The sequence below is a fragment of the Strix aluco genome, chromosome Z, assembly GCF_031877795.1.
Source record: "Strix aluco isolate bStrAlu1 chromosome Z, bStrAlu1.hap1, whole genome shotgun sequence".
In the NCBI taxonomy this organism is placed as follows: Eukaryota; Metazoa; Chordata; class Aves; order Strigiformes; family Strigidae; genus Strix; species Strix aluco.
In genome coordinates, this window is record NC_133971.1 from 55,689,813 (window position 1) to 55,978,170 (window position 288,358).

The 288,358-nt window shown below is 38.4% G+C and overlaps 2 pseudogenes; both read left to right on the forward strand.

Annotated features, from left to right (window-relative positions):
- The first annotated feature begins 154,923 nt into the window (after positions 1-154,923).
- On the forward strand, positions 154,924-156,676 carry LOC141918809 (uncharacterized; annotated as a pseudogene).
- Positions 156,677-165,256: 8,580 nt separating this feature from the next.
- On the forward strand, positions 165,257-166,801 carry LOC141918810 (uncharacterized; annotated as a pseudogene).
- Positions 166,802-288,358: the final 121,557 nt, after the last annotated feature.

Here is a 288,358-nt window from a genome sequence, read left to right on the forward strand (position 1 = left end):
ATGTAGATAAGCAGACACTCTTCTATTAATGGCCGGGTACGCAGGGGAGTCATCTCACCAACAACACACACCCAACTCATGTAGCATGCTGATTATACTGGATACAGCAATGCATATTAATCAAGTTCTCATACATAAACATGCTAATTCCTGTAACTCATTTTCATATTCCCACCTCTTTCCGGTCATACGCACTTGAGTCTTGAAATGAATCAGGGTGCCGCTTTTGTGACTACCATGGACTACTGACTCAAAAGAAAGACCCCCCAATGTCCTTGACTCAAGGAATTTGGCTCACATTGCAATTTTAACGTGCTTCGAGGTCCTTTCACAATACAACTTTTAAAATACCTAGTCTCCAGGACTATAAATCATCCTTACCAAACAGTCTAACAATTGTACCTCGTCTAGCAGCGTAACTGGTTGTATGGTTACTTTAAACTAAATACAACATCTCTATGACTACTTAAAACATTACACCACTATCTTTTATAAAAACTGATATTTCTGTGAGATTCCATTTAATTGATTAGTCTTAATCATTTCTTATCAAAATCACCAAAAATCATCAACTCAAATTAATAACAAATCAGTAACAATCAGTAACACCTGGAGTACCGTGTCTAGCTCTGGGGTCTGCAAGATAAGAAGGACATAGTCCTGTTCAGGCAGGTCCAGAGGAGGGCCACAAAGATGATCAGAGGGCTGGAGAAGCTGCCCTATGAGAACAGGCTGAGAGCGCTGTTGTTATTCATCTTAGAGAAGAGAAGTCTCTGGGGACATCTCATAGTGGTCTTCCTGTACTTAAAGGGAGCCTACAGGAAAGATGGAGAGGGATTCTTTTTCAGGAAATGGAGTGATAGGATGAGGGTTAATGATTTTAAACTGAAAGAAGGTAGATTTAGATTAGATATAAGAAAGAAATTCTTTACTCTGAGGGTGGTGAGACACTGCAACAGGTTTTCCAGAGAAGCTGTGCATGCCGCCTCCCTGGAAGTGTTCAAGGCCAGGTTGGATGGAGCTTTGAGCAACCTGATCTAGTGGAAGGTGTCCCTGCCCATGGCAGAGGGGTTGGAAGTAGATGATCTTTAAGGTCCCTTCCAACCCAAACCATTCTATGATTCTATGATCCTATTTTACATGGGATTTCTGTTTTAGAAGAGTGGTACAAAATATACAGAAAACAAAATAAAAATCTAACCTACACTTATCAAAATATAGTAATTGCAATACAGAGTTCAGTCACCATACCACTGTGACTCCCATTACTGGCCTCTACAGCATGCTCATCATTGCAGCTCTGGGTGTCCCCAATCACTAAGAAGACATAGGTGCGTTGAAAACAGCTCAAGACGGTTGCTCTCTTTGAAATTCTTTTGTTAGTTTTCTGGGTTTTATGCTCTGTGTTGGGCTGAGCCATATATTCATTTCCCCCACAAACCCCATACTGGTCTGGCTAACTCAGGGAGACATTTACACTCATTTAATGAACTCAAGGAGAACCATTTACACCACCACTGATCCACTCAACTGTTGATAGATGTTTACCTAACACAAAGTCACCCTCAGGCCCCTTTTGTGTTGAGATAAAGTGAGCTTCTTTGCAATAGCTGTGGTAAGTCACACCCTGCATTATTCTCTGAGCTTCACCAGCACACCAACCTACCCATCTCCTCTGAGCCTTCTTCCATGGTAGGGTTTTACTGGTGAGTCACAGCAGAAATTAATATTTTTTCCTTTAATGCTTTCTCTACTAAGATAGACAGGTTGTTAAATTTGAGTTTTAATCAGCAAGAATAATAAAGACACTATTAAAAGTACCAGAACTCATGAAAAGATAGAAAATCATGACCTGTTGTTCAGGAAAGTGATGTAATATTCAAAAGAAAAAAAAGCATGAAAATGCATGCATAATATGGGACGAGGTTACTGAAGTAGGACAAAAAATACAGTGCCATGTCCTTTGCCTGACAAATTTTTGTGGTGACAAATGGATATGAGTAGCTTTCAGAAAGCTGGGATACTTAGTTAGTATCTGTAGTATCTATACCTACATTCTTGCTTCCTCTAGCTAAATAACACTGCCTTCCTATGTCTATCCAATCTGGGGAATAGTCACCAGTTTTATTTGGTGAACATTATTATGTAAAATTTTTAAGATAAACACAGCTGAAGAAGTGAAGCAGATAACAATTGGGATTTTAAGCACAAAAATACTGTTTTCCTGTATGAACTTTGAGCTATTAATTATCTTATGTATCCAACTAGTTAAAGTATTTTAGGCCATGACAAAAATATGATCTTACATACATGCATATATGATTTTACATTATACCATTAGACATACGAATAATAAAATCTGTAATTTATGAAACAAAGTTATTAGATATAATTAATAATTTGTAAAAGCACATTTAATACAGATCAAAAACTTGATATTTTATAAAAAGAGTAGTGTAAAAAGCTCCCATGGTAAACAACATGAATAGAATAGAATAGAATAGAATAGAATAGAATAGAATAGAATAGAATAGAATAGAATAGAATAGAATAGAATAGAATAGAATAGAATAGAATAGAATAGAATAGTTCAGTTGGAAGGGACCTACAATGACCATCTAGTAACCACTTCATGACTGACCAAGTTAAAGCATGTTATTAAATGCATTGTCTAAATGCTTTTTAAACACTGACAGGCATGGGACATTGACCACCTCTCCAGGAAGACTGTTCCAGTGTTTGATCACCTTCTTGGTAAAGAAATGTTTCTTAATGTCCAGTCTGAACCTCCCCTGATGTAGCTTTGAATCACTCCCAGGCGTCCTGTCACTGGATCCCAGGGAGAAGAGATCAGCACCTCCCTCCCCACTTCCCTCCTTAGGAAGCTGCACAGAGAAATGAGGTCACCCCTCAACCTCCTTTTCTTCAAACTAGACAAACCCAGACTCCTCAGCCACTCCTCATAGGACATGCCTTCCAGTCCTTCCACCAGCTTTATTGCCCTCCTCTGGATGCATTCAAAGACCTTCACATCCTTCTTAAATTGCGGGGCCCAAAACTGCACACAATACTCAAGGTGGGGCCACACCAATGCTAAATATGACCTCTTTTGACCAGCTGGCTACACCATGTTTGATGCACCCCAGGATATAGTTGCACTCTTGTCTGCCAGGGCACACTGCTGACTCATACTGAGCCTGCTGTCAAACAGCACTCCCAGATTCTTTTCTTCAGGGTTGCTCTCCACCCACTCTACTCCCAATCTATACTTGTGCCTGGTGTTACTTACCCTAAGTGCAGTCTGGCATTTGTTGTTGTTAAATTTCATGTCATGGACGATTGCCCAATGCTCCTAACTATGCAGATCCCTCTGTAATGCATCTTTTCCCTCAAAAGTGTCAATGGCGTCTGCCAGTTTGGTATCATCAGCAAAACCGTTAATGGTGCATTCAACTCCTACCTCCAGATCATTGATAGTTGATAAAAATCTTGAACAGAACTGTCCCTAGAATTGAATACCTGAAGAATACTGTTGGTGGCTGACCATCAGCCAGATCTAGTGCCATTCACTACACCCCTCTGAGTCCTGCCATTCAGCCAGTTTATCACGCAGCGTACTGTGTGCCTCTCCATCTCACAGTTGGACAACTTGTCCAGAAGGTTGCTGTGAGAGACAGTATCAAAAGCCTTAGTAAAATCCAGAAAAGCTGTAACCACCACATTCCCTTCACCCACTAGGTGGGTGACCTTATTGTAGAAAAATATCCTGTTAATTAGACAGGACTTTCCCTTTGTGAATGCTTGTTGACTGTGACTGATGATTGCATTATCCGTTAGATGCTTTTCAATAGCAGCCAGTATGTTCTTCTCCATATTTTTTCCAGGAAGTGAGGTGAGATTAACAGGCCTGTCGTTTCTTGGGTCTTCCTTCATGCCCTCTTGTAAATTGGAATAACACTGGCTAGCTTCCAGTCAGCAGGGACCTCCCCAGACTCCCAAAACCTATGGTAGACGATTGAGAGAGGTTCTGCCGTAATACCCACTAACTCCTCCAGTGCTCTGGAATGAATCCCACCAGGCCCCATGGACTTATGAACACCCAACTGATACAACTGATCCCTTACAATTTCAGTGTCCACAACTGGAAACCCACTGTTCCCACTGAGTCCTCCAAATCAGAGGACTGGGCAGCCCAAGGTCTATGACTATTATTAAAGACTGAGACAAAAAACACCACACTGAATGCCTTCCCTTTCTTCATTCCATTAGTCAGATGATCATCTACATTAAGTATTGGTCCAATATTTTTCTTAGACCTCCTCTTGCTATTAACATATTGAAAAAAAACCTCTCAAAGGATTCTTTGAAAATAGAGGGAAGGGAGATGGCTATTTGCTTGTTCTGGTTTGATTTCAAAACTAGTTTCTGTAGTCAAAAACTCCATGTTTTTTGGACAGCTTAGATCTGACAGAGGAAAAATGGTAAAAGTTAAACTTCTTTAATATTCAGGTTGAATTCTGCCATCATTCAATAGCTGGCTGGTATTAACTTGATCTTTCCCACAAAACTGATAAGGAAACTGGGAAATGAAACAACAAAATAATAAAAAAAAATAAAACCAAACTAATAAACCCCAGAGAGGTGAAATGGGAATTCAGATGCAATATGTTTTAGTAGACATTATATACAGATGCCAGTTTCCAATGTTCTCTGACCAGGTTCCTGTAGATCACAGAATCATTCAGGTTCGAAAAGACCCTTGGGATCATCGAATCCAACCATCAGCCCTACTCTACAAAGTTCTGCCCTACACCATATCCCTCAACATCTCATCTGAACGACCCTTAAACACATCCAGGGATGGTGACTCCACCACCTCCCCGGGCAGCCTATTCCACTCTCTGACCACACTTTCTGTGAAAATTTTTTTCCTAATATCCAGTCTGAACCTCCCCTGTTGCAGTTTAAAGCCATTCCTTCTTGTTCTATTGCTAATCACCTGTGAGAAGAGACCAGCACCAACCTCTCTTCAATGTCCTTTCAGATAGTTGTAGAGAGTGATGAGGTCTCCCCTTAGCCTTCTCCTCCTCACACTAAACAGTCCCAGCTCCTTCAAGCGCTCCTCATAGGATTTATTCTCCAGGCCCTTCACCAGATTCGTTGCCCTCCTCTGCACTCGCTCCAGCACCTCGATATCTCTCTCATATTGAGGTGCCCAAAACTGGACACAAAACTCAATGTGTGGCCTCACCAGTGCAGAGTGCAGGGGGGACTATCACCTCCCTACTTCTGCTCACTATTTCTAATACACTGCCAGCTCATGTTCGGCTGCTTGTCAATTAGAACCCCCAGATCCTTTTCTTCCAGACAGCTCTCCAGCCACACCTCCCCAAGCCTGTAGAAATGCATGGGGTTGTTGTGGCCCAAGTGCAGGACCTGGCACTTGGCCTTGTTGAAGGTCATCCCGTTAACATTGGCTCACTGATCCAATCTATCCAAGTCTCTCTGTAGAGCCTCCCGATCCTCATGCAGATCGACACTCCCGCTTAACTTGGTGTCATCTGCGAACTTACTGATGATACACTCTATGTCCTTATCAAGATCATCAATAAAGATGTTAAACAGAAATGGTCCCAACACCAAGCCCTGAGGAACATCACTTGTGACCGGCCACCAGCTGGATTTAACCGCATTGACCACCACTCTCTGGGACCGTCCATCCAGCCAGTGCTTGATCCAGCAGACCGTATGCTCATCCAGGCCATGAGCAGCCAGTTTTTCTATGAGAATTCTATGGGGAACTGTGTTGAATGCTTTTCAAAATCCAGGCAGACAATATCCACAGCTTTTCCCTCGTCCAATAGTCAGTTCATCTTGTCATAGAAGGAGATCAGGTTTGTCAGGCAGGACCTGGCTTTCCTAAACCCATGCTGACTAGGCCTGATCCCCTGGTTGTCCATTATACGACTTGTAATGGCACTCAAGATGACCTGCTCCATGACCTTCCCTGGTACCAAGGTCAGACTGACAGGTCTGTAGTTTTCTGGATCCTCCTTTCTGCCTCTCTTGTAGACGGGTGTTACATTTGCTACCCTCCGTCCAATGGGACCTTCCCAGTTAGCCATGACTTCAGGTAAATCATGGAAAGCAACCTGGCGAGCACATCTGCCAACACTTTCAGCACCCTTGGGTGTAACCCATCCGGTCCCACAGATTCGTGTGCATCCAAGTGGTGTAGCAGGTCCCTGACCACTTCCTCTTTAATTGTGATGACCTCATTCTGCTTCCCCTCCCCATCTCCCAGCTCATGAGGCTGGGTGTCCAGGGAACAGCCAGTTCCACTGCTAAAGACTGAGGCAAAGTAGGCACTGAGCACCTCAACCTTTTCCTCATTCTTTGTTACTGTGTTCCACTCTGCATCCAGTAAAGGAGGGAGATTTTCCCTAATCCTCCTTTTGTTGTTAATGAATTTATAGAAATATTTTTTATTATCTTTAACAGCTGTAGCCAGGTTGAGCTCTAGCTGCACTTTGGCTCTCCTAATGTTCTCCCTGCATAGCTTCACTACATCTTTATAGTCTTCATGAGAGACCTGCCCCCTCTTCCAAAGGCAATAGATTCTCCTTTTTTTCTTGAGATCCAGCCAAAGGTCCCTGTTTAGCCAGGCCTGTCTCCTTCCCCGCCTGCTTGTTTTTTGGCACACGGAAACAGCCTGCTCCTGTGACTTTAAGACTTGTCTCTTGAACTATGTCCAGCCTTCCTGAATATTCCAACCATGGAGGGTTTAATGTTTAATACTCTTATAGTTGATGTTACATAGGTTTTCTGATTTAGTGAAGTGATACAAAAATATATTACAGAATCGCAGAATCACAGAATCACAGAATCATCTAGGGTGGAAAGGACCTTGAAGATCATCCAGTCCAACCATTAACCTAACACTGACAGTTCCCATCTACACCATATCTCTCAGCGCTATGTCGACCCTACTCTTAAACACCTCCAGGGATGGGGACTCCACCACCTCCCTGGGCAATCCATTCCACTGCGTAATAACCCGTTCTGTAAAGAAATACTTCCTGACATCTAGTCTAAACCTTCCCTGGCGCAACTTGAGGCCATTCCCTCTTGTCCTATCGCTTGTTACTTGGTTAAAGAGGCTCATCCCCAGCTCTCTGCAGATGATAAAAAGTCAGATAAAGTCAGTTTCCTTGCAACAACTGTGGTTGGTCAAAGCCTGCATTATTCCCTAAGCTTCATGGGCATATCATGTGACCAAAATGGGATAAAACAATTTATCGACACCAATGTGATGTAGATAAGCAGACACTCCTTTATTAACGGCCTGGTGTGTAGGGGAGTCATCTCACCAACAACGCACACCTAACTTGTGTAGCATGCTGATTATATTGGATACAGTAATACATATTAATCAAGTTCTCATGCATAAACTTGATAATTCCTATAACTCATTTTCATATTCCCACCTCTTTCAGGTCACGCACACTTGAGTCCTGAAAGGAGTCGAGGGGCTGCTTTTGCGACCACCACTGACTACTGACTCAAAAGAAAGACCCTCCAATGCCCTTGACTCAAGGACTTTGGCTCACATTGCAATTTTAACATGCTTCAAGGTCCTTTCACAATGCAAGTTTTAGAACATCAGGTCTACAGGCCATAAATCGTCCTTATCAAACAGTCTAACCATGGTACCTTGTCATTAGTCTTATTCTTTGAATACAAATCTGGTTAATGATTATTACTAGTTCATGTGGCCTTAGCCTGGGACTTTAAAAAGTACTTTGTAGCAGCATGACTGTTAACATGGTTACTCTAAATCATTCCTGATTTAAATTCAAATCACCAAAAATTATTAATATCAGCTCAAATTAATAATAAATCAGTAACAATCACACCTGCCCATGTCTTCTGAGACTTCTTCTGTTGTAGCGATGTAATGGTCAGTGAGCTACATTCCACCCCTAGGAGTTCAGTCACTCACAGCAGATGAATTAAGGATCATATCTGAATGTGGTCCTGATATCTCGAATTTGCCTACACTCTCCATGACAAGGGCTAAAACAAACCTCCAGCATCTTCTTGTGCATGTTTTTTTTGTTGTTCACTGAATGTGCATTCCACAGATCCCTAAAATATCTGTATGATTACTGCAAAAACAGTATTCTTACCCTTATCTAGCTAAAACTCACTTCTTCACCCACAGACAACTTCAGAAATGTTCTGCATAGGAGAAACAAAGATAATAAAATATAGGATCTTGTATAAATAATGCATATTTTCTGAATGTTATGAACTCTACAGGGATTTTGTTCAAATGTGCAAGAGTTTAGGTATTGCTTAAAGGACACAGACAAGAGTGTTGGTACTGTCATTGTAAATTTCCTTCAGGAGGAAGTCTCAGTGCTGTTCCATTTCCTTTTCTGACCTGATCCTTCCCAGTGTTCAATGCAATTTATAGCTATATCAAGGTAAAAGATTTTTCTGCTAAATCTGTAGGGCAAGGATAAGTCAAGAGTACTACCTAACATAGCCCCATATATTGCAACAGAAGAAATAACTTTTTTTACAATTTAGAATGAATTATTAAGCACCAAGAGAAAAAGCTCTACTTTAATTCATTCTTCACATTTGTTCCAAGTATTACAGCACTTTACAGTACTTAATCTTCATACAAAATGTGTTTCTTCATACTCCCTTACCTTGCAAGTGAAATTGCAATCTCCCTCCTACTCAAGTGTGGTTTGATTTTATATTCAGTACAAAAATCAGAACAGAAAGGGAAAGTTAACACCACAAAAACAGTATTTGAAAATAACTGAGATTGTTGCTTTCATTAATAATTACTATAGCTTTTTTGGGGCTTTGTTTATTTTTATGTGTGTGTTTTTTTCTGTGTTGTGACTCAGCACTAATTAGGAGATTTCCCATTTTCAGGGCATCTCTGTAATCATACAATACCAGGGTTTTCACTCACTGTGGACTCAGACACCAAGTTCCTGAACAGTTTAAATCTACAGAAAATTCTGTCTAGAAACACCCTGGCACTACACTAGAGAGACATGGAATGAATACATTTAATTTCACTGTTACATACCTTTGAAGCTCAGGAAAGCAAACTTAAAGAGAATCCAGATTTCAAGACAAATTATCATAAAAATGTGTAGTTTTAAGGGAGAGAAAATGAGATTTGCAATATTACAGAACTATTATTTCTAAAAAACCCTAAGTTTTAATCACTGAAATTCAAGACAAGAACTTTTCACAATGTTACTGTTTTTTATGTTATTTAGCAAAGACAGAATTGAGTTTATAGCTGAATTTAAATATGTGGGTAAAATTTAAATGTATAGGTAAATTTTTTTCAGTTCCAAGCAGTTAAAATGAAGCGGAATGGTTAGAAGACAGTAGTAAAGCTAAATCAATGAATTTCAGTTTTCAAGTTTTATCTAGTATAGATAATCAAGCTTGCTAATTTATTTCATGCATCCTGTTTACAGAGAAACAATTTTACCAAAACAATTTTCTCACTGCAAAGTAGAATTCACTAGTGATATTAAAATAAAGATACATTTATTCTTCCAAACTGTTTTCTACAATTATTATATCTCAATAACCTCAGTTAGACTTATGGGATCCTTAAAGTTCACAATGATCTCTTAAAAAGCCTAACTCTGGAGGCAACTGGGAACACTTTCAGTATGAAATGCATTTTTCATCTCAGGTGGGGAAGAACTGATATGAACAGCAAGGAGGCTTAAATAAACTTTATACTTTTCAAAAGACCACCTCTTAAAGGAGGAACTTAAAGACTTTATTTAAAAACATGTAGTTTTCATTTTTTGCTTTTATGACTATGATAGAAAACATTAACGATGTTATTTTGAATATTAACCCATTTCATTACAAAGCATCTTTTAATAAGTAATCTGTTTTGCTGGACAAATACATGCTTTCCTTTTAGGAAGTTTATATACCCTGAAGGAAGGGCCTCTTTATCAAGAAAAGTGACCTCTGGTCACAGAACAGTCTTGTTCTGGTGTTTGTGAGATAGTCATTGCTAAGGAAATGTTTAGTAAAATCAAACATATAGTCTGGTAGTTAATGTGTTAAATATAGAGACAAATTTTCTAAATGTTTAACTCTTTAGATAAACTCAAAGTAGATCCTAAGTGGACTAACAGATATGGTGAAGTAAGTTATCTTAGTTCACGTATGTGGGACATACATTTGAAATATGTTTACCGAAATATATTTATCAAAAATAAATCACCATTTAAATGAAAACTCTTGAATTATGTTGACAATTTTTTAAACAGTAAAAGTTTTCAAGTAAAATGAAGTTAATCACTGAGAGGTTCCACTGCAATTTAGGATTCCTGGTAGATCAGCATCTTTCATAGGCATCAAGAATTTGATCTCTCCTCATTACAAAAGTGTCTGACTTCTCTAGACAGCCAAAGAGGGAAGCAGAATAGAAAATTCAATCCCCCAAACAACAGCAAAACAAAGAGGTGACAGATCAGATGATGAGTGTTATTCTAGTTCATCAGATTAAGAGAAAAGGAGGTGGTAGCTCCCTCACTGGTTCTTTAAGGAAGAAATCCTGAAATATTTCCCCAAAAGTGGTGCATACCCAAGCCTGTCACACCTAAGACAGTCCTTGGTATCAAGCATGCTGAGCAAGCTGTCTATTGCACTTCTGGATGCCATATACTTGCTGCCCTGGTGTAACTGAAGGGTGGATATTGTAACCTATGGGTTTCAGACTCAGCACACTGTTTATCTGTGCACAATATCTGCACACAAAGTTCAGGAGGTACCAGATGATACCCTAAGCAGCTCATCATCATAATTACAATTATTGCCAGATTGTTGCACTGCACATAGTCTGACATTCAGAGGTACCCAATGCATAATCCAAAGAAGGAAATTTCTTGTGAAGCATGGCACAGTGTTGAAGATGTAGCTTAGATAGTCTCTTAAAGTGGGATAAGAATATCTAAATATTTTAAAAATTAAGTTGACGTTTTTACCTCTAAAGTTCTCTAATAATTAGCCTTGTCCAAGGCTGGCACTGGTTTTGCTTAACATGGTACTAAATTTATTTGAGCCTCAGAGCATGTCAGGATCCTAATTCCAAGCCAATCAAGTCAGACAATTGGAGAGTCTGCCATTACCTCAATAGCCTGAAGAAAAAGTCTCATAGTTAACTGCAGGTCAATAACATAATCATGATCCTTGGAAAGCATGAACAGTTTGACTTTCACTCTAATTGCAAGAAAAGCCTTCCCAATTTTTTGACAAAATGAACAAAATCTTAAAGGTGTAAACACCAGCACCTGACTACAGGCAGTTCATGTTCTTAAGAAAAAGCTTTCATTTCTCCAGTATGCATAACATTCACATTACAGATCTGATTGCATTGTTGCCATGCTGTCCAGGCCACCAACAGAAAATAAAGCCATAGGAAGCAGGACCTGAGCCTTCACTAACATGAGGTCATACAATGCACCTAGATAACTGGTCATATATTAAAAGAAGCGAGATCTGAAATCTCACTTAGTCTTTGTAAGGAGGATTATAAATACATCAGTAACCACACAAGAATTTATTGAAAAAAAAAAAATAGTGGTTAAAGATAATGTTCACCATAGTAGTTATTTTTCCAAATATCAGTACAGCACAGAATTTTCAAAAGAATGAGCTTGAAGCAACAGGTAACTTCACATAGGCTTATTTTCCTAAAAAGAAAATGGTATTATATCTCTCCTGAAACTAGAAGAGAATCTTAGGTTGTATCAAAGGGGTCTTTATACAAATGACTGTTGGATCTTGCTTTAAGTATAGGGCATGTCATGTACCACATACAGCAGTGTTGGGGAGGTGTTGAGAAGATCCTAAAGTCAGAGCTCCAAAGTGCTATGCATCTCCTATCACTAGTAAGAACAGGACCTTCGCCTACATTCAGGATACATGTCACCATTCTGAATAATTACAAGAAAAAGAGAGACTACATGATTCGATCTTAACCACAGAAAAATTATTGTATTCAAAGTACAAACAAATTACTCTGGCATACAGTATTCTCAGTGATAGGCAGCCACTATTACTAGTCAAACTGTAAGACCCAAAAAAGTGTCTTTTTTTCCTACCACTTGATTGTCACAATTTCACAACCACTTGTGTCTGCAGGTGCTAGAAATAGATCTGTAAGTATATAACTGTAAGGCTTACATTTCCTTTAAAAATGATCTGTGCATTTATTAATATCTAATAATACTAAACCTGTCTCATCACTACATGCAGAGATATCCCTATGTTATAGAACCCAGAGAAAAGCCAGTTATGCTGAAACAGAAGAGGGAATGTGGGATAAGCACTTACTTAACTCACAGTATTAACACTAACATAATTCTTCAGACCAGAAGCTATTCAAGTAGCTCCACTATTAGAAGGACTGAGCTGCCTTGACCTAGTTCTCAAAGGCAATGCCATATTTTCATCACAGATTATTTTTCATGTCTAGTCTGTACTAGTCCCAATCTTTCCTTCATTTGCCATCTCCTTAATGCCTCCTACTCAAAGCAAAATCTAGACCCTCGGGGAACTTGTGCCACTTCTGCTCCCAATGGATGGGCTTTGCTCTTTTCCCTCCATTTATTTCCCATATAGCAGTTGTATATACACTGTCCGCTTGCTGGGGGATGGCTTTTAATTCAAAGAGGGTGGACTGTATTAGGGCATGGTGCTACCATCATGGTACTACCTCTGAACAGCCTTTTTTCTTCTTGTTTCTGCCCTTCCAGTTATCCTGTCTTCTTGCATGCCAAAGGCTGCTGTGACAGCAGATATCAGGACAACAAGAATAATAATACTGGAATATTTTGAGAGAAGGATGATTTGGAATATAATTTCTTTTCAGTCTTTGCATTCATATAATAAAGAAAAAATGCTCAAAATATGGTAGTGTTCCAATACTTAATAGAGGCAAGTTTTCTTGCATATGATTCTCTCGAAAAGTGAAAGTATAATGTGCTTCATTTGAGTCTGAGCTTTTAGGACGACATTATGGAGAAAGGCTTACAATAAGTTTGAGGATACTATCCCTTGAGATAACACAAAATCCTAGGACATAACTACAGGGATGAAAGCTCTTTGGAATGATTAAGGAATAATATAGCTAAGACAGTATAGCATAAATTGAAGTTTATTGATTCAGATGATTACATGAATTGCCTGCACAGTCTGGAATCAAATCAATGGACATCCGTTTGATTGCTGTGTCACTGAACCAGTAATAATTTGCTTAAGCATTAGGCTAAAGAAACAGTAAAAATGTGTATTTCAGACAGTATAATTGTTTCTTAGAAATAATGTGATACACTCAATACAGTGATTCTTTAGGGTCTTAAATTATGAAGATTATATAACAGTTATATATAATCAGATGTTTCTGAACTGAAAAGTTGCTCTGCAATGAAGGTTCAAATGTTTCTCTTCATATGAATCAAGAAACATTGTATATATTGTTTGTGATTCTTGACACTACAGTGTATATACCTATACTTAGTCCACTTACATGAAGTAGATAATACTGTTCAATTTGTACTTCATACCATAAGTAATAAAAGGCACAGAACAGAAACACCCTTGGTATTCCTGCAGTTACATTTGAGAGACCAGGGGGAGGAAGAGCTTATAAAAAGCCTTAAGATAGGTAAATCAACATTGTTCAATAATGAGTAATGAAGCATATAGGTAACAGAAAAGTGGGTAGCCTGCACAAGCTATTAGAACATTTTGGTGTTTCTCACCCCCAAATTACTTCTTTGTCTTCTTCAATTTTTGGCCTATCAGGGCACAATCTGATATGCTGTAAACCATGAATATTTAAGGACCAAAGAGAGCCTGTTCTTTTTTTATTATTGTTTAGTTTGATACCATTGAGAAAAACAGGACTTTCCTACATGAAAAGTGGGTGTAAACAGCAAGTGACAGCACAGTTCCAGCAACAATTTTCAGTCTTTTTGGATAAATCTGACCTAGGGGTAATACATTATGAGGGTATGGATTTAGCACCAATGTCAATGAGCAAACCTGTGTTTCCTATATTTTGGCAGGAGAAGCAACAGTACTACTTAAAAATGGGCTTTGAAGTGGGTATAAATATAAATATTAAATCTATCTACAAAACATGACAGTAGGAACAAAAATTAGTACATATAGCTATATAGGTACAGGATAAATACATTTAGAGAGTGTGGAATGGATATATAATTAAAAAAAACTGGGTTTGATATGGGTTTTAAAAATAGACATTTAAAGCAATTAAAAGAACTTGAAGTAATCTGAACTCTGAATTCAATTTTTCTACATTGTGTGATTTAAAAAATGTATGTGTACATACATACTTTTCTAATAAGATGTGTTCATTTACTTTACTTCAAATACAGTCATGTGCTCTTAAGTGTTTCCCAACATACATACATACATACATTTGGACCCAGTCCAAATAAATCCTATTGAAATACACTTATGTTGAAGCAAATTTCAAACACAAAATTAATATGCCATCTCAGTAGCTATTAAAAAGAAGTTGCCGTAAGCATAGAACAGAGGAGGTATAGTCATTTCAGGATTTATCATCACCACAAAGATCTGAAAGTCTATTGCACTTTTTTTGGCCTTCTGACAAAATCTTTAAATCCACATGAAAAATATGTCTAAGTAAAATAAAAAAGGCATTTAATTTTAACTGTTGTAGTCCTATCTTTATGTAGTATGCCATTTTTTTTCTTATCTATAAACGATATAAAAGATAAATAAGACTTTACCCATTTTATTTTGAAATTACAAAACTAAGAAGTAGCAATATCCTGCACTACATATTATATGAAAAATTACCTTAAATTCCAGACGAAAGACAACTGGACATCCAGTTTAACAATGTAAGGGTACCTAGCGCTTTTCAGTCAAATAGCTGATTAAGTATCAGTAAATTATTCAACAGGACAAATTAAGGAAATAGAAGTTTGAAAGAGAAAATAACATCTAGAACGTCATCTACTACTATTAGCATAGTAGTAGACTGCAGTAGATAAAAAAATACTACTTGCTTACAGGTAAACTAGCAATGATCATCACACAGTAAGTATTTTTTATAATGTGGACTGTTTGTATTAAGAAAATATATGGAAATAGCTTTCTGTTACATGCCACAAAGTAGAGAAGGAATAGCTTCTGAAGAAAACCAAAAGGGATGAGATTAAAACCAGTACATTTGACAGTGCTTAGTGGAATAGAAATATGCTAAGCAAGCCATGGAAAGGATTAAAGTAAGGGAGGCTGAAAAAGATAGAAGAATATAGTGCAAATCTGAAAAAGTCACAAGAGAAATTCTTTTAAAGCATATTGATCATATTAAAAAGAAATACATTTAAATCATCCTGTGTAAATACTGACAAATCGCATAAATATGTAGAAAGTAGACCCAAGCGAATAATTAAAACTGTGAGAAAGACACTGAGCATCATGTCTCAAGTCTTCATTCAGTGTAACATTAACTTTCAGATTAATGGAAGCCAAATACTCTTCATTAAATTAAGCTTTCTAATGGGCAATACCAAATCAGTAGCAAAACTGGAGTAATTCCAGGAGTGTTTAGAATGCCTTCAGTTACTTCAGTGTGCAATGTTTAAGAATTTGATTCACAAAGTCTTGATATCAAAGGGTCTGTTCACTTTAGAAAAATTACATGGTGCATCTGTTACTTTGAAAACACTGGAAGTTAATTCTGGATTGTTTAATATAACATTTTATTCAAATTTGGATGCTTTGGTGGTCGAGCAATAACAGTTGGTGAACAAACCTAGGTATTTCTAAAAAGCAAAATGAAGGGAAAGATCACAGTTTTTAGTTTACATATAATCAACATTGCCAATTCCATACATAAATAGTCATAATGACTAGTGAACTGGAATACAAAGTTCAGTATGAGATGATACAACTGTTTTATATCCTAAGCCATATTTCTAAAATTAGGATTATATTTCCTTAATATCCTTGTAGATCGCATATTGCTATATTTTAGCAGCCAGAGCTATTTCACAGTCAGTGAGGTGCTTTGGCCTTGTTTATTGTGCAGCTAAAGATATTACTTAAATAGTCAATGGCTTCAGCTATCTGTCTCCACATTCAATGTTAACAGACTTCTTACAGAAGACCTCTGAGTCACCACAGAAAGACCTTCTTTTCACCCCAGTCTCAAGAATGACATGAGAAAATGTGCTAGTTCCTATGTAAATCCTGAGGCATGAGTGTAGGTTATTACATAATACAAATTTATCTTTCAATTATTATCAGTACATTTGGTTCAGAATTTGGAAAATAATAAATTTTACTGCATTTTTTTTCAAATATTTATAGTTTGTTCAGAACTTTCTTTCAGAAAATATAAATCTAATTCTTTTTAAAAGCCAGTTCTTCTTCTACCAGTTATTTAAGTGCCAGGAGAGTTATAAGAAATAAATTTTGAAACATTTTAATTTTTCTTTTTTTAATACTGTTAGAAGAAATGTGGATTTTGGTTCATTTATGCTAAATCATACAAGTAAACATCAAATAATTTCAGTTCCTTGGATTTTTTTAGATTTTTAGCTAAATAGGTGAGGGTCTTTTAAAATTAGGAATATTTGTACAGAGACTTTTTAATTAATATGTCTGTATACCTTAGTGATCCCTAATGTGACAGGTCCTGCTGTAATACTTTGTGCTGTCCTTCAAGATACTTGTATAATTCAGATGCTTAGAGTTTTCATGTTTAAACAGTTCTACACATTTTAAAGAAAGAACAACTTTTTACACTTTAGTAGTACAGTGAATGACCAAAATGGGCAAAATCCAGCTGTGATAGATGCACTCCTCCTGTTTGAACTAACTGAACTTTGGTCCAGGCAGATGCTCAGCAAGTAAGCCTAACCAAAGTTAATCCTATTGTGTGAGGCTGTCAGTGAGGACTCAGTACCAAACCCAAAAAAGTGGTTTGGCTGGAGACTGGACTGATAAGTGGCAAAAATTACATTAACAGAACAGAAAATCTAACTCCAAATCAACCACTTTACTCCATAAATATCTGCAGCCATCAGGATCCTTTGAGCCCTCCCTCCATGCAGCTCACTGCATGACAGTGAGCTCTCCTTGAGTAGAGATGCCTCTTAAGGTTACCCCTCGAGGCTGAGAGATGCCTTTCCTGACACCAGACATCGATGGTTAGTGACATTTCTTACATACGTATAACAATTAAGATATGTACAGTAAATTTAAACAATAATCTTTGTATCCCATACTAACTTTAAGTGTAGTAAATAGTACTGACTGCTAATCAATCTGTATTTTACGTGCTTTAATATATTGATTAAAACTCAATAAACTACTAGATCACATCTGTTTGAGTGATCTCTGACTCTTCTCCTGCAACACCAGCCTTACATACCAAGACTGTTTTTTTCCTCTGTTGTGATGATTCTAATAGTTTCTGTACACTCTCCTGAAATCCCATTTTAACACTGATTATGATTCTTTGACAACACATACCAAAGTTATTGAGATGTCCTTAAGGATTATGGTACTTTATTAGGAGACAGGGACTGATTTTTATTCCTATCTTGTATTTGTATGATTCCCAGTACAATTAACACTTTTTTTCTACCTGTTGTCCTTAAGGACTACTACTGTTAATAACAACAGTAACTATAATAATATACAAATAGTAGTAATACATAAAATTTATTCTTGCAAGCACGTTCCTGTGACTGTTCATAAATACTAAACACTACTCCTTTATACTGTTCTACAAATATTCCTGTAAATAAGAGGATATATGCTGACAATGAAAACTGATGCATAATGAAGAGCTATTTTTTGTTGTTCCTCTGAAGTACTAGTTTTTGAAATAATTTCTTCAGATATATCCCTTTCATGAGTGCTTATCAAAGGTGTTGTCATAGTATCACCCTGTAATCCACAGGCTCATCATCAAATTCAGCAAAAAACTCACTTCAGTGGTGTAGCAACTTTGAAGGTCATAATAATCTCTGAAGGTCAATTTCCTGAAGCAAGGTTCAGAGCTTTTGTTACATGCAGGGGTGAACTTGGTGTTTTGCTGCAGCCTACTTCAATAAGGTACTAACTTGTGAATAATCAAGAAATATTTCTCAAATACTTCTAAACTCCACTTTCCTAATCCAAATGTGTGATAGGGTGCAGCCAATCATGGTAATTCATCTTGGAACAAGTTATTATCAGATAGAAATCATGGTGATAGGCTGAAAGGTGCTGGAGACTTTAAAGACTTCAAATGTTTTTTCGAATAGAATATGCACTTTTCTACTTGACTGCTTTCCCATGTGTCATTTATGTGTTGCAGCAGCCCCTTTTCTCTCCAAGGCAAGTGAGTAAATTGGGAGGAGAGAAACACCAGCCTCATCTAGAGACTCTACCCCTATCTATCACTCCCTAAAAATTTGTAGCCTCTGTCCTGGTTTAACCAGGATAGGGTTAAGTTTCCCCAGCAGTGGGGGGGGAGCTCTAGCCGGGTTATTCAGATACCATGGGGACGTCACATCCTGGCAGGTCACATTTCTTGGTGCGGGAGCGCGGTGCGGGTGATTTTGTACATCTGCTCCTCTCACTGCTGTATTTGGTAGATATTTTGCTCTGTTCATTGCTATCACTATTACTGTTATTGTTGTTGTTTGTTGTGTTGCTATTGCACTGTTGTATTAAACCTTTCCTTATTTCAGTCTTGGGGCTTTGTATTTCACTCCCTTTGTGGGGGAGAGGCAGTGGCCGCGTGGTCTCAGACCCCGGCAGGGGCTAAACCATTACACCTCTCACCCAAACACTGTGCATGCAGATCTCTCTACCACAGTGCAACCTGTCCTTGGCCTGTGTGTTTGATCTTTTAGCCTGATGGAATTTAGGATGATCTCCTGAACAAACAGTATATAAATTAGTTTACTAGAACAGAGATGGGAGCAATTAGGGATCAGTGGAAACATTACTAGCAAACTTTGTGTTGAAGTTGAGAGCCTTCAACTGCACTTTAGAAGTTTCTCATATTTGTTTTTACCTTAGACTATATCTACACAAGCTTTTCTGTCTCTTCCCCCATCCCCCCCTCCCATTTCTCATGGTCACTGACTAATACCTCAGTGCAACTCTCATAGAAATGGTTAAAGTCGATGCTCTGACATATCATAGGTGAATAAACTGGAGGAGACTTTAGGAAGTCTCTATTGTAACCTCTGCTCACAATGTGGTCAGTTCTGAGCTTAGATCAGGTTGCTCAGGACTTCATTCAGCTGGGGCTTGAAACCCTTCAAGCATGAAGAGAAGCTGGAGAACCTCTGTCCAACATTAATAATTTGCTTAATCATCCTTATAATGATTTCCACCCCACCCTCCATATACATTTGAAATCTCCTCTACTTCAGTTTACCCCTGTTTTGTCTCATTCTCCTACCAGGTAGAGCTGTGAAGAATTGGGCTTTGTCCCCTTTCCAGGACATCTGCTTCTCAGCAAGTAAGGTTGTTCTCAAGACTACTCTAGAGACATATCACTCCTCAATAACCAACTCCTAGATTTGTACATAAGCACAAAAGAATGGTATTGTAATACATCTGAGAGGAAATCTCAGAGCAATACAAGAATATTTGTGAAAAGGGCAGCCATTAAGAAAGTTTGTTTTACTACCTGTCTAGAAATGAAAACAAGTTCAATAGTCTGACCTCTATTATTTTTTCATTTTAAGAATAATAAGAATAATATTGAGAAGGATTTAACTTAAGAAAGTTTAGCTTCTCTCTAAAAATTTTGTTTGTGTAGCTGTGCAGATATAAAAATTAACTGTGTACAGTTGCACTGACAGTGCTAACACAGCAATTACAATCAACAGGACTTTTAAGTTCAAATCTGTAGGTGAACTTCACCTCTTTAGTCAAGTGTTTGAGAACCTTTCCCATTCTCTGTTTTTTAAGCAAGTTTGAGACACCATGGGGAAAAACTGAACATGAAAGCATTCAGAATCATAAATTTTATGCAAGAGGAATGCCTGTTAGAATATCTGGTCCATTTTTCTGTCAGAACACGATATTTTCCCATTTTACTAATGTTTCATCCTGTGTAATTTTAATGATTAGATTTTAATTAAATGTCAGCCTTACCTGTCTGCGCATGTAATTCCATTTCTGCATTTTCAACAGTTACTGCTACAAATGCATTTAAAAACCAAGCCTTTCTGAACAAAACTGACAAATTAAGCATGTAAATTAGATTTGTTCAAGCAGTTTAGATTTACACAGGACACATGCTTGTGCAGAAGAGTTCGCCTGTCCCACTTTCACTATCCAACTGCACAAGGATTTTCTGAAATTTTTAGTCTTTCCTTAGACAGAAATAACACAAAATCCTAAATTTTCATAATACCCTTACATTGTCATATATCTTCCATCTTATTTTTTTGCTTTAATAACTTTGCTGAATAATTGGTTTCCCTGTTTTTCTTCTCTGTCCTTCAAATATTTGTAAGCTATTATGAAGTACTTTGAGCCAGCTGGTTTCTCTGCCAGAAGGGAAATGGTAAAAGGAATAATGAAAACAGTATAGTAGGTCTATTTTGTACTCAGCTGAAGACTCCACATACCCAGTTCTGACTGGTCTTTCAGGATAAATTAATCTCTTAATTTTATACCTCCTTTAAGTTTTTCTGAATGAAATTTTTCTACAGTTAATCAATAGGAGTTTGTTGCTGTTATGTTCAAATTTTGTGTAAAGGATGCTAATAGGCCTGTTCCTTCTGGGGCTCTACCACTCAGTCCTGAGTGAGTCACCATGGTAATAACGCAATGAAACTCAGGAGTTTGTCTACTCAGAGAATTTCTCTTAATCAGTAGTGCATGATAGCTGATATTTTAGTAACCAGTCAAACAGCTAGCTAGGTTTATCAAGTGGACTAAATGTTACTGCAGATGAATGATAAGGCTGTGTATGTATACGTACTGAGCAATTACCAGATTTCTTCCAGGCATGAGTCCCCCAATACAGGACAGAGATTGTAATTTATAAACGACTGTTACTCATTGCAGTCAAGTGCCAATGATAGGAAGGGCAACTAATACAATTTAATTTGTAACTGAAGAATGATTTTTATTATACAGTACCTACTCTCAATAACCCAGGCAAAGTAAACCATTCCTCTTCATCGAAACCTTATTTCATTGTGCCAGTCACATCAAGGACATTGTTGCATGGCATGGGATCCATTTCCATTGCAAATAAGCTGCAGTGGTCATAAGTAGTCATGTGTTTCTTTCTACTACACATCTAAATGATATTTCATACAATATGGGAGATACAGTCATGACTTCATTTGGTATAGTCCATTGTAACTTTCCTTTATTATGACAAAGAAATTAGTGGAATTACTACAGTCTGAAAACCATGCAAATAAGTATTTTTTCTTTTTTGCAAGTTTTAAAACCTACCTAAACCAAAATAAAATCATAACTGTGAAATTTAAGATTTTTGCATTATAAATTATAAAGGCAGATTAAATTACTGAGTGCTTTATAGGCACAGCAAATAATACCTCACAATATCAAATATCACTATACTACCCTTAAAGCCATAACATTTAAAGATTTCTGTTAGACATGTCCCAGTTTATTATGTTAATGTTAAATTTATTTTAGTCATAATTTAATTTAAATTTCTGACTGGTTTAATTTCTTTAGCATTAAAAGGTTGCATGTATGAGATCAGCCCTAAAAACAAAAATACTCCATTTTTTTTAATTCTTTAAAATAATTTAAAATAACAAAACTTCTCAAAGGAATTAATCTTCAAACATGTCAAGATACTTAAAATATTAATCACATTTAGTAATTAACAAAATAACTTTGATTTTTTGCCCTTCCTGCCATTGACATTTGAGAAACTATGGTCTGCAAGCTACAACTTCTAACCTGAAAATAGCAAACCACTAGGAATATTCTCTGAAAATGGATTTTAAATGTTACTTTTCCACAGTAATTCACCATAACTAACAAAAACCAACTGCTTTATTGGATGACCTGAATAACTTCTTCTTATTTCAGAAAAGGATATCAGACCATGATAATTCTTACCAGTATGTCATTATTTTGATTCTTTATGAAATAAAGAAGATGGGAAATGAAAGGATCAACTTATTTTAGGGAGGTCAGAATCCTAGCTACCACATTCAAAACACATTTTGTTTCTTCAGTTGTGTATCAGCATCTTCAAGCTAGTTTATTCTCCCCAAACTCTTGAACTCTGCTTGCAGTCAAATCTACATCTTTGTAGCCTTGTAGAGTTAAACAAAGTGTGTAAATTTGGAAAAGCTCAGTCTCTCCAATCTGCAAATCCATGTGAAAGGAGTACTCCATGTTATGATCAACACAGTAAGACCACGCTTCCAGCAGAGTGTCACACTTAGTGAGACCATGCCTCCAACAGAGTGTCACACTTAATCAGCCTAGTGACTCCTGGATTAAATTTGAGGCTGAGGGTGGACACCCTTGAAACTATTTCTCAGGCCCCCAATTTATGCTATGCTTTCTTGTCTTGCAGACACCTCATAGGATGCAGATTTTGTAGCCTTTCTAAATAACCTTATAAACTCTGCCACTAGAGGATTAAAATAGTTCACAATAATGCATGGATTTTGTAGCTATAACAGTTGTGGGATTGAAATCCATAAATAATTTTAATAATTTTTGTTTATGAAATGGAGAATTAGGGTACAAGACTGTATTGTGATCAATTCACAGTCTATTCACAGATGTCTAATGGTCTAAGAGCTCGAACAATGCTGGCTTGAGATCCGGATTCAATGCTTCTATATTGTAGTTCAGTGACTCTCAGTATCAGTTATTTCTGACTGAGAAATTCAAATACAGTGAAGAAAACCTGAAAACATAGAAATAATTAAGATTGTTGAAAACTGTGTGTGTTCACATCCAGTAAGTGAAAGTTTTCTGCAAGTTTACTTTTTCTGTATTTTGCATACAGTGTTTAAGAATACTTAAGGTGACACTTCTGCCGAAAATGCAGCATAGTCCTTGTTGCAGATGAAAATATTAACACAGTAATGGTTTTAGCATCAAGTCAAGATTTATTAATGACTAGCAGCACTTAATCATTAACCAATTTAAAGATTTAAAAAATAATTCAGTAAAATATGTTATAATTAAAATAGCAACAACTACAGATTTGAGGATGACAAGATTCACACTAACTTACTATATGGTACCTTAAATCAATATTTACATGCATGCATATTCACAAACACAAAACATACAGTCAAAAAGACTTGGAACCACTAAAATAAATATGTATTCACACTCATGAAAATAACTGTGTATGCCCAAACACATTAGCAAGCAGAGAGAAAGGGTGGAAGAGAAACTAGCTTGAAGTTAAAATTTCCCTTTTCTTGAGTTTAGAGTAAATACTCACAATGCATTGGCATTCCTCAGCAGGTGGTAATTAAGACTCGAGGGGAACGACTTCGCCCTGGCCTCCCATTGGCTCTAACGGTGGACAGTACCTCAAGGAGTTGATACATGAGAGTTGTCCCGGCTCAGGGGAAGTGCTGGTCACAGGCTCACTGCAATCCAGGAAAGCTCAAAGAGTCTCACTTTGGGTTGCAATTTATAGGGTCCAAGATAATTGACTTTTGTCAGATGTTTATCACTCGGGCCTAGCTGGGGCAATGGGTTGTTCTGGTGTTCTCACCAGGTATACAAGAGCTTGATGGATGTATAATTCTGTTATTGTTTTCCTTCAACTTCATCTGGGTACTGATGTACCAAGCTGACAGGAAATGATGGACTGTTATAATCACTTCAAAGGAAAGCAGGAGCCAGATTCGTCAAATAGGTGCCTTAACATTCTGGTTCCCAACCATTAGTAGTCTTTACCTCCCCAGGTTGCTATGACCCAGAAGAGGGTTGGAATCACACCGAGCACCAAACAACACATCAAGTAGAGAGTAGGGGGGAGTGTAATTGCATCACCACAGTCCTTCTCTTAATCCTAACTATGTGCTCTTAGTGTCTATCTCTCACTTACTCAGCAATACTCAGACTATAGCCCTAGTTCAACCACAACCATCAGAACCTAATCAAAAGAGAGGGTCAGGATGTGTGGCAAGGAATAGAAAATGAGGCTAGGGCCAGCATTTTCAGCAGTACTACAAAGTTAGATGAACTACTTCTGTTTAAAAGACCATAGGACATATTTTTCCCTTCAGTTATCTCTACTAAATTACTCCTAGTGGTAGCCAGCACAGTCCAAGAGCATCAAGATGCTTGGTGTTACACTGACTAGCATGCTGGGGAAGCTTCCTGTGATACATTGCCCTGCCAGGAGGCTCTACGTATGCCTGGATTTTTGTTTGGTTTGTTCTCACTACTCATTTTTGGTGTTCATCAGAAGTTATGAGAACTATGGGATTTTGGATCAAAATAAATCTTCCACAGTAATGTTTTGTTGCAAGCGATTCTAGCAATATTAATGTGAAATGGCCAGAAAGTGTCAGGATTACTGAATGTTTTGACTCTCTGACCTCTTCTGCAATGTGAAACATTAGCCTCATAGATCATTATAGCCATTTTGAGAAGAGAGTCCACCCTTTATTATCAAACTTATACAGCCTTTTTCTGGGAATTGGAAAAAAGCACTGACTATATGTAGAGTAGTTGCAGAATGAAACTGAATGTGATCCATGATCATATCTTTCTACTGGGGGGGGGGTGGGGGTGGGGGGGCAAGAGGAAACATGAGATTAGAAACACACAGAAAGGTGAAAGAGGAGTCTTGCAAAGAAGGGTATTAAAAGCTATTTCCCTAGCTGCACAGTGTGGAGAGAAAACAGAGTTTCTGAAATTAAAGAAAAATACCATATAATGCAGTTAGTAGAATCCTGAGAACTTTAGGACATAGATTTAGACATTCTTTTCAAGATAAAAGGCCTGGATTTAACCCTCCTGCAAGTGACCCAATTGTTTAAAGAAATTTTGATTTTTTTTTTTTTAACCAATGTTATGGGCCAATGCTGAATAAATTCTTAATTTTGTTACCTAACTTAAAGGTGTTAAAGCTAGATGAGTTAATCTGTGTTTCTTCATGTTAGTAAAATTAGAGGAGATTATTTTTATTTTGTCATTTTTCATTTGCTTCTGTTTCTGAAAGGTCCTAAAGGTGGTTTTTGTTTTTTTGTTTGTTTATTTGTGGTTTTTTGTGAAATAGTTTCTTTATATCTGGTCTTTGTGTCCTTTTTTGGGTGTGAATATAGATTGGTAAGTCATCTTGATTGCATCATAAGTGCTCATTTAAACCTTTTGCCCTTTAGTGTGACAGATGTCAATTTGAAATACAAAGGGAAGCATGTACTGGGAGAAAAGAACGAGTGAACCATGTCCAAAGTGTCATCTCTATACTATCCAAGTAAATATGTAGCTCTTCCTTTGTTTTTAAAATCTCGTTTCCCAAACCTGCTATTTTCAGCTCACTTAAAACTTCAGAATTAGATATTTCATAGAGTATATCCAGAATTGCACAGTCACTCTTTATCACCTGAGGATACTGGGACAGATGAGAAAATTGTTGAGTCCAAGAAAGCTGCAAATGGACTATGCACGGGTAGGTGTTATTATTTGTGCACTTTTCTCTTTCTGAGGTACATAAAGGATCAGACTGATAATTCCACGAGAGGAATATATGGAAGAAAGAAAATATTATCTCCTCCAAAGGGGAATATGAGTGATGCCCAACACAAAAAGACCATTAGATAAGAAATGAGTGTGAAAAGAAAGAATGTGATAGAGTAATTGTGAGCTTTTTCAAGGCTGTTCTTATGTGGGGAAATTTATCTTGAGTCTCAGCCTAAAAATAAGAAAAAGGACTGGTCTAACAGGGAAGATAGGCTATGCTCAGTTTGACAATGTTATGTTCTGCTTGACAGGATTGTGCCAGCGGGTCTGATCCAGAATGCCATGTTCTCTTATAATCATGCATAGGGTGTCAAAATATAAGTGTGTGCAAAAGAAAATAGTGGAAATTAGTCTAGAATGACTTTACATTTCCATGCAGCCTGAGCTGGGTGATTTGATTCATAAGTAGTCATGTTGGCACAAAGATGTGGACTTAATGAAAATGTGGTAGAGAAAATTTTTTGTAGTTCTTTTCCCCTGTAAATGCTGCAACAGAAAACATGTTTCTTACTCAGTTTATCTTATTTTTAACCCACACAGTGCTTCCATAAAATTAAGGAAATTATGTAGAATGAGAGAGAGATACAGAAGCTGGCTGTCATCAGAAAGAGACATGCATATAAACCTTGAGGATGCTGGGCTCTAAAGCCCAGAATATTCCAGTTAGATGTTGCATGTTTGCATATTTCCAAATATTACTTATATTGAAAATTTGTAACATTCAGGAGAGAACAAATAACAGCAAAGGGAGAGGAAAAGCCTCCTTGCAAATAAGACCTACTAAAAGAGGCATTCTCTTCAAATCAATTGAAGGGACTCTTGAACTTCTATCACTGTTAACTTTCTTAGACAAGGCCAAGCAAATTAATATTTCCCTCTGTTTTGGGATCAGTTTTATCCAGCTTGGATTTCTAATTTGGTATCTGTAAAGTGAGAGAGAACAAAAATGGGAAATGAGTCATACTTTGTCAAGCTGTCAGCTATCCAAGTACTACACTCACAGTGTATACATGCTCATTACAGAATTATTAACATTTGGAAGATCAATTCTCCACCATAATTTCATCATTAGACATATCAAAAGACAAATGACATGTTCATGGTTTCTGTAGTCACCTCTAGTTTTTAATTCCAGAACCAAAAAAGAACAGTATCTGTGTTGTGTTTTCAGTCTTTCAACTACAAAGAGATACATACTAAGCAGTCCTGATAGAATTCAGTAAGAGAGAAGAGGTGGAGAAAAGGGTTGCCTTAGTACCATGACAAAGGCACTTCACTGAGAGGAAAAGCTGGAGCACATATTGAAGAAAATAGTGAGAATATAGCAGAGATTGTGGAAGGAGAAATTTAGGCTGACTTTCAAGAAAACAGAGAATTGTTGCAATACTGAAACAGCCTTCTTGAAACTGAAATACAGAATGATGTTCAACATCAGTTATGTTCAAACTTGTTAAGCACGTACAAATTAAGTCCTGAAGTTGCACAAAACATTTGAATGTAACAAAATATTTCCTTAAACTTAAAAATTAAATACATTTGATTTTGCAGTTTAAATTTTTGAAACTCATTTTTTTCAACATCAGTGACCCTAAGGTTTTTAGACTATTTATCACTTATTTTCATTCTTACTAAACACCATAACTTCTCGGGCTCTCATCTAGTATATTTGTACTTGCATATTTTTCTCTGGTAGCTTCTTGCATTACAAGACTGCCGCCCCTTCCTTACATATTCCTGCAACTGACACTGAACACAGCAAGGCTGCAGTTATAGCCTGTTCTGTAGCTCACTCCCAGTAGACACCTCTGACATTAATGACATATACTGATGCTGGGAGTAGAATTAATGGAAAAACAATTATTGCCTCTAACTATCCCTAACTGTGAAGCAACTGGTAGCTTTTCTCATTAAGCTCAAAATGTTTGTTTGAATTTTGAGAGTTTCTAGTTGACCAAATCTCTATTTAATTTCTTTCCACCAGAAGCTCCCATAATGCTTGACCTCTTTACAAGTTAAATCCATCTTTACTTCAGTAAGCTCTAAATGAATAAAACCCACAATGACATCTATGTATATGCACAGTCCTTACCTTGCTATTACCCAACTTCTTTCAACAAAATCCATACTATTAGATGTCCAAACCTTATCATCTTCCTAAATCAAACAGTGACACAAACACAGCTAACATGTTTTGTCCCATTATTTTCCAGGCACCGTTCAGACACCTTCCTACCCACAATGCTGTCATATATTCTGTATGTGGTACTGCTAATGATATGGAAGATTGATAATAATCTGAAATGTCCAAAGATCATTTTATGTTTTGACACTAATAAACTACATGTTTACAAAAGATTTATCTGTAGCTGCACTGTTCAGTGCTTCTCCTTTTGATACAACTCAACCACCTAGCATATCTTAGACTAAATTACACTGTTTTGTCTACGCTAAACTTTAAGGACATCTTAGAGTATTCTAGAAGATGCTTTATATCAGCTCACCTTTAAATCCTCTTCAATGATTATATCACAGTAAAATGCTTGACAGCAGAATATCAAATTGTGTTGAAAAATTAGTATTCAACTAACATTTCAATAAATAAGTTGTGTTAGAGAAACCTCATCTGGAGCTATGTTTGAGAAACTCCAGCTCATATTATTGTGCTTTATGGAGCCAAAGCTTAATGTTAGGATACTGACTTGTCAGTTCTTAAAATAGAAGACTATATCACCAATGGACTCCTAAACCGAAAAAGTTTCTAAAAATTATGCCAGATGGACAAAGCTTGTGGTGAATAAGTTTGTAAGATCTGAAGAAGACAGATGGTCAGCAACTCTAATAGCTATACTAATGTATTTATCAGATATGATCCAGGTATAGGGGGGCCAAACAAATTATCTACTGTTGCTGATCTTGTTTAAGCCAAAGGTTGAACAGAAACAGAGGCGCTTCATTGGACTGAAAGGGATGAGGCCCACCAATTTCTGTAGTTAACAGACATGTGAATGCGATTTAGCTACTCTGACAAATATTACAAGCTCAGTCAAAGACACCATGCAGTCCGAGAACACTGTCAGCCCCTTAACACTACATTTGGAAGAACAGGTGATCATTTCCAACTGAGACATCTGGAAATAGTTTTCTGTGGATGCCCATTGCAAAGCTGAGACACACACCTTTGGAATGCATAACAAAACATATTTATTGCTTTTTTACCTGACTTCATTAAGCTCTAATGGGACAAATGTATGAATGAGAGAAATTGGAACCATTTAAGCTACATTGTGAAAAAATACAATAGTTTTCTTTCAACAGAAACACGTGTATTTAGATAAAATCTCACTTCTTTGAGTCAATAGTTGCAAAGTTGACATAGGTATAGGTTGTAACGAAAGGGTAAATCACCAAATGCACAAATTAAAGTTAAAAACTTTATAATTATTGTTGTTGCTGATTCTATTTTTTGGCAGACAAAATGAAAAAATTAGTAATCATTACACAGACACATTAAATAATGGATACAGATCAGCTACAACCAAAAGAAGTACATATAGTACCAGTAGAACAAGCTTCAAAAAAGAAACAAAAAGTGCTGACTATTAACTGAATGCAGTCAGATGCAAGTGAAGCTAATGAGACCAGTAGGAATGAACAAGGCTCCAGACAACTAATAAAAATACACAATAAAATCAGACTGGGATAGCTTGAAGCATACAGAAGGGGACCACCCAACCTCCCAGACAAGGTTATTCTGTACATGAGAGACATGAAACCTGAGATGAAGCGGGTAGACTAAGAAGCAAAAGTAATAAACATGTCAGAAAATAAAAGCCATGCAGATACAAGAATGACACAGAATGAAAGTAATCCAGCAGAGGGGAAAACATTTAACATGTGTGAAAATGTCAAGCGCTTGTTTTGCATATGTCAACTAAACAATCACAAACCCTCAAAATGTGTATATAGACAGAAACTGACACTGAGCAGACCACTGAATTGGTTTGGGCTTCTGTGCAAACGACAGAAATAGAGGTAGTTTAAATTCTCATCACATTATCTATGGAGAAGCTTAAAAGGCCATAAGAATCAATATTAAAAGAGGCATTAGTCTGTATCACATCAGAATCAGCAGAGAAAACATTAGACAAGGAAACACTCTTGAAAGCATGTAGGATCAACCAAACTGGCAAAATACAGAAGTTCTCCTTCAGGCATCCAGAACAGGTACTTATTGACTCAAAAGGAACTTACTCCATGTTTAAAATATACTCCTGTAAAATTGACTGAACATCATAAAGAGCTACTCAGAGAGATGGAAGTCATGTCAATAGAATCAACATAGACCTAATAGAAATGATCATTAAAAGCAAAATAAAATTAGAGATGTGTTTAAAAGAAATGGTGTTTTCTAAGTTATTGTACAAAGAATGAAAAATCACTGAAGGATCACAGGAAGGTATGAAACGGTTTTGTAGTATGATAAAAAAATGGTCATAGAATCCAGTTAGATGAAGGACGATGCTGAGAACAAAGCAGATTCCCTGCTTTATATTGTCTCTCTTGTATCTTATTGACTGCCATTTCTCTTCTACTGGCAGTAGATACAGCTGAGGAGCTGAGTGTTGTTGGCAAAACTAGAAAAGTATTTTGAAAGGACAGGAATCTTCCAGAAGCCTTCATCCCCAAGTGAGGATGTGACATAACTACTCATAATCAGGTGAGTTGGAAATGCAGACAAGGGTTGATTCACATCCTAAGAGCCCCACACAAACAAGTAAGTACTATGAATCCAAATATTTAAATGAAAATAGTCTTGCAAGCTTATATGTTCAAACTGAGCACTTTGAGTCATTTGTGGGAGGAAAACAGTCTTGTTCTGAAAACCATTAATAATAAAAACAATAAAATAATAGTAATAGTAATAGTAATAATAATAAGTAGCAGTAGTAGTAGTGGCAGCAGTAGCAGTAGCAGTAGTAGTAGTAGTAGTAGTAGCAGCAGCAGCATTATTTTACTTTTATTTAATTCTACCTTTTTAACTTGTGTGACTTTCTCATATATGATGGCAGTAGCCCAGGGATGAAAGCCTGACTTTCCCTGGGGTCATAAGCAGTTAGTGATCTCTGAATGCAGGAGCACACTGTAACTGAGTAGTAAGACAACCTAATCTCATAGTGACAAATGTGACACAATCCACAGGGGTAGAATTTCAAGAGGAATGTCCCTGTGGAACTAGTCCCTCAGCTACAGACCAGAACCATGAAGCAAATACAGCTGAAGAAATAAATAACAACAGCTATTTGAACTTTCACAAACCACAGCTAACAATTACCTATTACTAGTCAAGGAAGTCTGAACATATCTACTAGGGCTGTCGTCATAAAAAAGGTATCCTTTTGCTTGTCATTGTCCAGCATTTATTGTGATACTTGTTGAAAGTAGGGCTCCCCAACGTATCATATAGGTAGAAATACACATTTCTTCTACAGCAAGACCTTGAAATTCATAAATAGGAAGAAATCATTTTTGAGGGACATGATGTACCACCATGGGAGATATTCCTGCTCATGCAGTGAGATCTGCTTACCACAAACATAATCAACAACTCTACCTTGGCTTACCCAATAAAGATAGAATTTTGTCTTTTGCAGTATTTTGCCCTGGAAAGGCTCTATGTACTCAGGGTGAGTTACTTGTTCTGAAAAAAAAACCCTGCAGATTTTTATAGCTGAACAAAAATGAAGAAAACAAATAAAACAATGTTCCAAAGTCAACTTGTCCTTGAAGATCTTCAGGTGAGATAGCTCTAAGCCTGAGTACCAAGGAATGAGACAATACTCCATGCAACTGCTGATTGCAGATGTCAGCTGTCAGGTGAGAACTTTAAACAGAGTACCTTTTACTCATGGAAAAGTCTACTAAACTTTTAGCTGGAAGGAAATCTTCATCAATACCCGATTTCTTTGGACAAACTCAGATGTGAAATATCTATTTTCCAGACCTTCAAAAGAATGCATACTTGAAACTCAGGCTAAAGTATCAACATATTGGATATTCACAAAGTTTCAAATATTTTTGCTATTAATAAGCAATTTAAAGTCAGATCAGATGCATGTTTTTCATTCCTGCTGAAATCTGTGAAGGCAGTATTTAGCCCCAGACCTGTACCCAGAGCTTTTTTTCATCCAGAAATTTGAAAGATTTTCTGCTAATATTTCCACTCCTTTGAGCAGGATGAATTGGGAGCTGAAAAGGTGAACTAGGATGCTTTTTCTTCAAAACAAAGGACAGAAGAAGAGAGCTAGTCTTTGAACCCTAATGGACCAGCAGAATAGGTTATTTGTAGGATAAAATCAATCAGGTGTGACAAAGGAGGAAGGCAGAATAACAGATGATTAAAAAATTTTTAGTCCTCTCAGACTTCAGTGTAGTTCAGGGTCAGTTCTGGATGAGGGATTAGGTGAGCAATTATATGTGAAACAACTCACTTTAAAAAAAACCCAAAACAAACAGCAAGCCACAACCTTGTTATCCTTGTGATTATTCTATGGTTTATTACAGAAGGGATCCTGGAGATTGCATACACAGTATGGAATCTGTCTTCTTGACCAGCTGTGAATTCCATCACACCAGGAGGCCTCAGCTGCCACTAAGTGTGCATTAAAACCTCAACATTAAGTATCATGCAGCAGGGAGAAAAAGGCAGAATTGAATACATCACTCTTCAGCAAAAATTATTCACCCAGCTCTTCTGTCTTATGATTTGATGTCCATAGTGGACCTGAAATATCAAATAAGGATCGTTTGCTGGTAACACAGAAGAGAGTGCCTAAAGCATATATCATCACAGGAGAGAATCTGGCCCAGCATTTACTCTCTGGTGTGCCACATCCAGCATGTGGCTGTCCAATCAAGCAGATGCTTGGGTGAACTGCTGTAACAGTTGGCACATAATCAGCAACACACAAAGTGTGATGCCAACAACAAGCAGCTTTTATGGGTCATACTCAAAAATTTCTATTGAATATAGCTAGAGAAACACCTGTGTTAAACAACATCCAGGATGAAAAATCTACTTTTCAAAATGCACTGAAAAAATCATCCAAGCTTCAGAGACTGAAAAGGGCCCCTATTGCCTTTATTGGATGAAAGCAGTACTTTCAAGGTCAGAACTGTTCTCTCTCATCTGAATCTCACTGGAAGAACTTCTTATCAAAGAACATTAATATATGACTGCAAAATCATTTGCTTTGGCTACAAATGAACAACTGCTCAAGTTTTTTTTCCTGAGCTACTTTGTCTACTTTATGCCTTATGATATACCTCATGTGGTCAGACATGACCAAGAGGATTGAAAAGGAACTGGCTGTAATTTTCTGCACTCTCTAGACTCCTAGCTGGACTCCTGGCACCCTAGAAGAGCAAGACAAGATGCAGAACTGTACAGAACCTCCAGTGAGATCCAGTACGGTGAGAAGACTCACACCCTTTACCTCTTTCTTCCCTGTTCGTATTAGGCATGTGGGTGCTCTGTGGTGTGCAGCACTTTCCACATTTTTGCCTCATGTGAAAAAACATGCCATCATCAGAAAATGTTAACCTTTCTTCAGGAGCACTGGATTCTGTGGAAATTCTTTCCCGCTGGTGACGGAGGCAGTCATTGTTATTGTCTACCAGGAAAAATTGACTGAATGTAATTTTTCAGTATCATCAGCCACATGCTGTTCTTATCCTCAGAGTAGTTACGTAAGCATAATCTTAACATGATAACAATTATTATTATCTAATAACAATGCAAAAATAATATGTTGTTGACCATATGAAAAAGCTGTATGGCCTGTTTCCCATTCCAGGAACAGTAAAATCTCTGTTCCTTCACTGGAGGAAGGGCTTACAGTTCCACCTACATCCACTGTTTTCTGTGGTCCACAAATAAGATGAGAGATGTTTTTGGATTTCCCTCTTGTATGTACTGGTGACTGGTCCCACAACACCAGAAATACAAACTGCTTTCCATGCAAGCTTTCCATGCCAGTGCATTCTCACATTCCCTTCCTACTTCTTGTTCTATAATTACATTAACATGCCATGTTATGTTAGAAAAAATATAGATTGGCTTCACACAGTACATTATATCCACATCTTTATCATCTTTTTTTTCCAAGATACAGCTGAAAAAATGTGTGCCTTCTGCTTACATGTAGAAATGGGCAACCTAATTAAGAAATCTACCAATCGGAATTTCTTTTTATTGTGTTTGGCAGGACATCTGTGCAGGTTTGAACTCGGCTGGCAGCCAGATGCCATGTGGCTGGTTGTTCACCTCCCCCCCCCACCCCAGAAATAGGGGAGGGACAAAAAGAAGAAAATTCATATGTTGAATAAAAAGAAAGAATTTACTAAATATAACAAGAGAACAACAATAACAATCGTGAGTCCAAAAAGAAATGGGTAAAACGCAGCAGTGGCTTACTGAGCGCGGCAACCACCCCTCCCCCCCCAGCAACAACGCTACCGGAAGAGCAAACAGTGCAAGCCCAAGCCCGAGCGAAAGCCCCCGCAAGAGAAAGCCTGCCCACCTATACCCCTGGGCATGACATCACATGGTATGAAATACTCCAATGAAAATTGACTCCATCCTGGTCGAAACCAGGACAGTCTCCAACCCTTATTCCGTACCATTGACATTATGCTCAGGTTTCCAAATACATCTTAAGGAATCACCACCTTTTTTTTTTTTTTTTTTTTTTCCCGGGTCTCACAGATATCATTCCCTTACTCTATGGGCCATCATTCCAAAATGTCTGCTGAGTTCATTTAGTCCATGACTTTGGGTTCCATCTGTCATAACAGTCTTTAAGGCTGGAGGAATGAGGTGGAGTTGGCTCAGTCGGTGGAGCAGGAGGCTTTGGATGTGGCATGGGGATGTTGCAAGGCACCAATTGCAATAACAGGGTTATTTGACAGTTCGGTTCATTGGCTATTCTCACCTAAAATCAAATCTCCCTGAGGCACACATCAGACTTCTCCATCCTTCTGCATTACCCACCAAGTGCACCCAGGTCCTTGGACAAATACCACGCATGGGTTTACCTTTACCCAATGCAGGAGTAACCCAGACGGTCTTCCCCAATATATTCCTAATGCGCAATACGGGGGCTTTATCCCCATCCATGGCGTGTAGGAGGTTTGATTGAGCAGGGCCAGCTTGCTTGGCAGATCACCTGGTATTGACTAACCAGGTGGCTTTTGCTAAATGCATGTCCCAGTGTTTGAAAGTTCCACCACCCACTGCTCTCAGTGTAGTTTTCAGCAATCCATTGTATCACTCAATTTTCTCAGAGGCTGGTGCATGGTGGGGAATGTGATATATCCACTCAATGCCATGTTCTTTGGCCCAGGCGTCTATGAGGTTGTTTCGGAAATGTGTCCCATTATCTGACTCAATTCTTTCTGGCGTGCCATGCCACCATAAGACTTTCTCCTCGAGACCTAAAATGGTGTTCCAGGCAGTGGCATGGGACACAGCACAAGTTTCCAACCAACCAGTGGCTGCTTCCACCATTGTAAGCACATAGTGTTTGCCATGCCGAGTTTGTTGGAGTGTAATGTAATCAATCTGCTGAGCCCCCCCGTATTTATATATTGACCATCGTCCTCCATACCAGATGGGCTTTAACCATTTGGCTTGCTTGATTGTAGCACGTCTTACATTCACGAATTACCTGTGCAATAACATCCATGCTTAAGTCCACCCCTCAGTCACAAGCCCATTTATATGTTGCATCTCTTCCCTGATGGCCTGAGGAGTCATGGGCCCACGAGCCATAAACTGTTCACCCTTATGTTGCCAGTCCAGATCTACTTGAGACACCTTAATCTTGGCAGCCTGATCCGCCTGTTGGTTGTTCTGATGTTCTTCAGTGGCCTGGCTCTTGGGTACATGAGCATCTACATGGCGTACTTTCACAACCAGATTCTCTACTCAAGCAGCAATATCTTGCCATAGTTCAGCAGCCCAGATGGGTTTGCCCCTGCACTGCCAGTTGCTCCATTGCCACTGCTGTAACCACCCCCACAGTGCATTTGCCACCATCCATGAGTCAGTATAGAGGTAGAGCACTGGCCACTTTTCTCACTCAGTGATATCCAAGGCCAGCTGGATGGCTTTCACCTCTGAGAACTGACTCGATTCACCTTCTCCTTCAGCAGCTTCAGCAACCCATCGTGTGGGGCTCCATATGGCTGCCTTCCACCTTCGATGTTTTCCTACAATGTGACAGGACCTGTCGGTAAACAGGGCATATCACTTCTCATTATCCAGTAGTTTATTATATGGTGGGGCCTCTTCAGCACGTACTACCTCTTCCTCTGACATCATTCCAAAATCTTTGCCTTCTGGTCAGTGATCACTTCAAATATTCCTGGACAACTGGGGCTCTCTATTCGAGCCCGTTGTGTGATTTATACGACTCATTTACTCCATGTGGCATCAGTTGCATGGTGTGTAGAGGGGACACTCCATTTGAACATCCAGCCCAGCACTGGCAGTTGGGGAGCCAGGAGGAGCTGTGCTTCAGTCCCAATCACCTCTGAAGCAGCTCGGACCCCTTCATATGCTGCCAGTATCTCCTTTTTTGGTTGGAGTATAGCAGTCTTCTGATCCTCTGTATCCCCGACTCCAAAACCCCAGGGGTTGACCCCGAGTATCCCCTGGTCCTCCTGAAATACAAATCGGTTCTGCTCCTTTAAAATTTGATGGCATTGAACACCAGTGTCCACTAAAGCCTTATACTGCTGAGGATCAGATGTGCCAGGCCATCGAATCCACACGGGCCAGTAAACTTGGTTGTCCCTGTCCTCTTCACGGCTGGAGGCAGGGCCCCTCCAATGTTGGTCATAATACCTGCTAACAACAAATGGGTTAGTGTGGTGTGCAGGAGTTTCAGCCTCATCTTGATCACTCACTTCTTCTGAATACAAGTCAGAAGTTCTTCTCCTAGGATTGTGAACAAAGTTGATCTTTCTGCTCTGTTTGGCCACTTGATTACTGGAAACCAAAGCAGCATTTCTCCTGAAAGGACCACATTCTGTACTTCTTCCTTCCAGCTCACATACTTGCTCTTCTAGGAGGTAGGTAGGTTTTCCATCCCATTTCTTCATGTCTTCTTCATAGTCACGCAGGCAATGCCACAGCTTCCCCCGTGGTGTGTACTCGTTCTCTCAAGTAGAGAAACAACTGCTCCTAGTAGCTGAGATTCTAGTCCGTGCAGGTGGGGAGTAGGACATGTCTTCTTTAAATTGCTAGAAATCTTGAGATAATTTGCTCACAGCCACAATGATGGGGGAAGAGACACTTTCTTCATACTGTTGTAGTCAGCGAACCAGTACATTCACTGTTGGTCCCTCTTTGTCTTTCCAGTCCATTACTGCTAATGCATTGGCATATGATGAGGGTGTGCTCTGTACAAAATTCCTCCACATGGGCTGGGTGCATCAGACTTCATCTAGATGTGTAAGTAGCCGTGCATTATCTGGGTCATAGTAAACTGTCTCCCGCACAGCTAGCTCCCTCAAGTATTGAATGCCTCTTTCCACTGTGGTCCACTTACTTGGTTGACATGTAAAGTCATCCTTGAAGGGATACCTCTCCCTCACACTTGACAGAAGTCACTTCCAGAGACTAAGATTCTGTGTCTCCTTTCCAATGGCTTTGTCAATGCCCCCTTCCCTAGACAGGGATCCCAACTGTCTGGCTTCCCTGCCCTCTAGTCCATGTTATTGGCCCCGTTATCCCAGCACCGGAGCAGCCAGGTAACGAGTTGCTCATCTGGATGGCAGCTGAAATCTTTTCTTATGTCTTGCAACTCACTCAAGGATAAGGATTGGGTGACTATCACTGGCTCTGCCTCCTCCTTCTGTTCTTGTGATGGGCCTGGTTCATCATCATCCTGTACACCGCGAGGGGATTTTCTTGTGCATTTCTTCCTCTGTATGGGAGCAACTGACACTGTCATGGGTTGGTTCTCTGGTTGTAAGGGACTGTGTTGGACTGTGTTTGTCTCAACATTGCTGCTGCACCACTACCACTTCCTGGCCTCAGCATTCTGTCACCGTGGAGTATGCTCTGAAGGAGATGAATTGTCCCTGATGAAACCACAATATCCACCTGAAGCTCAAACAACAACATCCTTAGCAGTGTCTACCAAGCTGCACCTGCACACGAGCCAGGTGGAGACGAAATCGGGGTAAGGAAGAAGTGCAGAGGCTGAAGGCACCGCAGGTCAACCCCCTGCCTGGACGACCACCATGAACACCTGGGCATGAGTGCTTGGAGGAACACAGGGCGGCACGTATTACGATAAGCTCCATGGAAATGGGCGGACTTTTCAGAGAAGTTGTGGGGACTGGGGCAATAAAAGGACTGTGTACCCCTCTCTCGGGACTCTTGTTCTCCCTCTTGATTTTGATGATCCTTCTGGTTCTTGTTCTCCTTCCTCAGAACTGGGACTTTGGCGGAGCTTGGAGCACCATCACCTGCATCGAGACTGAGCCAACAGTACACCGCTGGATTCGTGGTAGTGGTAATTACTCTTGCTGCATCTCTACCGTTTGCTTGCTTAGGGATTCTAACTTTTCCTTTCTTTTTCCCTCTGTCCTATCGCTATTATCTGTTGTTACGGAAAATAAAGTTCACCAGGTTGTATGGCATCTGACCTCGTTTGTGTCTTAATCTCGCTCTTGGTATCATTTAAGAAGCCTCCCCAATATTGGATCGGGACTCTGGTTCAGCTGTAGCGCCTGTACTTGGGCTTGTAGTGGCTGCAGTTTCTGTTACTTGGTTACCAGGTCCAGAGCCCTTCTCTTCCTCTTGAGGATGCTGAACAGTGTTTAATAGCACCTGGTAAGCAGGGACTATGCCCCAGCATGTTGTAGTGACCTGGACCTCTTTGGAATTATCCAGGTGACAACATACTTTTTCCAAATATTCCACTAGTTCTTCAGGATTCTGCACCTGTCCAGGAGTGAAGTTCCAATACACTGGAGGTGCCTACCGTTCTAGATACTTGCCCATTCTACTCCACACCCCCAGCCACTCATAACTCTCCAACCTTGGGGTAGGTTTCCAGGTGATACTCTTAAATAGTTGCTTAACCCTGAACAAAACCTGAACCACATGCAGGAACACACTAGCTCCTAACAGCACAGTAACCATGTTTATGTCAACATTCCAAAGATATCTGAACTCCCCAAATTTCTCAAACACTACTGTAAATAGCCCCAGGACCGATGACTGCAGCTATCATAGATGAGCATCACATAGTACAACAGAAACAAAATCTTAACCCAGCTCTCACAGAAGGTGAGCAACAACATGGGAAACATGTATTGCAAATGAGGTGATAAGATCTTAAGGAGCCAAGCAATCCATATTTTACCCGTTTTGTTGTTATCTCAAACAAAAAAAAAAAACTCAGTGCCCCACGTTGGGTGCCAAAAACTCTGGAGGTTTGAACTCAGCCGGCAGCCAGACTCCACGTGGCCAGCTCCCTGGTGAAATAGGGGAGGGACAAAAAGAAGAAAATTCATAGGTTGAATAAAAAGAAAGAATTTACTAAATATAACAAGAGAACAACAGTAACAATCGTGAGTCCAAAAAGAAATGGGTAAAATGCAGCAGTGACTTACTGAACGTGGCAACCACCCCTCCCCCCCCCAGCAACAACGCTACCGGAAGAGCAAACAGTGCAAGCCCAAGCCCGAGTGAAAGCCCACGCAAGAGAAAGCCTGCCCACCTATATCCCTGGGCATGACATCACATTGTATGAAATACTCCAATGAAAATTGAGTCCATCCTGGTTGAAACCAGGACAACATCATTCAGCAATTCATCTTTGATCAGGTTCTGCCACTGTCGGTGGCTGACAGAGACTGCTTCATCACTAGTCTCTAGAAATAGGAAGTGAATGCTCCTAACCTAGCTAGCATCAAGCATGGTTGGCTTGATAAGCACTTTCTGCCTGCGCCTGGGTTCCCCCCTACAATTCAGGTCTAGTCAGAACCTGTGGTTTTTTTAGAGAGCAATTTATACCTCTCCTAATCACAAAATGGAGTTTCTATGTCAGACCAGAGCACTTGCAGTATGTCAGAGAACCATGAACCTGAGAAGATCCTGACAAAATAGAGTTGCTGGGTAATGATCCTGTATGTGGCCTGATCCACCAAATTCCAGTGCTCCGTATGACCCCTCTTTCTCCACCTCACAACCCCAGAGGGTATAACTGTGGACCTGGAAGAAGATAAAACAAGAGACAGACTTTGTAGGTGGAGTAATTCTAGGTACCATAGGTCTTTAGCAGAGAAAACAGCTGTTTGTGAATTGGGGGGAAAGAAAGGACTCCTGATCTATTTGCTAAACTGGGAGAAGGAACCATCAAGTTTGGAAATCTATAGAATAATTTTATTTCGAGCCCCACTTAATGCTGTTCAATGCCTTTTGCTGACAGCAGTTGGAGACCACAGTGCAGGAGAAAGATTACAGAATTTTCTTGGACAATATAAGGAAGTAATAGCTCTTAGCAGACTTAATCCTGGCCATACATAACCTATGCCACATTTTCCCCATAGGTAAAATGAACTTCAGTAAAGTAATTAATGAGTATTGATAACATATTGCTCATTAAAAGAGCTCTTCTGAATTGCCTTTATAGTGTTTTGAGGGTGTGTATCTCTGCATACACCTCACACAGTATAAACACACATATGCCATACATAGGTCCTCTGTGCTAAATTACAGAACCATGTGTTTAATAGTCAGCCTCTCATTTACCTTCCTCTGAATACTTCTGAATACTTACCAACTTCTTTATCAATTGCTTCTAATTTTCCAAACTCTTGATACCTTAATTTAAACAATTACCATTAAAATCCATAAATCAATAAATTCAATTAAATTCTAGCCATAAAATCCAGACAGGATGTGTTTTCCAAGAAAGAGTATCAGACAGTCCAGAGCTATTTGAAGGTATCATGAAACTCATAATTTCATCTAAATTTAGGACTTCAACTCCTACTAGTTATTGAGCTTCTTAATAAATTCCTTAGCTTTCAGTTACAGAAGGATTTTTTTTTTTTTTTTTTTAACCAGTAGAACATTATGTTAAGCTGTTTTTTAGTTAGGGTAGCATTTTCTGCTGTTTGTTAACCCATGGTCGCATCTGGCTTCTTGGCAAGTTCTGTCAACAACTGACAGCTTAGGACTAGCATGTCTGTCAGATGGTAAGGCAGCTGCTGATGCGCTGTGCCTGTATCATTTCCCCAGATGTCTTTCTTTTTAAAATTCCCCTTAACTCTATGAAATCTGTACACCTATTTGTAAACAGATTACCATGTACTTTTATGAAATAAGGATGATAGATTTTTCAGTAATTGACTTTTCTGTACTTTTTCTGATGAACTGTCATAATTAAAGTTATCCTTGAGCTTTATTTTATTTACTTAAGACAGGTTCCGATTTATGATATATCAATTTCATTTGCTGTGTTTTCATGTTTTGAGGTTATGTATTTTTTCCTAAGTGTTTAAGGGTAACACAGAAGTTAATGTATTCTAAATCTATAGAAGTTATAAGGTGTTGGACATCCCAGCTCCTTTGAAAATGAATTAAAATTTAAAAAAATAATTTGTAATCCTGTATGGTCATTTCAGCTTGTTTGTGCTCCAGAGATAGATTATCATTACTCATCCATGTATTTGATGTTGAATTGCATGTCAATTACTGGGATATTTGTCTGCCTGTTACAAAACTTAAGGCTGTCATCAAGGCATTGCTTTCCAGTTTCCTCATAGCAGCAATATTTCTGCAATGAGGGATATTTAGTCCACATCATTCTTGAAACATTTTGTTTTTCTTTAATGTGGAATGACCCCATTAATTTACACTATAGTTTTCAACCCCACACATTTAGACTGTTAGATCAGTTGCTAAAAAATTATGTGACCTTCCTTCTTACACTCCATGTGGAAATCACCACAGGAGCAGATCACTGAACCAAAGACAAGCAAACAGTGCTGGACACTTGCCTTTTCATAAATCTGTACCTGAGGTCAGTCAGCAGCTTTTCAAGTTGATATTATGTAGCCAGACAGCATGAGGCGTAAACCAGCTGAGATGCAAAGGTAGTGAGTGACCTTTAGACTGTGTATTGGATTTGGTTCATCTGTTTTTATGCTCATTGACAAAGGAATGGTGAAAAGGCACCAAATAAGCACAAGCATCTCAAAATGAGGTGCCAAGAAAATTATTCCATGCTTGCTTTATCTAGAAAGCATTCTTTGTAGTCTTTCTTATTTCTAGTCAACCATTTAAATAAAATACAAAATCAGCACAGCAAAAATTCTCTTTTCCATCCCCCAAAGCAAAAATTGTTGCTTGACACCAGTATGGATCTCTTATGCTGGTTCATAGCGGTTGCCACGTTGATGGAGCACTGAAATTTGAGAGGCATTTCTTGAATTCCATGAAACATTAAGGGAGTGACTTGCAGAAAACAGACTCTACAACTCGAATAGAGTTATAAAGCAGGTATGTTTACTCCAGCACCGGGATGCAAGGGGATTTCTCCACAAAGCTTGCACACCCACCGCACATTTTACCAAAAACTTATAGAGTGTGGATATACATATCCATTGCATTACATAATACAAATATACATATGCATCAGTAAGGCTGGGTTAGTTCAAAATGCTGGTGTCAGCAGTTTATGTTCTCTTTGCACCTGCGCATTCCCTCCTGGTGGGCATCTTCGGGGGTCTTTGGGAGGAAGGCTCACAGTCTTTCTCACCTTGTACTTTTCCTCAGAGCATGCGCAGATTCTCTTAGCCAATTTCTTGAACAAGAGTGGTTCCCACTAGTTTACCACCTTTATCTTATCTAAAAGCACCAGTCTATTAATTTCTACTGCCCATATATGGCTATCTATCCATAAACTTGCTAGAGTACATCTGCTTTCCAAGGACATGTCTCTTATTTTTGTCGAACGTAGTAATTCTTGGTAAGTTTCCACAGAACAGTCAGGGCAAGCAGGATTATTAAGCAATATTCAGAAATCATTATAAGTTGCTATAAGTAAATAAGTTGCAAAGTAGGTGATCATTTCCTTGTATCAGAAGGGGAAATTTCTACCCAAAAGAACTGCCTAGGTTGTTGACAAATCATATAGGTAAAGCTAATTAATCTAACAATGCTATACGTGGGAAAAGAAAAAAGAAAAATATCTGATTGGCATTGTGAACTGGTTGTTTGAGAGAAATACCATGGCTTGCTTTCCTATTTAAAAATAGAAACAAACAACTCTGAATTGACTACTGAATTTCCCAAACTGTGAATTGCACTTGCAAAGAAAGACTTCCAGCTACATTTTCTTTGCTGACATATATTCAGAAACATTTAGTCTCAAGAATTACTCTGTGTCCTGGTTCAGCTAGGATAGGGTTAAGTTTCCCCAGCAGTGGGGAGGGAGCTCTAGCCGGGTTATTTGATACCATGCTGACGCCAGGTCCCAGGTCCAGGCACCCAAGCGTGGGAAGAGCAGGGGCAGCTTTTGTCCAGGTCGATCCCCCCACTGCTCTATCCGTGCAGTATATCTCTTGTTCTGTTCATTATTATTACGGTTATTGTTATTGTTATTGTTATTGTTGTTATTCGGTTTGTTGCTGTTACACTGTTGTATTAAAACTCTCCTTATCTCAACCCCAGGGTTTGTATTTCACTCCCTGCCCTGTCCGATCCAAGGGTGGGGGAGGGGCAGCGGCAATGTGGTCTTGGGTCCCGGCAGGGCCTAAACCACCACACTCTGACATTCTCCTAATGATTTTAAATGTGATGTAAGCAGATACAAATTTATGTCTTTCTGATTTGGGGTTTTTTTTTCGGGTTTTTTGTCTGTTTTTTTTTTTCCTTGATGGTGGAATTAAGGACAGCTGGTCAGGAAAGCATTCAGCTATGACCAGATTCACATAAACATTTTAGCCCTATTTACAAGTAGAAACGGTAGTGTTCTGATACTATTTGCATTCATAAAGATAACTTACATAGCAATTTACATATTCAGATTACAGAACAGCTATTAATTTTTTGACAGTTTTAAAAAAGTTCTCAAAACTAGTCTTCCTAAATAAAGACATCACAAACATCAGAGACATTTGGCTTTCACTTAAGGTATGGCTATGAACTTTCTGTCCTTTTTAACTGTGTCCAGTAATTGTACTAAATATTTGAGGAAAACAATCCCCCTCAAAAACCCAGACTGTTTTGAACTCATTAACTTTTTAATTTATGCTTTTTCCACAAAGTATAAATTAGACATTGATTTGAGGCAGTTCTTGCTTTTTTCACTCATAGTTATCTTAGTAAACCTGATGCTAAGGTTCTATTATACTGGAATCATGAAAAAGCATCCCTCCCAAATTCCATAAAAATGTAACTCGCTAATAAATTGACTGTTTTGTTTGAAAATTTATTAGACATGTAAAATGTTGAAGTATTTTACAAAACAGTAACTTAACTAGTCAACTAGTGTTTGCTTTAGGTTCAGCACATGTAACTCATGCCAGTAAGGCTCAGCCATTTCTTCAGACTGAAGTGATCCCTTGCCCAGAAGTTAAATCCAAAAATTCACAGTGTTGGGTGTTGTAGCTGTTGTTCAACAGGAACTTCTGAGAATTTCAGCTGAGGGTAGTCAAAAGTGAACATAAAATATTAAGGAGCAGAATTTGAATCTGACAATAACACAGAAAGAATGATTAACTTCACCCTATAACATTATCTGAACTTTGTGGTCCTAAGAGTCAGGTCAAAAATTAATGTTAAAAAGAAGATTTTTCCAGTTATATTTCCCCAGTCTTCTTTGAAGAACACTTAAAGTTCTCAATGTTTGGACATTCTTTCTTCCACCTGCGATCCAGAAATTATAAACAAAAAATAACAAGAGGAACATTAAAAAAAGTTAAAGGAAAACATTCATCTGCCATTGATTCACGTTTTGAGTAAAGACTGATTGATATAATTCTAGCTAAACCGCTTCATTACATTCTTCTCATATTATATATTAATGAAATTAAAAATTACAGTTATTCAGAAAAATTATTTAAAAACCATAGAATGTGTTGATCATTTAACTACTAAGCCCACATATATGTAGGTGTGGTTGTGAGATGTATTAATGAATGATAACTCTAGAGACTGTTTTTACATTGAAATGTTCTACTATAGTCTGAGTTATGTTCCCTTCTGCTTCTTTCAAGATGTCAAGGGAGTTGCATTTTGAGCCATACCCTTTCACTTCTTTCCCCAGTTTCAGCAGAACTGGAAATGTCAGCCTCAGGGAAGTTTGGTCTTATAGGTGTTTGTTTGTTCATTTGTTTCTTTTTAGGGGATGCTCTGGAGAGGACTTATTTCTCATGCTGTAGTATAAAGGAAAGATTAGTGAAACTCTGTGTTACAATTGTTCACTGGGTATTACAGCAAAAAAGAATCTAAATAAATAGCACTTTAAAAAATATTCTTTCTACTCTCAATTCTACAAAATTTTTTCCTCTTAGTTTTTCATGTCATGATTTCATTGGCTCTTCAGTTTCCCAGAATGATAGAATTTTGTTTCTCAGATTAAATCAGAATACCCTCAGACTTTGGTGCTGGTTAGCTTTATTTTGTTTTCACTGAAAAGAAAATATTTTTCATAGCTTAATTTTTCCCCTCCATACACAGGTGACTGAAATCTGTAATCAGCTCCCTAAAAAGGCTTTCCTGATGGCTTGTCTATTTGTGAAAGATGTTCAACTTTAACTATAATTTAATTTAAAAAATAATATATATATATATAAGAATTGGTTCAAATTCCTGTCTGACTCAACTATTATTCAGCCAGATATTTCTTTTATTGTAACTTCTTTTCAGTTTATAAATCCTAACCTTTGTCATACTTTTCACTTGAAATACCCATCCAGATCATGATTCTGATAAATTATTGGTAGTGGATAAGGGAAAAAAGTTAAGATTACATGTATGATGTGAATTTCCTCTGATGCATCCTTCTGTCAACCATAGGATTAAGGAAGACTTGATATAGAGGAGTCACTGTATTTTATAGGTACCAGTGAGCCCATATTTCACAAATTGATCTAGAACCTGGTTTACCCCTTTTGGTTCTTTGGCCTTCTTGTTTGTGCCAGCATAGCAAAGTAACAATGTTTTCTATATTCAATTACACCTTCCATAAAAAATATCTCACATACCTCAATGACATTTTTTTTATATTGTTTTAAACAGGAAAAGAATATTTCCCACTCATCTTCTCTAAAAAATTATTAATTTAATAGACCCATAGATATCTGTCCTCTCTCTTATATGTCTTCTCAGAGCTTGGTCTCTTATACAAAAGTGGTCTTTGGACACATGCAAAGGTATAAAGTTATGATAATGCAAAGAGAAAATATTTATGTTACTGTTGCTCACCAAATATACCATTTCTGAAAAGTAAGTTGTATTAAAGAATACTTTAGATGTAGTTTTCAACTAAGAAAACAAGCCAAATCGCATTTCAAATGAAAATTAATGATACATTAATATTAATATGATGTTGTTTTATCAGACAAGATTGCAATTTGTTGATCCTTCCATGTTGTCAAGTTTTTCCAAAATGTCTACTGCTCAAGGGAAGTATAACTTAAAAGTATTTTAGAAATTAGGAAGGACAGAGGTTCAACTAGTAGGAAAAAGTATACATGTTTAAAAGCTGTTGGTATAGGTACTGGAAAAAACGTATTCACTAAAACTCTTCTGCTAAAAATTGTTTCCTCTAAGTGAAAATGTTTCAGAAGAATATGTCAAATTCACTTATGTTAGCAGAATCCTTATTGTATTATATCAATACATTAGTAACATTAACATGATAAATATAAATCATATTTAGAGATAATACCAAAACATGAATAAACAGATAAAGAAAAACTTAACATTGAAAGACCTCAGTGTTATTTAAGTTAATAATTTCTGAGTCTAAACTGTAAATTCCTTGGCATTTTTGAAAAAGAACATTGTAACCCAGAAAATAAGTAACTTTGTGAGAGGCAGAAGAATTTAATTCTGACTGCTTCCCTAAAATTTGTAAATTAGGACACTGGGTACCAGTGACAGATGAATATTCCTCAGTAAGAATGACCCACAGTTGATATGCAATCCCTTTACTTTAAAATCATCTTGTTTGTCAGAACAAGAGAATTTACAAAAAAAAAAAAAAAAAAAAAACCAACAAAAACAAAAACAAAACACCCAAAAAAATTGCATTAAACAAAATTGAAAACTCATCGAAAGAAAGAGAGCAAGGAAGAGTGAGAGTAAGAACAGGAATTCCTCTTTTCCAGATGGAATTGTAAGTCTGAAAAACTCTAGTACACAATGATACCAAGAAATAACCATTTATCTTCCCTGTGTTAACAAGTGGTTTTAATAATCTTTCTCTATTCATTATTGTAATTCATAAATGAAAAAAAAGAATACATTTTAAAATGTGTAATATGTACCCATTGTCAAAAATAGCAAGATGAAAATGAAAAAATATGCAAGAAGAGTATGGTTATTACAAAAAAAGCTCTATAGTTTTTCTATTGAAACAGTGTTTCAATTAATACTGGGTTCCATACTATCATAATAGCTGTTTAGAAAAATACCTATGTAAAAGCTATAATCAGCCATTACTCTTTACTACATTACAGTTATTGCAAAATCAGTTCCAACAACATATACTGCCACTCAAAAATAGTCTTTCCATGTACCGTAAACTGGAATATTTGCGCTTATCACATACCCAATTTAGCATTTCAGATGTTTTTTAATCAAAGCTGTAGTTTTCTGAGCTATCATTTCATACCAAATGGTTAAACATTGTAAATGAAAAAGTAGATGCTAATCAGTGGTTCATATTGAGTGGAGAATGGGGAGGAGGAAAGATGTTATATTCAGGTACAACCACATTTTCTGTGTCATAATCATCTGCAAAATAGCATTTATCTAAGCTCATTGTACAACGAGCTCTAACGTTTACTGGGGAAAGCTTTGGCATCACAACAGGATTTACTGTGTCTCTATCAAGGACAACACACTCACAGAGCAAGCAACAGTAACCTAGGGATTCCAGCTACAAGAGGAAATGCAGGTTGCTATGTAACAATTCATGCAGGTTTTGCAGCAGCAGATGGACATTTTGAATGGAATTGATGCCCATTTGGCTCTTGTTCCTTGCATTTCCAGAAGTCTGAGTTTTAAAACAAACCAGACATGAAAGGTGTTGAGCTTGTAGAACATGACTCTGAACATATCTGATCCTTCTCTCTCATCTTTGAGGTACTAGATAAAGTCACTCATGTTCCTACTTCTCCAAAGGTCAAAGCCCAATGCATTCCATGTGCAGAAGACTTAACTCTCTTCTCTTCCCTCTGTCATTAAATTTAATTTGAATTTACTGAGGTAGAGTCATGTTGTGAGACATGCACAAGGATGCCTATGGCTCATACAGACCATTTTGAAATCCGTGGGTCATGCTGTGACCTTTATAACCCATTTCACTGCCTCCACAGAGGACTAAATTAGTCAGCTTCCTGATCATTACAGTAGACCTTCTGCATGAGAGTATGGGAGGAAAGCATGATAAAAAATGGGAAAACACAGGAAAACTGACAATAAAACAGAGAGGTGGGCACAGTACCTGAAGCCATCTGCTTGTAACCTGCATTTAAATAACTAGATAGATATCAATTTGACAATGACACTTCAAAAATTCTTGTGTTCAGTTTCTTGGTTATGTACATGTAAGATTCTATGGCATGCAATATCAGTTAAGCGTGCTTTCCTTGGTCTGGTTTGACAAATACAGGAGAGATGGTTTTTAGATTCCAGAAGCATATGGCTTTTGGAAAAAAAAAAAAAAAAAAAAAAAAAAAAAAGTCTTTGCAAAGAGTAAGAAGAGAAAGGGGACACAAAGCATTCCCCTTCTTTCAAGCCATATTTTGGCATATTTACCTTCTGTGTGAACACAGCTATCTGATCTATTCAGCCTGAGGTGCTGGTATTATAGAACAGGCTCCAAATATATATAGCCATATACACAGCACAGGATGTGTCACACCTGTATAGCAGAGGTTTGCAATTTCTGTTATGGAAGGCTGGATAGAGGACAACAGTTTGGCTGATATTACTAATAGTACTATCTTACTAACAGATTTACTGCTTTATCTCATCATAGCACATCATTTATAAAACTGTTTAGAAACAGATACCTTCCTGAACCTTGTAATGATGGACTAAGCCACACTAGCAGCTCTCATAACATACTATGTGAAATCATTCCCTTCAAAATACTTTAATTTCATGAAGCTGGCAGGCCCAGTGCTCACAGGCCTTTTAAGAATCACTTTCTGTCTCTCATATTGTTTCTTGTTATTGCCTTTCATCTTATGTGCTTGCCTCATCACTATCTGAAATGAATCTGAATCTTGACTTTCATTCTGTAATCCTTTTTTACTACTCTGACAGCCAAAAGATACTTTCTTATTGGCTTAAACTGCAGTTAAGGGAATGCAAGAGAGTCCTCAGATGGAGTAAAGCTGACCCTAGCAGAATAGTAGCCATGTTAAAAGGGGACTTCTAACTCAAGCACTGATTGGGAAATGACCCTAGAAGTTAATGAGCAATTGAGAGCCACAGTGAGGCTATTCTAAACTATATCAAGGAGCATGATAGTCCTTGATTGTCCATTGTATTGGGAAATTTAGTGACTCTTGCTGGTTTTCTTTGTTCTGTTAAATTCACAGAATTGTGCAAAATAACTTCAAACCACATTTCAGAAAAACATGAACATACTTTGCCATCACTGTGAACTTCCCAGGAACCATATAGAAACAGATAACACACTGAGCTAGTGTCCTGCAGTCCCTGAATCAGGACTAGCTAGCTTAAGCCTGACAGAGTTTGTAATGTTCATGTAGAGTACAACTGTTACTCACTTTTGTCTGTCATACAGACCGAGATGAGAAGATGTTCTAGAAACTTTGATATGCAGTTTAAAGCAGGATACGAGCAAGGTGACTCTAAACTGGATCATTTTAACTCAAAAAATTAACTACTTCCCAGAATCCCAAATCTCAACTTCACTTAGTTGTTATACAAATCCACAAGTACTAAAAGTCATAGATGTTTCACTAAAAATTTGCCCTAGGAGACCAGAATTTGCTTCATAGCATTCATACTCTTGCCTTGATCCACTTATAGTGCATCTTCTTTCTTCTGCCTAAGAAGATATTTAATCCAAGTCATATTCTACAATCTCCTTTTCTTGAGGTTTATATCTGACCAGGTGTTGTTTGATCAAAACTGACACACCTAAGGATAAGGATGTCTGCAAAGTACATATAAACCAATTAAGGTCAGGTATAGCTGTAAATATAAATGCCAATGTCCATTTTTATATACTCAGTGGTTAGACCACTCTGAGAAAGCAATGATGCCTAGAGGGAATTCACATCCACACACTAGCTGACCAACTGGGATACACAGTAGCCATTTGGTCAAAAATACGAGTCACTATCCCTGAGTGAGGGACCAAGAAATGTTATAGCTACACAGTGTAGATTTCTTACATTCTCTGATGGGTGGACAGGGAGCAGTGGGTTCTAACTAAACTTTGCAAAAAATGTTGATGTAATTTACATTAACATCAAGTTTGGTAGAAATGCACTCATAGTCTTGAAAGTAATAACTAGAACCAAGACAAGCAGGAATCCTAGTTGGCATCCTGGCCCTTAGAAAATGACCTCAACAAACACATTATTGAATCTTGTTCTACTCCATTTCCTTTCTCCCTGGTTGAATGAATGCAGTATTTCTAAAATCGCAGCCTTGACAAAGTAGCTTGTCTATTCTGTCATTCAACAGCCATGGCACTTGGGAGTGCTAGATGGGAATAGGGGATTTGACCACTCTTAACCAGGGAAAATATGGCTTTTTGCCTTCAGTCTATCTGACAAGAATGGACAAAATTTAATTGTTCTGCTGTTGAGGTTCCTGTTCAGGAGGAGTGATTTCTTCAGGTGTATTTGAAATCTGAGGAAAAAATGTTCAAATGTACAAAGACTTTCATTTCAATCTTCACCAAATTAACTAAGCTCCAGAAAGGGTGGAGATAATTTGAGACATCTCTTTCCCTATCACTTCTTTTTTGACCACCTCCAAACATTTTCTTGTTCAATGTGTTGTGGGTTTTTAATTTACTTTAATTGTGTTATATACTAATTCTTTCATACATTGCTTTATAAAATGCAATATCATACAACATTGTTCATACATAGAATAATAAAATGTGTCCTCCTTTTCATACTGATATGCTCACACATTGCTTTTTAACATGCTTTGTACAATTATTAAAGTTAAATAATTAAAATTATTATGTATTCTTTAATAACTATTTAAGGAACAAAGACTTCCATAGTTCACTGAATATCTCACTTCAGAAAAAAATGATCTGAAAGTGATTAAAAAGCATGAGTCTCTCAAAGGGGAGTTATTAGAAGAAACACTATTTCAAAGTATTAGTAATTCTGAAAATGTAGTAAAATTCTAGCATCTGAAGAGGCACTTGTTACTAATTGCATCCAATTCTGGTTTGGTTTTGGGTTTTTTTTATTATGTTACCTGACATAATAGTGCCTAAGAGGTTTTACTCAATGGACAAGCACAATATTAGTACCCTGTCATGTGCATTAGTGTAAATCTGTTAATACCTGCTAAGTTACTTCCAACTTTTACTAACATCAATAAGAGTAAAACACGTTTTTATATAAAATTTATCAAAAATAAAAGACAAACAAAATAACCGTCTACTAATGGATTTATTAATGAGCGTGTGCATGAAGAGGAATTCCAAGCAAAATTGTAATCAATATATTAACAATTCACTGAAAGAACAAAAAACCACCGAGAAATCCTTTCCAGCTCCAATATATTCTACCAAAATGTCCAGTGTCATCTCAATTGGCTAAAGTTCTGTAAAGCTACATCATTTCATTTCTGGAGTCCTTTGTGTTGTGGTTTCACCCTAGCCAGCAACTAAGCCCCAAACAGCTGCTCACTCACTGCCCCGCAGTGAGAAGGGGGGGAGAATCAAAAGAGTAAAAGTGAGAAAACTTGCAGGTTGAGATAAAGGCAGTTTAACAGGTAGAGCAAAACCTGTGTGTGTAAACAAAGCAAAACAATGAATTTATTCACTACTCCCTGTTGGCAGGCAGGTATTCAGCCATCTCCAAGAAAGCAGGACTCCATCACGCATAATGGTTACTTGGGAAGACAAACACCATCACCCTGAATGTCCTCCTCTTCCTTCTTCTTCCATCAGCTTTTTTTTAAGCATGACATCATACAGTATGAAATATCTCTTTGTTCAGTTGGGGTCATCTGGCCCAGCTGTGTCCCTTCCCAAGTTCTTGTGCTCCCCCAGCCTATTTGATGGCAAGGTGGTGTGAGAGCAGAAAAGGCCTTGACTGCTCAGGAATAACAAAAACATCCCTATGTTATTAATGCCGTTTTCAGAACAAATCCAAACCATAGCCCCATACTAGCTACTATGAAGAAAATTATTCCAGCCAAAACCAGCACATTCTCTACCCCTTATTCTATATCATTTATATCATGCTCAGGTCCCACACTATCCAATACTTCCTTAATAACCACCCACCCCTTCCCATCCTGTCATATAATACATAGATATAATTCCCCTAGTCTATAGACTGCTCCTGTAAAAATGTCCATAAATGCCTATAAATGTCCAAAAAAATGTGCATTGAGTTCATTTACTCCATGACTTTGGGGTCCATCTGTTATGGTGGTCACTCAGCACAGGAGACGTAGTGTGTCATATGGAGTTATTAGGCAGCACAATCAGCTCAGGACAGGTCACTGCTGAATTTGCACTGCTTCTTGTCAGGTTTGTCCTCCATTGGTTCAGGTGGTTAGTGCTGTAGTAATTCCCATAACATGCAACTCAGATCATGAGTTACAACAACTTAAATATCCATTACAGTCTTCACCCCTGGTCACTTTGGGCCAGGTTATAGGGTTTAACATTGTAATTAATTCCTCCCTTTGTTCCTAGCCTGGCTAGAAACAAAGGGTTCCTACTATAGTAATTCCCACAACATTCAACTCAAATCCAAGGTTACAACAATTTAAAGGTATCTCCATTACAATCTGCACCCCTGGTGGACCAGACCATAGCATTTAACATTGCAATACACTCCTCCCTTTGGCTCTGCTCTGGCTTGGATTTATCCAAAGGCTGCAGTCCCTTAGGAGTGTACATGCTCCAAGTGGAGCCTTATCTATGAGTCACAGTCTCTTCAGGACCATATCAGCTGTGGCATAGGTTTATCCACAGCCACAGCTGTTTTGAGGTGCACCTGTTCCAGTGTGGTCTAATCCAATACCTGCTACAGCATGGCCTTACCCACAGCCATGTTCCCGTCAGAAGCGAACCTGCTCCAACATGGCTTTACCTATGGCTGCAGTCCTTCCAGGAATGTATCTGCACTGTCATGGGCTTATCCATGGCCACACGCTTTGAGGTGCTCCAACATGACCTCATGCACAACTACTGATGCTTCAAGGTATACCTGCTGTAGCGTGGACTTATCCATAGCCAGATGCTTCAAGGTGTACTTTGTCCAGTGTGGATTTACCCTTGGGCCACAGTCCCTTCAGAGGTATACCTGCTGCAATACAGACATAACCACAGCCACAGACGCTTTGAGATGTACCTACTCTGGCATGGGCTTATCCACGCCACAAATGCTTCAGGGTGTCTTGTTCCTGTGTGGATTTATTCACAGATCACAGTCCGTTGACTGGAGTTCACATTGGAGTTCCAGCCTGTCCAGTACAGCAGCACAGAAACAACAGTGATGCCCTGGTTATCTGCCAACCCAGGCATTGCTGTTATCAAAATATTTCCAAGCACAGGAGACTAAGATGATAAGCAGTACTGTAAGCAACAAAAGCAAAACCAGCCACTAACGAGCACTAGACTCTAATATACAGTAAGGCAAGCAAGTCTCATGGCAGGGACAGGAGCCTGTCAATTCATAGCTAATCAGTAATAACAGCTATAAATTTGACCTAGCACAATCCAATCAAACCTGCTGTTATCTCAAACCCTTCAAGACCCACATTGGGCACCAAAAAAGAACAGCTTTTCCAGACAGGTGTCACATCCTTCTCAATTTTGGAAATTTGAATGATCTGTTCTATATCTAAATCAATTCTATACAGATAGCTTCAGTACTTTGGTACTGAATAATCACTGTTACTAAAAATAGAAGAAAATATATTTTCTTGCTAGAAACTAAAAGAACAATCCCCAAAGGTTTTCATAAATGATTTTTCTAGATAGAGATGCCTAATTATTAGTATTTCACTTTTCAAACTATTTCAGATCTCAACTAAAGCAACAGCTTTTCCAAGGAATTCTTACACAGGACAACTGAGTTTGGAAATTAATGGTAATAATAAATTTGTGTAAAACACTACAAACAGCTAGTGCATGCAAGAGCTGGAAACCAGTCTTCTCAATGATCACTACAAAATAATTGCTTATGGTGGAGAAATCTTTCCTAGGTACCATCTAGCTATCTAGAAGGAATAAGCTGGTTTTATAAAGTCATATTTATAATTAGTAATACTAGATAATGCTTAATACATCAATCCAAAAAGCTGAAAGTTCCAGCTATGGTCTTTTCAATAGATGTCAGAAAGATATTCAACAGTACCAAGTGACATAATCTGTTTTCTTTATTAGAAAGAAATGGATTCAATTTTAAACTTTTTCACAGACTATATATTTCTTATTGGATAAAATCTTCTTTCTTACTATGTAGTGCTATTTACATTTACAGCAGTATTTACATGATCAGTAATAACAATAGTTATGATTGTCCCTAATTTTCTTATGTTCTGCCTTTTAAACTGACACTGATTTTCTGGGTACTACTGATATACATTACCACCATTACTTTTTAATCTACTACAAGTACACAGGCATGTGCAGGGTTCTGTCAAATTTTTATAGTTTGATAAGATCCAGATAGATCCGAGGAGGAAATCTGAACTATGTGTTTAAAAGAAAATATATTTTGGTAAATCTTCCTTGACATCCCAGGCAGCCTTGATAAGCAGTGTTACTGTATAGGAGAAACTCTTGTTCTCAACTCCATGTAATGCCAGTGGGAAGCCACCTACATAAAGAAGTTGCATTCTCTTTAAATTTTTAGCCTTGTTAATTGAAATCCATGGGCATAGTTACGTTGAACTTAACATGAGGCAGCCAGTCAGTTCAGTAACTAAAAGCAAATCATGAAATTATGAATTTGACATCAAACTGATAAAAATTTGTGGTCACTTAACAAAGGCGCACTAAAAGGTCAGGAACTTTAGTGTTCTCCTCTATCCCTCCAGCTGCAGGGAATGATGAGGAACGAAACAGGAAGATGCAGCAGATCAATACCTGGCTCCATGACTGGTGTTACCAGCAGAATTTGGGGTTTTTTGATCATGGGTTGGTCTACCTGACACCAGGCCTGCTGGCAACAGATGGGGTACACCTGTCTCAAAGGGGGAAAAGGATCTTTGCACAGGAGTTATCAAGGCTCATTGAAAGAGATTTAAACTAGTTTTGCAGAGGTAAAGAAATAAAAACCGGCTTGCTAGAGATAAGCCTGGGAGAGACACACTAATTTTTGAGGGACGGTGTGCTAGCAAGGTCCTTCAGCCTGCTCCATGATGTGCTGAGTACACGGAGCACATTTGAAATGTCTTTATGTTAATGCATGCAGCATGAGGAATAAACAAGAAGAGCTAGAAACCTTGGCCCTGTCCCACTGCCACGACACTGTTGGTATAAAGAAAACCTCATGAGATGAGTCCTGTGACTGGAGTGCTGGAGTGCCATGATGGATGGTTAGAGGCTCATCAGGAGGGATAGGCAGGGCAGGTGAGGTGATGGCGTAACACTGTATGTAAGGGAGGGGTTGGATTTTACGATGCTTACAGTTGGCAACGATACAATTGAGAGTCTTGGGGTAAGGATGAAGGGGAAAGAAAATAAAACAGATATTTCTGTGGGAGTCTGATACTAACCACCCAGCCAGGACAATGACATTAATGAATTATTCTACAAGAAATTAAGGGATATTTCTAGACCAACTGTTGTTGTCCTTATCGGTGTTTTAAATTCCCAGACATCAACTGGGAATATCATACAGCTGATACAAAGAGGTACAAGAAATTTCTGAAGCATGTTGAAGATAACTTCTTGGCTACTAAGCTACTAAGGAAGCCAACTAGGAAAGGTGCCTTCCCAGATTTGTTTGTAAACAGAGAGAGACTTGTGGGCAACATGGTGATTGATAGCTGTCTTGGTCACAGTAACCATGAAGTAGTTGAGTTTCAAATCACTGGTGACAGGAGGAAAATAACCAGCAAAACTTTGACCCTGGATATGGGAAGAGCTGACTTTGGGCTGATGAAGGAGCTAGTTAATAAAGTCCCCTGTGAATATGTTTTTGAATGTATTGGAATTCATGAATGCTGGTCACTTTTTAAAAGCTATTTCTAAAGAGCACAGGAGCAGGCAATTCCAAACTGTTAGAGTTCGAGCAAGGAGGGCAGAAGGCTGGCTTGGCTGAGCAGGAATCTTCTAGAACTTATGAAGAAAAGGAAAGTGTAGGATATTGGAATCAAGTACAGGCAACATGGGAGGACTACAGAGATGCTGTTCACCACTGTAGGGAGAAAATTCATGTGTTCAAAGCTTGATTAGAGTTCAAGATGACCTGTGAAGGACAACAAAAATGGTGGTTTTAATCATGTTAATAGCAAAAGGAGAATAGAATCAGAGGTAACATTGTTCCATTGCTTGATGTGCTCAGTTTGTGTGCGTGGCAGAGGTTTTTGGTAATAAGGGAGGGGGCTACAGCAGTGGCCCCCTGTGAGAAGCTTCTTGAAGCTCCTTCAGCTCCAAGTTGGACCTGCCTCTGGACAAAGCTGAGCCAATTAGTAATGGTGGCCACACATCTGTGATAACATATTTAAGAAGGGGAACCTAAGAGGGGGTTAGGGAGTTGTAAGGAGTAGTGAGGACACTTATGCAAACACTGAGGTCAGTGGAAGAAAGGAGGAGGAAGGAGGGAGGGAAGCGCTGGTGCAGAAACCCCTCCTGCAGCCTATGGTGAGACAGCAGGTCACCCCCTTGCTGCCTATGGAGGTCCATGGTGGAGCAGAGATGCACCTGCAACCCATGGAGGACCCCAGTCAGAGCAGGTGACTGCACCCAAAGAAGGCTAAGACTCTATGGGAAGAAGCCCCTGCTGTTGTAGTTCGACACTGGGAGGATTGCAAGACATGGGAGGGACCCACACTGGAGCATCTTGGAAAAATGCATCCCACGGGAAAGACTCACGTTAGAAAGTTCATGTAGGACTGTCTCCCATGAGAGACACCCCACGCTGGAACAGGGGAAGAATGTGAGTCCTCCTCCTGAGGAGGAAGGAGCAGTGGACTGACCATAACCCCATTCCCTGTTCCCTGTGCCACTGGAGGGGAGGAGGTAGAGAAATCAGGAGCAAAGCTGAGTCCAGGAAGAAGGGAAGGGTGGAGGAAGGTGTTTTTAAGATGTGGTAATGCGTCTCACTGTCCTACTCTGTTAAATGTTTTCATTAACATTTGAATTAAATTGATGTTCTTTTTCTTCCCCTAATAAGTCTGTCTTTTGTCCATGACCTTAATGGGTGAATCATCCCTCCCTCTCCTTATATCGATTCCAGCATCTTTTGCTTTATTTTTCCTTCCCATTCCTTAGGGGGAAAGGGTGAGTGAGTGGCTGTGTGGTACTCAGTTTCTCTCTGAGATGAAACCACAATACTTGATGAGGTTGATCACCTCACAAATAGGGACATAGACAAAGCAGAGATGTTTAATGTTTTCACCTCCATCTTCAACACTGACGATGGGCCCTGAGACTCCTGGAGCCCTGTGTTGGAAGACCATGACTGCGGATACAATAAACTCCTAGCTAACCCTGAACTTGTTTAAAAGTAGTTCTTCCAGATGGATGCACATAAATCTATGGGGCCCAATGGGATTCATCCCAGGGTACAGAAAGAGCTGGCCCATGACATCACGGGGCCTCTCTCCATTATTTTTCAACAGTCTTGTGAATCTGGAGAAGTCCCTGTTGAATGGAAGCTGGCAAATGTTGTCTCAAATTTCAAGAAGGGTAAGAAAGAAAACCTTAATAATTACAGGCCTGTCAATCTTATTTCAGTGCCTGGTAAAATTATGGAGAAGGTTATTCTGGGAGTTACTGAAAAACATTTGAGAGACAATGCAGTCAGTAGTCATAGCCAGCATGGGTTCATGAGGGAAAAGTCCTGCTTAACTACCTTAATTGCCTTTTATGATGAAGTCACCCATCTAGTTGACCAAAGGAAGCCAGTAGATGTAGTGGTTTTGGATTTTAGCAAAGCTTTTGATACTGTCTCTCACATTATCCTTCTGAATAAACTGTCCAGCACACAACTAGACAAGTCCATAATACATTGCGTGAGCAATTGACTAATGAGTCGGGCTCAAAGGGTTGCAGTAAAAAGTGTAGAATGGAGGGCCCTGGGAACTACCGACCTGTCAGCCTCACCTCTATGCCTAGAAAGATCATGGAACAGATCCTCCTAGAAGCTATGCTATGGAGGACAGGGAGATGATTTGAGACAGCCAGAATGGCTTCACCAAGAGCAAGTCTTGCCTGACCAACCTAGTGGCCTTCTATGATGGAGTGACTATATCTGTGAACAAGTGAAGAGCTATGGATGTCATCTATCTGGACTTCTGTAAGGCTTTTGACATGATTCCCCCCAACATTCTTCTCTAAATTGGAGGGATATGGATTTGGTGGATGGACTATTCAGTGGAAGAGGAATTGACTGGATGGTTGCATCCAGAGAGTAGTGGTCAATGGCTCACTGTCCAGATGGAGATCAGTGATGAGTCGTATCACTCAGGGGTCTGTATTGGGATCATTACTGTTTAGTATCTTCATTAGTGATGTAGACAGTGGGATTGAGTGCACCCTTAGCAAGTTTGCTGGCAACATCAAGCTGAGTGGTGTGGCTCACATGCCCAAGGGACAGGATACCATCCAGATGGACAGGGACAAGTGTGAGAAGTGGGCCCATGTGAAACTCATGGGGTTCAAAAGTTCAAGGTTCTGTACACGGGTCGGGGCAACCCTCGGTATCTATATGGGCTGGGGGATGAAGGGATTGAGAGCATTCTTGTGGAGAAGGACTTGGTGGTATTGGTGGATGAAAAGCTAGACACAAGCCAGCAATGTGCATTTGCAGTCCAGAAAGCCAGCTGTATCCTTGGTTGCATTAAAAGAAGCATAGCCAGTAGGTCAAGGGAGGTGATTCTGTCCCTCTATTCTGCTCCAGTGAGACATCACTCAGAGTTCTGCATGCAGATCTATAGCTGTCAGTACAGGAAAGACATAGACCTGTTAGAGCAGGTCCAGAGGAGGGTGGTAAAGATGATCAAAGTGATGGAACACCTCTGCTATGAAGAAAGGCTGAGAGGGTTGGTGTTGTTCAGCCTGGAGAAGAGGAGGCTCCAGGGAGACCTTACTGTGGCCTTTCAATACTTAAAGGGGCCTTTATAAGAACAATGGGGACAGACTCTTTAGTAGGGTCTGTTGTGATAGGACAAGGGGTAGTGGTTTTAAACTAAAAGAGGGTAGATTTTGTTTGGACATAAAGAAGAAAGTTTTAATGATGAGGGTGGTGAAACACTAGAAGAGGTTGCCCAGAAAGGTGATAGATGTCCCATCCCTTGAAACATTCAAGTTCAGGTTGGATCAGGCTCTGAGCAACCTGATCTAGTTGAAGATGCCCCTGCCCATTGCAGAGGGGTTGGTCTAGATTACTTTTAAAGGTTCCTTCCAACCCAAACTATTCTATGATTCTAAGATGCTGAAAGGCTTCAAGGACAAGACTTATGAGGAGCAGCTGAGGTCGCTTAGTTTGTTCAGCTTGGAGGAGAGATGACTGAGAGTGACCTCATCACAGTCTACAACTTCCTCAAGGGGGGCAGTGGAGTAGGAGATGCTGATCTCTTCTCTCTGGTGACCAGCAATTGGACACAAGGAAATGGAATGAAGTTGTGTTATAGGAAGTTCAGACAGGACATTAGGAAAAGGTTCTTCACTGAGAAGGTGATCAGTCACTGGAACAGGTTCCCCAGGGAACTGGTCATGGCACCAAGCCTGTCAGAGTTCAAGGAACATCTGGACAATGCTCTTAGTCATATGGTTTACTTTTAAGTAGTCTTGTGAGGAGCAGGGAGTTGGACTTGATGATCCTTACGGGTCCCTTCTATTTTGAGGTATTCTGTGATTCTATGATACCATGTACTTTTACAAACATAAGAAAAGTCCAAATAGAGAGATGTTTGTAGCACAATATTCATAAATTAATGTTAATGTGTGCTATACTGCAATTGCCACAAGAAGAGTGCTTGAAGGGGCATCTTGTAACAGTCATGAATACTTCATTAAGTGGTGATAGGTAAATATTTAGAAATATTTTACCTTGTGTTCATAAAAATTCATGTCTCATAATGAGGGGTTATGAACACCTGTAAATTTACTTTGAAAACATCATGGCTCATGAACATTTAATCAACTATTCTTCTAAATTATTATTTTTTTTAATACAAGGTTCAGTGCTGGTCATCTCATGGTAAAAAAATAATAAAGCATAACAGAAATAGAAATGGCTCAAAGTGGAAAATGAGAGTAGTGGAGACTTAACATGATTGTGATACCTTACATAGGGACTGAGAATAATTGGTAAGAGAAGAAGGAGTATAGGCAAAGTGTAGAAAAAAACAAATATAGAGAATACATAGATTTCATTATACCTGAGAACAAAATTAAATTAATGGTGGTCTTCTTAATCAGTGAAAGTAAATATGCCTGGTGCACTACAGCTAGCAATAATAAAGAAAATTGTATTTCCCAAAGAACACTTTTGGATGAACAGGAGTAGAATGTGAAATCACACTTGTGTTTTATAATACAAAATGCTGCTTCTTTAATATATAATGTGATCCAGACCACTATAAAATTTTATCGCCTTTCCATTCTTCACCTTAAAATATTGAGCACTTGGATATTTTATAGGAGTTAATAGGTTTCATTGAGATGTAATCAAGGAACTTGTGTGTATTGGCAGGGATTAATCCAGTATGACACATCTGATCTACATGACTGAAAAGTCTCCAGAATGTCAATGGATATATAACATCATTAAAACAACTACGCAGCAAATATCTCTAAGGGCAAAGTACTGCCACTGCTCAACACATCTAATATAAAACCAACTAGGAAAAGCAGAATAATTTGTTAGCAAAAGCAAAGCAGTACCTAATTATTCTTCAGAAGAGCTGTACTTGTACCAATAACATCAAAAGAGTCATGATATATTAATCACTACTTCTTTTCTCCAAGAAATAGATGTCTCTTGAGGGTTCATCACGAAGCTGCTCTAGAGTGAATGGTTACAGCTGTCCTTGCCAGATTCCAGGTTTAGGTGTATATAGATAGCATGAAATGCAAAGGGCTGCAGGAGATCGATGAGATTAAGGTAAAGCAGTAAATACTCATACCAGCCACAGTAAGTCATTCCTGTGAAATAAACTAAAGCAAGCCAAATAAGAGAATGTGACAATTACCTGCTATTTACACAGTTACTTAAAAAGTCAATTATAAATTCCCATAAATAAAGGGACTTTCATGACAATTAGAATTATAATCTATGAGATAAAGTAATTCCTTTAATCTCAGTTTCAGTTAATCTCAATTTCAGATTTACTGTCATCAAAGGTGAGCACAGCATCAAAATTCTATTGTTCATCAAAACTTCATTCCTAAGATTTATTTCCAAGAAGTATTTGAGAGTGGCAAAGAGAAATTGCACAAAATGGTCATAAATAGCTATAAATATAGCATGGTCCTTCATAAGCACAAGTACATAACATATGGCAGCTCCATAAATTGAATAACATATTGTCCTTGTTTTATGTAGAGAGGGAGTAGTAGAGCTATTTTGCCTAAACAAAGAGAGAAATTAAGCCTTAGTAAAAATAAGAATTCCAGAAAATAATTTTAGGAAAGTTATTGCTGCCTTTCTCTTCCTTTAAATTATAGATTATGCTTTATATGTTGGACACATATGTAGCCCTTTTTTTCTCAGTAAAATACATTGAATTCAGGAGTTCCATTACTAAGTGCATTAAAAAAAGATTCCCTACATTACTCCCTTTAATCATGTTAAACTGTAATTACAAATTATTATTATAATCCAGTGAAATGGAAAATTTAATAGTTTTGGGGACTTGATAGTTTACTAGATTTTAGAAATTTGTGTATTCCTATTTATATCCCCCTGTCATTGTGTTTCACTGCCAAACTTTTTTAACAACATAGGACAAGTAGCAGTAGTATCGGTTTAGTAAAAGTCCTTCAGCAGTTGTCATAAAGCTGGAGAGATAATCACAATTATTCATTAGCAATATATGTAAGAAAAAATGCACATTTTCTGGTTTGTTTTGGAAAAAGCTTGGGATGCTGAGGCTGCAGACAGGGACCATATGGAGACAGCTGCTCAGGCCCTAGGAAAGAGCCATCTGATGCCAGCTAGCTTTGTGACTGGGGCAATTAACCACAAAGAAAACCTTCAATTTTGAGTTTCAGAGCTAAACTGTAACTCAGTTGGGATCTCTGAATCAGGAGGTGCCAGTGTGCCCATTGACTTCCTGTGCCCCTGAAAGGTGAGCAGCTGTGCCATCTACCCACCTCTCTGAGCCATGGTGAGGTGCAAGAGTGAGAACCAGCTCCTTATTATGGGACTTAACTCAGCACCACATTTAGATGAGGAAGGGTTCATTAAATTTATACTAACTCTGACTGTTCTGTATGTTCTTTATTAACAATACAGTTGTTTTTGAAGGTTCAGATGTCGTAAAAATACTTTGGTAAAACATTGAGGTAAAGGTATGTGGGAGACATCGGCCTGTCAACCTTGCGTCTGAATCAACAGCTAGGCTTTGATGAGAAACAGGCCTTGGGAGAAAGATAAGAAACTGCTGAGTTGTGTCAAGGTGGCAGGAAAAACAACGGACAGCTGCAACACTGAACTGTGGAAAAGTACTGAACTGTGAGAAGTTACCGCCGAGTGAACAGCGCGTGAACAAGAAGGTGATTGGTCTGTACAGCGTGTGTTAGACTGGTCTTACGCTGATAGAAGAAAAGGTTGATAGCTGTCTAATTGCTGATTTGTAAGTAAGAACTTTACCAACAGCATGCGAGAGCATAAGTATGTACCACTGTAACAATAAACTCTCTTTCCTTCTGTACTTCACGGAGAGTCCGTGCTGCAGTTGCCACAAATGGTGCCCTATGTGAGGCGGCGATAAGTGTGATCAGCTTGGATCACTCCAGTGGCAAACCCCACAGAACTTAAGAGCTGCTGAAAGGAAGCAGGAGCAAGCATCAATCACCATTGCAGCATGAGCAAGGTGAGCTGTGGGGAAGAAATGGGTACTTTAATATCCTCAGAAGAAAATTCAGTGCTTGTGGAATCGCTGGAGAACAACGAACATGTTATGAGTGATCCAGACCGAGGGGCCTCATGTAACAACAAGCTGCAGCTGTGTTCAAGGACATAAACAAGGCCGAGACGGCCTGAGAAACTACATTCCTGGCCAAGAGATAAAGAAGTTGGAATGTTGAAAACAGGGGGCCTACCTGGTGGGAGAGCAGCGCGTGGACACCACACCGGGACCAATCATAGAGGGCAAAAGGGTGCGTGAACAAGTAGCTTTAGCCTATTAGCAATAAGATAGTGGCGCGTGAAGCTTTGTGATAGTGTATAAATTGCTGTGTATCCTTTAATAAAGTGGCATCAACTTGATTACATTGATCGTCTAAGTTGTGTCCGGGACTTACACGCCAGCAAGCGGTTCCCAAACAAGGACCTGCAACAGCCTCATCGAAAATACGTGGGACTTAAACCCTGGGGAATCGGGACCCTCTCGTCGGTGCTCGCCCGAGCAGGAGAAGACGGTCCGGAGGGGGTGGAAGCCAGCCGTAGCAGGTGCTGCCCCGGCGTCTGGGAAGACGTGCGCGTAATCGTCGTAATCATCAGGAATCTGGTCCTGATCAGGTGAGTGGCTGGGGAGGAGATGGGGTCCACGCTAAGTAAAGAAGAAGCGGCAGTGGTTAAGCTCCTCCAACATATACTCTCTAAGAGAGGTTTATCTTATGATGAGGGGAACATGAGGAGGTTGCTGTTGTGGGGTCAGCAGCACGATTTATTCCCCTCAGTGACCGCAGGCCTTGAAGTAGCTACTTGGGAAAAGATCGGCACGGCACTGTGGGATGACATTAGTTCAGGTTCTAAAGACAGTAGGAAACTCTGCACCGTGTGGAGATTGGTCCTAGAGACTCTGAAAGAACTGAAAGCGGAACAGCAGACCACTGCCTCTGCTTTCGCTGCCTTGTCAGCAGAGGCAGAAAGCGCTAGCGCGCTACTGCTAGGACGTTCGTGGGATCCCTGTTCCCCAAGGCAGCTCCTAAAAGGAGGGACGGGAACGCCTCACGCGCAGCACCCGTGTGGCAGGGAAGTCAAGAGCAAAAATCAACAGATTCACCACCGCTTGAGTCTCCCCCCTCAAACTCAAAAGAACAATCCCCGGAGCGCCCCGCCCCCCCCCGCCCTGCTGCCACTGCCTCGCCAGAGGACGGCGCCGACCCGGCCCTGCCCCCGTCCTCGCCCCCGTCACCCGATCAATGCATGAACAATCTCATTATGGTTTACAAGATCTACACTTGCGAGAACTAACGAGAAAACTAGAGCAACTTGAAATCCGAATGAAGGAATCGGCTCAGCCTATTCTTACGGCACCACCGCCTCCCCCTCTTCCTATTAACCCCTTTTTTCACGACACTGGGGGGGGGTGGTCGGCAGGAAACAGTGGCAATCAGGCCGCGGCCATCGTCGGCTCAAATGGGAGGGGGGGTACTGGGAGACGTGGGTGGTAATGGTAATCCAGCACATCAATGGCGGGGAGTTATTCGGGATGCTATAATAGAGGGGCAGTTTAACGATCCTGGACCTGTGGTGTTTCTGGTAACAGTAACGCCACAAGGCAATGCGTGGGAGGCCTGAGATTGGAAAATGATTAAGGAGGCAAAATTAGCAGTAACACAATATGGGTTAAAATCACCATATACTAATTCAGTAATTCAGCATATTTTTACATCACATTTATTAACTCTGTATGATGTGCGCATGATTATACAAACCTTACTAACAGCTTCCCAACAATTGCAATTTTTTCAACGTTGGCAAGTGGCCTGCGAGGCTGTGGCAGCCACACCCTGTCAGCAAGGAGATCCTCTATATGGGCTGCAAGCTCAAATGCTGATGGTCGCAGGCCCCTTTTGCCAGCCCAGATTGGCAAGCAGGGTTTTAACCGGAAGTGTTACAGTTAACCCAAGAATTGGCCCTAAAAACGATTTTAGCCATACATGATGAAAAGGCGGCGCCAGCATTTAAAGGAATAAGACAGGGACCCACGGAGCCCTATCCAAAATTTATTGGTAGACTGCATGCCGCTAGTAATGGTAATCCTGACTTAAATGATGAAATGAAAGTTAAATTTCTTGATATGCTTACTTATGATGATGCTAATGAGAAAACTAAGAAAGTTTTAAGTCTCTTACCCGCCTGCGGCCGAGCCCGGCACTGCGCTCTCACCTCCCCCCCCCCCCCCCCCCAAAAGCAGCAGTTTTTACAGAAGCTGCTGACACTGGGATGCAGCACCCCTTGTCTGTCAACACCACATAATCAATAAGCAATGGCTATATATATTCTTAACAGTGTTTTGATGTTTGTAGTGTTTGTCATTTCATGTTGTGTGAGTAATAAGTGTAAGAGGACTCTTTGTCTGATTGTTTTGCATGTGTGAGACACAGCCCAGCTGCAGCTGCAGAGTGTGGAGTTCTCTGACAGAGCATCCTAGTGCCCGCTCGCTGGGTCATTGGTGCAGCCTGTTTGTTTGGACTAAATGTTTTAAGTGTCATAGGTGAAATATCTCTTCTACCAAGAGGCAGTAATTCTGTTTAATTGTTGTCTTAAATGCGTTTTTTTGTTTTACTGTGTTAATTGTCTTGAATTTAGGTGCATACTCTGCGGGGAGAGTGCACCTTTGTACCATCTATCTGAGAAGGATATTGTCATAAAAATCATTTACAACCTTACAGGGGTTGTTTGTTTTACCAGAGGTCATAGATGCCGATTATGAAACGGCAATCAGAATTATGGCCTGGACACCTGTACCCCCATGTTCAGTAACAAAAGGGTCAAAAATTACTCAGCTTGCTTATTTTACTGCGGCTCCCCGTTATAGGATGCCAAGAAGCTCGGGTGACTCAGGATTTGGATTAGCACGTACTCTTCAAGTATTTTGAGCTCAGAACAGTGAGACAAAGTTGACCTCTGATAAAATGTAACCTCACCAAAGCAGAAGAATCTGTTGAACTGACAGGCATTTTACATACTGTGACAGTAATACCTGCGAGTAGATTGGCCGTTAGCTCGGGTAACTCGAGTGCTTCTCGGGGTTGGTGGTCATGTTGTAACGTTTCAAAGCAAAGATCTCATTCATGTAAGGGGCCCAGAAAACTGGGTAGCAAATATTTGTCCATTTTTATTGGAAATCCCTACTACATCATGGGGTTGTGACTGCATGGCTCAATGGGGAACTCAAATTGGATCAAATTTGTCTTAATCGCCACTGCAGCACAGCCCACCCCTAAACCCACCCTGAAACTAACCTGGAAAACAGAATCACCTGTGTGGGTGGGTCAGTGGCCCTCGCCAATGGAACAGTTTTGCCACCTTATTGATTTAATTCAGGAACAATTAAGTGCAGGACATCTCGTACCTACCACCAGTCCTTGGAACTCCCTGGTGTTCGCTATTTTAAATAAAAGTGGTAGATGGTGACTTCTACATGATCTCCAACACATTAATGATGCCATGGAGGATATGGGTACGTTACAGCCAGGAATGCCCTCCCCAAAAATGATTCCCCAAAACTGGCATCTTGTATCTGAAGGATTGATTTTTTTTTCCATTCCCTTGCATCCAGATGATGCACCTAAATTTACCTTTTTTGTTCCCAGTATTAATGTTAATTAACCTGCAAGACAGTACCACTGGGTTGTTTTGCCACAAGACATGAAAAACAGTCCCACGATGTGTCAGTGGTTTGTTGCAAAGGCTTTGAGCCCTGTTAGAATGCAGGTCCCCCAGGCTGTTATATATCATTATATGGATGACATCCTTACAGCAGCAGAAACACAGGAGATCATGGAAAAGATTCTTGCTTTAACCAAAGACTCAGTATCTCAAATGGGGTGACAAATAGCACCTGAAAAGGTACAGCGATCATCGCCGTGGCAGTACTTGGGGTGGAGAATTTGTGAACAGACCATTGTCCCGCAACAGGTTAAACTTAAAACTGATGTTAAGACTTTAAATGATTTACAGAAACTGTTAGGAGCCATAAATTGGATACCGCTGTTGTTGGGCCTAACTAATGATGATCTGCATAGCTTGTTTGATATTTTGCGAGGACATCCTTCACTGACATCACCCAGAGTACTTACAGAGAAAGTGAAACAAGATCTCCACCGTGTAGCTAATGCCATCTCAGAAACACAGCAAGAACGGCTTTCACATGCATTTTTTTCGCCACCAAAATGCCAGGGCAATACAAAACCTGTTTTCTTTATCAAGGCCTCAGGTTAAAGACATCATGGCGACTTGCCCTGAATACCAGAAGGACTCCCTCTCTTCAACAGCTAGTGGTGTCAACCCTCAGGGACTCACCTCCTCAGAATTATGGCAATCTGACGTCACTCGCTTTGCTGCATTTGGATCGTTAAAATAGGTGCCATCAATATTGCATCACTTCTCATTGCAGATACCAGATCAACAAGAAGTCCAGGGCAAAGCTCAAGTGTTAGCAAAAAACCTGGAAAGTGGTAACTGGGAAGGACCATATCCTTTAATAACCTGGGGAAGAGGTTATGCTTGTGTCTCCCCAGGTCACGGTCCCCGGTGGTTACCGGCAAGGTGTGTGCGACCATACCTGAGGCGTGAGAGGCAGTTTTTGGTGGACACTCAGGAGCCAGCTGTGGGTGCTGTGGATGCCCCTGTGCCGACATTTTGCGGTCTCTTCGACTGATCATTTAAGCAGAATGTATGGGTAATGCTTGCTGCTGCAATAGGACAAAATACACTATGTCTGTCCTTAATCACACTACAGTTGCCAACTCTTTTAAGAGAAAATGCTAACAGTAATTGCAACTCCTTGATGAAATGTATAGGCTTACTAGTCCTAGTGAAAGATGTAGCTTAGACAAAATGTAGTTATTAATAAGGATGAAATGCTATAAGAATGTGTGTATTCATCTTTCTTTGTTTAGCAATATTAAGAATTAAGAACTCAAGTGTTTAACCTTATTAGAAACTCCCTTGATTTCCCCCCTGAGTGGTGTCCAGGCTCTGGGTGGAACCCAACAGGAGGATGAAATCAGATGTTTCCGCTCAAAGAAAGTTGCCAGTCATTTTGGCCTGTTGATTTAGAGGCTGGACCTGCTTGCAGCGATTTTGGATGCCTCACCTACAGATGGACGCATAGTGTAGGATTTCCGGTTTGCGAGGAAGGGTACTCTAAATTCTCGTTGCATCCAGGGGTCCCCAGGAATTGCAGATCTGAATGTTAGTACCCCATTAAGTAAGTCTGCTATTCTGTATTTTCCTTACTGTTTACTAGTAACTGTAACCACTGTATTGTTTCTAGCATTCTGTGAAACTATTTTAAATATGCTGTGTTTTTTGAAGTTTGCCTAACCCTTAATTGATAAAGTCTCGAAATAAGTCTTGCAGGTGCAGCTGCAAAACAAAGAAAGGGGAGATGTGGGAGGTATTGGCCTGTCAGCCTTACACAGCCTCTGAGCAATAGGTAGGGTTTTGATGAAGAACAGGCCTTGGAAGATAGATAAGAAACTGCTCAGTTGTGCCAAGGTAGCAGGCAAAAACAGCGGACAGCTGCAACACTGAACTGTGAAAAAGTACTAAGCTGTGACAAGTTACCGTCACGGTAGGGCGGAATGTGCCAGGGAATATGGGAAATTAGTTCAATTAACCTGTGAAACTGATAATGGACCAGCCTATACCTTTCAAAAATTTGGGGTTTTTTTGTCAACTCTGGGGTATACATCACATCACAGGTATACCACATTCCCCCATGGGGCAAGCCATAGTGGAAAGAGCGCATCAAAACATTAAAAGAGCTTTTGCAAAAACAAAAAGGGGGAGAGGTCTTGGCTGCTGCAGAACCACTTGCAAAAGCGGTGTATGTGTTAAATTACTTATGGCTCACAGGTGATAGGGAGGAACCACCAGTAGTAATACATAGTATGGGTCTGAAATCCGGTATAAGCCAGTGTGGAGATAGTGCTTTTGCTCACTACAAAGATGTTGCTACAGGAGAGTGGAAAGGACCCGTGGAACTAAAAATGACGGGTCGAGGCTATGCCTGTGTTATTACCTATACCAATACTAGATGGGTTCTGAGTCGATGGGTGTGACCCTGGAAAAAGGAAGTTAAGAAAGATGAAACAGAAACCAAATGAGATATTAACTTGGAGCAAGGGTTATGTTTGTGTTTTCACAGATGCCGGTTCTCGCTGGGTTCCTGCTTGGTGTGTTCGGCCTGTATTGGAACCTGCCTCAGGGTGAACGATGGGTGGTCTCACAACCAAATATGACCGCAAGCCCTGAAAATCCGTTCTCTATATGCTTGGTAGAAATACCTGTGGATACATGGCCTAACCCACTGCAGTTTTGGCTTAGCAAACAAACTAATGCTACTTCTTTAGCTTTAAGTCGTCTTTTAACTGATGTTGATAGTGTCAGACATGCTACATTACAAAATAGAGCTGCGATTGATTTTTTGCTTCTAGAGCAAGGACATGGTTGTGCTGAATTTGAAGGAATGTGTTGTGTGAATTTATCCGATCATTCAGAATCTATTTTTAAAAGCATTCAGCAATTGAATGATGGAGTCAAACGCTTAACAGAAGATGATGGCTTGGACTGGCTGACAAGGATGTTTAAAGGTTGGGGATTATCTGGTTGGTTGATAAAATTAGTCAAAACTGTAAGAGTAGTCCTTTTGATTGTAGTGACTGTGCTTTGCCTTATAGGCCTTCTGCAAAGGGCCCTGCAGAGGACTGTTGGTGCAAAATTTTTAGCACAGGAACAAAGGGTGGTCTGGATCACTCAAAAACAAAAAGGGGGATTTGTGGAATTGTTGGAGAACAAAGAACATGTTATGAGCGATCCAGACCGAGGGGCCTCACTGTAACAACAAGCTGCAGCTGTGTTCAAAGACATAAACAAGGCCGAGACGGCCTGAGAAACTACATTCCTGGCCAAGAGATAGAGATGTTGGAATGTTGAAAACAGGGGGCCTACCTGATGGGAGAGCAGCGCGTGGACACCACACCGGGACCAATCATAGAGGGCAAAAGGGCACGTGAACAAATAGCTTTAGCTTATTAGCAATAAGATAGTGGCGCGTGAAGCTTTGTGATAGTGTATAAATTGCTGTGTATCCTTTAATAAAGTGGCATCAACTTGATCACATTGATCGTCTAAGTTGTGTCCAGGACTTCCGCGCCAGCAAGTGCTTTCACTGATGGAAAGACTGTTAGTTAAAAATAAGGTCCATATTAACCCGCATGTCTTGAAGAGACTTTTACAGTGGATAGTAGCAGAAATACCGGGACTTAACGCGGTTACTATATTCACTGTTCTGATATGGGATGAAGCAGGAGTAAGATTATGGGACTATGCAACCCGAGGGAGTCAGGTTACAGCAGAACTCTTACACGCATGGAGAACTCTTTTTGAGATAATAAAAGGACAAAATAGTGAACACGGCCAGGCTGTTAACACAGAGAATGAGAACACAGAAGGCGAGGACGCATATTTTGAACCTCGGGAGCAAGATTTATATGCTGAGTCTCTAGACTGTGATAATCTTTTATACCCTGACACTATAAATCCTAAAAGAGAATCTGACCTGTGTCCTCCCTTAGCTGGGGATGATCCGTGGGTAAAAGTGAGGCAAGAAGCCTTGGAGCAAGCAGATATGGACATGGCGAGGAAGATTATTGCTCCTACAATTTATAAGCTGGGACATCAGCCATGTTGGGAAGGACTGCAATTTTCTATTATCAAAGATCTTAGAAAAGGAGTGATTAATTTCAGGATTACATCTCCTTATACTACTAACTTGCTGGGCTCGGTAATGACTAGTTACACCTTGACTCCTAGAGACTGCAAAACCTTAATGCAATTAATATTGACGGGAACCCAATATGATTTGTGGCAGTCAGCGTGGCATAGGCTTGTAGAAGAAAAACAGCTACAATATCTAAACCTGCTGCCTGGTGATCTTGCAGCAGTTCTTCCCTTTGATGCCTTGGTGGGTAAAGGGGAGTGGCGTGATCCTGCCCAACAAGCACAGGAGATGCCATGGCATGTGTTGGATGATATAAGAGGTCTGGCATATTGAGCATTTTTACAGGTACTTGAAGTCGGCAAACCTATGAAATCATTTACTGACATTAAGCAAGGTGCAAAGGAGCCATATATGCAGTTTATTGATCAATTGAGAGAAAGTTTGGACAAACAGATCCCTAATGAGGACGCTCATCAGATGTTGCTATTGAAACTAACAGTTTCTAATGTTAATGCTGACTGTCAGAAAGTGTTGTTGCTATTGGACAACCTGAGTCTTATTCAAATGATAGAAACATGTAATAGAATTGGCACTGTTGATCACAAAATGGGGTAATGGCTGCTGCTATTGCTACTCTTAATATGAGACAACAGATCTGTTTTGGGTGTGGACAAACAGGCCATCTCAAAAAACAATGTCCAAATCAGCAAAAGCAGGTTAAAGCTCCTAATGTCTGCCTGCAGTGTAAGAAGGGTAGACCTTTTGCAAAGGAGTGTCAGTCCAAATCTGATAAAGAGGGGAGGCCAATTTCGGGAAAACAATCAAAGACCGCGGGCCAGAATCATGCCAAGACACAAATCAGTCCGGTAAATCCCCAAATGCATCTGAATTATGTGCAGCCACCCGAGGGAGTGCCGACATGGACCTGGCAGCCTCTGAGTCAGTAATATTATTAGATACCATTGTTTCTTTAATACCGACAGGAGTATATGGACCATTGGGAAATGGAAGAAGTACATTATTACTGGGAAGATCATCTACAACCTTACAGGGGTTGTTTGTTTTACCAGAGGTCATAGATGCCGATTATGAAACGGCAATCAGAATTATGGCCTGGACCCCTGGATCCCCGTGTTCAGTAACAAAAGGGTCAAAAATTGCTCAGCTTGTCTATTTCACTGCAGCTCCCCCTAATAGTATGTTGAGAAGCTCGGGTGACTCAGGATTTGGATGAACAGGTACTCCTCAAATATTTTGGGCTCAGACAGTGACACAAGGTCGACCTCTGGTAAAATGTGCCCTCACTAAAGCAGAAGAATCTGTTGAACTGACAGGCATTTTAGATACTGGCATGGATGCGACCATAATATCTGCGAGCAAATGGCCACAGCATTGGCCGTTAGCTCGATAACTCAAGTGCTTTTCGGGGTTGGTGGTCATGCTGTAACGTTTCAAAGCAAAGACCTCATTCATGTAAGGGGCCCAGAAAACTGGGTAGCAAATATTCGTCCATTTATGTTGGAAACCCCTCTTACATTATGGGGTCGCCCTCCCCAAAAATGATTCCCCAAAACTGGCATCTTGTAATAATTGATCTAAAGGATTGATTTTTTTACGATTCCCTTGCATCCAGATGATGCACCTAAATTTGCCTTTTTTGTTCCCAGTATTAATGTTAATTAACCTGCAAGACAGTACCACTGGGTTGTTTTGCCACAAGGCATGAAAAACAGTCCCACGATGTGTCAGTGGTTTGTTGCAAAGGCTTTGAGCCCTGTTAGAATGCAGGTCCCCCAGGCTGTTATATATCATTATATGGATGACATCCTTACAGCAGCAGAAACACAGGAGATCATGGAAAAGCCTCTTGCTTTAACCAAAGACTCAGTATCTCAAATGGGGTGACAAATAGCACCTGAAAAGGTACAGCGATCATCACCGTGGCAGTACTTGGGGTGGAGAATTTGTGAACAGACCATTGTCCCGCAACAGGTTAAACTTAAAACTGATGTTAAGACTTTAAATGATTTACAGAAACTGTTAGGAGCCATAAATTGGATACCGCTGTTGTTGGGCCTAACTAATGATGATCTGCATAGCTTGTTTGATATTTTGCGAGGACATCCTTCACTGACATCACCCAGAGTACTTACAGAGAAAGCGAAACAAGATCTCCACCGTGTAGCTAACGCCATCTCAGAAACACAAGCATGGCAATGTATGCCCGGCCATCCATATCAAGTGATATTATTTAAACCTTCAGGAGAGCCTTATGTTCTGCTGTTTCAATGGGATGAAACACTTAGTGACCCTCTTGTTATGGGTTATGGATTTTTTTTGTCACACCAAATGCACAAGACGGTCACTACTCATCCAGAAATGTTTGCCAAACTGATCATGAAATGTAGGCAGCACCTACTATTACTTGCTGGTCAGGAACCTGTGTGTATCATTGTTCCGGTTACTATGCACATGTTACAGTGGCTAATACAAATGTCTTCGAGCAATCATGGCTTTCACATGCATTTTTTCCACCAAAACACCAGGGCAATACAAAAACAGTTTTCTTTATCAAGGCGTCAGGCTAAAGACATCGTTGCAACTTGCCCTGAATGCCACTTGCCCTCTCTTCAACAGCTAGTGGTGTCAAGCCTCGAGGACTCACCTCCTCAGAATTATGGCCATCTGACGTCACTCACTTTGTTGCATTTGGAATGTTAAAATATGTACATGTGTCTGTTGATACCTTTTCTGGAGCAGTGTTTGCATCCTACTATACAGTGGGAAGTCAAGCATCTGACCGGCATTCCCCACTCACCGACCGGACAGGCCATTGTGGAGCGTACGCATGGCACGCTAAAGCAACTATTACAACAACAAAAAGGGGGAGATGAAGCATATCTATCTACACCTCACGAAAGGCTAAATAAGGCACTATATGTCATGAACTTTTTAAACATTTCCCCTGCCTCACAAGTGCCATCAATACTGCAACACTTCTCGTCGCAGATACCAGATCAACAAGAAGTCCAGGGCAAGGCTCAAGTGTTAGCAAAAAACCTGGAAAGTGGTAACTGGGAAGGACCATATCCTTTAATAACCTGGGGAAGAGGTTATGCTTGTGTCTCCCCAGGTCACGGTCCCCGGTGGTTACCGGCAAGGTGTGTGCAACTATACCTGAGGCGTGAGAGGCAGTTTTTGGTGGACACTCAGGAGCCAGCTGTGGGTGCTGTGGATGCCCCTGTGCCGACAGTTTGCGGTCTCTTCGACTGATCATTTAAGCAGAATGTATGGTTAATGCTTGCTGCTGCAATACGGCAAAATACACTATGTCTGTCCTTAATCACACTACAGTTGCCAACTCTTTTAAGAGAAAATGCTAACAGTATTTGCAACTCCTTGATGAAATGTATAGGCTTACTAGTCCTAGTGAAAGATGTAGCTTAGACAAAATGTAGTTATTAATAAGGATGAAATGCTATAAGAATGTGTGTATTCATCTTTCTTTGTTTAGCAATATTAAGAATTAAGAACTCAAGTCTTTAACCTTATTAGAAACTCCCTTGATTTTCCCCCTGAGTGATGGCCAGGCTCTGGGTGGAACCCAACAGGAGGATGAAATCAGATGTTTCCGCTCAAAGAAAGTTGCCAGTCATTTTGGCCTGTTGACCTAGAGGCCGGACCTGCTTGCAGCAATTTTGGATGCCTCACCTACAGATGGACGCATAGTGTAGGATTTCCGGTTTGCGAGGAAGGGTACTCTAAATTCTCGCTGCATCCAGGGGTCCCCAGGAATTGCAGATCTGAATGTTAGTACCCCATTAAGTAAGTGTGCTATTCTGTATCTTCCTTATTTTGTAACACTTAGTCATATGCTTTATGGCAGTGATGAGAGTGGTTGTGTGAAGAAGACGTGTGCCGAATCTGATTTTGTGTACATCAGTGGTCAGTGTGTGCCTAACAGATGGCACTGTGATGGGGATTCGGACTGTGAGGATGGGTCTGACGAGAGTGCTGAACTGTGCCATATGGGAACATGCCGGGTAAATGAAATCAGCTGTGGTCCTCAGTCAACCCAGTGTGTCCCAGTGTCCTGGAAATGTGATGGTGAAAAGGACTGTCCTACTCTTTTCAACTAATACCTGTAACTGCTATTTTTATTTTTAGTCTTTTGTAGAATTGTTTTAGGTATACTGTGTTTTTTGAAGTTTGTCTAAACCTTAATTAATAAAGCTCTGAAACAAGTCTTGCAGGTGCAGCTATAAAACAAAGAAGGGGGAGATGTGGGAGACATTGGCCTGTCAGCCTTGAACAGCCTCTGAATCAGCAGCTGGGCTTTGATGAGAAACAGGCCTTGGGAGAAAGATAAGAAACTGCTGAGTTGTGCCAAGGTGGCAGGGGAAAACAATGGACAGCTGCAACACTGAACTGTGGAAAAGTACTGAACTGTGAGAAGTTACCGCCGAGTGAACAGCGCGTGAACAAGAAGGTGATTGGTCTGCACAGCGTGTGTTAGAGTGGTCTTATACTGATAGGAGAAAAGGTTGATAGCTGTCTAATTGCTGATTTGCTAATTATGAAGTAAGAGCTTTGGTGAGAGCATAAGTATGTACTACTGGAAAAATAAATGGTTTTGCTTGTCATAACTCTCATAGAGTTGTGCAGGTCCAATATCCTCCTGCAACAAGATTGTCCTACTCTTTTCAACTAGTAACTGCTGTTTCTAGCCTTCTGTGGAACTATTTTAAGTATGCTGTGTTTTTTGAAGTATGCCCAAACCTTAATTGATAAAGCTTTGAAATAAGTCTTACAGGTGCAGCTGCAAAACAAAGAAGGGGGAGATGTGGGAGACATTGGCCTGTCAGCCTTGCACAGCCTCTGAAAAGCAGCTAGGCTCTGATTTGTTAACTATGAAGTAAGAACTTTACTGACAGCATACAAGAGCATAAGTATGTACCACTGTAACAATAAACTCTCTCTTTCCTTCTGCACTTCACGGAGAGTCCGTGCCTCAATTGCCCCAAAGGTACTTAATCAGGAGGTTTCTTCCCTTCATATTCCTAAACCTATTTTTTCATTATCACCCAGAGCACACTGGCTTGAAAAAAGTTAAGAAGAACAAAATTTTAAAAGATATTGTGTTCTTAGCAGAAAAAGCTATGAATAGCCCTGGGGATTAAATAAATATATCTGGTAGCCTGGAGCAAACAGACAACTTTATCTATTCTAGGATGTATATGATCAATAACAGAAAGTAAGGTCTGTGAATGATTGTCTTGTGCTGTTTTCACTTCTATATAAACCTAATGTGAATTCTGCATTTCTGTCAGTGCAAAGTTCACATTTTTTTTTTCCAATCTGTTTATATGTCTGTAAACATAGGCCACCAATATCCTGATAACTAGGTTTCAGTTAACAGGTCATTCATCTTAATCTTGGAAAGTAGGGCTCGGCAGGATTTTCCCCCAAGATAGCCACCTGCTTTTCTTTCTCAGACTAAATATAACAGTTGAAATCTTGACAATTTGCACAGGTTAAATGACAGAAGAGGGGAAGAAGATGAGATGAACTGGCTTATAAAATTAGATGGTTCATAAATGAAAAGCTTTATAAAAATGTTAATTTTCAGAACTTACAAAATAATTTTTTTTTATTTGTTTTACTTTTTCAAGTAGTTTTTAGTTTACTAGAAAAAAAATGAAATATTGGCTCATGAACAAACTCTTCATAGGTTTGCCAAAAAACCTTTAAATAATTTATTCACTGTAAAAATCCAAGTCATAAACAGTTATGATTTCAGTGAGTTGTTATTTTAATGAAATAAAATTTTCAGATATTCTTCAATCAGTTCTGAATCAGATCATTCAATCGATCTTTATATTATCTGATGTAAATTTAAATATTCTGTTTCTCAACATGTTCCTCTAATGCTCTTTGTCAACTATTTTGAAATCTAAAGGTAATTTATTCCCTTGTGACTAATGCTCAGAAATAAAAACACAATGTTATTTGCTTGTGTAGGCAGATGGGGCTTTGTGCTTGTTTATTTGCAGATATAGGTTCTAAAAATACATGTGGTGAATTTTTGCTTAAAGTACTGCACTCTCCTTGCTTTCAGCAACATTTTTCTTTCTTTCCCAAAATATAAGGGGAGAAATTTTACTGAGCTGCAAATATAAATTTATTTTTCTATATTGTCTCATTATTTTTCATTTTATTTCTTGCCAATTTACAATGAAAATTGAATTAAGTGTAGTTCTTTCATGTTGCTTATAATTATGCTTGAAAATCTAAGTAGGGAAACTCAGTATATTAATTCTAAACTACAGATTACTAGACCTTCTAATCTAATTTTATTCAAATTGCTAATACTCTTCCAAGGTTGCTTTACTTTGCAAGTGGATGCTAAAGGCATACTTAAAATCCTTCAGGTCACTTATAAAAGGGTTGCAGTTTTTTTAAGTGATATGCTTTAGCATTTTAATTTTTCTGACACAAGTCAAGTTGATTAATAAAAACTGATAACAATAACAAATGACAAACAAAAAGTGTAGTGCTTTCAAGAAATTAAATTCAAGCTAATATATATAAAATTTCCCAACATAAGACAGGATCTTCATTAAGAGTTTTATCAAATAGGCTGTCAGTAATTTTATTCACAATAATTCACAGTAAAATTACTGCCAGTAATTTTATTCACAGAGTTTTCTTAAGTCTTTTTTAATTATTTCTGCTATTCCAGTTTAATTAGATTTTATTTGCTCTTCAATCAATTGTAGTCTGCTTTGATCCACCAATAGAAGTGTCTTACACAAAAGACACTTTATTTAGAATTGTGTTTTCACACTCCAGCTTTATTCCCACCCTCTCATCTGCTCCTGTTTGTTTTCTCTATCTCTCGTTTGTTGTCGTACCACATTCATTCCAGCTCTGATCTCCTTATTTCCTTGTAAATCCCACCCAAAATCCATAATTCAAACATGGTAATGATTTACTTATCAAATTTTTAAATGTTTATTTTAGGAACCTTTAATTTTTTTTTTTTTTTCCCTACAGCAATTATAGTTACCATTACTGCAGCACTATATGAATACAATCATCCTCTACAGCTGTTTTTATATTACGACTATGAAAGCAATTTTTTTTTGTCAGACCTAGTGGTCTTATTTCATGAATGAGGATATTTAGGACCCATTGCAGCTCCAGATATGTGGATGTCTTTATATCCTATGAATAAGAGCAGACAAAAACCTGATGGTTTCTGTTAAAAATCAATGTGATATCAATTTACTATAAAGTTTCTGGAATTAAATAGCATGAGCTGAGAAGTTAAACTAGAGTTTGGCAGCACACTTTCTTCTCAGAAAACACTGTCAGCTCTGTAACTCACAGAGAGTGCAGTTTTTCTTTAACCTCCATAGAAATATGAATTAATAAAAATCTGCGCTTTCCATGAATGTAACTATAAAAATGAATACACAGAACATTTGCCTTTAGCAAAAAGCCAACACAATTGTTGTTGGTCAATAATCGAAACCTCTGCTATTTAAATTAAAAAGAAGAAGACATAATTAAGGAAGAGGTTTCCTATTATTCATTGATGTTATAACAGTAAAGGATGTGATCTCCCTAGCAGTAATGCTAATGTTTACAATTTCGTGGCATGTTAAAATTTGGATAAAATATTCTACAATAATTAAGATTAGTAAAATCTCTTAATTTTGAAAAAAAAAAAAAACCACTGAATATTTGTGTCAATTTAAAATCCTATAGAAAGCCAAATACTTTACATTTATCATGGGAAAACACTACTTTTCCCGTTCTAAATATCTTGCTATAAATGTTCCCATGTTTCAGTGAAATTATCCATGCACATGTGGACATGTCTATTACACTTATAAATCAGTGATCTCCTTAGGAGATTAGTAAACTCCCTAGGAGTTTTCAGAACAAGGACTGTTCCTCAAATGGATTTGAAACTACTCTGCCAAGTACCCAGATCCCAAACAGGGTAAAAAATTAACAGGGCACTAAAGTGCTCAGAGGGGTAACTGTGAGCAGAAATCTGACTGACCTGGGAGCAATGAGGTTGGATGTTTTTGCTTTAGGTAGGAGATGAAAGGATAAGTCTTAAGAACAGTTGTGGTTTTGGGCATCCCTATTTTGTCTAAGTCCTGCTTTACTGGGCTGAGCCTGGGGTATCACCCCTCACTCATTGCAACAGAGCTAGATTACATGCAGGACATCTTACTTCTCAAATATACGTATCTCATGGTAAGTGGATATGGGCATTATTCCAGAATCTTTCTTCAACAACGATTATATTCTCTTGAGTCTATAGTGACATATCCACAGCTGCACCACATTCCACAGAAAAATGTTTAAAGCTGTCCTTTAAGAAAGACAGATTAGGCAATTACTTCCTGTGGTGGTTTGACCTTGGCTAAATGCCAGGTACCCACCAAGTCACTCTATCACTTCCCCCACCTTCCCCCTTTTTCCTCAACAGGGCAGAGAGGGGAAAGAAAATAAGATAGGAAAAAACCAACCCTTGTGGGTAAAACAAAAACAGTTTTAAGGTAAGCAAAACAAAGCAAAGGTCTGCGCGCGGAAGCAAAAGAAAACAGATTTATTCTCTGCTTCCCATGAACAGGCGATGTCGGGCCTTCTCAGGAAGCAGGGCTCCAATACGCGTAGTGGTTGCCTCGGAGGACCAAGGGTGACCCCACCCCCTTCCTCCTTTTTCCCAGCTTTATACTTGAGCAGACGTCATATGGTATGGAATATCCCTTTGGTCAGTTCGGGTCAGCTGTCCTGGTTGTGTCCCCTCCCAAGATCTTGCCCACCCCGTCCCACTGTGGGGGGGAAATGTTGGAAAGAGCCTTGGTGCTGTGTAAGCACTACTCAGCAGTAGCACAACATCAGTGTGCTATCAACACCCTGCCAGCTCCCAGCATAAAACACAGCACCATGAGGGCTGCTATAGGGGAAAACCAATTCTGGCTCAGCCAGACCCAGTACACTTCCAAAGATTAAATACTTGGTATTTACTCATTAAAAAACTGGTAGTGATTAAATATTGTTCTTTGTGACCAGAATATTATTACTGAAGGAAAACAACCAAAGATAAAAAGTTCAATATATATTTGGGTTTTTGTTTTCCTACAAATCTTCTTGTGTTTAGTAACTTTTACAGAAAAAGCACATCGTACTGTAAGCATCATTACTGTGTACTAAGTACCCAACTGACAGAACAAGTCTAAAGTTGGTTAGAAAAAAATAAAAAGCAGCAAAACTAAAACTTTAAATGAATGACTGCTTAGACAGGATTTAGTTAACATCCCTTCAGCTGGCCCACTTTAACAGTCACATAATCCTTAATATAACAGCACTCCTGAATGAGGCCTGGGTTAGTAAGTATGTTCAATAGAGTCACAAGCAGTACTTTTGTTCTCATATATGCTTGACAAATTCATGTTGGAGGGCAATCATATTTTTATGCAACTATTGTATAAAGACTTATTATTTCCCTGTGTCTTTCTTAAAGGTTCACTCTTCCATAGTTTGTTTTTGTGCATGCACAGCATAATGAGTAACCTGAGTCAAATTTTCCTAAGTGCCGTATACCATAAGGATAAGAATTTTAGAATTCTTTTTTCACCATTAATATTTTGAATTGCTAAACAATTCATCACAAACACATAAGTCCTTACATTCTTATTCAAACAGATTTCAATTTTCAGTGCTGTTTAATAAGGTTTTCTTGGATGAATAAAAATTTCAGGATAGAGATTTCAGTGATATGTTTGTTTCTTTCTCGAGGCTCTATCAAGGAACTTTCTCCGCAAAGTAGACAGTAGCAGTAACAACCGAATAATAATGGAGAGTCATGCAGAGAGTGTTAAAAGCAATTCTCAGAATCACAGAATCACCTAGTTTGGAAAAGACCTTGAAGATCATCTAGTCCAAACATTACCCTAACATTGACAGTTCCCAACTACACCATATCGCTAAGCGCTATGTCGACCCGATTCTTAAACACCTCCAGGGATGGGGAATCCACCACTGCCCTGGGCAGCCCATTCCAACACCTAACAACATGTTCTGTAACAAAATATTTCCTAATATCCAGTCTAAACCTTCCTTGGTGCAACTTGAGCCCATTACCTCTTGTCCTACCACTTGTTACGTCTTTAAAGAGGCTCAACCCTACCTCTCTGCAACCTCCTTTCAGGTAGTTGTAGAGGGCGATGAGGTCTCCCCTCAGACTCCTCTTCTCCAGACTAAACAACCCCAGTTCCCTCAGCCCCTCCTCGTACGACATGTGCTCCAGACCCTTCACCAACTTCGTTGCCCTTCTCTGGACACGCTCGAGTAATTCAATGTCCTTTTTGTAGTGAGGGGCCCAAAACTGAACACAGTCATCGAGGTGTGGCCTCACCAGTGCCAAGTACAGGAGTAAGATCACTTCCTTGTCCCTGCTGGCCACGCTATTTCTGATACAAGCTAGGATTTATTTGCTTTCTTGGCCACCTGGGCACCCTGCTGGCTCATGTTCAGCCGGCTGTCAATCAACACCCCCCAGGTCCCTCTCTGACTGGCAGCTCTCCAGCCACTCCTCCCCAAGCCTGTAGCGCTGCTGGGGGTTGTTGTGGCCAAAGTGCAGAACCTGGCATTTGGCCTTATTGAAACACCTACAGTTGGCCTTAACCCGTCGCTCCAGCCTGTCCAGATCTCTCTGTAGCGCCTCCCTACCTTCAAGCAGATCAACACTCCCACCCAACTTGGTGTCATCTGCAAACTTACTGAGGGTGCACTCGATCCCCTCATCTCGATCATCAATAAAGATGTTAAACAGGAGTGGCCCCAAAACCGAGCCCTGAGGGACACCACTCATGACTGCCCACCAACCGGATTTAACTCCATTAACCGCAACTCTTTGGGCCCAGCCATCCAGCCAGTTTTTTACCCAGCGAAGAGTGCGATCATCCAAGCCTCGGGCAGCCAGTTTTGCCAGGAGAATGCTGTGGGAAATGGTGTCAAGGGCCTTACTAAAGTCAAGGTAGACAACATCCACAGCCTTTCCCTCATCCAATAAGCAGGTTTCCCTGTCATAGGAGATCAGGTTTGTCAAGCAGGACCTGCCTTTCATAAACCCCTGCTGACTGGGCCTGATCATCTGGTTGTCCTGCATGTGTTGTGTGATGGTACTCAGGATGAGCTGCTCCATCAGCTTCCCGGGCACCGAAGTCAAGCTGAGAGGCTTGTAATTTCCCGTATCATCCTTCCGACCCTTTTTATATATGGGCGTCACATTGGCCAACTTCCAATCTGTCGGGACCTCCCCAGTCAGCCAGAACTGCTGGTAAATGATGGAAAGCGACTTGGTGAGCACCCCAGCCAGCTCCTTCAGCACCCTCGGGTGTATCCCATCCGGTCCCATAGAGTTGTGTATGTCTATGTGATGCAGTAGGTCACTGACTATCTCCTCCTGAATTGTGGGGGGGTCATTCTCCCAGTTTCTGTCTTCTGGCTGAGGAGGCTGGATTCCCTCAGTACAACTAGCTTTGTTATTAAAGACTGAGGCAAAGAAGGCATAAAGTACCTCAGCCTTTTCCTCATCACTTATTGCCATGTTTCCTCCTGTGTCCAGCAGGGGATGGAGGCTCTCCCTGGTCTTTTTTCTGCTGTTGACATACTTATAGAAACATTTCTTGCTATCCTTGACTGCTGAAGCCAGATTAATTTCTAGATGGGCTTTAAACATCCGGATTTCCACCCTGCATAGCCTTATAGAGTCTTTGTAATCACTGTGAGTCGCTAGCCCCTTCTTCCAAAGGCCGTAAACTCTCCTTTTTCCCCTGAGTTGCAGTCAAAGCTCCCCATTTAGCCAGTGTGGTCTTCTCTGGTGCCGGCTGAACATTGCAAATCTGAAGTCTGGCATCTGTCTTTTATTAATTTCCATTATGAAAAAAAATTCATAGATTCCAAAGTCATTTAGGCCTTGCAACATCTAAATACATTTAAGTAGTAAATTCAGATGGCATAGACAAATTTTTTAGGAGGTTAAGTGCAAGTATATTCAATGATAAACCCAAAGGGTAATTCTCAGAAACACCTGGTAGGTTTGTTCTTATGTCAGTAGTTTTCTTTATATATGTCATGATTGTTGGTTGAGTAAGAACTGCTTGAGGATGAAAAACCTGTCCGGACAGGTGAATATCTTCTAAGCATAACTCCTGAAGCACTAAAGATTACTAATGTGCTTCTGAGTACTTTTTTGTAAAATCTGAACAAGAAGTATTTGATCAGTCTTTTTTTTTATTTGTTTTCAATTTTAAAATTGCTTTTTACTTTTTCTTATATCATTCAGTAACAAATATGTAAGATTAGAAGTGTTTCATATGTGCTTCTACAGTGCTTAGCACAGCTCGACCTCTTGTGTAATTTGAATGCTAAAATAAATAAAACTAATTCAGAGTAATACTAATAACATTGTTAATGGAGTGCTAGATTTGTGTGGTCCTGTCCTGATACTGAAATATTCTAAGAGGTGCTCAACTCACAAGAATCCTGCTATCTTTCATTCTTAACTGCTATGGTCCAACTTTAAGTGCAAAACTTGAATAATTTAAACGATTTTCATATTCCTCTGGTATTTTATCAGCTCAGAGATCTTTAAGAAGATAATAACCTTTTTCACTGAAAATGTATCTTTATTTGCGTTGGGGATACAAGCATTTGACACTTTTAATGGATCATACAGAAATTCAAACATCAATTTAATTTCTTACCAGTCTTTTCAACTAAACCATTCGTTTGCTATGGAGAGTTCTATACAAGTTCATCTGCTTTCAGGAACTGGTCCCAAAAGTAACTTTAAGTTCTTAATCTTTTATTGAAAAGATCTAAAATTGTCCAAAAATATTTCTAGGATCCAAACCCAGAGAATAAGGAGGAAACTGAAGATGGTTCCCTGATAAAGTAGATCCTTTTCAATTAGTTCATGAAAATAGATGAATTTGCAGTTTCCACAGATGAGTTATATTAATCTTTTTTTTATTCCCCTTTATACTGAGAAACATATATGATTTAAGCCTGATTCAAAAGTTGATTAAGGTTTAACTTCTGTGGTGCATTTTATATTGATCAGACACTGTGTAAGGCCATAGTGCCTTGATTTAGGGACATCCATGCTTACTTAAATTCCCACATCTTTCCAGCTGAACATTCCCTATCAGTTAAGTGAGCTGGAGTTAAATGAATAAACAACCCCTGAGTGAAAATTATAAGAGGTATTTAAAACATTAACCAGTTCCTTAATCTAGTGTATAACACAACTGTATTACTAGGTGAGAGAAGCAAGTCAAACAAGATCCATAAGGAAAGCATTAGAGTGCAAGGTACACTATCATTATCCAGCTGTGCAAATCATGTTTCAAATAACACCTTGATTATGTAACACAGTTTTGTCTCTTCATTTCAAAAAGCATAAAGTAGCCTGGAAAGGCTTAATTTTCTGGGCAATAAAGTTCATAAAATATAGCACAACTGGTGTTTTGTAAAACTTGCAACTAAGCTGAGACTTACTTCTGAAAAAAAAAAAAAAAAAAAAAAGACTTGATGAAGTTTAAACAATACAGATTTACAAAACTATAAGAAGCACATTTAGGTTCAGTGAAGATTCATGATCTTTCTTTCTGTGAGAACTATTTACCATAAATCTAAAAAGAGACAAGTATAAAACAGACAGAAAGAGGTAGTTCATTGAGAAGTATATGACTAGTCACACTCCATATTAGAGGAAGAAATACTATGTATACTTCACTGCTTTTATTTTGCCCTTGGCATTTACTTATGGCTACTGTTGAGGACAGTGTACTGGATTGAGTAGATGTTTGACATGACCCTTTATGTACTCATCCTTTCTCATCCATCCAGTGATCTTTTTGTACTGAGACAGAGCAAACGAGCTAGGGAAGGAACTCTTAATAGTTGCATGACCACTTGCACATCTTATGGGAAATTTTGTCAAAAATATGTGTTTCTTCATCAGAATATCCTAACAACCAAATAATTATTTGAATGCTATCAGATGCTAGAAACTTGAACTACTACATGCACTTTCTATATAAATTTAACTGTCACTAGTTTAACAAGTAACAGCTCTGCTACCACTTTTTCTTTTCAGGATTTTTTTTCTTTTCCTTTCCACGAATTTCTTTCTTTGCAGAGCAGTAATGATGTCAACACAAAAAACTGGAAATCTACAACTGCCACTCCACAAACTGGCACAGACAACAGAGACACTTATAGAACCCATATAACCATGCCCATGTCATAACGATAATGTTTGCCGTAGTAATAATGATAAAGACAAGCACCATATTTGAGAAGTAGTGGCAGACTGGTAAAGTTCCCAGTGCCTGGAAAAGGGGAAACATAACCCCTTATTTTTAAAAAGGAAAAAAAGGAACATCCAGGGAACTACAGGCCAGTCAGTCTGTAGCAAGATCACAGAGCAGATCCTCCTGGAAATTATGTTAAGGCACATGGAAAACAGAGGTGATTGGTGTCAACCAACATGGCTTCATTAAGGACAAATTGTGCCTGACAAACTCAGTAGGCTTCTATGATGGGGTTATAACATTGATGGATAAGGGAAGAGCGATCGACGTCATCTACCTAGAGTTCTGTAAAACATTTGACACTGTCTCACACAACATCCTTTTCTCTAAAATGGAGAGTCATGGACTTCACAGGTAGACCATTTTGTGGATAAGGAATTGGCTAGATGGTCTCACTCTAAGAGTTGCAGTCAACGGCTCAAATTCCAAGTGGAGAGCAGTGATAAATGATGTTCCTCAGGGGTCAGTGTTGGGACCAGTGCTGTTTAATGTCTTCGTTGGTGATGTGGACAGTGGGGCTGAGTGCACTGTCAGCAAGTTTGCTGACAACACCAAGATGTTGACATGCTGGAGGGAAGGGATGCCATCATCAGACTAGAGAGGTGGTACTTAAAGGGTGTCTACAGGAAAGATGGGGATGGACTCTTTATCAGGGAGTGTAGTGATAGGATGAGGGGTAACAGTTTTAAATGGAAAGAAGAAACACATTTGCAGTCCTATGACTATAACTGAATAATAGTGAATCATTATTTTCACAAGCCAAACTACATCAAAGGTTTATTGTTTATAAAGCAGTGCATTCAAAATTATGTACTTTATTGTACATATTGGGTGTGATTTACACTTTGCTCTGCCATTTTGAAGTGTTCCTTTTATTTATTCAACTTACCTGGTTTATAGTGTGGCTGAACAAGCTGTCAAAGGGTTGCAAAACCATGGATTGTGTTTGGAACAAGCTGGAAGGCTGAAATTGTCTCAACACTGAGTCAAATATATCATGGAATTACACTGAAATACCTATTTATATCTGGGAGCTACAGTAGAGATTCCCTGGGTTTTTTTTATATATAAATTATGGAGTTACAGTACAAAATGAACTTATACAGGACACAGAACCTAAAGCTTTATGAAGTGTATCCTGGCTGGTGCTTGACCTGGCTTCAAGCACAGGATCAAACAGAGCATTATTTGAAGAACAGGTCTAAGAGGCAGATGGAAGACATCCTATTGGTGTTAAGCAGATCACACAGGTATGGCACCACTTCTAAAACAAATTCCATCAATATTCCTCAAAGGTATCTTAAGCTTAAGTAGGTGACTGAGTATCATTAAAGTCAATTCTTTTCTGGTATAATGTGCTCTACTGAATCAGAATTTTATCTATTGGAGAAGTCCTAGATTACTTAACCTTTTAGATTATAAATATTTATGTTATGTTATTATAACAAGTTAATGAAATAAAATCAGATAAGATTAAAATACCAGCAGCAGTATCTCACTTCATATTTTGGTAAACAAAAATGTCACTTGAGAGTCATTATACCCTGTAAAGCAAGTTAGATTGTAACTTCCATATGATGACTCAAAGATTTTTGGCAGTTGGTAACACTTAAATGGGGAATCTGGTGAAAATATCACTTATTGCACTACAAAAAAAAACCCAAACACATATATCACAGCACTTTAAAAAAAAAAAAAAATCAGCAAATAAGGTGATCACAGCATTTAATGGAGAATTGGAATATATTCTCCTGATTGTCAGGGAGAAATCTTGTGGAATATTCAGCCAGAATCTAGGTGAAATCAATTCTTACATGTTATGCAAGAAATTGCATCCCCCTCATTCAGCTGCTGTCCTATGCACAGTGACTCTGAATAGCCTAAAGGCTTTTAGCATGTGCTACATTGTTACTGTCAAAGTCCAAAAAGCAGAGCCAAAAGATGCAGAGCAACAATATTCAGCTTTTCTCCTCTTTTGATGAGGGGTTATTATGTCAATAGATAGTGATTTGGGCAATTCACTATAAACTATTTAAAATTGTGTTTCTAGTCTGAAACACTTGTCTAGTTTCTAAAACAGAGACTCAGAAGTTCCTCTACAAGGTAATTCCTTCCCTTGATCTCAAGGTGCATTGATGGTAGGTATGAATGTGCTAGGTTAAGATACCCTCCGCTAAACTACCTCCACTCTAAATATTTAAGTATTAATCTGGGCTAAAGTAGTTACTAGCCTAGAACAAAATTTGTTGATCTCTTACACCTCTCACATAGATGAGTCAGCAATCAGGTGTAGATACATTGTGATAGGAGAAAAAAAGTCAGTGTCATCAAATTAGTATCTGACAGCTATGACAGGAACAAAGGGCAGAAGAAGAAATGAAAGAGTATTCAGTTAATACAGAAATCTACTTCCTTCAGGGCGGGTTGTCAATATCTGCTGGACACCATTTTTCTGGCATGCCATGGAAAAGGAAGGAAGGGAACTCCATTGACTTCAAAAGTTCAGCAGTTCCCATCAAGTGTGAAAGGCAAATGTTCCTGGAATCAGCTGATTGGAGAAGCAGCCAGCAACTTCTTGACTAGTCTGTTAGCAGGCTTTCCAGGGAGAAGAACTGAGTCAGACCTAGGTCTTATCCACCAAACTTTGACCACCATGCTCCTGTGGGACAGGAACACTTCCTGAGAACACTGCTAGGGTAAAGTGTCAGCTTGGTTTTTAAGGCAAACTTAAGTTAGGATGGTACTCTGCTTCTTGATGTAGAAATGATTCTTGTTTTCCTCACCTCTAGGAAATGAAATTATTAGTTTGACTAGACTCTGAGGTTTTAGGCAACTACATTTTGGTCAAAAGAATCAGGTTTAAGAGCTGGTAAAAGAACTTATAAATTGCTTCCTTTTACCAAGGGTTTAATTTCTACAGTGGTCTGAAAGAAGTGGCTTTATGATCAGACTGTATTGGCAGCCATTGTGTGACAGACCTTTTATACACAATTCAAGTTTCTTTTCCTTGCGTACTGGAGAACATACTCAAATATGTCTTTAGAATAAGCTTCAGGTTCTGGTACCAGAAGGCTATCTTACTAAACAGAATATTTTGTACAGCCTTCATAATGTCAACAAAATGCTGCCTTAAGTCCAATAAGCAGTAGATTTATTGAAAGTGACTTGTGCAGTCAGTATCGGGAATGAAACAGCTAGTTTCATCTTGTCCAGTTTTTACATTACTCTTCATTTTCCCAGGGAACTACAAAGCTAAAATACTCTCAGTAAAACACTTCCTTGTAAAATGATCTATCTGTCACTGAGAAGAAATACATTTTCACTGCCTTTAGTATTAGAATATGCATCCTTCATTTTATTTTAATTCAGCCACTGGACCCTAATGATCAAAGTCATTTCAGAAGGTACTATCAATTACAACAGCCATCTCATTCACAAGTGAAGGATGAGGCTTTTTCGCTACTACTTAGAGAACAGTGATAATTCCCAGACCTCTGTACTCTTATAATGCTGTACCTTTTATGTGTCCCTTCCAGTTTTATAACTCCTGCAGTTTTATGACTTTTTGCAGACCTTGGTTATAATAACTTCATATTTTTGATGCCAGCAGTCCCAGGACAGTCACAATCCTATCAATCTGCTTTCATCTACTTTGATTAATTTGATTGTACAGAATCCTGACTTTTACAAGGAAATTCTGCAGAATATAGATTGGATCTAAAAGAGTTGATTTTCCTTTATGAAGTAGGTGCAGCACATTACAGATAGCAGCAAACTATGTTGGAAACAATATTTACTTAGCATCTTATCAACTCTTTTGATACTCTTCATCAAAATAAGTGGAACTGCCCTTGGATATGTTTCATATGTTTATCTTCTGTGTATAGCATTAGCATTAGTAGTTAAATTTGTTGTGTGAAGAAGAAAGTCATTAGCAAATATAATTAGAGAAAATTGTTGTCTTATATAAGGAAGGCATGCTCATGACTAACTTTTGAAAGCTGGACATTTCTACTAAGTCTTCAGCTTCCTAATAATCAAATAAGGACACTTAGCTGTCTCAAGATGGCAGCTGAAGCAGGCAAGATGCTAAACAAATGCTGTGTTAAACAACGAAGACGAGAGGAAACACTGGAGACAGGATGTCTGAAATTCTACTCTGAGTTGGGAGTGGGAAAAGTGAACAGATAGTAATGTCCAACCTTTTGGATTCTGCAACACCTTTCTTTTAAACTTTTTTTTTTTTTTTTTTTTTAAGAGTTAAATAATATAGCTCTCACAGAGTGAGGCTGTGCTACTACTCCCCCCTAGTGGTAATCCAACTAGCTCAGTTCTTCCTTTTTGCCTGGCTGGGAACATGGTAAAACGCATGTGTGCTTTTCTTATTTAGGTTATCTTCAACCTTTTTTGAAAAAGCTCTGTTCTATTGAAAATATTTTCAAGATTAATAAAGCAGCTTCTTGTATTCACCACAGAATATTTTTCTCCGTTAATTACAAGGGTCTCTAAGATCTCAATAAGTTTTAACAGCCTTCAAATGACCATGTAGGGGAGAAGACAATCTAGTCTTCCTCAGCAGAGGTCATGGCTACATAGTATTGCAACCCCTGTATTGGATCTCCCTTGTTGTCTAAAAAATGTGCTTTATATCTTAACTTCCTTTTTTCATCCTGTACTCTACAACATCTCAAGAGGTGTAAAGTGCAACCCTGTAAAGTGCAACAAATAAACAACTCTAAAAAGATAAATATTTTAACATTAGGAAGAATATGACTGTAATCTCAAATGATGTGTAATGCTAGTACTACTTGATAGAATGTCTTTAAATAAATCAGTGTTGCTAGAAATGTCTCCATAAGAATAGAATTAGTTGTGCAAATTTGTTGTCAGACAAAGGGATTTTAAGTTCTTCAAAAATAAAGCCACTTTTTACTAACTGTCTGAAGTCACATATTCAAAACACGTACTAACCAGTCCAGATCATTTACTAGCCACCTTGACAGCCTGTTTCCCTCTCCTCTCCTATAATGCAGGGTTACAAGCTGCATGTGGCAGAAATGAAAAAAGGCAATTCAGAAATTGTCTATTATTGCTATTTACATATATTTGTTTAGATTGTTGTTATGATAACAACCAAGATGTCCTCTCTTTTCACCATGTTTTCTTATCAGTATGTGTGCCCAAACACCAGGAAATCATGGTCCTGTGCAAGCACTACTCTAACACTGATTTTGAATCCAACTATTTCTGTTATTTCATTATCCACTGCACCTTTTGCAAAACACTCTGCCACACAGTATTTTAAATGGAAAAAAGGTAAAACAGTAAAATTACCTCTACTCACTCACATAACTTTAGTTAGAAACATTTTTTTCCTCCTTGCTAATTTTAATGAGGTTCTCTTATATAAGACATGATACAGGAACTGCTAGGGTCTAAGCTAGAACTCTGCATTATCTTTATTACCTTTAAAGTGCTTAACTTTCAAGGATAATAACAAAACAGAATATTCATAAATCTAACATTTAGAAGCCATGAATTCCTTTCTTTTTTTTAAAAAAAAAAAAAGGTCAATTCCTAGTAACAAAGTTCGAACTATTCGTTGCATCTAAAACCCCATGTGCTTGCCAGTTCAGGTGCAACCTCTGTGCAGTGTATTTAAAGACAATTACATGATCTGTTTTTTCATTTTTTTTTCAACTGAGACACTGTTGGATGAAAAAATATTATTTTTTAATTCAAGATAAGAGTCCACTACTTTATATTCTTTGTATAATGGCATTTTGCCCTTCAGGTAGCAATTATTATGTTGTAAATTATATAAAATGATTGTTGTCAAAGAGTTGCTCAGAGAGTATAACCATGAATATTGTTAAATACCTACTGAGAATGAATAGTGTGTATTCTACAAATTCTCTCCTACATTGGCATGAACTGAATTTAGATGTACATCACAGAAGATATATAACCTTTATTTTTAATTCATGTGTACTCTTCCCTATTATAGTCAAGAAGGAAATATAGTTAATCCAAAGTATCATAGTAACTGAACTGAATACTAGTATAACACTAGTAACTGAAGACTCTCCATAGCCTAGAAAAGGTGTCTAAGAGTGTATCTATCTGATGCGTAAATACATCATCACAAATGTGTAAGATCTATATCTTTCATGTGCATATAAATAAGATATATATATAACATATAGAAAGTCGTATATATATAAATATATATATATATACCTGAGCACCTCCAAGTCTACCCTTGGCTGGTTTTATTGCTCAGGGAACAAACTGTGAGTTATTCTCCTCTATTAAGCTAGTGGATATGCTGTGTTCACTTGGACTTAAAGTCATTGCAGATGTCTAGTTTTGTTGGCTAGCAAGTAAGGAAGATAACAGAACTCCACTCATCAAAAATTAAAACTTTCTAGCTCTAAATTGACAATATTTTCCCACACCCCAGCCCACCAAAAATACAAGAAAAAAAAAAAAAAAAGGCAAAAGAAAAAGCTAGAGAAAAAAGATCTTTTTCACACATTTTAAACTGAAACAAAAGTTTTCCTATGGGAGGTGGGGAAGACACAAAAATTCACTGTTGTCTGGACTACCTATTGCCAAACTGTCAAAACCAATTTCTCTACTTTTATATTTAAAATGCTGGCCTGTATCTAAGAGGTTTTGAAGGAAGTCAAATAGGAATGGATTTGAAATGACATATGAGTATATTTGGTAGTCTACATATGAGGATAACCTAATCCAAAATCATAAATACATAAAAAAAAAAAAAGCCATGCATTTTCATTTTTGTTTTCAGCTTCCTGACAGCTGTCTGAGTGCTTAGAAGCAACTGACAGTACAAATAACTTTCTAGGTACTGACCTTGAGAACCTAAAATTGAAAAATGTAGTAGGTCATCCAATTCTCCTGTGACTAACTAACTTTGAAGATGTCTCCAAGTATGGTCAATGGTGAAGGCTCTAAGAAAAATATAACAAACTATTATATCAAGAAACTATTATATCAGCCAGCAACTGGATCTTGCATTGTCAGCGTCACACCAGGGCACAGCTCATGGATTGATCTACCGATGCTGAAAGCAACCGTGGACAGAGATTGAGATAATACTGCCAAATCTATTTGCAGTCTTTGACACAGTAGATCACAGAGCAGGAGTATCACTCCTACATGACCTACCTATCAGAGGCAAACAACCCAGTACTGCAAGTTCTCAACACAATTAAAGATGTAAAAACTAGACAGGATACCTCACTCTTAAAGCTCTTCCATGGTATTTAAAACCCATGCCATACCACACTATGTGACACCATGCCATGCCACATCCCCTTCAGCTACAAGAGAGAAACAGAATATATGGGGGAGATGTCACTTCAACTCACAACTTCATGATGATAGTATTCATCTGTGAGTATTAATTATTGGTGACTTCCAATAAAAAATCGTTAGTAACCAGGTGCCTAAAGCAATTAAAAATGGTGGCAAGAGAATCAGATTTCAGCCTGGGAAACAAGAAATTAATGGGATTTTAGGACAATTAGGGGCTTTTTAGATTTTATGAGACAAGTAAATTTTATTCTATAATACAAGAGTTTACTAAAGCATTCTGAGAATAGCAGTGGTTATCATTAAGGGCTTGTAGAAGATGAGTTGCTAACTAGAGAAAACAGAATATAATACTGTTTTTAATGAAGGGACTAGAGCAAGCTGTACATCAGCATAACTTTGTACATGAGAGAAAATTACCAGAGTAGCAAGGTGAGTTGTGCTCTATCACTCTATCACTCCCCCCTCCTCAACTGGACAGGGGAGAGAAAATGTGATGCAAAACGCATGGGTTAAGATAACAACAGGGAGATCACTCACCAATTACCGTCTCAGGCAAAACAGACTCAGCTCAGGCAAATTTATTTAATTTATTGCAAATCACATCACAGTAAGATAATGAGAAATAAAAACAAACCTAAAACCAACTTCCCCTCACCCTTCCCTGCTTCCCAGGCTCAATTTCACTCCCAACTTCTCTACCTCCTTCGTCCAGATGGTAGAGTGGGATGGGGAATAGGAGTTGTGGTCAGTTCATAGCGCTTTGTCTGTTGCTCATTCCTCCTCATGATCTTCCACTGTTCCAGCATGGAGTCCCTCCCATGAGATACAGTCCTTCATGAATTTCTCCAGCATGGGTCGTTGCCATGGGCTGCGGTTCTTCACAAACTGTTCCAGCATAGGTCATTTCCACAAGGTGCAGTCTTTCAGGAAAAGACTGTTCCAGCATAGGTCCCCCATGGTGCCACAGCTCCTGCCAGGAGCCTGCTTCAGCACAGGCTTTCTATGGGATCACAGACTCCTCCAGGGCACATCCATCTGCTCCAGCATGGTGTAAGGGACTGTGTTGGACTGTTTGTCTCAACATTGCTGCTGCACCACTACCACCTCCTGGCCTCAACATCCTGTCGCTGTGGAGGAGTACGCTCTGAAAGAGACGAATTGTCCCCGAAAAAAACACGATGTCCACCTGAAGCTGGAGCAACAACATCCTTGGCAGTGTCTATCAAGCTGCACTTATGCGCGAGCTGGGCGGAGAGGAAATCGGGGTGAGGAAGATGTGCAGAGGCTGAAGGCACCACAGGTCGACCTCCCCTGGCACGACCACCAGGAACACCTGGACATGCGCACATGGAGGAACACGAGGTGGCATGTATTACAATGAGCTCTGTGGAAATGGGCAGACTCTTCAGAGAAATTGTGGGGACTGGGACAATAAAAGGACTGCATACTCCTCTCTCGGGGATCTTGATCTTGATTCTTGATGATTCTTGCTTCTTTGAAATCATCACTTGGAGCTGGGACTTTGGTGGAGCTTGAAGCAAAGGCCCCATCACCTGCACTGAGACTGAGCCAAAGGGATGTCGCTGGATTCGTGGTGGTGGTAACTAATCTTGCCGCATCTCTACCGTTTGCTTGCTTAAGTATTCTGACTTTTTCTTTCTTCTCTCTGTCCTATCACCGTTATCAGTTGTTATGGGAAATAAAGTTTACAAGGTTGTACGGCATCTGACCCTGTTTGTGTCTTAATCTTGCTCTTGGGATCATTTAAGAACCCTCCCCAATATTGGATTGGGACACATGGAGTAGTCCACAGGCTGCAGGTGGTGTGTGCTCTACCATGGACCTCCATGGACTGCAGGGCAACAACCTACTTCACCATGGTCTTCACCATGGGTTGCAGGAGAATCTCTGCACCAGCATCTGGAGCACCTCCTCCCCCTCTTTCTTCTCTGACCTTGGTGTCTGCATAGTTGTTTCTCTCATATTCTCACTCCTCTCTTGCACAGCAGTTTTTACCCCTTCTTAAATATGTTATAACAGAGGTGCTACCAATGTCACTGGTTGGCTCAGCTTTAACCAGTGGCGGGTCTGTCTTTGAGCCATCTGGCACTGGCTCTATCTAACAGAGGCGCAGCTTCTGGCATCTTCTCACAGAAGCTATCCAGGTAGACCCCCAGAACCAAAAACTTGCCACATAAACCAAATACAGGTAGGTAGCTAAGTATCTAGCTGTAAGAATAAGTTTCTCAAGAATTTGAAATTCTCAGGAAAAAGTACTGTTACTCCTGCCTTGTGTTGTATTCTAGTAAAGTAAAAGGTATTTCAGATAGAGAGGATTAGTATGTGTTTTGCCCTTTTATTTTAGCAGTTTTTTGATGAAAAATCAGCTAGATGAACTTGCTCTAAAGTAGGCACAAGGTTTAAATACTTACATACTCCACAGAAAATATTATTATTACATCTATTTGGAAGAGGCTAAGTACTTTTGAACAGAGGGTTAAAATTAAGAACTGTTTTTATAAATTTGATAAATTATCTAAGAAAATATTGGGTGATGATAAGCTCTTATTTTATATATATATATATATATAAATGCATAAGAAGCAGCATCAAAATAAGTTGGAGAGTAACTGATTGCAACAGTTTTGAAAAAAGCTACCTGGAAGCTATAATAGAGTAAATCATCAATGTAGACCATGTTATAGGGGAAAGAAAAATAAATTAAAAAAAACCAAAACACACAAACAAAACCAGCCACAATTGTTTGTGTGTACTAAAGGAAAATATGTCTGCCACATAAATAACATTATATTTTTCTATTCAGTATATATTAGTTAAAGAAAAAATATCTTGCTTAAAAGGCTCTGACCTTTAAAAAAGACGTGTTACTGAAGACAATTCAGTGGTCAGAGGTTCACTAAAAATACTATGAGGAAAAGAAATAAATAGATTTGATCTTCAAGATCGTAGTGAAGATCCAATTGTATCTAAATAACTTCAGATTTCCTTACTCAGACAAAAACAAAAAATTATCTTTTAAGATCTTCTTCAATGCAAATTCATCAGATATACCTAATTTCCATTCACTGCTGCTGACAAAGAGTCAAGACCTTTAAGAGAATCTAGTTACGAATAAAGAAAATATGTTTGAAGAATGAAATAATTTTTATTAGAAAATAAATTGCTTTGAAAAACTAACTATGAATTTATTTCACTTTTCAGGGCAAGTACATAGTCCTTACAAAATCCAGGTGGCCCAAAGCATTGGATTCTTATTTGAATCCTCTTTAAGCAGAGTTAAATGAGGAGACTCATTTTCATTTAACTTCCAGTGTGTTCCTCTGCTTTCAGTTTGCTGGAAAGCTTTAATCTTTCTCCTATGCAGAAGATCCTGTCATGTCAAAGTTAGATGACTACAGGTCATCATGTAATTCATACCTCTGAATCTGTGTGTCAAGGTTATGCACAAATTCCAGCTGGTACCTTCTCCATATTCTGGTCAACATAAACACATCAGGCTCTATTCCTTTCAATTAAGATCAGGTTTCTTTGCCAATGCAAGGCCTAATTTTTAAAGTCATTAAGAGATGACTCTGGCTACTTCTAAGACTGTCTTCTGACCTTTGAATTTGCTTTTTTTTTTCTCAGGCAATACAGGTCATGAGCCAGAATGAAGCATATAACAGATAAGGGTAGAAAATTTTCTGATGAGAAGTTTACACATAGGAGGACAAAAAAAACTTCATGAGGTAGTCAGGAAAGTGCACCTAAGTCTTCTATAGGTAATGGCATTCATGTTTTCTCTTCTGTTTCCTCCCCAGATTCCCCACCACATCCAAGATGCAATTAGCAATAGAGGGAAAGGAAGTTGAGGTGTGACTTTGGAGAGACTTTGTTTCTTATAGGAAATTCTTATGTAAAGGACATTCAGCTGGGCAGTTGACAGATAACTAAATAGACCTGCCTTAGTTCTTGAACAGTGCAGCAAATTGAAGCACAGGAACTCTCATGAGCTGAAGTATAATATCCACACATTTGTTGTGCAGTAATTATTTCTCCTTTTAACAGCATAATCCACTGTTACATATATAACAGGAGTAAAGAACAGAGACTTTAGTGAATTAAATTTATACACAGTAAAAGAAAGGAAGGGAGCAATAAATTGTTCATTTATGCCACTCGCATATTCCATGAATGTCATATCAAATATAAAGAAAAAAAACTAACTCTCACAATTTCTTTTAGCTGCTGACATGCCTTGTTCAGAAATAATGTTCTTAGTTGTGTGATTGCAGCCACTCACCCTACTTCATACACCCACTGCTGCAAAGCAGGAACAGCAAATTAGACCTGCTGTGTATATTGCATTTTTTCTGTAACATCGCCTATAAGCTCTGTAAGTAAAGTTTTGCTCAGGAATAAAATATGTGCTCACTGCTGTTGTCCTGGTTTGAGTGAGTGGCAGAGGTTTTTTGGTAGCAGGGAAGGGGGCTACAACAGTGGTTCCCTCTGAGAAGCTTCTTGAAGCTCTCCCAGCTCAATGTTGAACCCACCTTTGCACCAAGACCAAGCCATTTAGCTGTGCCTCTGTGATAATGTATTTAAGAAGATGAACCTGGGAGGAGGAGGGGGAATTATGAGGAGAAGCTGAGAGGAGAACATCTACGTGAACACCAAGGTCAGTAGAATAAAAGAGCCGAAAGGGGGGAGGTGTGCTGGAGCTGAGACTCCCCTGTATCCCATGATGAGACAGCAGGACTGCCCCACCCTGCCACCCATGGACGTCTATGGTGGAACACGTACTGATTTGTGGCCTGTGGGGCACCCCACACTGGGACAGGTGACTGCATCTGAAGAAGTCTGGGACCCCATGGGAAGAGGGCCCTGCTGTTGTAGTTCGGCACTGCGAGGATTGCAACACATGGGGGTAACCCACATGCCTGTGGGAGTGACTCATGTTGGAGCTGGTTTGTGGAGCACTGTCTCGCATGAAAGGGGGACCCCACTGGAACAGAGGTGGAATACCAGAAGTTCCCCCCACACCCTAGGTGGAAGAAGCTGCAGGGCTGACCACACCCCCCATTCCCTGCCCCTTACACAACTGGGGAAAGGAGGTAGAGATATTGGGAAAATAGCTGAGCCCAGGAAGAAGGGAGGGATGGGGGAAGGTGTTTTCAAGATGTGATAATGCTTCTTACAGTCCTACGCTGTCTGTTACATGTTGTTGTTTTTAACGTCTGTCTTAAATTTATGTTCTTTTTTTTTTCTTCCCCTAACAATCCTGTCTTTTGCCTGTGCCTTAAAGGATGAGGTCATTCCTCCTTGTCTTTTCCTCAATTTAATGGGTCTTTTGCTTCCCGTTTCTCAGCGCTGGGGTGGAAAGGGAGCGTGAGAGGCATCTTTACTTATTTTCCCCTTCTCAGTGCTGGGGGGGGAAGGGGTAGTGAGCAGCTGTGTGGTGTTCAGTTGCCCTCTGAGCTCAAAACACAACAGTTGTGAAGAATGTGAGTAAAGTTGGAGTTACTCCACAGAAACTGAGAGCAGAATTTAGTTTGTTGTCTTTCCAATCCTTAAAAAAATATTCCAAGGGGGATCATATTTACAATAGAATGGCAGTCATGCCAGTCTGGCTGCTTTTCAGTTTGTTGGTTGTTCTGAGTAATTGCTCTGTGGGCTACTCAAGTCCAGAGAGAGAAAAAGAACATGCTTTAATGGTTTAATAAAACAATAATAGAAATTACAAACAGGTAAGGCACAATACAATTGTTCACCACCCACTGACTCATGCCCAGCCCATTCCCAACTAGCGAACCCCAAGAAACCCAAGATCCCACAGTCACAATCCCAGAAGCAAGAGAGGACCCCCATCCTTCCCGGCTGCCCTTCATTAATATACTGAGCATGACAGTTTGAGGAAGAGAAGGCTAAGGGGAGACCTCATGACTCTCTACAACTACCTGAAAGGACATTTTAGAGAGGTTGGTGCTGGTCTCTTCTCACGGGTAATTAGTGACAGAACAAGAGGGAATGGCTTTAAACTCCAACAGGGGAGGTTTAGACTGGACATTAGGAAAAAATTTTTCACAGAAAGAGTGGTCAGAGAGTGGAATAGGCTGCCCGGGGAGGTGGTGGAGTCACCATCCGCGGATGTGTTTAAGGGTCGTTTAGATGAGATGTTGGCGGATATGGTGTAGGGGAAAACTTTGTAGAGTAGGGCTGATGGTTGGACTCAATGATCCCAAGGGTCTTTTCCAACCTGAATGGTTCTGTGATTTTGTGATTCTGTGAATATTCTATTGGCCAATTTGGGTCTGGTGCTCTGGCTGTGTCCCTTTCCAGCTTCTTGTACACCTATGCATAGACAGGATATGGGGGGTTGAAGACCTTGAGCTTTTAGCAACAGCCATAAACATCAGTGTGTTATCAGCATTCTTCTCATACCAAATCCTATGCTGAATACAAAACATAACACTATTCTAGCTACTAACAAGAAAAATTAACTCTATCCTAGCCAAAATCAGGACACTGGTACAGCTGATCATTACATTTAACCATTGCACGTGTAAGTATATTCGATGAAATGAACAAACCTGTTTATTTTTATCCTTTATAAATATTTCTTGAAAGACATGAATATAAGAAATTGTTTATTGAGAGAAATTCTAGGAACTGGATGCTGTGACTGGGTCAGTGAAGGGTATCTGAGACTGAAGAAGTAATATTCTGTTTCCACAGTTCATTCAGCACCTGGTGGTTATTTTCATTGAGAAGAGATTCATAGTGAATTTTGCTTAACAGTGCAAACATTCATCTCAGTGGAACAATATTCAACTTTCTGGAAATATGTTAGAGTGATTGGCCTATTTTTCTTAGGTTGTTTTATGACATCTCAGGATAGATCTGGTAGGGAACTATTTATGCCAGTATACTACTGACGGAGATTAGATTACGGGTATGTGTGAGTAGAGGTTTGAGAAGCAGCTTGATTAGAAAAGGACCAAAAATGAAAAACTTTGTAAGAAAGGCCTATATTGTCCCTTCCTGATTCTGAAAAATAAGGAGAAGTGTAAATTACTTCTTTCTGATTCTTAATTTCTTTAGTTAATTCATAGGCAGATAACAGGTTACACTGTTAAAGACACGCATAACATGTGACCCTCTGGTTGCATAATGGAAACTCACGTTTTTGCCTATAAAAGTTAAATGTCTTCAGTGTGGCTGCATCTCTACCACATTCTGTTTGCTCCAAATTTCCTGCTGTATTCATATGTTGTCCCATAGCTCTCCCGTATAAGAAACTATGGGTGACCAACACACGTATTGAAGCATTACAACTACAGTACTCCTTTGCTATGGTTTTGGTCCATGTCAGGCAATGTAGTGGACTGCTCTTGAGGACAGCATGGGTTAGATTCCATTCCCAGTACATAGTGTAGATGACAGCACACTGGTTTGGATGGAGGAAGGTATTTAATGACCTTGTGGCATAATGCTACTAGTGTGTGTGTGGGCAGTTCAAACTATCCCCATAACCCTTCCTCAGTTTAATCTGAGTTAATTACTTAGTTTCATCCAGATACAGCCCTGGGCAAACCAGTCTTAATAAACAGGAGAACTGAGGAAAAGTTGGGAGCTAATAGGCAGTGTAGATGCATCCCAGAGCAATATTTGTGGTTAGAACAATGTTCACTGCCATCACTGAGCACACTAAGACATATAGAATCATAGAATCACAGAATCATCTAGGTTGGAAGGGACCTTGAAGATCATCTAGTCCAACCGATAACCTAGCACTGACAGGTCCCAATTATACCATATCACTAAGTGCTATGTCAACCCACCTCTTGAACGCCTCCAGGGATGGGGACTCCACCACTGCCCTGGGCAGCCCATTCCAACGCCTAACAACCCATTCTGTAAAGAAATATTTCCTAATATCTAGTCTAAACCTTCCCTGGTGCAACTTGAGGCCATTACCTCTTGTCCTATTGCTTGTTACTTGGTTAAAGAGGCTCATCCCCAGCTCTCTGCAACCTCCTTTCAGGTAGTTGTAGAGGTCAATGAGGTCTTCCCTCAGCTTCCTCTTTTCCAGACCCTTCACCAGCTTTGTTGCCCTTCTCTGGACACGCTCGAGTAATTCAATGTCCTTTTTGTAGTGAGGGGCTCAAAATTGAACACAGTAATCGAGGTGCGGGCTCACCAGTGCCGAGTACAGGGGTAAGATCCCTTCCCTGTCCCTGCTGGCCACGCTATTTCTGATACAAGCCAGGATGCCATTGGCCTTCTTGGCCACCTGGGCACAGAGTGCTGCACATAGAGTGCTGCAAAATTGATGAAATGAATGTATGGAAGACCAGAATGATATGTTAACAGCATAATTAAGAACATGTCTAAATTCTGAAGAAAAAAATGAAAATTTGTGCAATATACAGACATTTGAATTCTCTACTGAATTTTCTCTTTTAATTGATTATATCATCACGTACAGAAAAACAGTTAAAGAAGATGAAAGAATGAAGAGAATTATCTGGACAAGAGAGATTCTATCTAGACAGAAAATTGAAATTCAAACCATGTTTTTCTCCAAATTCATAAGAAACAGTTAAAGACAGCGATTTGTTTTCCTATTTGGAAAAATGACAAATCTGTACATACTACCAAAAGCAAAAAAAAGAGTATTTTCTGATGCCTCTGTTGACAGCACAGTACCTACTCTCTATTTTATTACTGATGGTGGCTGTGTTCCAAGTAGGTGTTGCAAGCACATTATTTCAATCCAAAAACATATAAACCTCAATTATGATATATTATTAAAAAGTAGTTAAGTAATGTTTAATACACAATATTTTGGAATATAATGTATAGTCTGGTAAGCACATCATATAAATCACATTTTGGAAAAAAAAAACTGATAATGGAATAATAATCAGGTGAAATATTTGTCACAAGAAATAGTAAACATTTTTACATTAGCACTTTTTAATTACATTGTTTTATTTTTTATTTTACATTGCACAATGGTTTTCGTTTTATATCAGCCAATTAAAGTGTATTGGATAAAGTATTGGAAGCTTTCATAATAGATTTTCAGATCTGTTGATAATTAACTGTTTCTGATTAGAAGATCATATTTAAGTTCTGTGTTTTCTATTACTTGCTTTTTAGAAAATTTTCATATATATATATCCTTTTTTCTTCTAACTTTTTTCTTTTTTGTTTTCTCTTTTTATTATCTCTTTTCTCTTTCTTCAAGAATTGATGTGTTATGTACTAATGATTCAAGGAAATGATCACCTGCTTTGCAACCTATTTACTTATAGCAACTTATAGCAACTTATAATGATTTCTGAATATTGCTTAATGATCCTGCTTGCCCTGACTGTTCTGTGGAAACTTATCAAGGGCTACTGAGTTCATCAAAACAAAGCAGTTTTCTGTGGAACCTTACCTAGAAATGCAATGTTCAGCAAAAATAAGAAACATGTCCTTAGAAAGCAGATGGGTTCTAACTACTTTAGTCTTTGTAGTGAATAGATAGCCATATATGGAAGGTAGAAACCAATATACTGTTGCTTTTAGATAAGATAGAGATGGTAAACCAGCTGGAACAACTCTTGCTATTCAAGAAATTAGCTAAGAGAATCTGCACATGCTCCAACGAAAAGTACAAGGTGAGAAAGACTACAAGCCTTCCTCCAAAAGACCCCCAGAGACGACCACCAGGAGGCAATGCGCAGGTGCAAAGAGAACATAAACTGCTGACACCAGCCTCTAGAACTAACCCAGCCTTACTCATGAGTATGTATGTTTGTGTTATGTAATCCAATGAATATGTATATCCACACTCTATAAGTTTTTGGTAAAAAGTGCTGTGGATGTGCAAGCTTTGTGGAGAAATACCCTTGCACCGCGACGCCAGAGTAAACATACCTGCTTTATAACTCTATTCAAGTTGTAGTCTGTTTCCATGAACCACTAACTAGATGTGACAGTAAAATTTGAGGACTAACCCCTAATTTTGTGCAGTTCTGCTGTAATAGAATGATCTATTTTCATTTAAAAAGGCAGTGATGGGGTGTCTCAATCCAATGTCAGGAGAGATTTCAATATGATTCCAAGAGCGAGATTAAGACATAAATGAGGTCAAGCGCTGTACACCCAAGTTTTTATTATTAAAAGTGAAGAGTGGTAGTGATAGGACAGAATAGAACTAAAAGACAGAAATTAAGCAAGCATCTGGAATAGAGTCTCAAGAATAGTCACTACCATGGATCCAGCAGCATCCCGTTGGTCCTCAGTCTTCAGTTCTTCAGTGGTGGGTGCACACACAGCAAAGTTCTCTGTTGTCTTTTAAGCTCATTTTATCAGATGATTTGCATACTAAACAAAGAGAGATGGGTATTCCACAAACTCATTTCCATGAGAGACAAGGAAAAAGGTGGAGCGTGGGTTCTGCTCATACATTGAGGGGGAACAGGGTGCACCACCCATTGTTCAGTTGAGTCAGTGGTTGCACTTGCCCTGCCCACCTTTTTTTTGCCTCAGTTCCCACAGATCTGCTGACTTCATGCTTCTTGAGCAATCATCTGGCTTCTGGGGCAAAAATGATCCTCCTCTCAGTTCTTATCACTGGTGAAATTGCAAAGTCGTTTGCAAGGCATGCATGGCATCTGGTGTACCCAATAGAGCTGCAAAGTATCGGGCTTACACAAGGGTACATTCTTTGATACATTCCTGCTTCCTTGGGTGACATTCCTGAGACTAATTACAAAGGCCACAGCTGGTCGTTGATGAGGAATTACTTACACCACCCTGTAACTCAAAGCACACACAAGCAAGCTTTGAGACAATCATTTGACATTTCAGTCTCTCACAGGGGGAGTGTTTCAATTTAAGCATCATGCCAGCAATAAATGCACAGGTTATTAAACTGTTCTTACTGTTATGTTGACAACATTTTGGTAAGGTGAAATCCACATCTCCTGTGCAAAGCCTAGTTTTCTAATTATGCATGACTCCTTTATACAATGCAGCACCTATGATTAAATCTGCAGTGATGACTAACTCAGAACTCTCATATACACACCCCAAATCACAGCTGAAAGGGTTCGACCCCCAAGGACTGGGCTGTAAATGAAGCAATTGGTTTTATTCTTCAATACCAAAAACTTATAGGACTTGAGGGAATATCTTAGCACCTATGATAAAAATTATGTTAATGCATTTCCAGAATCACTAGACTTCCATGTAACTCAGCAAAGAAAACAAGAAACATTCAATACAGTCATACAGACATGCAAAGTTGAAGGACGAAAGAACATTTTTGTTTATTTTTCCAGGAGTCTTGTACATCCTACAGACAATAAAGCACATACTATTCTTTATTAGTTGCCTTTAAAAAAAAAAAAAAAATCAAGCTACTATGTACTGGTGAAGTGTTTCATTGGTAGCCCCCATTCTGAACTTTCAGGCAAAAGGTTTTCAATTCAGGTATCTTCAAGTTAAGGAATTTGAACTTTACATAAATTGTAGAAGATTACTGAGACATGTCCTTGTCCATCATATCAATGGTATAATAGGAGTTTAAAATATGTCAATGAGACAGAAAGCAGTTAGCATTTTCTATGAATAAGTCTGTCCTTCACAGTACTGAGTGCTCCTGTGCTTTTTTGCATACAGTCCTTGTTCAGCTTCTGCACTTTTCAGCTCTGTACTAGGTTCATTTTGAGCAACTGCTACATCATTTCTTGTATGCCAGAAGTGTGTTATATTGTTACTGATTGTTACTGATTTGTTATTAATTTGAGTTGATGATTTTTGGTGATTTTGATAAGGAATGATTAGGAATAATCAATTAAACGGAATCTCACAGGAATAAAGGTTTTTATAAAAGATAATGGTGTAATGTTTTAAGTATTCATAGAGATGTTGTATTTAGTTTAAAGTAACCATACAACCAGTTACGCTGCTAGACAAGGTACCATTGTTAGACTGTTTGGTAAGGATGATTTATTGCCCTGTAGACTAGGTGTTTTAAAAGTTGTATTGTGAAAGGGCCTTGAAGCATATTAAAATCACAATGTGAGCCAAATTCCTTGAGTCAAGGGCATTGGAGGGTCTTTCTTTTAGGTCAGTAGCCCATGTTAGTCACAAAAGCAGTCCCCTGACTCATTTCAGGACTCAAGTGCGTATGACCGGAAAGAGGTAGGAATAAGAAAATAAGCTACAGGAATTATCATGTTTATGCATGAGAACTTGATTAATATGTATTACTGCATCCTATATATTTAGCATGCTACGCAAGTTAGATGTGCATTGTTGGTGAGACGACTCCTCTATTCACCCAGCCATTAATAAAGCAGCGTCTGCTTATCTACACCACATTGGTGTCGATAAGTTCTTTTATCCCATTTTGATAACAAAATGACAACTCTGACATGCAAAAATGTTTGCATAAAATCTAAAAAAGATATAAGGGAAAATGTTTCACAAGACTGTTCTTTTATTTCACACTTTTTTATATATGCAACTTTTATAAGCATGTTAATAATTTGCTGCTGTTGTCACCAAAACGGAATAAAAGGACTTATTGACACCAATGTGATGTAGGTAAGCAGACGCTTCTTTAAGACAAGCAGACACTCTTATGGTCATGGAATTGAATGCAATTTTACTCGTAATTTATTTCTTCTACCAGGAATAAATCAACATTATCATCAAGAAAACAACCAGCAAGATAAATAACGTGCCAATTAATGATGTTATCCATGAACTTGAATTCCAACCTAATCCACTAAAATTTTGTCTATCTAATCTTCTGACATAGCTTCTCTAACTTTTTATCTTCTTCAATTTTTTCTAGTAATTCTAGATCATGTTCTATGTCTCGTGCCACATTTGATATATGTATTCAGCAGTGACCTACTCTATTTTTGAGGTATTCACAAACTCCATGCTCTTTAGCAAACATCATGTCTAGTGCCATTCTGTTTTGCAAAGTCATTTTTGAGGTTGCCTACAACTGAAAATTTAATTCCTTGAAGCTTTTTCTTGTGACATTAGTCAGTTTTCCTGTCAATTAGTTGATACAGCCATTCCCTGTTTCTATATGGTTCTACGGGATTCAAAAAGGATTCTAGAGCCCAACAAATTTTTATTCTCGTTGAGGGTTCATTCCATGTGTCATCTAAACTTTCTAAGAATCCTTTAAAGAGAGATTTTTTCCAAATTGGGCACAAGATTGGTATACCTAAAGAAATTTTTTTTTTTTTTTTTTTTTTTTTCATACAAGGGCAGATGCATTGTCTAGGTTCCATCACTCATTGCCCAAACTAAATGTTCTGGACTCTGAATTGCTGATCTTCTACAGCTAAATATTGTTCCTCTTCTGGGTATATATGTTTTGGTTAAATTAAGACCATATTTTTTAAGTCCTCAGCAAAGACACCTATGTCTTAAGGCGGCAGCTGAAGGAGCAATTCTCGGAATTATTAGGTCTACATGGTTGTAGTTATATACTTCCTCACATTTCCACCAAGACACTAAATTTTCCTTTTTTCTCAGTGTGATTCCTTTATCATTTATTGATGGTAAGGTTGCAAAAGTTGTCCCATTCCAAATAAAACACTAGGGAGTTCTAGCCATATATACTGAAACAGAGAAAATGTAGTCATGGACCATATAGTATCCTATTGAACCTCCTCCTCCTGTGTAGTCTGATTGGTTTTGTCACACTTCCATTCCATGATGTTTCTACTTACATTGTTTTTAATTTGTTCATCATAAGAACACCACCCAATAGTTCAATATCTTCCTATTGTTGTGAAAACACAATTTAACAATTTTTCACAATCTGCTTTATTTCCTGGGGACTTCCATTGTTTCCTGATAATTTTCACTTGTTCGTACCACTGAACAACAGTCTTTTTGTTCACAATAAATAGTCTCATTTTTGTGTCTTAAATTGGTCTAATTCATTGTTAAAATTCCCCATGGAACAGATTCATCTACTGCTCTTGGTATCGGTAAACAAGTAGTAATTTGTGTTATGTTCTGCAAATTGGAGAATTCCTTAATTAATCCTAACATCAAATTTTCGTCTGGTGTTTTGTTTGGGAGGTATATTAGCTGTTTTTCTTCTACTTGCCTTCTATTCCTCACCTTTAAGTCTAACATTTCCTCATAATTCTCAGTTGCATTTTGTCTTTTGATCGTTACCTCAAACCAGAATTCCACCAGCATCAGTTTCCAGATTAAAATCAAATCTAAACCAATTTCCAATCAATATATAAAGTTAGACATATTTTAGAGTCAATTTTGAAGTTCCTGGATTCCTACTGACGATCTTCCAGGAAGGGGGCACATTCTTCACTCTAGTATAGTGTATCCATGTATCTGATTCTGCAGTTTTGATATCTGTAAAGGTAGTCAGCAGTATTTGAAAGGGTCATTTCCAGCACTCTTGTAAGGGTTCAGAAGTCCACATCTTCACTTAGACGTAGTCTCCATGTTGAAAGTCAGGTACTGGATTTTCCAGGAATAGAAGTCTGTTCCATAGTACTGCATTTCGAATTGCAGTCAGGGTTTTTCCTAAGGAGATTAAATAATTATACATGTCTTGTTTTCCTTTTACATGTATATTGGATTCAGTTCCAGAGATTCATATGATTTCCTATATAGCAATTCGTAAGGACTAACTGATGTGTCACTTTCTAGTTGTACTCTGATTTTCAACAATGTCAATGGAAGTGCCTGAGGCTGCTTTAAATTAGTTTCTTGACATATTTTGCTAATTTGCTGGTTTAGGGTCTGATTCTTTCTTTCTACCTTTTCCACTGGATTGTGGCTGCCATGGTGTATGTAAATCTCAAGTAATTTCTAGAGTTTTACATACACTTTGTACTACTTCAGCAACAATGTGTGGGCCTCTATCTGAAGAGATCCCAATACAGACTCCAAATCTCAGGATTATTTCTCATAGTAACCATTTTACTACTTCTTTTGCCTGAGTGGTATAACAAGGAAAGGCTTCTGGCCATCCTGTAAAATTATCAATCCCCACCAGAATATATCGATACCCATTTTGTCTAGGTAACTCTGAAGTCTACTTGACAATAGTCTCCTGGTTCTGTTCCAGATTTGGGCGTACCCATTTGGACCCTTTTCTTTATTACTGGATTATTTTTCAAACACACATCACATTTTACAGTTATCATTTTGGCTAATCCTAGCATTTTGACTGATACTACTTTTCTTTTTTAAAAGGGTTAGCAAAGCCTCTACACCTCAATGACATTCCTGATGTTTTACTTGAATTATTTCTCTTGTTAGAAGAGGTGGTACTATTACTTGTCTATTAGACATCACCCACCATCCAGCTAAATTTTTCCTAGTATTCAATAATTGCCCCTATTTATCATCTTCCGAATATTTAGGTTTCTCCTTTGAGAGAAGTACTGTTTTGGTTGAAATCAACACCATTTGTAATGTTAGTTCTTTTGCTGTTCTTCTGGTAGTCCTATCTGCTAAATTATTTCCTCCAATTTCTTTTGTATTCCCAACCTGAAGTGGTTTACAGTGCATGATTGCTACCTGAGTTGGTTTCTGAACAGCTTGCAATAATCGCAAAATTTCACCTTGATGTTTAATATTTGCTCCGTGGGAGGAATAATCCTCTTTCTTTCCACAAGACTCCATGGACATGTACTACCCAAAAGCACACTTTGAGTCAGTCCAGATATTTACTTTCTTCTTTTCACTTAATTCAAGAGCTCTAGTTAAAGCAATGCGTTCTGGTTTTTTGAGTTGAAGTGGTGCTAGACAATGCATTTGCCTCTATGATTGAGGTGTCTGTTGTTACCGCATATCCAGAGTATCGAACTCCATGTTCCACAAAGCTGCTGCCGTCTGCGTATAACTCCCAGTCAGGATCTTCCAATGGTGTGTCCTTCAAATCCTCCCGACTGGAGTACACATGTTCAGTGGTAGTCAGGCAGTCATGCTCCAGCTGCCCTTCTTCCTGTGTAGAACTTAGAAAGACTGCAGGGTTTATCAGATTAGTCGTTTTTAAAACCACATCATCTTGTTCAGTCAGGACCACGTGATACTTCATCATTCTGCTTGGGGACAAACAGTGTCCCCCCCTTTTGTTCTAAAACAATTATCACCATATGTGGGACTGTTATTGTTCTTCCCAAAGTCAATTTCTGGGCCTCTTGAATAAGCATTATTGTAACAGCAACTGCTCAAAGGCACATAGGCCATCCTTTACTCACAGTATCCAACTGTTTGGAAAAGTATCCTACTGGTCTTTTCCAACTTCCTATTCTCTGGGTCAGCACACCTAGTGCAAGATGTTGTCTTTCATAAACAAAAAACTGGAAATCTTTGGTTAAACCTGTAACTCCCAGGGCAGGTGCAGACTTCAGAGCTCGTTTTAAATCTTTAAAGACCTGTTTCTGATGTGGGCCCCATATAAAGGAAAAGTTCTTTTGAGTTTCATACAATGGCTTGGCTATTTGTGCTTTATTTCTGGATACCTTGTACCTGTTTAGTACAAAAAAATTTAAAAGTTCTTTTGTTACCTTTATGCAGGTGGATCTTTCTTTAGCAATCTGTACGTCATCCACATATTGCAAAAGTAAGTGTCCAGGCTTTCGTCGTGAATCATCCTGTTTCCATACTTGAAGTTCCTTCGTCAGCTGATTTCCAAAAATGGTCAGGCTATTTTTTTTAAATCCTTGGGGTAGTCTTGTCCATGTCAATTGCATTTTTTTTTTTCATCCTGTTTGTGGATTTTCCTACTCAAAGGCAAACAGTTTTCTGCTTCCCTTCTCCAGAGGTATGTGAAAGAAAGCATTCATTGAATCAAGAACTGTAAACCACTGATGGATCTCTTTTAATGCTGTCAACAATGTATATGGATTTGCCACTACAGGATAAATGTCCTTAACTGTCTGATTCACTGCTCTTAAATCTTGTACTAACCTATATTCACCTGAAGGTTTCCTTGACTTGCGGAAACACGACTCCACAACCTATAAGGTTATAAAGTAGGTATGTTTATTCAGCGCTGAGGCGCACGGGGAATCGCCTCACCACAAACGTGTGCACCTCTCATGACACCTTGTCTTGGCTTTATGCTACAAAGCATCACATATTCATAATACTGCTATACATATGCATGACCTATCCTCGCTTTGTATTATAATGAGCCTGAAAGTAATTTTCATATGTTCTGTCCCAGTCTCCTCCTAGTTACGTCTGCACAGTGTGTCCCGGTGGTCGTGGGCTGGGGTCGCAGAGATGAAGTAGCTCCTCTTCTTCACTGTTGAACTTTTTACCTCTGTTCCTTGTGTAGTCTCTATAGCCTCCTGGACTCAAGCCAGACCATAGGGTTGGTTTTGACCACTTTTTAGGGCTGTCTTCCTATTCCATCAGGAAACATTCCCTCACAGCTTCTATTAATCAAGGTTTCTATATTGTTCTGTTGTCTGGCCCATCAACTATGATCTATTATCCTACTTAATCTTAGTTATCTTTTAACTAATGGGCCTCTAGCCCCTGCCTGATCTCTTAAGTCTTCCATCTTTATCTCTAAACTAGGTTATATCTTCATTTCTTAAGTGCCTAATTTCTATATCGTATTTTAATTTCCTAGTTCCCCATCTCATCCTAACCAGTAAAAGTGGAGTATTATATTTAGATTCACATTCCTCAAGGATTTTATATTCCAGAAATTTGTCAATCATTTCTTAATTCCCCACCTAACTTCTGGTTTAATTGGGTAGTGTTTAATCTTTACTGGTCTTGCACCCTCCTTCAATTGTATTTTCACAGGTGGTGCTAATTTTGATTTGCCAGGTTTATCTGTTTCCCATACTGTAGGCATTACTGCTAGATCTACTTGCTGTGGAATTTCTTGTTCTTTTACTCTTTCTTGTATCATCAGGATTTCTCCAGTTTTTGACTCAGGTATTTTTAGGAAGACTTCCTCTTCCTCAAAAACAATTTGTGCATTTAATTTGGACAACAAATCCCTTCCTAACAAGGGTATCGGACATTCTGGTACATACAAGAATTCACGTGTAATTATTTTGTTCCCAAATTTCAAATCCAGGGCTTGTAGAAATGACATATTTTCTTCTTTCTCTGTTGGTCCCTTTATGTTTGCTGTTTTCATTCCCAGGTTCCCTTCACAGGTATTCAATACTGAAAATGTTGCTCCTGTATCTACTAAAAATTTAACCTCTTTTTCTTCCATCTTAATTATAACCAGAGGTTCAGCTGGTTACCCTCCAGTCCCCTTCATTCATCTAAGATCATTACTCTTGCTGCCTCTTGCTGACCACCCCTCGTCTTTGGACATTCTCGTTTCCAGTGCCCTTCTTTTCTACAAGCACACTGATTTATTCCTAGGAGTGCATGAAAATCTCAGTTCCCAGAATTCACAAATCCTCCTCCAAAGTTCCATAGGTAGGTCACTTTTCCTGATCTTCCAAAACGTATAAAGGTCACCAATAATTACAATACTCTATCATTTGATTTTTGTATAATTCATCATGTATTTCTCCCCAATGTGTTAACAGACATCCTAATGGGGAAATCTTCAGTACCTTTTCATCAAAAGCCAAATTACCAACACTCTTATTCTTGAACAAATGTGTCAGTTTAGATGTCATTTCAAAGTATTTTAAAATTCAAACACACTCAATCACTCAATCTTTCACTTCGTTCTTCTCCGGCTGGACCTCTCACAGGATAACAGAACCACGGATCCAAACTCAGCACTCTCTTCATGCTTATTTGTATGTCTCAAACTCATACAAACACCACTATTTTTTTTTCTGATTTTTTTTTTTTAATACCAAAATACAAATACCAATGAAAACCTATAGCATATAGGTTTTTCTGATACACCAATTTGTCTAACCTTGCAATAGCTTTCGCTTATGTCTTACGGGCAGATGCCTAGGCTCCCAATCCAAACAGGTAACGTTTGTCCAACCCTGCGCAGCTTTTGCTGTGTCTGACAGGCAGACTTCCCAAACCAAGTCAAATAAGAAGTGTCTTACCAATTCCAGGGGGCATTGCAAAGAGCCTTGTGGATCGTGGATCGATGGGTATCCCCGAGAATTCCTCAGTGGCACCTGGAACCGGTCTGGTCCCCAACTCCTCCGGTCTCTTTCGGTGAGGTCCCAGCTGGGTCACCAGAAACTGTCACCAAAATGGGATAAAAGAACTTATCGACACCAATTTGATGTAGATAAACAGACACTCCTTTATTGACGGACGGGTGCTCAGGGAAGTCATCTCACCAACAATGCACATCTAACTCATGTAACATGCTGCTTATATAGGATGCAGTAATACATATTAATCAAGTTCTCATGCATAAACATGATAATTCCTGTAACTTATTTTCTTATTCGCACCTCTTTCCGGTCATACGCACTTGAGTCCTGAAATGAGTCAGGGGACTGCTATTGCAACTACCACAGAACACTGACCTAAAAGAAAGACCCCCCCAATGTCCTTGACTCAAGGACTTTGGCTCACATTGCAATTTTAACATGCTTCAAGGCCCTTTCACAATACAACTTTTAAAACACCTGGTCTACAGGACAATAAATGGTCCTTACCAAACAGTCTAACAATGATACCTCGTCTAGCAGCGTAACTGGTTGTATGGTTACTTTAAACTAAATACAACATCTCTATGAATACTTAAAACATTACACCACTATCTTTTATAAAAAACTTTATTCCTGTGAGATTCCGTTTAATTGATTATTCCTAATCATTCCTTATCAAAATCACCAAAAATCATCAACTCAAATTAATAACAAATCAGTAACAGTCAGAAAGACTCTCAGTGGAAGTTGCAGGGTGTGATTTGCTTAACAACACTGAAAATCACATTACTCATGTATATATAAAAATAGGACTCTAAATGTCAAATTTCCATCTGATTAAACTATAGGTAGATTATCACCTGTATCTGTACAGGAATCCAGGCCACTCTTTCAACATACCCACCCAAGAAGTAAATAAATCTCTTGCTTGTAGTTTCATAATACTAACCAAATCACCTGTTTCTTGATTTAGTCATGCATCAAATAAAGGGGTTTGTTCATTTCCTTGCACTGTTGTGTAAAATGTGAGTCTTTCCCTTTCAGGAATCCAACATAAGGCTGAGAAATATTGTTAGCGAATGACAGACAGTTTTTACTTTATTAGTGGCTTTATGGGATTCAGGGTGCTTTTTACACCAACTTCAGACACCTCAGAAGAGCTCCATTCACAGAAATTGAATGCTAAACAGAGTTAGAAAATGAAACTTTTTTGTCTTAGTTGTCACCCAAAATTGAGATTCCCTAGCCATTTTACAAAATGTAAGCACGCTTTGTTTCCATCAAACTTTCCTCAGTGTTTCTCTTCTGCTTGGTTTCTATCAGTCTTTCCTCAGTGTTTCTCTTTGTCTGTGTTATTGTTACCACAGAGACTGGAGGACCAACAGCAAGCACATAGGGTTTCAATATACAAGAATCATTGTTTTCTTGCCAGGTAAACTTCTGTAAATGCTTATCCCTTCTTTACCCCTAGAGTTGCAACCCTTCAAGCTCCTGCTTCATTCTTCCATCTGCTTTACCCATGTGTTTTCAATAGAAAGAACAAATTCTCACAACAGTTTCTCTTCTGCTTTGTACTGCATTCACCCTCAGCTCTTTCAGCCCATATCACCATCTTCAGTGGGAACATCTGTTGCAGATGAAAGTATTAACACTGTAATGATTTAAGAGGAAATCTAGATTTATTAATAACTAACAACACTTGATCATTACAAAATAATTCAGGAAATGTTATAAAAACAGCAACTTATCTACAGATTCTAAGATGACAAGATTCACAGTAACTTACTTTATGGTATCGTAAATTTATACATATGTACATGTGCATACACAAACACAAAATGTGCAAACACAAACAGAGACAAAAGTATTCAGATTCAGTAGAATGAAGTATGTACCCACACAGACCAGTAGGCAGAAAAAGAGTGGGTGAAAGAGAAGCTAACTCGAAGTAAAATTTCCCTCCTCATGAGTTTAGAGTAAATACTCACAATGCCTTGGCATTCCTCAACGGATGATAACTGAGACTCGAGTGGGTTGACTTTGCCCTGGCCTTCCATCAGCTCTGACAGCAGATGACAGACACCTTAAGGTTTTTGACACCTGAGAGGCATCACTGCTCAGGGGAGATGCTGGTCACAGGCCCGCTGCGATCCAGGAGAGCTCAAGGGCTCTCCCTTGTGATTGCAATTTATAGGGTCCAAGATAATTGACTTTCATCAGATACCTTTTATTCACACCTAGCTCGAACAACGAGGTATTCTGGTGTCTTCCAACAGTTGCACAAGAACTTAATGAATGTGCAACTCTGTTATTGTTCCCATTTGACCACACCCCAGGCACAGGTGTGCCAGGCCGTTAGGAGATGATGGGCTGTTGTAACCGTTTCTGAGCAATCAGGAGGGCAGGAGCCAGGATCGTTAAAAGGGGACCTTAGTTAGCATTCTGATTCACTAGCAGTCCTTATCTCCAGATTGGTGTATAGCTCAGGAGAGGTGGGTGGAATCACACCTAGCATCAAGCAGCCCAACAAGGAGGGGTGGGGAAGGGTGAGAATTGCACCACCACAACATCCTGAGACACTTGGCTAAACAATGACAGTAAGGAAAGATGAAAGGGAAAGGAAGGGAGAAGAGAAAGGAAGGAAAAGAGAAAGAGTGAGTAAGAGAGTGAAAGAGAAAGAAAGTAAAAAAGAGAGAAAGAAAGGTCTTGTAATATGAAGGACATTTTCACAGCACAAAAATCTCCAATTCAGACAAACAAAAATATAATCTCTTCATATACTAGTTAAATTATTTTACTTATGGAAATGTTTCACCTTTTCACTGAGTTGTTGATGCAGATTTTAGTTGCAGATCAGTTATTCAAATTCAGAAATTTGGTTTTGCTTCCAAGACTAATGTTTGCTAACTACCAAGACTATCTGTTTTTCAAGTAGAGAACATGACTTTCTCCATCCAATTATTCTTGCAGAAAAAAAAAAAAAAAAAAAAATTGTGTTCCTCTTGATACAAGGAAATGATCACCTGCTTTGTAACTTATTTACTTATAGCAGCTTATAATGATTCCTGAATTTCTGCTTGCCCTGACTATTCTGTGGAAGCTTACCAAGGACTACTGTGTTCATCAAAACAAAACAGTTTTCTGTGGAAACTTACTAGGAACTACAATGTTTGGCAAAAATAAGAGACATGTCCTTGGAAAGCAGGTGTGTTCTCACAAGTTGAGTCTTTGTAGACTATATATGGACAATAGAAACTAATAAACTAGGGCTTTTAGATAAGATAGAGGTGGTAAACCGACTGGAACCACTCTTGTTATTCAAGAAATTGGCTAGGAGAATCTGCATATGCTCCAACAAAAAGTACAAGGTGAGAAAGACTGTGAGCCTTCCTCCAAAAGACCCCCAAAGACGACCACCAAGAGACAATGCACAGGCGCAAAGATAACATAAAATGCTGACATCAGCCTTTTGAACTAATCTAGCCTTACTCATGCATATGTATATTTGTGTTATGTAATCCAATGAATATGTATATCCACACTCCGTAAGTTTCTGGTAAAATGTGCCGTTGGTGTGCAAGTTTTGTGGAGAAATCCCCTCGCACCCTGCTGCCAGAATAAACATACCTATTTTATAACGTTCCCCGTGTTGTAGAATTTGTTTCCGCGCATCATTCTTAACAAGAATATATGTTACAAATTAAAAAATACAGGAACGTGACTTTGCAGTAGAGAATCTCGTTCATGAAATAATTACTTGCAAAAAAACCCAACCCACAAGTAGCTTTAATAGTAAAATAAATCCACAGAAATACTGAAAGAATGTGTTTGTAATTATATCCATGTTCCTCTTTCAAATCACCTGTAAATAGAAATATTTTTCTTTTAATTGTCTTCTTTCTCATAGTGTGACTCAAATGTAACAATACTCTATGCCTCTGCTTTCATTACTTCTGTTTACATGACTCTACAATAGCAAAAAAAGAAAATAGTTACCGTACTTCTGTCTTCTGTGTCCCTGAAAAGACTGCTTCTTCTGTCCTACCTTCCTCTTCTTACCCAATCAGTCCTGCTCATATCCCTGAGTGCACCTACAGTTTCCACATCTTAATGATTTTTCCTATGCTTTCAAGTTGCTGCTCTATCACCCCATTTCAGCTCCTGATCCATTCAGCCCTCCCCTCTTTGTGAACAAACTTCTTTGTTCTTTTCACCTACAACCATCTCAGTCAATTGATTCAGGTCTGATAGAACTAAAAATGGGCCAGATAAAACTAAAATAACAGTAATGACAACATTGGTTTTCTGGTTTTTTTTGTTTTTTGTTTTTGTTTGTTTGTTTGTTTTGGGTTTTTTTTAATTTTATTGTGTGCAAATGATAACGTATGGTTCCAGCTTCCAGCTGTTGTTTAACATTCTGGAACAAATACCCAAATATCCCTACATAGCTGAAATGTTAATTTCAGCTTCAGTTAATTTTCCCTTCCACTAAGATAAAATCATACCGTAAAAGAAAAGGTGGTTTACATAAGTCATCTGCTTTATGTTATACAGTCTAGCCAGTCTGATCTTAGTTGAACACTTTGGTTTACAAGGTAAACATGTAAGACAAAAAGCATTTTTGGGCAGAATGGGATCCTTAGTCTTAGAAGAAGTATCATATTTTTCATCATTCCCCTATGTAGTGGACTGTGCTGTTGAAACTAGCACAAATCCATATTTATTATACTTCACTACAACATTAATGGATAGAGTTATATAGCATATGTCTTGAGGATAAATTATTTCAATTATTTTATTCTGAGGAACAATGAGAATTGCACCGATGATGCTCAAGCAATAAGAGCAACAGCATTCTTTTACTCTTTAGACAATATAATCTGTGATTCAGAAGTCTTTATACATGTAGTTTACTTGTTCACTTTGGGGATTTAATTTCTGCCCTTGCACACCAGACTACTATATGCCTTCTTCATGAAATACATAGCCTTAAAAAATGAAACTCACAACCCATCTAAATAAATAGCTGTATGTATGAGCACTTTTTGTCAATGCTAGGTTAAGGAAGGCTGGTGAAGATGTATTACACTAGGTCTTTATTCCTCATCAAGTGAAATAACAGAATCAAAGTTTTTACTTTATATATATGTTAAAAGAAAACTTGTAAACAAAACAGACATATAATACATGAGAAGTATCTGGCAGAGTTTACACAAACACACAGAAAAAAAGTAAATATGAGAGACACATTGAAATGAAGTGTTCCTATCAGTACCCTGGGAACTTGTGAAAACCTGTGAATATTACAATGACTTAGCAAAAACAAGCCTACCCATCTAACGAGGGGAATGCATTCCTACTAGTGAAATATGTATTCAAAGGGATAAGAAGGCTCTTAGAAAATTTCAACTTCCTCAACAGGGAGGGGGGACTTGATGGAATCCCATCTTGGAAAGTCTTCGCTGTCTGTGGTTGGAGAGCACCAAAACTTGTTACTATCACAAGATGGATCATAAATTGGAGTTAGTGTAGTGTATGTGTGTACAGCTGTACTATGACTAGAGACTTGGTTTGTCGTCATCTGGTATAACTTCTAGGTTTACCTTTGTTATGCCTCAGGATCAGGAGATATGAATTCTTCAGAATGATATGCATTGGCACATAAAAGGCCCAGGTCAATAGAAGCAGTGGGGACCAGCAAATAAAGCTGAATCTTTGAAATGGAGACCAAAAGTAAAAGAGGAAATTGCTAAAAAGTAAAGCATGAATTTATTCTGGTACAAGGTCAGGCACAGGTCTTGATCATTCTCATGAAAGTCAGAAAGTTGTATTTATTTTATACATATATATAATAAATTTATTATATATATATATGTATTTTGATATAGTAATAAATAATGCTAGTTAGTTTGCTTACATAATGCTTTCTCAATTACCATTAGATGCTGATCTACTTCCAGATCTAAGACCCACTTCATTGTTAATAGGTCAGCCACACTGTTAATATGTTAGCTACAAAAGATATATGGAAACAATAGCTTAAGGTCTTTCAGGAAGAGATATGACCTCAGGACAGAAAATGGTTTGACAGTTCTAATATATCTCTGTGATGAATACTGGCATAAACATTCATTCATTATTTTTATCTAATGTGTGCAGTTATAGAAGCAGCAAAGGACAAAGTGAGGGTATTATTAGACTGAAAAATGGAGGAAAATATCATAACAAAATTAAGAGAGAAGAGAAATAATGAATATGAGAAAGAATTAAACATGTGTGGTTGAATCTTCTTTTGTTGCCCAAAAGGCTCAGTTGAAGACAAGGCTGAGAAGACTTATGTCTGATTCTCTGCTCCATTGACAGAGTACGGCAGTGCAGGACTTTGCATTAATTTCTGCAAAGATGGCCTGTGAAAGCTCTTGTGATTAAACACCTTTAGCTTAAGTCTGTTGTTAAAAAAGTAAAAAGAATAACCTGCCTTTTATCTCCATTTTGGCTGTTTGTTCTGCAGTTAGGCATGAGCAGGAGATAATAACAATAGACAAATAAATTAATTTGTAAGAGTTTGTGTCTGCTAGTCCTAGCAAGAGGAAGATACATTTTGTCCTGTTGAGATGGCTTCTTGCAAAACATGAATTTGTTTTAGAAGAATTATATTTAAGGTTCAAATGTTCAGTGTTTTCCAGGGTGAGAAAGGTTGGGATTTTTTTCTCCTACCTGTTAGGTTAATAAAATGATTTGTTGCTGCTTTGCTAGCTTAGAATTTAAGTAAACTTTTAAAATGCCTTAGGAAGGTACTAATGATCTCCATTTATAAACCCTGAAAAAATGGCAATACAGTTGTAATGTAGATTATACATTTAGTAGAAATTGCAATGGATATATACATCACAAGGTTAATTTTGCACCTGGAGAATCAGGAGACTGAAGCAGGTGTCTCTGAAGTTTCTGTATATCCAGCACTTTCTCTTTTGCATGCTGTTTTGCAACTGCGCACTTCACACATGCATATTCTGTGCCAGTGGATTTTTGTCCTGCATAGGCATAGCTCACCTCACAGAGAAGTATACAAGAAATAATTAGGATGTGGATGATCTGAACTATCAGCAACTTTAAGTGGAATTCATATGATTTCTAATTGACTGTGGTATAAAAACGTCCAGGACCTGAATGTTATTTATTTCATGAAATAACTAAAAAAAAAAAAAAAAAAAAAATCCCTTCTTAGTAATGTTGATCTTATGTAAAATCTATATTTAATAAACAGGCAGATTTTAATTTTGCATTTCAAGCATGTAAAAATAGTTCACCTCAGAAATTAGGACACATGAAGGACAAGGACAGATTGAACTGTTAATTTTAAAATATTTTTTAACATTGTGTAGTATTGACAGTATTCAGGATTCATTCATATGTGTCCAACAACCAGAAATGTAATCTTTGTGTCTTATCGTGTGATGGGTTATATTACCCACATAAAGAAAATAAACCATATGTTTGAGTTTAAAATTAATTAATTATCATATAAATTAATGCTAGGTTTAGTTTTTGGAGATAATATTCATCAAGAGAGAAAAACATTGACATTGGGCACCTGTTCTGTTGGAAGATTAACATTGTACAAGTGGTAGGTTATTCTGATTTAATTCCAAATGAAATTAGTGGCCTGAATTTGCTTTACTAAATTGAAGCAACTCTTCTAGAAGATAAATCAGAATCAGACTCTGCTGCCTTCAACCATTTTGCTTATGCATAACTCAATGCAGGAACAGTACCAGTGCTCTTAATGCAACCATTTATATAATAAAACACTATTGAAACTGAATTAAGCAATGGCACCGTTCTCCTGAAGAGAGGTATTTAAAGTGCAGATCAGCATTTACTTCCACTGTTTCTGAGGCAAAACCACTACACTTCTTGCATACTTGCAATCGTTTGTGCATGCTAGTAATTGGTATTACAACCAAAATTATCATAATTGTCATAAACTCTAAAATCTAGGAAACTGAAATTTACTATTGTAATATTGCATTTTATCGTGTGAGAATAAAGGTGTCTCAGACCAGCAAAGCTGTGAAATCATCAGTAAGACAATTATGGCAACTGTCTTGAGATCTGGACTCACAGTAGGGGTGCCTCAGACTTTAAGGACTGTATTTTATTTTCAGATTTGCTATATGAAGAGAGAATAGGATTTGTTCAAATGTGAGTGGATCAAAGTTGGGGAAATGGCTGAGAAACAGTGACTGACTGGAACAAGAAGGTGATGGAAACGAAGTAATTATTGGAGTTTGAAGACAAGCATAATCCTGGTAAAATTTTAGTATTGATTAAACAAGAATGATGCCCTCAAATTTTCATGACACCTCTTTATTAGTATAAGTCACCACTCAGTGAATTATTGTTTCAAAGAATGTAAACCATCTGGAACAAATTACCAGGCATATCTCCCTTCTCTGCTGAATCTCTATGCTTGAACCAGTTCATAGCCTTAGATCATACTCAGCTGAACCAGGCCAATGGAGAAGCTGTTGAAGAAACTTAGAAGAGATCATGAGATGCAAAGCTGTCCACGAAGTAGACACAATTATTTATCTATTTATTATTTATTTTTTTATTATTAGGAAATAAGCAAAAAAATTCTCAGGAGAAGAAATCAGTATATTACTAGTGAATATGTCAAAATTCATCAGTTGAGGATCCAGCTGAGACAGAGGATATTAATGTATTTTTCTATTTAAATGCATTGTTCAAACCATAAGAATTGACAGTAACTTTTTACTGTCCCTGCAGATTTTCATACCTCATATGTGGTCTTGTAGGAGATCACACAGACTACTTACATTCTTAGTGTTTTAAGAAATTACTGTCACCAAGTTGTGAGTTGCTGCCCTCTTAGCAGAGGTTTTTGTAATCAACAGTGTGAGCTGGTTACAGTCAGGCAAATGGTAGTGATTGATTTACTCCACTGCTGTTAGTTTCTGTCCCCTCCACTGGAAGTGACTGCTATCTCTGATGTGATTTAAGCTACCTGTGTCCTGCTGAAACAGATCAGTTGTTCTCACACAGTCAATGCTGCATTCCAGGATAGGTGTGGAAAGTAACTTGTGACCAGCTCTGGAGAGAATCCAAATGTAATGAGTGGTAGCCTCCTAAGTATTTTCAAGTATATCACAAAAAACCTATCAGGCACTGACCTCTCACCAGGGGAGGAACCTCAATACTTTTGAAGTCATCAAGAGTTTTGCTACTGAGTGCAGCAAAGATTTGTCTAGGCATGTTATTTTTGCAGCCACTTCAGTTATTAAACTGAAAAGGTCTCTTCAGAGAAGTATAATTCAGCCATGTGCAAATTTTACTCAAAACTACTAAGTGAGAGGAGGAAGCAAAATTCTAAATCATCAAGTTATAATTTAAAGTTGAAATCCCACTCTGATTATACATTAATACCTGTAGATTAAAAATATGAAATGAAAATGATGTATCAGTCTGGGTTAGCTGTTGAAAAAATAGAATTGTTTCACAAAGCCTATTGGAATGAATTAAGCCTCAAAGTTGTGCATAGATAAGACTTTGGATTCCTTCCTCCTATATTTTCTCTCCTCCTCTCCTTCAGTCCCTAATACTCTGTAGTGGTTCCAGGTGTTATAGGATAATGTAACATTTCATTATACATTCAAACAGAAAGCACAGAATGTAATATAATGGAAAAAAGAATCATGGTTTAGCATAGTTTTTCTTGCTCTTTTTTAAAAATTCACAGAGAAGTTTGCAAATATTATTGACAGCATTTTAAATTCTAAATGCCCACTTCATTCAAGGAAAGCTGGGTAGACCCCTAACTATGCATGTGTCCATGAACAGTAAGAACTGTTTTCTCCAGAAAAGTTAGTTTCACTTCATGACTGACTTTGTGATACATATTTATCATGATATTATGTGCAGTCTGATATTATATTTATGTACCAGGAGTAAAACTGAGCTCTCACCTAAATTTAAGAAGTTCTTTTTTGGTTATAATTGGAAGTAAATTTCTGTCCCAAATAAGAGTATTCCTATCATTCATCTGGGTAGAAAGTTCATTTTTTTCTGTTAGCTTCATTACTCTAAAGAGAGTAGATCAACTGATGGGACATTAATGAACTTCTGAAATGCTCAGAAGACTGTATTACATAAAATAAAGGTATCTTTTAATGATGCAGAGTCTTCAAGAAGGAAAACACTCCACACAGACATGATTTTAATGAAGAATGACATTCCAAGTCATGTGATTCATATTTTCTTTCTGTTGTTCCAGTAGGAATAGCTGCTCCATTTTTTTGACTTTGTCTCCTCGGGTTTCAGAATTGAAGTTTACCCAGTCAGTGCCTTTAGCATTAGCACTGAATTTTCTCAGAGCTCACAACAACAGCAGCTAAGGGCTGTGAGTGATTAACTGATCACCCTTTAAGTAAGCAAATGTGACCAAAGTCACTTAATGAAATAGATAATTCATGGATGTTTACAATGCAGCTCTAATAGCACTAACCATTACTCTTGCAACAGAAAGCAGGGCTCACTATTGAATGAATGGCTGTTGAAAAGCAGTGATCAGCAGGGAGAAAGGAAGATATTTTCAGCTACAGCTGCATTTCACACCCCTTACTCTACCTCACTGCTCCTGTATCTGTCATAATCCAAATTTCATGCCAAAATCCAAATTCCTCATTTAGTTACACCAATGTTCCTGCATTAACTCCAGCTGGCTTCCACCATGCTTACTGAAGCTGTGTAACTGAGAGAATATGGCCCAGTAGTTGGTTAGATCAGATTCTGCCTTCCCACTGTGTAAGGAACTGTGTTGAACTGTGTTTGTCTTGACATTGTTGCTGCACCACTACCACTTCCTGGCCTCAACATCCTGTCGCCATGGAAGACTACACTACAAACTGAACCTGAAGAAACCACGATATCTGCCTGAAGCCAGAGTAACAACATCCTTGACAGTGCCTACCAAGCTGCGCTTGTGCGCAAGCTGAGTGAAGAGGAAATCAGGGTGAGGAAGACGTGCAGAGGATGAAGATGCCGCAAGTTGACCTCCCCCGTCACGACCACCGTGAACACCTGGGCATGCACGCATGGAGGAACATGGGACAGCACATATGACAATGAGCTCTGTGGAAATGGGTGGACTCTTTGGAGAAATCGTGGGGACTGGGACAATAAAAGTACTGCATACTCCTCTCTCGGAGATTCTTTGAAATCATCGCTTGGAGCTGGGATTTTGGCAGAGCTTGGAGCTTGGAGCAAAGACCCCATCACCTGCACTGAGACCGAGCCAACGGGACATCGCTGGATTTGTGGTGTTAGTAACTGATCTTGCTGCATCTCGACTGTTTGCCTGCTTAAGTATTCTGACTTTTTCTTTCTTCTTCTCTCTGTCCTATCGCTATTATCTGTTGTTATGGGAAATAAAGCTTACAACGTTGTATGGCATCTGACCTCATTTGTGTCTTAATCTTGTTCTTAGGATCGTTTAAGAACCCTCCCCAATATTGGATCGGAACACACTGCTGCCAGCTGAACAGAGGGAAAAAACAAGGGAAAAAAAGCTCAAGCATCATTGCTGTCAATGTTGGTTTTTCACTGTGGAACAATATCAACAGAAGCTGTCTCAGTAGTTCAGAACGGGAATCTGTGAGGAGGAGCGGGAGTTGTGAGAAGGAGTTGTGAGGAGGTCAGTGGAAGACAGGAGGAGGATGGGGGAGGTTCACAGGAGCAAAGACTCCTCTGCAGCCTGTGGTGAGAGGGCAGACTGTGCCCTTGCAGCTCATGGAGGTCCACGGTGGAGCAGACACCCACCTGCAGCCCGTGGAGGACTCCATGCCTAAGCAGGTGTCTATGCCCAAAGAAGGCACTCTGTGGGGAGCCCCTGCTGTTGTAGTTTGACACTGGGAGGATTGTAACATGTGGGAGGGACTCACACTAGAGCATCTTGGGAACCATTGCATCCAGTGAGAAGGACTCACATTAGAGAAAGTTCATGGAGGATTGTCTCCCATAAGAGACACTCCACGCTGGAACAGGGGAAGAATGTGAGTTCTCCTCCTGAGGAGGAAGGAGCAGCGCACTGACTATAACCCTGTTCCCTATCCCCCTGTGCCACTGGAGGTCAGTAAGTAGAAAAATCAGGAGCAAAGCTGAGCCTGGGAAGAAGAGAGTGTTGGGGGAAGGTGTTTTTAAGATGTGGTAGTGCTTTTTACTATCCTATTCTGTTTGTTGAGTGATGTTGTTGTTAGTGTTTGAATTAAATTGATGTTCTTTTTGTTCCTCTAGCAAGTCTGTCTTGCTTGTGACCATAATGTGTAAGTCATCCCTCTCTGTCTTTATCTCAATTTAGGCACCTTCTGCTTTATTTCTCCTTTCCACTCCTGAGGGGGAAAGGGTGACCGAGTGCCTGCAAGGTGCTCAGTTGCCCTCTGAGCTCAAATCACGACAATTTCTTTCAAGAAGAACGCCTTTGTAACTAAGAATTGTATTAATTTAGTTTCTGATGAACAATAATTCAGCTGCTCTACATAGTATGACTGAGGATTTTACAGTACCTGGCTAGTCTGCAGTTCTAGTGCTATGAATGTTTTATATCATCAAAGCATTAATCTGAAAAAAAGAAAAAAAAAAAAAAAGAGAAAAGGAAAGCAGGCAGGGTTTATTTGGTTTTGTTTTTTTCCTCCATACTCTAGCTTTATAGCTTGTATATAAGTACTGTTGTGCAGGGACAATGGTTTAGTGCTATTTGCCGTGAATTGCCTGTTTCCCACTTCTATCAAGAGAAAATTTCTGAAGTTTTGAAGGACAATCAATACCTAAATATCTATACATACATTCTTTTTTTTTTTTTTTTAATTCTAAGTTCTTTAGGTATCTCAACATCTCATTCACTGAAATTCCAACATATTTTTGACAAACTTAGTTTTCTGCTATCTTGTTATTCTTACCCAAATGTTTTAACAGTTTTATTTACTTCTTAGATGCAAGCAGATTATCTTATATTGGGATACATCTGGTAAATTAGCTGCTCCGTGGATAGATAAACCTTTAATATCTGTCACTGGGTCTGCTTTATTTGATTTTGGATATCTATCTAATTGCTTATAATTACTTGTCAGAGGCATCAACTGATTCTTTGAAAGTGTACTTGAACTTGATGTATTTGATTTTAAGCCCTTGACTGGATTTTCCTGATATCTACTGTAACTGAGCTGTGATTGAAACTCATTGTAACTTATGTTTTCCTTGCACACAGATAAGCTCTAGAAAGTGTGGCCAAGATTTATTTGATTTTCAGATCATCTACTACTGTACATAAAAATTATTCCTAGATTTTGTGTGTTCTTCTGTGAGAAGAGTATGCTTGATACACCAAACACTGCCAACTGGAACCTATCAAAAGACAATACTTTACTTACTGTTGTTACTTTTTGTGTACGATGTTGGGCTAACAATGTGAAACAACTATTTGTTTCCACCACCAGTGACATGCAATCTTTGAATTTTCATGTTATTGCTTACATTGAGTGGAGACTTCTGTTCCTTTTCTTTCTTTGGTATTCTTTTGTTTCCAGGGATTTCTGCTGCTGTTTCTTGCACAAGAATATTGTCACCAAACATGAAGAAAAACTTTTTATGTAGACAATTCTGTAAAGCCAGTAAAATAAATGGAGTTAATGGATGCTGATTTTGCCAAATGCTTTTGCAACTAGTAAAAATATTCATTTTTTGAGACCTTTTTTTTTTTTGGTTAAATTAAGAATATTTGTCTTTATTATTAAGAATTCTGTCTTTTCCTATAGTACAAGCTTAGCAAGATGCTCAGTGTTTGTGCTCTGATTGCAGTGTTTCTGCCGAATATCCCATTACAGCTATTGTCCTGCCACAGTAAAGATCATTTGAGGGGCCCACCTGAAGATCCAATATTGTACAGGAGGAAAGAATCTGTAAACCATTCTGAGATAAGGTTCCATGCTTGCTCAGAGAGAGAAGAACTAGGTGACCAGGCTAAAAAAAAATATGGATTTCTGGTTCCCACGCTAAAAGCTAGAGTTTGCATTACAACACCATCATTTCTGGGGAAGCTTGCACACTTCATAATAGATAAGTAGTAGCAAAAATGAAGGGAAGTGTTTTCCTTTAAAGTATAGCTAGAATAGATTGTTGGGAATTTACTCTTGTGAAGATTAAAGATTTATTTCCCAGCCAGGACAATAATTCCTTGACCTAAATGAATGTCCAAACCTTCCACCTCTTTTGAGGGTGAACCTCAAGGGCTATTCTGTGTTTTTATTTCTATTCATAGATAGATAAATATATGCAAGTATAACTGATAGAGATAACACATAAATATTAGAAACTTTTTTTCCATGAATGATCTACTTAATTGGTTAGAGGAAGTTGCTTGTATAGCATTATAGTCTATAGGCTGACAGAGAAGCTGACACCACAGCCACTGGAATATTATAAAAGAGTATTATAGGACATTACCTACAACATGGATGTATTCCTATTATTGTATTACTAACTTAAACTAAAACTTTTGGCTCTGAATCTCAAATCCTTGTCTAAACTTAATCCTGACCCAGACATATTTCTTGGCTTCTAGTGAAACTTGAATGTACTGCTTAATCCTGCCATTTAAAAAAAAAAAAAAAAAAAAAGAACATAAACTGAGATTTGAAAATTGGTTTTCCTGAAGACCAACCCCGTTACTCAAGGATAATGCTATTGTTGCACTTCACTAAATACCAAGTAATATTAAGGCAGTTTTCACTTCAACAGGTGTTTCCAGGGATAACTATTAGTGTCCCTTCTGGAGTTTCAAATGTAGAGCTACATTTTAATTCAAATAAAAATCCTATCTGTTAATATATTTCTTAATAATGTTTATAATTTTTGTCCATGCATGTTTCCAAATATACTCAAATCTTTCATTCAAAAGCCTTAGGATTTTATGGGAAACTTTGAGTGCATTTATGAGGGAGATAGCATTCCAAAACTGTTCTGAGAATTACAGATTCCTGCACTTATCAAGCATGCAAGGTATCATAGATTTTCTCCATAATTTTAAGTGAAGAACTGTAATGTACAATTTCCTTTTTTGAGGCTAAATGCACTGTGCAGACCTCTTAGGCAATGAAGGTTTTAATGCATACCGTAATGCCTCAGCAACTTTAATGATGCAGTGCATCTACTATTCAGTAAAACAGAAAGAAGCTGCCCAGTCTAATAAGTAGGCAGGGTTGGTTTTTTTGTTTTGTTTTGGTTTGGTTTTTTTTCCCCTTAAGGCTGAAACAGAGTAAACTGGTGTTGGAAGTGTGTGAAAAGCAAAACAGCAAAAATGCAAAACTCACATTTCCTTAACACATGGTGGCCAGAAAAAGCACAGGACGGGATGGCGATCCTCTGATTTGTGTTGCCATGACACCAAGGAGGAATGCAAAGCCAGATGGAGGCTGTGCGGTCCCATTCTTCCACTTTTCTCAAGGAATATTTGACATGACTATGCAGATTTATCTCTTGCTCTTCCCCTTCTCTCAAGGACTGTTTTGCAGTACTCTGCAGACCTTATCTCTCATTCTTTCTCTTTTCTCATAAAAGCAATGCACACCTTGCACCAAGGAATGTGCTGTGTTGTTACTCAAGAAACAATGGCTTGAGCACAGTCCCACCCACTCACACATACATACTTAGATAAATACTACCCCGAGTTTGTATCTAACTCAGAGGGACGATAATCTGATACCAAATTAGAGGGACAGATGGACAGGTTTGTGCTCCTCGCCCCCACCAAGAAGAGACGCCTTTTGGTAAGATTTGGGTCCTCAGCTACATCAAGTCATTACCCAGGAATTAAGTGTGTGTGATTGCAATTGAGGTTTTTGTATGTAGTGCTATATAGACAACCTGCAGTTTGTGCATTTATCATAGGCAATCTCAAAGAATCTGTAAATGTTGCGTAAGAATAAACGGTACTATTCATGAACCTGACTGCTTCTCTTGAATGCAACCAGACCTACAGCATTCGGGCTGTTCGTGCATCTGGTGTCAGGCCTACAGTCATGGCCCTACTCGGCATACCTACTAGATAAGTCCAGCCGCCCCTAGCCCCTCTAATCTCTGAGGACTGGCTAGAACGCAAGGGGATTCATCTCTTACCAAATTAATAAATTACCTTAAATACAACAACTGGAATGATTATTTTAACTATACCTATCCTAGAAAGATGACATCTAAAGAACCTGAAAAAACTGTTGATGCATAAAATATCTTTAGGGAACTATTTCCATCTTTGATGTATGTATCTTGAGAATTTCAGAGAAGAAAATAATTCTAAAGCATTTTCTTGAAATAAAAGTTGAAATAAAATTGAAACCTTAAGCCACTATTTTAGACTGCATTGACAGTAACAGTCTAGATATATTTTCTCTATATAAGTAAACTTTGTAGTTTTTAGTATGCTTCCCATCCACTCTATATTCAACCCTATTATATGCATCTTTCCTTCTGACACACTACTTATAATATGCTTGACCTCCTAAAACACGCATATATGATTGATGCCATCTATTCTCTAAGCAGTTATTTTTACCATGAGAATCTATCTGTAACATTCTTTCTCCTAGTAGGTGAAATGCATACAAAGTTTAGCCTATTATAGAGTAAATTAATGCAGTTTACAGATTATAAAAATATATTCCATCCGCAAATATGTTTATTACAAAGTTATGTCTTATCAGAAATTTAAAGAAATTATATCTTAGGTATAACAGGACTAGGTTTTAATTTTTTTGAAGTAAATCTAGAGCTACTACAGATCAAGCAATTATACTGTTACTGTGGATTCCACCTCATGTAAAGAAAATGCTACTTATATATATTAGGTATCTGTGCGGTATTTTCTTTATTTGAAAATTAAAATGATGCCAAAAAGACATATTTGCCTTTTTGTCAATGACAAACCATATACTTTTTATTAGCTACTGGAAAAATCATAACAAAATAAACTAAGCAATCTAAAAAGAGATTTTTAATTAATTGCACAATTAAACATGTGGTAAATTTAAATCAAATTGTCTTTTTCTTAAATGTGCTCTTGTCATTCTGTTTGCAAACTCAGTAAAAGCACTAGATCAATTCAATGAGAGGCCTTGTTCCATACCCCATTGTAAATTCACTTCTTGACTATTGAGACTGATAAAGCAATGCTAGTGAAAAATTAGTTATTTTATATGATTTTTTTATAAAATAAAGTGAAATTGAATGCAATTACTGGTTAGTATTGAAATTGTGCATTATTCCTGTCTAGAAAGACATAAAAAAGACCTTACCCCAAAAAATTTCTTAATCTAACTTCTCTTCCTAATGACAGAACAGGCAACTGATATTCTGTAAAGATTCTATAAGACAGGGAAAACAAAATCAAGACCTCTGGCTCATGCAACATCCTTTTTCAACCCTGTGTAGAATTTAAAATGCAATTCATAACAGATTAAGGTCAGTGGATCCTACGCTATATATGCAAACAGTCTTTGAAATTTAAAGTAATTGTTACACAGTGAATGTTGTCCTGGTAAATAAATATTAAATAAAAACTTTTCTGAATGGTAAAATATTCATGGAGTGACTGCAGTATCTTTTCTGTAGCTGAATTAATTAAAGTAGGAGAAGAACACATATATAATACCTAATGTACAATTCACTATCATATACAAAAAATTGTAAGGTGAAAAATGTATTCGTCAGGGTCAGTGCTTCATATCTGTATTAACCCATACAAATACTGAGTACATAATGGTTTAGGCATTTCTTATTCATTGTAAAAAATAGATATGTCCTTTCATGGCCGCATATTTTTTTATGATCATAGCGTAAAAGCATTATGTTTACTTCATTTTTATCTATATGTTCAAAGCAAAACCAAGGGGTTTTTTGTTGTTTAGAATGTTTTCTTGTAAAATAATAGTATTACTCTATCAACACTGGTGGACAGACGTATTTTTCAACATTGTCTTACTTTCAACTTGTCTTACAAATAAAGGCTACCAGATGAACACAAGTTATCCACAACATGTATTTTCAGCTAGGAGGCAGATAATTATTGCTCACTGCAAAAATAATGTTATTCTACTTGCTCATGTAAAACGAACTTTAAATGTCACTTTACAGCAATAAAGATTACACAATACAGTGCAATCTTAAAATATAGCAATTACACTGAGGAACTTTTCATTAACCTAAAGGTCAGAGGCGAGAGATGATCACCAATTCTTGCTAATACAAACTTAAATTGGTTTAAGCTAAATGTAATGATCTAATAATCATGAAAATGGGGACTGTAAAAACCTAACAGCTATTGTGGTACATTTCCAAACAGAATCATGCATTCTGTAAACATAGTAAGAACAATGTCACTTCCAGCTCCTGCTTTCCCTTGCTATTGGGTATTTCTTTTTGTATATTCCAGAAAGAATCATAGCACTTAATGTAGCTGCTCCCCATTACAGGCTAAAATTACCTTTTTTAATAAACTAGCGGCAGCTTTTTAACAATAAAATGTATCATTTCAATTAAAAGAAACAACGACAAAGTGATCTTTAAACATTAAAAGAAAATTGCATTTTCAAACACAAGTGCTACAATAACTCTAAACACATTTAGTTCATAACATTTAGCACCTTATAGAATGCAGCAGTAAAAGTAAAGACAACAGTTTAGTCACTTCAAACTGTAAGCCAAAATATGCTGTCCTTGAAGTTCTGAATATCCCTTTCAGTGCAATGCAGACAATTACAGAATCACAGAATCACAGAATTGTCTAGATTGGAAAAGACCTTGAAGATCATCCAGTCCAACCATCAACCCAACATTAACAGTTCCCAACTACACCATATCTCTCAGTGCTAAGTCGACCCGACTCTTAAACACCTCCAGGGATGGGGACTCCACCACTGCCCTGGGCAGCCCATTCCAACACCTAACAACCCATTCTGTAAAGAAATACTTCCTAATATCCAGTCTAAACCTTCCCTGGTGCAACTTGAGGCCATTGCCTCTTGTCCTATCGCTTGTTACTTGGTTAAAGAGACTCATCCCCAGCTCTCTGCAACCTCCTTTCAGGTAGTTGTAGAGGGCGATGAGGTCTCCCCTCAGACTCCTCTCCTCCAGACTAAACAACCCCAGTTCCCTCAGCCCCTCCTCGTACGACATGTGCTCCAGACCCTTCACCAGCTTCGTTGCCCTTCTCTAGACATGGTCAAGTAATTCAATGTCCTTTTTATAGTGAGGGACCCAAAACTGAACACAGTAATCGAGGTGTGGCCTCACCAGTGCCAAGTACAGGGGTAAGATCTCTTCCCTGTCCCTGCTGGCCACACTATTTCTGATACAAGCCAGGATGCCATTGGCTTTCTTGGCCACCTGGGCACACTTCTGGCTCATGTTCAGCTAGCTGTCAATCAACACCCCCAGGTCCCTCTCTGACTGGCAGCTCTCCAGCCACTCCTCCCCAAGCCTGTAGTGCTGCTGGGGGTTGTTGTGGCCTAAGTGCAGCACCCGGCATTTGGCCTTATTGAAACTCCTACAGTTGGCCTTAGCCCATCGCTCCAGCCTGTCCAGGTCTCTCTGCAGAGCCTCCCTACCCTCGAGCAGATCAACACTCCCACCCAACTTGGTGTCATCTGCAAACTTACTGAGGGTGCACTCAATCCCCTCGTCTAGATCATCAATAAAGATATTAAACAGGAGTGGCCCCATAACCGAGCCCTGGGGGGACACCACTCATGACTAGCCACCAACCAGATTTAACTATGTTCACCACAACTCTTTGGGCCCAGACATTCAGCCAGGGTTTTACCCAGCAAAGTGTGTGCCCATCCCAGCCACGAGAAGCCAGTTTTGCCAGGAGAATGCTGTGGGAAACAGTGTCAAACCCCTTACTGAAGTCAACATAGACAATATCCACACCCTTTCCCTCATCCAATATCACTAGCTGTTTTCTCTCTTTTTCCTTCTTTTTTTTTTTCTTCCATAAATACATAGATTTCATAGAGTTCATGGTTATTTCCAATCAAGGATTTGACTGACGGGCCTATATTCATTGACGAACAGCTCAGATGTGAATGGACATAATGTAAAACAAATATTGACCTATGGTGAAGGCAAAAATAATTATACTACATCAGACAAAATTGTGTGCAAGTTTACTTTTAATACACCACGTATCAAAGCAACAGAAAAAAACTTTTGGATCTTTATGTATGCTGTGTAATTACTCAAAAGCCAAATACAGGGAAGGAAGGTTCTAAAACATATTTGTCTAATATAGCTAGAGAGAAAGTAGTTATGCTATGTCACATGCTCTTTTCTGAATAATTTAAGCAGTGCTATAGCAGTCTTGATAATCAGAAGAGATGATCAGAAAAAGTCAGAGATTAGAGCAAAGCTACTTTCTCAGGTGATTTTCTCCCATTCCAAAAAACCATGCCAGCAAGATAACCACTGAGAAAAATAAAATTGAGCTTTGGGAAAACCTGTTCTGCCAACTCTTTACTAGTCTGGAATTCCATGAGTTCTAGGCTTTTTCCAGTTTAAGGCACAGACTACTGTAGCAAAACTAATAGGCAGCTTCCTCATAAATCCTAAGAAAAACAATTGGTAGCAATATATTTCTCTAGCAACTGTAGAATATGTCCACTCAAAAGCACATTGGGTGTTAAGGCCCAACACTTAAAGGTCATTAAACAGCATGCTAGAGAGACACTTACCCCCTGTATTTGAGAGCAGGGTGATATCATTTCATTTCCATATGCATCCTGGAGATTGCTTGCAAGATCACCCTTTAACAAATGGAAATATGATGGCCCTAGCTCTGAAAGTCTTGCTTCAAAAAGCAACATAAGACATTTGAGCAAAATATACATACATAAAATGTTTGCAAGATTTCTGTTGTTTCTAAGACTTACGATCTCTGACAAAAAAAAAAAAAAAATGGTACTACTGATCTTAAGTTGCATTTTTCTATAAATCTTAAACATTAAGATATATGGGCCAGAAAATTATTTCAGTAGTAAATTAGACAGTGAATTAAGGAAGCACAATCTGCTTAACAAATCTCCATCCATATGTACACATCACCGTTCCTCTCTGTGTTACTGCATCCATGTCACAGCAGATAATACAGTAGAGGCAGGAAAGCAAATCTTGTCTCTGACTTTACCTGGACATTTTCTACCTTCACATGTAGTAAGAAAACCTACCCTTATCCCATAGTAAACTATTTCACTATGAATAGTTCAGGATCCTTTGATTAGCCCTGAACTGACTTACACCTTGTAAATCAAATACACTTGGGATCATACCAAGGGAACTAGTGCACAAGGTATGCAATGGCTTGCATATGTATCAACAAACTGTTCTTCCTGCATCAGGTGGCAGCCCACAAACAGTCACTGCCTTGTTTCCAGGTACAGGCATAGCTATTGTGTGTTTTGTCTCACCTTCATAGCCAATGATTATGACAAATTGCTTCATAACATGGATTGGTGATAGACATTTGCTTTTCAAAGTTTCCTGTGTTTTATTCCAAATTAAAATACAGTGCAATGTAACTTGGTTACATAGTTCTGGGTAGGTGAATGACTCTCACTTGGATTCAGTCATGTGATAAAATGATCTTTTGTGTTGTAGAGAAGTTTTAATTTTGATGCACTGTACGAAGCCTTTCAGAACTCATAAATAAGTTTGTAAAGGGTGAACCTGACTGTGCTTCTGTTTGTTCAGCCTTGGCAAGACATGTTTCTGAGAGATGAAGTTTTTCTTAATCTTCTATCCTTTATTTCCAGGGCTTCTTAGGGGGCTTTTTTTCTCATAGAACTAGCTTATTTATTTGAGAATAATACCTAAAGTTGAAGAAAATAGTACTTTATAATAAACACAGCAAAAATATCATCTTCAAATGCACAGAAGTGATTCTGTTGATGTGTGGGAGAATATCTGTGCTTTTTTTCCATTTCTTTTTCCCTGCTTCTGCAGGTATCAGTTCTTTGTGCTTATATGCATTAAACAAATTAGCAAGATGTATCACTGAATTAAAATCTATAATATTACATAAAGTTGTCAGGTTTATGAGCTGCAGGGGAGGATGAATAACTAATATTTCCAAGTCATAGTGCCCAAGACTGTACAGATACATATAGTTGACAGTTCTCACAAGATTTTGCATTAGGATATAAGATTTTGCACAGGAGTTTGTACCACATTACTTTCTAGAAAAAAAAAAAAAAAGGTTCTTTTCAACCACAATCAGCAAACAAGCTCTTTTATCATGCTTCTGCTAATCCTGTGTACATTACCGTAATTTATGACAACATGTTGTAGACATAGCTCACTTTTTATGTAACTCTTTGTGATGGTTTATCCCCTGCCGGGGTCTGAGACCACGCGGCCACTGACCCTCCCCCACAAAGGGAGTGAAATACAAAGCCCCAAGACTGAAATAAGGAAAGGTTTAATACAACAATGCAATAGCAACACAACAAACAACAACAGTAACAATAACAGTAATAGTGATAGCAATGAACAGAGCAAAATAGCTATCAAATACAGCAGTGAGAGGAGCAGATGTACAAAACCACGAGTGCACCGCGCTCCCGTGCCAGGAAATGTGACCTGCCAGGATGTGATGTCCGCATGGTATCTGAATAACCCTAGAGCTCCCCCCCACTGCTGGGGAAACTTAACCCTATCCTGGTTAAACCAGGACACTCTTAGTACAGTTTTCTATTGTACAATTGAAGTTCTCCTGATCTGAAGTCAGGTCATTCATGTCACAAATGGGACATTATTTTAGGATATGGAGCCTTAGCTCATTTTTAAGATACTTTGAAGTGAGCATCCAAAGTACGGTTACTTGGAAAAGAGTGCAAATAATATGAATTAGGCTGTAGGAGATGAGAAATGTACACAGTTAGAGAAAATGCTCAGAGTTGGGGAAGTTTATTTTTCTTATTAGGTATAATATTGATATGTTTATGTTGTAAAATCAGTAGAAAAATATGATCTACTTATCAGCATCCCAATATCTGCGTACTTGAAGACAGTGTTCACAGTTTGCCTGGGTTTATCCTGGAACCACATATTGTCTTTTTTCTTTGCAGGCTTTGATGTCTAAAGCAGCACAAGAATGACTAAACTTCTGTTCTTTCATAGGTCCTTTAATTTAGTGGATGTCCAAAATATTCAGGGAAAAAGCAATATGCAATGAACAAAGAGGACTGACTTAAAACCGAGAAATTTAGAAAGTATGAAAGTTACTACTCTGAAAGGAGAATAAGAGTAGTATTCAAAGAGAATATGAAAAAATGGCTGTGTATGCACAACTATGGGAAAATATTTTAGACTGCAAAATTGTCACAGGTTTGAAGAGGCACCAGCCTTTTTCTCCAAAGGGGGGAATGTAAACTTACATGGGTATGTGAAACACATTTAGGAATATGCAAACCTCTGAGAAGGTTACATCTTTAGATTTTTTTTTTTTTTTTTTTAAGAACTGGAGAAGATCCAAGAAAATCGTTAAAGTAACCAATAATTTCATAAAAAACGTTTGAAAAAACCACAATGAAACCCCCTTCAATCTCTCAGCAAAGACAATAAAGAAAAGATTTAAGGATGATGTCCACAAGTCCAGAACGTACATAGATAAACAGCAAAAGCTCTAAATCTGCTACAGTGAAAAAGATTTCTGCTAATTCCAATACGTTAGACTCTAAATGCCTGTCTTAAAGGGCTGTGTTAACATAACAAATCACAAGTGTACTCTTGCAATTTGTCTTGGATGGTTCTAGTATTCTCTAAAATTAAACATTCAATAATATGGATCTTGTGTTATTTGTAATTCAGGTTAACTTTCCCTCAAAAATAACTGTAAATCTTTCTTTAAGATTTTATTTTGTCTTTTTTTTTTACTTCAACAGAAAAAGAAAGAAACATTTTGTGCTTTGTTTTGACAAAAACAAGATGATATGTATCAATTAATGCTCTGCTTTAGCAGTTATCCTGGATTAGTCGATTTCTGTGTACAACAATAATCACCTCAGAACACATGGCTTAATTGTAGCTCCCATGGATTATGAATGGAAACAATTCATGAGTAACAGTCATTGTATTATGCTAGGTTGTTTTGACTTTTGCAAATGTAAAATGTTTTCTCCCTAAAAATCTACCTATATAACATGAACAGATACCAATGCACTAAAAGGTGCATAAAAGAAGAAAGGTAAATATGAAACAACATCAGAATCAGAACTGCTATGAAGCTTTAATATATGACTAGATGTCACAAAAACTGCCCTCAAGGATGTCTACACATACCTCTCGTTTAAACTATGGTGACAGGTTTTCAAACGGAGAGAAGAAATCATACACTTTCAGTATATGTGACTTTTCTTACAGATGGAAGAAACTATCAAATAAAAAGGGACAAATAGTAGTTCCAGAAAAAAAAAGTAAAGTGTGGTGGTGTTTCCTGTTGGCAAACAGAAATAACCCAAAAGACAGGTAGATAAGGTAGCGTTAAAATTATGTAGTTCTGCCATACTTATCATCAGTAAAGTGCTTTGAAGCTCAGTGGCATTACCACCATACTTGAGGAAATACTCACCACACTCAGGGAATGAGGTACAAATGACATTAATTGGCTTGGTGTTTAACACCTTCTGTGTGGTGAACATGGACCTAAGTTTATCTCTTTAGAGTCCCAAAGGTATTGTACGGAGGACAACAATTATCTAGCTCACTACATTTGCAGCACTATGTACTACATGTCATCAACAGTCATGATGAGGTTCCCAGAAGAATGATGTGTTTTATCTCATGCAATGAATGACAGGGTTTTGTGTTTATTTTAAAATGTTGTATATGTATCTGAATTGCTCAAAGATCTAGTGGAATTAGAATGGTGTTTATCAGAAAATTCAGTACCTACTCTTGGTGTTAAACCTGAGAAGTAACTTCTACTGCTTACAAGCTTGTTTGTATAGTGATTGTGTAGTTATAAAAATTAATTAAACTATAACAATTACGATGTTTTCTAGTCAAGCTGTGATTACAAAATGTAGAAGAGGAAAAAAGAGAAGAAATTATATTTGTTCAATATATAAACAGGGAAAACAGACTTGTCTAAATCAAGCATAAAACACGACTAGGTAACACCATTCAGTGGTCAGCCCCTCCAGCTCATACACAAAGCATTCTTAAGGAGTTACATACAAGACTTCACTTCTGTGGATAACTTTCTTTCTGCAGTCAAAAATACATCATAAGAGGATTAAAAATTATTTTTCTTTTTCTATTTTTGTAAAGACGATGGATTTTTAGTTACAGGAGAGTCCGAAATCATTACAGCAAAAGGAAATAGGCAGATGGATATATTAGATGCTTTTAATTGCTACAGTGAGCTGTGTTTAACAGTATGTGACTTATTCTATGGTTTAGTGTACACTTCTTTCTTCCTTGAAATGGATTAAGTTAATCTTGTTCAATGGGGACAGTATCCTGCATTAAACTTGTATTTGAGTTAAAGCTGTCAGGATAAGGATGTTTGAGATTACTATTTTTTTCCAAATAATTAAATAATGCAACTGATCAAATAGCAGGCACTTATAAGAAAGTTAAGGGCACCATTCCTGGTCTGACTACTCTTTTCTTAATTCTCCTGACACAAAATACATATAACATCTGTCTTGAGAAAATTCTTTCATAAAAGTCGAGTGCACAGATGTACAGATGTACAGAAATAGGTGTGTGTCTCTGGTACTGCCAAATAGTCTAAATGTACTAAATATTAATTCTCTGTTCTCACAAATATTAGTAAAAATTTGTCTTTCCCATTTGTTACATGGTTTATTTGCAGTCATCAAGTGCTATATTACCTGACATACAAACATTGGTACAGTATAAGATTTTTCCTTTAACAATACAAAAATCATCTACGGTGCATTGAAAATGTATCACTTCTTGTTTAGGGCTTCTAAGCTTTAATCTAAATATTTTTATCAAATGTTCCTTAAGTACTGTTAGAATATAGCAGCCTGGTTTTGCACTTACTTTGCAAGCTGGTCAGAAGGTTTTTTCATAATATTAACACCTTGAAGTTCAGACCTATATTGTATGGGCAGAAGTGGAAATGGATTTCATTTTACTTAATGAAAGGGTACAAACACAATTGTCTCTTTTCAGCTTATTGCTATTTTCTTTTTCTATATCTCAGTGAATGTGATCTCAATTATTTAACCCAATACCATAAACTACTCATCTGGAAAAAAAACAAACAGGGACAAATAAATTAAAATACAATCACATAAGACTATGGTAATAGCCATGTCTAGTACTAAGGGTTTCATATGTTTATGCTCAATAAGTTCTCCTAGTTCATCTGGACAAACTTCAGTTTAAACCTCCTGTTCCGGGTACAGCTGTTGTTTTTTTCATTTTTCATTTCTGTATTATGTAGAGAGAAGAAAGAAAAACCCCTGCTAGTTACTCTTGTTCAGTTTCTGATGGTCAGAAGTCATCTGAAAGAAGATGCCCCTACTTAGTTATTTGATACAACAACTCACTAATTATACAAAATTTTCTTCTTTAATATATAAGAAATACATTTAATTTTTTTTCCATTTATGTTTACTTTTCTGCTTACTAGTGTGATTATTCACTTTTGACAGTTCTGCAGTTTGCAGATACTGTCACAGACTGTTAACAAACAATATTTAAAACAATACCAGTTACACCAGACAAAAATCCATTCAAATTCTGATCTTCAGACACAACACAGTCAAACACATATTTATTCAGCAAAGCATTAAACTTCTCTTCATAACCTGCTCTGTGTTACTCAAGGTGAGTCTTCTTTTTACTTAGCATGTATGTACAGATTGCATTATGGAAAAAAAAAAGTAATAATAATCTATCAATTGCATAAGCGATTTTTGAAGAATAAGAGTTTCCAGGTTTTGGCTGAGTTAATAGGAGACAGCAAATTTTACAATGTATATACCCCTACTTGTCAGTCATCTACTCTGTTGGACTTCTGATCAAGAGCTCTTTTCTAATGTATTATTTATTTTCATGTGACAGAATCACAGAATCACACAGAATCACACAGAATCATCTAGGTTGGAAAAGACCCTGAAGATCATCTAGTCCAACCATTAACCTCACACTGACCATTCTCAACGACAACATATCCCTAAGCGCTATGTCAACCCTACTCTTAGACACCTCCAGGGATGGGGACACCACCACTGCCCTGGGCAGCCCATTCCAACGCCTAACAACCCGTTCTGTAAAGAAATACTTCCTAATATCCAGTCTAAACCTTCCCTGGTGCAACTTGAGGCCATTACCTCTTGTCCTATCGCTTGTTACTTGGTTAAAGAGACTCATCCCCAGTTCTCTGCAACTTCCTTTCAGGTAGTTGTAGAGGGTGATGAGGTCTTCCCTCAGCCTCCTTTTCTCTAGACGAAACAACTCCCAGTTCCCTCAGCTGCTCCTCATAAGACCTGTGCTCCAGACCCTTCACCAGTTTCGTTGCTCTTCTTTGGACACGATCAAGTAATTCAATGTCTTTTTTCTTTATTGAGGGGCCGCGTGTCCTTATGGTGTCGACTAACAGAGATGCAAAAATTACACGAAATCACATTCATAAAGACCAAATTAATTACACCTACCTGTGGGAGAGAAGCAAGTTGACATTGGCCTGTCAGCTCTGTGCAGCCCCTGAGAAGCAGCTAGGCTTTGATGAGAAACAGGCCTTGGAAGAAAAATAAGAAACTGCTGAGTTGTGCCAAGGTGGCAGGGAAAAACAACGGACAGCTGCAACACTGAACTGTGGAAAAGTACTGAACTGTGAGAAGTTACCGCCGCGTGAACAGTGCGCGAACGAGAAGTTGATTGGTCTGCACAGCGTGTGTTAGAGTGGTCTTATGCTGATAGGAGAAAAGGTTGATAACTGTCTAATTGCTGATTTGCTAATTATGAAGTAAGAGCTTTGGCGAGAGCATAAGTATGTACTACTGGAAAATAAATGGCTTTGCTTGATAACTCTCATAGAGTTGTGCAGGTCCATTATTCTCCTGCAGCTACCCATCCTTGTCATCTTGAAAGATAATATTTAAAGTTTAGCCATCATAAATGCATACTCCCACACACTTGTATATTTCATCCAGTCTTTCATTTTCTCCTAGGGATATGTCCTATTCATTGGGAAACCCATCTATAAAGAATATATCAGCACTAACAGCAACCTTTACTTAATCAACTTGTTGATTGTATACTCCCAAAGCTATAATTATATTTTATGTGCTTTTTACAACAAATACTCCTCTTATATTTGTGTGTTTATCTTTTGGTGAACACTCAGAAAAAGTGTTATCTAATTTCCTCAATACCATAGTAAATGAAGTTAAAAAAAATTGTTCCGTATGCATTTCTCTTTTTTTAATTTCAATTATTTTTTTTTATTTTAAGGTTGCTTTAGGGTTCACCAATTTTATATTCACTAATTGGTTCTATACACATCTTGTAGCTTTCATTCATCCAGTAACTTTTTAAAGGTTTTTATATTCTGTGTCCTTACATTGCACATGCCGCACATGCCTTTCCCTTGATAATTTTGACTTTTTTAATCATCTAGTTCAGCAGTGTTCTTCTTCTAGCTTAATTCTCCCCATGATGCAATTTTGCTGTGGTTTATATATGATGCACATATATCATGTGTGTTTTATTTTGTAAGTCATCATATCTCTTCTGTTACTGTTGCTGATTTCATTATTGTGTTTGACCATTTTTCAATAATCCCTTCAGCTTCTAAAATTTTAACATTTTAATAACAGTCACCAAATCACACCTGTTTTTCTGCTATTAACTCTTGCAATAACCTTTAAAATTACTAGCATATTCTTGTTGTTGTTTTGGTTTTCTCATTATTTTCACATCATCATGAATGAATTCTCCTGATCAGTCATGAATTGCTATTCATTCTCAGAGACTCCAGGAATTAAGGGGACATTTGAAAAAGGTGTATTGTATAATCTCAGGTTTTAAACAAACATTTTATTTCTTGTTAGGACATACTCCAAATAACTGACCTGCACAATAACTGTCATAGAAGCAGTTAACATTTTTTTGTAGCATGCTCTGGGGAATTAAATTTTATTTGGTCTTTCTTAGATATTTATCCTTTAAACACTGAGTACATTGTTATGAGTACATAGTACTGTTTAAAACAGAGGAATAGTCTTAAGAATGTTTTGTAGCTTAATTAATGTTTCCTCCTCGAATATTTGAAAGATATAAACACCAGAGAGAGAGAAGAGTCAATCAATATATTGCTTAGGGTAGGTAAAGGTGTAATGAGATGGAATTAGGGAAGGAACATAAAGTTAAAGAACAATAAAATCTTTCTGACTCTGAGAACCACTAGCCTGTGAAATTGTTTCTTAAGGAAAAAAGGTTAAGGAATTATTTCTTGAGACAAAAAGAAATATGGGGGCACAGCTTGAAGAAATGCTGTAGAGTAGAGGCAATGTCTTATTGAAAGAAAAAAAAGAGCAGATAAACATTTTCCATCTTCATTTTCATCTGTGCTTTTTCAGTTTCAGTATTGAATGCCAAGATGTTTTTGAAGAAAACAACCTTTCTTCAAGCTGAAGTGACATGAAGGAGTCATTCATGGGTTTCTAGTCATCAGATATTGTCATTAAATCACTAAGCTCCATAGCATTTAAGAGTCTTTAACTCCTCTAGTCAGTCGTTACATGACTGGTGAAGACCAAATACACCATTAATACTAAACAGCTATCAGTGTTTTAAATTTCATACTGCAGAATTCAAAATGTCACTCATCCATAATTCAAAAGATGTTTAAGGACATCAGTTAATGGCTTGTAGCAGCCCCCTAATCCATGAGCTATAGTCCCACATAGGATTAAAGGCCAATGTAATTCAAATGAGATTATAAGGGATGTAACAATTTTATCTGAAAACATGAGAAAGGTAAAAGCCTTTCAGCTTGATCCTGAGGAAAAAAAAAAACCCTGTTTACATGAGTATGTAATTATTTTGTATGACACTACAGATCACAGTTAATAAGACAACAGGAGAATAAATTTGTCCTTGAGGGTGGAATACAGATTTACATTTAGGATATGTTTAGTGACTGTCCTACAGAACTTAATTTCATTTAGTCTGCTTTGACAAATTCCTATAAAAAAAAGAGTTTGTATTCCAAGTCTAATCTATAAACCTTGCTGTAGTTAAATAGTCTTCTCAACATGGGTCCTGCAGTATTGTATTGACAATGCAGATCCTGGTTAAAGGATATTTAGGATATTCGGTTCTCACTACTCATTTTGTATCTTTGCTAAGTTGCAAGGTATGTTGAACAAAAAAAAAAATATTCTTAAGAATCAAGTGCTTGTAAGAAAACACAATTATCAGAGGATATGTCTAAAAAAAAAGTAAGGCAGTTATCTGTGACTCAAAGAGTATTAATCAACTGCATCGGATCAGTGAAATACTGTGGATCAGTGAATTAAGTATTATATTATGTGTAGAGGCAAAGAACACTTTGTTCAACATATTACTGCTATAACAGATATTTAAAAAAAGATCCTAGCTACTCATTTAAAATAACTACCTATAATCCAGAACTCCCAGGAAAAAAAAAAAAAAAAAAGAAAAAAAAGAGAAAAAAAAAGTTGCTCACTTTATAAACAGTGTTAAAAACATTACTTATGATGACAAACCACAGGAATCTGGACTTAAAATCAAAAATATTTTTATTTATGCCAAGGTTTGTTTGCATTATAGAATATGTGGAATGAAACATTTATGAAAACAAATACGAGATTGCTTATTTTTTTATTATTAGTTTTGTTCAAATTCTGTTTTCATTTGTATTGTGAATACAAGTAATTCCCCTAAAATCAGTAGTTTTATCATGTTATAAGATTGGTTTAACTATTACATTGTCAGTTCACATTGCATTCATACATGTATGTGGACAAGACCTGGCAGCCTCAAGCATGTATAAATTAACCCTTTTTGGAATGAGCACTTCTTTTGGATGACAAACTGTGTCATCTGAGATTCTCTGCATAGCTGCCCAGAAAACAGTCATTTTGCACAAGTTTGCTGGAGGAATGTAGCCATTTGCATAAAAACAGTGTCCACACTTCCATTTGCTGACTGAATTCTATCTGTTAAGTACTTCTCTCAGCTCAGAAAAATTATTTTTAGAAGTTTTTTCCTCCTTTATTTTATTCATATACTTCAATAATATTGTATTCTAGCCACTGAAAATAGTACTAATCTGAAGACACATTCATCTATCACATGATAGTGAAATTCCAGATTGTGGGACTTTAAATCAATTTTACTCTTATTAGAGATGTCAAGGTTAAAATTAATGTATGTTTTCTATGACACAAATTAATTCACCAACCATAAAATACTTATTATCAATCTCTGACTGCTATCTCAGTCTAAGACTTTGTCCAATTCAGTTATCACATTTCCCTACAGATTTCTACCAAGCTAATACTATAATTCTATGCTAGTAACACTGAAGTTGCATTTGGGGAAAAAACAAAACCAAAAACAATGACAAAAAAACCCACAAACAAAACCCCCACAAACAAACAAAGAAAAACAAACAAACAAACAACTCTATTAGGTCTAGCTGCACTGGAGTTAATTTTCCCCATAGCAGCCCTCATAGTGCTGTACTTTGTATTGGTAGCTAGAAAGGTGTTGATAACACACCAATGTTTTGTCTACTGATGAGCAGTGCTTGCACAGCATCAGGGCTGTCTCTTCAACATTCCCCTCTCTCACTCCCAAAGGGCAGTAGGCTGGAGGTGAGCAAGATCTTGGGAGGGGACATAGCCAGGACAACTGACCCAAACTGACCAGTGGGATATTCCATACCATACAATATCTGCTCAGCAATAAAAGCTAAGACGGAGGAGGTGGCAGGGGGCATTCGTTATTACATCATTTGTCTTCTGGGGCAGCCACTACATGTACTGAAGATCTACTCACTGGGAAGTAGTTACACCTCACCTGCTGATGGGAAGCAGAAAATAAATATTCTCTTTTCCTTTGCTTTCATATGCAGCCTTTCCTTTTTCTTTATTAAACTGCCTTTATCTTGACCCATGAACTTTTCCATCCTATTTTCTCCCTCTCCTGTCCTGCTGAGGAGGGAAGTGATAGAGTGCTTTGGCGGACACCTGGTGTCCAGCCAAGGTCAAACCACCACAGTCCTTTTTGGCACCCAACATGAAGCACAAGACAACAGCAGTTCTCTATTAACTGTGCTATAATTATAGTGTTTATCAAGTGACAAGCTTCTGTGCCCCAAAGTTTGTTGGCTGCACTGCTTATATATTTATTTTACTGAGCTTAGGAACATGTTAGTACAAACGATGACTATGTGGTTTGCCCTGGCACTAATGGCCTTATTCTGCTGGGGAAGTTATCTTGTGGAGAGGATGAGGGAACACATCTTCTTATCCCTACCCAGGACTGATGTGGGTGCTTTTATTATGCAGTCTCCCAAGAGACTTGTTCACTCTTACATGAGCTGTTTAACACTGTTAATTAAGACTGTTAACATATTATGGGTTTTGTGGAATCTGGTGTTGTCCTGGTGTAAGAGAAGACAACTTTTGGGTGAGGCAATACTGAAATGTGCCTTGAGACAACTAGTTCCTGGGTGGCAGGTTGTGTGGAGGGATTTGGGCAGTTATCACCTCCCACAGCCTGGGATTTTATACCTGAACAAGCATGCAAACCTGGCAAACTGATGTGCCACCTGATAGAAGGGTTTCTTGCCTACCCCAATGGAAAACAGTAGCTTCTAGCATAGTACTGAGGCTTGGCCTGTACTTACAGAGCCACAGCTGAGTACTGTCAGAGGACTGTGGTGAAGGTAGGGACCCAAACCACCACTGAGCATGACTTGACTCATAGCAGAGTGCAAACTACATCTGAGGGCATGATAGTAGAGATAGGGACCAAAACTGCATCTGAGGACATCATGGCTGAGACAGGGACCCAAACAACACCACCAACTGAAAAAAAAAAAAAAAAAACACCAGTCTTAATATTTTGGGTTTTGATGGTAGAAATTATCAAAATATACGGAATAGTTGGTTTTTTGGAAATTCAGAAATACATCATTACCTAAAACATTATGTCAGACAGGTAAATTAACAGTCATATGCCTAAAACATTCACAAAAATATTAATGATTTGCATTGCCTGTATTATATTATCACTAACCTTCAGATTACGCACAGTGACAGTAGTGTTGTATAATATGAATTTCTAAATACTAACAGAGGCTTGTTGCAGAAGCTGATAATGTTGTAACAGGACCATCAGGTATGTTTTCCTTACTGATTATAGATTGGTTGAAGATTGGTAGTTCCTGCGACAGAAGTGGAAAAAGCCCTGACAGAAATTCTGAATGCTTTGAATATTCTGGTCTGCTCTGTTTATGTGTACCTTTAGTGCTGTCCACTGAAGTAAAAAATGTGGTTGGCCCAAAGAGCATGAAGGACATATCTGTGTGACATATTTTCTTTGAAGTCATTAAATTAATAACTGTCCTCCACCTCAGTGAAACAGTCAGTGTCCTTTTCACAGTGCATACATGTCTCTCAGGTATTATTTGGACCATTTCCACTGTGCTTAGGAAGGGTAATAAATATTGAGTAAGAAGTAGCACTTTTAATATGTTCTCTCTCATTTACAGTTTGTTTTTTTCCTTAAATCTCTTAACTTTCTAGAAAGGATGCAAGAGTTTCTACTGTAGTAAGCAAATCACCAGCTGTATCCTTGTTATCTGTCTTGATTGATGCAACACATTCGTCCCTTTCCTGTCTGCTAGGAATCTTCTTTTCTGTATTTGACTTGAGCTGTCCTCTGAGAACCTCTTTTGTAATATTCTGAAAGTTTCATTCGTTGTTTCTCTGCTGCTGTGCTGCTGAGGTTAATATTGTCTCTGGAAGACCTTGAGATGTTAATTCTAGCTTTGGTTGCATCAACACATTCCTGCTTGCTGAGACCGCTTGTTTCCTGAGCTGACAGGAGGCTGTTTGCATAATCTACAAGTTGCTGAAAATTCAGCAACCACAATGTCATGTTATTGTAAATCTAGTTATTAGCTGGGCTCTCATTTTTAAAGACAGAACCTTGGCTACAGTTGCATTGATCTTAACTCAGTGTGGAGAGTTCCTGAGTTACTCCCTAAACTTTAGGTCACATCACCATATCACATAGACCCATTTATGAAAAGAACTGAGGGAAAGATGCAAGGTAAGCAGCCATAAAAATAAAACAACAAAATGTGTGAGTTAAAACAGACGTCTGAAAAGGCACTCTGCGGTTTCCAGGAGTATGCTGCAATGTGACAAAAGCAATATAAGTCTTGTGAAGTATTAACACGCATTTTATCCCTGATATAAGTTAGTATACAACAGAATTTTTTCTCACTGCGTATGATGATGACCAGCATAGAAAATACTTTTATATACTTTGGAAAACAGAATCAACATTTATACATGAAAAAGATAGATAACTGTTAAACAGATGGCTAGATGACCCCATGTTTGAAAAAATGTTTTTTCCCTTTTGGTTCTGTCTGAATGTGTGAAGGAAGACCTAAAGGAACAAATTGTTAGAGCTACTGACGTGCAAAAAATATTATTTTTTCTCCCTTTATTTCATTTTGGGTTTGAAAATCTTTTTCATGCTGAAAATAGTAATAGCAGACATTAAGCTTAAATACATATTTTAAATGTTTTATTTCCATTTTGAATACACTTTATTTTTAGCAAGAATGAAAATGAAAATATGGTCTGGATTTTATCTATTTATTTTTAAATGAGCTTTTTCATTCTGAAAATATTTAAAAGTTTTCAATATCGTTTAATTAAAAAAAAATTATTCAGTGACAAATTCCCATGCAAAGTTTCCTTTCAACAAGTTGAGTTCTTCTAATAAAACCACAAAGTTAATCCTGATCAGCTCTGATAATCATCATATTAGTTAATGTATTTCTTATGGAAATAAAGCTAGTGGTAAAGCGAGGTTGCCTAGCAGAAGTGTTGGTGTCATTTTTGATTCTATTTCTGAAAATTCCAGGTGGACTGGATGGTTCAGCCTCTGCAGATTTTTCAGGATGCTGGAACATGGACAGGTTAGCACAAGAATTATGACTCCATGAACACCTTAAAGGTTCTAGCACAAGGTGGTGTTTTGCACTGGGACATGCTGGTTCATTACGATCTCAGGAAGAAAGACACTCAGACCCTGTAAAGTACCATTTAAAATGCTAGAGCTAACACCATAAAGAAAGAGAGCACAGATAATCTTAGGTCCCTTCTGGAGGATGTGTGGGTCAGAGACATTGACTGAACCATGCAATCTACAATCACACACTCAACTGAAATATGTCTCTAACAGCATGTCTGGTAAATTTGATGAGATAGATACCTATTTTAACCAACCATATATTTTTCTCGCTGCAGGTTGCTTGCATCTGTAGTGTGTCATGATTTCCAGTGTAGTACTAGCATCCAAAACTAGCCTATAAATAGTGCTATAGAAACAGTAATGTTGCGGAATGAAATAATGTCCAAGTACTACATACTACTTACCATAGTTCGAGAATCCTTAGGAAGAGAGGAGGGAAAAGAAATTGAACTTTAATTACACTGGATTTCACCCCAACTTTGAGCAAAAATTCTGTTTTAACAGTTTATTCTGTGACCTCTAAAAACAATACTGTTAAATATTTCATGTTTCATTTCTCCATTTAAATATTCAGACTATGCTACTTTACCTACCTCTGAAACTATCATGAGGATTAGAGTCTGTTTTGTCCAAATAGTTCAAAATACTTAAGAAATATGAAATAGTATTAATATAAGTCTGTTCTTGCTAATATGTATAATACCATTAGAATAGAAGGACTTAGATTATTTGTTTTAAAAATGCAATAAAAAAAAAAAAAAAAAAAAAGAAGTATTTGTGCAATACAAATTTCCTACTCAAATGGAACATTTAGTCACTTGCATAATGCAATGTGAATCACTCTGTTACATGAAAGGCTTTCCAGAAAGAGCAAAAGCTCATTTCTAAGGTAACTTTTAAAAGGCCAGCAGTTAAATCTCTGATTTCTGGACAAAATTTAATGAATAAATACCTGCTACCTGGAAGATCTGTCCAGATTAGAAACCTTAAATATTTAGTAGAGTTTGGAAGAAAATTGCTATTACCAACTGACTGCAGCAACCTGCTAATAGTTAGATGTATAGCTAGTGAACCTACCAAGTAAAACACTTAGGAAATATAAGCAGTTAAATAACATTCTCTACAGGCTAACATACATAGCTGCCTTCATTACTTACTGAAGTTTCAAATAACTATAAATGTCTTCTAATTTGATGAGAAAAATGTGTTTATTTCTGTAATGCATTGGTAGGTGAAAACAAACATTTTAAAGGAGCATTTTTCCATGTATTTTTTTTCAAAAATAAAATTAAGGTTAATTTAATGAAGTCTAGTAAGACAGAGAATTGTCAGATACATTCTTAATGCAGAACATATAATGTTGAAAACATATATCTTTTCTGTAACATTCTAATGAGGAAAGACACAAGAAACAGCTTTAGCCAACTGATGGATCTTCATAAAGGTAGCTTTGCACAGAGATTTTCAAAATTCAGGGACAGACGCTTTGCACAATCTTCAAACCACAGTCTAGAGCTAACATTTCCAGAGGGCACAGCACATTTTATGAGACCCCATTTAGTTTTGGGTCACTAAACCCTTATAAATGAACTCAGATGCATTTTTAATAAACTTTCAAATAATGTACAAAATCTGACTCTTTTAATAAGAATTTTACTTAGGAGATTTTTATGCATTTTAAGAAGCTCACTTTTAAAATTATTCAAATTTAATATGTAAATCTTACACCAGAAATGTCCTTCCAGATCACATTTAGAATCTGATTCCTGCTAAATTTTATAACTTCATAATCCCTTCTTTTTATTTCTAGTTGTTTTGCTAGGAATTGAGGAGCTTACCAGATCAAAATAAATATCCCATAGAGATCAAAGTAACAGAGGAAAAGTTTTAAGCCAGTTTAAGGGAGTATAATGTTAAAAGGTGGGTCCTAAACCAGCCATGTTGCCACATGAAGAAGAGTAATTTATCACATTAGAAATTATGCTTGCTATATCTTTTTGAGATACTCAATGTAAAAAATAAATTCTTTTTCATGGGGCGTGCTATTCATCCCTTCATATCTCTTCATGCAATACTGTTCAAATAGGCAGACCTGGAGAATAGTTGATCTTATCCCTAAAAGGAAAATATATGCGCTGTTTACCCAGCTGAATAAAGTGGTGTAGCTATGTACATATGCTTGATGATTTCAACCTGTCTTTGCAAACTGAGTTGCTGAAATATTTTCCACACAAAACAATGTTCATCAGTTAGCCTTCACAGAGAAGGGAAAACAAGGAGATATTCTCTGACTCACTGTTACAGAGATATACCAAAGTGGCTTCACACAGATAAAAAACTTGAACAAACTTTAATTTATAACCAAATCCAAACAGCCAAAACCAATGAGACAACAGGGGTAATCAAAACAACACTCCAATAACATTTAACAAACTATAGATTCTATGTTCCAGTTTGGGAAGTTATTACTGGACAACACAGAAGTATGATGACATATAAGAATGATGATTCCAAAGTGTGCCCACACTCACTCACTGAAGCGGAAATCTCTCACTCAAGGGTACCCAGAAGATGTAATCCCTCACCCAGAGGGGTGAGGGCTTCCTTAAGGATATCCAGAAGTATTCACTCATCAAAGGGTGGGGGAGTGAGGGCACTCAATCCCAGAGTTTCTTTGGGTGGTGTCCCAGACCCAAGGGGAAAGCTTCCAATCAGATCCACTGCTCCAAGGAGAACCACCCAAAGGGGGTCTCTGGTGGGGGCCCCATTTTATAGCCTGGTTGGATCTGAACTGTGGTCATATTGGTCATATGTAGTCATATTGATCATATGGGGTCATATATGACCAGTGTTCCAGAAACTTTTTTTGACTGAGGTGTTTCATTGGCCGAGGGCCTTGTCTGTCGACCAGGGGTCCTGCCTCCCTTTTACTGCCATGGAGCAGGGTGTGTGGTGGTCTGCAGTCTGCCAGGGTGCATACATGACATCATCTACAGTGTGTCACCAGAGGCACGAAAGTGCCGGCAGCTGCCATGTTAAAAGCCCTAGACCCTGCAGGTGGTGGTGGTAGGGGGAGTTCCTGCCACACTCACTGTAGTTGGATTCAACAGTTCAGACCAGTAGCAACAGTACTGTGTTTTCATAATTCAGCATATCTTCAACACATCTAACTGACTTTGTTACCACAGGCTAAACTAGAAAAGTATATGTACTGAAGGCAATTATAAGACGTCACAAAGATGTCATGATGACATTTCTTGAATTTTCCAGCACAATCACGATGTTGTATTTGTTGCAGTGAAATAAAAAGTCTTCCTTCTGCAATATGGGGATGTGGCAAGAGCAGGTAAACTCCAACTGAATGGAAAACACAGGACACAGAGTGAAAGATCACTATTTTGCAGGAAATACAGTTACTTTTTTTTTTGCAGGGGGAAGGAGGGAAAATCGGGAAATTCTGTAAACAACAGAAACTCAGCAACCATATTAATTTACAAGTGGTTTGTTGGGTTTGGTTTTTTTTTTTTTTTTTCACATGGTTATTGTCAGAAGTGCCTGTAATCTCATGCAGATGTGATATTGATCTTCCTGATGTTCACTGAGCAGCCAAAGGGGAAGCACATTACCAGCTACAAACTCCATCAGTCATAGTGTCCTTAATAACAACACTTAAATGATCTCTCTTGTATTAAGTTATATTGTATCTCTGGCTAGAATTCAAGACTGAACAAAAAAGGGTCCTTTTGAAGGAGTGGTTCTGTGGCCACTGAGATCATTTAAGGAAAAAGGTTCCTGCTTTCTTTAGAGCTTTGTCTACATTAATTAGTCTATATTAAGCTCATTAACTTGATTTAATCCAATTAATTCTACTGGAACAGAAAGAGAAAGAAGGCCTTAATTTACTTACAAATATCAAAGAAACTAAGTGTGTTAACAGAGTACTATATGGTTTTAATGCAGGAGTATAAAATCCAGACAGTTAAAAACTCATATTAAAAGTCAGCATGGACTCTGGGACATGAAAAATTTTGTGCATTATTTATTGCATCAATGATTTCTGCATAATGGTTTATTATTATTTTGTAGGATAACATGCTTTAGCACAATGGGCCAAACTGTAGCTTGATGTGTACATCGTGATGTGGCTGTGTGTAGAACTTCTCTGAAGGTCATGATGTTTGCCAGAAAACAAATAAACTTCTTCTGTTTAAAGATGTATTTTTTAGATTATAACAGCCATCACTTTTTGCTCAATAGATGAATGTGACATCAATATCAAAATTTAAAAAATAAATATCAAATTACCATTGTTAGAGTATTCCATATGATCTTACAATGTCAGTTTCTTGGCATCTCCAAAGAAACTGCTTAGGCCCACCAGAATAAAGACAGAACAGGCAGTCATTTCCTTTAACTGTTATTTTGAAATCAGTTGTGTAGGCTTTAAGATTCAATTTTAATAAATAGCTAGAACACATATTGTAACCCATTATCCCTTTATACATGATTTTTTTTTTTTTTTCTGAATAGCATTTCTCTGTTGAAGGTTTTGGAACACCTGATGTTGTGTAAACCTCAAGAATAACACTGTCAGTGTCAAAAAAATGTAGTAGGAGATGTTGGACTGCACAGTACTAAATTATAATACCACAGTCCACACTGAGCTTCTTGAGTCAAGAGCAAAAGAAAGACCAGGGAGAGCCTCCATGCCCTGCTAGATGCAGGAGGAAACATGGCAACAACTGATGAGGAAAAGGCTGAGGTGCTGTACGAGTTGGTCAGAAGATTGTCTCAACATTGCCATCAGGGACATGGAGAGTAAGGTACCTGACAATGGCCTGTTTGAAAGACAGTTGCTGATCCCAACAGTGGAATGCGGTGCAGAGGCTCCTGAATACAGAACTGTGTGGTACAAAGAGTGATGTGCTCTTCTTCAGTGCCTAAGCCTAGCCAGAGCCATTAGAGATAACTGCATAGCTACTGCTAAAAAAAATGGATTGCTACTGTTGTCATAACATCGATGAAGAAATCATGAACTTTAGACAAACTTTGCTTCATTATAATACCAAAACACACCTGCTGGTTGAAGGCTACCTGCTTCTAAGACTGACCAAGCCTCGGACACTCCCCGCCGTGCATGTGTGGTAGCCTTGCTTGAGAAAGGCAGAGATCCGATAATTGAATTCTGAGAAGGACAGAGATCCCTGAGGCAGAGGAGGAGCAAGGTGTGTTACCAAGTCTAAAAGATGACTTCCTGGCAATGAAAATTTGAAGCTTCCCCACCAAGAATCATGACAAATGATGATGGAGTGCTGACTGGGCCCAGGACTGTTAGGATGTCTTGAGATCAGCAGTGGTAGCTATAATGTCTCTTTCTCTTCTTTCTAAACTTAATTTTTCCCCTTTTTTTGCCCCATCTCACTATCGTGTGCCGCTTCATGGGCAACACAATAAAGATTCAGTGTTTGATTGATGCAATCCCCTTTGGTGTTGGTCACTTTAATTTTGCACTTTTGAGATCATAGTAAATGAACCATCATGAGTCCACCGAGTGGACTGTGACAGTAGGACAGTAGGACAGTGAGAAACATTACTACATCTTTAAAACACCTTCCCCCACCCCTCCCTTTTCCCAGGCTCAGCTCTGCTCCTGATATCTCTACCTCCTCTCTCCCCATCACAGGAGCCAGGGAACGGGAGGGTGTTGCAGGAGGATATCGGACCTGCACAACTCTATGAGAGTTATAACAAGCAAAGCTATTTATTTTTCCAATAGTACATACTTATGCTCTCACCAAAGCTCTTACTTCATAATTAGCAAATCAGCAATTAGACAGTTATCAACCTTTTCTTCTACCAGCATAAGACCACTCTAACACGCACTGTGCAGACCAATCACCTTCTTGTTCACGTGCTGTTCACACGGCGGTAACTTCTCACAGTTCAGTACTTTTCCACAGTTCAGTGTTGCAGCTGTCTGTTGTTTTCCCCTGCAACCTTGGCACAACTCAGCGGTTTCTTATCTTTCTTCCAAGGCCTGTTTCTCATCAAAGCCCAGCTGCTTTTCAGAGGCTGTGCAGGGCTGACAGGCCAATGTCTCCCACATCTCCCCCTTCTTTGTTTTATAGCTGCACCTAAACTTAACTTTTCCCCTTTTTTTCCCCCATCTCTAACTATCGCGTGCCACTTCATGGGCAACACAATAAAGTTTCACTGTTTCATTGATACAATCCCCTTTGGTTTTGGTCGCCTTAACTTTACGCTTTTGAGATCATAGTAAATGAACCATCATGAGTCCACCGAGTGGACCCTGACATTAAACTGACATCACTGGCAGGATCCTGAAAGACAGGGGAATGCAGGCTGTGTGTGGTCTGTAACAGGGGAAGAATGTCTCATTCCAGCCATACCTGGCCCTGCACCCAAAAGGGTGAGAGGTGTCCAGAAAGCAAGGGGGGCGATTCAAGATTCCCGCACACCACACACACCTAGGTGTATTGCACCCCAAACTCAAATTGAGGGCTCTGTCTATTGGGATCCAGTACAAGGATCTCTTAGTGCAAAAGGGGGAACTGTCCTCAAATAGATGAGGGTGACTACCCAGGGAAGTTGAAGGGACAAGCAGAGAAAGTCTGCACTTGTGTGTAACTAAGTTTTGACTCCCCGTGGTAGATTTTGGTCCCTTCAGTCACTCAGGGAAGAATGATGCAGCAGTGACTGCATGTGTGTGTAACTAAGCTCAGCCTCCCTGAAGTGAGTTTGGTCCCTTTGTAATAAGAATGACTAAAAAGGATGATTATCAAGACTCTCTATCAGTGAAAAAAATCTTAAGCTGTTCTACGGACTCTTGGCAAAGTATGGATCTCAACCCTCCCCATCCAGGGAAGACTGGGCTCAAGATAATTGGACATATTTGCAGAATGTAACAGACTGGGTGATTTCTTTACAGAATGAGGCTAAAATACAGTCAGGTCAAGGCAAAGCAATAATCTGTGCAGTTCTGGGAGCCAGCCTGGTCACAGCTGTTAAAGACCACTTTAAGCAGCGTAGTCATGTAAAACAAATCATAGAATCGCTTGAAAAATCGGTGCAACTTTTGCAGAAAACAATCTCCAACCTGGAATAGCAGTTAGCAAAGAAAGAAGAGCAGTTAGATGAGAAAAAGGAAGCAATTTGCTTGTTAAAACAACAGATAGAGGAAAAAGAGGAGATAGAGGAAGAAAATCACCTGTTAAAAGATGCCTTAAGAGAGGAATATTCAAAGACTGACGAATCGCTGGGTGAGGTAGAAATGAAGATGAGGGAAATAAGTATTTGGCAAATAAGCCCGATGTATCACCAAAAGGAACTAAAGGAAGTGAGGAAACGCTTCAGAGAAACCCCCCGAGTGAGACCTTTGATTAAAGCAGAATATGCTTATATAAATGATGAGGATAATGACCCTCATATTACAACTAAAGAGATACCATATACTCCCAATGAATTGACCAAAGTGAAAAGAGAATATGGGCACCTTCCTAAAGAATCCAAAACAGAGTATGTGTGGTGTGTATCCTTAACCGGGGGGGACCAAATTCAATTAAGTGAAAAAGAAGCAAGTTGTTACTGGGGTCATGGCGTCTTTTTAACAACAGGGGATAGACATGTCCCATGGTCCCTAACCTAGCGGGCTGCTTGTTGGGCCGAAGGGTTGAACCCTTTGAACAGAGGGGATCCCCTGGCAATCACTGGCACAATTGATCAGTTGTTAGAAAGTGGACACAAAGCAGCCTCCCTGCAAATGATACGTGAAGGGAAGTTAGTTCTCGGATGCAAGTCTCCAACGATGCTGCCGGTAGATCCAGAAATCATGACTTTTTTGATAAAGGGACTCCCAGAGTCACTTAAATCTATGGGGATTGATCTCCAAAGGACCATTGCACCACTAGGCCCTGCAGAAAAGCTGGAGAGTTTTCTGGAAAGCAAGAGATATAAAATTAATGCTTAACAGATTCACCTTTTAATCATAGCTCAACTCCTTCCCACTCAAATCATAAAAAGGGGTGGACGTGGGGAGAAGAAGCACAGGAACTGGTGGATTATAGTAGAAAACATGGTCCTCTGAAAACTCTGGAGGAGAAATCGAGAGGAATCCATCAAGTAGGAGCTAAAGATCTACTCCTTTTTGCTAGTAAAACTGTAGCTGCTCCCACTGACCACGCCACTGTTGCTTACTACTCCTGTCCTAAAACAGGGTGGGGAGGACAGCCCATGACTTGACAACAGTGGTGGGCTTTAGGAATTAAAAAATGAGTTCCCAGGGATATAATGGATAGTTTACCAGTAAGCTGAACAAGTTGGTGTTAAAGTGATATGGTCCGAAACAACATGCACAGCACTTACAGAAGAATAGAGAAATCTTTCCTGTCATGCCCATGCCCCCCTTCCACCTCACCCCCCCCCACCCCGCCCCGCCCCGTGGAGAACACAGTCGACGGGGAAAAGTGGGCAGGGAAACTGGAACCTCCACTTCCTAGTGGTGGGCGGGGGAATGGAGGATGGATTTATATCTGACAGCTCACTAAAACTAGTAGAGGAGACTTATTGATTACAGCTATTGCAGGTGCTAAGCGTGCACTCATAACCTTTTTAATTGATACTGCGCACGGATCTCTGCCCTGACTGAGGAAGATGCACAGAGGTGTGGAGTGATTCCCTCTAAACGAAGCCTTTGTGTCCTGAATGCTTCAGGGACGACAGAGGTTATGAATGTTTCTCCAGTAAAGCTGACGTTGCTGGGAGAGGAAAGCATGGTCACTATTAGCATGGTAGCTGGGGACATTCCAACTAACGTGTTAGGAATGGATGCCCTTAAAGGAAGGGGGCAGGAGGATTCAGAAGGATTGCTGTGGACTTTCGGGACATCGCAGCTGAGTATCAGGCTACTTCAAACTGCACCCCTTCTGCCATTTAGCAAAGTAACTAATGTTAAACAATATCCCCTCCCCCTGGAAGCAAAGAAAGGCATCACGCCAGTTATGCAGGAAATGCAGGAGCAAGGAGTGGTGATAAATACTCATTCTCCTTTTAGCTCTCTGGTGTGACCAGTGAGAAAACCTAACGGGAAGTGGAGGCTCACAGTAGATTTTTGGAGGCTGAATGCTAACACAGACCCTCTAACTGCTGCAGTCCCTAATATGGTCAAACTGGTAATAACAATTCAAGAGAAAGCTCATCCAATTATGGCAACCATAGATGTTAAAGATGTGTTTTTCATTATACTTTTGCAACCAGAAGACAGAGATTGTTTTGCTTTTATGTGGGAGGGAGAACAATTTACCTTGCCAGAGGGATACAAACATTCCCCTACATTAGCTCATCATGCTTTAGCTCAAGAGCAGGAGAAAATACTGAAAGCCGAAGGCATAGCTGTCTATCAGTACATTGTGGATATTGTCGTGGGGGGAGATAAAGAAGAGGAGGTGGGGGCAGTCCAACAGAATATAATCTCTCATTTGGAGAATTTGGGTTTGCAAATTCCCCCAGAAAAAGCCCAAAAGCCCTCACAAGAAATAAAGTTTTTTGGAATTTGGTGGAAAGGGGGAATGACATGTATCCCACTGGACACCCTCACTTCCCTAGATCAGATTAAAATGCCTGAATCAAAAAAGGATTTGCAGCACGCTTTAGGGTTATTGGTGTTCTGGAGAAAACACATCCCGGACTTTTCTATCATTGCCAGACCTCTTTATGATTTGCTGAGAAAAAGGCCCAAATGGGAATGGACTGCTTCTCAGGAAGAAGCAATGCGACTGTTAATTTTTGAAGCAACAGGTCACCAGGCTCTTGGTCCTATCCACACTACAGATCCTTTTCGGGTAGAATGGGGGTTTGCCAGAACTGGATTGTCAGTACATATTTGGCAACATGACCCTGAGTGTCCAACCTGCCCTGTACGATTTTACTCCCACAGCTTTAAGGATGTCAAGTACAGATATACTGCATGGGAGAAAGGTTTGTTTGTGGTTACCCTGGCTCTCATAGAAGTGGAAACAATTACACGTCAGCAACCAATCGTGTCCCTCCTGATGGGGTGGCCCAGAGAGCCTTGGTATGAAAATCATATGCCCAGATTGAACACTATTGTAACCTTTTCTCAGTGACTGAAGGAGCTTTAAAAAATTAGCTATCCAAGAAACAGAGAGCCTGGACGGCAGCCAGGACAAAGCTATCTCACTCATTCAGGTGGCCCCTCCTTTTTCCCATGATCAGTCAGTGAATGATTGGTTTACCGACGCTTCTGCAAAGCGAAAAGGGAAAGCGTGGAAATACTGGGCAGTAGCTCTCCACATTACTACCGATGAACAGATAATAACAGAGGGAGAAGAGAGTGCCCAGGAAGGAGAATTATTTGTAGTATGGAGCGTTTTCCAGCGTAAAGCACAAACCACCTCCCCTGTCCACATTTACACTGATTCCTACGCAGTTTTTTAAAGGATGTACTGAATGGTTTCCTTTCTGGGAGCAAAATGAATGAGATGTTAACAGAATTCCAGTGTGGCAAAAGGACAAAGGCAAAAGGGATACACCCAAGGGTGCTGAAGGAGCTGGCTGGGGTGCTTGCCAAACTGCTTTCCATCATTTACCAGCAGTCTTGGCTGACCAGGGAGGTCCCAACAGATTGGAAACTGGCCAATGTGACACCCATCTATAGGAAGGGTTGGAAGAATGATCTGGGAAATTACAGTCCTGTCAGCTTGACGTCGGTGCCTGGGAAGCTGATGGAGCAGTTCATCCTGAGTACCATCACACAACACGTGTGGGACAACCAGATGACCAGGCCAAGTCAGCATGGGTTTATGAAAGGCAGGTCCTGCTTGACAAACCTGATCTCCTTCTACAACAGGGCGACCTGCTTATTGGATGAGGGAAAGGCTGTGGATGTAGTTTACCTTGACTTCAGTAAGGCCTTTGACACCATTTCCCACAGCATTCTCCTGGCGAAACTGGCTGCTTGAAGCTTGAATGATCGCACGCTTCACTGGGTAAAAAACTGGCTGGATAGCCACGCCCGAGGAGTTGTGGTGAATGAGTTAAATCCAGTTGGAGGCTGGTCACAAGTGGTGTCCCCCCAGGGCTCGGTTATGGGGCCACTCCTGTTTAACATCTTTTTGATGATCTAGACAAGGGGATTGAGTGCACCCTCAGTGAGTTTGCAGATGACACCAAGTTGGGTGGGAGTGTTGATCTGCTCGAGGGTAGGGAGGCTCTGCAGAGAGACCTGGACAGGCTGGAGCGATGGGCTAAGGCCAGCTGTAGGAGTTTCAATAAGGCCAAATGCCGGGTGCTGCACTTAGGCCACAACAACCCCCAGCAGCACTACAGGCTTGGGGAGGAGTGGCTGGAGAGCTGCCAGTCAGAGAGGGACCTGGGGGTGTTGATTGACAGCTAGCTGAACATGAGCCAGAAGTGTGCCCAGGTGGCCAAGAAAGCCAATGGCATCCTGGCTTGTATCAGAAATAGTGTGGCCAGCAGGGACAGGGAAGAGATCTTACCCCTGTACTTGGCATTGGTGAGGCTGCACCTCGATTACTGTGTTCAGTTTTGGACCCCTCACTACAAAAAGGACATTGAATTACTTGACCATGTCTAGAGAAGGGCAACGAAGCTGGTGAAGGGTCTGGAGCACATGTCGTACGAGGAGCGGCCGAGGGAAGTGGGGTTGTTTAGTCTGGAGGAGAGGAGGCTGAGGGAAGACCTCATCGCCCTCTACAACTACCTGAAAGGAGGTTGCAGAGAGCTGGGGATGAGTCTCTTTAACCAAGTAACAAGCAATAGGACAAGAGGCAATGGCCTCAAGTTGCACCAGGGAAGGTTTAGGCTAGATATTAGGAAGTATTTCTTCACAGAACGGGTTGTTAGGCGTTGGAATGGGCTGCCCAGGGCAGTGGTGGAGTCCCCATCCCTGGAGGTGTTCAAGAGGCGGGTTGACATAGCACTTAGTGATATGGTGTAATTGGGATCTGTCAGTGCTAGGTTATCGGTTGGACTAGATGATCTTCAAGGTCCTTTCCAAACTAGGTGATTCTGTGATTCTGTGATTCTGTGACAAGTGGCAAGAAATCTTAAGCATTGCTAGCCAAGGGAACTTTGCTGTGGGATGGGTAGCTTCTCATCAAGTAGATGGGGGCTCAGCAGGGAAATGGAATAACAAAGCTGATGAGTTAGCAAGACTAACTCCTGTACAAAAGGACCAGATTGCAGAAGATTGGGAGTGTTTGTTAGAATGGTTGCATGTAAAACGTAATGTGTATTGTGAAGCCCTTGCCTGAGGCTGGCCTGTCACTAGGGAAATGTGTAAAACCTGCATATCAGCCTGCGAACAATGCTGTACATGGCTTGAAAGACACCCCTTAGAGGATGACCCTCTGCATTTAAGAGAGGGTAAAGGCTTGTGGGATGATTGGCAGGTAGATTATATCGGCCCCTGACATCAGGACTAGTCCAAGTCAAAGCTTTCAACAAAGCTATGGGAAAAAACCACTGTGGAAGCACTGCAAGAATGGTTTGGAACTTTTCCAAAACCACAAGAAATACAATCTGATAACGGCTCCCACTTCACCGCCAGAATTGTACAAAATTGGGCACAAAGTGAGGGGATTAAATGGGTCTTTTGCACTCCATACTATCCACAGGCTAATGGCATTATACAAAGAACAAATGGTCTATTGAAAGAACTTTTGAAACCACGGGCGGGAAATGGGGATGTCCACCTATGAGAAGCTGTCAAAGGTGTAAATGACAGATGGGGGGTAAATGGATGCCCCAAAAAAGGCAGTGGCATTTTGCCCAAAGGCTCCCTCACTAGGTCCCTCATTAAAGGGACCAGATAATTCTAGGAATCCAGCTCACTTCCCAGGACAATCCATTTTGGTAGAACTTCCCACCGTGGGAAGTGTACCACTGGTTCTAAAAACCCCACTGAATGCATATACATGGGTAGCTTTCGATGCCATAGGAAAGGAGCATCGGATAAATACTCACTGGATAATTCCGTCATTCTAATTTTCTGTCTGGATTTAATTTTCCCTCAGAGAGACAAGTTCTGTTGTTTTATTGTTGCAGAAGAACTCCAAGGGACACCAAGAATAACATGAATCATGAATCATTTAATTGGATTGGTAGTACTTTTCTGCATCTTCCACTAACTGTGAGAGATGAGAAACCAGGCCTGCAAGAAACTAAGAAAAACAGCCTGAGAAAGCAAAAGTTGAGGCTGATTGAAGAAATCCCTCAAACACTCGCAAGACAAAACTATGAGTCACAGGGTGCATTCTGTGGAGGTCGAAGCTGATAAGGCTGCCCGAATAACACAAGATGCAGCTGGAGGAGGGAGCCCTGTGAAGACAGGACGGCTCTGCTCTGGTGCACCTGGCCAAATTTCAAGGGCCATCTGTCCGGTGAATGACCTTTGCTTCATTATCCACAAAATGCATATTAAAGTTAACACCCTCAATATGCTAACGAAGGCTAACATGATCATGCTAATTACATCATCCCATGAAACACCTTACCCCTCCCCGTACATGGGATACGTAGGCATGTGGGTTGACCTAGGGGACGGACCCAAGGAAAGTGGGTATAAATCAAGGGGGTGGGGGGGTGGGGGAGAAAGGGGGGGTGTCCTGGAGAGTGCAGTGAAGCGAAGAAGATGGATACAAGCGAAAAAGACGGATGCCTCCTGGAACCCTCGCTGGCGGAATCAGCGCAGAAACCCAGACTGGTGATCTGTATTTCCCCGTTCCCTCTCTCTCCCCATTTTCCCTTTCCTATTAAGAAATGCAAGGCATATTGTATTGCTTGCCACAACTTGCTATATACTTAGCCAATTTTTGTGTGTTCAATTAGTACATTGTGGGTAGTTAATAAATGTTTGGACTTGGAGACTTGTTGTCCGCTCTATTGGGGATTTGCGAATCTGAGTTACTTGTCTCCCTCATCTGAGCGGGACCTGTAACCAAAAGAATACAGAATGGCCATGATCCCAAGCTACCATTAAAAATACTAGCACTATAGGACACTATCCCAAAGACTGTCTCCCAAACTTAGCCACTGTAGTAACGCATGATACTGAAGTGTACCACCCACTTGTATGGCAATGGGACAGAAAAGATTGGGTCTGTCTCCTGACTGGAACGATTGGAGAAAAAAATCAGGTGAGATGCAGAAAAGTGGAAGGTTCTCTTCATGAGAAAGCCTCCTCAATTACCATCTCTGGAAATCTTTTGGATCCAAATTCCAACATCACTGCAGAACTCTCTCCTACTACAGAATGGAAATGTAACAAGCAGGATTTTCTCATCGTGTGTTGCTGTCAAAAGAATGTTGGTAATTATACCCTAGACCCAGGTACCAACAATGTTGAAATGACCAAATAATGTATTAAGGAACAAGGGGATTGTTGGTATAACTTTGTTTTGACTAAGCCAGTCTATGTGGTGTGCGATTGGTGACCTAATCCACCAGCTGGAGGTCTATCAGGCCTAACATTTAAATTCAAAATAATGCTAGAACTATGCCTCCGGTGGTGTTTGTTGCAGTAATCACACACATTGGCATAGACACCCTCTTCACGCTAGCTAACAAAGATAAAGTTATACCTTCTTTTACAGTGCTACAAGGGGACGACATCACAATAAAATGCAGATTGATCACCCAATCCCTCGCTGAACCCACAAACAGTTACGGAACTGGACCACATGGCCTTATTTTGTTGTGTAAAAATCAAAACCTAGATTGTTGGCTAAATTTAAGTGCTGTGCAGTACTTCCATAAAGTTATGTGTGGCAAAAATAATACTAAATACTGGGAAGAACTCAAAATAGATGTTGTAATACCTACTGCCCAACCAATTGTTGTGCTTAGCCCAAAAATCTTTGGAATTGGGCCATACGTAATCAGAAATATGGGCCAACAACAAATGTTGTTTAACCTGGCATGGTCTCTCAAACAAGTTGGATTGCTGATGCAAAACAATGTTTAAGAAATTCAGCCTGCTTGCTCACCTTTCCTAAAGACTTCTTACAAGGGATGGACAACCCGACTGCAAAAATGAACTCACACAAGACAAACACGGAGAGACCTAACCGGTGTTTTGGGCACAGGATTGGGAATTTTAAATAGTAATGATTCAGAGGTAATAATGAACAAATTGGCTACCTCAATTAGCGATTTAGCTAACTTACAACAGCCTTTGTGATCTTCTTTATTGACTGTGGAGACTAACCAGTGGCTGTTGTTAAATATATTACCAAAATGGGAAGAGGTAAATGTAAAGGACCACGAACTGATTGCAGACGCATTTGGTGTGATCCAAAATAACCTTTCTTTGGCTCTCAGTTGTATCCAGGCTCAACTGTGGATGCAGTCAGTAGTCGCCTCAAGAGAAGGTGAAGAAGGCACTCTCCCCACTGAAATTAAGAAAATAATTTGGCACAGCGCCACTGATTTTGAGAAAAAACTCCAATCCTGGTGGAATCTGGTAAACTTTACCTACGACTCCATCACAAACACAGCTACAAGCTTTGTGCTTACCATATATAAGGCCACCATATACTCCATTTATCCTGTCATTGCATTAGGGTTGAACCATAACAGAACTATATCCCTTTGAGTACAGAGTGTGGGCCCAAAAAGTGGATGAAAAATGGCAAACTGTCAATCTGGAATCTTGCATTTTATGAGAATAACAAGGATAGATCTATGAAGGCAATGTGATTGAAGCTCAAAATATTTTGTTCAGTATCTAGACAAAGATCTTGAGCCTTAATTACAATCCCTCACTTTGGTTTAAGCAATTGCTACAACACAAGCATTCGATTGAGATTTTTGAAAACATTAGGAAAAACCAACAGAAAACCTTAATAACTGTTCATCACAATGTGAAAGAAATAAACCGAGTTTTGGAAAGAGTGCAAAAAGATGCAGGACATAAATGGTGAGACATTCTTTTTGGGTGCTCACCTACTGCTGTAGGCATCCTGAACAGGTTGTGTCACCAAATCATGGTTCTCTTGATATTGGTTTTGATCACTTTGGTCAGCATTATTGTATGTCATAAACTGGAGAATGATGAATCGCTTAACACGTTCGATGTCTGTTTGGAACGCACACAATATGCATGATGTCCCATCCAACGTGGATATCCCTAAATTAATTTAGTTTGAACAATTTAATTTTTTGTAAATTGTTTGATCACTGTTGTTTCCTTTCTTTCTTTTCTCACTCTCCACCCCCTCCCTCTCTCTCTTTCTTTTCTTTTTCTTCTTCTTCTTTACTATGTTACCACCATGCAGTCCTGACGTCCTGACAACCATGTTGAGCCAAGAGGTGGTTGTGAGAGAATGAAATGTCATATGACTGTCTCAAAGCTTGCTTGTGTCTGTGCAAACCTCCAAGAGAAGCTGCTGTGGCCTGTGAATTGGTCTGGGGAATGTCACCCAGAGAAGCGGGAGTGTATTGAAGGATGCACCCCCCTACTTCTTTGCGATTGCATTGTCCAGACTCTTTAGACAAGCCTCAGAGGGGCAGAGGTGTGCTGAGCTAGCCCCACCCTGTAGCCATTTGTGGCTCTATTGTGTAGGCCAGACCCCATGCATGCCTTGCTAAGGAACTGACAAGAGGCAAAAATTCCTGCCCTGAAGCCAGATGCAACAAAACCTGTGGGACCAGAGGAAAAAAAAAAAAAAAAAACACAACTAAAGGCGAGCATATATGCTAATCAGCGGATATGATGAACTTAAAAAGGCAGCAGAAAATTTTGCTCAGTGTGCATCTACCATTGAAGCCAGATCTGTGTGCACCCACCACCAAAGAACTGAAGACTGAGGACCAACGGGACACCACTGGATCCATCCATGGTGGTGACTGTTCTTGCAGCCCTATCCTGCATCCTTGCTTTATTTCTGTCTTTTCCTTCCATTTTGTCCTATCGCTTACCCTCTTCACTTCTTTAATGCTAAAATCCTGTTTTGGGTATATGTCATTTGACCTCGTTTGTGTCTTACTCTCGTTCTTGGGATCATATTGAAACCTCCCCCGACATTGGATGGGGACATTAAACTGGTGTCACGGACAGGATCCCTAGAGATGAGAGTGCTGTATTGCCTCGCTGTGTTAAGTGGGACCTCTCAGGAACATCAGGGGGTGGGTTCATGTTGTGCTTGGAATTTACGTGCTGCCTCCCTGAGAGGACCGCTTCCCTGCTTTATACATGAACAGGGTTCTCAGGGAACAGAAAACATCTAATGAAGGTGCGACCTCCTAAGAGTGAATAGGAGGAAGAGTGGATAGTAATATTGGGGGTTTTTGTGTGTGTTAATTAAGGTGTGTCCTCCTCAGAGAGAAAAGGGGAAATTTGGATATTAATGTGTGGCCCTCTCTGGACGATGACCCCTTTGTGTTATTTTTGTGTGTTAGATTAATGTGCGACCTCCTGAGAGAGAAAAGGGGCAACTTGGATATCAATGTGTGGCCCTCTCAGGATGATAGCCCCTTTCTGTTATTTTTTGTGTTAGGTTAAGAGCTGTGGCCTCCTGGGAGACAAAAGGGGAAATTTGGATTTTAATGTGTGGCCCTCTCAGGATGATAGCTCCTTTGTGTTAAAAAAAAAAAAAAAAAAAAGAATGGCTGCCCGGAAGGCAGCCGATACTTGTGATTATGTCCCCTCACCAGTCGAAGTGTTAGATAAATTATATGACCTTTTGGAGGCACATCAGTCTCGTCCCTCACTCCAGGGGCAAGATTGGGTGAAAACCCACTGATTTCAACCACAGAGTGTAGTGGACAGGATAAGGGTGTTGCAGAAGGAAGCCAAGGTTAGGAGGGAGAAAGGAAAAGCTATAATTTGTGCAGTATTGGGAGCAAGCCTGGCAGCAGCGGTGGAGGATAGAAAGCAGAGGCTTTGTCAAGATGATACTGTAATTGACTCCCTGCAAATGGTAATAAAGACCCTGCAGGAACAGTTGAAAGAAAATACACAGTTGCTGGAAGAGGAAAGGAACCAAAATGTGATATTAAAGGAGGAACTGAGGAATCAACTTTTGAGGGAGGTGGATACACAGGCAGAGGTAGAGATGAAGCTTTCAGAGAGAGGGATACAGCAAATCTATCCCCAAAGAGATTTGCAGAAGGCAAAGGAAACTGTAGAAAGCCCCGCCCATGTGTACCTGCTGGTTAAAACAGAGTATATCTATGAGGATGATAACAACCATCCTCAGGTTGTCACCAAAGCAGTCCTATTTACAGCAACTGAATTAGCAAAGTTGAGAAAAGATTTTGCAAGGACTGCGAAGGAATCAGAGACAGAGTATGTGTGGAGAGTGTCTCTGTCAGGGGGGGATGGAATCTTGTTGTCAGAGAAGGAAGCGGAAGGATATTGGGGTCCAGGTGTGTTTCTAACTACTGGTAATCGCCAGGCCCCGTGGTCGTTAACTTAGAGAGCTGCGTACTGGGTTGGAGGGCTGAACCCCTTGGAGAGGCGTGATCCCCTCGCCATAACAGGTACAGTGGATCAGTTAGTGGAAAGTGTGCAGAAGGCAGCCTGTCTCCAGATGATGTATGATCAGGAGCTCAAGCCTAACCAGGGCTCCCCGATGATGATGCTTGTGGACCCAGAGAGGATGTCTTCCCTGATATGAGGACTTCCTGACCCCCTGAAACCCATTGGCATTCAATTACAAGGGAAGATTTAAAACATCCCCAATGCAGAAAGGATGATGGCAGCTCTGGAGGGGATAGTGACCCCTGATCATTGGCGGATGGGGAGGAAAGTATGGACATGGGGAGAGGTAGCCCAGGAATTGATTAATTTTGGGAGAAAATATGGCCCCATTGGTGGATCGTCCCAAAGAACCGAAACTAGGGTTATATGGGCGGCAGAGCAAGTTAATGGGCAGCAACCATCACTTATGATGGGCCAAGATTCGGGGCTGCTCCGAGGCAATAACCGAAGAAGAGGGAAGCCCCTAACTCGACAGGGACTATGGCATCTAGGGCTTCAGAAAGGCATTTCCTGGGACTTGATGGACAGATTCCCAACCCCAAAATTAGAAAAAATCATGCAGGAATGGTCAGAGCGAAAAGTCACTTTTGGACCAACCCCTAATGCTCCACCCTTGACAGACTTTGAGAAGGAGTTGGCCAGGGAAAAGAAGGTGGTGGGAAACTAGACCCTCCGTCCCCCGAAGGTGGAGGGGGGAACGGAGGATGAATGTTTTTAAGACAACTCATTTTGAATATAAAAGGGGATTTACTGATTACAGTTGCTGTAGGACCAAGGAGAAGGCCGGTAACTTTTTTAATTGATACTGGGTCACAAATCACTGTGCTAATGTGGACCAAAGCAGAATAATGTGGAGTCTCGATTCCATCTAAGAACTTAATTGTCTTAAATGTCCTGGGAAAAACACAGTCAATGCCTGTTACTTTGGTGACGCTATGGGTACCAGGAGAGGAAAACCCTGTCAACATCATGGTGGCCATAGGATCTTTTCAGATGAATCTTTTAGGTATAGATGTGTTAAAAGGCAGGCAGTGGCATGACACTCAGGGAAACTCATGGTCTTTTGGCATTCCCCAGATCAGGTAATCAGTCAAGACGCCCTGGGCGGAAGTGCGCTTATTGCAAGCGGCACCTACCCTTCCCCTCTCCAAAATTACCAATGTGAAACCCTACCCATTGCCATTAGGGGCCAGGAAAGGCATAACCCCAGTGACTGAGGATCTCAAACAACGAGGAATTCTGGTGTTTACCCATTCCCCATATAATTCATCAGTGTGGCCGGTATGCAAACCCAATGGAAAATTGCGATTGACTGTTGACTATCGGTGTCTGAATGCAAACACTGACCCCCTGACTGCAGCTGTACCTAACATAGCCGAATTAATCGCAACCATTCAAGAACAGGCCCACTCCATCTTAGCAACTATTGATGTGAAAGACATGTTCTTTATGGTTCCGTTCCAAGAGGGTGATCAAAATCAATTTGCTTTCACTTGGGAAGGGCAACAGTATACCTTTACCTGCTTGCCCCAGGAATATACTCACCTACCCTGGCCCACCATGTCCTAGAGCAGGAATTGGCAATAATTCCATCAGAAGGGGAGATCAAGGTCTACCAGTATATCGATTACATATTAATAGGGGGACATATCATGGCCTCAGTGCAGACTATGCAGGATAAAATCATCAACCATCTGGAAGAAATAGGCTTTCAAATACCCAAGGAGAAAATTCAAGCTCCTGCCAGTGAGGTTAAGTTTTTAGGCATCTGGTGGAAAGGAGGGTCAGTCTGTATTCCTCTGGACACCCTCTCAGCATTAGATCAGGTAAAGATCCCAGAAAATAAGAAAGAGCTGCAACATGCCTTAGGATTATTGGTTTTTTGGAGAAAGCATATCTCGGACTTTGCAATAATTGCACGACCCTTATATAACCTGTTGCGGAAAGGGGTGGCTTGGGAGTGGACTCTAGCCCACGATGAGGCATTGCAACTGTTGGTGTTTGAAGCTAGCACCCATCAAGCTTTGGGTCCTATCCACCCCACTGATCCTGTCCAGTTTGAATGGGGGTTTGCATGCTCAGGATTGTCAGTTCACTTTTGGCAAAAGGGACCAGATGGTCCTACCCGCCTGACTGGGTTTTACTCTAGGAGTTTTAAGGGTGCTGAAAAATGGTATTCCAGTTGGGAAAAGGGTCTGTAGTGAGTTTGGCTCTTAGAGAAGCAGAGCAGACCATACGCCAACAACCTATAATATTGAGGGGACCTTTTAAGGTAATTAAGCCTGTGTTGGCAGCATCTCCTCCACCTGACAGGGTGGCCCAAAGGGATACCGTAAGGAAATTGTATGCTAAAATTGAACATTATTGTAATGTTTTCACAATCACTGAAGGTACCCCTAAGGTGTTTAGCATACAGGAAGAAGTGGCAAACCTTCTGGACAGGGATACTCCTCCTCCTTCAGTTGTCAGAACCGCCCCGCCCTTTTCCGAAGAATTGCAGAACATGTGGTTCACATATGCCTCTGCTAAGCGAGAGGGCAAACAGTGGAAGTATCGGGCTGTAGCTATTAATGTGGATACTAAAAAGGAAATAATTACTGAGGGCGAGGGTAGTGCTCAAGTGGGGGAGTTGGTAGCAGTATGGAGTGCGTTCAATAGCGAAGAAAGGACGAGAACTCCAGTGTATATCTACATAGATTCATTTGCGGTATTCAAAGGGTGAACAGAACGGCTCCCTTTTTGGGGACAGAACAACTGGGAGGTAAACCGGGTGCCAGTGTGGCAAAAGGAGAAATGGCAAGAAATCTTAGATATTGCCAAACGTGGGGATTTTGTGATAGCATGGGTGGCTTCCCACCAGCAGGATGATACCCCTGCAAGCCAGTGGAATGGAAAAGCTGACGAGCTAGCCTGGCTGACTCCCTTGCAGAATGCCCAAATAGCAGAGGATTGGGAACGGTTGCTAGAATGGCTACATGTGAAAAGAAAACACTCTGGGGCCAAGGATCTTTATTGTGAGGCCCAAGCCTGAGGCTGGCCAGTTACCAGAGAAGAATGTAAAACTCTAGTGTCTGCTTGTGAACAATGTTGTATCCGCTTAGAAAAACATGGCCTAGAAGATGATCCTCTGCACTTAAGGGAAGGGAAAGGGCTATGGGAGGCCTGGCAAGTGGATTATATTGGCCCTTTCTGGAAATCAGAAGGGAAGCATTACGTGCTGGTTGGGGTAGAGATAGTGTCTGGGCTGGTCCAAGCTGAGGCACTTGCTAGAGCAACGGGGGAAAACACAGTGAAAGCTTTGAAGGGTTGGTTTGGCACCTTCCCCAAACCGCATTCAGTCCAATCAGACAATGGTTCCCACTTCACTGCCAAATTAGTTCAAGAGTGGGCAGCTCAAGAGGGGATTTCATGGGTGTTTCATACTCCATATTATCCACAGGCAAACGGAATTGTGGAAAGGACAAATGGTTTGTTAAAGCGCTTCCTTAAGCTACATAAATCAGGATGGGCCGAGCGACTGTGGGATGCGGTGACTAGTGTTAGTAGTCGTTGGGAATGAACAGATTCCCAAAAATTACAGCATTCTGTCCGAAGGCCCCAACATTATGCCAGCCCCATATGGCCCTGATCCTCCTAAAAATCCGTCACACTATCCAGGCCAACCAGTTTTGGTCAAACTCCCCACAGTGGGAGCTGTGCCCCTGCTGTTGGAAACTCCGATAAACAAATATGCCTGGAAAGCAAAAGATGCCTACGGAAAGGAACATAAGATTAACACAACATGGATTATTCCATCTTTCCAATTATAACCCACTTGCAGTTCTCAAAACGAACCGAGAATGCTTTTCTTTCTTCTTGCAGGTAAAACCCCATGGGGAACAATATTTTGATCCACGACAGGAGATCCTTATGTAAATTTAAATTCTTGTATGATACTGATGTTCATTGTCTTATTAATATTTTTAGGATGTATTGTCTATCATCACAGAAACTGCTTTGGGTGACTGTTCTTCTCTCCCTCAGTTCCTCGGGAGGCTTCGGCTCTCTAAGTGCTAACCAAGAATGGTGGGTAAGCAATTTGAGTACAGTCCATAATGGGACGAGATTCTGGACTGAGGATGCTGATCCCTGGCAACTCCATTTTCCTGGAAAAGGTATTTATTGCCTTAACTGGACAAAAGAGAAAGGAGTACGAGTCTGGGAAAGTGTTTGTGAATGGGCTTTATCCCCATGCTTTGATTGTTATGACCCCTATTGCAGACCCTATGATTGTTCTAAATACCAAGGGAGATGGAACTGAACACATGTAAAACTCACAATAGTTGGGTAAAATGTCCTTCCCCTACAGGGGAAGGTTGTAAAGCGGTAATGCAAGATCGGTTCTTTGACACGCTGTTTGGAAATTGTCTACATGCCAACAGTACAGCTAAAAACCATGTAGTGCAGGTGTTTCAGTGGGCCACCTGGAACCCCAATGAAGTGATTAGCAGTGCTCAAGAACCTATTTATAATTTGAATCACATTATTCAATTACAACCTGTTTTAGAAATTATCATCAGTGAGATCGCTCGTGCCCTGGATCTATTAGTAGACCAGGCCACACAAATGTGAACTGCAATATTCCAACATCGTATGGTTCTCGATTACCTGTTAGCTGAAGAAGGGGGTGTTTGTGGTAAATTAAATGATTCAAACTGTTGTTTAAAAATTGATGACAATGGTCAGGTGGTCAAACAAATAACTTCTGAGATTAGGAAACTAGCCCATGTCCCTGTTCAGACCTGGAAAGGTTGGGAATTTGATCCCTTCTCATGGCTTCCTGGTGCACTGTTGGTTAAGCATATCTTGTTTTATATGTTATGTGGCTTGGCTACGGTAGTGTTTTTACCTTGTTTGATTCCATGTTTTATACAATTGATTCAAAGCATTGTATCAAACATGCAATTTGTCTCTACCGCTTTGCCCGATGGCATTAAACAGATTCGTGCCATACGTAAAAAGGCACCATCTATCATACAGGTTGTATAAATGCATGCGTTCTTTCTCACTTACAATGGCCACCATTCCAGTCACGGGGTGGTATAACAGCCCACTACCTTATTGGGAATAAGCATAGCAGTGAGCTACCCATGAAGGTGCCACAATTGACAACATACCCTTTTGGTGGTTACTCTGGTAGCTCTTGCTATGCTTTCCCTTGTGATATGTATGTGTTGGTCTTGTAAGTGTCCATGTAACCCGTTTCACAGCTGTACTTGTTTTTGTGGACAACCACCTTCTCCCCCCAATCCCCAAGGGCTGGGACCATGTCCTTACGCCCAGCCTGGGACACATTTTGGTTAAACATGTGAAGTGCTAAGGCTTGGACAATAGGCCCAAGCCAGAGTTGACCTATAGATGAATCCTGTATATTTTATAACTGATAACCATTGTGCTAACAGGTATTATACTAACTTATAACAAACCACCTAGTCTGATGTAAAAGGTGGAAGTGTTGAAGCCTGAGCAACAGGCCCTGAACCGAAACTGTTAACTCAGTATGTAATCCCTAATGAAATATGCATGGAGGATGGAGCTATGATGAATGTATCTTTCCCTTCCTTTGTATATGAATAGAGTAACAGAGTCATGGAGGCAGGTGCCTGTCTCCAAGACCTGATGTGATGAATGTATCTCTCCCTTCCTTTGTATATGAATAGAGTAACAGAGTCATGGAGACAGGTGTCTGTCCTCAAGGCCTGATGTGAGACCTTGTGCATAACCCGATCAGATAAGCAGAGAAATTCCCTTAGTTTCTTCCTTGAGCCCTGGCCAGGCTCTGGGGGGAACCTAATGTGAAATTTAAACCAGATATTTCCGCTTAAAACAAAGGTGCCAGCTATTCTGGCTTGCTGATTTTTAACACAGAAGGCTGGACCCACTCACAGCGACTTTGGAAGCCTCACCTACGGATGGACGCACTGCATAGGATTTCCCACTTGCCGGGACAGGCTCTCCAAATCCTCGCTGTAACCGGGGCTGCCCAGCAACTGCGGATCTGGATGATGGTAACGTATGCAAGTGGTGATGGATCTTTCTTAATCACTATTCTCTCTCTCAGGTAGTAATGATTTGATACATTACGCTGTATTTTCCTATTTGTTTAAGTGCACTATTCTGTCTTTTCTTACTGTATGTTTTCTGTATTATTCTGTTATATTATTTAGTTATTTCTAGTAAAATACGCCTGCTCTTTTCACTCTGGTGTCTGAGTTGAATTGATATCCCCAATCAGCAAAACAACATGTTACGTTAGAATATTGTTAACTGATACTGTTATTGTTACCTTTATTATATGTTTGGTTAGACTATAGTTAACCATTGTCAGTATTAATGTTGTTTTATTTGTTGCATGGTTTGGCCTTATTACTGGTTTTGCCATGTATTATTCTCTGCTTTATTCAATTAATTCAATATGTTGTGACAAATATACAATTTATAGCCACCTCATCACTGGACAATGTTAAATATATCCATGCGGTGTACCAGCCAAAACCTTCAGTTGTGAAAATTGTATGGACAGATGTTTTTCCCTGTTTTCTTTTGCTATGTGATTTTCTCATGTTAATGCTTCTTCTTCTTGCTATATATTTTTTTCATATTTTATACAATTGATTGCTATTTTATTGGATTAATTATAAAATGCTCTTTTCTAGCCTTTTCTAGACAACTCTCCTTTCCTAAAGCCACCATGGGTCCTAAAGCAATCTTTGAGCCAAGAGGTGGTGTGACAGACTGAAATGTCATATGACTGTCTCAAAGCTTGCTTGAGTCTGTGCAAACCTCCAAGAGAAGCTGCTGCGGCCTGTGAATTGGTCTGGGGAATGTCACCCAGAGAAGCGGGAGTGTATTGAAGGATGCACCCCCCTACTTCTTTGCGATTGCATTGTCCAGACTCTTTAGACAAGCCTCAAAGGGGCAGACATGTGCTGAGCTGGCCCCATTCTGTAGCCATTTGTGGCTCTATTGTGTAGGCCAGACCCCATGCATGCCTTGCTAAGGAACTGACAAGAGGCAAAAATTCCTGCCCTGAAGCCAGATGCAACAAAACCTGTGGGACCAGAGAGAAAAAAAAAAAAACTAAAGGCGAGCATATATGCTAATCAGCGGATATGATGAACTTAAAAAGGCAGCAGAAAATTTTGCTCAGTGTGCATCTACCATTGAAGCCAGATCTGTGTGCACCCACCACCAAAGAACTGAAGACTGAGGACCAACGGGACACCGCTGGATCCATCCATGGTGGTGACTGTTCTTGCAGCCCTATCCTGCATCCTTGCTTTATTTCTGTCTTTTCCTTCCATTTTGTCCTATCGCTTACCCTCTTTACTTCTTTAATGCTAAAATCCTGTTTTGGGTATATGTCATTTGACCTCGTTTGTGTCTTACTCTCGTTCTTGGGATCATATTGAAACCTCCCCTGACATTAGATCGGGACAGTGGTGTAAGAGTCAGTCAGATCAGCATTGTCTCTAACATTGTCATCAGGGACATGGACAGTAAGGTACCCAATAACGGCCTGTTTGAAACACAGTTGCTGATCCCAAGAGTGGAATGCAGTGCAGAGGCTCCTGAATACAGAACTGTGGTACAGAGAGTGTAGTGCTATTCTTTGGTACCTGAGCCTAGCTGGAGCAGTTAGAGATAGCCGCATAACTACTGTCAAAAAAGATGGATCGCAACTGTTGTCATAACTTCGATGAAGAAATCATGAACTTTAGATGAACTTTGCTTCATTATAATACCAAAACACACCTCTTGGTTGAAGGCTACCTGCTTCTAAGACTGACCACGCCTTGGACACTCCCCCACACACATGCGTGGTAGCCTCGCTTGAGAAAGATGGAGATATGATAATTGAATTCTGAGAAGGGCAGAGATCCCTGAGGCAGAGGAGGAGCAAGGTGTGTTACTAACCATAAAAGAAGACTTCTTGGCAATGAAAATTTGAAGCTTCCTCACCAAGAATCACGACAATGGACGATGGAGCCGGGACTCTTAGGACACCTTGATATCAGTGGTAGTAGCTATAATGTCTCTTTCTCTTCTTTCTAAATTTAACTTTACTTTTCTCCTTTCTTTCCCCTAACTCTAACTATCATGTGCCACTTCATGGGCAACACAATAAAGTTTCACTGTTTGATTGATGCAATCCCCTTTGGTGTTGGTCGTCTTAATTTTGGACTTTTGAGATCGTAGTAAACGAACCATCACATGTCCATCGAGTGGACCCTGACAGGTGCTTAAAGCCTTCTTGGAGTCAGTCTTTAATAAAAAAACTACTTGTGCTGAGGGAAACCAGCCTCCTCAGACAGAAGACAGAACCTATGAGAACGATGCCCTCACAATCCAGGAGGAGATAGTCAGTGACCCACTGCATCACATAGACACACACAAGTCTATGGGACCGGATGGGATACACCTGAGGTTGCTGAAGGAGCTGGCTGGGGTGCTCGCCAAGTCGCTTTCCATCATTTACCAGCAGTTCTGGCTGACTGGGGAGGTCCCGACAGATTGGAAACTGGCCAATGTGACGCCCATATATAAAAAGGGTCGGAAGGATGATACGGGAAATTACAAGCCTCTCAGCTTGACTTCGGTTCTCGGGAAGCTGATGGAGCAGCTCATCCTGAGTACCATCAAACAACATGTGTGGGACAACCAGATGATCAGGCCAAGTCAGCATGGGTTTATGAAAGGCAGGTCCTGTTTGACAAACCTGATCTCCTTCTACGACAGGGCAACCTGCTTATTGGGTGAGGGAAAGGCTGTGGATGTTGTCTACCTTGACTTTAGTAAGGCCCTTGACACCATTTCCCACAGCATTCTCCTGGCAAAACTGGCTGCTTGTGGCTTGGACTGGCATATGCTTGGCTGGGTAAAAAACTTGTTGGATGGCCAAGCCCGAGGAGTTGTGGTGAACAGAGTTAAATCCAGCTGGCGGCCAGTCACAAATGGTGTCCCCCAGCACTCAGTTTTGAGGCCACTCCTGTTTAACATCTTTATTGATGATCTAGACGAGGGGATCGAGTGCACCCTCAGTGCCTAAGTTTGCAGATGACACCAAGTTGGGTGGGAGTGTTGATCTGCTCGAGGGTAGGGAGGCTCTGCAGAGAGATCTGGACAGGCTGGAACGAGGGCTAAGGCCAACTGAATGAGTTTCAATAAGGTCAAATGCCATGTTCTGCACTTCCGCCACAATAAACTCCAGCAGCGCTACAGGCTTGGGGAGGAGTGGCTGGAGAGCTGCCAGTCAGAGAGGGACCTGGGGGTGTTGATTGACAGCCGGCTGAACATGAGCCAGCAGTGTGCCTAGGTGGCAAAGAAGGCCAATGGCATCCTGGCTTGTATCAGAAATAGTGTGGCCAGCAGGGACAGGGAAGTGATCTTACCCCTGTACTAGGCACTGGTGAGGCTGCATCTTGGTTACTGTGTTCAGTTTTGGGCCCCTCAATATAAAAAAAAAAAAAGACTTTGAAATACTTGAGCGTGTCTAAAAAAGGGCAATGAATCTGATGATAGGTCTGGAGCACATATCTTATGAGGACCAACTGAGGGAACTGGGGTTGTTTAGTCTGGAGAAGAGGAGGGTGAGGGGAGACCTCATCGCCCTCTACAACTACCTGAAAGGAGGTTGCAGAGAACTGGGGAGGAGCCTCTTTAACCAAGTAATAAGCGACAGTACAAGAGGTAATGGCCTCAAGCTGTGCCAGGGAAGATTTAGACTAGATATTAGGAAGCATTTCTTTACAGAACATGTTGCTAGGCATTGGAATGGGCTGCCCAGGGAGGTGGTGGAGTCCCCATCCTCGGAGGTTTTCAAGAGGCGGGTTGACATAGCACTTAGGGATATGGTGTAGTTGAGAACGGTCAGTGTGAGGTTGATGGTTGGACTGGATGATCTTCAAGGTCTTTTCCAACCTAGATATTTCTGTGATTCTGTGATTCTTTTTAGATCTCACAAAGGAAAATACTCTTTTTCTGTAGAGCTCAATTACAAGAAAAGGTAGTTACTGTATTTCATTTTAAACTGTGTACGATAAAATAGTATTTGCTGTGCCTTTATTTCAAAAACCTATATAATTTTAGACTTGGAATTACCCATATTAATCTAGAATGTAAATAGTGTTAGATTAGTGGTTAGATTAGTGAAGGTAACTCCATTCAACTCTAATTCACCTTCATTAGTTAACAAAAGCTTTACCTCTATTATAATTTTAGTTTGTTCCTTAATTCAGTGTACTGGGTCTGGTTCAGCCGGAATTGGTTTTCCCCTGTAGCAGCCCTCATGGTGCTGTGTTTTATGTTGGGAGCTGGCAGGGTGTTGATAGCACACTGGTGTTGTGGCTACTGCTGAGTAGTGCTTACACAGCACCAAGGCTCTTTCTGACATTTCCTCCCCACAGTGGGATGGGGTGGGCAAGATCTTGGGAGGGGACACAACCAGGACAGCTGACCCAAACTGACCAAAGGGATATTCCATACCATATGACGTCTGCTCCAGTATAAAGCTGGGGAAAGGGAGGAAGGGGGTGGGGTCACCCTTGGTCCTCCGAGGCAACCACTACGCGTATTGGAGCCCTGCTTCCTGAGAAGGCCCGACATCGCCTGTTCATGGGAAGTAGAGAATGAATCTGTTTTCTTTTTCCTTCCGTGCACAGACCTTTGCTCCGCTTTGCTTATATTAAAACTGCTTTTGTTTTACCCACAAGGGTTGGTTGTTTTTTTTTTTTTTTTCCTATCTTATTTTCTTTCCCCTTTTTGCCCTGTTGAGAAAAAAGGGAGAAGGTGGGGGAAGTGATAGAGCGACTTGGTGGGTACCTAGCATTTAGCCAAGGTCAAACCAACACATTCAGTAATAAGAATTAAACAGAAATTAACTGCAATTTTAAGACCAGGAGAAAAACATACCTTTTCAGTCAGTAAACATGAACTTTAAGTGGATAGGATTTATTTTCAGCATTTTGTTCTTTTAAGTTTGTAAGATCCTTGTTAATCTCTGAATTGTGTTATGGATCAGACCTGAAGGTAATAAAAACATATATAAAGAACTTTTTCCCCTTGATATTATTTTTTTCTTCTTTTGATACTGTGTTTATTCTTAAATGAATCATTCATGTCCAGCATGCAGAATGAGTATGAAACTACAGTTTACTCTAAACCTCAGAAAAGTAGGAGACTGCAATTACTTGTTGCCCCTAACTAATCTGTTTACAATCTCAGTCTAACACTTTGGGAAACATAAGCTACAAGAAGAAGCCAAGTTACATATAATCATTCCTGTGGGAGTTCAGTGGCACTATGCTGTCACAGATGAAAGTATTAACACTCATGATTTAACAGAAAATCTAGATTTATTAATAACTAACAACACTTGATCATTACAAAATAATTCAGGAAATGTTATAAAAATAGCGACTTATCTACAGATTCTAAGATTACAAGATTCACACTGACTTACTTTACAGTATCTTAAATCTATACATATGTACATGTGCATACACAAACACAAAACATACTAACACAGAGACAAAAGTACTTGGATCCAGTAGAATGAAGTATGTACGCACACACACCAGTAAGAGTGGGTGAAAGAGAAGCTAGCTCAAAGCAAATTTTCCCTCCTCATGAGTTTAGAGTGAATACTCACAATGCCTTGGATTTCTCTACGGGTGATAACTGACACTCGAGTGGGTTGACTTTGCCCTGGCCTTCCATCAGCTCTGGCAGCAGATGACACCTTAAGGGTTTGGTACCTGAGAGGTGTCCCAGCTCAGGGGAGATGCTGGTCACAGGCCCACTGCGATCCAGGACAGCTCAAGGGGTCTCCCTTGTGCTTGCAATTTACAGGGTCCAAGATAATTGTCTTTTGTCAGATCCCTTTTGCTCACACCCAGCTCGAACACTGAAGTATTCTGATGTCTTCCAGCAGTTGCACAAGAACTTGAATGTACAACTCTGTTATTGTTCCCATTTGACCACACCCCAGGCACAGGTGTGCCAGGCTGTTAGGAGATGATGGGCTGTTGTAACCGTTTTGGATCAACCAGGAGGGCAGGAGCCAGGCTCATTAAAGGAGCATCTTGGCATTCTGATTCACTGCAGTTAGCAGTCCTTATCTCCACAGACTGGTGTATGGCCTGGGGGAGGTGGGTGGAATCACACCTAGCACCAAGCAGCCTGACAAGGATGGGCAAGGAGGGGTGAGAATTGCACCACGACATATGCCAGATTATACTACACACGGTCCTTATATTTCAATAAAATGTTTGCCTCCTGTTAGCAACTTTTGGACATGAAAGAATATAAGACCATTAATATTGATATTACCTTAACTAGTAATTTCTGTTAATTTTCCCTTCCTAATATGTTGTCTGTATAATTATTATTTTAATGCAGATTTTAAAATGTCCAAAAGCGAGAAAGTAATTTTGTAAAATTCTCACCAAACCTCTTTATACCAAATGAACATAACAAAATTAATCATGAAATATAACTCTGTTTAGGGCAAAATTCAAATAATTCTTTACGAAGTGAGTGATTCCGCTTGATTCAGTGTGCTTTGATTCAAACCTGAAAAAAATGTGTTATGTTTGTTATTTGACACTCTTTTGTATAGTGTGAGAGACTGAATATCTGTCTATGACTGTCTCAAAGCTTGCTTGTGTCTGTGCAAACCTCCAAGAGAAGCTGCTACGGCCTGTGAATTGGTCTGGGGGATGTCGCCCAGAGAAGCAGGAGTGTATTGAAGGATGCAGCCCCCCACTTCTTTGTGGTTGCATTGTCCCGACTCTTTACACAAGCCTCAAAGGGGCAGAGGTGTGCTGAGCTGGCCCCATCCTGTAGCCATTTGTGGCTCTATTGTGTAGGCCAGACCCCATGCATGCCTTGCTAAGGAACTGACAAGAGGCAAAGGTTCCTGCCCTGAAGCCAGATGCAACAAAACCTGTGGGACCAGAGAGGAAAAAAACTAAAGGCAAGCATATATGCTAATCAGCAGACTTAATCCTAATCAGATTAACTTTATCCTAATCAGATGAATTTAAAAAGGCAGCAGAAAATTTTGCTCAGTGTGCATCCACCATCAAAGCCAGATCCGTGTGCACCCACCACCGAAGAACTGAAGACTGAGGACCAACAGGACGCTGCTGGATCCATCCATGGTGGTGATTATTCTTGCAGCCTTATCCCACATCCTTGCTTTATTTCTGTCTTTTCCTTCCATTCTGTCCTATCATTACCCCTCTTCACCTTTTTAATAATAAAAACCTGGTTTGGGTATGATACGGATAAATGATTACTTGTTTTAAGACTTATTTACTTATAGAAAACTGCTTAGCAACTTCTTTACTTACTTATAGCAAGTTACAGTATTACTTATAGTATTTTTTAATATTGCTAAGAATCCTGCTTGCCCAGACTGTTCTGTGGAATTTTACCAAGGACTACTATGTTCATCAAAACAAAGCAGTTTACTGTGAAAATCTACCAAGAACTGCAGTGTTCAGCAAAATATCATGTTTTTGTCCTTGAGGAACAGGTGTGCTCTAACTAATTGGGCCTCGGTAATGAGTAAAGATAGCCATATATGGATTGTAGAAGTTTCATTGGTTCCCTTAAATAAGACAGGATGAGTAAACCGGCTGAAAAACATTTTTGTTGTTCAAGAAATCAGCTAAGAGCATCTGCACATGCTCTGGGGAAAAGTGCAAGGTGAGAAAGACTACGAGCCTTCCTCCCAAAGACCCCTGGAGACGACCACCAGGAGGCAATGCGCAGGTGCAAAGATAACATAAACTGCTGACATCAGCCTTTCAAACTAACCCAGCCTTACTCATGCGTATGTATGTTTGTGTTATGTAATCCAATGAATATGTATATCCACACTCTATAAGTTTTTGGTAAAAAGTGCTGTGGATGTGCAAGCTTTGTGGAGAAATCCCCTTGCACCCCGGCGCTGGAGTAAACATACCTGCTTTATAACTCTCTCTGAGTTGTAGAGTCTGTTTTCTGCAAGTCAACATTAAGGTGAATATTAATATGATTTACCTCCTCCTGATGGGGTTCACTTTACTCCTGTGTAGTCTCTTGATGTTCATTTGCAAAGCTGATTAAAAAAAAAATCTGAATTAGGATTACAGTAAGTGAATCCACATAACAAATGGCTGCATGCAATGGAAGTCAGTACTTGTCCCACAGTTAATAAATTCTGACCTCAGAGCAGTATATGCATGAGGGACACACAAACAGAGAAGACTGCAGAAAACAGCTAGACACAGACAGAAATTATCTGGCAAGAGCAGAGGAGAAAAGTATGGAGCTTAGATGTTCAGAAAGCCCCTAGCATTTAGTCAAGGCTTTTTTTTTTTTTTCCATCACATATGTATTGCAGTTTTTTCAACCCTTTCCTGAGTAGAAAAATTGGACTGTGGAGATCCATAAACTTCGGCATTTTTTTAAACTTTTCCTGTTAATCTTTACTATTTGCTCAAGCTTTTTTCTGTTAACTGTTAAGACACCTGCCCTCAGGTCCTCTGTGGAACACTGCTCTGAGTTCACAGGTAGCTGGCTGTGGGCCAAACTCACTATTTCTAGACAGTTTTTACTCTGATTTACTCCCTGGCCTGCAATGTGCTCCTTATTGTTTCCATTATAATTTCTTTTTATTTAGTGTATTGCTTCCTCACTGATTCCATTTAGGTACTCATTCCAAACTGATTCTCACCCCAAATACACACAGAAAATCTGTCAAACCATCATTCGTTACTATTGCTTGTGCACTGTAATTATCCCCTCATTCATGTTTCTCTTGCATACTTAGAGTGCAAACTCTTCCAGATGGGGACCTAGACATTGATATGTGCTCATACCCAGAGAGGAGCTGTCAGATTTTATTTTTGAAGTACTTAAGAGTACTTGATTCTTTCACTTTTATATTAAAAAAATACAAAATATTTATGGCAAATTCCTGAGTCTTAGTAATTTCCACAAAGAAATAGTAGTGCCAACAGTATCTAACAAGGAGTCTTCCTTAGCACATGTAAGGCATTTTTACTGAATCACTGGCATCTTTACACAGCCATACATCCTGCTGGTGCTGTTCTTTTATACAGTTTGAAACAATCTGGATCACAAGAAATCACATGAAAATAGAGACAGCGTATTTTGAAAACTTGACTCCAATTAAAAAAAATATAAAATCCATTACTGGTCAAATGTAACAAAATAGTTCAATTTCAGAAGACTGAAGAGGTGTCTGGAAACTCTTTTGTGTATTCCCTATTTAAAACATCTTAAGGGTGTGAAGCAGTAATAGTCAAACCAAGTATTATTTGCTGCTCCTTCCACCTTTGCTGCTGAATATTTTAAATAGTTATAGAGCAGATCTACAGCAGGAAGCTTAATAGGGATACTGTTTCCATAACAACAAATAGGATTTCAACAAAACCACAATACTCAATGGTTACTGTTCTTCACAGCACATAAAAGCAGTTATTCAAAATTACAAGCAGTGTGACACTGAAAAAATAAATTAAGACAAAACGTGCTAACAATTCTGTTCCGTATTTTGTAAATATTTAACTCATAAATACTTGAGCAGAAGCGATAATAACCCAGAAATTTACTGTATTGTATATGTTAAGCTAAATCATGACTTGGGAGAGGAGAGGGTTTTTTCTTATGTACAATTAAATGAAAAGACAGTAACACTGAGACAAGCCACAGAAACAAGCCATCTAGTTAGGTATAAATTGGGTCACACTATGGATAAATGAAAGGTCTAATTCTGCCTTCAGTGAGAGTCTTTGTTTTTAACTTTTTAATTTGCATTCATGAAAAAGGGTGTTCATATTTTTTGTATCTTTTCAATTTTATGATCTTTATCAACTACATTATACTTTGTACACTTTGTTTTATTCTGAAAATGCCAGGATTTACTACATGTTATTTTATCTCTAGTGTATATATTTTTCTTTTCTTTTCTTTTCTTTTCTTTTCTTTTCTTTTCTTTTCTTTTCTTTTCTTTTCTTTTCTTTTCTTTTCTTTTCTTTTCTTTTCTTTTCTTTTCTTTTCTTTTCTTTTCTTTTCTTTTCTTTTCTTTTCTTTTCTTTTCTTTCTTTTCTTTTCTTTTCTTTTCTTTTCTTTTCTTTCTTTTCTTTTCTTTTCTTTTCTTTTCTTTTCTTTTCTTTTCTTTTCTTTTCTTTTCTTTTCTTTTCTTTTCTTTTCTTTTCTTTTCTTTTCTTTTCTTTTCTTTTCTTTTCTTTTCTTTTCTTTTCTTTTCTTTCTTTTCTTTTCTTTTCTTTTCTTTTCTTTTCTTTTCTTTTCTTTTCTTTTCTTTTCTTTTCTTTTCTTTTCTTTTCTTTTCTTTTCTTTTCTTTTCTTTTCTTTTCTTTTCTTTTCTTTTCTTTTCTTTTCTTTTCTTTTCTTTTCTTTTCTTTTCTTTTTCTTTTTTCCTTTTCAACATTTCAATTTCTGTTCATGTTTTCATATAATAATACTGCATGTTGATCAGTGATGATGGGAAATTAAAATAAGAATATTTTAGCACCATAGGCAGTCCTTCTGCTGCTTGGGTTTTTTTCAGGGAATAACATTTATGCTGAATTGGTAAATAAAATTACACAGCTTTGTAGTATAACCTTTATTTTCTATCTTACTTATTATGAAATGCACAGTTTAACTGAGTTTAAAAATTTAATAAGATCTGACTCATTAGACATTTCCCAATGCAAATTTCAGAAATACAACCTACTTGGATGATTCTAATATCATACTGACACATCAGAACTAAAGTAGCCATACCCTTAGTGACATTCGAGGGCAGTTTGGTATGAAAAAGGTAATATTCGGTATCTCTTCAATTAATAGAAATGTCAGCTACTAGTGTTCCTTCATTAGAACATCAGATTTCAGGTGTATATTTTTGGCTCTGATTTCACCTGGTCATTATGGGTAAGATGAAACTGACCATTCTGCAGAAATCACTTGTTCACACTCAGCCTGGGGAAAAATGCTGGGAAGTCCTCGAAAAGTTCTCAAGTTCCTAAAAACAAAAAGAGATGGAAGCTCTTAGAAAAGGGATTGCAATGACATCTTTATGATACTAACCATGACTGGTCTATTCCTACTGGGCTTCTACCTCCTAAACTATATGTTGCAAAGAAAAGTGGGAACCACTATTGACTTCTCTCTTGTTTTCTGCATTCACAGTATCACATGCTTCACATAAAAAACTTCTTGATATTCAAGCAGTATATTAGTTATGCTCCTGTCAACACAGTACAGAGGCCTCATAATTGCACAAAAACAGATAATCAGGAAATGGGAACTATGAAATGTTGACAAAGTACTATGCCAAGATTAATCACATTCCCACATCCTAAAGGAAATAGTGAGAAGAAGAAGAAGATCTCATTTTGAATAGTGGAGTTGTTTTAAAGAGAGTCAGTGAATTCTACCCACAGGTTTTGAACTCTGTGAGATATATCACAAGAGCATCTCCATTTAAGAAATGGATCAAGGCATTCATGAAATTTTTGTCTGTAGTATGAGTGACAATAAGAAAGGCCTGAAACATTTAGGAGTGTGTTGTGAAAGATGTAGTAAAACTGTGTAAGGAGAACATTAGGAGAGCCAAAGCGCAGCTAGAGCTCAACCTGGCTACAGCTGTTAAAGATAATTAAAAATGTTTCTATAAATTCATTAACAACAAAAGGAGAATTAGGGGAAATCTCCCTCCTTTATCGGATGCAGAGAGAATCATAGTAACAAAGGATGAGGAAAAGGCTGAGGTGCTCAGTGCCTACTTTGCCTCAGTCTTTAGCAGTAGAACTGGCTGTTCCCTGGACACCCAGCCTCATGAGCTAGGAGATGGGGAGGGGAAGCAGAATGAGGTCAGCACAATTAAAGAGGAAGTGGTCAGAGACCTGCTACACCACCTGGATGCACACAAGTCTGTGTGACCGGATGGGTTACACCCAAGGGTGCTGAAAGAGTTGGCAGATGTGCTCGCCAAGCTGCTTTCCATGATCTACCTGAAGTCATGGCTAACTGGAGAGGTCGCATTGGACTGGAGGGTAGCAAATGTGACACCCACCTACAAGAGTCGCAGAAAGGAGGATCCAGGAAACTGTAGAGATGTCACTTTGACCTCGGTACCAGAGAATGTCATGGAGCAGATCACCTTGAGTGCCATTACAAGTCATATAATGGACAACCAGGGGATCAGGCCTAGTCAGCATGGGTTTATGAAAGGCAGGTCTGCCTGACAAACCTGATCTCCTTCTATGACAAGTTGACCCGACTGTTCGTTGAGCAAAAAGCTGTGGATATTGTCTACCTGGATGTTTGAAAAGCATTCAACACAGTTCCCCATAGAATTCTCATAGAAAAACTCGCTGCTCATGGCCTGGATGAGCGAATGGTCTGCTGGATCAAGCACTGGCTGGATGGATGGTCCCAGAGAGTGGTGGTCAATGGAGCTAAATCCAGCTGGTGGCCGGTCACAAGTGGTGTTCCTCAGGACTCGGTGTTGGGACCATTTCTGTTCAACATCTTTATTGATGATCTTGATAAGGACATAGAGTGTATCATCGGTAAGATCACAGATGACACCAAGTTAAGTGGGAGTGCAGATCTGCGTGAAAACAGGGAGGCTCTACAGAGAGACTTGATTAGATTGGATCAGTGGGCCAACGTTAACGGGATGAGCTTCAACCAGGCCAAGTGCCAGGTCCTGCACTTGGGCCACAACAACCCCATGCATCGCTACAGGCTTGGGGAGGTGTGGCTGGAGAGCTGTCTGGAAGAGAAGGATCTGGGGGTTCTAATCAACAAGCAGCTGAACATGAGCCAGCAGTGTGCCCAGGTGGCCAAGAAAGCCAACGGCATCCTGGCTTGTATTAGAAATAGCGTGACCAGCAGAAGTAGGGAGGTGAGAGTCCCCCTGTACTCTGCACTGGTGAGGCCACACCTGGAGTATTGTGTCCAGTTTTGGGCACCTCAATATGAGAGAGATATCGAGGTGCTGGAGTGAGTGCAGAGGAGGGCAAAGAAGCTGGTGAAGGGCCTGGAGAATAAATCCTATGAGGAGAGATCGAAGGAGCTGGGACTGTTTAGTTTGAGGAGGAGAAGGCTGAGGGGAGACCTCATCACTCTCTACACCTACCTGAAAGGACATTGTAGAGAGGTTGGTGCTGGTCTCTTCTCACAGGTAATTAGTGACAGAACAAGAGGGAATGGCTTTAAACTGCAATACGGGAGGTTCAGACTGGACATTAGGAAAAAGTTTTTCACAGAAAGAGTGGTCAGACAGTGGAATAAGCTGCCCCAGGGAGGTGGTGGAGTCACCATCCCTGAATGTGTTTAAGCGTCGTTTGGATGAGATGTTGGGGGATACGGTGTAGGGGAGAACATTGTAGAGTAGGGCTGATGGTTGGACTCGATGATCCCAAGGGTCTTTTCCAACCTGAATTATTCTATGATTCTGATTCTGTGATTCTGTGTTATTTAATATAGGCATCCCAAGGTTCAAATTCTTATCATGATACACTGATTTTAGCAAGGCAGTTTACAGATTACCACATGACACAATGACCACAAGAAGCAAAAGTCTGGCATTGTGAATATTGACAGTGATCAATTTAAATTCATTTTGAAATAAATTATTGCTCTGTTAACAAGTGGAATATGATGTGGACTAAATTACTGGCAAGACAATTTCTGTCATATATTTCTCAGTTCAAGGTTATGTGAAATTTAAATTGTGAGAATTAATTTGGTATTAAGAAAATCTTGTGATTTGACATGCAGAGCAATTTAAAACAGAAAAATAGAGAAAGGCAATTAATAAAGGCTCTTAAAATTACTGAAGATTATTTAACAAATGCAGCAAAATATATATAGTATTAAGCAGGAAAAAAAGAAGAAGCAAAATTTTGAGTCATAAGAATAAAGCTGAGTTAGTAGCAGTTAATTTTAAAAACTAGTAAAATCACATTTAAAGTATTGAACACTGCTCATGTTATTATGAATAAAAATATACCATTGAGAACTTCGATTAACTACATTTGGCACATAATGTGTACCCTAAGCAAAAGCCAAACAACTAAGTTTAGCCTTAGCTTTCATTTGGGCTTTTTGTTTCTATGTTTATTTCATTTCTGGAACAACAGTAATATTAAAAAACAAAAACAAAAACAAAACCAACAACAACAACAAAAAAAACCCAAACAAAAAAAAAACAAACCCAAACAAACAAAAAACCAACAAAACAAACAACAACAAACAAAAACCCCTAAAACAAACAAACAAACAACAACAAAAAAAACACACACCAAAACCCAAAAGCAGACAATAAACAAACCTAAAAGCCAAAAGTCACATATTTGGAAGGAGTAATTAACTCATTTAGTTTTATTTATTTTATGATAAACAGGAAAAGTGGCCACAAAACTTGAACTATGTGAAAAATGTCTCCATCAAAATAAAATTCTTTGGTCATCTGCTACTTAAGAATTAAGCTAATCATTCAGCTACAAAGTTCTGAGAACACTTTTTTTTTTCATACATCATCCTGAAGGAATACATATAGAAAATGGAATGGTCTGGTAAAGAACTTAGTAAAATTCAACAGGTGAAAAAAAACAACACCTAAAAATACAGCCAAAACCCGAGAAAACTGCAATTGCACTATCTCCTGAATTTCTCATCTAAATTTCTAAACAGCACAGAATGGTAGTTTCATAAAACACCAATTTGTTGTGTATCCACTTTGTGTGAAACTAAGGAGATATAAGAGGAGACATATTCCTGTTTTCTCTTAACAATTTTAAACAACAAATTTTAAGACCTGAACCTGTACCAATTAATTTTGATGAAATAAACCAAAATCTCTCAACCAAATATTAACAGATCACATAAAATTACTAAGCAGGGTTAGAAAAAAGAGAGAAAAAAAATTCTTAATAACAGGATTTTACGTAAATAGTTGCTAATACAATATCTACTTCCATTTCTCCCCAAAGAAATAACAGCAACCTGAGAAATTAATTAAATTGCTCAAAGGATAAAAAAATGAAATCATAGCACTTGTCATCCAGATGTAGTTACTACACACTCTTAATCAAATATACACTGCTTCAGAAGGTACTTGAAAAAGTAACTTATTAATAAAAAAGGTGACTATTGTACTTGAGAAAGATTAAAAAAAATAGATGGAAGAAACTGACACTAAACCCATGATACTTTAAATTTAGATCTCACATAAAACCCTGAATTTTCACTGTTCCTGGAGAGGTGATTATTTACTGCATAGTTAAAATACAATCTAGGTTTTAGCTTAGCTATGTATACATAAGTCATAAATGTTTTACTAGGTAATGAAACACACTGAGTCTGAAGAAAGAAAAAGCAACAAAGCAGTTTATTCATTCTTGTGGACAGGAGGGTGAGAGAAAAAAAATTAAAAAGAAAAAACATGTCAGGTAGTCAAACAGCTAAAACCTCTAATGGAAATCTCACATACAAAGAGAATATCACAGAGAACTGGAAAGCACATTGTCTTTGGGGAATACATTAATCTTGGAATTCCAAAATAATGTAAAGCAGTGGTCTAAAAACATTTAATAGATGGCAAAAGAGAAATATAGACTTAAAAAAAAAAAAAAAAAAACCAAAAAACAACAAAAAACCCAACAAAACAGCAATCAAGGTAGACACAATATTTTAAACAAGAATCAAAAACTCATCTGGTAGGAGACATACAGTTTCAATGATTTCTTTGTTTATAATGAGTTTGGAAAACCAAAATAAAGCAAAAACCAACTGTATTTTGACAGGTCCATGATTAAGAAGATAAATATACTAGGAAAAACATATTTTAAGAACAGAAAATTGTTACAGAAACTTCAAAACAAAGCTATATTAATGCATTGGCCATTACAACAATAAATGTAGATGAAGCATAATGAAAACATGAAAAGTCCAGAAAACAAGTCAGATCAGGAATTTTGCCTACTGATATATCTCATCTAGAATACTGTATGCAACTCCTGCTGGGGAGACAGAAAGTTTTCCTTTTCTTATTCAGAAAGATTAAAAAAAAAAAAAAAAAAAAAAAAAAAAGAAAAAAAAGAAAAAAGGGCTTAGGTTAAAAAAAAAAAAAAAGGATGCTCAATTTAATTACAAATACAGTCTTTCATAGGAGAAATAGAGGCAAAACTGAGGATATTTCAAGGCAACCTTTAACAAAATAGTGGTGAAACCTATCGTTGTTGGCTTATAATTTTTTATGGTAACAGGTCTCTATTAAAATATGTACAATGTATCCCACCATCTGGTTCTCATCCCTGATGTTTTGGCTAAGCAGATTTGAAGTTTACTGTCTAACCCCACAGTCTCCCAACTGTCATCCATTACTTGCCTATTATTGAGATGATATCTGTTTTTAGGACACAGAGGCAGCAGTTGCTGGCAGGTGATTCTCTGCCTCTGGTTTATAGCTTTCACAGAGTTGCCAGTTAGAGGCAACACAAATGTGCAACCAGCTTTTTATTCCCTTTCAATAGCAGGTGACAGATCATCCTATTACCCAGAATTTAGGGGTTTATAGAGTTACAGCTTGGAAGGGGTGTATTAAAAGATTGAATAAAAAATTGAAACTGGCTCACATGTCTGAATACTGATTCAGTAGCTAATCACTAAATGTACTGTGCATTTTTGGAAATAATATTACAGAATTATTTATTTATATGTGCTTATGGAGTAAAGGACAGCCAAAAAAGTTCTCTACTTCTAATTCAAAAGGTCCAATCTCAGGGCATAATATAAATGAAGATGTCTGACAATCAGGACTGGATCATTTTTTGCAGAGACAATACTGGAGTTTGTGTTCAGTTCCAAATTTGAACTTTAAATGGAGAAAATTGAATCCAGTTATCCAATTTGGCCTCACCTCCTACTGGGACTTTTCCCACCACTGGAAACCAAATAAATCAAACAATTTGTTAGTAGCGCAACTACTGCACAAGTGACAGCTACAAGAATACATCGAACTGTTTTTTCAATATTCTTTAAGAACAAGTATTTTTGCAACAAGTATTTAATTTTTTTTTTTTTCAAAAATAATATTTTTAAAAAGTCCGGGGTTTTGTTTGTTTATCTTTTAAAAATTATTTTATAGGGCGAAGAACACCTATTTCTTTCTAAACAGTTTTAGGTAAGCTGGGATTTTTTACACATTCATCTCTAGTATTTCTGATTATTTTCCTTAGTTCTGTTTTATACCTATTAATTTAAGGGAAGAGAAGAAAAATTATTATGAATGATATGATACAGGCTTTTTATGGCAAAGTCAAATAGGTAACATCTTTATTACCTATGTATAGAATTTATTTTTTCCTGACAAAGTATAATCTAATATACTTCTCTTTACCAATTTTGACCCAGTCCATGCAGCTTCCATGTTTACTGTTTGAAAACAATCTGTCATTTGACAATACCACATTGAACCTTATACAGTCAAAACCACTAGATTTGTCAGTAGCTCTTTCAGCCTGAAGTTTGCCTTCAAACATGAAAAACAAAAAATAACTACTGTTCAGTAGTATTGGGATAAAAGTACTGGTATTTTCTTAATTCCTTGTCCATATCTTGTCAGGCATACTTGACTACTTCACTAAGTCAGAACGAAGATCCTCTCTGCTCAGAGTTAAATCTGAAAGGATGCTTCCAAGAGGCATATTGGGTGAGATTTTCAAAGATGAAAGATGAGAAAGATTCTGAAAATCCATATGGATCAAAAATCATAATTTAAACCTAGCTAGGAATATTCTTACATTACAATATGCATCTATAAATAACTGATTGAGCTAGCTGTAATGAAACAGAGAAAGCTTTATATGTTGGCTAATTCACACTGTGTCTTCAAATGAAAATTAAAAATGTGAGTGTCCTCTAACTTGATGCAAAGTTTGAGAATGTTAAAGTTCATCTTTCAGTTATTACTGCTAAGCTCAAAATATAGCTTAAATGGATTTTCCAGTGTGTGATGAAATTTTTAGCTTTTTGGTTTCTTAGCTCTTCCATGGGGTCACTCAGAAGAAAATGAGTTTAAAATTTTGAAATCCATTAGATTACTGAAAACAAATGCATGGTGTTTTGGTTACACCTGTAAAATAAATTTTACTTGACTTGGAAGCAAAGGTTAGATTCTTTCCATCTTATATTTTGCAAATGGCTCCACCCTACCTCTAAGTACCAGACTTTTAGGGCAAACTTTGAAAAGTGTGTTGACTAACTTCTGTAAATATTAAGTTTTTTTCAGGAGTTTTCTGAGACATGAATCATTGAACCATCTTCAGACTTGATTATGACAATTGTAGAAAATCCACACAGCGTTCCCTGCTGCCTGAGTGGGAAGGTCCTGCCTGGGAGAGGGCGAGCCCCCATCTCTCCCAGGTCCTCAGGACCACACCCTAGCTCCATCTTTGCTGGTGGTTAAAACTCAGTCCAGGGACACCTCATTAGTTGGGTTGCTGATGTAGACACCCAATGCACAGAGCAAGTCTGAGTCTGATTCAGATTAAAATAAAAGTTGCAGACACGCTTGTGAACAGCGGTCTTATGGATCTGTTTTATTTCTTTTGGCTTTAGATGAGAAAATCCTGATGAATAGAGGAATTTTTCTGAGTGGCAATTGAGGTCATTTGATTGCAGAGTTTATGAAACTACCAGAGCAATTTGTTTAGTCAGTCATATCAATCTCTGCAAAGACTGAGACAAGACAAGAAAAATTAATCAATCTTAAGCCTTATTATGCATATTTCTCTCTCTAATAGTTTCCAAAGGTCTTTTGCGGTACCACAAGAATACTAACTACATAAATTATAAAATAAATAAGGAGCTAATGCTGAAGGGGGAGGGTGGGCAGGCAGAATCAAAGCATAGTTTTATATTTAAAGAAGACTGGAGACAGATAGGAACATATTTTTGTCCCAAGTTGGAGTTGCCCAGAGATGCACATCAATCAAATCAGCAAATCAAATACACCTCTTTATGGACACTGATACCCTCTTTAATAATTCATCACTATGTCTCAAAACAAGTGCATGCCTTACATTGCATACTGTCCATGTGATTATTTGGATTTTATTTCAATTTACTGCTTAGTAATAAACCTCTTAATCACTTAGGTCATTCTCTTATTTGTTTTCACCTTATTTTCAGTTCAAGTCCTCTCATTTTCAAAGTTTTCTGTCCAAAAGAGCTTACTGGTAATGATCTTCCCTTTACAGATCCTTGTTCATCAGAATGATACTTAGCCTAATAATTTCTTAAGGTGCCTGTAACAATCTGGATGCTCTTCAACACACAATTTGAATAAAATTTATTTCTGATCTCACTCTCTTTGTCATGGTTCTTTTACCCTAACCTTCCTTCTGAGCCATGCATGTATATGGGAGCTACATTCAGGATTTGCCTGTCATGCTGCATAGCAAGGTATCATGTAGGCAGCTGGATGTCATAGATTCACAATAGCTCTTACAGCTCTGGAAAAAGACTCATATCAAACAATGTGCAAATGATGACAGTCTGATTTATGACCACCTTAACATTTTCTGTCCATAGATTTCAGGGTTTTTTTTTCTGAAAAAAACCCCTCCAGGAATCCAATATTTGAAAACTGTTCATGTAACACAGGAGCAGCAGTTAGAGGTTTAGAGCTTTGTCACTATTTTTCTCCAAAAGTGACTAATTCAGTAGATCTATTTGATTCTTTACCTATGATTTTCCTTTCAAAAAATGAAAGGGTTTTGAATGTTCTTTTATTTTTTTTTTTTTTTTTTTTTTTTTTTGACAGTCATGGCCATATTTTCATTCTAATAAACTTTAAAGCTGATAATAATGAACTTTATCCCTAATTTCTCTAACAGCCTAACAGTTATTCTCATTTTTTTTTCTCATTTCAAAACTAAAAAACTTACTTTTTAAGTACTGGTATGTTTAAAACTTACCATTCTCTTGACAATTTAGATAGTTTGAGAAATACAATGTTTGTTTCCCTTAGTGTCACATTTCCTGAAATATATAATGTGGATAAATCTTAGATGAGAATTTGAATTTTGGACATTTCATACAAACTTGATATAAAAAATCTTCTGAGATTCTGCCCTGAATTTTCATGTTTCTTGAAGATGCATTGTTTTAGGGTATTTGATGGATTTGTTTTGGTTTTGGTTTTGTTTGTTTTGATTTTTTTTTTTTTTTTTTGACAATACTATTCTACTTCTCCTAATTTATAAAAGATCTTTTGTTTGGAAGAAAAAATTCCTCACCTCCCTGTCTTTCTCCCAGAATCTGAAAGTCCAGACTTTGCCAGTTTTCTCCTATCAATTTTTTAACTTCAAGTTAATAAGAATAGATCAAGCCTACAGGAGAGGAAGAAATACTTTGCTCTTTCCTATTCCATAATCCTCTTAGTCTAATAACAGTGTTGCCAAAGACATAGTTTAGAGGCTTCAATAATCACTCTTTAACTTCAGATTTGATTTATGAAGAGTAAGTAAATTAGAGGCATCAGTATTATGTATTGAAGGTGATAGAGAAAATATCATTAAAACATCTTCTAAGTGGTTATTTACTGTAGCAAGATGTAACCTATTGTACTCTGGCAACACACAAAAATTTACCACCTCTTCAAACATCCAATCATTTTTGAAACCACATGTAAATAGAACCTTAATATAACGTGAGCTTGTTGCAGGATCAGACAGTATCACCCTATAATGCCATTCTATTATGTCTGGCTTAAAAAGAAGGGAGACTATGTTTAAAACCTTCACCTTCTCTTTGCTATTTATGTGGTGTTTCTAGTTGTCTTTCAGACAAGAGTACCTTACTCCAGGTATTTCCTTAAAGCACATATGAACCAAATAGACCTTGAAAAGTTTATACAGGTCCTTGGTACATCTGTACGGATCAATGTATCTTCTCTTACAGTCTCCTCCAGTGAATCAGCTTATAGTTAAAGATTAGATCATGAGGAACATGGCCTCATAATAGTGGTTTTTGCTAAAGGAACTTGGATTAACACGTAGTCTCATGTCTGTAATGCTTCCTGCTGTTTCATCTTGCATGGACTGAAATTATTTCCTCCTCCAATCCATCTCTGACTGCAAAAGTCTAGGAAGCTCCAAGATTTGTAATGTTCTAAGGAAATCTATAGCTAATAAATGCCAGATATTACTGGGGGTTTTTTTTTTGTTTGTTAAAATATGATAGTAAATTCATTAGGAATTGATGGAAAATAGTTCATTTTCTTTGCAATGTAGAATTAATGTTTCTTCTTTGAATACCATTTCAAAGAAGCACACTCACAATACAAGGAAATGATGACATGACCTCTCTCTAGCAAATTCATGCTAAATATTCTTTACCAAATTAACACTGAATTGCAAGAGCTGAGGAGGTTTGATCAATTTCAGCCACTTATTTTCAAGGTTGAGTTAATTAGATTCTTTGGGCTTAGTTTTAAGAACATAATTTGGGACTACAGCAGATTGTAAATGATTCTGTTGAATTTTATTACAAAAAAGATCCACTGCTTCCTAATTGAGTGGGTATTAATAAAACAACCTAAGAGAATTAGATTTTGTTAAAGTACTCCCAAATGTTTTCACCACTCACTTCCCTGTTTTCAACAGAAAATAAGGCATTTCAGACTGCTCACAGATGAGAAACAAATGGGAATGAATAATTCTAATTGTCTAGTCAGATAGATTCCTGAGACATATAATTAGAAATTATTGGAATAATTTTTAATAAATTACATTGATTATGCCTAAGAATGTTTGCACAAGCTTTGTGTGTCAATTTGAGATAAGCTTGTTATTTGAAAATCCCAAAGGTCAGAATTAATCTAGGAAACTTTTGAGTGAATCCCTAGCAGACATCGTATGTGAAAATTTGTCTTTCTGTTATAATATAAAGAATCTATAGAAAAATAGGGCTATTTCAGGAGGAAGATGGAAGGCCTAAAGCAAACTTTCAGAATTCAGATAACATAGATGATGAAGTCAGAGTAACTAGTTGAGGTGATTAAATGGGACTCTGCAACTGGGGATGAATACAGAGAATTTATTTGGTATTTTCAGGAGCTGATTTATGTTTTCACACCTGCTGTGTGGGACATGAGGAAACCTATCTAAAGGTACTGCATCGTGTTGAGAAACAATATATTTTTAGTTAGCTCCAAGGGGATCATCTTATAACATCAATGGGGATAAACAGCCTTTAGTGTCTAAAGAACAGCCTAACATTTTGCACATCCTTTTGGAGAAATCAGTTAGGGATGCTGGATGCAAATATGGTCCTGTTATGGTAGAAATTTGATGGAAATTGCAAGAAATCTAATATGATTTCTGTTGTGACCAGCTGCAGAACATTTTTTTTCCTCTTTCCTTTTTTTTTTTTTTCTTTTAACCCCTGTAGATTGAAAATTGTTTGCTAAGGGATATTAGGAAAGACTCATATGATAAAGATTCTTACCTAGGTTCCAATGGCAGAATTCCGGTCATGTGCCTTAGGATTACTATATGAATTTAAAAGTGTGATAGATATAGCTGACTGACACATTAAAGGATAAAGCAATTTGGCATAAAATAAACCCCCTTGAATTCCAGCTTATCCTCAGATGTCAGAGGGGCTGGGGGCGTTAGGTTTAGATTCTTTAGATTAGTCCAGTCGCGTTCAATTTACTGAACTATCAGGATTATGAACACACTAATAGCGAACTGCACTTTCAGTTTAGTTGCACTCCATGGACTCACACGGCCAGACTTCAAGAGTTTGACGGCACCCAATGAGAAACTTACAGCTAGCTTAACAAATAATGCAGTTTATTAAAGCAACAGAAATACAGGTTCTTATGGATTGCACTGTCTGCAAAAGCATGTGCAAATATTGAAATTATAAATAATACAGTGCATGAAATTAAAAAGTGACTCTATATACAGAGATTTCTAAGTTTTCTGAGCGAGCACTTAGAATAGTCCAGATCTTACCCAAAGGCATCCCTATGGGGGGGAAAGAGAGGTTCAGCCCGCCAACTGATCCCAGGAGTCAGAGGCAGTATCTTCCCTGACTTGTTCACAATGACATCTTCCCCCAACATTCCCCCTTGCTCAGGCCATTTTTATACAATTTTTTATCCTCAAGGTAGAGTTTGAGTGACTCTAGTCATACATACCTTTTTATGATTATCATAAGTGTTGTGATTATGATTAGTGTAAGATTCTCTCACTTTGCTTTTAAAGGTATAGATTAACAAAAATTCAGAGCACAAGCTCAGTGAGGGGTGGTCACACTTTGGAGTCAGGTAGCCTTTGGGATGAAGGTGTGTTTTGGTATTATAATGAGACTATAATAAGCAAAACTTGTGCAAAGGACAGCATTTTCTCAGAATATGACAGACTATTGGTCCAGGGTGGAAAATATGCAGCTTATTAGTACCACAATACCATAAATTTCACATATCTGCAGTGACTCACAGTGCCTGGCCATGGAGTCTTCACTCCGGTTCACCCTCCATGCTATTTTGCAGGCAACATCATCCCAGGAACCACTGTGGAATAGATTCCTTGCATACCAGTTGTGCTCCACCCTGTAAGCTTCTTCGATGTTATACGTTTCCTTAATGTGTGAACAATGCTGTACCTTTAATATAGGTTTGATTTCTAAGTCACCTCCAGTAATTATTCCACACTGACACAATACATATTCAATATGAAGAGTTTATATTTTAGGTCTATTATGATTTAACAAATTATCTTCTCTCTATTTGCTTGGACAACTAGTATTTCGCATGCAGATAATTGAATGTTCTATATGAGATCTACAGCTAATGAGTTAAAAAAAAAAAAGCTAAGCTTGAATTAAATGCTGTGATAGCTAACATGGTTTTGGGGGTCCAATGTTACACCTACAAAAAGACTTTTGACAGCTCTGTGATGAAGAGTTCTGATGAATTATCACTGACTTCCTTACATTAGTTTGAAGTACATAGCAGAACTTAAAGAGCTAAATTATATTTGTAAAATGCAAAGATCAAAAATATTTATTATGATTCTTCTATCTGATCTGATCTGATCTGATCTGATCTGATCTGATCTGTGAAGATTATATTCTGAACAACACCAGTAAATACTGCTGTAGAAGTGCCATATTTCACTGTTTATGAATGGAAAACCCAGCCCATCAAGAGAAAGATTCTAGACGTATGGTGGAAGTATGTTAGTTTTAAATACTTAACACGAAGGAACTGAAGAAATTTGTTTCTGGAATCATGATGCTTCTAGATTAGGTAAAGAATTCCTTAGCAAATACTCAAATCACCCTCACTGTAAAAAAACCCATATGAATGCAATGTAACATTCTAAAATACTATTGACATGTTTATGTGTAAAGAAGCTCCATTTATTCATATGATAAGACATTTTCTATAGCTGCTTCATTTTGGTTTTAGTTGCAGATCCCAGAAATATGGACCACAGTGATGTAAGGGTAAAGGTTCTCTGTTTTTAATCTGGAAGTACTGAGTCTGAGCCTTTTTTGCAGGAGTACTAAAACCTGGTCATTGTCTGCCCTGCTACAAACTTGTTCATCTGGGCTAAGAACTCGAAGGCATCTGGATGTGGTACTAACTACACAGGCATGCCATGTATTGCTGGCTACAAGAGACTGGCATGCTTTAATTATGCTAACCAGGTTTTGAAACTAAAGGTTTCTGCAGATACAAGAGGGAATATCAACTTATAAAGAGTAGATACTGTTGGGCAGTTGAAATCTCATGATGCTTAATTTCAGATAATCCAAATCCACTGAGACATCTTTCTTGCTAATGAAAATGCTGAGGATGTCAACTATGCACAATGAATCCTACAGGGGTGGATTGAAGAACGTGATGCACATAAATAAGAATTCATTAACTCTCTATATATACTAGCTATTGGGTTACTGCAGTTATATTGGAGTATTTGGGCACTTACTCTTGCATGATTTATTTAGCTTACTGGCAGAGTTGTTAGAAAATTAACAAGTGAATCCATACAATAGATCCAGATAAAGCATCTGGTAAAGTGGGACAACACCCAAGCTAATAGCTGTGACAAAGCTAATTTCAGAGTTTGGATAAAGTTACCCAGCTGTTTTGCCAAGGCTGAAAGCTCAAATAACAAAAGAATTTTAATAGTTAGGAAATGATACTATAGAATAAAACAAGATTCAGTAGTTTCCATGAATTATTAATAAGGAGAAATAGTTAAGCTTTGAATAAATTATACTGTACTTAAACTGTTTTTTGTTGATTTCTGAAGCTTTGTTCCTTTTAGAAATAAAAACATTTTGTTTAATGAGATTATCTGATCTCCTTATCTACAAGTCACAGTTCTTGACGGGAAATCTGGTGGTAGCCAGTGAGGTTTGATGAGTTATTATAAGTAGCTGACATTGAGAGAAAGGTGTGATTCCAAGTAGAAGTGAGTAAGAAAAGGGTCTTCTATGTGGAGAATATAGAAGAGTCCTGAAAGACTTGAAAATGTTTCCCTTGAATCAGGTTGTAAGCTACAGCCACAGCTTTGTTGTGCACAATTCCCTCCTCTCTGCTACTTGATTTCCAAGAGAAAGAAATATTTACGTGAGACTTAGCAAATACATATTTTAACCATGTTCCTGATGTAAAAGATTAGTGGACAGGGACTGTGGTTCTCATTACAGTTGTGCAGTCTAGACAAAGCTTCACAAACCAGAGTGATAAAAAAACAAAAAGACCCTCAATCTCCTACAGAACAATTAATTATCTAAAATGTGTTTTTTCTCTTGAAATGAAAATATTTGCTTTGTTCTGAAGGTTTTCTGTAACACAAATTTTAAACATAACATAAATTCAGAATTGAATTTAGTTCCCATTTAATTTTCTGGTTTTACCTGCAATACACTCATGCCCCAAAGTACCTGCAGATGAGAGTTTCTAGAAATAAAGCCTGTTAATTTCTACATTACCTGTGTGAGTTTTAGCTGGTCATTTCTTCTATTTTCCTTTTTAGCTAATCCACTTTTCATTTAAACATACAAATACATAACTACATTTTACATAAGAACCAGTTTACCAAATTATTTGGAGTTAGGCACTAGAGGGGCTAGGTGCCTTATTCTCAGAAGTAAATAATGCACAAAGCTGTGTGGCTCTTTAGACTGTCATTGTATATATATTCAGATCTCTCTATTGTTTAAAAACTAGGTTGAGCTGTAGATAAGGAACTAAATATTTTCATGTCTCATCTTCTCATGACAAAACCTGTAATGAGAACTGGGAACTGCACAGCTTGAGTCCATTCCTGTGACAGTTACAAGGGGAATAGTAAATGTCAGGAACAAAAACTTACTGTTTTAGGTTTGTAATCATGACTGATGGAGGTCAGGTGCTGCAATGAAATGTGTCCTCACCATCACATAAGTGCATTTTAAAACAAATTTGAGACCTAACACCAAAGCAGAAGGAAGATGAATAAGTTTCAGGAAAATTATTACAGGCAATACAGTTAACATCGCAGTTCTTAATTCATGGAGAATTATAAAGCAGTTCTTAATTCACTGTAATTAAATCAAGACATGGTTACTTACTTGTATGTACTTCTGACCTGAGGTGAAGGCCAACAGTAGAACAAACAAAAGAAAATAAGGCAGATGAAAAAGCCATGGATTAAACACATAGTTTCTTTACTTTGTGAAATCTATTCAAAATCATATACTTTGTTAATCCTCCTGCCTAAAATACATAAGTGAATTTGTAGGACAATTAAAATGAAATTGATTTAATTTCCTGGTTTTCTAATAACTCTGGTTTTATTACTAGGTTTAAGTTTCTGAAATCAGTGTTCTCTTAGTTCTTTTCTATACTAATAGATGAAGATTTTTAATGTTATAGTATATTAGTTCACCCTAACTGCTAAAGGGATGACAGATCAGAAATGGGAATGATATTTTTAAACTTTTTTTTCTACTTATTCAAAAAGCTTGTGGATAATCCTCTTTATCCACTCTCACTTCTTCTCTGTTTGCTACAAAGTAAAAGAATTCCTTGGTAGAGTACCAGCAATGTTCCAAAGCTTTAAAGTGTAATAGTGAAATAGGGCTGTTAAGTCATTTATCACAAAGAACAAGAAGACTAACAGACAGCGGAACCAGAGATACGATAATATCTTAGAAAACTAGAGATTTCTTAAACATTGCTGCAAAGGTGTTAGACACCAGTAATGTGTCAGTTTGAAAAAAAAAAGTAGGTGTCTTGATTAAAGCATGATTATCATTTATTAGATGGAAAAAGAAGTATTCATTCTTTCAAATTTCAACTGCAGTGCTTTGGATAGCTGTCTGGAGGTAGGAACTTGTGCCTATATACAGAGTTAAGTGAAGGGAGTGGCTTTATGCATGAGCCCTTCATTGTGAGCAGCTTTAAAGCTGTCACTTCTTTAGTTGCTAACACAACTGTTTTAGAAGTCTGTTGTCTTGGGTCTGCTAAAACCAAGCCATGAAGAAATCCTCATGTGATTTATTGCAGCAGGAGTAGGGAATAGCTGTTTAGATTGTAACTGTACATGCAACAATGTAGATGATGTTCTGAAATCCACCATGGTGAGCTACCTCATGTACCTTTAACTATGAAGTGTCTACCTTGTTTCCATTGCTTTTCCTGATCCTGATGGTTTCGAATACAGGTATGCCATGTCAAATGCCATGACATCTTCAGAAAGGAAATCCAAGCTGTTGTTTTCTCCAAGAAAGCTGTCACAAAATGCCCACTCTCTACAGAGGTCCCACTGGGTTTTCATCCCAGGGCTGCTCCATATCTCACCAATTCACCCTCTGCAAACTGGTTAAGAGTATATCTCAGCAACTCCCATTCCCTGTCAAGACCTTTTCCAATACAAAAACCTCCTACTTGCTTCCAGTAAGCTATCTGATGAGCTAGTTGCTCATGAACTGCTCTGCCCTTATTTTTCTTGGTGAAGAGGTGACAAGTACAGCCATTTCTTCCTGTCTTTTCTGAGAAACAATGTTACACTGTCCCCTATTAAGCCATTTCTTTCGTAAAGATGTATCTCCATATTATCTCTCTGACTTTTAAACTATCTAGATGATTGCTTTAAGTTACATCGACAAATAGTTTTCTATTTCTACATGGGAGTACAATTCAATCTGTGTTTGTAGAATTTTTCATATCTTCTGTGGGCCATACTCATAGAATCCTAGAAAGGTTTGGGTTGGAAGAGACCTTAAGGGTTATTTAGTTCCAAGCCCCCTGCCATGGGCAGGGTCACCTTCCACTAGATCAGGTTTCTCAAAGCCCCACCCAAACTCACCTTGAACACTTCCAGGGAGGAGGCATCCACAACTTCTCTGGACAAACTGTTCCAATGTATCACCACCCTCACCATGAAGACCTTTTTCCTTACATCTAATCTAAATCTACCATCTTGCAGTTTAAAACCATTTCCCTTGTCTTATCACTATACTCCCTGATAAAGAGTCCCTTGCCATCTTTCTTGTAGGCCCCCTTCAAGTACTGGAAGGCTGCTACAAGATGTCCCCAGAGCCTTTTCTTCTTCAGGATGAAAACTCCCATATCTTTCAGCCTCTTCTCATAAGGAAGGTGCTCCAGCCCCCTGATCATATTCATGGCCCTCCTCTGGACCTGCTTGAGCAGGTCCATGGCTTTCTTACACTGTGGGCCCCAGACCTGAACACAGTACTCCAGGTGGGGTCTCAAGAGAGTGGAGTAGAGTGGGAAAAACACCTCCTTCGACCTGCTGGCCATGCTTCTTTTTATACATCCCAGGATACAGTTGACTTGAGCTGTGAGTGCACATTACTGGTTCACAGTCAGTTTTTCATCCACCAATACCCCCAGAAGCTTCTCCACAGGTCTGCTTTGAATCGACTCATCTCCCAGCCTGTATTTATGCTTGGGGTTACCTTGACCCAGGTGCAAGACCTTGCTGTTGGCCTTGTTGAACTTCATGAGGTTTGCAAGGGCCCACTCTCAAGTCTGCCAAGGTCTCTCTGGATGGCATCCCTTCCCTCTACTGTGTTGACCACACCACACATGTTAGTGTCGTTGGTAGACTTGATGAAGGTGCATGGGAACTTCACTGGACTGCCACAACTTCTCAACCACAGAACAAGGTGCTCTATATCTGAGTGTAAGTCTAGATTTGATCCATTAAGTAATTACTCTGTGACATTTTATATCAAATCTGAAATCAAACTTATTGCTAGAAGTTTGCATTTCATGAGTTCCAATCTTTCCCTTCCCCCTCAGTAATATATATATGTATAAAATTACAAGTAAGGCTGTTCTGTCACTGAAAGCAGCAAACTCATCTTTTCAAATCTCACATAAGCCAAACTAATGAAGTGACCAGGTCTCAATTTAGAACAATTGCTTGTATTGAAAGAAAGTTCTTGCAGCTTACCCAAGCTGATGGTAAATGAAATTACTTAATACTAATTTATTTAATTACTTCTTCTAAATAAACTTATAGGGAACTACTAAAAAGGTTTTGTTGCACTCTTCTGGCTTTCCCAATATAGCTCACCACTAACATTACCTTTGTGGCAAATGTTATTAGAAAAGTCAGGTCCTTTTACCTTGCAGTATCTGATAGCTAGATTGATTGTTGCTTGGACAGAATATAACTTTGTTTTATTCTAGACAGGAAACTGAAACACCTAGTGTTATTTTTGTCCTCTTAGTCTCTAACATAATTTTTTCTTCCTTTGTACAAGGCACATGTTTCTTATCAGGCAAGCAGACATACAATAAGGGTATCTTCCTGAACTCTGTATAAAGAAATTACATGTTTTGCCAATCAAAACCAAATCCATCAATATGACAGAAAGAAACAGGAGAGATAATTTAAAAATCTCTAGCCAATCCTTATTATCCTTTAAGACCCCTAAAACTTTCTTATAAAATGAGGAAGTTGCTGAGATCACATTCTCACATAAATTCTACTGGGCTTAGATTCAGTTAATTTTAAGTCATATATGTCGTGCTTGGTTTGTGTGGAGAGATTTTTGGTAGTGGGGGTGGGGGCTACAGCAGTGGCCCCTGTGAGAAACTTCTTGAAGTTCCCCTGGATCCAAGTTGGACCCACCTCTGGCCAAGGCCAAGCCAAGTAGCGATGGTGGCCGCGCCTCTGTGATAATGTATTTAAGAAGGGAAATGGGAGAGGGGGTTGGAGGGACTTGGAGGAGTTATTACGAGAAGGATACCTATATGAACACCGAGATCAGTAGAAGGAAGGAGGAGGAAGAGGGAAAGGTGTGCCAGAGCAGGGACACCCCTGTATCCCCTGGTGAGATGGCAGGGCCACCCCCTCTGCCACTCATGGAGGTGACTGGTAGAGCAGAGATCCACCTGCAGCCTGTGGAGGACCCCACGCTGCAGCAGGTGGCCACACTAGGCTGAGACTGTATGGGAAGAAGCAGCCCCTGCTGTTGTAGTTCGACACTGGGGGGACTGCAACACATGGAGGTGAACCACACCGGAACATCTCAAAAAGAATGCATACTGTGGGGAGGACTCATGACAGAGAAAGTTTGTAGAGGACTGTCCCGTGAGAGGGACGTCATGTGGAGCAGGGGGAAGAACATAGAAGAGTGTTTCCCCTCCACCTTGGAGGAGGAAACGGCAGACTGACTGCACCCCCATCCCCTGCCCCTGCGCTGCTGGGGGAGGAGGTAGAAATATTGGGAAAAAAAGCTGGGCCTGAGAAGAAGGAAGGGGTAAGGGGAGATATTTTAAGATATGGTAATACTTCTCATTGTCCCGTCCTGTCTGTTAAGTGTTGGGTTTGTTAGTGTTTGAATTAAAATGATGTTCTTAGTTTTCTTCTTCCCCTAATCATCTTGGGTTTTGTCTCATGTAAATGGATGAGGGACACTTCGCTGTCCTTATCTTGACTCCTGAGGCTTTTTCTTTCATTTTTTCTCCTTCCTAGCACTGGGGCAAAGGAGTGAGTGAATGGCTGCATGGTGCTCAGTTACTCTCTGGGCCTAAACTATGACATATATATATATAAATCAAATTATACATTTAGGAGATTATCATAGTACAGATATACTGTGTATTGAATTCTACTCAGTATCTTCTTAATATTTAACCATGACTAATCACTAACTCTCTCTTCTGGTAGACATCCTCTTGGGTATTTAATAAATAATGTCAAACCATACTAAGATATCTGATATACTCTCCTTACATTTTTTTTTTTTTTTTTTTTTTTTAACTTTCCAGCATTGGCATATCTACTTCTTTATTCTGAAAATTGGAATACTTGAGAGGATCTCAAACTATCTGAAAGATCAGAGCATTGTGACCTGAAGATTCTTTCACATAATTTTATACATGTGAAATGTTTAGAATTTGCTAATATCTTTTAATTTCAATTGTAAAAATTTATTTAGAATTCTCTTCCTGTTGTGTTGCCTATTTCAATCCAGTATTTTCTTGATTAAGTACTCTCATTCTCTTCATACCTATCCCACTAAACTTTTTGTTGAATGGTCTACTTTGTCCCAATTCTGGGACAGCTGAAGTGTTTCTCCTCACACTTCAATATCAATTATTCTTCAATTTCTTTTTCCATTTCCTTGTCTGTTTTCTTCAGATCTGTTCCACTCAAGATTATTCCTTCTCTACATGAATTTTTTTTATGCTACTGGCAAATCGATTATTAACTGCATTTTGTTGAAACCATACATATTTTAGCACTTTTTTCCATAGTCTTCTAATACTTACCACGTAATGCTCAAACTAACAATATAAACATGATGAACCAATTGGACTATTCACAAGTAATTTCAGTCTCTCAACTTTGAATGTCCATACTATGTTGTTGGCATCATTAGGTGTATGTAGGGAGATTAAAATACAGAGTGAGCAATGTAGTGTACTTGTAGTACCTCAGGAAGATTAAACAAGGAATGGGAGCCTGAAATTGAGCCTTACAGCTCTTTACAGAGCACTAAGAGTCTGGACAAAAAACAATTCAGTGGTTTACCAGCAAGATATACTGAGTGCTGATACCTTCTCAATGTATAGAAAAGCAGAATGCTTTTCTGAATCCAGGTCTTCTAGCTCAGCCAGGCAGGAAATACAGGGTCAAAACTCTGGTGGTCCATCAAACTTCTGTCTAGGAAAGACAAAATACAGTGAGAAATGCAAGATGTCCTCCAGAGCAAGGGAAATATCACACACTTGGGAACTTGGTCAGATCAATGAATAATTTATTCATATTCAAAATTAGCATTCACATGTGTACAACACAATATATGTATAAACCTTGCTATTTCAGAAATACGGTATCAGCAGTTGAGGGTAGCAATAGTCCTTAGGGATGTACCCACAAGAAAAAAATATGCTGATTAATACCGTTGTATAGCTTATTTCCACTTGAATCATGTAAATGGTAATGTTAAATGTAATCAGGAAATGTTTCCCCATTTCCTGTAGCTGTGATTTTCAGTGCTTAACAGTTTTCATGTTATGATAAAGTGATACATGTAGATGGGCCACATAGGCACAGTGTGAACTCAGAGGCAAGCCAGACATCTACTTACAGTTTCTATATGCCTTTTAGACCACACTTTAGCCAGGAATTACCTGGCTGATCCATCTCAACAGAGGTATTTCAGAGCAGGGCAGTGAAACACCATCACACTATTTCCCTGAAGACAGAGTTGTTATTAATGACTCTATCTTAGTGCCACAAACAGCAGCAGCTATGGCAAACACTGAGATTTACACATCTTCTGTACAACCGTTTGCAGTAAGAGAGAGGTTCAACCCTGTGGTGCCAGGTGCTGAAGCCCCCTGTGTCCAAAAGTTCAGTTTTGTATCTAGTTGTTTTGTGTAATGTTTCGTTTCCCTTATACATTTAATCAACCATAACTTGTTACAGTTTATGCTGCTAGACTATAGCTCTATTAGCCATTGAAGGCTTGTGCCAGAAAAAACAGTGTCAGGTTCATCATTGTGCTTGGACGACAAAAATAGCTGCACATATTGAAACTGCTAACAACTGATTGAGAGCAGCATTAGGGTCAGGATAACTAATTCTCAACAGCTGTTGAAACACTCTACACATGTGTACTAGCAGTATGCTAAAATACCAAATACCATGCAATAATGCCAATAAATAAGGTTACCTGATAGTTTTTAAATTTTCATGTATGTTCTGGCCTTTCTCCTCTTTTTCATACAGAAGATTCTAGTCAGATGTTCACTCTCAAACAGAACATATAAAAAACCTGACTGAAAAAAAAAAAAATCTGGATTTTTCATGTTTGCTACAACAGGATAATCATGTGGTATTTTTACCTGAAAAGCAGATTCATGTCCGGCGTGCAATGAACCAACCATGACACGCTCAGGAGAGATATTGTAATTTATTCAGGCCTGGGTGCTCAGTGGACTTTTCCACAAATCAATCACACCAACAGCAGGTCTTCATGCTCCTTTTATACACAAAAATCAGAAGATAGTACTTTTCCTTAACACACCTATTAGATACTGATTGGTTAGTGATTATCATACAATTATAATACGGCTCACCTAATGCTTCTAATATTATGCATGCTCAGGGGAAGAGTCTTAACCTGTGCAGAGGTCTTTTCGACCCGTGGGTGAGTTTTTTAGTATTATAATGAAGGCAGCTTACTTTAAGGACACCCAAAAGTTGGTTTCATTGCCACATTAACTGATTGATTAATCACTTTGTCAAGTTGTCAAATAACTCATTCTCAACACAATTCTATACATTGTCTTTATGGTCCAGGATGTTCTAGTCATTTTCTAGGCTATGGCTATAGGCTAACAAAGCCTATTCTTTACAAATTTCAATGTCTCACCTGACCAATCCTATGATTATCCCCAGGTGTGCAGTAGCTATTGTTACTAGCATAATCATTAACCATGAAATTTAGCAAATATGAAGTATACTATATCAGTATAGCTTCAGATTATTTCACATTAAATTACAGAACAGGTAGTTGGGTATTATGGTGATGAGTCAGTTATCTTTGAATTTTATAAACCTTTTTTTTTCAGCATTAGAAAGAAAGCAATGTTTCTGAGAAGTTTAATGCTGTTTCACAGGAACAAATTCTGGCTGTCTTCACAAGATCTCATATTTGAGGATTATGAACATATGCATTATACATCACCTGATGTCAGCGGAACATAGCTGGGTTTTGAGACTCCAGGAAATTTTTAGAGCAGTTATGAGATAAGCAAATAATTAATCCAAGTGAATCTTTCATAGCTTCTTGTAAAGGTTGATATATATATATATTCCAGGTCAATTTATAGAGGCATTAATGAAAAAAAAATGTTGATTTTAAGGCCAAAAAAAAAAGCAGTATATTGTGAATCATAATTATGGAATGTACTTAAATCTTGTCAAGTTTTTGGGTTTGTTTCTTCTTCTTCAGAAATTTTAAAAAGTTCCTGACCATAAAGTGAATTGTTTAACAAAAGTATATTCAAATTCGTTTTGGACAGTATAGAAAAGCAGTAAGACTTCAAAAGATTGAAAATGTAAATGAGAAAACAGATAAATGCAGATTTATTGAGAGCAAAATAAAAACATCCTTTTGTTGTCAGAGAACAGAAAAGCTGAGAACTAGGAGAAATTAGAGAAAAAAAAATCTTTTGGTTTTTAATCCAAACCTATGTGATTGGAAACACATTTTAAAAAGTATTTTTAAATACTTTTTAAGTATGTTGATTTCCATGTGGGCAGAATAAGAAGTGACTGATAATTATGTTACAACAGTCCTGGGTATAACTGACAGATTTTTTCCCCCTGGAAAACTCTTCCATAAAATAAATAAGAAAGAGTTTGAAGAAAAATCCAGTGTGATGCTATGTATTATGCTACATTTACAACTCTGTTGTTAACCACTGCAATCTTAATTCATTAATATGATACAAAAATGAAATTAAAAACAACTTGTGTTTTAGAGGAAAACAGAAAAAAGAATAATAGATATTGCTATATCTCAGGCCAGGTTATATATGTTTGTTGCAGTTTCAAATGGAATATTATTATTATCTAAATTGGACTGTCTAGTCTTCTAAGAAAAAAAAGGAAGCACTATAAAATATTGTAAAAACAACTTTGCAGCAGAACCTTAAAAATGAAATATACTTGATAATTTCATACATGACTTGCAGCCTTCCCTATCTGTGGCAGAAAAAGAAAAATAACATTCAGAAATGTGTTTTCTTCTTCTAAAGATTCTAAAGAGGTTTTCATGTTTATGCAGCCTTGAAAGTTAACTCTTTCCCTTTCCTGTTCTCTACAGTCATTTTCTCTTAATTTGTTTCTTGGCTTTGTCTTCTAATTTTCCTTTGTTCCTTTATTGGCTCTCTTCTTTACTCTCTATGTTGCAGACTGTCATGACTCTTAGAATTTGATCATGTGGTGACAAAAAATACTTTCTTCTCAATCCTGTTTCTCTTATTCTGTGGCATCCTATCTGAACCATTTCTGTTGGGTTTTTTCAGTGATAATGATGTTTGCTTTCTGAGACTTGAACCTTGCATGCTTGAGTTGAAGTCTGTCTACTTGTTGAAAACCATTCTGGAATGCCAGAAGGATAGACTTTGCTATTTTAGGCTGTTGGGGATAGTGTACCGTAAGATTTTGGGCAAAATATAGAGATTTTTTTCTCTTACTAAATATAGATGTATTACACAAAGCAGAGGTGTGAGATCTTAAAATGAATATGCAGCAGAAATATTTCCAAAACCCCACCTTGAATCTGGGCATAGAACAGACATGTCAGGAACAAATTTCTCCACTCATTCAATGTCTGAGTCAGATGAGTGCATTTATTACTTAATGATACATAGTATTTGGTAAGTCTTTCAAAGATCCACAGGCCTTTGAATCTCCATGCTCTTACTGTATTCTGACCTTTAAAGTCACCAAACCTTAGTTCCACTGGAACAGAGAAGACAGAAGACAGGCACTGTCTGCAGGGAGTCAGTGACAAACACTTTATCAGGGTTTAATTAGATTTTCCCTTTTCCATGTGAGGATTCAATACACATTTGATATCACATTGTATTGAAGGACTTGGTTTACATGAGCTCAAGAGACTTTTGTGGGGCAATACATCACTCAGTGGCAGGGTGAAATCGAAGAAAAACATCTGAAACACAGTAATATAAAGAGGATATTTAAAACAAGTAATTAAACATTTGATACATGGATTTCCACTGTTATCCTTCAGGTTGTGATACTGACACCAGAGCTAACCTCACTTCTTAATTACTATATCTCACACATAGATATAGTGATGTTGAAAGTTATGTCAACAATTCAAGAAAATATAAAGCAGAATAATGCTAAGAACTATCTTTTATTACCACTACAGACCTGCATCACTAGACTCAAAGTCAGTATGATCAAGCTCTCATATTTGTGCAGTAAAAGAATTTATACCACTACAGGAAGATCTGTGCACAAAAAATATCTTATTTTTTGCCTATTTGGCCTGCTTTCTCCTTAAGAACAGTGACTGATTGGAGCTATACTGGAGCCAGTTCAAAGATAGATATTTTTCAGACATCCCTTTCTTACACAATCTTACACTGTTAAGAACCCCAGGGGTCTTTACAACTTTATGGTTATGCACAAAATACTTATCAATAAAGTCTACTGTAGTCTGGTATTAAAGCTTTAAATGTCCTAAGATAAAGATTTAAAGGCTGGCAAGATCACAGTCACAGGTACTCCAGATGCACATATCTTGTGCTTTATATACTCCAGCCCTCACCAGTACTCTCCACTCCTTATTTATAAACTGAATCTTGGTACTATAGTATCATGGCTCTGTTCTTTTCTCACAGTCTGGCAACTGCCTTGCTGAATCAAAGGTCCACTAAACATGGATCAGTCACCAGAAAAATTGAAATTCAGGCATTATTGTACAGACATGGAGAAGTAGTCTGAGGATCAATTAAAGTGAATAGAAAAGATCCCAAAGGGCTTTGGCTGTATATAATTAAATCTTAATTATGACTAAAAGAGTACTCCCAAAGAGGTTTTAGTTCGCTAAGGATCTAGGGAGTGGACAAATATGTCTCGTGGTGAAATCTGTCTTTATTAGTGCTATGATCTCTTTCTAGCACAGTGGTCCTCAGCAGGCTATGGTGAGTATGCTTCGTCATCCATTAGTCATTTAAATTAATCATTCCTTAGAAATAATAAAATTCTGATGCATCACAGGACACTGTCACAAAATATTATACCTTGTCTCAGCTTTTAAAGTACATCTATCAAATGAAGCTAGGGGAACCAGGAGTGAAACCAGGTTGAACACAAATTAAAGCATCCTTGCATGGCAGGAAGTATGGCGCCAAATAATTCCTGCCAAAGGATGTTGTGAAAAAATTTTCCAGGAAAGGCTAGACAAATTCAAGAAACAGAAATCCAGTGGGGGTTACTAAGGACAGAGAAGTCATGTTAGGCTCATATATCCTAAGATGAAAGCAATTATAGATTGTGAGAGAACTAGACAGTGGGGAGAGTACCAGCTCCTGTTTTTTTCCACTCATAGCTGGTTATGCTCATTTAGGAGACCTTGCAGACCTTTGTTTCTCTATGCAACATGAGGAATAAAATATGATAATTTTTCACCTAAGTGGAACTATCAGGCAGATAATTTGGAAATATTAACATCAGCTATGTTTAAGGTTGAGAAATAATGAATACTAAACAAAAAATATTGTATCTTTGTAGATGAAAGTTTTCTTTAAAATATCTGGTAATTTAAAGAGGGAAAATGGAGTCTAGACTCATATTGCAATGAGATTCAATACGAAAGTAAAATCTACTATGATTAAGACTCTATCATGTAACTCAGGACTTTTATAAAATAATCAGAATTTTAAAACTGCTGCTACAACTTAGGGGAAGAAATGCAGTTTGAGAAGCTCTGAATCAGACTAATAGCAATTTTATCTAATGATTTAGAACAGTGTAGGGAAACAGTATCGATGAAGGTTGTCATTTAATATGATCCACAGCTTCCCATGCAAACTACATATCAGCATGAGACTTCAAACCTTACTGATATTCTTCTTTCTGTGACTATTTTTGACAGTCTTTTCTTCCTGATATTGTTTAATGCAGAGATTTAGGTGTCTTTGTGGCATTATTTGTAGTTAAATTAATAGACAAAGATTACTTCCCTGATGTTTGTTTACTTCATAAGTATTTGTACTCAATTACTAGTTACTTTTTTCCTTAAAATGGCCTCTGAAGTGAAACTTTGGTCTTCAAGTTCCTTCATTGTAGAAATAAATTTTAAAATCATTTAAAACCTAAATATAATCTTTAAATTAAGCTAGATGTCAGCTCCATAAGAAGAATAACATAGTGTGGTGGTTTAGGCCCTGCCGGGACCTGAGACCATGCTGCCGCTGCCCCTCCCCCACCCTCGTACCGGATGGGGCAGGGAGTGAAATACAAACCCTGGGGTTGAGATAAGGAAAGTTCTAATACAACAGTGTAACACTGACCAAACAACAACAACAACAACAACAACAATAACAATAACAATAATGAACAGAACAAGAGATCTACCGATACAGCAGTGAGAGAAGTGACCGCACAAAAGGGCGTCTACCAAACTTCCCGCGCTTGGACACCCGGACATGACGTCAGCATGGTATTGAATAACCCGGTTACAGCTCCCTTCCCACTGCTGGGGAAACTTAACCCTATCCTAGCTGAACCAGGACATAATCCACCCCTTTATTCTATACCATCTGCATCACGCCCAGCTGCCATTTAGCAATTAAAAATACAAAAAAAACAATTAACAAAAGCACAATATAATTCATGGTGTGTTTTCACCCAAAATCAAGTCCCCTTGTGGTACGCATCGGACCTCTCTATCTTTCTGCATCACCCACCAGGTGCACCCAGGTCCTTGAGCAAAAGCAATCCTGTGGATGGGTTTGCCTTTGCCCGGCGCAGGACTAACCCAGACCATTTTTCCCAGCACATCCCTCATGTGCACCACAGGGACTTTATCCCCGTCTACAGCATGTGGAAGTTTTGACTGAGCCAGGCCAGCTCGATTGGCAGATCCTCTTCTGTTGACTAACCAAGTGGCCTTTGTCAGCTGTGTGTCCCAGTGTTTGAAGGTTCCACCCCCCATTGCTCTCAATGTAGTTTTTAACAGTCCATTGTAGCGCTCGATCTTCCCAGAGGCTGGTGCATGGTAGGGGATGTGGTAGACCCACTCGATGCCATGTTCTTTTGCCCAGGCCTCTATGAGGTTATTGCGGAAGTGAGTCCCATTGTCTGACTCAATCCTCTCTGGGGTGTCGTGTCGCCACAGGACTTGGTTTTCAAGGCCCAGGATGGTGTTCTAGGTGGTGGCGTGGGACACTGGATAAGTTTCAAGCCACCCAGTGGTTACCTCCACCATTGTGAGCACGTGACGCTTGCCTTGGTGGGTCTGTGGCAGTGTGATGTAGTCGATCTGCCAGGCCTCTCCATATTTATATTTCATCCATCGATCTTCATTCCACTGGGGCTTCACCCGTTTGGCTTGTTTGATTGCAGCACACGTCTCACATCCGTGGATGATCTCTGTGATGGTGTCAATGGTGAGGTCCACCCCTCGATCTCGAGCCCACCTGTATGTTGCATCTCTGCCTTGGTGGCCCGACGTCTCATGGGCCCACCGGGCTATGAACAGTTCACTTTTACGCTGCCAGTCCAAGTCCACCTGAGCGACTTCGATCTTAGCAGCCTGGTCTGCCTGCTGGTTGTGTTGATGTTCATCAGTGGCCCGACTCTTGGGTATATGGGCGTCCACATGGCGCACCTTCACAACGAGGTTCTCTACCCGGGCTGCAATGTCCTGCCATACTTCAGCAGCCCAGATGGGTCTGCCCTTGCGTTGCCAGTTGTTCTGTTTCCATTGCTGCAACCACATCCACAGGTCATTTGCCACCACCCACAGAGTCAGTGTAGAGATAGAGCCTCGGCCACTTTTCTCGCTCAGCAATCTCCAAAGCCAATTGGGTGGCTTTCACCTCTGTGAACTGGCTCAATTCACCTTGTCCCTCAACAGCTTCAGTGGTTCGTCGTGTGGGATACCACACCACAGCCTTCCATCGTCAATGTTTTCCCACAATGCGACAAGACCCGTCAGTGAACAGGGCATATCGCTTCTCCTCCTCTGGCAGCTCATTATATGGTGGGGCCTCCTCAGCACGTTTCACCTCTTGTTCTGGTGACATCCCAGAATCTTTGCTCTCTGGCCAGTTTGTGATCACCTCCAATATTCCTAGGCGGTTAGGGTTCCCTATTTGAGCCCGTTGTGTTATCAATGCAACCCATTTACTCCACATGGCATCTGTTGCATGATGTGTGGAGGGAGCCTTTCCTTTGAACATCCATCCCAGCACCAGCAGTCGGGGTGCCAGGAGGAGCTGTGTTTCAGTGCCAACCAGTTCTGAGGCAGCCCAAACTTCTTCGTATGCTGCCAGTATGTCCTTCTCAGTCAGTGTATAGTTAGCTTCAGAGCCTTTGTATCCCTGGCTCCAAAAGCCTAGAGGTCGGCCTCGGGTTTCCCCAGGTGCTCTCTGCCAGAGGCTCCAGGAAGGGCCATTCTCCCCGGCTGCGGTGTAGAGCATGTTCTTAATCTCCTGCCCTGTCCGGACTGGCACGAGGGCTACTGCCTGGTCAATCTCCTGCTTTATTTGTTCAAATGCTTCTTGTTGTTGCTCAGGGCCCCATTCAAAATCGTTCTTCTTGCGGGTTACGTGGTAGACAGGGCTCACAATCAGGCTGTAGTTTGGGATGTGCATCCTCCAGAACCCCACAGCGCCCAGGAAAGACTGAGTCTCCTTTTTAGTGGTTATGGGGCCATGGCTGTTATCTTGTTTATCACATCCACTGGGATGTGGTGACGCCCATCTTGCCATTTTATTCCTAGGAATTGAGTCTCCCTTCCAGACCCCTTAACTTTCTTTCGCTTGATGGTAAAACCAGCCTTCACAAGGATTACAATTATCTTCTTTCCTTTTTCAAAGACTTCCTCAGCTGTGTCCCCCCATACAATGATATCATCAATGAAGTGCAGGTGTTCTGGAGCCCCACCTTTCTCCAGTGCAGTATGGACCAGTCTATGGCAAGTGGTGGAGCTGTGTTTCCACCCCTGGGGCAATCGATTCCAGGTGTACTGAATACCCCGCCAAGTGAACGCAAAATGTGGCCTGCACTATGGTGCTATTGGAATGGAGAAGAACACGTTAGCAATGTCAGTCATGGCTTACCACTTGGCTGCCTTCGACTCCAGCTCATACTGGAGCTCTAGCATGTCCGGCACTGCAGCATTCATCACTGGCGTAACTTCATTCAGGCCACGGTAGTCCACGGTTAGTCTCCATTCGCCATTAGGCTTTCTCACTGGCCATATAGGGCTGTTGAAGAGTGAATGAGTTTTGCTGATCACCTTCTGGCTTTCTAGTTGACGGATCAGCTGATGGATGGGGACCAGGGAATCTCAGTTGGTACGGTACTGCCGCAGGTGCACCATCTTGGTAGCATTTGGCACTCACTGCTCTTCAACCTTAAGCAACCCCACCACCGAGGGATCCTCTGAGAGGCCGGGTAAGGTGGACAATTGTTCAACCTCCTCCAGGGCAGCTATACCAAAGGCCCACTGGTACCCTTTTGGGTCTTTAAAGTACCCTCTCCTGAGGTAATCTATACCTAGGATGCACGGGGTATCTGGGCCAGTCACAATGGGGTGTTTATGCCAGTCCTTCCCAGTTAAGCTTACTTCAGCTTCTAATAGGGTCAGCTGTTGGGATCCCCTGTCACTCTGGAGATACAGATGGGTTCAACCCCACTGTGGCTTGATGGCATCAGGGTGCACTGTGCGCCAGTATCTACTAAGGCCTTATATTCTTGTGGGTTTGATGTTCCAGGCCATCGGATCCACACCGTCCAGTAAATCCAATTATCCCTTTCCTCCACCTGGCTGGAGGCAGGGCCCCTCTAATACTGCTTACCATCACTCACTTGTTGTAAGAATGACTCCTGCGAGAATGATTCACAGGTCCCCTCAAGAGTGTCAGGCATAACGTTGGCCATTCTATTCTGTCTGGGGGATTTCCAACTGGACACTGGAGCCGCGTTTCTGTTGGAAGACTCCCCCTTCATGGTGGTCTTCCCTTTCAGCTGCTGTACTCGTGCAGCTAGGGTGGAAGTGGGCTGTCCATCCCACCTCCTCATGTCTTCTCCATGGTCGCGAAGGAAGAACCACAGCATGCCCCGTGGTGTGTACCTTCCACTGCCCTTCTCTTGGGTGGGGAAACACCTGCTTCTAATGGCAGAGACATCGGCCCGTGCAGGTGGAATATAGGACATGTCCTCTTCCACTTTCTGGAGCCTCTGAGACAGTTCCCTTACAGCTGAAACCCAGGCATGTTGGGAGGAAGGGAGATTTCCCTCATATTGCCGGAGCTGGGCAGCCACTTCATCCACTGTTCGAGTCTGGGTGTCTTGCCACCGGGATGCTACTGCTAATGCTTTGGAATGTGCCTCTGGTCCACTTTGCAGGAACTTCTGCCACATCAGCTGTGTGCAAGGGGCCTGATCTGGATCCATTGGTGACCGCTCATCATTCAGATCACCATAGACCATTTCAAACACAGCCAATTCCCTGAGGTTCTGAATGCCTTTCTCCATGTGGGTCCACTTGCCTAACCGACATAGGACATCATCCTTGTAGGGGTACCTCTCCCTTACACCAAGCAGGAGTCACCTCCAAAGGCTGAGGGTTTGAGTCTGTCTCCCTATTGCCTTGTCAATGCCAGCCTCCCTGGACAAAGATCCCAGCTGCCTGGCCTCTCTCCCCTCCAATTCCAAAACACCAGGTCCACTGTCCCAACATCGGAGCAGCCAGGTGAAAATCCGCTTGCCTGTAAGGCAGCTGAAATCTTTCTGCATATCTCACAACTCACTCAGGGATAGAGATCCGATGATTACATCTGGCTCTTCCTCCTGTTCTCGTGCTGGGCCTGGCTCATCTCCATCCCCTACTATGAGAGCTGACTTTTTGGTGTATTTCATTTTCTGTATCGGGGTGACTGATACTGTCACTGCTTGTCCCTCTGGCCCAGCTGTTGTGCTGGTGGAAGTGACTGGTACTGGCACTGTTTGTCCCAGCTGCTGTACCAGCAGGTTCACTTTCAGATCCTACAACCCTTTCTCCCCCTTGAGGGCAGCGAGTAGCGTTAAGGATGACATGGTAGGCATGGGCAAGCCCCCAGCACATCACAGTGAGTTGTGTCTCCCGGGGTTTGTCACATTGGCAACACACCTTTTCCAAACACTCCACTAGTTTATCAGGACTCTGCATTTGTTCAGGAGTGAAATTCCAAAACGTTGGGGGTGACCACTGACCCAGGCACTTGCCCATCTCTTCCCACACACTGTGCCACCCACAACTATCTGCCCTTGGGGCAGGTTTCCGGGTGGTGCTATTATTGGAGAAATACCGCATGGCCCAAAATAAGATCTGGCAGACATTCAGAAAGCATTCTGCTGCAAGCACACTGGCCTGGATGCTCCAGGGATAGCTGAAACTCTCAAAAACCGAGAGGATCTCTTCCCCTGGCTCACCCATAGAGGGGGTGAGACCCCTAACAAAAGCCCAGGCAGCAAACAGGTACTGGTTCACCCCCACAAGCAGTGATGCAAGCACATTATAAGGAGTCAGTAGCCAGTACAGCAAAATAAAACCCTTGACGCATTTTCCACCAACAACAAACACCAGCACTGGGAACACACAGTGGACATAAGGATTAATCCAGCCCCACCACACAAGCAAGTTGGCCAGCATTGCAAATGTTCCTTATCAAACAATACAAATAAAAACAGAAAAATTGCACCTAACAGATTGCTCTAACACACTGTTTCTTTTTGTCCTTATCTCAACCCTCTCGAGCCCCACGTTGGGTGCCAAAAAGGCTGTGGTGGTTTATTCCCTGCCAGGACCCAAGACCACGCTGTCACTGCCCCTCCCCCACCCTCGTACCGGACGGGGCAGGGAGTGAAATACAAACCCTGGGGTTGAGATAAGGAAAAAATTAATACAACAGTGTAAGAACAACAAACAGAACAAGAACAAGAACAAGAACAAGAACAAGAACAAGAACAAGAACAAGAACAAGAACAAGAACAAGAACAAGAACAAGAACAAGAACAGGAACAAGAACAAGAGCAAGAACAAGAACAAAGATAGTAATAACAATGAACAGAACAAGAGATATACTGATACAGCAGTGAGGGAAGTGACTGCACAAAAAGGCATCTACCACCCGGACCTGACGTCAACATGGTATCGAATAACCCGGCTAGAGCTCCCTCCCCACCGCTGGGGAAACTTAACCCTATCCTAGCTGAACCAGGGCACATAGTTATAGAGGAAGAACAAAGCAAGAGAAGGAAATAAGCTTTGAGGAGAACATTAGAAAAAGACCAAACTTTAGCTTTCTAAATCAGAGTTTTATTTATAAACTTTTATCTGGTAGTTGTCATTAATTTGTTTTATGTCTATTGGGATCCTGACATGTTGAGGCCTTTACAGAAGACAGTATTCCCAAAGAATGCTGCTTCAGCATTACAAAAAGAGGTAGCACACAAGTGACAGTACACCTTCTTCAAATAATAATCAAAGGAACCTTGACTAGAGAGGCATTGAAAACTGGTGAAAGATAAAGCTCATTGTAGTGTTCAGAAAATTTCCGAAGAAATTTCATTTTAAAACATCTAAAAAGACTCAAACTATAATGGGAAAAGACACTTCACATATGTCAAACAAAACCAAAATTATCTATGTTCTTTCTGATTTTCTGATTTATATCATTTCAGTCTTTTATTTTTACAAGTACATTTGTTTACTACAACATAGATTCCACTCTCCCATGTGCTTGCAGTTCTGTAGTTCAGACCTGTTGTAGCAGCCATAAATGTTATTGAGTGACGCTAGGTTTAGATGTTTGCACTATGATCTATTAGATAACTACAGGTGTGCCAGTTAAGTGCAAATGCCTGGGTGAAAATAACTATGCAGATCTAATAATATTGGGATTAAATTCACTACATTTTTTATAGTTGTCCTCATTTCATTTGACCATTAATTTTATGAATATTTTCATTCATGTGTTTAATAACTTTTGCATTATTTTATAATCAGTGAGTACAAGTGAGTATCAGTTCAGTGTGTGTATTGATATGGGTAAACAAGGTTATTATAGTAGCATCTGGTTTTAATATCTTTTTAATTGTCCTGAAGTCAGCTTGGGAAAATATTGAAAGCAGGTTTTCTAATTAGTTTAGCAAGAGCTTAGTTTCCTCCTCAAACTTCTAGTTGAAACTTTTATAGTATTACGCACTATTGTTATCAAGATAAAAATCAGTACTGAAATAATTGAAGCAATGTAGTAAAAAGTAACATTTTGAAATAAAATTTAATCTTAACATGATGTAAAATATTTCTGAGCTGAAGCTTCCAAAATCATTCATCCATCTATCTAAATTTTTACACCATATGACATTACATTTTACTTCCATATGACTTTTTATAAAGGAAAATTACTGTTATCCAGATACATTTTTCATTTTAATAACTAGAGCTTGGTTTTATTGATTTTGATTGGCTTAAAAGAAGAATCAAGATAAGGTCTTCTTCATATTAGATAGAACTCCACCTTCTGCTAGAGAGCTCATACTAACAATAACTTCCAAAGAATTTTAGATCAACAGAGCTAATTCTCTGGATCCTCCCATTTTGGGATATTACTTATTTATACCATTTTTTCCAGCAGACAGAGGATCAGACCAGAGATAAACTTCATTTTTATATATAGTACATTATATATATTAATAAAATATAATAAAATACACAATAAAATTATATTTTAAATATAATTTAAATATATATATTATGTAGTATTAATTAATAAAGTACATATTAATAAAATAAATAAATGATAAACAATATATGCACATTAATAAAAATTTAAACTTAACTTTTTCTTATTTTTTAATTTATTCTCTCTTAGTATAAAAGTACCTCAGCTGTAATGTCCTACTTCACAATGGGCTTACACTTCCAAATCCAGTCATGTAGTAATATGAATGTGGACATCATCTAAAAGTATACATTTGTTATTAATGATCTTACCCTTTCCTGGCCTTGAAATCTATTGATGTTATTTGATGTGCACAGAGTCTTTAACCTCTTAATTACCTGAGAAGTGATGTTCCCATTTTTTTTTAGGTAAATGAATTTGAAATTATTAACTTTTCAGATCAACTGGCACAGTAAACATTTTCTATTATTTACAATGGATAAGATTGTTTTTTAATTAAAATGACAGTTGTGGTGTTACTCATTAGAAAGTGGAATAAAGTCAACTCTGAGGTTTTCTTGTGATGTTGACAGTTTAATAACCATTTGTTGCTAAATCTTTTCTAATACTCTGACATTTTTGAGCAGCTCTATTATTTTAAGGCTATATGAGGGTATGATAAAGAATTCATCTGTCTATTTGTAATTATTGTGGCAAAGTGCTAATATGTGGATTATGTTTAAATTATGTAAAAGGAAGATGGGGGAAGGAAGTATTTATGCTTGTTTATTTGTTATTTAGAGGAATTTTTGTTGTAGCACTCATCTTCACACAGTCTGAATGCCAAAGTTTTCATGTTTTTTATACATATAATACTCATGTGCACTTAAAATAAGAAAGTGCTTTTACATTTTTTTTAAAAAAACACTTTTAAAAAAAGTGTTTCCATGAGCCAGCAATGTGTGCTTGCAACCCAGAAAGCCAGTCGTATCCTAGGTAGCATAAAAAGAAGCATGGCCAGCACTTCAAAGGAGGTGTTTCTCGCCCTCTACTCCACTCTCTTGAGATCCGACTTGGAGTACTGCATACAGCTCTGGGACCTCCAGCACAAGAATGGCATGGAGCTGTTTGAGTGGGTCCAGAGGAGGGCCACAAAAATGATCAGAGGGCTGGAACACCTGAAGAAAGAATGAAGAAAGTATGAAGAAAGTCTGAGAGAATTGGGGTTGTTCAGCCTGGAAAAGAGAAGGCTCCAGGGAGACCTCATTTTTACCAAGGCCTGTAGTGACAGGGTAAGGGGCAATACTTTGAAACTAAAAGAGCATCAATTTAGATTGGATATAAAGAAGATTTTTTTTTATAATGAGGGTGATGAGACACCAGAATGGTTTGCCCAGAGAAGTTGTGGATGTTCCATCATTGGTAGTGTTCAAAGTCAGGTTGGATGGGGTTTTGAGTCCCTGCCCGTGGCCAGGAGGTTGGCCTAGATGATCTTTAAAGGTCCCTTCTAACCCAAACCATTCTATGATTCTATGTTTCTATGAAAAATACCTATTTTTTAAAATTTTAAGAAATGGGGAATTGGTACATAACAACATTGGAGGTCTTTAGGTTACCAGGGCTTTTAAAATTAAAGAACTAAATGAAAGCAGTTTTCACCTGTGAATTGAGCTGCTAATGTCAGCCTCACTCTTAGTGGAAAAGTGTCCACAAGTACAATATAGCAGACAGCTATTGTGTCAGTCTCATTAAAATACCAAATACTGAGTGGACTTGAAAGTGATCCAGTAGTTAGTTCCTCCAAGTTTTGATTTACATTTGTTGCTAGAGTAATTCCATGTCATACCCTGTTTCACCAATAAATCAATATCCTCAGTCTCTTCTATCTACCCAGCAACTTTCATAAACATTTTATTTTCTTTTTTTTGAAAAATAAAACAATTTTGTCCCACACCAAGCTTTACATATTCATACTCTTACTGTTAGGCACATGCAAGATGCAGTAGTTGTATCATGCAAAAAAAGATCCAAATGTACAAAATTATTCCACTATCCACTCACAAAGTTGCATGCAAACTGTCCTAAGCATAGATTTCAGACAGTTTTATCTGCAGTTATGTGTTTGATTGTCTGTTTTCTACTTCTATCTAGCCCAGATTTGAAATAAATATTTATCTACCTAAAACAGTCCTATCTAGCTTTACAAAGTTAATATTCCTCCTTCCATATTTTTAGATTGGAGTAAGACGTGATTTTATTTTATCCCTCTTTCATATGAGTTTTGAAGAGTGAATAGTGGGTGTATCAAATCCTGACCTTATTTCACACGACTATATATCTACTGTTTTATAATATATATAAATCTGAACTTCTATGAATTTTCCCATCCCTGTGTAGCTGCTCTCTGGAATTTCATCTCCAAACAGCAGCTGCAACTCCCTCCCTCTGTGTTGTCATTAACAAGTAGTCTTGCTTTTGTTTTAAAGAGGAAAAGTGAAAGGCAATTTGTGTTTTATATGGTACTTCTCAGGTCCTGAGACGTGTCCAAACTATAAAGGTATTCAGTTGTGGAAGAAATCTTAAAGGCAGAAAAAGGTTCATTTTCTGTCTGTAGGCATAAAATGCAGTATACTGACTCAAAATCAAATGTTGCTGTTTTTATGTATTCATTCAATATTCAGGAAATCAAATCTTATCAGACTTGACACATTTGAGAACTAGGCAGGTATAATTCCTGTTGTCTCTCTCTACCCTTTTCCCCTTTGTTAATCTCTTTTTGAATTCCGATTCTAACCCCAGGAAGAAAGCAGAAGCACAGCATAGTTACCATTTACAAAGCCATGAAAGTCATGAGGAAGCTTGGTTTATTAATTCATTCTTTCTTAATATGCAGCATGGGTGAATGTGTGCTGAAAGACGTTGCCTAATAAAAAGGAGTATTTTTTCCCCACAAAATAAAATTAGGAGAGTGAAAATAATTATGTCTCTCAAGCAAGATGATTATCTGGTTTGTTTTTGATTAAAAGTGCTGAGATCTTGGCTGTAAATATACTGCATCAATGGTGGAGTGCTACAAGATGATGTTGTTTGCATATTGTAGCTTTGTATAGCACTTCAGCAACTGAATGTAATATTTTTGCTCTGTATAACAGAACTATGTATTCTATAAGCAAAAACAATGGCCATAAATAGTCTGAGGCTGCAAACAGTGAAGAGACATAGTGATGTTAATTTCAGGAAAAGAGAAGACTAAAGAAAACCAACATTGCTAACAGATTTAAATCAAATATGACCTGCAGTCTACATCTGAGATTGTTGTCTTAATGTTTTTTGAAATGTCTAAATCTAATCTCCAATTTTGTCAAGATATTGAAGTGAGTGCATCTGTCATTTGATGGTATCATTTAAAAGCTGTGAATAATCCTTAAGATTACTTCCTATTTCTGATTCAGAGAAATAGAGAGAATGACCAAACTTCCAGGTTTTGCCAGAATTGTCCTCTCCAATATGATTAACAGTAGTCTGATAGGAAAATGAAAATTTTTAACGTACAAAATAATGAAGAATAAAGAGTCCAGATGTTTAAACCCCAATGAAACTTGAAGTCAAGGCAGAGATTTGTAGGGAGTAATAATGAATACATATAATGTAAGTGAAACAAACAAGAAACAGATTTTTGCTTTCATTTTAATACTGAAATGCAATATTTCATTTTCCATCTAACTTTCTGTACAGTTATTTATTTAATGAATAGTGTCTCATAGAGAAGGAATAAAATGTTCCATAGAGGTATTAGTATGCAGATCATAATCAAATCATATAAATCCAGCTCTCTATCCTATATATCAGCATACCATCATCAATAAATGCAGTAGAGGATATATAGAAAGAGGAAGAGAGGGCAAATTCTTTGGAGATTTATTGAGCAGGTAAACCTGGGAGATTTGAGGAACAGACTATGAAAAGCAAATCTAAGGAGGATACAGTTTTGCAAATATATGTATGCAGGCACAAATTCTACTGCAAATTGTCTGTCTGGCTTTACATTATGAACCACTGAGTCATTTTAGACAGGGGAGGATAACAAATGCAAATGCATTGTAGCAATGCTGCTGGAATGATGATTCCCTGCTTGCATTGTTTGGTGTTTTAATTGATATGAAAATCTTGATTATAGCCTCAAGTACTGAACAAATGATGATGCACAGCTATTCTTATTTTATAAGACTCACATTTGTAATAAGATCATTTTAAGCTTTCAGGTTTCTGCACCGTATGTTTAGGAATCCAATGACCATATGTTCTGATTTGAGGGGTAAAAGTACACAATCAAGCTTCAAAAAATTATCTGAAAATGTATTATATTTCAGCTTAAGAAATTTGGAAGAAATGCTACCTGAGATGTCTGATCAGTGAGATGATCAGTGGCCTGACCCCAACATGTTCTCTCCCTGTTGTGGATTTAACACTGAGTGACTATTGCCTGACTTTAAAATATGAACTGCAGAGCAATTTTTTAAAGGACATAATAATAAATGTAACAACATTATCAGAATACTGCTGGAATGTTGACTCCCTGCTTGTGTTGTTCAACATTTTAATTGATCTTAAAATATTGATTTTACCCCCAAGTCCTGATCAAATGGTAAAACAGGCTACTGATATTTTCTCAAATTCAACAATTAACAGTAGAATAATCAAAAGATCACTTTTCACCTAGGTTTTAGAATTTAGGATGAGACTCATGCTGTCTGTTTTAGGTGGCCAGCCCAAGTTTTGCTAGTCTTTGTAAGGAGCTGCTCCCAGTTGACTGATTAACATTCCCTGATGGACTATCCAGTCAATGGAAACATTTAAGTCCTTCAGAAAATTAACTCCGTATTTCTGCTGAGAACATGCTAGGCACAGGAGTATATCTACTATATCACCTTGTGTGATGTTTCTTTCCAACTTCTATGTCTTAAGTATAATACTGATACAGAGAAATGATTACTTGTTTTAAGACTTATTTACTTATTTACTTATAGAAAACTGTTTAGCAACCTATTTACTTACTTATAGCAAGTTATAGTATTACTGTGGTGGTTTAGTCCCTGCCGGGGTCTGAGACCACGTGGCCGCTGCCCCTCCCCCACAAAGGGAGTGAAATACAAAGCCCCGGGGCTGAGATAAAGAGAGGTTTAATACAACAGTGCAACAGCAACACAACAAACAATAACAATAACAATAACAGGAACAGTGATAACAATGAACAGAGCAAGATATCTACCAATACAGCAGTGAGAGGACCAGCTGCCCAAAACCACGCTCTCACCGATTCTTCCCGCGCTATAGCACCCCGACTTGATGTCAGCATGGTATATGAATAACCCGGCTAGAGCTTCCCCCCACTGCTGGGGAAACTTAACCCTATCCTGGCTAAACCAGGACAATTACTTATAGTATTTTTTTTAATATTGCTAAGAATCCTGCTTGCCCAGACTGTTCTGTGGAATTTTACCAAGGACTACTATGTTCATCAAAACAAAGCAGTTTACTGTGAAAATCTACCAAGAACTGCAGTGTTCAGCAAAATATCATGTTTTTGTCCTTGAGGAACAGGTGTGCTCTAACTAATTGGGCCTCGGTAATGAGTAAAGATAGCCATATATGGATTGTAGAAGTTTCATTGGTTCCCTTAAATAAGACAGGATGAGTAAACCGGCTGAAAAACATTTTTGTTGTTCAAGAAATCAGCTAAGAGCATCTGCACATGCTCTGGGGAAAAGTGCAAGGTGAGAAAGACTACGAGCCTTCCTCCCAAAGACCCCTGGAGACGACCACCAGGAGGCAATGCGCAGGTGCAAAGATAACATAAACTGCTGACATCAGCTTCTACAACTAACCCAGCCTTACTCATGCATATGTATGTTTGTGTTATGTAATCCAATGAATATGTATATCCACACTCTATAAATTTTTGGTAAAATGTGCTGTGGGTGTGCAAGCTTTGTGGAGAAATCCCCTTGCACCCCGGCGCCGAAGTAAAACATACCTGCTTTATAACTCTATTTCGAGTTGTAGAGTCTTTTTCCATGAATCAATACCTTTTTTAAGTTTTACTGGAGTTTCTTTTTATACATATCTCTGGGCACAGGGACGAATTTCTCAAACGATGACTTGTAGACACTTAAGTTTAGGCCAGGGAGACTGAGAAAAATACTTTGGTCTGTCTGGAGCATGTCTGAACTACAGCGATGTGTCAGGTCACTCAAGGTCCCAAAATATGAGTCCTTTTCTGAGTAACATCATTGTCATCCTGAAACAGAACCTCTTAAAAGGCTGCATTCCACAGCTTATTTCCACCTATGGCATAATGTGAGAAAGATCATCGACGTGACTGGAAGCCTAGAGGTAGGTGTGGCAGGAAATCTAACTCTTGATGGGTTCAATTCACAGCCTAAGAAAAAGCACCATCTAACAGATTAAATGAAGGAAGGGAAAATAATTTGCAACCATTCTGCACTATAAAACCAAAACTAGTGTTCTCAGAAACAAGGGACTGTCTACTGCATCTGAAACCTTAATGGGAGGCAAGAGCTCTGGGATCCAGTTTCTGCTCCAAGGATATCTAGGGTTTTTTGTGTTTGTTATTGAAGTTTTTTTTTTTGTTAATATTCTATAAATCAAATTGGAATAAAACAAAATAAAAATAATAATTAAAAAAAAATAAAAACAAGGACTAAAGGTAAAGAGAAGAACATAACAAAAATTGTACAGCTACATAGTTGGCAATGACTGAGATCACTGATGAAAGGTTAAAAGGGACAGAGGAAAGTATGTAGCGACAAAGGACAATTGTGAGCACATTAGCACCATTAAAACTTTTTAATCCACAGGAACCCAGCAACAGTTTCAGTGTATGAAAGATTAAAACCATGGAAACAAACCAAGGAACAAAATAAAGTTTCCTAAAAACACAGAGTGCGGAAGAAGCAAGGTGGGAAAAATGTAAAACATATTTCATAAAGGAGGCTAAGAAAATAAGCCTCAATATCTTAACTCAGTTGCATACATGTCTTAAACATGTATACAGTTGTTTTATTATAATACAGAAAAATACTGATACAGGACTAAAACTACTGTGGGAATAGAAGAGATATGTAAGTCACCTTTCTATTTTGGGAGAGATAAGAAGGAGATATTTTTATAGTATCTGCTTTGATTTTCTTAACTCTTCCCCAAACTTCCTTTCATACCTGTAATAGGATATGAGATCCTAAGATACAGTATAAATATTTCTTTCAAATACAGGGAGAGAAGGAAATGATGGATGAAGATATAGGAAGTATTAATAGAATCTGGGTTTATAACCTAAAAATGTGGACAAGTGACGTTAAGTTCAGCTGCTAATACATGATTTATAGTTCATTTTTTGCTATTTAGAATTATGACACCAACATCTCCACAATTTCTGAGAAGCAGTTTATACACTTACACTCTAATATTTAAGGGTCAATAAAAATGAAAGGAATTTTCATCAATATTACTTTCATTTTATTTGATTGAATTACTTCAGCAGTACCTTACAATTTTACAACTTATCAGGCCAAGCAATAAAAAATTATACAGAAAGTGACACTGTAGCATACTTTCATTTTCAGTTTCAGGTTTGAATGAGCTTCCTCTGCATGCTTTTTTCAGTTTTTCCTAGCAATAAAATAAAAAATGTAAAATGAATGACTAATCAAAGATATTTATAATATTTGAAACATAATTTTAGGGTACTTTTTAAATTATATTAGAAAATTCTTTGCAATGACTAGTTTATGTAAAGAACTCTGGACAACACCAGCCTGCTCTACAGCACTGTGAGTACCAGCACTGTTTTCTTATTCTTGACTCTATTTGTTTGTACATGTGGTCATTTACTTTGCTAATTCTGCAACTTTGAGAACAGCAAATAATTCCTATAAGACCCAAAGTCAAGCCATGAAAAGCAAGCTGTCCAGACAGATGATAACTTAAATTTGTAGTTTCTTGCATCCCAAACATTGTCAGTACACAATTTTGCCATTTGCATGTCATATTCCTGTAGGCTTCAAAGTAGTTATAAGCAGAAAAATGACCCTATATAAATGTCCCTGTATCTGTGGTTGTAGAAGTCCTTCCCACTTATTCCTGTTCTCTCTGCTTCATCACTTATCACCAGCAAGATAGATGTTAAATTCCATTCCAGATTCTGTACTTTGGAAATGGTGATGGGAGGGAGAGAGGGGTGTGAAAAAAGATCTACTTGGATCTAAGGGGTCATTTTATGCTTGGATGATGGATAAAGTCATTCAGATTGGAGAGGAGTGGTCTGGTTACTACTGAGCCACTTAATTTCATGTTTAGTATAAACTTCATGCAGAGCAATGAGCTATAAAATTACCAAAGCGATGCCACAATTAGCTTTTTCCCTTGCTGGTCTGCTTGATATTTGAGAAAGTGTATTTCTTTTTGCCAGTTTTATTTAAATGCAAAGATTCATACAACACAAAAATTTATCAGACCATCTAGTTCTTCACTCTTCCAGTTCTTCACTCTTCCAAGGTGAAATTGTTTCCTGCTGTATATCTACCAATGCACTGTCCCAATAGATGTATAGTTTAGTCTCATTTTAAATATCCTCAGGGTTGTTATTCCATGGCCTAGTAGATCAAGAAGCTTTTATGTGAAATTCAGCTTGAGTTCTACCTTTCTTAATCTCATCGCATTGCTCAAGATTGATGCACCCTAAACTAATGTAAATATTTCTTCTCTTACCCAGCAGTTAAACCTCTCCAGGAGTTTGGGCTGTCATCATGGTTTTTTATTAGTTATTACTCACAAATACTATGGAGGTAGCCTCAAAGTTTGACATTTAATCACAGGAGAAGATATTAAAAGTACTAGCTGTCCAAATCCAATATTGGGGAGGGTTCTTAAATGATCCCAAGAGTGAGATTAAGACACAAACGAGGTCAGATGCCGTACAACCTTGTAAGTTTTATTTCCCATAACAACTGATAATAGCAATAGGACAGAGAGCAGAAGAAAGAAAAAGAATACCTAAGTAAGTAAACGGTAGAGATGTAGCAAGATTAATTACTACCACCATGAATTCAGCGATGTCCTGTTGGCTCCGTCTCAGTGCAGGTGATGGGGTCTTTTCTTCAAGCCCCAAGCTCCGCCAAAGTCCCAGCTCCAAGTGATGATTTCAAAGAAGAAAGAATCATCAGGATCAAGACCCTTGAGAGAGGAGTACACAGTCCTTTTATTGTCTCCGTCCCCACGATTTCTCCAAAAAGTCCGCCCATTTCGACAGAGCTCATTGTCATATGTGCTGCCCCATGGTCCTCCATGCACACATGCCCAGGTGTTCATGGTCGTGCCGACGGGGAGTCAACCTGTGGCATCTTCAGCCTCTGCACATCTTCCTCAACCCTTATTTCCTCTCCACCCGGCTCGCGCGCAAGCACAGCTTGGTAGGCACTGCCAAGGATGTTGTTGCTCTAGCTTCAGACAGATATCGTGGTTTCTTTGGGGACAATTCATCTCCTTCAGAACGTACTCCTCCACAGCGACAGGATGCTGAGGCCAGGAATTGGTAGTGGTGCAGCAGCAATGTCGAGACAAACACATTCCAACACAGTCCCTTACACTAGTCAAGGTTCTGTTCCAACTGCAGACAGTAACTACTGTTATCCATATGGGTAATAAGTGTTCTGAGTGTATACATCCAGTTTTCATCTCTTACTGTACTTACAATCCCACAGAATACATTCCTTCAATTTTCCTTTCATACTTTATTATTCTTACATTTATTTCATTCTTTTTTTCTACATTATGAACAGTAAAACACAAGCTAAAAAGCCAAATTGCACAGTTATTGTTTCAAAGATGTTATACGCTAAAACGATAAGTGACATATGAAAGAAGTTACAGAGTGAAAGACCATCTACTGTACAATTTATGTGCTAAAGTTGTGTAATATAAACTGACAAATAACTCCCAGCTTCACCTCTTAACACATTAACTCCTTCTCAATTTCAAGAGTGAAGTGGAAATCAAACAGTTGGGCAAGAGCACTATGGTAAGTCAGGAAAGAATTGCTGTGTGCCTAGGAATGACTGTAGAACTGGTGGTCATGGCCAGTAATACTGATCTTGGCTTTTGTAGTGTGGACCAGGTGTTAAGACAGATCAACAGATTAATAAGACAAAGTTAACACTGGCTTTGGAGGCAAGGAGGGGATTACTGACTTTAAGATTATAAAAATTCAGAGGAGACTGGAAAGGGTGACAGGCTCAGGAAATGGGAGTCTTATTTTTTCTTACACATTGAAGGAAAGTTAACACTTGGGAGTATCAAAGAAAGGGTATTCACAGTAATCAGATAGGAGGTGATGAGGTCTGATGTAAAGGTTTTTGGCTAAAGTAAAAATTCTTGCAGGACTAACTCCAAATCAGAGAGAAAACAATCCCACTGAGGATGACAAAACAATCCTTGAGAAATGGAACCAGGGTCCATGAAGGCAAGTTCCTTAAATGTTAGTTAATAATACACATGGCAAATGGAGAAAAATGTTCCTCCCTTCTACTAAGTGATGACCTGGTTTTGCTTAAGTGGCCCAAATCTTTCAATAACTTTCTCTCCACAGTAAGCTTTTGGAGACTCATATCTAGTTTCAGTACATACCTGTTTTCGAACATTACCATTATGTGCCTTCAAAATGACTGCTTCCCTTTTCCAGGAGTCTTAAAAACCCTTTTATTCTGAGCTAAATCTCTTTCACTACATGTTTTTAATCATTCTGTAGCATTAGGTTTCCAATGGATACTAAGAAGTCCCTCTAATGTAACATAATTTGTGATTGTCATTAAGATGTTATTTACTGTCTCACTGAGATCATAAATCAAAATGTTGGAGATGACTAAATGTTACATCATTCCAATAGGCTCCTCTTAAGTTGTGACTATTTTTTAAAGGTTTTTTTTGTTTTGTTTACAGATTTTTAGTATGCCTGCAGTCTACACCAGCTTCAATTTGATTCACAGTAGATGTATGTACCCATCTATTATGGGTATGTATGGATGTGTACTGTTGGTGGTTTTTGTGGGGTTTATATGTTTTCATCCTCTGTTCTTGTGTTTTTCTTTTTTTTTTTTTTTTTTTAACTGATGACTGTTGACCATTTTGTCTGCAAGAGCCTTCAGTTCCCTCGTTCATTGTAAATAGTTGCAATAATGTAAAGTGGCATCTCAGATTAAGAGAAATATTTCATTTACTCAATATGGAGCAGATTGTGACCAATATACAGCTTCTGCTACAGGTAGGAAGAAAACCTGCATTAGAGCAGAAAACGTAGATGGGCTTTTAGACCATATGGTGTTGCTGTGCTCATTCCTTTTCTCATTGACTTCCTGCATGCTACAATCCTCTCAATTTATCAGAAAATAGCACTGATATATTTAGCTTAAAACTGAAGGAATACACTGTATGTAGACTCTTTGGCCTACATCTTAGGATAAACTGACTTCTTTTCTCTGTCTATTGTTAAGCCTAACAGGTATATACTTCCTACCCAGAATGCTAGTACACTTTGCAAATAATCATTGTCTGTATCCAAACTCAACACTACTTACCTGATGGAAATTAACTGAAAAAGAGACGGAGAGAACTTCAGTGCTTTTTCTCTGGAAAATGATGCAAAGTTGAACTTTGAATAAAGATGAGTGAGTAATGATGAATGAATTCTCATAAAATCATTCCTCCTTTTCTGCAGTAGAAGTCATTACTGTCTACAGCTGGGTTAGGTATTGGAATTTACAGGCAGCTCCTCTTTAGGATTTATTAATTTACAGTTATCATTTTGCAGCTATACTTAAAACCACTGCTTCTGATGGATGAAAGGAAATAAGAGAAAAAAGAAGTACACATCTAAATTCTCCTTTGTGACTCCATCCGAGGTGCAAAGATTGAACTTATGGTGATCTCAAAACACCATGAAACATGCATAGAGACAAAATATATTTAGCATTTCTGTGAAGTAACTCCTTTCCAACCTTGTACCTTTTGTTTGAGACCTCTTACACCTTTTATTTTCTATTTTTAAATAAATAAATAAATAAATCAAAGGGACAAATGGAAAAATTAATATTAAACCGAGTCATACTGTCAGTATAGTCTGTAAGTGTTCAAATATACATCCTCTCAATGTCCAGACATAGCTATTCAGAACACACAGCCTTTCACTGCAAAGTAAATGCAACTTTTTCAGTGAGACAATGCAATATATCTGTTCTGTCCATAGTATGTATTGTGTCGTGGTCTCTCTCTGTGACTGACCTCCAGTTATAACTTACCCGTCAATGAAAAAAACACTTTTGAAATGAAAGAAAACATCCTTTGAGCTCAGAGCAAAGTAAAATGTAGGACTGTCTAAAGCCTGCCCTGGTTCTGGCACCTTTACAAGATGCTTCACTCACACAATCTATCTGCAGGCTAAACTACAAAACCCAGTAATGCATTTTTGCAAATATTTTGATGGCTGATTTAGTCTAAGAAATACAAAGAACAATTTAAAACACCTATACATGAGATCTAAAGTAAAATGTTATTTATTGTGTAAGAACTGGATTTTCAAGAGTTAGTGAGATTGTTGTTAATAAGGGTAACCTCTGAAAAATGACCCAACTAAATTAATGTGACATCTATAATACAGGTGAAGTATGATTATTTACAGAGTTTGCCTTTTGTGCACCTGAAGAACAGTGAAAATAGGGGATTTTACCATGGAACAGCCAGTTAAACTGGGAAATTCCACTTCTTCAGTGGGATAACCAGAAATATACAGTTAATGCATAGGATCCCTTGCAATCATCTATCATATCACTCACTAATAGGTCATTTCAGAAAGCAGCATGTTAACTGAAAGACTTTAACAGCCTTAAGTGAGTCCTTATTTTAAATCTTCTTTAGTTCAAAGTTCAGAATTTATGGGCTTGGCAGATCACCAATACAATTTTATTTCTAACCTTCAGTATCAGAATTCAGAGGTTATTGCCTTAAGAAATAAACATAGCTTTTTCATTCTAACCTAAGAGTCTATCTGCCACCTAATAAGCAGCCAATAAATCTACCCAAAAATCAGAAGCTAAAGAAAATGTCTGTGCATATGTAATAATGGCATAGTAACAGTAATAACAGGATATAAAAATGTTTTCACTAGGACAGCAATAATATGATCTCTTAGAGTTAGCACCCACAAAGAGTTCAGCGGGGAATTACAATAAATGGTGTTTTGAAAACAATTATTAATAACAAGTGAATTCTATAGAAAATACAGAATTAATTTCCTACCAAATGTTATTATTGACTGAGAACACTAAATAAAACCAAAATGTTTGCTCCACAATTCAGATTAATGGACAAGGAGAAGCCCTTCATCCCAGGGGGAAACACTGCAGTACAATTTAGACAACATAATATTTATTTTGCAGGTAGCTATACATCTCTTTTCTAACTGTAAATACATGTGTAGTTGTATGTATGTTGATATACTCATAATGTAAACTTCATATCTGTTTCCTAATCATGTTGACAATATTCCAGTTGATATCAACCCCAATTCTTCAAGTCTTAACTCTTTCTGCTTCTCCAAATATTAATCCTATTTCTTTTTACCCATTTTTTCACTAAACACTAAGCCCTTTTTCAAACCACTTCACATAGCTGTACCTTTTACATTCTCCACTTGCACCTTTTACATTCTGAAATCTGGCTTTGCTCCTTGCTTTTTGTATCAGCTAAACTCACTGATCCTTCAACCCCCAAACAGCCATCCTCTGTCCTGTTTTCATCTATTAGGCCTTCTTTTTTTCTGAAAGGTCTCTACTAATTCCATCTTCTTTCTATCCTAAAGAGAGATATTCTTCTGCAGCTATGTCCCATATGCTGGCCTTAACTACAGACTCCCTGACTACTAACACAGTTATGCTTTCCTTTGTCCTTTTTCTCCTGTTACCATTTATGCATGAACATATTTACACTTTTGGTTTGCTGTCACAAAACTTAGAGCAATGGACAAAGCATCCACTGTAATGTGACCACTCCTTATCAAGCTGATTCATAACAGTGATCTCACTGTTACCTTGTGTTTCCCTTTCTGCTCTGTTTCACTCATTTATGTCACTGGTCTTGAACTTTTTATTGTAAGCTCCAGACTTCTTAATTTTCAATGGACAATAAGGCTTTTCCAATTCACTTCCTCATGAAATAGGCAACTTAGGATAGGTGATACGCGTTACCTTTTAGAATCATCTCATTCCTCTTACTATAAATGAGCTTGGATGACTAGCTGGACAAATATCTAGTCAGCTAAATTAAGTGCAGTGATTTCCCTCTTAATGAATGTAGTGATGCATCTTTTAAAAAACACTCAAATTGTCGTAGAATCAAAGAATGGTTTGGAAGGGACCTTTAAATTTCATCTAGTCCAACTCCCCTGTCATGGGCAGGAACATCTTTCACTACAACAGGTTTCACTAGTAGAATTTCCCTTGTGAATATTTAATATTCCCTGACAGTATACTGCATTTAATATTTTTATAGTCCAGCTTTTCAACTGAATGCAGATTTAACTTGTGTCTAACCTATTATTGATGCTTAGAAGCTGACAATGAAAACTGATTATTGTCCAAGAAGTAATGAATCACTTTGTTGTATAATATGTGTATGGAGTCTTAGGTAATAAGGTAGAAAACAATAATTTCCATCATACTGTTCTAGTATGCATTCTTGTACTCTCCAAAGAGTTGCTGAGATGGAAACTACTGCAATGCATAATGATTTCCTCATTGTAAAGTATCATGCTAGTTAACCCACACTACACAGTCATACAGATTTAAAGTATAATTATACATTTAGAAATTTAGAAAGGACATTTCTTTAAAAACCTTAATTCTTTGTTTGATCAGCTATATTATATCAATTTACCCAAAGACATTTTGTACATAAGCACTAAAAGCTTCAAAAATACATATGCAGAACTTCAGTCAGAATAATATGTACCCATAAATTCACTTTGTTACCTAAATTTTCATGTATTGAGGTGAAGATTAATTTGTATTTTCATTGGTGTATATGAGAACACAGTGTATCCTGGAACATGGACCTAGGTGGACATGAAGTCACATTACCAGGAACCACAATTAACTTCTCAGCTTTCTCATCTGACTCTTACCACCCTAACAAGAGCACAAGAAAAAGGGATTTTGCTTCTGTCTCTGCCAGCCACTGCTGTCATGGAGATGTGTGTGATACCGTGCAATTTCTGTTCTCTCCAGCAGTGAGAGTATAAATATCACTGTAACTTGTCAGACCAGACCAGGAGCTGGACTTTAATATTCCTCTCAAAAGAATGCCTGAGGAAAAGTAAAAAATTACTAGCATATGGATTTCTTTCCCCTGGTATGACTAAGCTAAATGGTGCTTTTATCTATATGGCAACACTGAGCGGATGTGTCTTCCATGAATCTCTAGTCTTCCCTTAAATTAGTTTAAACTTTTAGCATCCACAACATTCTTTGGCAGGGAGCTCCACAGTTGCAGAACGCACTGCATGAGACAGTACTTTCCAGCATTTATGTGTGTTATTTGATACTATTTAATTCTTCTACTGCAAGAGACAGTGTGCATCTTTTAATCTGAAGCCCATGTTAATCTATAACTCGAATATGGATTTAGATTATTATTAAGGGAATATGGTCATTTTTGCATTTAAAGCACATTTTGTGTTGTCAGTCATACCACAACACTGGAAGAAAAATGCATTTTACATCTTACAAATATGAAATATCTCACAAAAATAAAATGACCCAATCATATTGAAACACCATGTTTTGAATGCTTCATTTTTGAAAACCATTTCCTTTTGCTTTGTTTCAGGGCAAATCTGAAATGCAAAATTTGCATCCCCATGTGTCAGAATCTCTTCAACATACAAGGCAGTTTAAGGAAAACTATCCCACAACAGAGATATTAATCATATGGAAGTACTGCTGCATTAAGACAGGATGCTTTTCAAATTAAGGAAATAGGCAAGCAGACAAGAAAGGAAATATTTTAGAATTTTGTCATTAATTTCAATGAGAACAAAAAAGAACACTAAAAGTGCCGAGCAGATATAACTATTGGTCTTGATCTCTAAAACTGTCTTTAGAAAGTATAGGCACCTGGCTGTATTACTGAGAGTGTCAATTTGACATATACTCCATGTTCTCTGGTGCTACCAGTGGCTAGAGGATGGCTCATCGAATATTTTAACTCCAGACCATCTCTCCTGTGAATATAAACATGAAAATAGAATTCCATAGCTATATGAATTTTGACATGTCTCAATAAACTACACTAGTATAATTCACCTAGTCAGTAGACCCCAGTGTTTACTGTTTTCCTTCAAAGGCTTTTCTGTTTATACCAGTTCTGCCCATTTCATATAAACAGTCAAAGTGCTAAGGTTTGGACAACAGGCCCAAGCCAGAGTTGACTTATAGATGAATCCTGTATATTTTATAACTGATAACCATTGTGCTAGTAAGTATTGTACTAAGTTATAACAACCTACTTATGCTGATGTAAAAAGTGCTAAAGCATTGAAATACTGAAGCCTGAACAACAGGCCCCAAGCCGAAGCTGCTAACTTAGCATGTAAACATTAACAAAATACGTAAACTTGCTAGTGAAAGATGCAGCTTAGACAAAATATAATCAGTAGTCAGGAGCGAATGTATCCAACTTTCCTTTTGCAGCCTTGTTCAAGCTGAGAACCCAAGTATTTGGCCTTGTTAGAAACTCCCTTGGTTCCTCCCCCGAGCCCTGGCCAGACTTTGGGTGGAATCCAACAGGAGAATGAAACCAGAAATTTTCTGCTCAAAACAAAGGTGCCAGCTATTCTGGCTTGTCGATCTCTGGTATATAAGGCTGGGCCCATTTGCAGCGACTTTGGAAGCCTCACCTACGGGTGGACGCACCGCGTAGGATTTCCCACTTGCCGGGACAGGCTCTCCAAATCCTCGCTGTAACCGGGGCTGCCCAGCGTCTGCGGATCTGGATGATGATGATAATATATGCAAATGGTGATGTATTTCTCTTAATTACTATTCTCTCTCTCTCTCATGTAGTAATGATTTGATGCATTACCCAGTATTTTCCTGTTTGTTGCTTTAAGTGCACTGTTCTGCTTCTTCTTAATTTACATCTCATGATGAATTGCTAGTATAATTTTCAAAGCCAGAACCAAGTGAAGATGATAAAGAATAGCTATATTCTTTTTACAAACTATCTATGTGAGGAGTCTTACAATGTTACTTTCTGATACATAGCAGTCCAAAAAACACATCAAGTCTACAAAAAACACTAAAGTTAAAAAACATTCAAGACAATTAGCAATGTAAAATGATTCACACTAAACATGGCTACTTGGTACTTTCTATTGTTTCTGATTAAATTTCTTCTTTAGCCACAGTTTTCTCTTATTGCTCCTGGCTTCCACAAGTCACTTTCTCTTTATGGTGCCAATAGTTTCACTTGCCTTAGCAAACAGCTGCAGAGTTGAGGGTTACTGGAAGTTACTCCCAGTTCTATTCCACTGTAGTGCACCCATGTAATCAGGAACCATCAATTCTGTTGATTTTATTGGGTAATTTGTAGTGTTCTTGTAGTAAGATTTTATTTGCTTCCAACTAGTTGAAGAAAGAGACGGCACCTCACAGCTGATTCTTACTGTGGTAGAGAGAAGTAACTTCATATTCACAGGACAGGAATGGGAATTTTACCTTCTGCCCCTGTTGACTCTCTTCAAACACAAGAGAAACTGCAGTACTAACAACAGCTGCTACTACTGCTGATGCATTTGGTGTCACAGTTGCTCTGACACTACTCCTTCACCTACATCTACTGCCTGCAATGAAAACTTGTTAAAATCAATTAAGACTTTGTACATCGGCTACCAAAGGCTTTGAAGTATACATTATTTCTGCAGTAACAGTAGCAACATATCTCTATTTCTCCCCTCTGTTTTGCAGTACTTACTTGACCGAATATTTTGAATTATTTTCTTTCTTGCTAAATACACCAGGTATTTTGCCATACTTATTCTATTTCATTACAACTGTTTCTCTTCTATCCCTGAATTTCTTGTTCAGGGAAATTAATACCCTTCTTCATGATTCCACCTCTATACAAAATAAGTGCTCATAATAGTACTTATATTTTCCTCTGAAGGCCAAAATCAAGGAAGAAAATGAATGGTCATGAAAAATATTTTTAATTAGTAATGGTCTTCTGCGGTATTTTTCCAACTCAGTATTTTTCCAGAGACCTTTGTTTACTTAGTATATGTCAGATTAATGTTAATTGCTCAGATGGATTTCTGTCCAAGTCATGTTATATCTTCTGGCCTTCCAGTGTCTTACTGTAGCCAAAACCTACCTACATGATTCAAAAAATGGCTCTTTAAAACACTGGCAGGTCACCTGATGACTATAGAAGTGTAACTCACAGACTACCTTATATCCTACCCATAACTTGAGCATTTCTTATTTATGAGCCCAGCATGATCTCCCGTATTGATTTGAGGTGAGCATGGTGCTCATTCAGTGCTTATTTTTATTAATTCTTTGAAGGGCTGCTCCCTATCTGAACTGATGAACTGGCTTATGGCCAGCTGCTCTCAGTCCTGTCCTGATATAAGCACAGCATTGTCTATACAGAAGAGTGAAAAGATGTTATTCTGAAAGAACTCCCTTTTATTCATTTAAAAAACTAGTTTTCTGTGTTGTCAAAGAATGAAAAAGAAGTTGTTTTCCTATAAATATCCTAAAATAGAAATGTCACCTATCTCTTGTATGTCCTAAAATTCTGTGTCCCCTTTTTTTTCAATGAAGGATATCCTAATGGCTGCAGAAACGTTCACTGCAGATTTTCAGCTCTTCCACATAATAATTTCTCACGTTGTAAGTTTAATTGTCTCTCAAAAGCATGTGACATTTTGTCTGTTTTGAATGCCACAATGTCAGAAACATCAATCAAAAGTGATAACATCGATCATGCAGCTGCAAAGCAGTTGGATGGCATCTGCCATAATGCCTTACAGTGCTACAGTAGTGTGCCAGAATTTTGATGAATAAGGATGCTGGTTTGTTCCATAGCAGTTAATCATGACATCTCTTAATGTATCATGTTTTTAAAGGTGTAATATAAAGCTAATAAATAGGTTAGCGTCTATTCTTCATTCAGTTGAAAGTCAATTAAGATATTCTGAATGTAAAATGTTATAAGGGAGAAGATAAACCAGATTATTTTTTCTGTTTCACAAATGCAATATATTTCATTAGGATATTTTATTTTTAACATACTGCTGCTGTTAACCATGCCACTACCAGTATTAACACCCAGATTCCATAAAGAGCAAAATTAGTGGTAGAAAAAAAAAAAGCACCTTTTTTTTGGTTACCTAAACCTGCATCTGAGGACAGAATTTGTCCCAGTAGATGTAAAAGCAGGTTTTATTTATTTCTGTAATTAGAAAGATATATTCAAAGATTGAGGCTCTATCCTAGCATAAACTTGGTTACTGGCTTACATATCAGCCAAATGCGTTCTATATTTCACTGAGCATGTAAAAAACATGAAATTTATTACCACAAAATATAATTAAGGCCCAGGATTCTAGTGTTTCCCTATAAAATTAAGTACTTTAATGGATAAAAATTTGCTGCTCTATTTACACATCTTGTTAAAAATTAGACATTACAGAAATCTATGAAGGGTATACAACTTTCATGTTTGCAACATTACAGATATGTGTATGATATATCTGTATGGCATGGAATTGTCATGATATAAGTAAAGGTGCTGTTCCAAATACAAAGCCAATTTGCATGTACACTTGGCAGGATTGTGTTAACTTTTTTCTTTTCATCTTTTGCTAGTTTGTTCTGCTAGTACCTAATAAAGATTCTTTATACCTATGCCAGGCATCTTCTTTACTCATCTAACTTTAACTTAAATGACTTTTGCACACTATTGGTCACATCTCTTATCGTTATCATAGATAAAAGACTAGATTAAATGGATTGTTGTTCTGAAGAACAATTTCAATGTAAAACTATTTTATTATGAAATACAACTAATAGAAAACTTTTTCAAATATTCAGAAAGCACAGCAACTTCAGTGGCAGCAGTAGCAATGAAAATAATAATCTCACACTGAAAGAAACCTACACAAACAAAAATGGTAGATAGTGGCTAGTGATTTTTTCAGGTTTTGCTGGCAAACTCAGAGCCCAGATGCTAAGCACTGGAAAATATTTATTCCAACAGCAGCATCTGGTACTTTGGCAGACTCCATAAGCAATTTTGTTTTACAGTTCTAAAGCTGTTCTTTGGTCCATTACATGATTAATCTGATTGGCTGATTTGTTCTCCTGGGTGCCATATGCCAGGAGCTAGAGATGCGGTGAACTGTTTGCCCATTATACTTGCATTGAAAAGCCAGATTAAAAAAATCTGCTGAATATGGTGCGCTTTACTACAGTTCACCAATTAAACTTATGACAATGAGTGACTTGCCTTAAAATAGTGCCAAAGACCTTCTGGGAAACAGTAAAGAGCATCACGTGCCAAGGTTGGCAGAGGCAATACCAACCAGATAATGTTTCAAATTATGTCACTGGATACGTAGTAGATTCTGAAAGCATTGGTTGGTTTTGAGCTTTTTTGCCATCTGAATGCATGGAGGTAGCTTCATATAGACAAGGAATTGTATCAAACAGAACAGGAAAAAATAAGATATTTGTATTTCTTACTTTTTAGAATAATTTTAGGGGTTAAAGGTGGGCATACCAATGAATTGTGTGCTGAGCCCTTTAAAGTCTGTAAAAAGTCTGTAAAGCTGTAAAAGACAAACAACAGAAAGACATGTAAAAATATTGCTCAGGATTTTCAGCATTATGAAACAGAATTCCAGCTGCAGGAAGTGAATTTGTGAGTACTCAGCCTTCCAATAAAAATGGCCTATTAGTTTATCAGTTCTTTAAAAAGTGAAAAGAAAATAATAATATCATAAAGGGCTCATATTACTAGATATGCACCTTGAGGAATTTTCCAGTTTTTCAGCAATCTATCTACACCAAACTGGGATATCAGATAGATGTAAAATTTGTATCCCAAATAACCCACACAGTGGAAATAAGTAGTGTGCTGTAGTAAGAAGGAATGTTAGATGAGGTGGTGTACGGGTTTTTCATTTGAATGTGTGTGTTTTAACAGGGAGAAATTATGTTTCTTTTAACCCATCACCAGTTTTCATAAATGTAATTTCTTGTAAAGAAAGAGCTTATGTGATGCATTCTTAGCAATAGTGTTTGCTGTGCAAATAAAACCTTCTAAGAGTCAATAAAAGTGGAAAGTGAAATGCATAAACAGAAAGAACTATAATAGAAGATATTACTACCTTATTCTGTGTCTAAACATTGTAACCTTTGAGGCATTTTGTGCTATTACAGGAAAACTAGATATTAGATTAATTAAGTCAGTTAATATTTTCAAAACTACTCTTGAAAATTAATAGGTCAAATATGTCTGGAATTGATGGAAAAAAAAAAAAAAAAAAAAGAGATATGTTTACACCTAGAAAAAAACAGCTATTCTGAAAAGCTGTGGAACTAGTTCCGTCACTATTGACACCGAAAAGAAATTAACCTGCCTATATTGGGCAACTAATAGATTAAATTCTATATTCCATGCAGTCTTAATTCGGTATTTCTTTCGGATCAAGAAAGAAAACATTTTTCCTTAATTAATTACAGCCAGAGATTCTGATCTCACTAGTCTCAAAGTGATTTTTCACAACAAATTATCCAACTGTGTCTTGAATAAGATTTCTGAAAATAAACTGTAGTTCTGGCTGCCTGTTCCTCATAGTTGTAAACTACTAAAGGTCTATCTATTCCTATCTGAGCATAAGGCACTGCAACGTGACACTAAAATTGTTCTCAGCTGTATTCAGATTATCAGGTCATTTACCACCACATGTTTATTACACTGGGCATTTCCCACTACAAAGCTTTACAGTTATATTAACCTGAAACATTTCAGCTAGTCATTTTAGATCATGAGCCAAGCCATAATAATCAGTGGCAAAGGTGAAAGTTGACCATCATTTATTTAGAATAAAAATTGCACAAGACATTAATAAATTTAAAAAACAAAAAAAATCCCAAACAAAGAGGGGTTTGTAACTAACAAGCATAAAGAGTGTTTTCCTCCACCTTCATGTCTTATGGTTCCACTAATCCCGCGTCTAAAAAGGTACAAGCTCTGGACAGAGTTCTTCCTATGTTTGGACTCTGGGATCTTTTTCTGCTAGGTGTTCCCTAGTGCTGAATAATACATCTGAGTTAATGCTTCATTTTTTTTCTCAGTGGAAACACTAATTTGAGTCTTTCTACCACCTAAATTCCTGTTTCCACAAACTTTATAGTATCATGCTGCTTTTAAGGATCTCTGTGGCAAATGTGGTTGAAATTAACCAACAAAGAGCAAAAATTCTCAAACATATAGGTAGCATGACTTTATACACTTTTCTCCTTCGCAGACATGGGACAAATATAAGGGATGTGCAATTTTGGGGGGATGTGTGAAGGAGAGAAGGAAGTATTTTCAGTGACATTTTGGGTTAGATGATACTTCATTCTGAGTGCCAACTATTTGTGAATATGTAAACCTTCTTAAAGAGATGTGTAAAATAATCTGAAAAAAAGCCAATCTCCCCCCAGCTCCCCAAAACTACAATAATCAGATTTATAAAACAGTGAGTGAGAAATCAGAAGGTTTTTTTACTAATCATAGTTTTGTATATTTATGCATAATTCTGCATATCCTATTGTATATCCTTGTGTGGGTCATTTCTTCCTCTCTACCCTCATCTCATCTCATCATGTACATCTCATCATGTACATCTCATGCACACTGCCTTTTGCTCAGGCTGTATGTGGTTGCATAATGTCAGTCCTCAGTATGCTTTTTGTTCAATATATCTCATGCATTAGGATAGAACTGAATTTGCATTAGAAACTTGATACATTTGGAATCTTTTTCAAACTTGCAATTCAGAAAAAATACTCAAAATAGATAAATAAGATGCTTGGACAAATGCTTCAGCAGCTGCAGGAGCATTGTGGAAGTGGAGGGAAAGGGAAACAAGGGTTACAGTGAGGGAAATTTCCATGACATGTCTCAGAGCATGTACCACAACAGATAGTGCTAACAGAGAAAATGTGTAGGTAGAGAGTCACAAGCCTCTTGACTGCTCCATGCTAAACCCAGGTTGCACTTAGTCTCTTTTTATAGTTTCTTCAAGTCCATGTTTTGCCAGACACAGAATGCTTGCATTCACACAGCCTCAGCATACATATCGTTTTCAACTCAAGACTATTTATGAAATAAGATCATAAACTTAATTTTACTCAGATGAAATACATGAAATATGTATCACTTTTACTGTTCCAGGGCTGCACATTTATGAGACAGCAGTACACATTACCCAGGAGCTTTACCATATTTGAAAGGGTTTTACAAAAATAAAAAGTTCAAAAATCATGTAAATTACAGCTATCATGACACGCCGTCTTAATCCTGTTAAAGCCTATTATTATACTGTTGTAATTCTAGAGAAGACAAGAGTTTCCCCTTTTGTCTTTATTTTATGTCAAGAGGATTTTGAACAGTGAGACAGTGGCATACATAGCTCCTCGGAATTGCTCCTTTTTGAGTTTACCATTCAGGTGAGTGAATAAATACATCTGAAGATTACAGAGTTTTGTTCAATCATGGTTGCTGTGTGAATTCCATTTTTTCCCACCCGTTTGATTGATAATGTATGAAAGCGTCAAGACATTTGATTGTTTCCTTCATGAGAAATAGCAGTGAGACAAGAAAGTGTAACTCGTGAATGCTCTGGTGTGCTAAGCATGAAATAATTGAATAGGAGGTTAAATCACCACTGTAAAAGAAATTCAGCACAGTGCAGAGGGCCAATGTTGGATCCATGCATCAGCTCATTCCAACAAAAGCATAATTTTGAGGGCCTGTGTAGGATGACAGCTCTACCAAAATTCCACTCACACTTGAGGAAAGGCACCCCATACACATCAGACTTGAGTGAGTCTGTCCTTCCTCAGTCCTAGCTGCTACACATGTAAATTGGATGTGAGATCTAATCTAGTTCTCTGGGCATTTTTTTTGTAGTCAATGGAGTAAGATGGATAGACACAGAGCAGAGAACAACATAAACATTTTAAAAACTGTGCTGACAACCTCCTGGGTGTTTTATTTCTTGATTAAACACAAAGAGAACCTGGAAGAGGAGTATATACCTAACTTCTCCCTAACTGGTAGTAGAAATTAAATAATACTTTTGTTTCTGACAGATTTTGCTTGCCCCTTGAACAAATACAAGTTTTACAATATACTTTAAAAATAAGTAAAGAGTTCACAGGAGATTAACTAGTTAATAATAGCTATATCTTAAAGTAGGTATTTATGCATGTGGTTTTTTGTATGTGCTTGGATTAACAAAACAATAGTTGTAGCTTTCATTTGTTTATTTATCTTTTAAATGATGTAAGTTTTGTCCCATATTGGTGGCATGATTATCATATGATCAATCAATAAGCAGAACTACAGAGTTTTTAGTTTTGAGGAAACCCAAGAATGACATCATACAGGAGTCATCCTTTTCCTTGACTTGACAGCAATAATCTTGAAAAAAGATGGCTTTTGAATGTAACTTTACATAACTTGCATTGTTCACCTTTAATTAACAATACTGTGCAAACTCACCCTCAGTCTTAAGCTGCAGAAAGTTGTCTAACCTTGCTACAGGTGTCCAAAATATCTGCAGAATACTAATATTACCACAGTGAAACATGAGGAGGAACAAGCGTAGTACAAAACATTCTATATCCTCTCCAGTCCTATAGAGATTTCTGATACAAAAAATGTATAGAGTGGTTTTATCTTCTTTTTTATGTTGAAGACCATTCCTCAAAATAATAAAAAATAACTGAAGACATAAGGGGTCTCATGTTACACTGGAGTTAGTCAGGCAGTGGTTGAACGTCTGTGGAGTCAGAGACCTTATGGAAGATGCCTAGTCCCTAGAAATCTTCTGATGGTCTGTCAAGGAACTGATATAGACTCGATTCTGAATGAATCATAGAAGTGGAGAGCATTCTAAAAACTAAAATTTTTAGTAACTAGTAAATTTACTAATTTACTAAAAATTAGTAAAAACTAAACAATTTTACATGTCAGAAAAAATAATATTTGAATAATGTTTTGATGAAAATTTGGGCATCTTTGGACTTGACCTTACTTAAATTTTAGTCACAGTGGGAAAGGTTTAACAAGCATAACAGCAAATTAAGAATTTTTAAAAAAGAAATTAATTTTAAAATATTTTAGTCCCTTCAAAAACAGAGAAAAATATCTGGTTCTGTAGTGGGAGGGGAGATTTAATATTTGGTGTGGCAGAAAAGATCATCATTACATTATGCAGTTGTTTACATAAACTCTATGCATCATGGACCATAGATACTTGCATAGCAACTAGGATTGTGGATCCTGATCATGATATCACACTTTACCATAAAGCAATAATAAGAGTATTTAGGGTGATGCAGGTATAATATACTCTCAAGCAGTGCATGCCATAGTCAAAGGAAAACCTTGTCTTTGTACTGCACCTGATGTTATCTTTCCAAGTTTCTCATAATGTATTTTGAGCTTTAGTTAAAATATTTTTGTAGTGTATCAGTGTTTAAAAAAAAAGAAATAAAATCATGTTTTTCCTGCAAGGGAGATGTCTTAATAAAAGTGAGTGCATTGGTAGTATTATTTTTCATCTGCACATGGTAACCACATGACTCTTCTCCATGGGAAACAAGTCACTGGAAATGAAAACTCACGCTGTTCAGTTCCAAATTAATCAGGAAAAGTGAGCGTAATTGGAGAATAGAACAGCTTCTCAAGGGAGGTAATCGAGAAGTCACTATGGTTGAAGACACTCGGGACATTAATGATAATGATGATGTTGAGTGACCCTGTAAAACACAAGGAGACACATAGGATGACTCATGCACAGTGGTAACGTTACTGACATTCACACAGCTGAAATATTCCTCTATTTTGGATTTTTTAAAATCAATATGAAATCATTCAAGTTACATTTCTATTTTGAATAAACTTCTAAAACTTATAAAGGGATTTTAGTCCTGATACAACATCTCAACTGAGAGGAGATGAGAAGGGGAAGTCTTACTTCCAGTTTTCCATCCAGCCTTTTTACAGTTATTACTTGTTTGATCCATATCCAAATGTGGAAGTACTTTTGTCAGTATCCAGATACCTGATTGTAAACTAGTCTCCTTCACTTAGGTTAAAATTAATCTAGAAAACTAGTTCTGATGTAAATATCTGTATTTTAAATGTCTGGAGGTAATATAAGTCTCATGCTCCTAGGCTGTATTTCCCAGTGTTTTCACATCCTCTAACATCACCTAAGTGATCCTCAGATCCAGCAGTGGAGTCATGAGGGACATCATCTCCTAAAGACTGGAGCTTGCCAGGGTGTTTCTGGAGAAATGCTTCCTCGAAGCTTCTCACTGTCTCTAAAGGTAAGAAAATCCATGTGAAGTTGTCAACAGAATGTCCTATTTTTCCTCTGGGTCCATAAACCATTCAATATTTTTCTTATATCTTCCTATTCTATTTACATAAAAACATAAGTTTTGAGGAATTATGGTTTTTAATTCCTAGATGAATAAACCATACTTACTGTTATTTCACATCATTCTCCCATCTGCTTTTTGATTCCACCAGAGACCACCACTGCATGTGTTTCCATGTCTTTATTATCTATCCAGGGTCATCATTAAGAAATAGGTCACAATTTAAAATCACCATGGATAAGTAAACAGCTGAGTGAAATTCAAAGAAAACACACAGCACCATACATTAATATTCCTTCCATAATGACATTTACAAGCAACAATTACATTTCAAGTTCAACGTTTCATTTATCTACTCATATGAATATACAAGTATATGCATACAAATATTAACATATAACTATATTCTGAATCTTTTCCTCTAATTCCTGAAATGATCTACAAGAACAGAAATTAAAGATGCTAAAAGATATGTTACTTTTCAGAAGCAGTATTTTTATAGGATCAATTCTAATGAAATTTCATTTTCAAGTATTTTCTATTTTTTTTTTAATTTTTGATTTACACTCTTTAACTATATCATAGTTTAAGCACAGTTTTGTTGATTTACCCTTCTAAAATGACACAGAGAATGAAGGCAAGATATCCGTAAGTTTCAGCTAAACTTGTAAGTGTGTTAGAAATATGATGATGGATATTTATTCTTCATAATGGAATTCTAAGGTCAACTGAAGGACAAGCAGAAAGAAATAGTAACTACATTTGACAGAAACTTTTACATAAATACTACATGCATACCTGCACACTATAAGGTATATCTCATGCAGGCTTTTTCTTCTGAAGACTGTCATTAAGAACTAAATTTTTGTTTTAAATTGCTTATATAATGAATATGACATATTCACTTCTGTCAGTGACTATCTCTTGGGTCACCGCATCTTGTGGTTTGTCTTAACACCAGTCACTACCTGTTTTTCCTTAGTGTTTCATTCCCAGATGAATAGTTTCAGCTGAAAGATCTTGTGCACTGGTTCACAGAGAGAAAAAGCAGTTGCTGAGGCAGTTCCTGAGGAGAGGGGCTCTGAAGTGGAGGACAGCAGCGGGGGACCCTTACAAACACGTCAAAAGACCCGTGGCAAAACCACAAGCTGAGAAAGCAGAAGCCCAGGGCAGAGGGAGAGCCTCAAGTTGCCCCCCTCCCCGAGTGGGGAGAGCGACCTGTGAACGAGGGCAGTGGGGACTCAGGGCGGGCAGAGACCAGAGTGACGACACCCAACGCCCCTCAGGTACAAGAGCTCCCCAGGGAGGCGGCGACCAGGATGGGCAAACAGGGCGTGGCGCGGCAGTTTGCACGGCAGTTCGCACGGACAGGGCATAGTCCTTCTACTGGGTCTAGAGCTCATCTGAACTAGTTTCATTTTATCGTCCTCCACGAGTAGACTGAGCTGTGGTCTCCACTTGGGTCAAAACCACCACCAGAAAGAATGCAGCGACCCAGACGGAGCTGCCACGCCAACATGCAGCGGTCCAGGTCCCAGGCTGCAGGGAGTGCCTGAGCCTGTCAATCCTGCTGGAGGGCAGCAGTGACAACACCCGTGTGTGCTATGATCAGCTGGATGACCTGCTCAGACTGGTGGACGAAATCAAAGAAGAGAAAAACTGGTTTGGCTGGGTAAAAAACTAGCTGAATGGCCAGGCCTAGGGAGTTGTGGTGAACGGAGTTAAATCCAGTTGGCAGCTGGTTACAAGTGGTGTCCCTCAGCGCTCGGTTTTGAGGCCACTCCTGTTTAATATCTTTATTGATGATCTAGATGAGGGGATTGAGTGCACCCTCAGTAAGTTTGCAGACAACACCAAGTTGGGTGGGAGTGTTGATCTGCTCAAGGGTAGGGAGGCTCTGCAGAGAGACCTGGACAGGCTGGAGTGATGGGCTGAGGCCAACTGCATGAGTTGCAATAAGGCCAAATGCCAGGTGCTGCACTTCAGTCACAACAACCCCCAGCAGCGCTACAGGCTTGGGGAGGAGTGGCTGGAGAGCTGCCAGTCAGAGAGGGACCTGGGGGTGTTGACTGACAGCCGGATGAACATGAGCCAGCAGTGTGCCCAGGTGGCCAAGAAGGCCAATGGCATCCTGGCTTGTATCAGAAATAACGTGGCCAGCAGGGACAGGGAAGTGATCTTACCCCTGTACTTGGCACTGGTGAGGCCACACCTCGATTACTGTGTTCAATTTTGGGCCCCTCACATTGAATTACTCGAGCGTGTCCAAAGAAGGGCAACGAAGCTGGTGAAGGGTCTGGAGCACATGTTTTATGAGGATTGGTTGAGGGAACTGGGGTTATTTAGTCTGGAGGAGTCTGAAGGGAGACTTCATTGCCCTCTACAACTACCTGAAAGGAGGTTGCAGAGAACTGGGGATGAGTCTCTTTAACCAAGTAACAAGCAATAGGACAAGAGGTAGTGGCCTCAAGTTGCGCCAGGGAAGCTTTAGACTGGATATTAGGAAGTATTTCTTTACAGAATGGGTTGTTAGGCATTGGAATGGGCAGGGAGGTGGTGGAGTTCCCATCCCTGGAGGTGTTTCAGAGTCCAGCTGACGTAGCGCTTAGGGATATGCTATAGTTGAGAACGGTCAGTGTTAGGTTAATGTTTGGACTAGATGATCTTCAAGGTCTTTTCCAACCTAGAAGATTCTGTGATTCTGTGAAAGCTGGAACTGCTATACTCACCAATAAGTCTCTATAAGCCTGGCCCAGATCATTTTAAAATTATAAATGAGGAACTACCTGGCTTTTAGAAATGAGCAGAAAGTGTCTGTTGGGAGGCACTGTTTCCTAATTCTTTCTCTGATAATGATTTACTAGGAAACTGTCTGCAAGTATTTTCACTTTTCTGGTTTTGTTTCTCTGTCTGGAGAGCTGTAATAATAATCCTTGCCCATCCTCAATAATGTCAAATTTATTTGTCAGATAATATTTCTATGAAGTTTACACAGAATGCATAAGGACTTGGTGAAGAAGCAAAATGTGTTTGACTTTTTTTGTGCTTTCAAAGGAAAGAAAAACATGCCTCTGTTTCTTGCTCACATAATAGCTGTTGCCTATTTGTTTTCAGAACCAGTTTATGACAGGCACGATCTGGGGACTTAACAATATTGTACAGATCCATACATTTTCTGAAAGACCAGAGTTCCTCACATCTTGAGAGAGTACAACATTAGATAATCAGCTGTACTTTTCCCAAAAAGTATGTGGAGATTTAGCAGCATTACTTCCATTGGCATTAGTGGGATTTGGATAGCTCAATTACAGTGCATTGCTTTAAATACATGTTCTTTACACACTCCAAAGTCATGACAATAATTGTTATGTGGACAATAGAAAATGGATGGTAAATAACATTTCCTGCAAGAGTGATTACTTCTTGGTTCAATAAACATTGTTCACCTTTAGAGCAATTAGGGCAACTTGTAGGACTGATTTTTTAGCTGCAGTAAGGAAGCACTAAGCATAACTAAAGAACAGCAAAGGCATAACAGTAACAGAACATTGTCTTGGAGGCGCTTTGCACAGTGAGGTTTTGTGACAAATCAGCTCCAGAAAATTCAGGGTGGCATTCATAAGACCTAATGTTACCCATCTCAAAGCTGAGTTTCTGGATGCAGGCAGCAACAAAAAACACTTTATAATCTGATACTGGGACAACTGTGTCCAAAGTGGATTAATTTAACAATTTTTAGTGGGATAATGCATTTTCTTGATGCACGTGTACAGCCATCAGAAATGAAGCCTCGAAGGAGATTATAGTCCATATCATCCACCTATTTCATAATGACTAACTTGGAATGAGTTTCCCACTTGTACACACAGCATAGCAAGATTGAGGACACCCTTTGAGTTTTCTGCCAACTAAGTGGTTGCCCATGACTTGATATCTATGTATGTCTGTGATGTAAGCTTGTAAAATAGTTCTGAAATCAGAGCTAGGAGTAAGTTTGTTCTTTGCTGGGAAAATGCAGAGAGACAAGGGGAGTACATGATACCTCCCAGTTGTCAGAAGAGAAGGATGCAGTGACCATCTCACTTCTCAGAAGGAAACAAATATTCAGCATCCACACAGATACCTGAAGTACACACCTGAAGTTAAGTATCTACAATCAATATTTAAAGACTTATAAACAACCTGATTTTTCCTGTTGCTATGGATTCAGTGAAAAAGCAAGTAATTCTGGTATCTAACTACAGAACTCAACTTTAGAAATTTGAATTTGATAGATATAGTCTTGTGGTTCCTTCTTAATGCTTTATGCAGCAACAAGAAATGCAATAGCAGAGTACAGAGCACAAACAACCATACTTTCAGAACATCAGGAAAGAAACAGCTTCCCTCAGAATTTTCCACAAGCACAATCCGTCCCTCACTCTTCCACACACCTGTGTGCAATAAATTCCCCCCAGACTTCTATAAAAGCCCTTCTGTAAGACTTGTTCTGGACCTGTCAGTGAACAAACTGCTCTCCACTTCTACTGGGAGTCATGTTTTGTGAAGTTTCCTTGAGAAAAAGACACTTTCAAACTTACCATGTCTGAAAATTTTAGTTGAGACAAGAGCAGATCCTGTGATCCATTCATATGTGCTATTCAAATATCAAATGTACTAGACTGTACTTTAGTCCAAACATAGGGAGATATTTTTAAAGAAAATTTTCACAATTTTGCCATAGTACATTGGGAGATTTTCATTTAATTCTATCCTACAACAGCTGTGTTGATAGCTGTACCACAGGGACTCAGTAATAAACCTCCAGAATATCTTGTCTTTTGCTGTTTCATGTTGTATTACAGAGTCTTTATGATAAGGGTAAATTCTTCTGCTAGCCTGAGCAGGAGAGCTACAATCTCTATCAGTTCACCATGATTTTTATGAGTTATTAATACACAGATAGTCTAACTGTATGGAGAACCTACAATTAGACATTGAGGTACCAAAATTAAGCCACAGTTATTTGCACAAATAGTTTTTAATATAAAAAATAATAGAGAAAAATAGTTTTCAAAATCAGCTCCATTGCAGTCTTTATTTTAAGGTTGGAAAAAAGCATATGAAGTCACTGCAAAAGTCTGTAATCATGATACATGGTTCAGCACCACCAGTGCCAGTGAGCATGAATTCTTATTCTGAACACAACTGACTGATTTACAGTGTCATTTTTCTTCCACAAAAGGAAGAACATTGCTTAGCCCACCAGAAGACAAAGACATTTCTACGTGTCATTGCGAATGAAATTTTTTGAGCAGGTTGTATGTGGAGAGACTAGTGTATATCAAAAGACTCCCACAGGCTGTTGAAACTGTAAGATCTTAATGTCCCTGGCCTGCTTATGTCTTACAGGAGGCATAAATATGGCTTAGGAATTAGGTAGAGTCATAGCTTATGCAAATCTTAAATTGTCAATTAGACACCACTATTGAATCAGTAGCAGAAACTTCAAGGACATATTTGTCTGCAAAAGAAAGAATTAAAATAGACAGTCCCTACTGACTATCCCCTAAGATATACAGAATATCTGTGATTCATAACACTTGAGTAACCATGTCTAAAATCTTTGATCATATCAAGTCCAGGGTTTACTTTATGCTTAAGTGACTGAGACAAATACTACTTAGAAAGCACCTTGTTAATAAACTCGTATTTGTAATGACATTTATTTCCTCTTCTTTGATGGGGTTGAACTGAATATCACTAACCATAGGGAAAAGGGGAAGCTTCCATAATCTGCCCGTCTGTCAGTCATTGTAGACCTTCTTTAAGGTGTCCTTTGTTGTCTCCATGCACCACACAGATTTTGCATGCATGTAGAACTTTTATAAAGTAAAAAGGTTTAAAAATCCTCCTGAAGTTAATAAATACTTCTCAACTCACATACAGCTTGTAGTCTATAATGCAAGTCAGTGGGATTTTTCTCTACCACTGACAAGTGAAAAATTTTTGCAAAGAAAAATAACAAAGATTTCCAGTTGACATAGCATTCTGGTATCAGACAGTAGCATAGGTCCATTGCTGGATTTTGGATCTGTCTTTTTTTCTTTGAATAGTAAAGATGATGATCAACAAATTTATTTGCCAAAATAAACTAAAGGATAATTTTCTGTGATAACAAGGAATTACTGTATTAAGAAGTACAGTTGTCTAATTTGAGTTAAAGGTGGCATATGATAGTCCTTTAATATCATTGTAATTAATCTAGTATTGGGTTTTACTTGATTTTCTCTTCGTTTATAGTACTGAATTACTTTGGTCCAGGAGAGACAGCTATGCATGAACAACCATTCTATGATGAATTACATACCTTAAAGTAAAGCATCTTTCTTGAATAGCAGCAATACAATACAATGATTTATAGTCCTTCTCAAGCAAATAAAGGTACAAAGATTAATGAAGGGGTTTTGAGTTTAACAAAATTTAAAACATATTTGGATGGTTCCTCATATAAATTCAAACTCAGAAAGTTACTTGAGGTGTTCCACAAGAAGAAAAGCTAATGTCAGCTAGCCTACAGTGACAAATAATTTTTAAATTGCCTTGTATTCAATTTTCACTTTATTTTAAGATTTATTTAAGATTAGCAATGGCAATATTAAAAAAAAAAAAAATAAAAAATAAACAAAAAAACCAACCAACCAACCACCTCTGTAGAGCATCTGTCAAGATGACAAGCACACTGATCTGGATAGACCAGCATAGCACAATGATTATAAGAACAAGCAAAAGTTGGGGTGACAAAAAAAAGTCCTGGAAATACCTTAGAGTGGAGAAGAGGAAGGTAGCTAAGAAGAGGTAGTTAAGATGTTCTTCAAATGCTCAGAGTAGAAGCTATGCCAAGTTTCATATCTAATCATGGATTAGGACTCAAAGTCATTTTGCTTTCAAACATGATATCATATTTACACAATTCTGCAGTCTCCTAGTTCTGGGTTTTTACTTCATTTTTGTTTTGAGAAGCTTTAGCTTCTCTTTTCCTATGTCTCTGTGACTGCAATATAGTGTAAGAGTACACAAGCTAAATTTAAACAAGCTAGCTTAAGTTAGTAATTGTCTAATCTGAGTGTAGCTACTGCTCCATGGACATCCATGCAGTTCTGCCAGGAACCTATTAGGGAAGGTGTGAGTCCAGGCTACAATCTCATGGCTTCTCCTGAGTATGTAAAAAAATATTAAAAAGGAAATACCCTCCAGCTCCTTTGTAAAGCACTGCTCCAGGCCACCTACATGTTGAGAAAGAGCTTAGTCTGTAGTACATTCTGCTTTCACATTCTTTCTTTTTTATCAAATCCATGTATAGAAGTTTTACTGTGCTTCCTTTTTCTACAGTGACTATCAGAATAGGTAAGGTATGTAGGTTTCTTTCATGAATAAAAAATGCCAAAGAAATTATGTGAACAGTGGGAAAAAATAAAAAGAAAGTATGAGAAACAGTATACCAACAGACCAACAAAAATACTAGAAAACTTGGAACTCACTCATGAAAGACATTAGAAATGCCATATGTTTTCAGGTTTAAAAGAAATATTCATTTTATCTTGATGTTTAATAATTTAAAAAAAAAAAAACAAACACCATAGAATCATAAAATTGTTTGGATTCAAAGGCGCCTTTAAAGATCACCTAGCCCAAGTCCATTGACATGGGCCCAGATATATTTTACTAGATCAAATTGCTCAAAGCTCCATCTAACCTGACTTTGGACACTGCCAATGACGGGGCATCCACAGTTCTATGGACAACCTGTTCCAGTGTCTCACCACCATTATCATAAAAACTCTTTCCCTTCCCCCTTGTCTTGTTACTACCAACCTTGATAAAAGTCTCCATCTTTGTTATAAGCCCCCTTTATATACTAAGAGGCTGCAATAAGGTCTCCCCAGAACTTTCTCTTCTGCAGGCTGAACAACCCTAACTCTCTCAGCCTTTCTTCATAGGAGAGGTGTTCCAGCCTTCTGATCATTTGAAAGGCCCTCTTCTGGACCCACCTATGTTATTCTTGTGCTGGGGACCCTCGAGGTGGACACAGTATTCCAGATGGGGTCACGAAAGTGGAGTAGAAGGAGAGAATCAATTCCCTTGACCTGCTGGCAATGTTTCTTTCTGGGCTACAAGTGAACATTAACAGGTCATACCCAGTTTTTCATCTCTCAGTATCCAGGTATCTGCAGGGCTGCTCTCATCTATTCATCCCACAGTCTGTACTGATATTGAGGATTGCCTTGACTCAGGTGCAGGACCTTGCACTTGTCCTTCTTGAACTTCATGATGTTAATGATGATTCAAAGGCAGAAAGAAAGTTAAAATGCTTTCTCTTAGAAATTATAGTCTTTAAACAAGCACACTGTCCATGGACAGTAAATTCTAACTCAGTGTAAATGCAACCTGCACAGGTATCTTCAAAGGGCAAAAAATTCAAAATTACTAGAAGAATGATGTTCCTTGAAATAATGAAATATTTAAAATAAGCTAAAAATTTAGCTATAAGCAAGAAATATGTGTGTGTGTGTGTGTGTGTGTCTATATGTGTACATAAGTACATATATCAACATGTAACTCATGCGTATGAATATGTTTTATATGTGCATCTCTGCATATATATGTAATCATATGTGTTCTTACATTTGGTGGGATGTCCTACATTCATTCACGGACTCTAATAGCAGGCTTATTTTATAGGTCCACAGGTGGAAAACTCATGGCCTGGATTTAAGCCCTAGAACTTTACAGCAACAGACAGCAGTGATCGTTTACTTTGTTTAATGTACATCATCTCAGTCCTAAAGCAATAGTCTTAATTTCTCATTTGACTCTAAAGGTGAACAAAACCTGTATTATGTTCCCTATCTTTTTCACAGCAATCCATCCTTGACCAAAGGAGACCTTGACCGGGAGAAGGCCTGTAGATGTGTTTTAAATCTATGTGGGCTCTGATAACTTCCAGATTGTCCAAGAAAGAGCAACTTGTCTTTCAATCACTTGTGGGAGGACTATGCCCAAATGAACTTGCCCCAGTAATCAGGAATCATCTATATACAAAAAATTTTTACTTCTGGACCCTAACTAATCAAACCTTGTACTGTCAGATGGATTTGCTTGTCTGTAAATCTTTCCTTAGATTTGGTAATCTCCTAGTGGAGCAGTTAGTCCCTAGACTGATGTGACTGGCTTATCAGTCTGAATACTAGCCAAGTGCTGGTTCACTTGTGCTTCATATCTTAAATGTTCTATAGTGGATAGCAGTAAATTTATTTTGACATGTTAAAAAAGTGTATGATTTCTGTAAGAAGGAGCCAGCTCTGATACATCTACATCTGAGTATGGAAGCCATGTATATGTGAACTTTATTCCTGGATGAAGGGAATAACTGCTTTATCTACAGATAGGCATCTCTAGTCTTCTCCAGGAGAGGACCATTCTCAGATTAAGGAACCAGTAGAAAAGGGAATATGCCGGGCAGAAGCAGTGGTACTATCCTTTGAGACAGCCTTAGATAAGTCTAATGAAGTGCCAAGGCCAGGGCCACAGATAGTAAATCATGAGCATCATGCAGAGCCCCATTGATATATATGTGATTATTGGAGTGGGGAGAGTCGGGGGCATGAGAGTGTAGGAAAAAACATGGAGAACTGAAGCAGCACTTCAGGAAGGACTGTAGGTGGTTTCTTGCTTTTACATATTACAAGTTTTCTGAAGCAGCACTCTGAGCATGTTTTGGAGGAAGTTGTCAAACCGGTGTGTCTCTGCCAGTAGATTTCCTGAAGCAGGACACTGAGAGGATACTGTATACAGAGGGATTTTTGCACATGGGAAAGTAGGTTACTGACTTGGAAAAGAATTTTAGCATCAGATTACCACACTGGACAGCCATGTGGCTGCCTGGTATTCTGGAAGCAGCAGATGGAGTGGTTTTGTGGGAGAAAATAAAGGGAAATTACCAAAGGAAGGAGGAAGAGAAGGAAGAGGGAAAAGTGAAGCCATGGCATGTGGGTGTTTTGGAAGGGAGGACTTCACTGCTTTCTGTGCTTGGCTTTGTCTTTGATCCTTTTTTCCCAGGAACCTTCCCAGGCTGCTGAAATTCTTATCTTGTGGTCAATCTGGTGCTATCAGTGAGTTTAGAAACACACCCCAAGAAAAAGCAAATAAATGTTTGGCATGAAATCAGCAATGATGTTGTCATGTTCTCTGCTTGTCACGAAGCAGCTTACGCAGGCCCTGCAATTTACCTGAGCTCTCTTGCCTCTAGACACTGAAAAAAATTTTAAATGGCAAATCTTTCATTCTACCTGCTTCTGTTTGGAGCATACAGCTTCTAAATCTTAGAGGCACAAGCCAGTATGAGTACTCAAGCAAGATGAAGAATTTAGATGCTGCTAAGAGGTCAGGTCTTGTACATCAGGTAGTTTTACATGATGCAGACAAGAAGGGCTACAGCTTAGAGTGTGAAAAGTCTGCTTTGTTAGTCTGCAGAGCTTGTTGGGATTGTAGGCTTGTTGCAGTTTACTCCATTTTTAATACTGTGTGGTCAGGTCTAGTGAGCTATGGAACACTTTAAAATGGGTGCAAGAAGCCAATTCCGGGTCATTCACACTGCAGGAATTTTCAAGAATGAACTAGCCAGGTAGCGAAGACAGGAACTGACCACAAGTCTATTTGCTATTCTGCAGCTTCTCTGTCTCCTTTCTTTTGGTTTGACCAGAAGTGCTATTGCATACTTGAAGTAATTTTCCTAATAAATGTTAACTCTCTTTTTCCTACTAAAAATTTCCCAGTGAGTTGAATTTAAGAAGGGTCAGACAGTTTGTGGTCATGGAAATAACATTAGTTTATACAGCTGAATCAAAGGTTTTCTGAAAATATCTAGATCAGAAGTTGGGTATTGCTGATGGAGAAAGAATGAAAACAATAGACAAATTGCTGGGGAGAAGTGTAGCTGGCCTGAATATATGCAATATGTTGTTTTGTTCAGGACTTTTATTTCTGCCTAAAAACATATCTTATTTATTACATTTTCAGTTTGACTCCATCAAAATTTCAGCATAAGTTTCTGTTTAAACATCAGGTGCTTAAAAATTTGACACTTGAAAAGTCCCACTAATATAAAATGAGAGTTCTTCACCAATCTAGTGAGATTTTATCAGTAGGCAAGATATATCAAATTGGGCAGTACTGATAGCAGATGAGGAAAATTCATCAGTATTCAGGAACAAAATATGACTAACTCCATACTTTCTAGTTGTTTGTGAAATTTTGAATGATATTAGAAGATGTTGCTTGAGTGAAAATGTCAAAAGCCTTACATTTAGATGTCACTTTTTTCCCAGACTTTTGGGTTAAAATTGCATTTACAAAATCAAAAGGTGCACAAATTAAACTTGTAATTGTCATTTAAGTCCTACCAGACATTTGGATGAACAAGTATATGATTTCATGATTTATGCATGGCACCACAGTTCTGGTGATGTATTTTAGCTGTGCACAGACTGACGGACAGAGAATTATTTGTACATGCTTATTTTAATACGAGGTGTGAAATCTTAAAGCTTTAATACACATTCTTAAGAGACAAACATTCAAAAGATGCCATTTTCTTCACACAGAATGACAGTTTAGAATTCAGACATAACACATGCTAAATCTTGTTTATGTTAATTTAATGTCAGATTTCCAGATTCAGATTCTTAGGATCATACATTCAAATGAGTGATGTAGTTTTCAGATCAGTAAGAGCCAAAGGCTTTCAGAGTCTCCTAAGATCATGTTTTGTTTGCAACTACACCCAGTTCTACATACTTATGTTTTAAAAAAATTGAACCAAATTAATAGAGGGCATTTGCTAAATTAAAAAAAAAAAAAAAAAAAAAAAAAGTGCAGTATATAAATTTATGACTATTTTGCACTACTTGAAAGCTGATCTAGCCAAAGTCTTCCTGAGCAATGGTCACCAGATGCACCAAGATTATTATAATCCTGTGAACCATAAAGTGCAGATAAGAAAGACAGCTAATGGGAGAAAAAGGACTGAATACTCCTTTCAGTAATGTAAAAGATGTCATCTCTGGTACATTTTTTCAGACCTGTCATTCAGTACAATAATTTCTCATAATCTATGCCATCACTCAAAAACTGACAGTCTTTTCCAATGACGGGTCATTGTTTGTTCTGTTCCAATCCTGTAAATGATGTAACCTTTTCAAACAGTACTGAGTGTTGAGATCACATTATATAGGTTTCTGGATTAATACATCCTCTAAATAGGAAATTCCTTTCCTGTGTATAGCGTGTATAGCCTCTGCAATTGCATGTATACATGCAAAGACTCAGTTATTGAATGTTTTTGTGTATTTTTTTACATTAGTTTTTTATTCCAATATTGAAAACCCATAGGTTGACATGATTCCAAGAAGGCCTTTTAAGCATACAGCTGATCTGTATGTGGAAATATTAACAAAGAACCACAAATGCACCAATAAGCCAAAAAAAGCAAGAAGCAAAAAATATGTTTGGGTATCTTTCTCAGGTCTTGTTATTTTTCCTTTTTGCTGATATAATGTCTTGCATGATCTCTTGCTAGTTATTTTCTGTGTATTCATTTCAACGCACTAAACCTTCCACAACTTTAGTTTTCTCTGCTGACGGATTTGACTAGTATTACCATGATACATCACTAGTATCATCACCATGCCTATATTGCCTTGTCTCTGTAAATTTGCACTAAATCAGCATGCCATGTTTTACAGAGGATAATGAAAATGAATAATCCCTTAAAAGACATCCAATAAAGCAATATTTGTTAATATGGTTAATATAATGAAACTTTACTGTAATTGCTTCCAAATAGTTGAACAGTTTTGAACCACACTTTGCCAAATCATTCATACCATATAAATTTAATCAAAAGTATGCCTTAAAAAGTATGTCAACAGGATTGGAGTCTAATGTCACCTCAGGATTTTATAGCAAAGATCTCTGCATATGTAGTCTCTTCTTAATAATAAATTCATATGACTGAGATAAGAATAGAGTAACTGGAACCTACAGGTATCTACTGTTCCATATTAAGAACTCTGGGAGAAAATTTCCTTAAACGGCCCAGTTTCATAGTTCATTTGATATTTATATTTTCATGCCCTCACATAATATTGACTCTCATGTTGAAAACAATGCAAGAAGATATTTGTGTTAAGGGATTTTAAAAAAATAATTTAAAAATGTATGTGAAAAGTTCTTACTAACATTATATTTCAGATTTTTATTAAATTTAAACTCATGGATAAATTTGACCTGACAAAACCCTATAAATTCTTAGCTATCATAATCTGTAGACTAATAAATTGTCTTTAGAGCTGTGACTCTGGTCTCAGTGGTACTGCTCAGACACTGCCTATCTTGGTTGACTTCAGCTCAAAAATATTAACTTGATTTTTCTAAAAGAATCAGGATAAGAAGAATATTTCTTAGTTGTTGTAATCTTATTTCAATGCATTGCTTATCTTGTTAATGATATTTCAATACATATATATGATTTTATCATTTTTTTAGAGACAAATAAAGTCAGATTGACTCCACTAGAAAAAAAAAAAAAAAAAATAAAATAAAATAAAATAAAATAAAATAAAATAAAATAAAATAAAATAAAATAAAATAAAATAAAATAAAATAAAATAAAATAAAATAAAATAAAATAAAATAAAATAAAAATAAAGGATCTCTGATACCTGTCATGCAAGTTCATTGGCTTGATAATAGTTAATCAGTAAAATATGTCATCTAAATTCCATCAACTTAAGCTTCTTAGCTACCGTTAAGTAGTTTTACCTATATATTCTTCACAATCGTTTTCCCTTTTTTTATCGCTAGTTAGAAAAATACACAGAATAACACCTTCCAAAAAATATTCAGCAGTCCTATAGCATCAAATATCCAAACATTTTCAATGTTTTTCTGTATATCTCAGCATGAAGCAACCCTTTTATCAACAGATCTATCTATCTCAAATTCTACTTATTTCAGTTTCTGTTTACTACTAAGTTACAGTGTTTATGAGTCAGCGTCATTTATGTGTAATCTGACACATTATTTGAATTAATTAGTGTTCTTGTTATCATTATTTTCATCATTTTGAAGTAAAAGTACTTCAATTTGTTGCTTGAAATAAATAGCTTCTGTTCAGTGTAATTAACTTTAAAAAGTCATTTCAATGAGAACAACAAAACTGTCCAGTTTAAATTCTAGGCTATGCAAAACAGCAGTCTCCCTTCACAAGGGAGAAAAGACACTAATGATATTTGTACAATAAAATTTTGGAAAATATCAAATATACCACTTTAAAATAGTTGAAAATCTGGCCTCTTTCCCTTTCCTTTTCTTAGTGGTTATTTTATTTTCCATTAAGTTCAATGAGATTTAAAAAAGTTTCAGCAGCACTTTATAGGGATTTAAAAAAAAAAAAAAAAAAAAACAAAAAAAAACACAAAAAGGAATTCACTTTTGTGTTTTGATTTTCAAACAAAAGCAGTTTATCAAAGTGTATTACAAAATTTATGTCTTGCACTTCCCTGATACTGGCAATATTACAAAATTATGTGAGGTTGGGAAAAAATCTACACGACAGTGAAGATGGCAGCTGGAAGAGTGGTTACAGGACTTTTTTTCAGCATTCTGAAGCTTTCCCAGCACCCCTGGGGTGGACCGTGCAGCCGCTTCTACTGATGTATTCTATTTTCTGCAACATTTTGTTTTTAATTTGTTTCTATGCCATTCACACCAGTGTCTAATGTTAACTTGCAACAATTAAAATTAATTCTTTCCTTACTACAAAGTTAATTACTTCTACTTTCCAAGAGAGAAAGATATAAATTTGTACTACTTATGTGGGGGATGCAAATCGCACAATAAAATTTAATTGTTCCCTCAGAGTGTAAGAGTAATATGTATGTCTAATATTGTAGCAGAAAGTTCATTGAGCTCAACAGAAAAAAAACAAAAAAATATCTCAAGAAGGTCTTCTTCCATAATGAATTTAGCTGTAACTCTTACTCTTAATGATTCAGGATCAATTATGATATCACACTCCAGATCACACATATCACATCTTGTCATGAAGATTTTAATTTCTCCTTGACCCATATCTAGCCTCCCTATTATTCTGTCCATAAACTGGTAAGCTTGTTGAGCCTTTGATCTGGTAATATATTTCATTGTGTCTACAATTTAAGCACCTGAGTAATTCTGTTGATGGCTGGATCCAGGCTACCTATGACTCCCCAGAAGACTGTATAGTCATCACGACACTAAATAATGACCAGGTGGTTAGGGGCATAGCACCCATTTGACACATTTCTCCTACATGATTTTTAATGAATTACTTAAACTATGCCTTAAATTTGTCCTCAAAACATTAAAACTCTTGTTAAATACATACTGTAAGAATGTGGTCTTTGAAGTTTGTGAGGCAGTGAAATACTAACTTAATAGGGTCCACAGAGAAACTAATAATAATTCTGAACATTTCAATCAGGGTTAACTAAAATAGACCTTACATTGTAGAGAATGGGTGTTTAAAATCTGTAGAATGCTTGAAATAAATGAGTTAGGAGATTAGCCTGGTCTCCAGGGAAAAGGTATTTATGCCTAAAAATGATGCAGGGAACTAAAAGGTCCTACTTAGAACTGCCCTAGGGTAAGAATGGCCATGCAATGTGAGCCATTAGTAAAACATGCCACTGCAGTAACAAAGCAGGGACGCTTCCAAAAGCACATCCCTTCATTTGTGTGGCATTAGTTTTACTGTGACAGCACTGAAGGACTAAAACCAGTGAATTGTATTTAAAAAAAATGTATTTTAAAAAAATCAGCAAATAGCTCTCCTTTCTCTCTTGATATATACACGTCGATACAGGTTTACACATACAAACATATTTATGCAGATATGTTTGTTTGTATATGTAGATATGTATACACATGCATACATAGATATATGTCTGTGTCCATTTAGTTAATCAGCTTCCAGTTCCTTTCCCTAAGTCACTATGATTATCAACAAAAATTGTATGGTTTTAATTCTTGCATGTTCTTAAATGTTCTTTCATGATTCTTAAATATCTACTTTCCATGGAAAATGTGTGGCACATTTTCACAGGGAAGAACAAAAGAAAGAGTTTGCTGAACACATGTACTGATGAGAAATAAAATCTTTCCATCCAAATATATCACACAAGCCCCTTGTAGGAATGGATTTTCTCTGATGCAAAGCATTTGGGTCAGCACTGGTCCTCTGTATCCACTTATTATCATGAAACATTACAATGCATAATGGTAAATTTAAACTGATCTAGGAGATTGAGGATATTAACATGAAGACTAAGGCTTTTAATTTAGAGGCACTTTCATAGCATTTCCTTATTGTTTGACTTTGCTTTACTTTCCACATGTACATGCACAGACGTGTGCATACTTGCATGCAATCACTCATTGGTATAGATGTGATTTTTGATAAATAGCTCTTTTTTCCTTTTTTTTTTGATGTTTTCAGAAAGTTTAGTTCTAGTTCAGAGAGATTTTAAATGTATGTTTTTCCTTCTGGTTTTAGTCCTGAAAATGGAAAACTGTTATAGTCAATTCACTACAAGGAGATATTAAATATTGGGTTTTTTTCTATAATGTGACTCTCTGTAATAAGTATTAATCTTACTTTTGAAACTGTGGACACCAAATCTAATAAAAATGTGGGCACCGGTGCTAATAAAATGATATAATTTGTATCACTAGTGTTAACAATTTTTAAAAAATGTACTATGCAATTTTTTTTTATAATGGACAGTTTTAATTTTGTGAAGCAAATTCTAAAACATAATAGCTCAGCTCTCCTATAAGGCATTTTTCTAAGTTTTGGTCCCTGACTGCTTGAAATTTTAACCTCTTTTTGGCTTAAGCACTGTAGCTTGGCCCACCAAACCAACAACTCTTAGTTAAATAACAGAGACAGTTATTCCCTGCTGCAACATCTCCTTTCCTGTCTGAGTGCTGAAGAAACACTGATGTGTGGTGAGGCTGGGACTGATGGAGGCATGGAGGGGACCTCAGGGTATCAGCAGAGGCCCCTGAGAGGGACAAGAGCTGAGGGGCCACGATCTTGTGCACCAGGCTGTGCATGCGATTTCAGGATCAGAGGCAAGAAGGAAAGTGGTCTCAGGTCTCAGGCGCTGACCTCTGCTGTCAGTGTCAAAGTTTGGACAGAGTAACTATTTTTTTTTTTTTTTTCAATTTGGGGTGTATGAGGAACTTAAAGAGCTGACAAGGGGATTCTTGACTCATCACACAGCATAAAGTTTGGGCACAAACCCACTCACTGCTCTAGGGATGGGGCTGGACTTGGCAGAGCCAGACAGCATGATACATGGCTTAGATTTACAGGCAGCTCCCAATAAGATTTCGGTCTTGTCGGTAAGTGTAAAGGAGGAAAATGAAGGGTTGTAATTTTTTTTTTCCCTTAAGTGATGTCAGGCTTTCCATTTCCACTGCACCAATTAAGATGTCATGTGTAATGTGGACTTGAATTTTTTTCCTTGAAATTCGTTCACTCTATAGAGGAATAAATTTTCTTTTCAGAGAACTGATGGCTATCAGCAGAAGGAATTTGTTGATGAGAGGTGGGAAAGAAAGTTCTAAATAACTATTTGCAAGCATTACTGTTCACAAAAGTGACTGGGTTTTTTTTGTGACAACTCCACGATTCTTTTCAGCAGTTTTTCACAAACTGTAAATTGTAAAATATAAGTGATTTTTTTCTCCAAGAAAGTTCACACATAATGAGTTTCTAAGTTATTTTCATGCTGTTTTCATATGGCATTTCTTAACAAAAATAGTCTCAGTCAATCCTCTAGAAATCTCATTAGTTTTCTTTTTCCTCTTTAACAAGTTTCTCATTATGTTAAAAGTGTGGTTTACATGGCTGATCACATGAGCCAGCAATGTGCCCTTGTAGGAAAGAAGGCTAATGGTGTCCTGAGCTGCATTAGGAGGAGTGTTGCCAGCAGGTTTGAGGGAGGGATCCTTCCACTTAGCCCTTGTGAGGCCACACCTGGAGTACTGTGTCCAGTTCCCCAGTACAAGAGAGGCATGGACATATTGGAGAAAGTCCAGTGAAGAGCTACTAAGATGATGAAGAGACTGGAGTGTTTCTCTTAAGAGGAAAGGCTGAGAGAGCTGAGACCGCTCAGCCTGGAGGAGAGGACACTCAGGGGGAACTTATCAATGTATATGAATACCTGAAAAGAGGGTACAAAGAGGATGGAGACAGGGTTTTTTCAGTGGTGTCCAGTGACAGAACCAGAGGCAATGGGAATAAATTGAAACACAGGAGGTTCCCTCTGAACATCAGGAAACATTTTTCACTGTGAGGATGTTGGAGCACTGACACAGGTTACCTAGACAGGTGGTGGAATCTCCATCCTTGGAGGTAATAAAAAGATGTTTGGATATGGTCCTGGGCACCTGGCTGTAGATGGTCCTGTTAGGCAGGCGTGTTGGACCGGATGAACTCCAGAGGTCCCTTCCGGCCTCAACTATTCTGTGATCACATTGTAAATAACCAAAGATATGGATGGCATGAAAAATTTTAAAGTACAGTGTAACAACAAAACATAACTGCATGTAATCTTTAAAAGATTTTTTTCTGAATGATAAAGCCTCCTAAAAGTTGAAGCCTACTTATGGAGAGCATGCAAAGAGAATAAGTGCAAACTTAATTTCTTATATTTCTTGCTTTAAACAATTTAGCTCTCTGTATGTTTGGCAGAAGTATAAAGCATGACCAAAGAGATCTTCCTGAAACTTAAGAAAGGCTTTCAAATCTCACTAAAGACTTCAGGAGATGAGGGCACTGAACTGCTTGTAGGATCAACTTGAAATCAGTGTAACTATTCTCTGAAAATGACTCAAAATCCTTCAGTCAAGTATATTGTCAGTAATTATGTATTGTAAATAAGCAGCAAAGTATGTATCTGAATATAGAACTTCCTTACAAAATACTATTGGGAATGGTGCATATTTGACTGAGCTAGCCATTGTTTGGGATATCTTGCAGCAAACTGTAATACCCAACACTGGCATTGTAGGTGGAACGGGTTTCTTAACATCTTAGTTTCCAGTTTACATTAATTTTATGTTGTGCATATGTTTTCCACAAATTTAAGCATGGTTTGGTTTTCTGCATATTCTTTTCTAGACACAGTTAAAATACCTGGATGAAGACACTGTTTCTTGAAAGGCAAAAATAGCAAAAATGCTGCTAAGTTATTAAGTTTGATGTCCAACTTCCCTCTCAGAAAAAATTATTGTTCCAGCAAAGCAAAACTTGCAGATCTTTAAAGTATTATTTATAATTAAATTGTCTTGATGCTGGCAGTAACATGAGATAACTTATTCTGAAAAAAGATTGTAGAAAAATAACTTTGAACTTTTTGGCAGCAGAAGTACCATGTCGCCTTTATCTCTTCAGTGAACTGATGGTCTTGGTGAGCAGAGAAAATAATCCTAATATAAATACATGACATTTCAGGCATACCCTTTTGATAGGGATTTCCCCTTAATCATTATAAAGAGTCCAAAAGGAGAAGTTGATTAATCAAAAAATCAGTGGCAGGAGTAAGTTATGGTGCTCTAAGTATTCCAACCAATGGCAAAGCAATTCTGAATTGAAAGTTGCAGCGCCCGCAATGGTCGCAAGCAAAAGGATTAATAGTAGTAGTGTTACTCCTATTCTGTTATTCAACAAGTTTTGCATCTGTGTCATTTATCTGAAACATTTTTTCTCACAGTTACATGATAAAAATTCAGAGAATCTGCTCTGACTTCAGTTGCAATTTGCATCGGTGTGACTGAAATAACAAAATTAACTTGTAACACTTAATAGTGGTTGACAGAAGGGCAGGAAAAGCAAGTCTCTGTTCTCTAGTTAATACAAGTATAGTACTGCTTGTTGTATTTTTTCCAAAATATAAACTCTCCAATCAATAAAATATGTCCAATGCATATTTTCCTTTGGCTCAGTATCTTTATAAGTCACATAAGATAAAACCATGACTCTGAAAGCACTGATCACTGGTGACCGCTTAAATCAAATTGTTCTGAAATTGGCTATACCAATCCATACAAATGAAAAACTGGACCAGTCAGGCGATAAGTTATTATTTATAACCTCATTTGTTTGTTTACAGTCCTGAATAAAAAATAGTTACCTCCAGAGTGTGAAAACCCAGAGCTATTTCCAGAGCAGACTGGAAATGTGATCTTGAATCTAATGGACTTAACCCTTTAAAGAAAGTTTTTTTCATTATGAACCAAAAAAATTATCTCTTGATGTAGTTCTCTAATTAAACTCCAGATAACACTGAGTGACACTTATTTTAACAGATTTATGGGTCAATCAAATATGGTTAGAGTATGGGCTTGTTTTCAAAGGGAAAGCATTTTACTAATGGACAAAAAAATTTGCATAATCAGCTTGACAGAGGGTGGAGGTCAAAGATATTTTGTACTTCTTACTGCCACTCTTAAAGGTACAGATATTCTTCATTATGAAGAGGAAACAATCTTTGTCAATCCAGTCCTTGATTTAATTGACTGGTGGACCTTGAATTTTTGGTTCAGGGAACTGAGTAGAATTCATCTACTCTGCACAAGAAATTCTAATTTGAATTTGATCTGTTTGTCACAAGTGTTAGTGGAGAGGAGCTGACAAAAGCCAGACAAACTGCATGGGTGCCATTGTAATTCCTGACATCAGGCTTGGTTGTAGTAAAATTCTGTGCAGAGTTTTTAGAGCTGGGTCAGGTTTCTAAGGTTACTGAATTTTTGCTTATCACAACTGTAGGGCAAAATTGTACAAACAGATGGAAAACAAAAGTCCTTTTTAGCTTGCCTAAATTTTCAGTGATCCCTGACACTCAAATCTTGTGGTCACCTCCAGGACTTCTTCTACTACCACTGTTGGGCACTTGCTCTTTAAATCTACAAACAAATAAATTAGGAAGGAATTTTGCATAGGAGGAATTTTGCATAGTAATTATCCCTTTATTCTGTGAAAAGTAATTTTACAAGTATATTGCAGAGTACAGTTTTGGCCACCAAGAAAACTGAAAATAAACCTTTTAGATGTGGTCATGGTGGACAATATCTGGCAGTTGTTGCAGAAACAGTAATAACATCCCTGTGTAGATACATAACAACAAAATTTTTAATTTCATAATTACATACTATTTTTCCTTGCCTGTGTTCAACGCTCACTTAATGAGCCCCTACTGCAATGATTCATTTTATCATCTTCATTCAATGTGGCCCTGGGCATATTTACTGCACTACTGTGTTATATATTGAATTATTGATTTCCTAACATGTTTTTCTATAAAGAGTCATTGCTAAAGTATGTGAGTGACAGTATTATTAATTAGAAATGATATAGGAAATATTCATTAGTTTATCTTCACAACTCCTGGCATACTTCCTGTTTTACATGCAGGCTACATCTACACTGTTTAGCCTTGGAGTAGTCACAGGCTCAATTATGATATTGCCACACTGCCCAATCTAGGAAACCTACATCTGGGATATCTACAAATCCCATAATGCTTTCTCTTGTTAAGTCATTCTGTAAAAAAGTCTCCACTGATCTACCTGTCTTCCATGAAATATTGCTGCAAGACATTCTGGGATATAGAGGAACAGCTTTCATGGTGAGTAGACACATCTATGATCATACTGGTGCATTTACACAGCTGCGAGTGCATATTTGGACCTTGGAGAAAGGGTAGCCTTTGGACACTTCATATCATATAGTATCTTACATTATCTACTGACATCAGCTGCTGCAAGCACTCAGAACTTCTTGCAAATTACAAACCTTGGGCTTAAATGAGGAGCTCACAAAATAAAAAACATACATGTTGTGGCAACCTGTGAAAAAGTTGAGCTTAAATGAAACACCAGATATTGCAAAGAAAACGCCAGACAAAGGGAAAACAGTCTCCAGAGCAATGCTTACATTTCTAAGTGTAACTCTTTGTTTCCTGTAAGTCCTACCTCATTGAATGCCTTCAAGTTTTGGGAAAGGGGTGAATTAAAACATTTTGAGATGAGGTCGGCTATTGGTTTTGGAAAATAGATTGCTGGTCAGAAATATGTACTCAAGGACATTTCAATAAGCAGGAAACATATCAGTCTAAATTAAAGTGACTTAGATAAGTAATTCCTATTGTTTCCTTAACAGTATGTTAGTCATGACTGAATATGCACCCTTTAGCAGTGATAACTGTGTACAGTTGTATCTTTGTAGGCTTCAGAAATCTGCAGAAACAATGCAGAGTAGTGTAAAGTACTTTAAGTTTGCAAACAATTAACTTTTGCCATTCAAAGTCAAGATATCTACTTTACTATCCACTTCCCATGGTTTGCCAACTTTGTTAGCCAGCTTCTGCAGATGCCCTTCCTGGCATCAAAACCCAGGAGCCTGCAGGGAACAAAAAAATGTTAGATTTCTCCTGATGCCCAGGAAGGCTTTGTTTGCCGTAGGAGAGAGCTGTGTGCTTTGATAAATGCCACTGTGCTGAATCAGTGTGGTGGGCAGTTTAACTTTGTGACCTTCCTGAAGTTGATGGTTTCCCCCATAGACTGTCTTTGTCACAGCCTATAACATAAACTGTCAAAACTACTAAAGTAAAAGAGAGCTATATTTATTTTACTGTTGAGTCATCCTTCCTCTGTGCAGATATCAGGTGTCTTGGCATTCTCCTGGACAATTTCATATACTTTACTGTTTTCATCAGTTGTGTGCAGGGGTTTTTTTATTTGAGGGAGTGCATTCTTTCAACAGCCCCATTCTGTCACCTTGATATTTCACACATGTCTTTAGTGTCTGGGTCTAGTTTCTAGAAAAGATTCAGAACAATTTTGTAGTCTCTTACAACATAAACACTGCTACTGTTACATTTACTGTATTTGGAAACACAGCGTCAGTTTTTGTTTCAGGGAATTGTTTTTGGAGCAGTATTATCCCCAGCAAAAAATAAAAGCAAAATGCAATCTACCTGCATTTGGGGGAAAAAAACCCAACCCCCCCAAAGGAACTTAAACTAAAACAAACCAACCTTCTCCTACCACTGCAAATGCAACTTCTGAGGACCACTGTTAAAGGGCTTAAATATCTCACATCTAGGTTTCTAAGCTTGAAAACTGTCTCAGAGCTTCTCAGCAGTGTAGGCGTAGTCAAATCCTCACCTGAGGATGAGGACAAAATTCTTAGGACAACAGCACGCCATTTTTTGAGACAAAGAGGTCTACAGAAGTCTGTGGTTAATTAAAACAAGTGTCTTCATCCCTCCCATCTCAGCCCCCAATGCATTCTGAATCCTTTCTCACTAGCAATAATATATGGGGTATTCAGGATAAGTATTTTTACATTAACTATTTTTCAGTGTTTCCATGGACATTGCCACAGGCTTTTTGCTGCCCCCAGCAACCTCAAGTAACTCAAGTTACTCAGCAGACTCAAGTAACTGCCCACTTTCTAGTGCTTAAGGCCAGCCTTAAGACATCCTATTTTCCTCAGTCAGCCACTGTTTGTAGAGTGAATAGTATTATATCAAACAGTGCACTTAGATTGTCTGAGCTGGGAGGACAAAAAAAGTTTGAAGCACTATGCTCTGGTCACTGTCAGTATCTGAAGCAGTGGATGATCATACTGAAACTACTAGATTTGCCATTAAGGGGAAGATACCTTTACAGTTTTGTTATCTCATTACCAAACACAACAAATGCTTGTCATGATAAATAAAAACATATTTACTCTAAAACAAGCAACTTCTCATGTATTAGTTTTGAGGTTTCTTTCCCCGGATCAGAGAACACAGATTTAAATTTATTATGGGATATAAGGGCTCTAAATGAAGCAGGTTAAGTAGCTATAGCAGAGACTATCCTGTGTTCAGCATCTTCAGGCACCAGGCCTACAAGGACAGTTTAAATTTTCCACATAGCATTGTTCAAGACCTCTGTGCTTACATGGATTTAACACCAAAAATTTTCTTCTGTATTCACTATAAATGCATAATCTCTGATATGTTAGCTAGTAAAACTAACAAATGCCTCTGCTTCACCTTCTGCTTTTCCCCTGCCTTTTCCCCTTCTCCCAGCATATAGTCATTTATTGAATCTTAAATTGGCTTAATGACTTAACAGGTCCAAGATATATTTTTTTCTTGGTAATCTGTATCTACTAGACCATCACGTCATGATTCTTCTTTCCCAACATAAGGATGGAGGGAACAAATACGTAAATTTTCCAAACTTTTTTTAATAATTTCTTTTAAAAAGAACAATATGACATTTAACAGAAGCAGAAAATATCAGAAGGCTGACAAAATCACCTTTTTATTACATGCACAGGGTAGTTTAATGCATAATATTATCCAAAGTGTTATGACCCAAATGCTGTGAAAATTGCATGCTGAGCAGAGAATTTCTGAAATCCAGAAGTAATCTCAATTTACAAAACTGACAAATAGACAAAGGCTGCCATAAAATCCATATGCAATGTAGATATTGTCTTTTGAACCTCTTTCCCCAATATATTCTAGTTTAATTTCATTGAAGAAAAATGACAGACATCGATGCTCTGTCATTAATAAAGAGCACTTTTATTTGTAGCTGAGTAATATGTCAAACCAAGGACTGGTGGTCCAACAGTAGTGTATGAACATACAGTGTTTATTTGTTCATGGAATGTACATATGACATAAAGTACTTAAATTTTACACAATAGTCTGATAAATAACAAACAATCTTATAATCTCTCATAAACTATGACTAATGGTGGAACACTTCTGTTGTTGATTTTGTGTCATCTGAATGTACATACACATGCCTATGTGCATAGGGATTACTGTATATGCATACAACATATACCCACCAATGAATAATACCATTGTAAAGAGAACTCAAAACTCTGTGGCACAAATAACATTTCAATAAATCCCATCTGAGCTGCATCTATATGTTAACCTGCAGGGGCTCCATCACACAGGTGGAAATCCCCAGAATAGGAAGCACAGTATCTTCACATGCTGGACCAAGCCTCCAGGAGTGAGGGAAGTCCAGTAACCATCTTTTAGTGCTCGTTGTTGCTTTCCCATGGTGCCACAGTCCCCGCAGCAGGACAGCATCGCAGTTCCCACAACTAACTCTTATCCATGGTGTTCTGTACATTGCCTGGCTCACTACAGAGCAGGTAAGTACTTTATCATGGAGTAATTTAAGCTGATCATGTGGAATTGTTTGCAAAGAAAAGGCCTGATAAATATTCACACCCAAAACCATGGTATATCAGAATTACATTTAACTGTAAAGGAACCTAAATTCTTTATGATGAGAAAATACAAAAGAACGAACCCAAACAGTCTTAACTTGAACTCCACTTCTAATAAGAGTTAATCTTTAAAAATCAGAATTCTTGGAATTATAGAATCATGGAAATGTTAGTCATAATCAGATGTTATTTAGTGGGTTTTGCCCAATATATTATCATGGCAAGAAGGAGAACAACTATGTGAGGTGACCACATGAAGCATATTAAGTTGCGTGGAAGGGTACATGTGGGGATTCTAAAGGATTTCCTGTGGGGAAATCGGCATGTGAGCAATCCTGCATATGAGCAAGACTGGCAAAGCCTCAGCTTTGACAAGGATGTGATGACGAGATGACCCTGAAAGAATGAGGAAGAACCCAGGAAGATAAACAATTCAGGGTGTGGGTCTGGGTGCAGAAAAAAGTTTGTACAATGTCGATGTGGCAGTTCTCATCCAATCAGAAAAGAGCTTAAGGAGCATGTGCAAAGCTAACTGTCCAATCAGAAAGAATTATACCATGTGATTGTATCATGTGATTTTCACCTGCATTATAAAAGGCTTGCTCCACCATAATAAAATTGGCATTGCATAATCACAGTGTGATCGTCCGCAGGTACACATGTAGTCTCAGGCACAATGCAAAATGGGGGAGCAAAGAGACAACGATGGGAAAGAAACAGAGCATCCTTATGCAGTCATTTATTGTCTCACCTAGCCCAGGGAGTGCAGCCTACTGTGATCTTGTATAGCAATGCAGGATCCTGGTCAAACTTTAAACATCCTCATTTGTTCTTACCTTTCTTACATGTATATAGAGACAAAATGCAGAAAAAATATGTGTATGTGTAAAGAGGAACAACTTTGAAACTTTCCCCCTATTACTAGTAAAATGGTGAAATATCTTCAGTAGGATTTCTTGTTTTACATTTTTGGGACCTTTGTATCTTTCTTACATTTTATTCACCTTACAGAGCTTCTTGTAACAATGGATGCTATGTGCCTACTGCCAATATGTAGGCATACAGCCTGATTTCACTGTATTTTCCTATAGCTAACTGTTCTGTGAAATAACACTCTGAAAACTTGTTTCAGACACTGAGTATGAATAATGTTCTCTACCACATAACTGGCACACTGTACATATCAGGAACACACTCTTTCTCACCACTTCTCTAAAATTAAAGAAAATTGTCTATTGTGTAATGGATGTACAATAGGTTTGCACAACAAAGATGGGATCCAGGATAGCTAATGTAGGAAAATATTTTTTCCTACCATTTCTTTCTTTGTCTTGCACCATTGCAGTTTTTTATTGCAAGGGACTAATGTTTTTATTCTCTGGGAGAAAGCAGTGTAGCTTTTTCTTTTTTTTTCTTTTTTTTTTTTTTTTTTAATCAGGCCTCAGGTCTGTGATCCTGCAGGTGCAGCTAGCATTTCCAAAGACAGAATGGATGTATCACTTGACAAAGAAGCACGCAAAGTACTTATGTCATATACACTTTGTTCTCCTTTGCCTTACAGTTCTGATTGTTGTAAAAATCAAAATTATTCAGGGCATAATAACCGCATGAAGCTTGCTTTCATACACGATGACAACAACATGCAATATGCAATTGCATGTAATAACTACATACATAAAAAACCCCATCTTTATAGACAGCAGAACTGCCCCTTTCTAGGTCAGCGATAGCCATAGTGAACAGTGTTACATTTATCTGATATTCACAGTAATTTTGTAACTGCATCTTTACAACAAAAAATACCTTTCTTTTGACAGTTTCTTTTAATATAAGTGGCATTCTGATGTAACTGACATTGATCATTATGTCGCATATCATTGAGTGAATTCTCAGTAAATTTTAGACAACATAGTTGTTACCTTCAGCTTCACTATTTGCATACATTGCATAGTTGATTATTAGAGCTAAATTTTCTGAAGAACAAAAACTAGCTATACTATCATCTATTTCTTTTCTCAGCATCACGTGCAGAGACATATTGATTTGGATGTTATCTTCTCTAGACATATTCCTATGCAGTTTCAATCTAACAAAACTTTACTAAATAACAGATACATGCATTTAAATCTCATTTACAGAAGAAAAATACATTTGCTTTTGGAAGCCACTTGGTAAAACACTGATTCTCCTTGCACAGACTCAGGCCAGGTATTTGATCTAAATTCCATTGATTCATAGCCTTCTACCTGGGTGGAAATACATATTTGTGACTTGGTACAGTGGATGGGATATGGAGTCAAGAAGATACAGTAATAAAGGAAACCTGAGGGACAGCTATTAACTTGTTCAGATACTAGCTTCATAAAGCAGGCAAAGGGCTAGTAAGTGTCATACCTGAGGACAACGTGAGAGTGATTCAGAACATACTAGATCAACTGTGTTGTAAGTCATTTAGAATTCAATATGTCAAAGTACAGAAACCTTGTGGCTTTTGAAGAATGGTGCCAGAGTCATATTATGTCCTGTAATATACTAGGCCCTAGTAATGACTACACAAAGCAATTCCAGATAAGTTATGCTTGTGGAAACACACTTATGTGACTGCTGCTCACAGCAACAGCCTTATACCTGTCCAGCTAAACTACAGTGACATATACCAAGTACTTCAACATGATATTAAGTTGTTTATGTCTCTAACAAATGTCAAAAATTAATACTATCAGGCTCAAACACTAGACGTTGTTTTCGTAAAGCTCTGATACAACAAACATCACCAAGATCTCATTAAGCTCCACTATCGAGTGGAATTGCACTTAATCTTGTCCACAGGCAGAGCAGACAAACGTAGCTCTCAAAGTGCACAATGTGATGCTTCTGCCTCCTTAAGGCAAGTAAACCTAAATAATTGTATATGTGCTGTAATTTGTCTACATTTTCTCAAATATCTTTCTCTATGAGCTATTAAAGAGTGATTATAACAAGAGGCTTGCCTAGTGTAAACTGACACAATGATAAATCTAATCTATTACAAGACCTATGAAAAAATAATGTTTCCTTTAAGGACCTCAGAGACTACAGCAACCAGAAATTTTTGAGCAATTTGTATTGGAAGCTTTAAGACAGCAAGGCACAAACTGAAAACAGATATAGTTAACACTACTAAATCTTGAAGAAGAGCTATTAGCAGGGAGAAAAAAGGTACAGTCCCTACCCATGCACTTTAGGATGACATACTGCTCAGTAACCTCAGTAGGCCATGAGATGATTATGTGAAAACTATAGCAGGGATGAGCTATTATCACTTTCCATTCCTTTAACCTTTGTCAAGAGACCTGACTGATGTTCAGTCATTTGCTCCTCTCTTTAAATTTTGTCTAAGGCTCAGATATTAGAATTTTAATGACTCCTTATAGATGTCCTTTGAAACTGAATTGCATAGGGTAATATTTTGACCTAGACTGATGTTCTCAATTTTCACTTAACTTTTCACCTCTGCATCTTTCAATCGAGTTCAGCCAGACACAACAGGGATAGTAGAAAAGTTAACTTGCTAAGCATAAAAGGATGAGGCTTTGTCTTCTTGCTCTCTATTTAAAAACTTAATATCACGAGGCCACAGAGGCACATGGAGTATAAATAACTATAATTACTGAACATATAAAAATTTTAAGGCCTGCTGCTTTCAGTAGTTTCTGGTGATTTCTAGATTATAGAATAAAATGTGTGCTCCAATTGAAAAATGAGTGCAGCCAATTAAAAAAAATTACTACTCTGTTGCAGGGTAACATGGTACTAACCTACCATACATGTTTTTGAAGAAATTTCCAGATGCTAGTCCTTTTTGTATCACACTTAACTGTGCATACAGTTGTCACCCTAAAACAATCTATCCCTGATCATAAAAGCATTCAAGTACTAATGCACATTTTTAAGTAGAGACAGAGAATATGAGGTCATGTGTTTTCTTAATAGAAAGAAAGAAATAGGGTATTGCAACACCAACTTCTTCATAAAAATCTGTTTAGGGAGAAGTGGCACTGGCAATTATACCTATTTATTCTTCCTGGGTATGGCATGTCTGGTACACTGTAAATTTGGATGACAAAAGAAAAACAATTCTGTTTCTGATTGTCCTCTAGCAACTTTTTAAAATAGCTGAAAGGTTGTAGTTGGAAAAGGACTAGTGGAGAGTCTTTCATTAGAACTACAGTCATAAAAGGTCTGACTAAGCATTTCCCAGCTTGTTGTTCAGACAAGTAAAGTAACTGAAATCTATTGTGTGTTTACTGAACATGAACAAATGAAAGGAAAATATCTCTGTGAATAATTGTTAAGATTCAAAGAAATTGCCACTATCAGAATGGCCACAACAGCACCAGTATTTTCTGGAAAAATAGCCAGAATGATGACCTAAAAAGGCTATGAATGTCACCTGAAAGCTCACCTGTGCTTCTCCATATAATCTGATTTTTTAATAAAAGATACAGTCTCCATTCTAACTTTATGCAACAATCTTTATATCATCACTGTAACAGCACTATTGCTACCATCGTTTAAAGCAGCTAATGAAGAGCAAATACTAGCCCACATGTGCTGTTTGTGTACTGAGTAGAAAAAATACTTTTGTTTATTTAATACACCTTCTCCAACATTCAGTGTATTTATTAGATGCAGTCATAGCTCTAAATGCAAACCCTGTGGACAGAGTGGAATACTTCATGTGCTGAAGTATTTCAAATATATTTGCTGGAGCAAGATCACAGCACGTAAATCAGCTCTTGAGGACCCCAAGTATGCAACAATACCGCAGACTGCAAATTTTGATACAAGTCTGTTAAAGATCTTGAATTATTATTTAGGAAACTGCTAAGAAAATTTCAATTACACTTTCCAGAATTTTACAATACAGCTGTGCACAAATCAAAAGTGAAGAAAAGGGAAAACACGGATATACAGTTTGTTCAGAAATATTTATGGATTTCCAACTTTTCCTCAATGAAATGGAAGAACACCATGTCAGAGGCAGAGCATGCTGAGTGCTTGTTACTAAGCATCACTCAGAATGGCTGCTGCATTTTAATAAGAGCAGTACCTCCTACAACATGACACTTCAAGGCAACAGAAACAATGAAATATGCTTTATATTGCTTTTGTCAGAGAGCATGTACTCTTCTTAAAAAGAAGTAAAAAAATATTTTGAAGATTATTTAAAATATTTTTCTATTGTTTTTCTCACTATGCTGTTCATTTCCCATTCATTGGTAGTGTTCACTTGGTTTTGATGTTTCTTTCTGCTTGTACAGTTAATGTACCTGAGCTAGGTTTTGTACCTTTATGTTTATTTATAAAATCCTACACATTCTGAGAAGGTTTATTTATCACAGTGAAGAATGCAACTGCCTTTGAGTTTAACTTTTGGGCTGGGCACATTTTCAATGCTTTCTTTGGTATTCTGTAGCCCTGTGGGTGACAGCTTTCTCCAAAGCACTTTCTAACGTAACATCACCTGTAGTTTCCCTCATGCTGCCAGTACAAAATTATGCAGAAAACTCTCATATGAAGCTTCCTTAAAAAACTATAGAAACTTCTCATATTCTGCTATTTATATGTCAGTAAAAAATGTTAGAGTTCACGTTCTGTTCTGCTGATGAAATTTCAGGCTTTCAATTATTACAAACCTCTCCAGATTTTGACATACTTTAACAAAGTGTTGATTTTATCATGATGCATTGGTTCTGCAAAATTTTATGTATTTGAGTGCTTAAAACCACTGGTTCAATATTAACCACAAAGCAAGGACTTTATTGTATCAGAATCTTGCTCAGAATATGAATCAGTTTTCCACAGCTGTATAGCATAAATAACTTGCTTTCAACACATCCAACCAGCACAGCTCCATGGCATGTGTACACTACCAGTGACTGGGCAATGTGTGTTTTTATTACTTTGTCTTGATTCTGATCTTCCTCCCTTTACTATAAATAAATTGAAATTAATCAAGCAATTATAGCATAAAACTGATACACGTTTTATGAATCAAAATCAGGCTTATTTCCATGACAGGGTGTCACTATCCTTTGCATATCATTTGCTTCAAAGGTTTGGGCTAGTCATTTCTCACATGCACTTCCATCTTCTACTTCAGTATAATCTTCCTTCTTCTCTTAACCTGTCGTATTAGATATTTTTTCCTATTTATCTGTACAATGGAAAATCAGCTAGACTATATGTTGAGACTTTCTTAACAGGGAAAACTAAATCAGTGCCTTTCTGGCTTTTGAAATCACACAAGTGGAGATATCCATCTTACTGCACCTAAAGCGTCACACGAGCAGCTTTCCTGACATATTGGAATGCTTATGTTCTATTATTAATCTCAGCTGAACAAGGGATTCCCTTTTAGTATTTAATTTTGTGGTTAATTTTGTGGGGGAGTTTAAATTTTATGTTTAACTTCATTATGCATACAGAAGGACAAAATTACCCAGCAGTCAGAGGAAATCAAATTTTTTGAGGTCCTTGAAGCTTTGTATGTATCACAGACTTTTATCAAGCCAAAATATCACAGTGCTAGATATTGATTTATATATTAAATTTGTAGTGTGTGTTAGCCTGGTCATTATAAGACATCCTTTTTGATGATGCAAATAATTCTAGGCACAATTTAAATTATTTGACATAAAAGTATCTTATTAATTTGAAAAAAACATCTGTCTGAACGTCAAATAAACAAATGTGTATATCAGTTATTTAAGCTCATATATTTAAGCTGAAAAGAAAGAGATCATTCACATAATGCTGCCACCATTATCTCTAGGTTGATTTTACATTTGCTCCTCATCAATCTTTCATTGTCATGTGTTTGTAAGCATTTATTCTATATCCTCTTGCTAGCTGGGTTACTGTTAGAAATCAGTGTTATTTCCCAGCTGGCTTTACTAAAATCACTGGGCTTTGATTGGAATTTCTGCTTTCAGTCATGGTGAAGGCTGACTAATGCAGAGGTTGAACAGTACTCTAGCGTTTTAGTAACAAAAAATAAAAAATAGAACTGGGAGGGTTGGAGGGACTGGGGGGGGGAATGAAGAGAGAAAACCTTCAGTGTTCTCTTGACTAGTAAAAGCAAAATATTTGTATTCCAGGTATATGTACTTCCTCTTCAAGAAATTCTAACTATAACATAGTAGAATAGCATATACTATATACTGTCTCTATTTCTTAACAACGAAAAATAAAGCAGTGTCTTCCTGGTTTAGGTGACACCCATATCAGTACATGAGGTAGAGATGGCTGGAGAGTGAATTCAAGCCATAAGCATCTGATTATGCATATTGCTTCACTGGTAGCTTATTCCTTGGAATAGTTTTGGTCCACGCCAGCTAACATTTTGGGGAGACAGGCAATACAAAACAAGGAGGAGTGGCTGGTAGACAAGATGTTTGTGCTTTGATTCCAATGGACCATGAAAAACTGGAGAAGTGAGCTGACAGGAAGCTCATGAAATTCAACAAGGGGAAGTACCAAGTCTTGCATCTGGGGAAAACACCCCAGGCACAAGCACATGCTGGGAGTAACCCATATTTTTCAGGATTGCAAAGAAAACCTGGTGGGCAAAAAGTTGATTATGAGCCAGCAAAGTGTTCTCATGGCAAAGGTGGGCAGTAGCATTCTGTGCTGCATTAGGAAGAGCAACACCAGCAACCTGAGGGAGATGATCCTTCCTCTCTGCTCAGCAGGGGAAGCACAGCACCTGTGGAGTGCCACATCCAGTTCTGGTTTCCCCCGTACAAGGGAGCGATTCCAGCAAAGGGCCAAGAAGCTGATTAATGGATAGGAACATTTCTCATGAGGAAAGGCTGAGAGACCTAGTCCTGCTTGACCTGGAGAAAAGAAGGCTTGGCAGATCTCATTAACATCTGAAGGAAGGATGGAACCAGACTCTTCTCACTGACAAGACAAGAAACAATAAGCACAAATTAAAACACCAGGAAATTCCATCTGAACACAAGAAAGCACTTTTTTTTTCTTTTATTGTAAGGGTCGTCAAACACTAGCACAAGTTGCCCAAAGAGGTTTTAGAGACTCAGTCCTTGGACTTAGTCTAAACATGACTAGATACAGTCCTGGGAAACCTGCTCTTGCTGACCCTGCTTAAGTAGGGCAGTTGGACTATACAGGATCTCAAGAGGTCCATTTCGAACCTAAGCAGTTCTGTGATTCTGTGGAGTACAGTTTAGGGAAGGACAACTGATATTCCCAACAGGCAGTCTGTATGAAACTGCACTATATTAGGCTCAGGTCTCCATGGTTCTTTAACAGTATACCTTTACTCTTTGCAATACTCCCCTATACATAGGAATGCAACATCCCAGGGCAGGAAACTAATGCAATAAATTGATCGCCCTGGTGAGTGGTGGTGTAATAAAAAGGACTATCATTGACCATGCCTCTGCCCCTCTCCACAATCCCAGAAATGATGTTAAGATTATCTGATCTCCACATTCACATCATTTCAGGTATTCAGGATCTTGAAAAGAAAACATATAAAAATTTGCAGCTGTGCCTTAGGACCATTATGTGAGGCTCAGGAGAGATCCAAAGCCAGTTACTAATTTGTGTGGATACAGACAGGTTGTGATAATTAGCCAGAACAATCCCGGGCTCTGTTTTATTTGGTAATAGAGATCTGTTTCAAGCACATTCTCTTGAGTACTTCAAAAAAGGAAGAGGGTTTGGAGGAGTATCCTTTGTGCACTGTGTCTGCTGTTCAACTGTGCAGTCCACTAAGCCTTAAAAAATACAGGGAAAAGCTCACAAATAAACTTCAGAATCACCCAGATTTTTTAAATTATTTTTCCCTCCTAAAAATTTTCCAAGCTGCCACTCAGACTAAACAAGACATTGGACTAATTTTAGTAGGCACATTCCCTCACAAAATATCAATTTATCACTTCTGTAAAGGTGGCCTTTTACTTCACTTTTCATCAAGTATCTAAGTTTATTACTTTTTTCCAACCTGTTTTTGTTTATTATAATTTACGATACATAATGATATTACTGCTGCAGTTAGGTAGCAAAGAAACTTTTAAAGTGCAAAAAACCCTTCCTTCCTTCCTTCCTTCCTTCCTTCCTTCCTTCCTTCCTTCCTTCCTTCCTTCCTTCCTTCCTTCCTTCCTTCCTTCCTTCCTTCCTTCCTTCCTTCCTTCCTTCCTTCCTTCCTTCCTTCCTCCCTCCCTCCCTCCCTCCCTCCCTCCCTCCCTCAAAGTTAACTGGATAAAAGTGTACTTGGGGCTGTTCTCCAACATTATAGATGCAAAAGACCAAAAGTAGGAAACTAACCTTTATACGATTTTTCTAAGAATTATCATCTTTAATTCAACCTTATAATTTTTAATCCTGATGGTAGTTAATAAAGGAACAGGTTTCTGTGTCCTGCAGGTGTATGGTGCAGTGTCACAGAGGCCCTCCTGAAATACTGGAGAATAGATGCTGGTGTATGCCACCATACACAGATCTGGGAGTAGTCTCTTGTGTTTCACCTCTTTAATTGTACTCAGTGCATGCAGACAACATTCTGGATTATATTCATCTCAACCTCTGAAAAACAAACAAACAAACAAACAAAAAAAAACCCCAAACATTCAGAAAACAGTAAATGATTTCTCATCTGTTTTCCTTTTAGAAAATATTTTAACTTTTATTTCATCATTAATGTTACCAATGAGAGCATCTTGTCCAGATTCAGTGTAAGTAAGTAACCAAGATTTGGACTATTTTTGCCATAAATGAAAACCAAAATGAGTTAAAAAAAAAAGTAATACAAGAAATCTGAAATAAAATTCTACTTATACTGTAATTGAACACATGTAGCAGATAAATACCTCTAATGTGTCTTGACAAAACAAATTTTATTTTGAATAGCACATTCACTCCCGAGAGAATTCAATATTCCTTTTATTATGTTTTCCTGCCACATATTAAGTTATACAAAACAGAATATATTCATTAGGGTATTTGTGGTATTTACTCTAATTTTTCATTACTAAGTAACAGCTCATTAGTTATTATTATAATAATTATATAATTATTATATAAATTTGTGCTTTGGAATACAGAGAAAACTGAAGACCTATAGAAAGACTATGTTTTCAGATGATCACCTTGATATAAATGTCTACGTGTTTCATGTTGTTTGAATGACATTAATTTTTGTCTGTTTTTTTCTTCTATAAATATTGACACAGCTAAATTTGAAAGAATTTTAATCTATTCCATTTCTTGTTTGAGATTTATTAAAATATGCCATTACATTACGTTATTATTTCACAAATTTCTTATCTGAATCCTGCAGTATTTTATTTATGTTCATAACTCTTATTCTTCCATACATTTGTTCTAATCCATTTTATTCTTTAACTAAGAGACATACAAGATAACATTTTCTCTGAAAAACTAATTTCAGTAATACTACCACAGTGAAACATAGCTTTGTTTTTTAGCACCTTCCCACTTCCTATATCCATAAATTCTCAAATTTTAACTCACAACCCGAAGAATCATCTTTGCTTTTTAAACTTAATCATAAGCCACACAGGTAATTGGCATAATGCTTAAAGTAGCAAGTTATATGTGATTATATCAGTGTCAGTTCTTGGTGGCATTAATTTACTGTTGTGACACTGTAAGTACACCTGGAGCTTCACATCCTAAACATTTCCCCTTGTCTCTGATAATTAATGCATTCCATAAGGAAGAGCACTTAAGATTTATGAAAACAGGCTGGTGTTCCCAAATAACATTACCACTTTGAATCTTTTCTTTTACAGGAAATAAAGAGACATCTTTTGTGTTGACTCCAATAGCAACTAGGTTTTCTTTGCTCTTCAGGCAGGTAATTTCTGCCAAATCATTTTGGTGGTGATAAACAGTTACCTGCCTTTCTCATAGAACCAATGAAAATTTTGTTTATACTGGACTAGGAGAACTTTATTCTCTTGAAGGACTTATGGTATGATCCAGCAAAAACATACTAAGAGACCACCATAGTTGTGATTATTTTTATTAGTTAATGAGCCCCAAATATGCTAGACATTCTCCTAACACAGAAACAGACCCAAAGTCCTGGGTATTTTCTGAAGGACAAAGACATAAATTCTTTTCAGCACTGAAAAATGTGTAATCTAAAAAATCTACAGAAGCTGCAGCTTTGTGAGTTGTGTTATGTTAATAGTGATATTGTATAATAAAATTTTTAGTGTATGAGCAGCAGTCCTTCCTGCAGTCCTCTTGGTAAGGTTCCGTATATAAGGCAACAAAACAGGGACACAAATGTTGATCACACATTACAAAAAAGGCCAATAATGAGAGGGGTGGGGCAAAGAAAAAAAAAAGGTAATATTACTTTTTTTCCCTGACATTTCTATTCCTCTTGAAGTCCTCAATGGATTATCCATTTTGTTTACATTAGAAGATTTGCTGATTTCTTATTCATTTATTAATGGATGCTAATTGATATTGATCTCAATGCCTTGTTTATTGCCATCTTCTGGGGAACAAATTATTCTAAGGTGATATACCTGGAGTGAATTGTGGTCCTGGATGCAGAATCGATATACATAGGAAAGTCTGAAGAAACAGTTCTGCTGTGAAGCACATTGTAGTTAAAAAAGATTAATTTGGAAGACGCGGATAAAAACATAGAAACAGGACACCTACAAGAAGTGATAGGAGATATCACAGACATTAGGAAAGAACAAGAGAAGGTTGCTGACATCACAGATGGTAATACTTGGAAGTCAGCTCCCATCCCTCCCTGTTTGGAATCCTGGACCTGTCTAGGATCAAAGATGCATGTACAGGGAGGATGACGTTCTTCCTTACTTGTTCTGTATCTTTGCAACTACTTAGCAAAAGCAAGAGAGTTAGAAAAAAGCACAGCAGTCAAAGCTGCACTTTATGTTAGAGTAAACGACATGCCAGACCTGCCTTTCCAGGCATAGCTTAGGCTTGAATGGGTGTTGGTACACAGCACAGAATATTCCCAATTCAAAAGGTTAAATATGTTGCTAATTAGAATCAAAACCTTTGAAAACTGAACACTGAATAAGTACTCTGGAGGCTTTCTTGTCTAATCAGAACTGAGAGAAAACTACAGTCAGAACACATCATATTCATTTATGTAAATTAAAATTAGGGGAGTTTTACAATTATAGCACGTTGACCTAATAAGCACCTGCTTATTAGAAATATAACTATATATCTGTGCTATTTTGACCATGTGTAGGGCTGTGCCACTGCAATGTCATAGTGCATGTGAGAGGTGCTTCCATGGAAAGCCACTTACTTTTTTGGATGGACAGATTCTGAAATAGGCTGCTCTTACACCAAAGCAGACCAATGTAATGAAAGCAAGTCCTTCTTTGGAGAGTGGTAAGTATAATGGAAAAAAAGTAATATATTTACTGGGCAGTAATAGAATATTTCCTAATAGCACTCAGTATGAAGTATTGCTAAGTCTTTTTTAAGGAGTAATGGAAATGCTACGTCAGTACAAATAAGAAAAGATTATTTTCTCCAGCAATAAAATGAATGATAAAATAGTTTATTACTGTTGCCAGAAAATTTATACTGACAAGTATATCCATATAATTCATTGCATGACAAAGAACATTGTATTGTCTTGTCAAAGAAAACCATCATTTTAGTTTAAGATGAATTGTACTTTAATAGCTGGTACAGACTTTACATATCATAGATCTGAGTAATGTAATTGATTTAAAGATAACAGCTAAGACAATACTTTAACAATTACATGTTTAGTACAACTTAGTCCTTGATTAGGATTGCTAGCATTCTGAAGAAGTTATTTGCATGAACTGATTCATTTTACAAAATTAATATACCTTCCATAATATCAAGCTTTAAAGTTTAAGAATACCTCAAGGTATCCAAGTTGCTTCACATACAGGAGGGAAAAAATAACTGTCATCCTCTGCGCTGTAAGAATTGTTCTAGAAAATTATGGTCCTCTTGGAGAAATTTTAATAACTCATTTTATTTGAATCATGCAAAGCAATTTATTAATAGAAATAACTCCTCAAAGCGTCTCACTTTGTTAAGCAGAATAAGGTTGAGTCAGTAGGGTACACATTTGTGTAATGACATGATACATAAAAATGGAACTCTCATAATCTCTTTGACCCAGGAAAAAGTGTGGTGTGAAATCATTTCCAAAGGGAATAAACATTTAAGAAATCACCCATTTTCATATTTAGGAATGGCTTTGTTTTCAATTAGGTTGAAGCGATCCCAGTGCATGCTGTTCTGGCATAACTGAGAGCAAGATCGTTTCAGAGCTCACTAATTGTCCAGAGGAAAATTGACAAATATAGAGGAAGTACTTGAAAAACAACAAAAACAAATAAACAAATAAACAAAAAACAGCAACAAAAAATAAATCTAGCAAACAAAAGTCTTAACAGGATGTTTTCACTTTCCAGAGGTTCTCTTCTGCTAGCTCAATATTTGCACTGGTGAAAAAAAATTGAAGAGACATTGAATGCTCAGAATAATAGAAGACTTAATAGATTGACCAGAGTGGATATTTCTCTTTATTTCTTGATAACTTTTGCTTATAAAATGCAAGTGTGGAGTAGGTTTTAATTTATTTGATAAAGTGCTCAGCTGCTTCTCTTCCTCACCTTAAGATAAAAAGGGTGTTAGAAAGAAAGAAATATACTGATACAGTAATGGCAATCCTTTTCTTTTGCACATTGTGATTGTCAGAAACTAATGAAAAACCAAATATATCCATAATCCTTAAAGGCTCCAAATCACATTAAGCCTGATGCAAATTATCTTAGGATAGGATTGTATATTTAATGGTATCCATTATAATAATGAGAAAAGACATGAAACAAAGTGGAAACAGGCACTTACACTGTTGGGTTTAACAAGTAGGACATACAAATTATTAAATTAATGCAAGTTCACTGAAGTTATTCAGCAAGGAGACTAATTTTTAAAACAATTTCAAACGCTTTTTAAATATATGTTGGGTTCTTTTTTTTCCCATTTCTGCTGAAATTCATAATCTTAGCAATTGCAAAAATTTTTTAAAAAGCACCTCATTTTTAATATTATTACGAAAACTGAAGTGTTTCTATAAGGAAAGACAGTGCGGTTTATGTCACAGGATGTTACTGCAGAAACCAAATTTAGAGTTCAATCTTTTCAAGAGACCCATAAAAAATGAAGTAAAGGAAGCAGGATGGTAACTGAATACAAAGTTTCAACTAAATTTTTCAGTAAAGATTAAATTCTCTAATGTATTGTGCATATAAGTATTTAAATCCTCAGTTTATTTTATTTTTACTATATTTCCTCAGTCCACTAGCCAGCTGTTTTCTCTCATCTGCAGAAAGGCCAAAATGGATTTTCTGTGGGATGCTCAAGAGCTGTAACCCAGTTGTATGCCATAGCACAAAGACAATGACTGATCTGCAAAACCACAGTGGGACTGCCTGTTGCCTGATTAGAGACTAGTGAGCGTATATTTATGACTAGATGATATTTGTTGTGAGGAAAAGAATGGAGCAAAGAACAGAAAATAAGAACAGAAAGTTGATGTAATCTCTTCTGTAACTAGAAGTCCATTGTCATTCTCTGGCAGTGAAACACCTAGCTTAGTGCCAGGGATTTTAATTCTAATAAGGCCAGATTGAATTTATTTTTCCTGGACAGCCACATTAAATTTATTAGTACTAAATTAATTTAAAAGTCAGAAAGGTTTGAGTAGTTAGAGATTTTCTTCCCAATAGACCTAAAACTGAGAGAGAAAAACGAAGCACTGAAGCAGTGAGTTACACAAAAATACTTGTCCACTTGTGACAAAATTAATTCAAAGAGGCAATACTTTGGTTTTGAATTCTGTTGAGCAGCTAAGGAGAGTGTGGGATGCCAGGTATTAAAAGTTGTATTCCTGACAGGTCATGTATTTTTAGGGAAAGACAGTTCCAGGCCAAATAACAGAGTTATGTTTATGCAAGTGGATCAGATCCTTGGCTGGTAAAAACAGTAATAGCAAAAGCTTTAGCAGTAGTAATTGCATTGTCATTGTATTTAGAGAAGATTATTTTAGGATTATCAAAAGGCAAGGATCTCCCACAGAAACACAGAACAGAAATACAAAATGAAAGAACTGGTGAGTGTGAACACTTTTCCTGCTTGGAAGAGTCTACAATGCAAGCATGAGGATGAAGTAAAAGAGGAGCACAGATGCATATAGGAATGTGAAGAAACAATAAGCCTGAATGGATCATTGTGATAGGCCACAGACACCACGCATGAGTGCTTTAGCCTCGGCATATCTTTGTAGGCACTGCTCCAAAAAAGGATTTTTAAGGGTTTGAAAACAAATAATAAAGGCATTACACAGATATTCAAAGACTTCTGCCTGGATGGGGAGTGCTAAAGTGGAGAATAGACTTTTTATTTAATAATTAATTTGAATATACTGATATATATTTATATCAGCACAGTCTCTGACATTAAAGTATAAATGAAGACAAAACTGCTTACAAAATCAGTGTTTCTCTCTTTCAACAATTCAGAAAATAGTCTCCTCCCATAGGATTGTGAGCTGCCCATAGAGACATACATTTACATGGCTATGTCAGAAAGCCTGAAATGCTGCAATAATGTATAATATGATGCTAGGCAAGCAGATCCTGAATAGGCCAAAGTCTGCTCTCCTGAAGCCCAGTGCTGTGGTCCTGATTTTTGCCATGCTCCCTCCTCATAGGATCATAAACCCCACCATCTTATGGTCACTGCAGCCAAGGCTGTCCCTGACTTTCACATGCATGACCAGTTCTTCCTCGCTTGTGAGTAACAGGTCTAGCAGAGCAACCTTCCTTGTTGGCTCCTCAATCGTCCATGTCAGGAAGTGGTCACCAATGCGCTCTAGAAAATCTCCAAAATTGCTTAAATCCTTCTGCGTTGTCCCTCCAGCAGATATCAGGGTGGTTAAAGACCCCCATAAAGACCAGGGCCTGGAAATGTGATGTTCCTTCCAGTCATCTGAAGAAGGCCTCAGTTACTACTTCTTTCTGGTCAGGAGGTCTATAGCAGATACCCACTGCAACAGCAACTGTGTTGGTCTGCCTGTTAATCTTCACACACAAGCTCTCAGATGGCTCCTTATCCATCCCTGGACAGAGCACCATGCACTCCAGTTGCTCTCTCACATAAAGGACAACTCAAAGGGCCACTCCTCCTAACCTTCCTGCTCTGTCCTTCCTAAGGAATCTCTATTAATCCATCACAGCACTCCAGCTGTGTGTACAGTCTCACCATACTTCCTTGATCTCAGTGAGGTCATAGCCCTGTGACTGTGTACAGACTTCTAACTCCTCCTGTTTGTTCTCCATGCATCATGCATTAGAGGCATTTCAGAGAGTGTATTGGGTTTGAGTGACAAAGTTTTGGTAGCAGGGTGAGCTACAGGGGCAGCTTCTGTGAGAAGCTGCTAGAAGCTTCCCCTATATCTATTAGAGCCAATGCCAGACAGCTCCAAGATGGACCCACTGCTGACCAAGTCCAAGCCCATCATGCAATGGTGGTAGCACCTCTGTGATTATATTTAAGAGGAAAAAACTGCTGCACAACAGCAGCCAGAACAGAGAAGTGGGAATATGTGAGAGAAACAACTATGCAGACACCAAGGTCAGTGAAGAAGGAGAGGGAGGAGGTTCTCCAAGTGCTGGAGCAGATATCCACTTGCAGCCCATAGAGGATCCCACACCAGAGTAGGTGGATGCACCTGAAGGAAACTGTGACCCCATGGAAAACCTGTGCTGGAGTAGGTTCCTGGCAGGACTTGTGACCCTGTGAAGAGAAGCCCCACACTGTAGCAGGTTTGCTGACAGGATTTGTGACCCCATGGGAGACCCACATTGGAGCAGTCCATTCCTGAAGGACTGCACCCCATGGAAAGGACCCACAGGGTCCTGCTGGAGCAGTTGTGAAGAACTGTAGCCCAGGTTGGAGAAGTTTGTGGAGGACTGTCTTCTGTGGGACGGACCCCAGGCTGGAGCAGGGGAAAAGTGTGAGGACGAAGGAGCAGAAAAGACAATGTGTGATGAACTGACTGCAACCCTCAGGGGGAGAAGGTAGAGCCTGGGAAGAAAGCAGGGGTGTGTGGAAGGTGTAAGATTTGTTTTATTTGTCATTATCTTACTCTGATTTGATTAGGAATAAATTAAATTAATTTCCCCATGCCAAATCTGTTTTGCCTGTGACTGTAATTGGTGAGTGATCTCCCTGTCCTTATCTCAACCTATGAGTCTTTCATTGTATTTTTCTTCCCCTGTCTAGCTGAGGAGCAGAAGTGATAAAGCAGTTTGGTGGGCACTTGGTGTCCAGCCAGGGTCAGCCCATGACAGAGAGGCACACAAGTGTGCTGATTCCTCAGTAAAGTCTTGAGGGCTTTCCCCACAAATTGCAGGCACTTCCTTCTTCACATGCCTATGTTCAGATTGTACTTTAGCTCTGTTTTGTTGACGACTGTGTCCCTTCTGCTACCATCTCTCCAGGCCTTTGGCTTGGTTACCCCACCCACAGCTTCTTTACTTGTTGAGGAATCTCTCCCTCCCCAGTCATTCCTAGTTTAAAGCTCTCCCTACCAGGTTTCTTACCAGCCATACCAGGCTGTTGGCAAAGATGTCTCTTTTCCCACGTAATCAGTTGGATCCCATCTCCTCCAACTAGATGTTGACCCCCAAAAAGGGTTCCAAAAGTGCTTTTATTCCCTTTATTTTCAGCTTGAAATATTATATGCCAGTTTCACATGCTCAGAGACTGCTAAATCCTTCATGTTATTTTCAGACAATACAAAGTGTTTGGGTTGATTAGTTAAATTTATAAGAGGTATGTACTTCTCTTATCAGGTTTCTTATGCAGTAT